The 273,920-nt window shown below is 40.2% G+C and overlaps 22 protein-coding genes and 4 long non-coding RNA genes across 39 annotated transcripts; 10 read left to right on the forward strand and 16 right to left on the reverse strand.

The window, feature by feature from the left end:
* Window positions 1-1,806: 1,806 nt before the first annotated feature.
* Window positions 1,807-27,597, reverse strand: LOC133836703 (uncharacterized). The gene is made up of 7 exons (XM_062267293.1): window positions 26,718-27,597; window positions 8,089-8,198; window positions 4,502-4,600; window positions 3,741-3,876; window positions 3,535-3,671; window positions 2,545-2,770; window positions 1,807-2,039 (listed from the first exon to the last, which is right to left on the reverse strand). Exons 1-7 carry the CDS (start codon window positions 26,773-26,775, stop codon window positions 1,807-1,809), a joined length of 999 nt encoding a protein of 332 aa, XP_062123277.1. The 5' UTR covers window positions 26,776-27,597.
* Window positions 27,598-40,599: 13,002 nt separating this feature from the next.
* On the reverse strand, window positions 40,600-45,955 carry LOC133836095 (mediator of RNA polymerase II transcription subunit 15). The gene is made up of 2 exons (XM_062266400.1): window positions 41,446-45,955; window positions 40,600-41,375 (listed from the first exon to the last, which is right to left on the reverse strand). Exons 1-2 carry the CDS (start codon window positions 41,461-41,463, stop codon window positions 40,677-40,679), a joined length of 717 nt encoding a protein of 238 aa, XP_062122384.1. The 5' UTR covers window positions 41,464-45,955; the 3' UTR covers window positions 40,600-40,676.
* A 520-nt stretch (window positions 45,956-46,475) lies between these two features.
* LOC133836093 (neuroendocrine convertase 2) lies at window positions 46,476-64,000 on the reverse strand. The gene is made up of 12 exons (XM_062266398.1): window positions 63,722-64,000; window positions 53,161-53,268; window positions 52,232-52,502; window positions 52,083-52,120; window positions 50,767-50,843; window positions 50,193-50,281; window positions 49,558-49,733; window positions 49,147-49,460; window positions 48,843-49,076; window positions 48,605-48,769; window positions 48,416-48,533; window positions 46,476-48,351 (listed from the first exon to the last, which is right to left on the reverse strand). Exons 1-12 carry the CDS (start codon window positions 63,992-63,994, stop codon window positions 48,190-48,192), a joined length of 2,025 nt encoding a protein of 674 aa, XP_062122382.1. The 5' UTR covers window positions 63,995-64,000; the 3' UTR covers window positions 46,476-48,189.
* Window positions 64,001-64,028: 28 nt separating this feature from the next.
* Window positions 64,029-67,787, reverse strand: LOC133836094 (uncharacterized). Its single transcript, XM_062266399.1, has 3 exons — window positions 67,548-67,787; window positions 66,401-67,486; window positions 64,029-65,864 (listed from the first exon to the last, which is right to left on the reverse strand). Exons 1-3 carry the CDS (start codon window positions 67,621-67,623, stop codon window positions 65,833-65,835), a joined length of 1,194 nt encoding a protein of 397 aa, XP_062122383.1. The 5' UTR covers window positions 67,624-67,787; the 3' UTR covers window positions 64,029-65,832.
* A 200-nt stretch (window positions 67,788-67,987) lies between these two features.
* LOC133836096 (sideroflexin-1-3-like) lies at window positions 67,988-70,809 on the reverse strand. 3 transcript variants are annotated; one of them, XM_062266403.1, is made up of 6 exons: window positions 70,629-70,809; window positions 69,530-69,886; window positions 68,999-69,116; window positions 68,750-68,911; window positions 68,564-68,691; window positions 67,988-68,506 (listed from the first exon to the last, which is right to left on the reverse strand). In XM_062266403.1, the coding sequence occupies exons 2-6, from the start codon at window positions 69,843-69,845 to the stop codon at window positions 68,262-68,264; spliced, it is 969 nt and encodes a 322-aa protein (XP_062122387.1). In that variant the 5' UTR covers window positions 69,846-69,886; window positions 70,629-70,809; the 3' UTR covers window positions 67,988-68,261. The 3 variants fall into 3 exon arrangements, with proteins under 3 accessions (XP_062122387.1, XP_062122386.1, XP_062122385.1); XM_062266402.1 differs by lacking the exon at window positions 67,988-68,506 and having other exon boundaries at window positions 68,564-68,687; window positions 68,746-68,911; window positions 69,530-69,883; XM_062266401.1 differs by lacking the exon at window positions 67,988-68,506 and having other exon boundaries at window positions 68,564-68,687; window positions 68,746-68,911.
* Window positions 70,810-71,562: 753 nt separating this feature from the next.
* LOC133838082 (sideroflexin-1-3-like) lies at window positions 71,563-73,124 on the reverse strand. The gene is made up of 5 exons (XM_062269042.1): window positions 72,572-73,124; window positions 72,392-72,509; window positions 72,177-72,338; window positions 71,991-72,118; window positions 71,563-71,938 (listed from the first exon to the last, which is right to left on the reverse strand). The coding sequence occupies exons 1-5, from the start codon at window positions 72,876-72,878 to the stop codon at window positions 71,694-71,696; spliced, it is 960 nt and encodes a 319-aa protein (XP_062125026.1). The 5' UTR covers window positions 72,879-73,124; the 3' UTR covers window positions 71,563-71,693.
* A 3,313-nt stretch (window positions 73,125-76,437) lies between these two features.
* On the reverse strand, window positions 76,438-81,322 carry LOC133837005 (probable sodium/potassium/calcium exchanger CG1090). The gene is given in 7 exon segments (XM_062267647.1): window positions 76,438-77,699; window positions 77,758-77,946; window positions 78,154-79,180; window positions 80,460-80,749; window positions 80,824-81,067; window positions 81,123-81,225; window positions 81,227-81,322. Coding segments are annotated over 7 exon segments (1,935 nt in total). The 5' UTR covers window positions 81,298-81,322; the 3' UTR covers window positions 76,438-77,688.
* A 5,618-nt stretch (window positions 81,323-86,940) lies between these two features.
* LOC133838631 (uncharacterized) lies at window positions 86,941-87,605 on the forward strand. The gene is made up of 2 exons (XR_009893961.1): window positions 86,941-87,155; window positions 87,297-87,605. It is a non-coding gene; the product is annotated as an uncharacterized LOC133838631 (long non-coding RNA).
* An 851-nt stretch (window positions 87,606-88,456) lies between these two features.
* Window positions 88,457-91,650, reverse strand: LOC133837970 (uncharacterized). Of its 2 annotated transcripts, none has more exons than XR_009893893.1 (3): window positions 91,270-91,650; window positions 90,172-90,481; window positions 88,457-89,375 (listed from the first exon to the last, which is right to left on the reverse strand). It is a non-coding gene; the product is annotated as an uncharacterized LOC133837970 (long non-coding RNA). The 2 variants fall into 2 exon arrangements; XR_009893892.1 differs by having other exon boundaries at window positions 91,234-91,650.
* Window positions 91,651-92,112: 462 nt separating this feature from the next.
* On the reverse strand, window positions 92,113-98,746 carry LOC133836957 (probable cytochrome P450 9f2). Of its 3 annotated transcripts, none has more exons than XM_062267588.1 (4): window positions 98,463-98,746; window positions 93,148-93,664; window positions 92,398-93,055; window positions 92,113-92,338 (listed from the first exon to the last, which is right to left on the reverse strand). In XM_062267588.1, the coding sequence occupies exons 1-4, from the start codon at window positions 98,663-98,665 to the stop codon at window positions 92,175-92,177; spliced, it is 1,542 nt and encodes a 513-aa protein (XP_062123572.1). In that variant the 5' UTR covers window positions 98,666-98,746; the 3' UTR covers window positions 92,113-92,174. The 3 variants fall into 3 exon arrangements, with proteins under 3 accessions (XP_062123572.1, XP_062123571.1, XP_062123573.1); XM_062267587.1 differs by lacking the exons at window positions 92,398-93,055; window positions 93,148-93,664 and adding exons at window positions 96,109-96,766; window positions 96,828-97,344 and having other exon boundaries at window positions 98,463-98,744; XM_062267589.1 differs by lacking the exon at window positions 98,463-98,746 and adding an exon at window positions 95,014-95,306.
* Window positions 98,747-102,516: 3,770 nt separating this feature from the next.
* On the forward strand, window positions 102,517-104,294 carry LOC133837925 (Krueppel-like factor 5). Its single transcript, XM_062268839.1, has 2 exons — window positions 102,517-103,320; window positions 103,392-104,294. Exons 1-2 carry the CDS (start codon window positions 102,618-102,620, stop codon window positions 103,628-103,630), a joined length of 942 nt encoding a protein of 313 aa, XP_062124823.1. The 5' UTR covers window positions 102,517-102,617; the 3' UTR covers window positions 103,631-104,294.
* A 3,032-nt stretch (window positions 104,295-107,326) lies between these two features.
* LOC133837560 (uncharacterized) lies at window positions 107,327-109,065 on the forward strand. 3 transcript variants are annotated; one of them, XR_009893824.1, is made up of 3 exons: window positions 107,327-107,836; window positions 107,927-108,398; window positions 108,484-109,065. It is a non-coding gene; the product is annotated as an uncharacterized LOC133837560 (long non-coding RNA). The 3 variants fall into 3 exon arrangements; XR_009893823.1 differs by having other exon boundaries at window positions 107,328-107,836; window positions 107,927-108,069; window positions 108,158-109,065; XR_009893822.1 differs by having other exon boundaries at window positions 107,329-107,594; window positions 107,661-107,836; window positions 107,927-109,065.
* Window positions 109,066-110,291: 1,226 nt separating this feature from the next.
* Window positions 110,292-112,141, reverse strand: LOC133836704 (uncharacterized). The gene is given in 4 exon segments (XM_062267294.1): window positions 110,292-111,153; window positions 111,624-111,810; window positions 111,812-111,851; window positions 112,050-112,141. Coding segments are annotated over 4 exon segments (780 nt in total). The 3' UTR covers window positions 110,292-110,692.
* A 188-nt stretch (window positions 112,142-112,329) lies between these two features.
* On the forward strand, window positions 112,330-114,884 carry LOC133838568 (S-phase kinase-associated protein 2). The gene is made up of 5 exons (XM_062269719.1): window positions 112,330-112,485; window positions 112,720-113,659; window positions 113,719-114,124; window positions 114,184-114,343; window positions 114,400-114,884. Exons 1-5 carry the CDS (start codon window positions 112,427-112,429, stop codon window positions 114,584-114,586), a joined length of 1,752 nt encoding a protein of 583 aa, XP_062125703.1. The 5' UTR covers window positions 112,330-112,426; the 3' UTR covers window positions 114,587-114,884.
* On the reverse strand, window positions 114,773-115,072 carry LOC133838570 (uncharacterized). The gene has a single exon (XM_062269722.1). The coding sequence runs from the start codon at window positions 115,070-115,072 to the stop codon at window positions 114,779-114,781; it is 294 nt and encodes a 97-aa protein (XP_062125706.1). The 3' UTR covers window positions 114,773-114,778.
* A 956-nt stretch (window positions 115,073-116,028) lies between these two features.
* On the forward strand, window positions 116,029-117,403 carry LOC133838569 (mitochondrial pyruvate carrier 1). Of its 2 annotated transcripts, none has more exons than XM_062269721.1 (3): window positions 116,029-116,261; window positions 116,323-116,538; window positions 116,783-117,403. In XM_062269721.1, exons 2-3 carry the CDS (start codon window positions 116,370-116,372, stop codon window positions 116,938-116,940), a joined length of 327 nt encoding a protein of 108 aa, XP_062125705.1. In that variant the 5' UTR covers window positions 116,029-116,261; window positions 116,323-116,369; the 3' UTR covers window positions 116,941-117,403. The 2 variants fall into 2 exon arrangements, with proteins under 2 accessions (XP_062125705.1, XP_062125704.1); XM_062269720.1 differs by having other exon boundaries at window positions 116,033-116,261; window positions 116,345-116,538.
* Window positions 117,404-117,444: 41 nt separating this feature from the next.
* On the reverse strand, window positions 117,445-130,598 carry LOC133838567 (serine-rich adhesin for platelets). Of its 4 annotated transcripts, none has more exons than XM_062269717.1 (4): window positions 129,968-130,598; window positions 125,607-125,696; window positions 118,799-119,526; window positions 117,445-118,738 (listed from the first exon to the last, which is right to left on the reverse strand). In XM_062269717.1, exons 3-4 carry the CDS (start codon window positions 119,375-119,377, stop codon window positions 118,157-118,159), a joined length of 1,161 nt encoding a protein of 386 aa, XP_062125701.1. In that variant the 5' UTR covers window positions 119,378-119,526; window positions 125,607-125,696; window positions 129,968-130,598; the 3' UTR covers window positions 117,445-118,156. The 4 variants fall into 4 exon arrangements, with proteins under 4 accessions (XP_062125701.1, XP_062125700.1, XP_062125699.1 ...); XM_062269716.1 differs by lacking the exon at window positions 129,968-130,598 and adding an exon at window positions 126,940-127,329; XM_062269715.1 differs by lacking the exons at window positions 125,607-125,696; window positions 129,968-130,598 and adding an exon at window positions 123,678-124,601.
* Window positions 130,599-131,655: 1,057 nt separating this feature from the next.
* LOC133836705 (N-sulphoglucosamine sulphohydrolase) lies at window positions 131,656-136,878 on the forward strand. The gene is given in 3 exon segments (XM_062267295.1): window positions 131,656-131,659; window positions 135,106-135,677; window positions 135,679-136,878. Coding segments are annotated over 3 exon segments (1,626 nt in total). The 3' UTR covers window positions 136,729-136,878.
* Window positions 136,879-138,562: 1,684 nt separating this feature from the next.
* Window positions 138,563-142,690, reverse strand: LOC133835484 (endophilin-A). The gene is made up of 2 exons (XM_062265441.1): window positions 142,225-142,690; window positions 138,563-142,044 (listed from the first exon to the last, which is right to left on the reverse strand). The coding sequence occupies exon 2, from the start codon at window positions 141,922-141,924 to the stop codon at window positions 140,821-140,823; it is 1,104 nt and encodes a 367-aa protein (XP_062121425.1). The 5' UTR covers window positions 141,925-142,044; window positions 142,225-142,690; the 3' UTR covers window positions 138,563-140,820.
* Window positions 142,691-143,826: 1,136 nt separating this feature from the next.
* Window positions 143,827-144,634, forward strand: LOC133835486 (uncharacterized). The gene is made up of 2 exons (XM_062265443.1): window positions 143,827-143,978; window positions 144,043-144,634. Exons 1-2 carry the CDS (start codon window positions 143,928-143,930, stop codon window positions 144,538-144,540), a joined length of 549 nt encoding a protein of 182 aa, XP_062121427.1. The 5' UTR covers window positions 143,827-143,927; the 3' UTR covers window positions 144,541-144,634.
* Window positions 144,635-146,555: 1,921 nt separating this feature from the next.
* On the forward strand, window positions 146,556-147,090 carry LOC133835487 (uncharacterized). The gene is made up of 2 exons (XM_062265444.1): window positions 146,556-146,668; window positions 146,728-147,090. The coding sequence occupies exons 1-2, from the start codon at window positions 146,624-146,626 to the stop codon at window positions 147,034-147,036; spliced, it is 354 nt and encodes a 117-aa protein (XP_062121428.1). The 5' UTR covers window positions 146,556-146,623; the 3' UTR covers window positions 147,037-147,090.
* A 585-nt stretch (window positions 147,091-147,675) lies between these two features.
* On the reverse strand, window positions 147,676-149,619 carry LOC133835483 (opsin Rh2). 2 transcript variants are annotated; one of them, XR_009893580.1, is made up of 7 exons: window positions 149,450-149,619; window positions 148,751-149,389; window positions 148,583-148,693; window positions 148,349-148,515; window positions 148,216-148,249; window positions 147,944-148,152; window positions 147,676-147,871 (listed from the first exon to the last, which is right to left on the reverse strand). XR_009893580.1 is itself a non-coding variant. In XM_062265440.1 (6 exons), the coding sequence occupies exons 1-6, from the start codon at window positions 149,555-149,557 to the stop codon at window positions 148,057-148,059; spliced, it is 1,155 nt and encodes a 384-aa protein (XP_062121424.1). In that variant the 5' UTR covers window positions 149,558-149,619; the 3' UTR covers window positions 147,676-148,056. The 2 variants fall into 2 exon arrangements, 1 of the variants encoding a protein (XP_062121424.1); XM_062265440.1 differs by having other exon boundaries at window positions 147,676-148,152.
* Window positions 149,620-149,696: 77 nt separating this feature from the next.
* LOC133835485 (low molecular weight phosphotyrosine protein phosphatase) lies at window positions 149,697-150,747 on the reverse strand. The gene is made up of 4 exons (XM_062265442.1): window positions 150,587-150,747; window positions 150,346-150,527; window positions 150,118-150,291; window positions 149,697-150,057 (listed from the first exon to the last, which is right to left on the reverse strand). Exons 1-4 carry the CDS (start codon window positions 150,618-150,620, stop codon window positions 149,746-149,748), a joined length of 702 nt encoding a protein of 233 aa, XP_062121426.1. The 5' UTR covers window positions 150,621-150,747; the 3' UTR covers window positions 149,697-149,745.
* Window positions 150,748-175,989: 25,242 nt separating this feature from the next.
* Window positions 175,990-177,238, reverse strand: LOC133837972 (kunitz-type protease inhibitor 2). Its single transcript, XM_062268886.1, has 2 exons — window positions 176,916-177,238; window positions 175,990-176,370 (listed from the first exon to the last, which is right to left on the reverse strand). Exons 1-2 carry the CDS (start codon window positions 177,031-177,033, stop codon window positions 176,183-176,185), a joined length of 306 nt encoding a protein of 101 aa, XP_062124870.1. The 5' UTR covers window positions 177,034-177,238; the 3' UTR covers window positions 175,990-176,182.
* A 27,942-nt stretch (window positions 177,239-205,180) lies between these two features.
* LOC133836498 (alpha-2Db adrenergic receptor) lies at window positions 205,181-255,786 on the forward strand. 2 transcript variants are annotated; one of them, XM_062267022.1, is made up of 3 exons: window positions 205,181-206,194; window positions 247,809-247,967; window positions 249,308-255,786. In XM_062267022.1, exons 1-3 carry the CDS (start codon window positions 205,316-205,318, stop codon window positions 250,433-250,435), a joined length of 2,166 nt encoding a protein of 721 aa, XP_062123006.1. In that variant the 5' UTR covers window positions 205,181-205,315; the 3' UTR covers window positions 250,436-255,786. The 2 variants fall into 2 exon arrangements, with proteins under 2 accessions (XP_062123006.1, XP_062123007.1); XM_062267023.1 differs by lacking the exons at window positions 247,809-247,967; window positions 249,308-255,786 and adding an exon at window positions 229,975-231,545.
* A 3,528-nt stretch (window positions 255,787-259,314) lies between these two features.
* LOC133838113 (uncharacterized) lies at window positions 259,315-262,299 on the forward strand. The gene is made up of 3 exons (XR_009893912.1): window positions 259,315-259,501; window positions 261,671-261,767; window positions 261,832-262,299. It is a non-coding gene; the product is annotated as an uncharacterized LOC133838113 (long non-coding RNA).
* Window positions 262,300-273,920: the final 11,621 nt, after the last annotated feature.

Raw genomic sequence — 273,920 nt, forward strand, 5'->3', positions numbered from 1 at the left:
ATATCTAACTGCTGTTCGCTTTCAAGCGTTTCCTATTATGTAATATGCTAATCAGCTGCAACTCCGCATTGGCCACACCCTGTTTTCGCTCTCTCTCTCCCACTCGCTCTCTCTGTCTGCCCTTCTGTGTGTGTTTGTAATGTTGCTCAGTTCATTTCAAGGCTGCAGGTCATGCACAGCACACTGCACACACAGCACATGGGCACCTGGCTTATGCTTTGCCCGTGAGCAAACTCGTGCTCTTTCGATATAAATTATTACATATTAACGTTAAGTTTTCAGCGAAATTAGTTTCCCACACTTTCACAATTGCACTCGCAGCATTTTGAATTGTGGAAAATTATTTATAAAATGCCTTTTTGCATTTGCCTTTTTGATTTCGCCTTTGCAAATGGAAAATGCAATTAGTGTGCTCCGATTGCCTCCGAAAGCCAAGGCAAGGAAATGGCGCGTGTGTTAATCATGGTTTTCACTTACGGCTAAATTAAGCAAGCACCGCCTCCCACTCACATCCCAACCCCAAGGGAATTCGGAAATGCAAAAACTGTTGCTGGCAGGAAATCAACTCGATATTTAATGCTGTGTGGAGGTAAGAAGTAACTGCTAAATGTCAAATGATTTGCTCGGCAAAATGTCGACTGTGTGTGAGTGTGTGAGAATGTTGGGGACAGAAGTTGCATTTTTCGTTGGAATTCTCTTGCAGTTTGCCACAACTGTAGCTTGTCATGTAGCTTGTCATTTCCCAGCTGGCCTACGCAAAAGTCAACATGCCACGTGGCGTATGTGTAATGTGAATGCGGCGCACGACCACACAACTTCAAAGAACTGCGAAAAACAGCAGTGGCAGCAGCCAGGCGAATTGTGGCGTTGCCTGTCATTAAACTGCCGCCACGACCTCTTGTTCTCGCATTCAAAGACTCAAGCACATACACTTGAAACTCTCACACACATAGAGATACACACGTACATGCGGCACTTATACTTCTACATAACATACACACGCATGTTCATGGCTTTGAAAGTTGCGCTGAAAAAGTTGGTATATTGGAAAAGTTTTCCTTCTTGATTTTTAATATCACAGGTGAGCGTAAATAATTTATTGCATTCATTTACGTTTCACTTCCAATCGCGCCACGTAAACATTTCCAACAGCCACACGGCTCCTCGAGGAGGGTCGCCCAAGAATGGGGAATGGAGAATGGGGGGAATGGAGCAGCCATGCCACAAAATTTATTTATACGCTCCACAATAAAAGGCAAAAGGTTGCAAGGATAAGCAACGGCAGCGTGTCAGCCAAACGCTTTTAACAATGTGCCAACATCGCGGCCCAAGCACAAGCCAAAGCACTAAACACAAATACAATCACAAGCACAAGCACCGGCACCGGCACAAGCTAAATCCTTTTAGACCGTAGATAAGGAAACTTTAATAAACACGCCACACACGCAACCTGGGGAAATTGATAAGAATATGAAAAGTTTGTGCCGGGCACTGAGCAGCTGGTTCAGTAACCGACAACCAAACAGAAAGCAAGACAACCTTACCAAAACCAAAAGCCCTGCAGCTAGATGACTACAAGAGTGCGGAGTGTGCGGAGAGGGAACCGGCAAATTCCTGGGGTTAGCTGGAGCTGGGGTGAAGGGTGCCAAACTTTGCACATTGCATACTTTCAGGAGTTGTTCAATGGCTGCTTAGCTAAAAGCTAAAAGTTGCAGCTTTTTAATTTGTACAGCTCATAAATAAAATTCAGTTTATGCCAAGCATCCCAAAGGAGACACAAAACGATGGAGTAGAGGACTAGCGTGATTAATGGCCTAGCTTGAGACTCACCTGTGTTTTTTTCATCTCCATCTGCTGTTGCTTCTTCTGCTCCATATGCTTCTTGTTCATGTCATAGTTGCGCTGATGTATCTCGTGTATCTCGCCCAAGTCATGGTAATTGGCCAACGAGCTAAACGGATTATTGTAGATGCTGCCAACGCCACCATGATGGCCATGTCCATCGTGTCCATGATGTGGGGCAAAGTGTGAGAAATCATCTGCAATGGCAAAGTCACAATCGTTAACAATGCAGCTAATTAAAGCAAATATTGATGCAGCTGCCAAGTGTCAATGTTGGCAATGCAGCAACCTATTACGCAATTTAACATTTTACTGCATTGTCCCTCTCTTTGCAATACATAATAATGCGACAAACTGTGAAGGCCTGTCAAATATGCTACATGAATCCATGGGTTTAAGATACTTCCGTCAATCACCTTCTACGTTTAGCACATTTACAGCGCCAAAAACCCGAAGTCACTTTGTCTGCAACTCAATCAAAACTTTTGTTTCCAAACTTTCACTTTCATAACTCAAATTTCATCCTAAATTTAGCATTTCTTAAGTCGATTTGCAACACATGTTTCCGAGCTTCGCTAAGCTGGCCTCTGGCAGCGATTTTCCTCCTAGATTGATTCACAATAAACTTTTCTCCCCCCACCACCATCTCTCAGACACAATAATAGAGTATCCACCAGTTGAGCAAGCGGTTATTGTACTCACCTCCTGGGCGTGCACCGCCCCAGCGCAAACTCTTGTCGTAGCGATCCATGAGGTGGGGTACGTGGTATTGGGACTGATATTGGTTATAATACTGCTGCTGATAGTAATGTTGCAGCTGCTGCTGAGTCAGCTGGGTCAGCTGAGTCTGTTGCTGCTGCTGCGTGCGACGCTGATGCTTGCCATTGAATGAGTAGACGTGATGCGTGCGAACATATTTCTCCTCCACCTTCGATGTTAGTTGTTGTTTTGGGGTGCAAAATAATAATAATGAATGTTAAATTGCAATGTTAAATAAAGAGCGGATAAAAGTCAATTCAATGTCAAACTTTTGCATACGGTCGCAAATTAAAAATGGATTATATTACAGTGGGTACAGTCCCACTACTCCCAACCCATAAGCCTCACTTGTACATCCTTCTCCGCTCTCTCTCTCTCTATCGTTCAGAAATCCAACAAACACACCCACCCACACACACATACAGTGGCAAAACCCGGTCAGTTTGCTGGCCGCCTGGGTGCGCGTTTATGAATAAATTTCATTTTAGAGTTTTCCATATTCTGTGCGCCAACGGCAGATATAATAAATTTATTTATATTTCATTTCCTTTTCTCTTTCACTGTTGCTGTTGCCTTTTGCCAAGGAGCAGCAGCTGCTGGATGACCCAGAGTTTGGGTCTGGGTCTGGGTAATTAAAATGAAAGCTCCATGAGCCGCGCATGTAGGCCATAATTATAAAATGGCTTAAACTGATGTTAATCTTAATGCAGAACCACTGACATTTCGACATCCCCTGACAGCCATTTCATATCTATATCCGGCCAGCATTGTCCAGCCATTATGCAATTTGGCTGCAAACGAATATTGCCATCATTTTGTAAAATAAAATTGAATCACGCAAACAAACACTCACCCACATACATACATTCAACAGTCGCCCATACAAAAGAAACATATGTACAATGTCGATTATTAAATATCACGCATACGCACCTTTTTCCCATTGATTAGCCAGGTGATGTGAGGCGCCGGTCTGCCTCGGGTTGTGTTGCACAGCGCAAAAAGCTTCTCGCCAATGGCGAAGGGTGTGCGCTTGCGGAACTTAATAGTGGGAGGCGCTGTTTGAGGCACTGTGTGAGAAAAATTATAGCAACAATTAGGGGATGTTCCTTTGAAATCAACTGACAATTGTTACGTACAGTAGACGCTCATCAGCTCATCGCCGCTTGGCTTGGTGAAGATGGGCGTATTCGTCGAGACCTCACAATAGAACTGGCCGGATAGATCGAATTGCACATTCTTCAACGTCACCTGCGTTTCGTTCGAACGTTCCCACTGTGTAATAAAAATAACATTAAGAATATGATACAAAATTACACACAGTTGATTAATCCACACTTTCATCGCATCTCCACCGAGTTAATAAACTCGTGTGCAATTACATAATAATTAATTGTAATTTACCAAAATGAACCACAAAAACTTCTTTCATTATGCAAACGATGGAGCCAAAAATAAACACAATGCTCATTTCTTCGCCGAGCCTTTGCCGCATTCAACCTTAATTGTTTACTTGCAGTTGAGTTAATTAATATTTTAGTGTACACAAATTGCTGATTGAATGTTTGGAGTAAAACGTAAAAGCAATCTCTGTACGGAAAAATTACTTAATAATTCAGAGTGTAATCAAAGTCAATTACAATCCGTTGCTGCACTCGAAAAGAGAACTTGTAAAGCGAATAACGCGAACACTGTGCTCATGACATTTAACAGATATTGATTTAGATATTCAAACATTGTCGTACATTAAGTAACTATAAATAATTGGCCACTATGTGACCGTATCTATCTTTGTATATCAACAGCAAAAACGATCGATAATGTTGGAGGCACTTTTTCACTTATCAAATGGCAATGTTAGGTTTTGGTATTTCTGCCAGTCAGCTTCTTAGATACTTACATCGATTTCAGCCCCTTCAATAGTTGAATTGCGAAAGGGCGGATTTCGTCCATTTATAAATTCGAAGAATTTGCCCTTGTCAACCTTTAGCCATGTCACCTGCAATCAAACCAAAATTCATATGGCAATATTAAAAATAATGTTCGATAGCCGGTCTGTGTGTGACAGTGATTGAATAACTGCCTCAATTTTGATGTTTGCTGTCACTCGATGCGTACACATGAGTAATTGTAATAACCATTAAATAATTCATCATGTTTGGGAGACAATCCGAGCACAACAAAAAAAAAAATCTGATGATAAAATTAATGCGATTGCTAAAAAAAAAAACTGAAAAAATAGAAAGAAAAAAAATATAATTGCAATACAATTTAACTTTGCAACAAGTTGCACAAAAGTTTTTGCAACACAACAATTAAATTGCGCGTTAAACTGTATAACAGTAAATAATAGAAGGTTTTATTGAAATGCCAGCAGCATGCAGCAGGCAGCAGTCAGCCATCAGTTGCAAACAGCATTTGGCGGTGGCAGCAGCGGTGGCGGTGGCGCGAAGGGACTTGTGTTGGTTGCGTAATTAAAAACGAGATCTCTGAAAGCGACATGAATGCACGAGTATGACTGCAAAAAGTTACTGTTGCAGTCAAGTTGCCAAGTGAAGGAGATGCCAGCGAAGCGCGGGCTTAAAGCAGCCACTGCAAAATACAAATATGAAATGCAAATGAAAATTAATTTTCATGCACAACTTAAAACTGCGAACAAGTTCTCCCCTGCGTGGCTGCTTCGCTGCCCTGGGGTGGGCGACGAACCGCGATGCAACCCTTGAGAGCGGCGCTTATCAAGGGTTTTTAATTACGCACAACATTTATTTATTGCACTTTTTTGGTCGCGAGTGTGACAACGGATCGCTGCTAAACTCAATGGCACAAGGGCCATGTTAAAGAGCTATCCTTATTGCTCCATTAAAGACTGAGGTGAAATTGTAGCTGGTTTGATTGACATGCGACTCGCAAATTGCATTGATTGCATGCAACTTAATAATATTAATGTCCCTTTTGAATATGCCTGTGGCTGGCGTCGTGGGCGAACGACGAATGGTGAAACGGCAGTCAAACATGGCGTATGCGTAATTTCGTATCCCAAATGTCGCAGTTACTCACGCATGAGTGTATTGTGGTGTATTGTGTGCGAAACAATCGATAAAGCACACGCTTCAACCCAACACAGGGGACGCTTACAACAAAACAAACATAAACATGCAACCACAATGGTCGTAACCACGTTCGCTTTGCCCCTTTTCAAATGCGCATCAAATTTTATCAGCCACTTGTGGAAATTTTTTGAAACAATTCCCTGCGATATGATATGAACACACTTATATTTTTGGTGCCATGGCTACAATCATAATACTTAATAACTAAAGTGGGTATCACAAAGTAATCAAACTCTGTCCCCAGAATGCGACAGTTCGTCCCGCCATATCTGACAGTTAGTCAGTTGGTCGGTCGGTTGGCTCCATGGGGATCGCAATGCTCCTGCGACAGCTCATTTTCCTGTTGCCTGCCCAGCTCTCCCCACCCACTCAGTTACTCTGTTATTGTTCTCATTAATGGTGTTGTTATTGTTGTTGTGCAGGCAAGCATGAGATTGGCATGTGTTAGCTTTGGCGTGTCCGCTGTGGCATGGTCTGACTTTATATTATTTTGATTGTGTTTATTAGTCCGCTTATTTTCAGTATACGCTCTGCACTCTGTACGCTGTGCCACTGGCAAATCAAAAGCTCGTTAATGCGGACCTGAGCCTGCTGCCTCCTGCGTCTGCCCTGCCTGCCATTTGAAACGTAATTAGTTTATTTAATTTATATATGCATGTATATATGTATGTATATATATTTCTTTTCGTTTTTTTTTTCGCGGCGACTCTTTTATACGCCCAAAAGTGTACTTCAACATGTGTAAGCCGGACGCGACAAAACCCACAGTCTGCTAACTATGTATGTATATAGAAGGTAGTCTGTGTGAGTTTCAGTGTGTTCGCATTTGCGTTTTAATTGCCTTTTTAGTGCCACTTCCACACAATTTGCCACGCTTCGTGCAACAATTCGAATCAAAACGAGTTGGCTGGAGTGAAGCCAGCGCACTCGGTTATATAGTCAATTATACTAATTAGCCATCGCCACAGCCACAGTTGGAGTCACAGGCAGTCACAGAGTCGCAGTCGGCCGCCAAAATGGGCAACGGTCGACGACCAACGCCAACTGACCAAATAAACTAATGTCTACATGTAAACACGGCAAATGCTGCGCTTATTTTAGCGCCCAACTAATTGTTCGCCTCCGCAAGGTGTATCTACAAATTTGTCAGCAATCAGAATAATGCCATCACAGGAATTGTAATGAGCTTGTTTTATGTAAAAGCTTCAACAAAACAAACGGTTTGAAATAACAACGCAAAGCGATAACTAAATTAGAAAATATTTAACAAATGATTTCATTTATCTGTCAGTTTGAAATGTTTAATTTTCTCTTTGTGTTTCAAACATTCGTCGGCCCTAGAATATTTGAAATTATTATTTAGCATAAAGTTTGGATTAGTTCGGTAGTGAATTCCCTCATTTTCGGCATTTCTTTTTGTGGTTTTAGTGGTTGAGATGGTTTGGGGCACAAAAATCAATAAGTTGTGCGGCTCTAAAACACTCAACTTTGTGGCATTTTTGCGCCATAAAACTTGTACGCTTTTATGGTACTTAGAATGAACAAAACGACAACCTCAAGCACAACCTCCACCACTCTTCGTCTCTCTGTAAGAGGAGCCATTGGCGGTGCTTGTGGCTGTGCTTGTGCTTGGGCTTGGCCTTGAATTTGTATGCCACGATTTGTAGTGCCACAAAGTTCCAAACTAAACTAAACTAAACTGAACAGAACAGAAGTGAACTGAACTAAACTGAGCTGAGCTCAACTGAACTAAAAGTATGCAGGCCAAAGTCTGGCATTCGGCGCTAGGCACTCGACATTGCCGTTGGGGTCAATGTGGCAGGAAAACTAAGCAGCTCATTTGCCATAAATTCAAAGGCGTTGCCTTTAGGGGGGCCTGTACGCCTGTGCGTGTCCCTTGATGTTTCGTGACAGTAATAAGAGACTTGAAGTGAAATTAATTGTCGCAACTGAAACCGAAACTGAAACAGAAACAGAACTGAAACAGAAACTGAAGCAGCGGAAGTGACAGTCGGGGTCAGGGCTGAAGTCGGCGCGGAGTTTGCTCTTTGAATGCAACCGTTCTTTGACAGCTGCAATTTCTCTGCCTTTGCTCCGTTCCTACCCGAAATGGTGGCATGCAACGTCCAGAAGCTACCTGAACATTTAATGGCCAAAAAACTTTCTGCACAAAGTGGTACAAGGCAAAGGAAGTTGCTTTTGTCGTCGTTGCGTTTTCAATTTAAACTTCCAAATCGCATGCAACATCAGTAAACAAAACTAAAGTAAATATTTATAACTTGATCGTGCGCCGAATGTTGTTTCATACAGCAAATAAATAAAATGAAAATAATAAAATGGTTCATATTTTTCGAAATTTATTTAGAATATAACTTACCTTAAATAAAACCATTTCTTCCACGTTGTGCTTGCATTTAAATGTGGCACTCGAGCCTCGCTCCACATACCTTGGCACCACCAGCTCAACATTCACATCCGATTGTCCATCTATGGGAAATAAAGGAAATACACACGATTTTAATAGCTGCAAATAGACTCGACAGAGCAACCACATCATCGACCCGCTCTCTCTGAGAACGCCACCGCATCGACGTTCAATTGCGGCTTAATTGAAACGCCATTAAATGGCAGAAGCAGACGCAGAAGCAAAATGAAAATGAAAATAAAAATGAAAACAAAATCAACAGCAACGGCAATGAAAAGAGTGAAGGCAAAAACAACAACAACAACAACAACAATATGACCAAATATGCAGTCTATTTTAAGTGCGGCCAACACGGTTGAACCTCATCGGCAGCCACCTCTTTTAATTGCCAGTTTATTGAGTATAGGCCCGGGGCTGACCTCCCGGACCGGCTCGATAAATCTTAATTTGTTTGCCAAAGTGCACATGAGAAATTTTTCGCTTGCATTCCAAAAATACTTTTCTCTGAGCGTGTGTGTTTGTGATTCTGAAATATGTGTCTGTGTGAGTGGACGTGTACAGTCATTGAGTGTCAAATATTTACGTGGGGCATGCACCAAGCTCGTGACGTGCCTCGCTGGGAAATATGAGTATAAGGCCATCAACAGCAACAGCCACAGTTTTACGGTGCTTTTATTCTGCTTTTCATTCTGACGACACCTGTTTCGGTTTTTGCTTTCTTTTTTTTTTTGTTGCTGAAGTGCAGGCATTGAATAACATGAATAAGATGAAAAATCAATTGTTCGCAAAGCTCTTACTTTCAAGTAAGGGTTATTTATTTGTTTTATTGAAATTTATTATTACTCAACAATCAGACTTGGATTGCTGTGCAATCAATTAGCTACTAATCTTTGTGTAAATAATTTATATGCTCATAAATCACGTTTCGACGGTTATTTGTTATTTCCGGCGGCAATATTGCATTGAATCTGCGTTATTAAAAGTTAAGTATGAAATTTATATTTTAAATGCTAAATTACTGTTGCAAACTGTTGGCAAAACATTTTGATTGGCACTTGAACTGCTCAGAAAATGATAATTTCGAAAGCTACTTAAATGACCGACGGCATCTGGCAGAGATGAAAGTTCTTGGTTCGAACTTGTAACAATTAGCAAATTGCTTTGCAGCGGGGAATCAATAAATTGGGCTGCGATCCATTAGCCATCGAGCATTTCCGTTATTCCAATCATAATTAAGACACCAAAAATGGCAAAACGGCAAATAGCAAATAGCAAATGGCAAATGGCAAAAAGACAGAAGGCAAACACATTGCCTACAAAGTGGCGCCAATTTCATTTTCATTTATTCACACCACGCTGCTGTCGTCAGTCACGCAAAATGTCAACGACTGAGTAAGTAAAAAACGTGTCAGGCAGCGCGAAAAATATGGGAAAAAGCGGAAAACAAGAAAACCAAATGAAATGAAGCACGTCAAGTGTATGACAGGCAGGCAGGCGGGCAGGCAGGCAGGCAGAAAGGCGGCGAAGCAGTCAAACATTGGAACATTGCTTGTTGCCCGTTTGGTTTGGCAACTTGTTGCAATACACAGCGAACATGCCAAGCCTTCATTGGTTTTGTGGCATTCCCTTCAGCATATCTGCCTTCTGTATGTGTGTATGTGCGTGTGTATGTGAGTGTGTGTGTGTGTATACGTGTTCGTGCCGCACGCTAACGAGCAGTAATTCACGAAAATTCAATCATGCCCAGCTGGCCAAGACTCGACAGCCAAACCGCAGCCTGCAGCCTCCAACCATCAACGCCTCCCTTTCTCACACATTTGACACCTCCTTCTCCTAGCCACGGTCTCCAATGATTCAACAAAAGGGCCAAAGGGCACACAGTCATGGAACGAATTGGAGCACGAGTTGGTTGACTTTTTTGCCCGTTGCCTTGCTTCGGCTCCTGTCTGGATAATCGTGTCGAGTATTTGGCATTAATGCCGCCACACTCAACATCCATTTCTATGGCCAGACTTGGCAACTCGCCAATACTTTATACTTATTTAAAAAACAAAAATGAAAAACGAAGTAAACTTTGTAGCGTCGCAACCTCTGACAAGATGTTCACCCGCCGCAATTATTGTGGCGTTGCCTGCCACAACCAAAGAAAAATATTCATTACAATCTGCCTGCCACGGCGAATCTCCTTGGTTCGTCAGAGTGTTGGCTAACTAAAGTCCTTGCTTCTTGCTTGTTGCTGCTGCCGCCTTGACTTTGGCTGTGGCTGTGGAAAAAAATGAGCTCACATTGACAACGACAGCGCGAGCGTTTTGTTGTACGTGGTGTACGTGTTTTACAAGCGGAAATTGATGATTTTCCACAAGTCGAGCGACAATAAAGCGTGCAGCATGTCAGCAAAACGCAAATAATCAATCAATCAACATTAATCAAGGGAGAGTGAGCCGTGCCCGCCCACAATCTACAACTGTTGCAGTTATCCAACGAGGCTTTGCCTGTCTGCTGTGCCAACAACTACATCAGCATATTTGCTGCTGCTGCTTTATTTGAAAATGTGGAATGAGTTTAGGAAGCCATTGATATGCATATGGCTTCAGTTTAATACGCAAATTTCCCAGAATTTCTAAAAATAACTAAGAAATCCAAGGAAATCCTTTAATATTCAACTTTATTTAACTTTAAGACAAATATGAACTCGAAAGCTAAGCAATTGATGTTTATGCTATTTTAGTGCAGATTAGCAGCATTTAATAATAATAGCAATACGTTCACTTTGATAATTGATTAGCAAGACTTTAATAAATTGCATACGAAATGTTATTTAATTACGCAAGAGTAAACTTTAAATACAATTAAGTACTCATCATATTTGAGCTGTTAATTGTTGTATTTAAAACACAGAAGCAATAAAATAAATTGATTTGGCTTCTGCTTAGGTCGGACTAATTTCTAAACATAAGTACGAAATTCGATATAATCTCTTAAACTCGTTAGCTAATCAATTCATGTTTATGCCATTTTAGTGCAGATTAAAAAGATGTAATAATATTAATAATAGTATTACGTTCACTTTGAAGATTGATTAGCAGACTCTGCTATATTGTATGTTAAGTGTCATTTAATTACTCAAGAGAAAATTTAAAATATAATTTAAAACTCATTAGATTTGAGCTGCTAATTAAAGACACAAAATCCATCTAATAAATTGTTATAGCTTCAGCTTAACTCAGAAAATACGAAATTGCAGCCTTTGATTTCAGATAAACAATAAATGTTTATGCTGTTTTAATTCAATATTAGTAGCATTACGTTCACTTTAATGATTGATTAACAGATTTACCAAATCGCATATAAAATGTTATTTAATTACTCAAGAGAAAACTTTAAATATAATTGTGTACTCATCAGATTTGAGCTGTTAATTCTTGTGTTTAAAATATAACAAAAGCCATAAAATAAATTGATTGATGGCATTCGGTAGGTGAACAGCAGTTGGGAATATGAAAACTTTTGTCTATGGCCGAGTTCTTTGTGCTGAACTGTTTACTGTAAACTGTTGGCTGGTTAGGCACTAATTGCAATAACATCAATAAATTATTGTTGCAAAGACAAACACAAGGGGCGGCACAACAATGTCTGTGGCAACAGTCTGGAGCAGAGAACCATAAACAGCATTTGCTGCTGCTCGATTGTATTCATATTTTCAATTGATTGCTAAATCAATATTTGAACTTTGGCAGCTGCTCAACAGTCACATTTCGCCTAAGGACATAGAAAAAGAGAGAGTGGAAAAAAGCCCGCCAATGAGAATGTAGCAAAAGAATAAAGCGAATAAGCGATCCACATTTGTGGCTGATGACTCGCTCGCTGTTATATGTAACTATCCGTGTGAGTGTATGTGTGTGTGCCACGCCTGTTGCAATGACAACGCAGAACGCAATTATAGCCCTTCAGCTGAAGTGGTAAGCACTGAGTGCTGTCCGTTCCCTACCGGCCTGTCCGTCTGTCATTTGGGCTACATGCTGGCCATGGCCAGCAAGCAAGCACTCCGACAGAACTCCCGACACTCTGTTGCTTTTCAATATAATGTTGAATCATTATGGTTGATTGGCAGACCAAGCACAACGACTGACCTACACCCCTGCCCTGCCCCTTCTTTCACGAAATGAGTAATACTTATGAGCAATATGCGCACATTCTGCAGAAGTTCATTAGTTCACAGACTATCTGGCTGATTGACAGACAGGCAGGCATTGTCTTTCCCACTCTAAGGGCGTTTTCCTGCTCATTATTGCCATTTGATTTGCCCCAGTTACTTTTCAGTTTCCAGTTGTATTGTGGAATGCGGTGGATGTGTACAGATATATTGTGCACTTTTTATAGTGAGTGTGTTTCTAATTGATTTACTCGAGTGACTTTGTGGCTTTTCAATTTATATTTATGCTTGATCGACAATGGTCAAAACCTAATCAATGTGGTTATAGTGTATTTGCACAACGACAAAAGGCCAAGGAAATATCAACAGTAATAATAAACCTATATCCCAGCACATGAGCTAAAAAGCCTACCCTAAACGACTTTAAGGATGAGGTGGAGAGAGGTAGAAAAAGTTCAAGGAGCTGTGTTTAAGCAAGGCGAAAGGATAAAGCCATAAGTCGTTATGTTTTGCCAAGCCAGTCGCTTGGTAAATTTAGGCTGATTTTGCTGCTGTTATGCACAAAAGAAGAATATAAAAAAAAGAGAAGAATGAAAAAATAACAGAAAAAATAGATGGGGAAAGTAAACGAAAGTTAGGTCTGCAGGCAACGTGTCGGTGGCATAAAGTAATTTTATAGAACAAATCACAGGCATTAGTGGATATAAATCCCGTTTATCCTTGCTTGTGTATGCGCGCGTGAAATTTAAATATGTAGCGGACACAGCGGGGCGACAGAGAGACAAAACACGGACACATCCACAGCCACATTCGGAGGGAAACGAATACAACAATAGAGAACTCAAGAAAAATGGTTGTCCTTTGCAAGAAAGTGGCCTGCACGGTCCTTGAACAACTGGTGGGTGCGGAAAAAATATAATAAAATATATATCTATACACACCCGCGCGCACACACATAAACTGATGTATATGTATAAGTATTTAAGCTATTGTTTTTATGCAAGCTAAATCGGCTCAACAACGTTGAGTATACGAGGCGTGGAACTAAGAGAAGAAGTGTATGAAAGTTATTCGGCTGTACTGTGAATTTTAAGTAGTTGTTACTTGCAGTCGTCGGCATCATGAAGATAAGTGGCCTTTAGTTTTCCATATATCAAAGAGAATTATCTAATGTGAACAAATGCATGAAATGGATGTATGTGTGTGGAAAGTTCTTTTGAATTGAAAGAAAGTTTTATTGAGAGCATTTGATTTCCTTGTACCTTCGAGTACAATTTTCAATTTAATATTTATTTTATCACATTTGGAAAATGAAATCAGTTTCTGTAAATAAAAAATCAAAGAACCTAACCAGCGTGAATGTTTTTTCATGCACATACGCACACAAGAAACCGAAAGAGAAGCAGCATCAGCAGCAGTAACAGAATCATAACCAGAAGAGAGAGAAAAACCAACCTTGTATATGAGTATGGCCGACAAAAGTAGCCAATGTAATGGTCAAAACAAGCAAGTGCCAGCGCAACGGGAAGCAAACATCCCGTTTTGAAAATTTTATCTGGTCATCCGGCAGTTCTGGCAGTGACTACAACCATTCCAGCAGCAGCAGTAGCAACAGCAACAGCAACAACAAAGCAGTCAGACCGCCACCGAGGCAGACCGACCGCCAGTTGTAGTTGTAACAAAAACCAAAAACGGAAAGAAAAAAGAGAGAATCCGTTTATAAGTAAGTACATAAGAAAATGGCTTCAAGGGCACGCTCTGGCGGCTGCAGCACAACCACGGCACGCCCATCGGTGCGCCCAGCACGTAGGGCACATACAGCACGCCCAGTGCCCATTTACAAGGCCGTGGAGCAAACACATGTAGGCCATGAATCTCATAACGAGTGTTAGTCATGCGCCACAGAGTCCGCCCCCCCACTCTATGACTGAGTGTGTTAGTATTTATGTGAGTTGGTGTGTGTCTGTGTATGTGTGTGGGTTGCCCTCAGTTATCGGACCAGTGAGTGCGACCAGGACCTGGACCTGCCTGCCTGCCTGTACCTGCCTCGTAAAGATGCAGACCATTATAGAAATGAAAAGCAAACGCAAAGGCAACCGACAAGCGACGGCGACGACGACAGACGGCAACGTAGCCGACATCGTTGTTGGCAAACACATAAAAGTGCTTAAATTACTTTTAAGCGAAATTATGTTTTATTAATGCGTTGGCCAGTGCCAGCAACAGCAACAACAGCCACTGACAGACAGAAAAATAAACAAGCAAACATTGCAAATTAGTTGCGCGAATGGTTTCGCTTTTGGTTTCAGTTTCTGTTACTGTTACTGTTTCAGTTTTCATTTTTATTCAGTTTTTGGCTGTTGGCCACACTACGAATACGCAATTTTGTCAGCAACTGCAATGTGTGGGTGCCTGTGTATGTGTGTGGTTATGGTATGTGTATGTATAATATAATTTTAATGCCAGTTTCTGACGCTGTTCGAGCTTGACAACTTCTCATTTGCGGCTACCAGCTGCCAGAACAAATTTATTCATTTCCCTCTGAAGGATTTTACAATCAATTTGGGAAAATGCGCTTAAATCATTGATGATAAATGCCCGTAAAAACCAGTTAAAGGATATACGGACTACAAACAATTTTGGTGACATTTTCCACATATTTTTCTGGTACGGTCAGCGCTTGGATTTGTTTATTTCGAAATCTGTGGAAAAATTTCAAATAAATAGAACTGAAACGAAACGAAGCGAAGCGAAGTGACAAACAGCAGAAAATTATTTATTATTTCGGTGGTATTGCAGTGCAGTGTGACACAGATGTTTTTGGAAAAATTGAAATGGAAAACTTTCAGCAGGTTGAGGAAAACTCTGAATTGAAAAGGTGAAGAGAACGAGCGAAGGCAAGAAGTGGGTCCACCTGGCAATTAATTAAAGCCTGTCATGGCTAGGCAAGTCTTTTTTGGCCGACAGCAGCCAGCGACCGATATCAAAACCAAAAATTTCAACTTGTTTGTATAACCACAGCTGTAGTATTGTGTTACGTATACGTAATTTGCCTAAGCAAATTCCTTGCGCCGCATTGCCGAAATGCCAGTATTTGATGTTGCCCTTATCTCTAATCTACACAGGCATTAAGCCAGCGACACAAACATGGGCCAAGCGATGGTCCGACAGACTATAGGCGACAGACGACAGACGAGGAAGCCACAGGACCTGCGGCATATCCAGAGTCCTCTGATGATATTGACATTTATGCTTGGCACACAGGCCACAGCCCGCAGCCCACAGGCCCAAGGATGTTGCCGTTGCTGTAGTTTTTTTTTTGCTCATTGTTGTTGGTTGCTTCATCTTTTTTAACAAAATGCTGGGCACACTTTTTGATGACATTTGACAGCACCTGCTGCCTGCCAACAAAACCGGACTAGGCAGGGGGCAAAGCATTAGCCAGATCTTGTCTAGCTGGCTGAATTTAGTGATTACAAGTATTTGATATTTGAGGATGGTATAAATGATTCGCTCTGACATTTGGCACAGCGATAAATGCGCATTAAAGTTGAGAAGGAGCACAAAATGACGCAGTTTGCAGTGTCGAACACGCATGACCACAATAATAAAGCCATATTTGTTTAGTGCCAATAAAGAGCTGGTCAACTTGTTGTGCGAAACAAAGAGTAGCAGTGTGTTAGTGTGCTACACAAGTCTTAAAGAGCGAGAGAGAGAGAGTGGGAGAGAGGAAGTTCCACATTCAATGGCAAGCATAGCTTTTGTTTGTATTCCAATTTCAGCTGCTGCCTCGGGACTCGGGCGCCATTTAAAAATCAACGCAAAGTGCCTTCATTATGCGACTCGTGACCGTACCCAGACCCTGCCATGGTCCCGGCTTCATACCAGTCGCATAACAAATCCCTAGCCAAGGGCTAGCATATTTTTATATTCAGCCAGGCGGAGAAAACACTCACAAAAGGCGTAACAATCAGTCGGGGCGATCATAAAATCTATATGTAGTCAGGTTTTTGGCTTCTGGTTTTGGTGATTCTAATCAATAATTTACGCATTTTCATTTCGTTCCGCCCAAAGGTGGCATTAGCATTGGGCCCACAATTACTACGACCGACCGACAGACAGACAGACGGAAAGACAGAAAGGCAGGCAGACAGAAGTGCTAGGGCATTCAAGTGTGTCCCTGTTTGTGTGGGCTCTCGTGTTGTTATTGTTGTTGTTGTACTCTTCCTCATTTTCAAGAAATACAAACATCGGCCAAACTCTGTCTGGGCCCTATTCCCAAGCGCCCATTTTCTCAAGTCGGCGCTGCATAAATTGTTTGGTCGTGTGTCTCGCTTTGTTTGTAGTTTACAGTGAAAAAGTTTTGGCGCTCCAAGGTTCTCAAGTTCTTAAAGTTTTACGTGATAATTTGCACATCTCATAATATCTCATAATATAATATATTATTTATGCTTAATTTTAGCTTATTTCTGCATTCGCTTCCTTGTGCATTTTGCTCTTGCTCTCTCTCTCTCTCTCACACAAATCCAATTATAGCTAAGCAGCAGCGATTTAGACTCCAGCATATTGCTGTTGTTGTTGCTGCTGTTGTGCTATTACTCTTGCTGGTAATTCCTTAAGGATTGTGTTTACTTGAGTGCGCATGTGGCTGCCAATTGACGCATATTTGACTTTCTGCCTTTTCTCGCATATTCTTGCTGTTTCTTGTTACAGTTGAGTATTTGAGTTGCCAACATAATACACAATTATTGAGCAACGCTGAGATTTGGCTGTGGTCCGCCATTCAGTCGCTGATTGCCGTCTCTTGAGCTCTGGCAATTGTTGCGTGAAGCACCACAAAAACAGCAGCAGCAACAGCAACAATATAAATATCAACAGTAGCAGAAGCAGCAGCATCAGCAGCTAGAGCTTGATGAATACTAAGCAGCTTAGCCCAGCACTTGGCATTGAGTTTGGATCAGAATTTTAAATGCTCGCCAAGCCAAGTGAGCCACACAAAAACTGCTAAACAAATTCTTAGCCAACGTAAAGCCAATGAAATGCGTGCTAGCTGCCACGCTTCGGGGTTTTCTTTCTTGGAATTGGCTTGCGTTAATTAAAGTCAAGCCAATGCTTAAACTGCACAAATGTGGCAATTAATAAAGCGCCAAAATGAGTTCAGCAGTGAGCTAGCTCACTCGTAGCTCTCATATTGACACAAAAGCCTGAGAGTTGGGTACACACATTACGCATACGACGCGTGCTTCGTGCTCTAGGCGGCGGCAAGTCAAGTATCTTTGCTTAGACTGCTGCCGTTGCGAATATTCATAAGCTTCCTACATTTATAATATTAATTGAATTTGACGCATGAAATATTTTATTCATACAAGAGAAGTGTGTGTGTGTGTGTGCTAGGAGTAAGAGTCTGAGCGTGGCTCTGTGTGTGTGCGTGTAAGTGTTTGCTTGTGGGCGGCAACAGCTGCTAAATCATCAACTTATGGGCTCATTAACAGCTGTAGCGAATAGGCTGTAGGCCGTTGCTGTTGCTGTTCCTGATTCTGATTCTGATTCTGACTCTGGCATCGAGTTGCGCCGAGTCACCTGCCGCATATTAACTGCAGGCATTAAACATTGTTAAGAGCCGCAAAATCATCACAGTTACAGCTCAAACACAGTCACACACATACCTAACATTCGCTCACTCAGCTGGTCCTGTCCATGCCCATTGCACAGTCGGTTAGATAAATGACTGGCTTTCCCCACTCACAACATAGACACACACACACACACTCAGTCACACACATATAAGCCGCATCATTAGGAGCTAACTACACCAGCAGCAACATCTAAAGCATGCTCCATGAAGAGTCAGTCAAATTAATTAGGCAGCTGTCAGGCTCGACTTTGTCTGCATCGTCACAGCCGCCCGTCGACATCTTTGTCTCAGCTGTATGTTTATCTTCCCGGGCAACTTAACCCGAATCACTATAAATTTAAAAGATGTACTCCCAAGTAGAATTTAATGCCGGCATATATTAGCCTAATTCCAAAATACATAATTACTGGTCTCACCATGTGCAGATTTAATGCGCAATTTCTTTTTAAATATATGCTGAGAAGAAATTTCGTTGGTAGTTATAATCTTATTATACACCAGAGAGATTCAGCTTGAAAGACTTGTGTTTAAAGCTTATGATTAATATAGTATGGTACACACGTACATATCTCGCAATCCATTTAAATATTAAATTGAAATTGTATGCATTAATTCAAGGCAAGGCTTTCAGTACTTTCACTTGATTTGTTTTATTTATTTTCGCTTTACTCTATCGGGAAAGAGAGAGAGGGAAAAGAAAAGAGTGCTGCTCGTTTTGGTTGTTTGTCACACTCAATTCATGCGGCTGAGTCAATTTTCAGTAATAACACTTTATTTGGCCCATTTTAGTTGTTCATCAAAGACTGGGAGAATGGGCTCAGTCGGGAAAAGGACTGACAACACAGCTGCTTATTGTATGTCATGTCTTGTTTGTGGGCGTGCCTAGATTTCACCAGCTAGCAGCTAGTGTTTTATTGCCTACTTTAGGGCGCTCTCATACACACTCACCACGAGTAGCAGTGAGGCAGTCGCTTGGCAGTCCTTTATGCGACCCGTTAACAATACATACTTTCAAGTGAGCACATACATACACACACACACGCTTTCTCGCACACACACACACACACACAGAGACCAGCAGCCGAGTGGAAAAACAAAAACATTTGCCTTTCATTTGCGTCCCCTTTGCATAATAAAAATGTGTAGTTTACTTTTTTTTCCTTTCCACCAAGCTCAGTCGCAGTCGCAGTTGCAGTCACAGTCGACGTCGCCGTTGCCGTCGCAGTTGACGTCGCTGCCAGCTTCATCGTCAGCCAACTTTTCTAGCCCTTTGTTTCCACATTTGCTGTCGTTATTGTTTGTTTGTTTGCCAGCTTGTTATAGTCTTGTGCGTCTCTTGGTGTGTATGTATAGAGGGTGTGCGTGTGTATGTGTGTGTCTGTAGGAGGGTGCGGCTTGTATGTGTGACATTTCCGCCCATGTTTAACTTTTCACTCAGTATACTCTACCCCATCGCTAAGAGCGAACCTTTCTCCTGTCTCCTGCTTCCTTTATTATTTTTTTCTCTTTTTTTTTTGTTGTTTTTTTTCGGCCATTTTATGTGTCATTTTTTGCCTCAGCGCTGAGGCTTAATAAAGTTTTTAGTGCCTAGACATGTTTTTGTTTTAATTCCCACCATACGCCGACATCATTTACACACATAGACTCACACACACACACTCAAACAATCTCACCCTCACACGAACACACACAATCGCAGAGTCATTGCGTTTTTAATTAATTTTGCCTTCTGCTGGCAAATTGTTTCGCTGTGTGAGTGAGTGTCGTGTGTGTGCGTAATAGCAATAAAATAAAATACATATGCAGAGACTCGAGCTGGAAATTGTTCTACGCTTTGGCAGTGATTAAATTGTTATGACTACTCTCACATTGCCGCCTTGGAAGCACTTTAAAAGTGCTAAAAACGTTTGCAGCTTTGTGGGAAAGTGAAATGCAAACATCGAAACTGCAAATCGAGATGGTTTGAACAGCAACAACAACAGCGTGAATATGACTCTCAACGTTTCCTTTCCATTTCACACGCTGCAAGCCAAATAATAAACAAATAATAAATACCGAATATGAACACAATAAACTTTAAAGTTCATATGCCATGCTTCACGCTCATCAGCCATAAAAATGAGTGATGATGTCCAACTGGTGATAAAATGTGAACTACACACATTCATATTTCAGTGACCATAACACAGCAACAAAAGAAAAACTAAAGTTTATCATTTTTTATGATTATTATTCTTTTTACTACCATAAAAACAGCAACTGTAGTAAAGTACAATTTTTTGCTTATCCTTTATACAACTACAAAATGCAATTAATAATTAATTTTCTATAATTTAAAGAGAGTAATATGTGTACTTTATTAAACATTTAATTGGTCTTCCTCCTCAATAGTTTATAATTTGTCTATTGCTTCAGTAAAGTACGAACATCTTTCATCTGTCAGAAGTTGAATGTTTGAAAATCACTGCGGACAATTTAAATGCGAAAAGTTTAAAGTATGATGGATTCAAATGTTTACATCTTCAAACAATTGAAAAGTTTACATCCTCATCTCAGGCAATCTGAGTTTTCTTTTAAAAATGATTACAGCTTAAAACAATTGAAAAGTTTACATCTGCATACATATGTGTGTATGTTTGGGTAGTAGGTGTTGGCTGAAAACCCTTTTCCTGTAGCAATATGAGTTTTCTTTTAAAAATTAAACTTTGCACAGAGCTGTACCAAATTGAGAATGGTTGTTGGGGCTATTTAGCCCATCTCTTCGCCTGGCGATGTTGTCGTTTTGTCGTTTATTTGACTTGACCACAGGCCACACTTGTGGGCAAAGTATTTTCAGATTTTTCGGGGCACACACAAATTTATGCGTCATCAATTTAGCCTTTGAACCATTTCTGGCCAGAGCTGGTTGGCAGGTTGAGAGCGGAAGATTTGGAAGGTTGAACGGTTGTTGGACAGGGCTGCTTAGTAGGCGTCCGACTAAATCCCTTAAATCCTAAACTTGTCATTGCTAACCAGCAGGCCTCATTCATTTTGCATGAATTGCCGGCAGCGTTTGACTTTAAAATGCTCTCGACCTTTGTTAAAAGTTTTCTACCAAAGCCCGAAAAACTTTATGCCAAAAATCAAAATGTGGCCAGTAATGAATGCGTCGGAAAATTCCTGGTCGGCTTATGCATGGTCTTGGGTTTTGGATTTCGACTTCAGAATTGTATTTGAAATTGAGGGGAAATTGGGCTCAGCGGCAGCTCTCAATGTTCATAAGTGTATTCGGACGAATAATTAACGCTTCGCTGCACAGCATTCGAGTCCCAGCTTTGAGCACATTCCACTGCTGTTTGTCATTTGCCATGGGAGTCAATTTACATTTGGCCAGCAGAATTCGATTTTTGTAGAGCGCATTGTTGTTGCTGTTGCTGAGAGTGTTTGTCAGCGTTTGCTGACCCATTGCGTGCCATTTGCCAATTTATGGCTTTTTGAAATTTATTTCGGGTCTGCCAGTTACAAATGTCTGCCGGCGATGCCAACGCGTTTTTGTGATTTGGGTTGAATTAGCCAAGATTTATACTGCAACTGCTGTTGCTCCTGTTCTTGTTGTTGTTGTTCTTGTTCTGCTGCTAATGTCGGGGCTTGCTTATTAAGCCTCATTAAAACAGCCACAAGAGCAACATCAAAGCAGCGAGCGCAGCAGCAGCGGATTTAACTTTCATGAAGCCGCTTCCTTGCGGCACCAGCAATCAAATAAAAATCTCACGACGTAATTTTTTTTCTCTCCTTTATTCTTCGTATTTTTTATAATATAAACGGCAAAAAAAGGGCGCGTTTCCCTATCAACAAAAGGCAGCAAGGACAATAACTGTGCGGCTCTTAATAAACCCATAAATTTAGTGAAAAATGGTAAATCGATTTCTTTTCTTGCGTTTATTGTTATTACAAAACTGTCACAGCGATGGCAGCAACTTAAAAATGTAAAAAGCAAAAAAAAAATCGAGTCGAACTGAAGCAAACCGAGCGTAAGGCAAATGCAAGCATCTCCTTCGGCCATGCCAAGTAAATCCTTTTTGATAAAGTGCTTTCATTCTCTCGCCACTCACACAGCGACAGTTCAAGGCAAAGGCAAAAAGCACAGCAGCAGCAGCAGCAGAAGCCAGAGCAACTGGCAAATTTCGCGCGCTTTTGCTTCAAGTGTCACATTATGACCATTTTGCACTGCAAACGCCTCGTTGGCTTTCGCAGTTTTTGACTATTCTCTCTGGCTGAGTTCGTTTTAGTGGCGGATTTGGCAATAAGACCCCATCAGATTTATGCAGCTTCTGCCAAGCGTAATTATTTGCTGACATTTTAATAGTTTTCAATTTACGTTTGCTTTTGACTTGACTCGATAAATAGCTAAAAGAGCGAAAGTTGGAGTTGTAAAAGTCATTTTCTAATTTACAAATAATGAAAAGCATTAATAAATAAAGTGCGTAATTTTAGCACATTAAATATTTTCTTTTAAATATTTGTAAGTTTGTAAAAATGCTTTACTTTTGATAAGCACAACAATCTACAAATTGGGTTGGCCTTCTGTTTGAGCAATAAATATGCAAATAACGTATACTAGATAAACCATATCCATTAGTTTTATTCACTCAGTTGACACAACTATGGGTCAAATTCGTTTGTTGTTTCTTTTGTATGCTTATGCTACGCATTCTTGTCAGCTTCATGAATATTTGAGATGTCGCACTTAGGCATAATTGTTTTGTGTTGGAGTTTTCCTTTTTTTACCGCCTTCAGCCAGCTGACGTCTGTCCCAGAAACACTTACACACTCACACACAGCACACGCTAGCATTTTTAATGGCCTCAGTTTAACGACATTACCCAGGACATCATAAATAATACAAATAATAGCAAACGTTGAAATATAAAATTCGTTTTTCGTGTTTCCAGCCGCTGCCAATGCACTGACAATTTGTCGTATGAGCAACTTTTTGATAGGCTCAGTTGTTGCTACGCTTTGCTCGCCGATAAACTTCTCATCTCACATGCTGTCTAGCTCGCTCTCTCTCGCCTTCTTCTTCTTTGTCTACTGTACATGTGCTTGTCAGAAGGAACGCCGCATGTCCTTGCCGAGGTGCTGCCACCCTGGGGCTTTTAAGTTTGACGCTCGTTTATAGACTTTGCACACTTTGCATTTACTTTACGGCGTCGCTGATGCGGCTGATAATAACACCACGTGGCGTATGCGCAATGCCAGACCAGGTACGAGCACAACAAGCGAAATGCCAACAAGAACAACAACAACTTAACAAAACCAAGGAAAAAAAAAGTTGCCCCAAAAGTTTTTACAGCTCGATACACACACGCTTCCTATCTGCCCACTCTCTTCCCTGTGTATTCCGGTATTCCGTATTTTCGGCCTATCGAAACATTCCATGTCCCCACTCCAAGTCGCAGTCGTAGCTCAGCATCATTTACGTCTTACCGTTTTGCTGCTGATTTGGCATCTGGGCTTTACTGAAATTCCGGCCGCTTGCCATTGTTTTCGTTTTGCCGAAGCTTGTTTTATAACTTTTTGATTGTCTTTGCGCCAAATTTGTGCAAAATTGTTCGAGTCGTGTGCCAAGCGCTTCTCTTGCTACCTGCGGCTCGTGCAAATTGTATGCTGCGCATTACCGCACACACAAAAACCCTGCCCTGGCTGCCATGTGTAATATTTACTTTAATCTGATTTCAGTCGCTCAAGTTAACTGTGACACTAAGATGCCAGTCGCGACACTTTGCCAGGCAACACATAGGAGGGCAGGCAAAACTTTGCCCATGGCGCACATATTTCGGCAACAATTTATAGACATTCCATAATGCTTATGTAAAGTATACATATTGGCAGAGTCAAGTTTTAAAGTCTCGAGTACATTAAAGTGTGGTGACAAGACAGCTGCCTGTGGTCGTGCTGCTGCTCGACCAAAATGTTTCATTAGATATGCCAGCAACGTCTCTTTGCTCGAGTCAAATCTCGGCAAGAGCCGTCAGTGGAGCGACGGGCGGTCTGTGGATTGTCAAAGTCGTCACATGTCGCCTGACGAGCAGCTAGACAATCAAGCGAACTCAGGCAACTCAGGCAACTCTGGCCAAGCAGCCATCACGCAGTCTGCCGAGCAGTTAGTCAGCCAGTCAGTCAGTCAGTGAGTCAGTCAGCTGCAGGCGAAATCCTCTTTCAACCCGCCTGTCTTTGTGCCTGTCCTCTCCGCCTGTCTTCTGTCGTTTGTCGTCTGTGTGTGCACAACTTGGGTTTGCCGCTGGCGAGACCTGCCATTGAGGTTGCACAGAGAGCACACACTTGCCTTGTTATCGTTGTTGTTGTTGCTGTTGTTGTTGTTCTCGCTGCCTCTTATAACTATTACATTTATATGGACATGTGCGCACATTAAGCATACGCAACGAAGGCCAGCCCTTGCCCGCAGCCATCGCTGCTGACAGCACTCTGTTGTTGCCCGTGGTTGTCATAATATTTGTTTAAATGTAAATTTCACGAATGCAGTTATAGTTCTTCGTTCTTTTGCCTCGTTTGTGTGTGTGTGTGTGTGTGTCTATATTTATGCAGCCAAATTGATTTATGTTTTGTTTAAATTTCCAAATTGAATTTGACATTTGAGAGCGATGCAAATAGAAATAAATAAGTGCGGAGGCAGTATTGATTAGACTGTGCGAACCTTTTCTATGCCAAAATAAAACAAATACATAAATACGTAGTTGACGACAACAGCGAGTCGCTGAATGTGTAGTATGGCTAAATACAATTAGGCTCATAAAAGCTGGCAGCTATGCCACGCCGTCAACAGCACTTTCTACCACGCACATGAATAATTCAATTCGAGTAATTTCAACTCACAAAAAAAAAAAAATCAATAATAATCGCATCAGTTTCTGTTTCTCGTCGACTCGTCGTCGCTACATTTTCTTAACTTACATTTTCTCGCTTTTAAATTTTGAAAACCACCCAACGACCAGACCTGTTAATGTGTTGTGTCTTTCTGTGTATGCGTGTGTGTGCGTGTGTGTGCGTGTGTGGAAAACTTTCACTTCCGCAAGAAGAAATCAGCCCTGGGTAAACGCAGAGCAGCTCTCTATAAGGTTCATTTCGTTTAACGACTTGAAATTGATTTTACTGTGGCAACAGCACATTTTATATGATGCTGCCTCGTATCTCAGCCATTGGCGGTGTAATATTGCCCAAACGTGCTTTACGACACAGTCACCGATCCTTGTTGCTTCACTTCATGCTGCTTGATTGTGCTACGCTCTCCTCTTCGGTGTTGCTGACTCAGCGACTCCTTGGCGTATTAATTTTCCAGCGATTACGTTGCCTCGACAACGTGTAATAGATACGAGGAGATGTAAGGTGCAAGATGGGAGAAGCTGTTGTCTTTTACGAGCTGCTCATTGAGTTTTTGATTAACTTTCGCCCCCCAAATGAAGCTGTAATTAAATTTAATTTTGTGGCATACTTTTCAGCATCGTAATTAATGTGCACAGCCAAGTCGCTTATTGGTTCGGTAATCAAATCAAATTGCCCATATCTACATACACACATACATGCATCTGATATGCCGTTATGCTGTTAAAACTGATAAATTGCCAATGCGCATATCTGTGGCGATGGCATTTCCAATTAATTTGGTACGCGAATTGCCAATGCAATCAGAGTCAGCGACAGAGTCAGAGACAGAGACCGCATACCACTTTTAATGAATAGCACAAATAAAATAGCTCGCTCTTAGTATAGTGTGGCGTTGCTTTGTTGCTTTATTGCATGTGGCATGGCAAGTGGCAAGTGCAAAATGTTTGTTTGCCAAAGCCAACCATTTATTAAAATTAAAAACTTGTACAAGCTATAAAATAACAACATTCTTTCGGGCATGCCATGCACACACACCCACAAACACAGAAACACACACACAGGTACAGACGATGGCATGACCGTAGCAGAATGTTTATGAAGTAAATAATCGAAGCGTGCGCTCTGAATTATTCATGAGACTTATGAAAAAAACACAGAAAAGTCACAGCAGCAGCAGCAGCTGTAGCTGAAGGCGGACGTAGAAGAAGGTGCAGGGCAGAGTAGAGCAGCCTAACAGGAAGCAGCTTGTGTGAGGTATTGAGGTATTGAGGCTACTTCTGACCAACTGCGTGACATTCCATTGACCAAGGTCGGTTTGCTTTTTTCGAAGAAAATCAACACGTCTGGCAATGGCGTGGAATTTTTGGGGAGCGTAAGTTTAGGGAAGTTTACATGCCTGCGCACCATTTGCAATTAGCCAGGAAGCTTGGGCTTGTTTTTGCATATGCATATTTTAGCTTAAATGCTAAATTTTATAAATAAATTGTTGACCAAGATGAGGTTTTGCTTGAAAACCAAAACTATGTACCATAAGCTATGGCCAAGCTATTTAATATTCAAATATTGTTGGTTGCAGCTTAGGCTCGACTTAAGCTCTAAGCAATTGCATAAATTTGCAAGTACGCCCCTTTCATAGGATTCCGGCATGCCAATAGACGCATGACCACAATCCCTTTATTATACACTTTCCTGCTAAGTATTTTACTTTGTTTAAGAACTTAAGAAGCTTGTGTAATCGAATTGCATACTGGCAATATTTTGCAAACCAGTTTGAATAAAGACATCATTAAACACTAAATGAGAGCTCATTTTATTGAAGTAATCAAATTTTACTGCTGGTTTAACAATGGTTTTCATCTTTATCAAAATCCAATAAATTAACATGCGAAGTGTAAACTTTATTTCACTTACTTGTTGGCTTAATTCCTAGTAATCCTAGACATAAAACAGTTATCCAAAAGTAATACATATTTGCTGCTGGTTTTGCTGCTGTTTTTCTCTCGTCCTCCAATTAGGTTTAGGTTTCAAGGTTTTTAATTCCGAAATGCACAAAACTAAGTTGTACTCGACAAAACAATATAGCGATCGAAAACTGATCTGTTACTTTTTCTCTCTCTCGGGTTTTGATTATCTTCACAAAATTCAAGTTGGGCCAATTATGATAATTAATTAAATTGACCAAATCGGTGGCGTTGCATTTACAAATGATTTTCACTATTTTCTCTTTGGCACCAATTTAACTCATTTTAATCGCACTGCACACAATATGACACGGCAATTGCTTTCCAATCGAGTGCACAAAATTAACTTTATTTGTTTGCCGACACTGAATATTCGCTTATTGAGGGAGTTACATTTTCGCCAAGTTGTCTAAGAGACCCGCGCAGCTTCCCGTCGATAAAGAATATTTTGAAAATGAGTAAATAAAATCGCGCGCAAAGCCAAAAGCCAATGGAGCTACGTGGAGCAGGTGTAAAGCGGTTTATTGCTGTGCTTTAATAAATTTCTTCTTTTTTTCTTTTTTGTTGTGTCAACTTTGGGTAAACACTTGCTAACTTTAAACACACAGACACACACACACGCGCTCGCTAGCACTCACACCTGCTTTGCACTTTCCCTTTCACAGCACTGCACAGCACGGCACAGCACAGCACTCACTCTACACTACACTACACGCCTGCAGTGCGGATGTTCTGGCTCCTTTGGGTTGGCTCTACAAAACTGAAAAATCTCTAAACGAATCCTGGGCAGTTCGCACGCGTGCACTTGTTGTGCCCTTCGCAAGCGTTTATCCTAGACTGAACTGACGAAGCCGAGTCAAAAAACGCGAGGCTGGAATATTGACGATGACAGGATACACCTACACCACGCACGACCGCCTTGTGGGAGTAACATTTCCACTGAAGCACAGCACAGCACGAAGCTGATAACGAGAGCGAAAGCTTTCCAGACCCGACAGCTCCCGAATACCCGAGCAGGCAAAGCTTTTACGCTCTTTTATCCGGCAATTTGTTGCGCTACCGCAACAGGCTTTGGCCTACTCCTGAACTGGAACCGGCGTACATGGAAATTGAAGCAACAGGCTGCCAGGTTGCCTCATGGATATTTGTATTGGCCTTTTGCCTGGCTACAGACCGACGGCCTTCCATCGTGCAACCAAAGTGGACGCTTTAAATGCATTAAATGTGCCACACAACAACATCGTTTTGATTGCCATTTGGCTTACCCCAAATTCTCTGGCAAGCATAGCACTTACTTTCCGATCAAACCAGATACAAGGATAAACAAAGCTGTTGTACAAAACAAACAAAAACAAAAACTGAAACATAATTATTCCCATACGGCATAATATGTCTACAATTGAAGTACATATCAATTTAATTATTGTGGTTAAGGCTTACCTCAATTGTGGTTGCCAACAAGTAGGCAATGTGACACAACGTCGAGGAAGGAGAAACAAATGGGAATTTAATTGAAGATTTTGTTTATTACAATAATTGCAAACGCTTGTTTAAATTTGAATAGTATTTTATTAGTTAAGTATTGTAGTAAAATAAAAGTATATGATTTATGCATCAATCCAAAATCCAATTACGCATTAATGACAAGTGTCTTTGACCTAACTACTGTATTTATTGGCTGTCATTATGTTTATTACAGTGATAAATCACATATAACTACATAAAGAATCTCAACTTGAATTACACACATCCATTTTATTGGTGGTAATTCATTTCGAATATTAGCTAAATCAAACACAACTCCAGAGCTCAGCTCTTAACTGTCCCTTTGTATCCTTTGCTGGCAAAAGTCAGTCATAGTCAATTAGTTGGAGCTGCTAATACACATGTTGACATGTGTCTATCTCTTGGCTACAATTTTGGGGTCGAGTCTAAGTATTCGTAAGTCCCTTAAGTCATTCCCTTTGGTGAAAGCTTTTGACACTATACGGCGTATCAATTAGTCATTAGACGCAACGCAAATAAACCGCCTGCTAAAAAGTTTTCCAAGGCTTTTGGGATTTAATTTTGGCCACACGCCTCGCAAATCTTTATATATTTCCGACAAGGTCCTGGCACGTATTGAAGTCCTTGCTGGCTTGCTTGCTTGTTGCTTGCATTTCGCGTTCATTTTTATTAGATTTGTACTTTTTAAATTAAGAACAGGAACCGGGCACGTGGCCATAAAGTTTTATACGCAACACGAAGCAAAAAAAGAGAACAACCACCAAGAGCTAGCTAGTCCTGTGTACATCCTGTAGATACTCATTTAATTTTCGTTGCGTCCACTTTTAATTACAAACAATCAAATCAGCTTGTTTTAGACGTTCCACGTCGCGCATTGCCAGCAAATGTCAGTCCACAATACACGCCGTAGTCTGTAGTCCGTAGTCCGGCTCTGTGTCGGGGTCGGTGTCTGTGCCGGCCATTGTGGCAAACAAGCAGCAAGGACTGTTTGTGCATTTTGCAGTCAGCCGAGAGACAACGACAACACACACACACACACACACACATACTCACATAAAGGGCGGAGTGAATGTGTGTTTGGCTGGCCGACTGTCATCATTAGTGACCACAACAAAAGTTGACAGTGTGCTAAATGGGTACATGGTCGACCAGCTCAGCTCCTTTGCTGTCTCTTTCTTTCTCTGACATACATACACACTCACATTTCTGTATTTTTTGTGTGTAAGTCAGCATATGGTATTAAGTCATAAAAGGCGTGGCTGTGAGGTAAAAGCGTTAATTTGCTGAGTGTGCCCCTCTGACTTCTTGCATTCTTCATCGTTCATCGTTCGTTCGTTCATTCCATGCAGCGACAATCGATAAGCTGGTGTGTGCCAACGTGGCGTATGATAAATGTCAGGCGCATAAATCGCAGCCAGCGAGCAAAGAGCAAAAGCACACTCAGCATTTGGCCATGTCACATTCAACAAATAACGTGTTCCTGTTATTCTTCCGGCTTGATTTTCCATGCATAAATTTTGTATGGAGAGCATCTAAAAATATGAATACCAACAAACCATAGATAAACATTTGTTATATTTCTCGTTCTCTGCTTTCATTTTTTTTTTATGTTTGTTTATGCAAATGCAAAATGTAAACTGTTTTTGATAAGCGTGTAATTTTGTATTCTCTGCCATTTTATATATTTGCCATTTTGTAATTAAATTTTGGGAAAACTGCCATCACAATTTTCGCATCGGCATCGCTTCGGCAATTCTCTCAAATAACAATATCCAAAAATGTGCAAATGGAAATATGAATTAATCATATGCATTTCAAAAGCCTTTTATCAAAACTGTCAGCCATAAATGCAGCACACGATGAAATGCATATTTTTTTGGTCAATGAGTTGACAAACAATTAGTTTTGAGTTTTGTCAGATTAATTAACTTTTCATTTATTCAACTAAGTCTTAGCTAAACAACTTGAATAAATAGTGCAAGAAATTAAGCTTTAAGCATTGGGTCTGTCTGGGGAAACACAATAAGCTGGAAATACTGCGGGTCATTGACTGCAGGAAGTCAAAATTTCTTCCAGTACCACGCAGCAAGTCAAGCTTGTGGTAAATATCCAATGTGCAGCTACAAATTTTTGCGCCTTCAATGGGCGTGGTTGGCGTTGGCGTCAGGCATTTGGCGTTTGGTACGGGGGCGTTTTGAGGTTTTTGGGCGCATGTCCTTGGTGAAATGCAAGTTAAGCCTATGTAAAACAAAAGCTCGGCCGTTGGCGTTGCCTTGTTTAGTCGACCGAGGCAACAAGAACAACAACAACAATAACAATAAGAACAATAACAGCAGCGACAGCCATGGAAAAATAAACGAAACACGAGAGCAACAACAAGAACAACAACAAACAAAGCTCATTTACACGGGAAATAGCCTAAGTGCAAAAACCATTTAAATGCAAATTAAGCAGCAAGTGAAAACATGTGAACAAAGCTGCCGTCACACGCACACACACAAAGACACCCCCACACACGCTCATACTCGCATAGCATATGCAGGGAATGCACGCGGCTGCCACGTATTTGGGCGCAGGACTCGGCTTTTTGGCATCGCTTTTGCCATTTGGCAGCGTCTGTGGCTTTGGTTTTGGCTTTGACTTTGCGCTGAGCATGAAACTGAAACTACGAACTAAAGCTGGAACTGGAGCTGGGGCTGCTCTAAATGCAAAATAGTTTAGCGTCGTCAGCGCCACAACAAAATGCCTGACGGTTGGCCAACCAGCCAACCAACCAACCATATGCCACACACAAGCCATGTTCATGTTGCAGGCCCATGTCCATGTTGTGATTTGAATAAATTCATATGCATAAATGGCCACAGTTTATAGTGATTATACTATAGGGCATTGCAGTCAAAGCAGTCAACTGCACCTGACACACACACACACACACGCACACACGTACCCCTCTGATTGCCCAGTTGCTAATTGAGTCAAAGTTTTTAGCTCCCACTGCCTGTCGTTGGCTGACGTGTTGTTGTTACTCACAGTCTCCCACCTCCTGCTGTGGCAAGCGGCGGCAGTCAATGAGCAATTGAAACCATTGCCATTGGACAATTTCTCAGGCATGCACGTCGGCCTAATGAAGCAACGTGCTGCAGGTGTTGGCTCTGACTATGACGACAAGAACGACGACGACAACTTACCTGGCTCACCATTCAACGCGCTCAGTCTGGCAATGTGTCACTTTGCCGGACAGGCATTCAGTTACTCTTGGCATCGGGTGTGCATTCGGGCGCCAATAACCGACAATTGCACTCACCAGTTGAATGAGCTCAGTCGTTCAGCCGCAGTTGCAGTCCAGACTATGGCCTACGGCCTATGCATTCGAAATTGTTCAAGTACGATATGCGATAGCCTTTGATTACGCTACACCATCCGATGTGTTGTTAGTTTACTCGGTCTGTGTGTGTTGGTTTTATTTATGCGAACTAAACAAACAACCAGGCACGCACAGCAATCGACTCGGCTGAAGGAGAAAAACAAAACACACTGCACTAGCAGGCATTTTCCATTCTCCATTTTCAAATCTCAATTATTTTCCCTCCCCCTCAAAATGTAGAATGAGAAAGAGTTGTGTTGTGTTGTGTTGTGTTGTGTTGCGTTGTTCAAACATACCACTTTTCGAGTACTATTTTCTATTCACTCACATTCAGTATGCGTTCAATTCAATTCACTGCTGGGAGCGAGCAAACACTCAATTAAATGGCAAGCCGATGTTTAAGTTACGTTTACATTCAGATAACTACAAAATTATTACGCAAAGTGATATTTACCTGTAATAACATATAATTGCGTATTTTCATTATTGTGATAGTGAAACACTTTTAATGTCATTGATATTTATCATTTCGTTTGCTCACTTCCACGTGAATCGATTCTCATGTATTATTCTATTCTCTCTCTCTCGTTTTTACTTAACAAATTTTGTAGCAAAACTGTAGAGGAAAACTCTCAACTGCTGACTTATTTCACTCATTAAAAACTTTTGTTTTGTGAGCTAGTTAGTTAGATAGTTAATAGAATTTCATAACGCAATCAGAATAAACGAAATTTATATGTAAAATTGTGCTACACATAAGAATAGAAGCATGCAGAAAGTTTTGTCCTGTCGCAGGACCACGAGCACATCATGATTGTTCTCACAGTTCATTTGATATTAATATGGACACTCGTTTTGGGGCTGCTGTTGTTGTAGCTAGCTATTCCAGCTGATGTAGTTGTTGTTGTTGGAGCTGATGTGGTTTCTGGCTGTCGCTTCTTCTGCTGCTTTTACCGCTACATATGTTTTCATTTGTTTGACGCTGACGATGACAACCCTCATCAAAAGTTGGTCCAATGACCGCTCGATTGTTCGGGCGACTGGTCAACGGCTGTTGACAGGCCACTTTGACATTGTATGTGGGCCTGTGTGTGTGTTGGGTCCTATGTGTTGGTCGTATGTGTGTGTGAGCAGATGGAGAATGATATATAATTAAAAGTGAGGGGCGGACTGAGAAGACAGGCAACGTCAAAGGCTAGGCAAACTTTTGATGGCACTCACGCACAATTTAACTTAATAACAGAAGGAACAAAAGATTGCGATTCTCAACATAAAAGTAAACAAGTCGCATTCAGGTAATTCATTAATCAACTGCCACCTCGCTGCCTGCCACCCATAAAAGGTGAACAGAGAACACGCCACATTAGAGCAAAGCAATTGAAAAAAGCAAAAAAGTAGAAGTGAAAAATAAAATGTGTAATAAAAAGAGTGGAAAAGTCAATGAAAATCAAGTGCTCGAGAGCCCGAAAAGCCAAAGCAAAAGCAAACTATATATGACGACTGGGAGCCGCAGAGCACCGCACCGCAGGAGCGCAAAAGTACACACATGGAAATACACACACGAATGTCATTTGTAGTAATTGAAATGCTGTCGAACAAAGCAAAAATCGCAGAAAGCCAGAGCGAGAAAGAGAGCGAATGTGTGTGGATTCGTGTGTGGAGTAAGTATAGAAAATGCCAAGGGGTACAGACTTTGGAGTCTAGGCTGACGATGCCGGTCTCGTAGCGCCACAATGATTTCTAGCTATACAAACTGACTTCCGCTGCTGGCTGCCAGGCGAACAGAAAAGTCAATGGCAATAGCAACGGTGAAAGCAACAACTACAACAATGGATGCACAACAGATGTAGCTTCCATTCAGACGACGACATGTCGAGCATGTGTTGAATACGTGTTTAACACGGCCAAACGGCGGCGACGCCATCACTTGTACTTGTACTTGTGCTTCTGCTATGTAAGTAGTAATTGTATTGTATGCCATTTTGTGCACCACAGCAGCAGCAGCAACAGCCAAAATCAGCAGCAACTTGCCACCATCACCACGATTATGTCGCCGCCGCGTTCAAGTGTAAGCTGCGTGTGCAATCGTGCGCAGTCTGAGGCGATGATTTGAAGGGGTTGCGTCGTCTCGTCTTTGGGCATTAAACGCCCCCGCGGCTTAAATGTGAATTTTGAATGACGTTAATGCGGCTTAGCTGGAATCTGCACACATCACACACTCTCATACCCACAACAGCACCTGCTCCCATGCCACAATTCATGCAAATAGACAACCCCAGGCAAAAACATGCCATACAACTAGATTTTTTATTGCATTTTGTATAGATTCGAATGTGCGATGTATGTGCACATAGTATAAGTGAAATATGTATGCGTGTGCCAGCTGCTCACATAAAAGATTTTAAAGCCACAGGCTATAAAGTACGCACGCAATCGTGTGGCGACGACGGCGACGGCGACGTTGGCGTCAGCGTCAGTCAGGCGCGGCATCACCTCGTATACGCAACTTTGGCTAATTGCTGTATTTATGTGATTGCTGTTGCATGTGTGCCAGCGTTTATGACTGCTGCGGGCGATTAAATGGATAAATGCACTGATTAAGGCCATGAGATCAAGTGAAGAGTCAAAAAGATAAATGTGCAGACGACTGTTAATAAGATTATTTATCTACAAAATCGAATGCTTGTTTCGTGATAATTCATTATGACTACGCTTAAAATTTACTTTAATTAATTTTTGTAAACATTCATTATTTTATAAACATTCTTTGTACCTATTTATTTACGTAAAGAATTTAAATTATGGCAAATGCAATGCTCAAACATTCCAATTGAAGCTTTGGTAATCTGTGGAAAAAAAAATTCAATTCTCTTAAATTATATAAATTTTGCAATGGAAATATATATTTTTATTTTACCAAATATTTTAAAATGAATAAAGGAAACAATATTTAATAAACTATGCGACTCATGCAAATCATACATAATTTAAGTCCAAGCCAACTTGAAAATGTCGCTACAAGAAATCAGATCGATATAAAAGTTGTTAAAAATGTATTAATATTAACACTTGATCTGCGTGCAAAAAACATGTTCTGCATTATTTATTGAGCGTGGCAATATGAAAATGAAGCCCATCAGAAAGATAAGCTTTTTGATTCATTACCTTTAAGAGGGCATTTAACCCATAGTCCATTAGCTGCACTCAAGTTGCAGTTGGCTGCTCCAACACTTGCCAGTGATGCGCGCTTTAACAAAAAGTTGCACATACTACCCAAACACTGAAACATTGACCAGCATGTCCCTTTGGCAATGGCTTTGGTTTCAATGCTGCATTTCGTTTCGTTTCATTTTGCTTCGCTTCGATTTTATTTGTCCCGTCTCCTTCTTTTATTCACTTGGTGTGAGTGTGTGTGTGAATTGAATCAGACTGTATGTACACATGTGTGTTTTAACAGCAGCGTCTCTCTTTGTGTGCGTGACTAGCTGGCACAGCTGTCGCGTGTCGCCATTATTTTACGTTAATTAAATAAGCGAAATTAAATTCAAACCAAATCAAACACGCTCGTTCAACTCAAAAACGTACATAAAATAAGTACGACGCATATAAATAAATGAAACTACATTTCATCCTATTCTGCATTGTACACTTTTATAATGTTAACTGAAAGCTGATGCTCTTCATTTATTAGCCATCATTACGGTTCAAATATTAAAATTCAAATAAACATAGCAATTATTGAAAAATCCATATATTTGAATTACTAAATAAATGTGTTCCAAGTGATGAAGAGTTGTAGTCTGCTGAGAATAAATTGTATTTATTATTTATACGCTCAAAAGAAGACATTTCTGTTAACGTCTCAGTCTGATTGCCACTTAATTTGTTGCCTGCAAATTGCTTGAAGCTTAAATGAATCGTGACTTTTTTAATGGTAAAATGCGAATAAGAAGAGAATAACATGAAAATGTGCATAAACATGTTTTTTTCTGTGAACCTCAAAAGTATATTATAATTTGTGCATTTCACAGAGTTGTTGCCATAATTTGCAGTTGCCAATGCGCAAATCGAAATCGAAATCGAAATGCAAATGGAAGTGCGAGTGCGAGTCCAAGAGCGGGTGCAAATGTGAGTTTGAGTTCGAGTGCAACTGTGTGAATGCTTGAATGCACTCAAACACTTTTGCTGCTTCGACGGATTTCAATAATGTTGGAGCGCAACTTTCTGAACAGGTTGCGAGCAAAATGTGGGCGAAGAAAATAAAAGGGAAACTGTCTAGATGGACTTTCAATGCGCCAACGATTTGATGCTGCTGCTGTTGAAGCTGAAGCTGAAGCTGGCTATGGCAACGGTCAGATAGACAATTGATGCCGTGCATGGGTTAGCATTCATGTTAAATGCTGCCAGTTGGCAAACGTGACTCTCCACTTGTCCACCTTTCGACCTCTCTCTCTCTCTCTCTCTCTCTGTCTCGATACGGCATTCAATGCTTATGCTTTCAATGTATGTGAGTGTTGTGTATGTGAGTGCACACATTCAATTGGATATTCAAATAACTTGAAATCGCATTTGTCTGCGCGTGCAGGTGAAGCCAGCACGTCCACATTCTGCACTTAAAGCCAATGATTTGGATGAGTTATTCGACGCTTAAGTAAATTTAATAAAAGCCATGTTACGAGTACACTCGCACACATGTTCATACATTCGATTTGCCCCCCCCATTCGCTTCGCCTTTTGGGGTCGGTCGCCTCACCCAGTTACTGTCACAGACAGAGAATACCATTTGGGTTTTCAATTAAATTTATGGCTAGCAAAAGCCATGAACGCCTCACCGCTCCACTTTAATGCCGCACAAAACTGACGACTGGCGAATGGCAACTGGCGACTGGTTACTCGTAACTGGTAACTGGCAACTGGTAAAGTTCATTTTGGCGTAAAGGACGAAAATCGATTAGATTCAAATCTTTTAATAAGTTTCATTTCCGTTTTGTGTTTGGCTTTCGTTCAAGCGCTGTCTATGCCGACCTAACTTTTCCGAACCATTCACCACACCTAACACACACACACACATGCATCCCTTCGCTCTCTCTCTCTCTCTCTCTCTCTCTCCCTCTCAGCCCTTTAAGTCTCTGTTTGGCAACGGCATTCGCTTTGTGGCTTTAAGTTTTGGTACAGTCTATTAGCTTGTACAAGCGTATGTTGTATGTAGTTGGTCGCGGTATGGAAATTGCGGTTAAATTGCTGCCATAAATGTTTGGGCCATGGCCATAGGGCCGATCAACCTACAATTGTCGGCATTCAAGAGGTTGCCAGGCAAATTAGGCCAACATAATAATATGACTGCCATTCTCATTCCTTTGCTCTCTCTCTCTCTCTGCCACACAAACACACTGAGTAAATAACTGCCTGCGATTGACGACGATTGGCTGGCCGGACAAACAGAATCGATTTGCATCGATTGTTGGATATTCGGTTATTCGTTTGCCACAATGCAAATGCGATAATGATTATGTCGCTGTTGCTGTCGCTGTCGCTGCTCGCGGTCGCTTGCTCGCTGGTTGTGTGTGTGTTTATGTTCGACAACAGCAACAGATAATCAACACCTCCCAACCCACACTTCGTATACTCCTAAGCTACATTCATTTTTGATAAGCCTGTCGGGCGGTAAAAGCCACGTGCGGCATTTTCCAATTGAAACAATCTACATGAAATATAATATAATTGCCGGCAAAGACGAGGCATGTAATCAGTCAATCAAAGCACTCAGATATATATGTATATACGGTTAGGTAACACAGTTATACACAGTTATGCGTCTTGGCTAGACAAAGTTCTCAAGGCAGACCACAATTAGCTTGACAGCTGAGAACAAAATCACCTTTCAAAATCAATTTGCGCTCTCCAAACAAAAGGGATAATGATACACAGAATCGAGGCTTTACAAAACCCAACCAGGGCCATTACAAAACACACACACACACACGCACACTTACATGCAGACACATTTAAGATACACATTTGCACACACACACACATACGTAAAACTGTGTTGTGCACACGTCCCAAGCAGACATTCGATTCTGAGCAGCGCTTTCAATGCTTTTTGGTTTGTCTTTTTGGTCGTCTTACGGCCGTTCGGTCTTTCTTTCATTTCAGGTGGCTTAATTGGCTGTGAGATGACAAAAGCACCGCAAACACACGCACACACACTCTGCCACACGCACACTATCATGTGTGACAAAAGACACACCTTAGCTAGAGTCCAAGCGAACTCGTTTAACAAATCATTCGCGGTGGAATTGGAATTACCCAAAAATGTTTAGAGATATTATGGTAATATTTCTAAAGTCACTAAACTGTTTAAAATATATATAATTCATATATTTTACAATATAAATATATATTGCATTTATATCTGAGTATTTAGTTATTGTATACTATATTTTACTTGTTTTATATTGCTGTTGGAGAATTCCACACAAACTTAGAATAATATTATAGAAAAATCTTGTACGTCATTAAATAGTTTGAAAATATGATATTTATTTGTTTTCAAAATACCATATTATATTAAATTTACATCAGAATTTTATGTAAAAGATTATGGAATTATTTAACTTAAACTTAATACTCACTTTTAAGTTCGTTTTCAGAACTTGTAGCTTTAATGCTACCAAATTGAATTGAATTTCCTGAAACAATTCCCATTACTATTTACAGTGAATGATGTCAGTGTTGGGTCAGAGGCCGAAAGTTTCGCCTAATTCTGATTTCTTTGTTGCCTTTACTCCACTTCGCACTTTTGTTTTGCTGCCGTGAAAGCTTTTGTCACATTAACGACATAACCAGTGACAGTTGGAGAAGTCAGAACGCAGGACACACAGGATACAGGACACGCAAGCACACTCGACGAGCCTTTCGCACGTTACTTTAGCTTTCGCTTTGGCCCGGGGTTTAATCTATTCCCCATTCAATGTATCGTCTTATACTTGCTGTCATACACTTAAATGTGGTAGATATATCTGCAAGAATGTGTTTGTGGCTAAATGAATATTAAATAACAATTAAAAATAATCGATATGCTTGGCCGGAATGTTTGACAATTAAATTTAGAAAATTAAGTCTAAAAAGACCCCTGTCCAAGAGCCCAAAACAATAACAATTATTCACAACGGATTAGAGCTGTTGGCAAACACGTCGACACTTGGCCAACATTTTTGTTGCTGCTGCAAATTACAAATCCCATTGGCCCATTGCTGTTGCTGTCAGTTGTTTGCCATTGCTGTTGCTTGAAACCGCAGCGCAAACTGTTTGTTTAATTAAATTGCAAGAGGCGAGCAGTGGCAAACAAAAAAATAAAAACATTTTACTTTCTCGTTTTTGTTTCTTTTTTCTCTCTCTCAGCAAAATGACCAAAGTTATGGTGGAAATCATGAGCCCGAGACAGCAAACCACCCGCACAATACTTGCCACTCATTTGTATTAATTGAATAAGAATTGTACTGCAATCCAATATTATGCTGGTCTACTTACTGCCTTCTATGTACCTTCGACTCGAGCATAAATAGAGACCCAAGTGGCACTTCGTTTTATATCCGAAGCATTTTATTTTTATTTGCTTTGCGAGTCTTTCGTCTGCGTTTTATTTTCATTATTTACTATTATTTCGCTTCTCTTTTAAATTACGACACCGCATACGTGTTGCCTCCCTCGCTTGTGGCAACATAATTGCACTGTCACGCCCACAACACAACGCCCCAACGCCCACTGTCGGCTATTACCACGCATCACCACGCGGCAATTGAAATTGAATCCGCTTCCAGCTGGCAGCTATGTGATGTGTCCTTGTTACAGCCAAGGATATATGCTATCTAAGCTCTCCCATATTCACACCTGGAAACGTGTCGAGTTTTCATGATATCCACTTAGAAATCTACGACCATTAATTGAAATCAACGTCATGGCCACTCGATTCGATTATTATTTCAATACAAAACTCAAAATAATTACAACACTCGTTCAACTCGAATATTTAATTACTCAGAAATCTTGTTTTGGTTTTATCTGTTGCCAATGGCGATCAACGAAAGCCCATTAAATATGAATTATGACAAACTCACTGAAGATTATCATTGGCCACACTCAATCCTTGCCACGATTATAAATCATTTTTCCACTTGCGCAACAGTTCCATAAAATAAAATACACTCCATTGGATACTTGACATTTGCAATCACATTGATAAGATAATAAAGTACGAAATACGCAGCGAATAAGTAGTTCTTAGTATTAAATAAACAATCTAATGCTACGGAAATGAACGAGTGAACGTTCAAAGGAAAAACACGCACAGCCCGAAGCTAATCAAGTTTGAAGTTTCCGCTTTCGCCGACCGTGAATAGAAGAATCCAGCATAGTAAAGCATAGTAAAACTCAAGTCTATGGCAGTGACAGTGCTTCTTGTGCGCGCTTGTCCTGGGGGCAATCCACGTAGCTACTTTTCCTGGAAATCTTAAGCGTCTAATACTTTTTACTTCGTGCGAACTTGCAACACAAATAAATCGCAAGTGAACTCAACTAGAAGTTGCCAATTACATAAACTTGTTACAGCGGTGGATGGCTTCCATTTGCTTATTAGAATTTAAGAATTTAAGAATTTGAATGCAGGCCAAAAATATATTCAGTTGACTGTTTTACAGGGTATACAAACCAATATATTATTTGCTGCATTTGGTTAAATTTACGCAATTTAATTAACAACTAGAAACAGGAGTTCATTTGCTCTTTAGTTGCCATGAACTTCGCTTGCTTCTACGAAGTGTAATCTAGATCAAGCAACACTCAATATTAAGTATACGCTTAGTGGTCGTGGCTCCACTTCAGCTTCAAAGGAAACGAAATTGAAAGCCTCGCTGGTTCGCAGAAGTGTTAAAAGGCATTGCGTAACATGAATCTTATTTTATTAATACGAGTTGCACAGAATACGAACTATGAGGCTATCTTTTTATGCTATGTTCTCTACAATTAGAGTAAATGTGCCTACGCTGCAGGCAAGTATTTGGGACCAGAGAGAACCTTAGATGGGGTCTGAGACTGGGCTTGGCCCACCTCTGCTGCGACTGGAGCTGAGCTAAAGTCCAGCACTGGTGCCACGCCCTCGTCCGAACTGCGTGAACTGCCGCCCAGAGCATCGAACTGTTGCTGGATAAGCTGCTGGGCACGCACAGCATCCTCGGGTGTGCGATACTTGACAAAGTGCACCTCGGGCTTGTGTGTGTTACTCTGGTTCTCGGTCTGTAGCCTCTGAGCCAGCTCACCGACATCCGCCTGCTTGGTGAGCACATAGATGGCGGTGCGTTGCTCACTCGACTGCTTGGCCAGCTGGAGTGCGGCATTTGTGAGACCTTGTTGCTCGGGTGACTTGATGAAGAGCACGCGAAGCTTACGCTTCAGCATCTGGGCAATGTTCTGCGTGGCCTCGCGATCGGCGAACTCTTCTTCAGGTGCGCTATACGTAAAGAATTCTTTGTTGAACTCATCGCCAATCAGCTGCTGTTGTTGCTGCTGCTGTTGTTGCTGCTGTTGTTGTTGTTGCTGCAGTTGCTTCTGTTGATGTCCCTCTCTGCTGAATCCCGTTGCCTCATTATCAATTAGTCCAGCAAAACGACGGTCGACGCCAGCCGTCTGATAATTATAACCCAACTTTGCTGCGCTTGCAGCAGCTACCAACAAAAGTAACTACGAAAGAGAGAACAAAAAAAAAACTGTTAGTTGTATCCACAGTGATATTTGGGGATTTGGGACTTACCAGAAATCCACGCATCATGAGCTTAAATTAGTTTTGTTGCAGTGTGGATCTGTTGCGTGCTACTCGAAGTTGCAAACTGGCGTGCAGTGTTGAGGGTTTGCTGATTTTTATACGCTCATTTAATTTCGCTGGACCAAAAAAATAGCGAAATAGTGAAAATTCGTAAATTGTAACTATGATAAATGATGCGAACGCTTAGCTGAAGATTCGGTTTCGGTTTCGGTTTGTGTTTCTGTTTTGGTTTCAATTTCAGTTCCCATTTTGATTTCATGCTCGATTTCAGACTGTTGCAATCAAAACAACGAAGATGTCGAACACAACACAACTCAACACAACACAAGACAGCAAAAGACAACACATGTTAGGAGAGAAGACAACAAACACTATACAACAAGCCGCAGTTAATCAAAGATAAATGAGCATTTAAGCGTTAACACTGCGCCTCGAGGCTGCCCCAGTGGGGCGTTGGTTGCTGCGCTGTTACATAAACTCCAACTCGGCCAAAAAAACTACTCGTGTTTCGGCGGTTAAACTACAAAGCGACTGTGTGCCACCAAAACTATGCGGAAATATGCATAATTAATTAATTAGTCAACAGGCAGCCAACGAACCAGCCAGCCAACAAGTCGGCAAAATGATTTTGATATTGCATTTCTTTGTTGTTTGATAGTTTGATTTTGAATTTGGCATTTCGTACGGCAAACACTTGTAACTATTTAAGTATTTAAGGCAAAGTGCCAACATAAACAAACCAGCTAGATACGCTGCTCGTTGGCTGGTCAAGACAACAAGCCCAACTGGCTAAGAGCAACAAATTGGCACATTGTCTTGGCAACAAATGCGCTTAAATTAGGCATAAATGGCTCCTTGGAGACATGCAATACACAAACACTACTTCTGCATAAATAATATTTAACAGCAAATACGAATGAGCACGCTCTCTGTTCTCTGTTCTCCGCTCTCTGCTCTCCGCTCTCTGCCTGATGCCTAATATTGTTTCCAGGCTTTTGCTAGGTAATTGTCTTGATTGCCGCACATAAATCTGATTACGTCTACATGTGAGTATGTGAGCAATTCTGTGTGTGCGTGTGTAAGTATGTTTATGTTATAGTGGCATAGACGATGCGCTCTAATTGATAATGATTCAGGCAGTCCACAGACAAATTGCTACTTAGCTGTCAATTCAAATTCATCATAAACAAGCCGAGGCAGAAGACCCAGATTCGAGAATGTTGCCTGCTCAGATTTATAGACGCAACTAAGCAAACAATTCTATCATTGTCCTGGGCAAACAACAGCGACCAGCAACAGGCTAAACCAGGTCCACTCACAATGCCTATTTATGCACATAATGAGATGCCATGCATCAGCATAGACACAGCAGCCAACCAAGCACAGTGGTACGAATAGACTCAATTTGTGATACAATTATAAACAGTTATAAACAGTTAATATTTAATTTAATTACTATTTAAATATATATTTCGAACTATTATTTATAATTATTAAATATTAATCATATATTTGAATACTTTTACTATCGCCAGCCTTCAACTTTGACCTTTTTCTGTGCACCACTATGCGACGGCGTGTGTTCGTTTTGTAGGGCATTGTGTGTACACGGCAGCCATTAGCCATCGCCACTGGCCACTGGAGGGCAGCATTTCCATTTATAAATACTTACAATTTGTTAAAATACAATATAAGAAAATTTTGTCACAGCCTCGAGGCGCAACATCGCTTAATTTAATCACTTTTGTTTCGAGGGGAGGCAGCAAATAGCAAATCGCCAAATACAAAGAGAAAGAGACGCAACAAAGCTTTGAGAGAGATGGCTGTCTGATAGACCCAGAAAGTTTTTTGGGGACTGTTGCTGAGGCACCTGTCATGCCATTGGATATGGACACCCGCCAAAAGCTGCGTGTCCAAAGTTAAATAACATGGCCTAGGGTCACGTTGCCAGGTGCGCTTGTTTTTCTCTCTTCTCTCGTCTCTCTTTTCTCATTCCAGTTGCTTGTTTATCTTTTTGGCCAAAACGCAAACGCAAACAAAACTAAGCTAAAACAATAACAAATAGCAACAAAAAAGCCAGTTATCTGCCAAGATGTCGAAGCATCAATACCCTTGCCAATGAAAAGTATTTGAATTTATTTGCCAGGCATATTTCTCGATGTTACCAATGTGCTGATGAAAATGATATACCTTGACATACAGAAATGTGTCAGAGAGTCAAAAGTTGCCACGAAATAGACGAGAGCGTTAAAGTAAATTATAAGATTTTCCTTAGGCTACGCATATTGGGCTGTGGAAATTCAGTGTCTATCGATACGAATTCCAAATCTGGAGTGGACTGGGTAATTGATAGCAGCGTGTGCGGTGTTAATTAAAATTTTCGAAGCCACGCGTTCAGCGTTGTTCGACTGCCCTATAAATCATGACATCAACAGCAACAGACAAAGAGAGAGAGAGAGGAGGGTTAAAGAGAGGGAGCAGGAGATAGAGAACAGCCATAGATACATGTGTAGTATATATACTAGCTAATCATGGCAATTACAGCGACTAAGCACATAAACCATTATCGGTATTAAGCGTATGCTTTACGACCAAAGGTTAACATTGCCACCATAATTACAAACACACACTCAAACACTCGCACGCTCGCTCACTCCCATCCACTTACACACACATTCATATGCAAACACTGTCATGCATTATCAGTTTGGCTGGCAAGTGGCCTAAAACAATTGTAGTTGAATAGTTGGCCACAAATTGTTTAGAGATGTGGCTGCTCTCTTGGCCACTTATCGCGGCTCAATTAAAACGCAATTATCAACAAATTACCAAATGACCAGCAATTGACATTTGTGTCTGGCGCAGGTCAAAGTGCGTTAGCCCAATTTTAGCATTGGCAAAAACTGACCAAAAATACGCATTAATTTTAATGAAGAGTTCGCGTCGTCGTTACTGTGACATCAACATCGACGACAACGACAACGACAACGACGACTGCGACTGAGACTTTGTCTGTGACTGTGACTGTGACTCTGACTGCGACACACGCGACCCCGGGCAGTTCATTAAAGTGTCAAATACTTTGGCTCGCCGAAGATGTCATGTCCGAAGACGAGCCCCGATAACCCCGCGTTTGGACAGAGAAAAAGTTGTTAAAAAGCAAGCGGCAAATAACGAACAGCAGCGCATAAGAAATATGGCAACAAACCTGTTGCCTGCTGCTGCTGTTGCTGTTGCTGCTGACGACTGCCAACTGTCGACTGCCAACTGCCGACTGCCGACTGCCGACTGGCAACTGCTGCTGAACGCCCCAAACTGACCCGGGCCAAGTTAGCTGTCATTATTAACGTGTCATAAATCAAAAACTTGTTACTTGTTGCCAACTTATTTGCATGTTTGCGACGACAGCGACAACGCCAACGACAACGACAATACACTCACACACATACATATACTTATACTTAAACCACTACCAACTTGTTATAAGTAATAATCTTTGCTATTAAAGTTTACCCATCAGTTTAATTGCGCATACGCAGTGTGTGATGGCCAGTGGACGAGCTTCTTCTTCTCACCTAAATATGATTGATGAAGCAGTTACATACGCCAATTACGTATTGCAACCGGGCCCAGAAAATGTTGGTTTACGAAACCATCCACTTAAGTATACTTAGTAAAGCTGAAATTGCCATTTAATGGGCTAAACCCGAAATGATATGCAAAATTGACAGGCCAAGTAAATGAGTGGCAAAATCGTTTTGTTTTCCATTTTACTATTCATTGGCATTTTAAAGCATGAGCCTAAAATTATGCCAGCCTCAGGCTTCATTGACAGACCAACATCATCGTCATTCTCAACGCCAACGCCTGCCAATCGCAAAGACATTGACGTAAAAGCAAAGCCCGACCCAAAGACGTTGCCCGCCCTCTTACTGACTGCCTGCCTGTCTGTCCTGAACGCTAAAAACAATTAGTATGACAATTTATCATATGCCCGCAGCCAAATGATTTATGAAGACCCAGGCTGCCTACCATACTACGTAACATACAAGAAATGCTCGTAACTTGCCCATTTTGGCCTCCTCTCCTGCGAAACAAGCGTTTTGTGTAGGCCGCAATTTTTATTTGTTTTTGCGGGTGCGTCCGATGTTTGCTCATTTCCTTCCTTCCTATGTGATGCCTTTGCCGTTGCCGTTGCCGTTGCGTTGCGCAATTTATAGTTAATAAACATTTCCGGCAAACGAAAACTTTTACGCGCCTTTTTGGGGCAACACTCCCCTCGAGCAAAAGTATCCTTCAATAAGCTTGCTTCACATGGTCGTTTGCCTATTTACGAGCGATTGCCCCTATTTATAGCCTCAAACTAGTAACTCTAAATAAATTAACAAGAAATCTTCAATGCAATAAAGCGTCAAATAAATACGGACTTTAAATATGTAATTTAGAAACATAGTTCAAGGCATTTTCTTAAACAAAATCATTTTCCAAAAAGTCTTTTTAAGAATACCTAAAAAAAAACTTGCATACAATATTAGCCAAAACTATTTGTTCGGCTATTCAATAGGAATTCATTTAGTTCATAAACATTCCATTCTTTTAAGCATTCACCATCGACAGCCATTTCCATAATAACATTAATAACGTCGTTATCCTGGCATTATGCTTGCAACAAACACGATTCAATACATCCCTCTAGCTACAGCTTTTGTTGTGGCATATTAATTGGCTTTAATTAATTATATTTTGTTAGCACCTGGCCAAAATAGTGTTGCATAATTAATAGCTTTTAGCCAAAATAGCACTTGGCTAACATTTAGGAAAACAAGAGAATATTTCAACGAGCACAAAAGGTACAGAAATTGGCTCGAAATCGTTAAAAAAGCTGAAATGAAAGTGGAGAGTTTGCTGTCAAAGCTTTTGGTGTAGAGTTCATAAGAGCAGGTTTCACTACTTCTTCGAAGCTTTTCGAGAGCTTTTATCTGAAATTTACTGACTATCTGCAGAAATGAAAATTTCGTTTTGGCCGTTTTCCAACTTTTATTTACAAAATTAAATAGATTTATTTTTCTTGTTCATTACATGAGAATCGAAGAAGCCAAAACAATAATATGTTAATAATACTAACAGAAAAGGGTCAACCAAAATCATTGGCAATCAACTAAAAACGATGCTTGTGTTTAACATCTAATCTAGACATTATGCAATTTTCCATTATTTTTCAATTTGCAACTGTATTTTGTGTGTGAGTGTGTTTGAATATGTGTGTTTTGTGTTTTGTGTTTGATATTTAGTATCTACAACATCAAAGATAACTTTACATCAATATAAGTTATTTATCTGATGGTATACATATATATGTTTTATACATTTATATATATATATATATAATATATACTCATCTACGTGTGTACTCGTATGTATGTATGCGTGTATGTATATATAGATATATGCACTCGTATATAGCCACAATTTCACTCGATATATTCGAATGTGAATATATGGTTGTGTATATATAATAAGTATTTATGTTGGGCTTTTTGGTTTATCATCGTTTCGGTTAATAATTACACATGTTATGTATATTTCAATAAATGTATGTATTTCTTTATGTATATAGATATATGTATGTATATCATTCCGTTTGCACTTTAACCCATGAACTTTAACAATGTGCTTATTAAACAAATCAATCTCCGCCTCGGACACGCTCAACACACCAATTCAATTGTTCTGCACTTGTACTTTAATATTTATCATTTAGTTTTTCATATATAAGTTCACATTATAAACAATTTTTAGCAATTATGCTCTTTTTAGTTGTATTATTACTTCTTTGGCCCCCGAAAGAAACTGAAAACTGCGTACGCAAATGCAATTTACATGCACGAATACAACAGATACAAACAATTTTAACATAAGAAATCTAACTAAAATCAAATCATAAGCCATAATATACCTACTAAGAGATACTAATTGGAAGCAGTGTGCAGCATTTGCTTTCTCCACGTTATTAAGTTCAACATTTTATGTTTTTCATTTTGTATATATATATATGTATGTATATAGGGAAATTAAAATAGATTTAAAATATTTAAGCTAGATAATGTTTAGAGTCTAAGAGCATAGGACACAGTTTTACACATATGTTATGTATGTATATATATATATATATAGGTAGATATAGTACATTTACATGAATCGTGTCGAGTTTTAAGATAAGTATTATGTACTCTATGATTCCCTCTCTCTGTCGCTCAAAATACTACTGTAATACACGTATGCTATACCTGTTTCAGATTATTCTTGCTGCTTATCTTTGATAGTTTCTACGGATCTTCACACCATCATTATTATCGTGAATCTTTGTCTGCTTCTAAACTGTTTTATTCGTAATTTGTGGCTCTTGAAAATAGTTCACATAAGACTAGTAAGTAATGTGCGCTTTGAAAATCCCACAATCCTCAATTCTCTCCATCTCAAAATACAAATCATAGGAGAAATTATTTAACTAAGGGAAATGATAATCAAATGAACTTTGAGTTCATTTGTATTTTATCAAAGAGAAAGTGAAGTTGATAGAAAATTGATAATAGTAACTGAAGTTAAATCCAATCAATCCCATTTAAACAAAACACAGCCAGCACATTTCTTGCATTTCATACTAAACTCATAAATCTGCTAAAAAGTCATGGTGTCTAATGGACGACATCGCTTATGGAATTGGACACCATTTTACTTCATCTTCTTGTCCTCATGCGCCTTCTTCACAATGGCTAGCTTGGAGTGCGGCGAAGATGGCGACAGAGTGCGATACGGTGCCTCCTTGGTGCCATGCAGAACCAGAGACCATTCAATCAAATGTCCAATGCGTGTTTGAGCAGAGTTGAAGCGTGCCTGCAATGCAGCGAAAAAAAGTGAATAAAATAACTTACAAAAATATGAATTATACCAATTTCACCTCGAGTTTCCATGTGCCCTGTGGATACTCGCCCCAGGAGTGGGTGGTCATGAAGGGCCATTTGGTGAAGCCATCGCGATGATCATCATCGTTGGCACGTCGCGACAGAATCATGGATCTAGATACGGTAAAAAAAGAGTGCAATGTTTAATGTTCAACTCGGATAAAATGACAAATCACACAACTCACTTGGTGCCCATGGGGGAGGTGAGGAAGAGCTCCAGGTCGCCACGTCGCGATGCATTGGCCGTAATCACTGCCTGTACGTGCTCCAAATAATTCACTTCCGTATCACTGCCCTTGCACGCATCCGTTTTAATCTCCCAGAACAGCGAGCGACCCATTATAATTGGCCTGCAAGTGGGTCAAGAGTTTAGCTAACAACATAGGGAACGAGAACATATACGAGAGTATGTAAAGCACTTACTGCGCCTTGTTAATCTCGCCGGCCTCACAGTGATAGCGTGCTGGCACCGAATGCCATTGCTTAGCCAGTGTCACCATGGCACCCGCATCGAGCACACCGAACCCAAAGAGGTGATTGAACTCCAGGCCAACGCCGTTCATTGTCCAATAGAAACGGTTCTTGGCATCGAACAACGAATTGCGCTTCGATGTCAGCACAGTCAGATGCTGTATGTCGCGCCAAGTCAGCTGTGGGCTATTTGCCAAAAAAAGGAGGGATTTAAGATTTGCATAAATTTGATGTAGAAGCAAGAACTTAAACTCACTTTGCCTCCAAGGCCAAAGCAAAGACACCCGCTGCTTCGGGTGCCGCGGCACTTGTGCCCGAATGTGTTGTCGTACACTTGCCATAGAGGTCAGTGGTGGCAACTCCAGTGTTGGGATCCTTGGCACCATTGCTGAACGTGGATGCTAGAGTGGAGCTGCAGCTTTCATCGTAGTGCGCATTCTGGCCATCGTTGATGGCGCTGTTAATGGATATGGTCCACATGGAGGCGGCATAGCCATCGCAATTGCAATCATCCTCCTCGCCGCCATCGCCCGATGCCCAAACATAGATGTTGCCCAAACCATTGCGTCCCTGCGGGTGGTTCATTCAAGCAAAAATTTAATGAGTCTCAAGCTAAAAGCTGCTAGCGAGCATTAATCGCATCGCATCGAATCGCATCGCATCGTACCTCATTGACACCCTGGACAATGGCACGCATGGTGGCATTGCGTGGCCCATCGACCGTCTTGCCATCATCGGTGGGACCCCACGAGGCGCTGTAGATGTGGATTTTGTGGGGTTCATGGCCCATTGAGTTGGCTTCGATTAGGTCGGTCATATAGGGCTGATCCAGCATGCGTATGCCTGTGGAGCGAAGCGATAAGTATGCATTAATCTTAATGGCGGAAATTATAAATCAATATTTATAACGCAGCCACCACAACCACCGTCCAACTGGACGTTTTCACTTGACACTTTATGGCCACCATAAAAAGGACCTATCAAATATATCCGATTTTCACTTGATATTTCCCAGCCGTGCTATAAAAATGACAGATAACATTTCCGGGATTTATGTGCACACTTGTTGCCCCAGCGATACCCGAACCGAACCGAACCGAACCGCAGAACCGTATTTTAAATAATATTTGTCGCTTCAATTTATTGGGCATATTCCGGACTACGCGGCGTGTACGTGATGCAAGTCCTAAGGCGACACTTTAAAAGACGCCACTTCACTTGAAGTGTTGGGACACCGCAAAAGCGCTTCGTCGACGACGTCGTCGTTGTCGTTATTGTTGCCCCTTTGCTAAAGCCACTTACCTGCGATTTTGCTGTCATAAGCAACGCCCACGCCGCAAATTCCATTATCTCTGGCAGCAGCCACTTCGCCAGCGCAGCGCGTTCCATGGCTGTAAGGGAAGAGCAAAACAAATGGACGAAAAGTGTGAGATAGGGTGTGCCAGAGGATTGGCAACCATGTCATAAATATGTTAGTCAGATTCCTGGCATTTCATTCCGTCTGTCTGTCTGGCTGTCTATCTGTGTGTAGTACTTAGCAGTAAAGGGCTTTGCCACCATTATGCAATAAATGCGATAAGCCGCAAGCAGGCTAAACAAACAGGAAGCTTGGCTGTGCATACCCCGGAATTCGTTTAACTGGTTGGGTATTAAATAAACAAAACACCAAAAAACAATTAACCGACAAAAAACAGTCGAAGAAATTAAACGAAATGCGTAAAAGCAGACGACATGACTTTGCCTTTAAGCAGAGAAAAAGAGACTTTTATTTTCTCTACATTCGCTTGGGTCAGGTCATTATTCCTACTCCTCTCTGTGTAGTGGCACTTAGTTTAAGCCCCAATGGAGCTTAGGCCTGCTTCGTGCCTCCACTTACCTGTTAAACCAATCGTCGGTGTAGCGCGGGTAGGGGAATGGATCATTGCTGCTAAAGTCATAGCTGGCCTCCGCATTCTGTAGAAAGAGAAAAAGAGAGTAAAAAGTGAAAGGGTGAGAAAAATGTACATAGTTACTCATATGCGTATTAACTTGTTTAGTTGGTGTGAGTCCTAAGTGCAATTTGGTGTCTCATCGCACCCATAAAAGCAAATAAATGCTTGCTATCATATTTACACGCATTTTTATGGGAGGGTTGAACTATCAAGTTATATGACGCAAACAATAAATTTGTGTTTTAAAATAAAGTTGAATAGTTTATTATGCGCATGTTTGGTTATTTTTTGGTAATAAAAGTATTTCAATAAGCTATTGCAGCTTAATCTACGCTCTTAAACCTTTAAAAACTGACTATTTAAAGAAATCAAAGCAACTCTTTTCATAAATTAAGTTTTTCCTAGTTAGTCTGCCATAGTCTGACAAGCTAATAAAATATTTCTTTTCAGTATTTCGAAGTGTGAATGTGAATGTTTAAAAATAAAATATAGAATAGTTTATTATACGTATTTTCTAAATATAAAAGTTATGCAAAGCTTTAAAAATAAATATTTAAATATATATTTACGAATTCCTGCTACTTTTCTTGGTAATCAATACTAATAAAATATTCTTTAGAAGTTTGATTTTTGTTTGTCAAAGCTTAAAAAAAAAAATTTGAGTCTTTATTTATAATCTGATAAAATAAACTAAAATAAACTTTTCGTAACATAATAATGACACTTCTATTAAACGGCCAAATAAACATTTTAATATATTTAATCATATACAATTATACAATTTATACTCTTATAAAAATATATTATTTGGTAAAAAAAGTAAAGAAATATATTTTTCAATGTTTAAAGCACACAATAAATGTATATCTGAAACAACTTGAAAAAGGAAATTAACAGCAAAATTATTCATGGTGTGCACCACATTTCAAATGTCAGTTTCAGCTGCTTTTAACTCGCACCAACTTAAATTGCATTTTAGCGTTTTAATCGAGTTGACATATTAAATTAGTGGCCCGTAAATGACGTGGCTTTTATCAACGAAACTGCGAACGGATATAGTTTAATTAAAGCCAACTACTGCTGCTGGTGAAAGGATTCGCAAATAACATTTGGAATTGAGGATGTGGTCTGTCGGTCAGCCGGCCATTTGGCCATGGCCGTCACACACATGGTAAATATAATTTTGAAATGCAACAATCCAGACACACATACACACGCACAAACGAGTTTGGTTATTTACGAGAAAAACAGAGTTACTCACGTAATTGAATTTGAGGTCCGGATGCATATAGTCGACTCCTGTGTGTGCACAGTGGGAAGAGGGAAAAGTGTATTAAAAACTGTTGCACAAATTGTGGTTCTCTACATATGTATGTTATGTAGTATGTATAAGTGTGTGTGTATTCGTACCGTCATCCATGATGGCTGTTGTCACGTTCTTGCCAGTTATACCCTGCGCCCAAGCAGCCTGCACATTGAGATCCAGCCGCACCTTGCCGCCATTCTGTCCGGTGTTCTTCAAATACCATTGCATGGGGAAGTACGGATCCGTTGGCTCCACATCCACATCATTCGACTCGCCCAACGTGGCCGCATAGTGCAGTCCATGTATGGCAGGCACCTGTGGTCGCAGTCCGCGTTTGACACGCCTAAAGCCCGGCTGTTGGACAGCCGTGTGTACCTAGGAGAAGACCATCGAAATGAATATTCAATAAATGAATTGACAGCTGTCAACGTTTGTCGTTGTGGCAATATGCTCTGCTCTACCCTGTTCGATTGTAGGTCAATGTTATGCGTACGTGACAGTCTAAAATGTTAATTTTGCGTAACAGGCAAACATCAGCTCCAGCTGTTGCCCCAAGCTATTGACAGGGCCAGAACACACAAATCGAAACTGAAGCCAAATCAGCATAATTTCCATCTGCATTTGCCATTTCCCCATTTACCATTTACCATGGTGTGTATTGTGTTTTGTTTGACAACTGCATTTTGAATAGTAATTATCGAGAATGGCCCACTGGCACGTTTCTAGCTTGGAGCTGTATCCAATTGCAATGCAATCAATGCTGCTGTGCGTTCTGCACTGACAGCAATACAATTTGCCAACTGATTGCACACACAGAGATAGATAGATAGATAGATAGAGAGAGAGCGAGTTTTAGCCATGGAAACCATAGCAATACTATACTCGATATGTATGAACTCTGGCATTTGTGCTCGTGATGAATACAATTGTCGGCAGTCTTGGAATTTCAAACAGGTTGCCATCCACTGTTCACAACAACATCATCGTCATTCATCATCATGATTCGCTATGATTTACAGTGCGTAATACTCACCGAGGGATGGCTCTTGATGGCGCGCGTGTGCGTCAGGCTGCGACGTGAACGGGCATGCGGCAGAGTCCTGTGCTTGAAATGATACTCATGTCCATCTGCTCCTGCCAGCTGCAAATAAGTAAAAGTAAAAGCAAAATAGAGAGAGAGAGAGAGTGAGTGATATTTCATTAGAAACTCATACTAATTGAGCTTAACACATTAATTCGCTGCGTCAGCCATAATTGAAGTGTAATTGACTTTTGCTGGATATGCCCCAACCGTATACTATATATGTATACACTATATATGTATGTATGCCTCCACATAATTACGTTTTAAATTGCTAGTCATGGACAGCAGCAGCAACATCATCATTGCTTCGGTAAATTGAGAGTTTACAGCTTCAGCTTCAGCTTCTCCTAGTTATTTTCCATTTTTGCTGCAATGCAATTCCCAATAAATAGCATATCGTGTTACCCAAGATCCCAACATCCCAACAGCAAATCCCATCACAGCCCAGCGGCAAAAAAAAAACTTTGGACTTGGAGCAAGTTTCAATTGGGTCAGACTATCGCATACTCTGCTTACAACTAAAATTGACTTTTCGCCACTTTTGCGAAACTTGTCAAAATAACGAGTGAGTAAACCGAACCAATTAGAGCATTTCAATTCGTAATTCCCTCCCCACCCCTTGGGGGATCTGTTAAGTCCTTGGCTCTCAGTTTTCCAGCCAAGCAGCCATTGTCCTCTTGACCTGCGGAATGTCATTGGAAACTCGCACACAAATTGAACAGCTGTTGCGCATCACGGTCACGTAATCGCTGTTGCCACTGCAGTTGGATTATGAATAATTAGTTGCCTGTTGCCTGAGACGAGAGAGAGAACTCAGTTGAGTAGTACATAAAAAAGCCGCTTAACTTTGCCATACGCTGCAGTAATTAAAATTTTGCCCACAGCAGCTGTTGTCAGCTGCCCACTCGCTTGTCGTTTAATATCTGCGAAAGCATCGCGGGTCTTCTTCATTCGAGCGGCATTTAAGTAGAAGAGGCAACTTATCATCATCTTCTAGCTGCTGTCTATTTATAGACACGAGTTTTTGAATAAACTTCTCTCTTGGCGGCTGCAACCTGAGCAACTGTTAGCATACACGCCCACGTCTGCTGATGAAGGGTTTTTGGCAAAAAAAAAAAAATTCATGATGTATTTATTTATTTATTTATGCATTTCTCGTGCAGACAAAGAAGTCTTCTAAACAAATTGCCCCAGCAACAAAAAGTTAATAGTCTTTCGAAATTCTCTTTAGCTATAATTTCGCTTCGCATATTTCCATAATTCTGCACTTTTTGCGAATGTCTGTCAACAATTGAGTCACTTATTTATTATTCATGAAATTTTCTGTGTGTGTGCTGAGGCTACGTCAGCAGGACATTGGACGAACATTAGACGACACGCAGCTGGCGGGGCACTCAAGCCGCAACTCGCTCTTAGTTTATTTAGGCCACAATTAGGAGGAAGCACAGAGACGGTCACGACCGTCGTCGTCGCCGCTGCCGCTGCCGCTGCTGCTGCCTGAGGGCCATCAATCCATTGAGGTTTTTGTCAATCATAAACCACTGGCAGTTTGTCAATAATCTACTCATAGAGTCGTCAGCAGAAAGGCGAAAGGAGAAAGAGGCTTGCGGCGGCGGGGCTTGTCTATTTTTATGCCCTGTTAATTTGTGCGTTAAGTACACTTGGGTACTGTAACAGCTGGCCAGCTTGCCTTTCGCTGATAGACCGAAAGCAAAGTTCGGTTAGCTAGATAATAAAAACATTGCGCATACGCACAGTAGGACGTCGCCCCGCGACACCCCCCTCGCTATATAAATTAATAAGGCTCCACAACTAATCCCAACAGCAGCAACAGCAACAGCAGTCACATGCTGGCCAAATTGTGTGAATATTTTTAGAAATATTTTTGGTATAATTTTTGCATTATTCCTAATAAACGCAACATATGGCAGCGAAAAATACTAAAAAAACAAAAAGGAAAACAATAACGAAAACGAAAACAGAAAATAAATAAATAAAACTTGATGCCTGAGCTCGCAGCACGCAGCGCGCTTAGCTGAGTGGGTTGAGCGAAACAAAAATAACCGAGCGTAGAGCACACAAAGGCAGCTCTACACTCAAATGAAGTCATTGTTGTTGCCAGTGTATCTATGCAACAATGTATGTATGTCCATGTGTGTGTATGTGTGTGTGTGTGTGTGTAATACACAACGTATTATAAATATAATGTGTCACAGCGGGTGATAACGCGGACAGCAGCCGGCACCAGAGTAAAAGTAAAGCAAAGTCAGGCCAGGCCAAGCGAGCAGACACTTCATGACATATGGCCCCCGTCTCTGTCCCCTGCCTCCTCCTCGTGTCGTCTGCCCACCCTCAAGGCGACGGCTTCGTGTGAAATACTTAAACTAAGTAACACCCACGCGCATTTAGTTCATTGGTTGGGATTTAGTGTGGTGCGAGTGTGTTGCCAAAATGGCGACAGTAATAAGTTTCATTTATCGTAGATCACAGTTTATAAGTAATGTTTTTTTCTTCATTTCGAGGGGGGGAAGAGAACTTGTTGCGCTTTAAGAAAGACACTCGACACTCACGCACATTGACACCCAGAACATGAAGTATGTAAATTTGCATGCTCACTACGAGGACAAAGGCGCTGTGTGTGTGTGTGTGTGTGTGTGTGTGTGTGTGTGTGTGTTTAGTTACATCACAAGACATGCTTTGAGCTGTGAGTGGGGGGAAGGGGAATGCGTGGGCAATGCGGGCATTGTGATATCGCTCCCTTGTAGCGTGTGTGACATGTCATCTCTCAGGCGTTGTCAACGCCGCAAATTTATGGATTTTCACTCAAAGCGTATATGCACTGCATGCGAACAGCAAACAACAAGCAGTAACAATAACAACTACAGCAGCAGCGACCATATTTAAAGCAAACAAGAGCAACAGGCGCAAGCAAAATGCAGTTTGCACACGCCATAAAGCACTTCTATATATATATATAGTATGCAAATATATATATCTGCATGCTTGTGTACTCGCATTTTGTGGAACAGCAGTCAGGCTACGCAGGTGGCCTTTTGTTAAGCCCCAAGCTTAAATAAGCCAACAACAATGGCTTAAAGTCGCCATTATACAAAGCTCTTGTGTATTTATGCTGATGGGACACTACTCCACTCCACTCCACTCCACTCCACTGCCCTCCACTCCATTGCTTTCCACTGTCTAGTCTTTGCAGCTAACAAAAATAAAAGGTCACACATATGCGTATTCATTAATTCATTCTGCTTTTGAGCTGAAAAGTAGGCAACACTTTGCTACACACATCTGCACATAGTTTTCCATTAGGCAACGGGATTTAGCTACAGCTTTCACATTATCTCTTGCCATTTATGTTGGACAACTAAAGCAAATCCATTTATCAAAATGCTGCCGGAGTGTGGCCGAGATCCAAACAGAGAGTAACGAACTAAAAGTCTGTGGCTCAATGGCTCTTTATCAGTGGCAGGTCACTTTTATCAGTAGCTGTTGTGTGCAAATGACTACCGTTCTACACATATGCCAAACAGCTACTAGATAAAAAAAAAAAAAAAGATAGATAAATAGGCAAATAGATAGCTTAAATAAATGACACACGCGCTGAGCAAATGCCAAAGCGATGGAAACTGTTTCCAAGTGCGAGTAAATGCTGTAATTTGCAAGCTTGGCTGCAAATGTATTACTTGCCATTTTATTTCAATTCCCCTGACAGTTTTGCTATTTGCACTCTTCGAGTTGAGTAAACAAAAGCAATTATGCAGCCAATCAATCAACCATAAATCAGAGAAACTTTCTACTTACACACGAGTTCATGAGTTTATGATATTTGCATGCCATATCGTTTTATCGCAAAATAAAAAAGGCAAACTCATGAGATTGGCGAATGTCAGCGGCTGCTGTCTTTCCTGCTGTAGAAATTTAATTTAAAAAGTGCCAACATATGCGACCAAAATTCTCTCTTTGTGGCAAACAATGCACAAAAAAACACACAGAAATATTGATTGCCAGCTGCGTTAGCTATGTAAATCCAGCCCTCCCAAAAAAGTGCTACCACATCGAACTTGTGGCAGGTGGCAACCGAAGAGAAAGAGCGAGAAATGCAAATGAATGCCACGACCTGCTGAATAATTCAGCAGGATGTGGTGTGAAAGCGAAAGCAAAGACAAACAGCAGTCATGGCTAATAGGCTTTGATTGAGGCCTTTGCCATGTGCCAGTCATCATTGTCCTGGATGGCTGGCCAACTGGGTCGCTCGGCTGATACGGATTTGATTTGTTGGCCCAGGCTTATGCGCGTTAGCCGCTGCTAACTTGTTGACGTAAGCAGGCGAAATGCAAAACTTAGCACAATGCCAATCAAATGAAAAGTTATTTGCAACAAGCAACCAAAGCTGAACCATGACATTCGCGTCTTGCAACAAGTGGTTGCTGCAGCCAAACAAGGCGCATTTTAATTAAAATTGAAGGGCTGAAAGCTAAAAGTAAATGTGTGGCAACATGAACTCAATTTTGCAACTGGGTCATATGCTTATAAGCCAACCCAAAGGCCAGCGCCTAGAATCGATAGCATAAGACTGAGATACACACTGAGAATGAGACTGAGAGATGTGAGAATCGGAGAAAGTGCGAGGAGGCCATCATAATCACATAAGTCCGTTTGCTATTTGGAGCAAGAAAAAAAAAGCGACGACAACGTCGACGACATTCTCTCGCCAGCCAAGCAAAATAATTATCTAGCACACTGTTGACATTGACATGCTGTTGGGCGCACGCTGCGTATGCGTGATTTTCAACAACATTTCTCTGCACAAACAGGAGCCAGCCGCCCGCTGGCTAATTAAATTTAATGATTTTATCTCCATTTTCCTGACTCAGTCTTTCAGTCTTTCCGCCCGCGAAACAACAATTACATTGAAATGTAATTTGCCGCATGGCAAACAAAACTTTCTGCAGCACGCTGCCCTCTGACATTTTTCGCCAAGTGAGATGTTTATAAAGTAATGTAGGAAGCACGTTTTAACAAAGTCTAAATAATTCAAAGCTACTCGAATTGAATTAGTTATTAGAATGAAAGCAGAACTTTAAACACATTTTCTCACTTGCGTCATGGCAATTAGATTTGGCTGGTGTCTATAATTTAAAGGATTTGATTTATTGCCAATCAAATTTGAGAGCATGTTTCACATTTGTTGTTCGTCCTCGTGCCGATCAAATAACTTAATTGAAGGCTAAGCTGTTGCTAATAACAAAGTTGTGAGTTACACAAACACAATTTGCGACTGAACTAATGCATTCAAATAGTTTACGCTTCCTCAGCTGCTTTTGGCAATTAACAGCAAGAGACCCCAAAAATTTATAATAAGCTAAATTAGGGTCGTGTGTTTTGTATCAAGTTTACATTACAAAAACTATGCTTGGCCAACTTTTCAGATTCGGGTTCGGGGTCAGCACGTGTAAAACGATAGCCGACGATGCTAACGAGAAGCTTGCAAATATTTGCTAAAAGTTGGCTTTTCCATCAAAAGTTTGCCAACTTTTTGGCTATAAAGTGCAAATGGGGCATGAGTAGACACTGTTGATGGGAGATAGAAGACTTGTTAGTGTGTCGTACAGGTGACTGACTAGTTGGGGAAAGACATTTCTTAACTGAGTTTGCCAAAAGTCGAATGAAATTTTGTCGAAAGTTATTGCAAACAATGTTAAATGTGTCGTTCTCGCCCCTTTTAATGCGCATGAGAACTGAAAGCATTTAGCAGTTGGCATCTAATCTAACTACAAACTCGAACCCTACTTTCATTCGAGCAGAAACCAATTTATATGAAGCATCGAACTAAGCTTGTGTCCAGCAAACGCTTCGAGCTGCTTTACGATTCTAAAAATAAATAATAATAAAATGAAGAAAATAAAAGAGCAGAGAAAACGCTGCATATACGTGATAATGTATTGTGTGCTTTTGCCATTCTTATTGCGTGTCTCTTTCTCTCTCTCACTGCTTGTGTGTGTGTACATGCGTGTGTGTGGCTTGTGTGCCTGCGGTTCTTTCGCCTTTTTTCAAGATTTCTAGCATAACCCTGCATGTGCGTCTTCGTGCTCGTCGGTCGACGTGCAAGTCCTTTGTTTGTCTTTTATTTGCCAACATATGTTCCGTTGCCTTGAGTTACAAATTGCTGGCAAAATGTCTGTGCCGTTAATTTGCAAGCGGCAAAGAAAAGGCCACAAAATTTGTAAACTCGTTTTTCATTTCGCATAATAAATTAAACGAAAACATCCAGCAACACACAAACACAGAGACAGACTCTCTGCATCCCATCTACTCTGTTCGCAGAAAATGAAATAAATTTGACAATGACAATGACATGCCTCAAAGTCATTTGACCAACTCCCACACACGCACATAGACATCATAGCGATTTAATAGCTTTTCTGCTGCTTCCCTTCAAACTATTATAAATAAGTTATAATCTCTGGCTTACAACAGCGGAAACAACTAATGAACGCTGCATATTAAATGAGAACAAAACAGCAACAACAACTGAAATGCAATGTAATGTTCTGTCTTGCATATTAAATGAGTGTCGACAGCAGCAGCAAACTTTCTATAAATATTGAGAAAGTTATGCGGTTGCAGTAAACAGCAACTGAAGGACTTACAACTAAATACTAGCATGTATTTGGGACTAGAGCATGTCCTGAATAGCACTTTCAATTGCAACATTCCAGTCAACGTCTAGAAACTTCAAACTGAGTTTTCTTTTCAATTTGAACATTCTTTTCGCCGCGCGAAACTAAAGCAGAACAAAGTCGGACATTGTTATGTACCCCGAAAAGTATGCAATATAATTTTTAATATAAAAAAGTTATTCTAATTATGAAGATCAGAGATGAAAAGAATGTTGAAGAAAAGTTGAAGAATACAGACTTTAATAATTCGTTTGCAGGTAGACTTTCGACTTTTTTTTGCGAAGGTATTAAATAGGTGCAGACAACAAAGCTTAGGATTGCTTTGGCAAACAACAACTTAACGCTTTATGCAAGGCTTTGTGGCAGAGCGCACGTTGATAAGCGGCCCACGGCATGGAACAGACATCAGGCAGGTGACAGGCGGGTTTGTTAGCTTTTTAAGTTATTACACACACCAAGCAAAAATAAAAAAAAAAAGTGAAAGTACACACACAGAACACACTGCATGCCCAACGGCTCAGCACACAGCTGGCAAGTAAGTAGTAGGTGAAACTTTTAAGCACCACAAAGACAAACGATGAGCATGAAAATAAAGAGAAGGCGCTTTGAGGCATTAGCCAGGATATCTGAAAGCAACAGGAGCAACGACGACGACGAGCAGCACTTTGTGAATTTGTTGGCCATTAGTGAACATGAGATTGCTGTGCGGCAAAAATCAGCGAGCAGAAAATTGCAAGGCAAAGCCAAAGCCAAAACCAACCTACTGAGAACAGTTTTTTGCGTGGGATTCGACTTGTCCAGTCCTAAGTCTGCAGTCCGCAGTCCGCAGTTCAGCTGCCTGTTGGACTAACCAAATCAAAAGCATATGTATTTACCAAAGCACGAAATTGAGTTAAGTATTTTATTATATTTAAATTGTGACAGAAGCAACAAAAAGCCCATATTTGAGCCTACATAAATCGCTATTTACATGCATTTATATTGAAGGCATGTCTGTGTGTGTGGGTGGGAGTCTATAAGTGTGTATCTAATGGGTGACTGGCAACTAAGGTTTTTATTGGTGATAAGACCATAACATCAAATGCAATAAACTCAAAATGTGGCCCCAGCGCCAGTCCAAAACAGAGATAACCGAAAACCCATGTGAAACTTCATACGCCGCGTATACGCAATATCGATTTAGGCAACCCAACGGAGCATAAGCCTGCCGATGTGAGCTATGAATTTACTCTGCATTCACCAAAGTATGGAATGTCTGTCTGTCCGATGTGATTTCTGTTTGCAGATAGCGTTTGACGTAAGAGCAACAGATTTTTTTGGTCTACATGTATGGCAATTTTATTACTCGACGCCCTCAAAATAAAACACCAAAAAAAAGAAGAGAAACATTCTGATGGACTTTTGCTGTTTATCAACCGCGAACCGCACGCAAACTCAATGGGAAATTGGCCCGGATATCCAGCAAAAGCCAGCAGCGTACACCAATTTCTAATTAAATGGCGGTCTATATTTAAACCCAAAAATAAACCGAAATTACACTCATAAATAACTAATACGTACGAAGCGTCTTCACACTCTAATTTATATTCCTAATTCCAATTTAAATGCATAATCGAGTTGGTTTATTTTGTAATTGTATGTTGAAGTTAAAGTGAAGGTAAATGGAATATTATGCTCTAGTTTCAAGCTCGACTATTTATAGTAACTCTGTGTCCAATATGTGTCTAAAGAGATATTTGAAAACTGTCTCTGGCAGTTCAATAATGCTGCACTAGGAAGAGGAAAACTGAGCATGAGATTGCAAAGTGAAAATAACAAAATAGCGACCCCAAATAAGCGCAATGAGTTGGGTTCTCTCTATGAGTTGGGTACGAGGACAACAAAAATGACTGACAACTTAGCACAACGAGGGACAAATAGACCATTAATCAGTGCTGGACTTTTCAAGAGTAGGCCTTGAATTTAATTATGTCACCTACCTGGAAAAAAGGATGCAGATTAAAACCAACTGGGCATACATTTCAGGTGAATAAAAATATGTTGGATCCACTTCAAGTAACTGATTAAGTCCAACGCAATGACATTCGCATACTAACAAGTTGCTTAGGGATGTCCATAATTAGGCAAACGAAGTTGAAACGTCTCAATGGCTGAGTGACAAAACAAATGCATGGGAATGTCCTAATTCTACGAAAAACGGTAAGCACCAATCTAAGGTATTCTCTAAAGCAAATTCGTTGAAATGTCAAAGGAATACCTTCATTAAAGGCTTAGTGCCTTTCAACAAGAATTTGCATTGCAAAAGGTTATTTTCAGCATGTAAATTTTGTACAAAATGTGTTGCTCAAGTTGCTCAAAACATTCTTCGAACTTTTCTTAGCTGGGATTAATTAAAAATACATGGATATGAATTGCGATATTGTTTTTCAACCTATGCTTTCTCTTTTTGTACATCTTTTCAAAAGCCGTCGGCAGCTCTTCGCTGGAATGTAAAAGAATCTAAACAGGCAGTGGGAAATTCAATAGACAGACAGGAAGCGGATAGAAATTGTATCGCATATCAACTGCCTACATCGTTTCAGCTGATTAAAAAACCGAACGCGAAGGCTGTCACGAACGTCAGAGACGTCGAAATTAGAATGGAACAATTTCAGGCGAAGCCTGATGTCAAACATTTCTAGGTAATCCCTGGCACAAAAGTTCATGCAACAGGCAGGAACATATACGAAATGTAGTCGCAACTAAAGCCATGAGATTTCACTTACGTTGTCGTGGAGGGAGTCGTCGAGAGTTGTGCAATTTGCGCGGACGTTGCCATGGCTGCTACCAACCAGACTATATAAGCCACATTGCCACACTTGTGCAGCTGCAATGGCGCAATATGTTTTAATGGCTGGCTGGATATGGTATTTATGGTCTGCAGATGTTGCAGGTGAACTGACAATATCAACTTACAAATAAATCAGCAATTCATAGATTGTATAATAATAAGGAGTGGAGGCTTAATTGGATTTAGCGCCTGCTTCATATTTCTTTATTGACGCAATTTGCTGACCCCGATGATGGAAAGTTATCGACGGCTGCTTGCTACCCAATTAAGCTAGAATGTCGGGCTAATTAATTAGTCGCACATCGGTTTACTAGCGATGTTACGATGTTATTGCTCCTACTGCTGCGGCTGCTGCTGAGCTGAGTTACTGTGCAACAAGTGTGCTGTGAATCAAATCGATACGCTGTCAAAAACAGAAGTCTAGCCCAAAAAAACAACGAAAGACAACGCAACATTTTTTTGCAGTTACGTTATAGGTTACTATATACTATATATGTAACTGAGCTGTCAGTTGCAGCGCAATCGAAAATGTAAATCGAATATGTAATAAACAACCGTACTACCTGGCGTATACTTAATAGTACTGGTTGACCTTGTTCTCGTTTTGCAAGTTGCACTGCAAACTGCGCCTAGACGATATGCAATGGAAATTTTGCGCGACTCTTGCAACTTGCTTAAAGTCAATGGCAGCTATGTACAGTATGTGTGTGTTGTATGCCAGGCACGCGCGCACTCACACACACACACACACGCAGAGACACCCACTTAAGTAGTCACAATTAGCTGAGGCAGCCAAGTGAGACCCTTGTCGACGAGCGTAGATTGTTGTCGCTGCTGCAGCAGCAGCAACTTCTATGCTGTGTCTCTTTAGGCTTGAGGAAAACGTGCCCACGCTGCTGTCCGACCATAAAATAATTGATTTTTCACAGTCTTGCCTGCTGCCTGCTTACTAAATGAATGAAGAAAGCCTTCAGCTCGGGTTACTTACCGGTCCCAGGTTGTCGAAGCCATATTTATCGGCCACTTGGTGGGCGAAGTCATTGTCAACGCCCCGACGGAAACGCACCAGAAATGAGCTAGTGAAGACCGCCTGATTACCCAGGCCGCCGTTGACGTTGCCGTTGACGCTGCTGCTGCCGGTTCCAACAGCGTCCGCCTCTGCCACAATGAGTGGCAAGAGAAGCGCCAGCATCGACAGCATAACGATGCACAGCAGTCGCCATGAAGCAGCCAAGCTCCATGCAGCTGCTGCAATGAACATTGCACGCGTTTCTATCTAAAGAGACTTTGTCGTGTTTGTTGCTTTTGTCGTTGTTCCTTTTTCGCTTGTTTTGCTTTGCTCCGTTTGCTTATTTTTTTTTACTTTTTTTTGTTGCTTTTGACTTCAGTTTACGCTTCAGTTCACAATTGCGACGATGGGGCAACGCTGGCGCCACAAAATTCGTTCACACTGAATGGATGGAGAGGACTTTTCGTTTTCTTTTTTTGTTGGGGGGATGGAGGAAGGGCAGGCAGAGGCAGAGTGTCAAAAATAAAGGCCGCGCTTCACTGGACACCAAAAGCAGAAAGTTCGTTGGCTGCGATTTTGTAAATACTTTAATGGCCGGCAAACAAGCAAACTAAATGTTGTGCCTGCTCTTGTAACGTGTGTTTGTTCTCTGTGAATTATTTAATTTTTCCTTTTTTTTAGTAATTTTGTTTTTGTCTGCGCCAAGTAGAATTATTATTGTTGTGCGCTGCCACGAACCTCACTTTGGCGTTGCGCGCAGAAAACTGTTTGCCAGCGTCGTCAATGGACGCCATTATGAATATACGAAAGGCGCCGCACCATTCAAAAAGCACCATTGTGAAAGCTCAACTCAAAAGCTCGCTCGCAGCCAAGTACTAAACTCACATCACTCACTCTCTTCACACTTGGCGCCCACACAGTGCATTTCATTTGTCGTGTAGCGCTGTGCTGCTCGCACGCACAGCTGCTTTTGCTGCTGCTCCTTTCTCAAGCTCTGCCATCGGCTTTCAGCTTTCATATTATTACTTTTGCAGCGTTTGTGCTTAGCGCTTTGTAGACGTCACCAATTTTGGGTTGACCTGCTGCTTGTGCCTTTTGTTTTGTATTCCCTCTCCCTTCCGCCCTTCTCTCCGCTCGCTCCACTCGCCTCTTGCTGTGTTGTTGCTCATTCTGTTTTGTTCCATGCGGATTTGCTCGGCTTGTTGCTCGGCTGCGATTGGTTTATGCTGCGCATCGTCAACATATGGCAGCATACTTTATGCTACAGATTCATTGCATTTCATAAAAAGCAAATGTACTCACACACACATACACTTCCTAATAAGTGTAAGTGTGTGTGCGTGTGCTTGGAATTGCCTTTTGTCGCGTATAATAGCTCGAAAGGGCTTCAACTTTGACCTTAGCCCCAAATGAAATGGGCTATGACCAAAAGCGCGTATTAAACCTTTTTTCATTCTTTTTTCTTTTAAATGCCCGCAATTGTAAGCCAAGTATTAAACATTAACGGCCACACTTCCATTTCTCCATTCGAAAGCTTAGCAACTCAATATAAATTTAACATTTAATACGAACTCTTTAAAAAAAAGCACAGTACTTAAGATTAACTTAACAACTAACATATCTTATATGCTGCTTAAATTCTAAATACATTTAACAAATACTAAATCGACTTTCACAAATAATTTTAGCAGTTTGTAATAATACTTAAACTTTAAACTTTCATTTCAACAGCAACGAAAATGTGAATTTCACAAAACGGATTTGATCAATTATTAATGCGCTTTCGAGACTTTCTCAATTAATTATGCATTGACGTCAGTTTTCAGCGCTCTCGCAGTTTAGTTGAAGCTAATATTAAAGCATATGGACATCGCAAAGAAGCTGTAAACAATGCAATTAGAGCAATTGGCGTGAATCCAACTTTAAATTACAATTAATGCTTAATTGCAGACTTAAGTCGCTATGCTAAAATAATTATCGTATACATTCGAAGCTCAGCTAGCCGCATGAAACTTGTGTGAAATTCTGGAAGAGAGCAAGAGGAGAACATCTCAACGTCAGCATCACCGACATTGTCATTGTCTTTGGCATTATTTCCGCCTGCCAAATAGATTTCCACGCACTAAAAATAAAGACAAAAACAAGAACTTAGTAGCATCAAGAACTAACTATAGCAGGTAAGAAAGTGGTATACAAGATATGACTGTAATAGACCCTTTAATTAACATTTTTGATATGCTTTCAATCAATATAAGTTTGGTTGAAGTGATTAGACTACTAAAAATGGAGTCTCGAACTCATTATCGATCAATAAACTTTACCTATTACTATATTATTTTTGGCTTTTCTGCTATATACTTTATTTCTATCTTTCACTTCTTCTATATTTGTGATGCTGTCGTAATAAAATTTGCAGAATAAATAAAAAATATAATAAAAAATGTTCCTACTGTGTAGTTATAAATTATGAAAACTAATTTTGAAATAAAATCATTTAGGACATCGAGCTATGATAGTTTCAGAATTCTAGTTATTTATACCAACGGATATATCTATGACCAACCTAAACTTTATATATTCGTTTTCGACTAACTTAATATACCCTTTCCAACTCTTGTTTTGAGCCAAAAGGGTCTAAAAACAATGTCCACAACTTACCGCATGATGTGGCAGGTGATAAAGCGTGAGAACTCGCATGACGTTTGATGCCTGGTGTCTCCACCTTACCAGGAGGCAAGCTGGAACTGGGGCATTTGTTGTTTGTGCTGTTTTCATTGCTGCTGCTGTTTGTGTTGCCTCCATTTGTGGCAGCTGTGTTATTAGGCATCGATTTGTAGCGCTGCAACGAAATGCGAGGCTTCTTGGGCTGCGTAGCCTCAATCATAGCCTCATCGAGGGCAGAAAACCAATCCTCCGATTCACTTTCATCCTCTAGGAACTTCATGTAGAACGATGCCCGCTTCTCCTTGCTGGGGCTCTTGCGATGATGACTCGTTGGTGTTGTTGCCGCCTGCTTGGTCGCCAGTTTCGATTCCAACTGCTGTGTGGCTTCGAGGAGAAAGTAATCTGAATCATTATGCCCCGTTGGGGTTGTGGCAGCCTGTTTTGGCGCTAGATTTGATTCCAGCTGCTGTGTGGCCTCCAGGAGAAAGCAATCCGTATCTGAGTCATTTAAAAAGTCTGCCAAAGCGGGATCATCTGCTACTGTGACTGAAGCTGCCTCGACGGGAATTGGCGGCGAAGGTGACGCCTCTTCAAATTGCTGCTGCTCCAGGTGCTTGTGAAGTTTGTCGTAACGCTGCTGTAGCAGCTCCTGATCGCGTAGCTGCTGTGCCTGCCGCTGCTTATTGTCCAGCTGCTTGCGTCGATACTCAAGTGCGGCATCCACCCTCACTTGTTTTCTTCTAGCTGGCGCATTCGGTCCAAACTCCTCCGAATCAAAGCCGCTGTCTGAGGTGGTATTGACCTTGTCGCCACGTCCATCGCAGTTCCAACGCCAACTCACCTCGGGGCTGCCCGTCACAAGAGTCTGCGAGAAGAGGCAACTTGGAGATAGGTTGGCGGCGTGTGGCGAAAAATCCAGACTGTCGTCCAGACTATGCAGCTTCTTGTGCGGCGGCGTGCACTCCACATTTTCTGCGATATCGAGTGTATTTGGGGAACGTGGTGTATCTGTCACATCGCGTGCCAAATCTTTTGCCACATCCTGTGTTGCGCTGGCGCGAACGCGATTCTGTGGCGATGCTGCAAAACATAGGCATTTTCACTAAAATTCCAATGATTAGTTTGCAGTTATGTTAGTTACCACTGTGCCGTTTCTGCAGCAGGCGACTGCTTAGTGTTAACGAGCGCCGTTTGCTCGTAGACGACGAATTATCCATTTGTTTATTACATTTATTGTTTTATTTAAAACATTGGTTGCTTGCGTCGGAGAATGCGCTCAAATTATAACGCGTTTGGTATTTTTTAATACTTTTCAGTTATACACTTATCGAACTGTGATTTTCCAACACTGTTTTTCACGAACCAGTAAAAATTCAAAACATAATTTATACACCATGCAATTTTTTAAGTAATATTTATACACTATTAAGTACAATGGTATCAGTATTTACTTTAATGTTTTAAATAAAATGGTTGTCAATTATCTTGCTATCGTTATCGATAAGCCAACTATCTGGCAGCACACTAAGCGATTGATGTTGTCAATAAGCTGACTGTTATAAAACTTCTTAACCGTTTCCGTTTCAATTTTCCCACTCAATTTATTTACTAACAATATTTCAAACTTGATATCTTTCACAGACTACAGCTAAATAAATTGTTGCGATGCCAGCAAAATATTTTGCTTAACTAATTCACATTGATTGGTAGGTATTTGAACTGAACAACATTTAACCGCAAACAAATTATATAAATGCTAAAAGAACTGCTACAATAAATGCACATTGAGTAAATAAATTAATCACTTTTGCAAAAATATTATTGTCCTCTCCACCAAGGATATCCATTGGCGTCTCTACAAGCCCTTGTTGTACCAGACGGTCTCCAAGTCCGGATGTTTCTTCTGTATAGCTTCACTAACATCCTTCTCTAGCGAATCCACCTTAATGGCCGCCCGCTGACTGAAGAAGGCGCACCCTAGGGGCGTGGCAAAGAGCAATACAAAGCCGCAGAAGACCGTTTGGATGGGTGCATTGAGGCGGGGGAAACGCTTGAGGAAACCGCGTTTCTCCAAGTTCTCCATCAGCAGTGGAGTTAAAGCTGCAAGCGAATGGAGGTTGAATTAAATGCTGAATATTTTCTGTGAGGATTACTTACTCATTCCTGGCATTGCCATGGCTATGCGACTAACCAGCACCGCGGAGATGCCCACGAAAGCAGCTTTCTTAGAGATGCCCACTTCGTTGTTCTTCTCATCCAGCAGAACGACGCCATTACGGAGCTCCCTTTAAACAGAAGTTTAATTAATCAAGTGACAAGATTTAAAGTCCAGAATTAACTTACTGCATTCGCATGCAAGGAATATTGATGCAATTGGCCGCTGCCACAGCCACCAAGGGCACGAGACGACCCACCAATGGATTCATATTCTTCACCGCCCGATTGAGGCTGAGGGCAGTGCCTAAAGCGCCACCTGTTGCCAGGCAGTATGAGGTAAACAATTGCCTGTGTGTGTGTGTGGAGTGCAAAAGAGAAGGAGGAGCATGATGAGTTCAATTGTAGTTCTTCTTCTTGTGCTTTGGGGTCACCTACGTTTGACTAATTGGTGTGGTACCCGAACGGTTCGTGTAGTTGACGATCGCATTAAAGGTCTGATTACACCACTGCCAGAAGACGACGGCCGGCGTTGTTTTGTAGAAGGTCATCATGCCTAAATAAACATAGCAACAACAGCAATAACATTATTATTACTTGTTGTTTATTAATCAAAAGCGCGGAAGCAAATTGTTGAACATTTCAAATGAAAGCACACGAAAGTGGCACTAACACAAGCATAATATGTAAATTTGAAGGTGTATGTGACGATGTTTTAGATTGTGACTAGCGAATTCGGTGGTGTATTTGTGTATATCACTAGTGCACGGAAGCAAAGCACGCTGCTTTAAACTGTTTTCATTTAAATGGTTACTTTATAGGACGAAGACAGTTGCTACCCGTAAAGTAAAGTAAACAAATTCATCACCATACGAAGTAACTAGTCCGTGGACTAGTGCAATGGAGACAATCGTCACAAGTACTGTTAGTTGAGTTAAAAAGTTGCGAGTGTGCCCTTTGTTTACTTGCCTGCTGTGATGAACATGTTCATCGGCATTTGCGCCGACATGCGACCAATCAGAAGCTGCTTCTCTCCGGTCTCTGGATGAAACGCCGAATCGTACAGATACTTGGCCTTCCACAGCTGCTCAACCGATTTGCACTCGGGCACATCTTGGCCAGCGCGATAACGTTGCACGATCTGGCGGGCGGACTCCAATTGAGTTGAGGTAACGAATAGATTGAGGGGATTGGTGACGAGGAAAAAGTGCTTGGCACGTCCCACATATGTGCTCTGATCGAATTTGGGTTTATCAATATCGATATCGCGTGGTAATAAAGCCATTTTGAGTTGACTTTCCCTCTCAGGAGTATTCGCTGCTGCTGCTAAGGGCGAGAATACATTTAGTTGGATTAATAAATTTCGATGAAATTATTGAATTGCTGATTGCTTAATTGATTCAACATGTCAGCTGCTTCGTCACACAATATCAACATAACAATATTTATTTATATATGTACAGTGGACGCTCGCTAAATGTGCGTGTGAGCGTGAAACTGACCTTGGACTATCTTTATCAATGAATAAACAAATTCGAAATATTTTTGGATTGTTTCTATGAGTTTTGTGTCAGACAAAGTTTGTTGTTTTTTTTTTATTTCGAACTTAATTTTTACTGAATTTCTTTCACTGTATCAGTTTGTTGTATTTATAAATAATATTGCGCCGGCTGCCTTATCAGTGGCCGCAATGACCCGAGTGATTCGTGCTAATCGCCAAGAAACGCGTCAACTTTCCAAGTTTCACTGCAGCAGACAAACAGAATACATACAGACTCTATATAGAATATATTCTTAAGTTCTTGGCAAACTGTTCGATTATGCAGTCAAAACACAACACAAATAAATGCATTATATAATTTCTATCACAAAAAAATAGGCGTAATATTGAAAAATCCATAAATCTTATCGGGCGTGTTTGCCGGGTGCACAGCTGAGTCGATTAAAAAAACATACATAAAATGTTGCTTCCAGAAACAGAGAAATAGAGAGAGAGTCATAGAGAGTTGGCAAACTGGAGAACAAGAACAGGTTGCGACACACACACACTCAACAACACGCTACTCACGTTAAAAGCTATGTATGTATTGGCAGAATGTGTGAGTATTTAAGTTTCGGTTCTTCAAGTTATCCACGCGGACGCCACCTACATACACACGCACACGCATACACATACACACGCACGATTCACGCACGTCCAAGCGTCCCGCTTCTTAACACTTTGGCAGCGAGCTGACGACTGAACCCCGACTGCTAAGCATGAGCTGCGCTGCCGCTGCCGACGTCGCTACCGCAACTGCTCCAGAGAGCTTTTTGCCTTAACCTCGAAGAGAGCATTTCACTGTTATCATTGATGTTGTTGCGAACAGCGAAAACTAAATAAATGCTTATTTACGCCCAGACGCTAGGTAATTTGCTCAATTTATTAAATAAATAAAGATTTCGTAACAATGACATAATCTTGTTACATTAGAACATACAGTTATATTATTATATTGCACCTGGGCGGAGAGCGTATTCAATAGTCAGCATGCCAAAAAATACTTTCTCTTTCTAGTTTCTTTTGTTACCTTGCTGTATTTCGAAATTTTTTTGTTGTGGTAAGTGTCGATGACTTTGAAATGAGAGAAGAGAGAGCTTTTTACTTATGCGCAGTTCTTCAACAGTTCGGCTTGCAAGTTTTTGGCAAAGCTTTGAAGATAGCCTGTTGTGCTCAAACGAAAATTATAATTTATAATTTGACCTTTACACGTTTATATGTATATTATATATATATTGTTATATGTATATATATATATTATTATGTTAATGGACTTCCAGACCATGCAAGACAGAAGTGCAACCAAATTTTTGGGGTCTTTGCATTAACAAAATCTAGACAGGAAGCTATTGTCGATTATAGACTTTGAGATACCCACATTTAATTTTCAATATAAAGTATACCCAAAACCACAAAGAGATCCAAATTCGATTTGATATTTGTAAGGAAAAATATTACAAAATTATTTAGATTTATCAGTAATAATATATATATTATATTACAGAATTTAATTTCACTTTAAGGTTAATTATACTCAATTCATCTGGTATAATACATAACTGTAATTCAGTATTCTGGCTAGCATTTGTTATGCTACAAACCTTTATTGAAATAGACAGTGTCCATGCCCGGATGAGCTCTCTTAATCGACTCTTTAACTTCAGGCTCTAGCTTATCAACCTTGATAGGCGATATTTGTTCGAAGAAGGCACATCCCATGGGAGTGGAAAAAAGCAATATAAAAGCACAGGAAAGAATTTGTATGGGTCCAGTCAAATGAGGATATCTCTTAAGGAATCCACTCTTCTCCAAGTATTCAATCAAAAGGGGTGTTAGGGCTGCAATAATAATAATAATATAATTTTATTTTTATACTTTATAAATACTAACTCATTCCAGGAATTGCCATGGAAATCCGACTAACGACAACATTTGAAATGCCTTGAACAGCAGCTTTCTTTGAGACGCCTACCTCATGGTTCTGATCATCCAAAAGGGAGACACCATCCCTCAGCTCCCTGTTTACAATATATGTTGCACTCCAAACAGACTATTTTATGACTTTGTTATACTTACCGCCTACGCATGCAGGGAATGTTAATACAATTGGCAGCAGCAACGGCCACAAGTGGGACCAAGCGACCTATAAGAGGATTCATACTCTTCACCAAATGATTCAAACCGAGTGCGGTGCCCAAAGCTCCCGACGTGGCCAAAGTATAAGATGTTAGTAGTTCTCTGAAATCGGCAATTGCAGCTAAGCTAAATAAGATATTCTTAATATAACTTACGGCTTCGAAATGGGAGTTTTGCCAGAGCGATTTGTATAGTTAACGGTTGCATTAAAGGTCTGATTGAGCCACTGCCAGAAGACCACCGACTTAGTTGACTGATAAAAGATCAACATACCTGTAAACGATAAATGTCATAAATAAATCAATAAAATGATGGATAAAATAATGTTAAATTACCGGCCGTAAGTAATGTATTCATTGGCATCTGGGCAGACATGCGGCCAAGGAGGAACTGTTTCTCTCCAGTCTCCGGATGAAATGCAGAGTCATATAAATACTTGGATTTCCACACTTCATCAATTGATTGGCCGGAGCGAAGTTTGCCAGATCGATACTTCTCAACTGTGTCTTTAGCTTGATCAAGTTGGCTGGACGTTGACAACAGGTTGGCGGGATTCGTGAGCAAAAAGAAATGCTTACAGCGACCCCAATACGTGCTCTGATCATATTTGGGTTTATCAATATCAACTTTACCCATCGACATTTTACTAAGTTATGGAAAAGTACCGCTGTTCTTGAAGGGGATACAAATTAAATTACAAATGAATCTAAAAAATTTATTTAAAATGTTCTCTAAAATTTTAACTAAAATGACATCCCCTATGTGAACAGCGGTAAGGCGTTGAAAGCCTTTAACAATAGGCAAAAAAAATCACAATCCAAAAAAAAAGAAATTCACAAAATTGTACTAAAATTTAGAAACATGAATTTCAGAGTCACCTCAAGTATTGTTTTGAAATTTCGGTTTCTATACTTTAAGAAAGTATATTGAATTGAATCACAGAGTGCTTCTTGTTTTATAAAATTGAATACTCTTGGGTTAAAAGCCCTTATTGTAAGCACTATATCTAAGACCGGATGATCTTTCTCGTTTACTCACTGGCAGAAGAATGAGCAACCCCTGAGAGTTATATAATATATTGGAAGGAGAAATAAGACAATGTATTATATAGCAGGTAAGAAAGCTTAAGTTGAGTTTTGAATAAAAGCAAAACAGTGCGGTATCATTCTCATAATATACCCAATTAACATACTATGAAAATTCTATATTTAGTATATTGATATAGTACTACACTCAAAGTATACCATAGAGTACAATATATACCAGATTGTCAGCCAAAGCAACTAAGTCCCGTAATAAGTGGGCGATTTTTATTTCTTATATGTATAACATTTATAATTTGTATCTGATCTCAAGCAAATTAAATTTCATACGCCAATTTAATTATTATTTCGCATCCAAAATAACTATTCTATTAATTAGATGTTCAGTTATCATATATATGGGCGTATTTATATTCTCTACGTACTTTTTTTTTTATAATTTTTACTAAAAGGAAAGCAGAAGTTAAGTTTTGTTGCCGTTTAGCAATAAACACAAATTCAAAATGTCAATGCAATTTAGACCCTTTAATTTCATTTTTAAGCACTAACAACCTATTTTGTTATTTCATTAACTTTTTTAGGGCAGAATGCTGTCGATTTTCCTTAATGTTTCTGTAATAGTTTCAAAAGAAAACCAATTTGTTATCTGCGTGTGTATATTCATTTATTTTTGAAATCCATTATTAGACTAAACATAACATCAACAGTTGTGTATAATAGCAATAGTTATTATGGTTTTATCATCATAAATAAGTGTAATTGTTATTGTTATTATTGTTAATATTTTTGTTGTTAATATTATAAATACGTATGTATATGTACCTCGTAAATAAATATTATGCATATCTGAAATATCATTTAAATTTTGCAAACAATTATAGTCATAGTTAACACAAATGATAGATGTAAATACACGTACTTGTAGATGTAACAACATATGTACTAAGTAGATGCAATTTATTGTACATTCTTGTATGTATGTATTGTATGTTAAGTATAGTATCGTATCGTATAAGGGGTATATAGTATGTATGTACATATGGTATGTATGTGAGTCCGTTTTCATGTGTGTATTATTGTATGAATGTTGCTTTGTTTCACTTCAGTAAGTATAATTATGTATTATATGCATACATAATTTAATATATATATATATTTATGTATGTATGTATATACTTAAGTAATTAGTTGCAATTGTTGCATTAGATACTTGTACAGTCAAAAGTAACACGAAATATACATATTTGATTTGATTTGATTTAGTTGAAGATATTTAAAATAAATTGAATAGAACACTTTAATAATTAGTATTTGTACGTCCATAAAATTTCAACTGTTTTCTTGAATTCAACTGCTAATTGAAATAGTTTAATTGAAACACTTAACGTTCGGCAACAATTTAAGTTTAGTTCTTGGATTGTATATTGTAAATATGTATGTATGTATGTCTTTTTGTATTCGATGAATATGCATGTGTGTGTTATAAACAGGTCTCTTCCTCATTCCTCGTTGTTTAATCAATTTGCTGAACATCAATAGCAAATACTTTTAGTACAGTTTGCCTAAAAGTATGCAATATTAATTTCACATGGAATGGGCAACAGGACTTTATAGTGTATAGAGTATGTCTGTGTTTTAGGTAGTACATTAGTTGCGTTTGGAACAAAACGATGTCTCCAGAAGACATTATAAATAGTATGTAAGTATGTTAATATATATAGATATATACTGGTAACTGGCATATTTCTTTGAGTGGGGAAGAACCTTGTACTTGAGCAATGTCCTTTTCAGAGGACATTACACTTATAGGTATGTATGTATGTATGTATGTATGATCTTGTAATATGTATGTATATGTTAATGGCTTAGTGGGAATTTTCAATAGGCGATTGTTCGTACATTTATTGTATTGGTTTTACTATAGTTTAGTTTAGTTTTTTTTTTGCTTTTTGTTATTTATTAATTAGATTCAAGGAAGTTGGCTTTTTTAAAATTGGAGGGGGGGGAAATCAATCAGATAAGTTAGATCTCGTATCGGCGCCTTCAACAAATTTTAGCCAACTGAACCCTGTCGCTTTGTCCACCATCCGTTCCATCCATTTATTTAGTATACATATATATAGTATATATAGTATTGTATTTATGTTTGTATGCAATTATGTATGTCTTGTATAACTATGTATGTAACTATGTTTTGAGCGCGTCCATTTTTATATAGCAGTGCATTGCTCACTATGTAAGTATTTTCTTGTTGTTCTTGTCTCTTTATGCTAAATAAATTGTATGTACTTTGTATTATAGTTAGGAGTACACTTTGCTTGCAGCTAAATTATCATACTGATTCAGTGTCATGTCTAGCAAAAACCTGGAATTAATAACGACTTCGACTTGTTGTGTGAGTGTGTGTGTGTGGGTGTGTGTGTGTTTGGGTGTTGCTATCAATTCTCTACCAAAGCATCAACATTAGCTAAATACTCGGTCTGGAACCAAGCAACCAGCTTTGATTGTTAATTCGAATAGTCTTAGCTATTCTCTAACTAAATAATAATGCAAATTCGTAATTGTAATATTATCATATTGTTTTTCTTGTTCTCGTTTTTTCATTCAACATAAATGTGAAATATTGCCGCCGTTAAACAGCTTTGAAGCAACCAAATTTATAATAAATTTTAATAGTTAATCCTGTTCTTGAACTGTTGAACGGCAGTATATAGTTTTAAAATGAGATATAATGGAATTTCATAATTTATACACATGAATTATCAGTCCTATTCCAAACTCCCAAGCAGCATTTTCTTTGCATACTTTTCGGTATTGCACAATTTCGAATTACTCCGAAAAAAGGGAATTCGGAATAGGTATTTAACATTTATTGAGTGCATTGTATAATAAAATATATTATCATTATTACGTGCTTAAATTGGCAATAAAAATAAAATTATAAGAGCTACCATATTCGTCGAAATTTCCACACAAAATTTCTAAATTTGAATGTGTACGCAATTTGCACCAAAAATTGACTATAAATTTACATTATTTGATTTACGAATTTTGTATACATTTAGAATAAATATATATTTACAGTAAAAAAATTGACGCCATTAATTGCCATAATGTTAAATATTTGTTTGTAATTTTTTAATGTTAATATTGTTGACTTTTCTTTTTTGTTTTTGTTTCTGTTTAAACGATAGTTGTTGTTGTTGTTGTATGTGGCTAAACTTAGGACGTTTTCGTTTAATCAATGTGGCTATTTTGTAAATATATTTACTTAATTGTACAAAATATACATTCATATTTTCATATTTCGTTTATTGCAAATTGCATTTAAAATATCTACATAAATATTACTTGAAATTTGCTTTCTGTTCTGTTTTATCCTGCTTGTTGAATGCTTCTGGTATCAATGTAAATGTGTGAGTCAAAATACGAACATAAAACAAGTATCTAGTCGAATGGGAAACGACTAGCATATACCCGGTATTAAGTGTAAAGTAAAAAAGAAATTTGTTTCTAATACATAATTTAATTTATCTCTTATAATCGAATCTATTGATCTCTATCAGACAAACAGACTCTTGTCTTTGGAATCTTTTATTACAGGGTATAATTAATATAAAAATGTAATAACAAATTAAACACAAAAATTCGTTGATATCATTCATTGATTAAGTAAAATGAATTCATTTCTTTGTATGACTTGTAAGATCTCAAAATGAGAAGTGAAACGAGAATCGAAAGAATGTTTCTATGTGGAAAAGAGATTCTTACAAACCAAACAACATTCGATAAATACATATATATTATAAATTGATGTAAAAATCATTGCTTAATGTAAAACATTCGTCAACTTTATATATGTATGTATATGTGAGTGTAAGTGTTTTTGTTGAATTTTGCGTTGTTCCTTTTCTATTCGTGTTGTTCCATAAAACCGTGACAACAAATTTCATTGATTTGCTGCTTTTTGTTTATACTTGTTACTTGTACTTAATTTAATACATTTCACCCTATCTACAGTGCTATATATATGCTTCTATATATGTTCTTGTATATGGGTTTCTTTCTTTGCATCTATATATTATATAGTATGTATGTATATAGTATATATTTTCATTCAATTGGTGCATGTAAAAATCCATGTAAAACGCGCGTTGAGTAATAAATTGTTGTCCCATTAACAATAACATTTTCATTTACATCTATTATCAAGTTGTTGTTGTTGTTTTCTATTGTTGTTGTTGGGACTATTTTGTTTATTTATTTTTATAGTTGTTGCTGCTGCGTACTGCACGAGTACTCGTTTATGTCCGTACTTATTCATATGGTATTCATCATATGCATACTTGGTGCTGGTGATGTGATTCTAGGTGCGTCGGTCTATAAGTCAAGTTAATCGTTTTATCCATTTAGAATTCACCTGCAGCAAAGAATGTATTAGAAGGGATCCATAGAATATATATTTATTGGCTATTTACTTGGACATTCTGGTGGGTTCATGTAGCCAAAGACGTTCATCTCGTAGAGCGCCGCCAGCGTGATGAAGAACAGATACCAAATCATCAGTATAATGCCCAAGCGTTTGTCCAATTTCCAGCCATTCAGATGGGTCGACAGTATCAAGAAGACAACGGTGGAGAAGAGCGAGAGTGTGGAATATGCCAGACCTAAGTGTGCAGAAGTAGAACTCCAGAGATTAGCAAATTTAGAACATTAAACTACAACTACATCCACATCGGCTAGATTAAAAAAAAAAGAACACACAATCAAGACACATGCCAGGCATACCACACATAGAATTAACGACGACGAGGCAAGCACTAGAGGAGGAATTTGGGGGGAGAGGAGGAGGACATTGACATTGTGATACATACCCTTGGATATGACATTGACGTGCGAGCCGGGCGCAATGATAGCCGTTTGTATGAACCACGGAAGACCTAAGCACACTAGTATATCAAAGACATTCGAGCCAATTGCATTCGATACGGCCATGTCGCCGAAGCCCTCTTTGATAACCGCTATTGAGCTTAGGGCGTCCGGTACCGAAACGCCAGCGGCAACGAACGTCAGGCCCATCACAGTGTCGGGTATGGCCAACGTGGAGCCAATCACCGTTATCATCCAGACCATAAAGTACGAATAGAACGAGATCCAAACCATTGAGATGAGAAACGTGAATGGATACCAATTGCGATACTGATGCTGCCGGCAATCCGGCATCGTCAACTTGCACAGATAGTGGATCGGATATACCACATACCAGGCGACCAATGCTGGCAAACCGCCCTCCGTGGGTCGCATCAATGGATCGGAGCGTGCCTCACGCTGTTTATCCGTCGATTTGTAATACTCAACGCCGCCACCCGGCGTTGTCGCCACTTGACTTTTAGCTCCGGCTCCGGTTCCGGCTGCAGCAGCAGCCTGCTCACCCGTTACCACCGAATCCGGCTGATCTCCGTGATAGCCCATATTCTCTTGACCTTGGCCCTGATTGAACTGACCCATGCCCCAATCATCGACCGGCGGTTGGCTGCTTCTAGCACTGGCTGCCATTGGCATCGCTGCTGCCGCTTGACTCTGGCTCGACTCTTCGCCCCAGGCCGCGTTGGGATCCCAGCTGGCATTGGGGTCATTGTAGCTCTGATAGTCGCCTTGTGTCGGATCCTGTTGCTTCTGTTGCGCACTGGGATCGGTTTCCTTCGTCTGCGTCTGTCCCCCGTTGCCCTGGGTGTAGGAACTTTCGGGCACATTCTTATATGTCACCAATGCCGATTGCTCCTCCTTGCTGGGCAGCTTGAAGGGCAGATTCAAGCTCAACGCCCAGCGCTCCAGTTCCGTATTGAAACACAGCGCTACACAGTAGCCCACATAGCAGAGCAGCATTACCACAGACTCGAACTGCAGAAATGGGAAATATATTCATTAATAAAAGTGACTATTTATGAAATTTGGTAAGACTTCTTCTAAAGGGCTGGGTTTCTATAACTGTGGAAATTTTAATATTGTCCTTGTCATATTCTTCTTTTTTTGTGCATCTACAATAGTTCAAAATTAACAAGTGAGAAATCGAGTGTACTCGACTGCGAAATACCCGCTACCTATTTTGAATATAAGTTATCCAAGTAATATTTTAAAAATATACCGAATAATATATGAAATATACTATAATATACCGTAAGCCATATTTGTTATGTCGATAAATGTTTAAATATGTCAGATTGCCAGCCAAGCAGCTTAAAGCTCATTGCAATTGGCATAATTTGCCATATTTTTTGTACTTCTTAAATTTCTACAATTTTTATTCGATCACAACCAAATTTTCAGGAATCATAAATGGTATGGTTATTAATGTCTATCCCATAATGAATACAGCTTTAATATTACGCTTGTTACTCGACTTTTGTTGATTTGCGATGGCGGAAGTGAGCGTGGCAAATATTTAAAGCATACTTGATATCCGTGCACACAATAAAAGTGCTGTCCAAAAAAAATATAACTCTATCTCTTATAGTCTCTTAGATATATGTAGGTATTCATGCGGATAGACAGACAGACGGACATGGCTTTATTGTCTCGGCTGTTGACGCTGTTCAAGAATATAGGGTCGGAGATGCCTTCTTCCGCCTGCTTCCTGGAGGCACAAGTTATAATACCCTTCTATCCTATGGGTGGCTGGTATAAAAGTATAATGTAATAAGAAATGTTAATCTGAGCTGTACTTGTATCTCCCGAAAAAATAATAGTTTACTTGAAAAGATGTCTGTATAAGAATAGTAAGCTTGCTCTTGATAAACATTCATTGGTATCCAGCAATAGCACTAATTAATAATAAACATGAATAAGAAACCTTATTCTGATCCACTTTATGAGTATGCTGCTCAGGCAAAATTTCTACTTTTCTCCATAGCAAATATTTTAAATATCAAACTTTTTTCAATGATAATCGTCTTCATTTAAAATGAAATTTACGTGTGAATTTCTGTATACGAAAATATAACTAAACATAATCATTATCTGCAAGACTTAATCATAATTTGCATTTCAACTTTGACTCTTTAAAAGTTATTAAATTGAAACTAGAAATGTGCCATTTCTAATCGCCAAGAAATGATTATTGAAATTATCAGCACAAGTTGACCCACGTTCCACTAGAACAAACAGTGAAATACGAACTTACACAGGAGATGACATCATTGAAAATGATTATCAGCATGACCAATATGGACACGCAGTAGAAGAAGCAATCGCGGACCAGAGGCCACCAGTTGAGCTGGCAAACAGTGCCGGAGCACAGAGCACACACCGAGATGACGAACATGATGTTGAACACAGCGGAACCAATGACGCCACTAATGCCAATATCATCCTTGGCAAAGAACACGCCAATGACAACGGTGGCCAACTCTGGAGCTGAGCTGCCAGCAGCCATGAATGTGGCACCAGCCACATCCGGCGATAGATGCAGCTCTGCAAACACAACGAAAAAAGCAATTAGCAATAAATGTTTGCATTCAGGGGAGGGGTAGGGGGGAGCAACTTACCCTCGCAGAGTCTGTCCAGACTGGCCACAAAGTATTCGTCACACACAATGGCCAGGCCGAAGAAGGTGAAGATGGCCACCAGGATGTGGAGGATGAGGCCACCATGTCGTCGCGCCCATTTGTTCATCAATGGCTGCGGAAATTGCTCAATGGCCGGTGGCGTGCAGTTCTCTCGCTTCGGACGCCAAGTGGGCACCGCACCATGCACTGTGGCCATCGTAGTTAGCAACGGCTCATCGAATTTCTATTAGAATATATACACTATAATAATTGCAATAAAATCGAGTTAGCTAACTCACTTCAGTGGACAGCATGGGGTTGGGAGAAGTGTTCACAAGTTCGGGCGGCACATCGGCATCGGCAGCTTCGGGCAGAGCGCCAACATCCAGGGGGAATGTCGGCCTTATCATCACCCTTGGCCGAGTAGATGCTCACGCAGTAGTAGATGAGGAAAAGCAATCCCATGTTCCACATGCGCGCACGGCGAGAGCGTCGACGAACGATCTGCAAAAAAAAACAAACAAAAAGAAAGCATCGATATTGAATACTCAGTTTCTTATTCTTGCCCCTTTGCCTCGCTGCCGTTGTAATGTTGTTGACTTCCAGAGGCAGCTTAAGCGCCCATCTAAGCACACGAAGCGTGCCAAAGACAAAGCTGCAAAGACTATGCGGCTTATGTGCTCCACATAGAGACAGTCGGTGGCGATGCCTGCAGGCGTTGCTTCTGATAAGGTTTTATGTACCCCCAACCCCTTGCCTAGTTGCCACTCCCACTGGGGCATGCATCTATGCGAACAGTTACTTGTGGCAATTGTCTGTGCCATACGATAGGTAAACAAGTATGATGACTATGCTGCCGAATAACCGACAAGAAAATACCCTACGAATTAGGAAATCTTAGGGAATTGGAAAAATTTATAAACTAGATAATAAGTGAATAAATATTAATAAATATTACACAGTATTTAAAAATATACATATTATATTTTTGAGCATGAATGAAAATATTTGATTTTAAATAAGGATACATTATTTTTGGCTAGGGAAATTTGGTCCATTTTAACAGAGAATATTTGAATTTAGTACTAAATATTTTTATATGTATCTATTGCTATGAATTTTTGTAGCTATATAAAATATATCTAAACAGATCTAGATATTATTGAACACATATTAAACTATTCAAACAAATTTGTATATTATTTTCAACTGATATTGCGAATATTAAGATATATGAATATCAATTTAAATCTGCACTAAAGTAATGAATATATTTAGGTCAATACATACGAATTTATTTTAGAAATCAATGTAAATGTTTTTAATAATTTTAAAATTAATAGATCATAAATTTCTTAACAGAAACTTCACTAAGAATAATAAAAAAAATAAATTGCAAAGTGTTTTATATTCCAAATAAAGGGGTACAGGTTACGTTAGACTTTTCTACTTAAAAAGATTCATTCCTTAAATCTCAATGTAAGAAAAAATTACTCGAATTTTTAGAGACGGACATTATTATCACTTTAATTTAGTAATTTTCGTAACTTAAGTGCCCTTAAGTAAATTTCCACTCTGATATTACGCTTAGTCAAACATTTATTATTATTCTTTCATTTAAGCAGCAGTGTTATTTTATCCAAGTTTAACAATGGCTATAAAACAGCTGAGATTAGCAGAAGAAGAATGTAATCTAGGGTGGCACTGAAGCCATAGAAATTTTCGCTGCTTAAGTGCCAGAAGCTGTTAACTCAGTCATAAAAAGTCAATAAATTAAATACTATAACAACGAAGTATACCCGTTAGATTCGCATAACGAATACAGGGTATTCTTAGACGCTTTTGCAGTGGCACAGGAGCGTGTATAAACATGTTTACTTGAATGTGTCTGTACAAATAAGTACAACGCTGTGCTTGTGGCAAGCTTATTAAGTTTATTGCCACTGCGTTTGCATTAACTTGGTTTTGTTAGCGGCTGACAGTCTTTGGCTGAGACATGAAATCGGATATTCATGAGCTGGGGCCCTAGACCTGGGTTGAAAGTAAATGGAAAAACAACACTAAGTGCAACAACTGGTAGGTGATAGACGGCAATTGTTGGCCAAGATGCGAATACTACTCGTATTGACCAGTCTAACAAGTCAACAAAATTCTATGGCTAGCGTTGCAATATGATATATGAGATGTTGCAAATTCTTTGAGAGTGTCAATAGCCTGAAGCAGTAAAACCCAATTAGCCAACAATATATGCAAAACTTTAAGCCAATACAACTGCTCTTGGCCATTAAAAGCTTAAGACAATGGACTCGCACTTCGATGTCGATAATCGGAGCCATTATGAGAGACAAGCTGATAAGCGGCGAATCAACAAAAAACGGCTGAAGAAAGCTGCTGAACTGCCAACAACTGCTGCATACTTTCCAACAGCAGCAACAACGTCGGAGAAAAACAGCTGCAGATACAGATACAGATACAGATACGCAGACACAGATACATATACACATGTGTATACATATACACATGATGTCATATGCCTTGATTCAATTTCTCTTGAGAAAATGCTGAAATCGTGACACAAACTACATAAGCGACAACAAAAATAAATGTCTTTGAATAAATTTGAGCAGCATTACAGCCATTTGTTTGCTATTGACAGTGCTTCGTCTCCCTCTTCTATCTCCTCTTACTGTTGCTATTGTTGTTGCTGTTGCTGCCGTTTGCTGTTGCTGATAACAGTGCAAATTCGACACAAACGAGCGTGAGAGAGAGAGCAATTGAAAGTTTTCACCACAAAAGACGAACACGAAATCAACTGCCGGGGTGAGAGATAGAGAGAGAGAGTACAAAAAAGGAGCAGCGGCGTCTGGCTGGCTGCCTGCTTGGCTTTGATGGCCCCAGAAAAGCCACCACACCACTCTCTCTCTCTCTCTGTCTCTCTCGCTCTCTCTTTTTCTGTGGTGTGGTAGGGGCGAGGAGGCTGACAGCTCCACAGGCCAAAACATACACACAGCGAGCGCCTTGTGGGCCACTCGGTCATGCCGCACAATATCGATTTGCAGAGAGCCGCCTTCCCTTTTCTCTCCCCTCTGCCCCCTCCCATCTCAACAAGCTTTTACTCATACGCGCGTTGTTGGCTAAGGTTGCAAATGGTCGCTGTGTGAGTGTAAATGTGGTCTAAAGCGGCGGGGAGGAGGGATTGTTAGTTACAGTTACAGTTATACGTAGTTAGCGTGGATGCTGCAGCAACACATCTTATAAAAATAAATGGCTCTGCTGACTAAATACATATGCGATTACATATACACTTATATATGGTCGTCAGTGTGTATGTGTGTGTGTGTGAGTTTATAGTAGGCGGCTGGACGGAGAGAGGAGAAATGGGAGGCAGCGGAAACGTCATTGTCGTAGCTGGGTGTTCGGGCTTACATCATATTTTTCTTAAAGGTTCAAAACAAAGGACATCGCCTTCATTGCCACCCCCCACCCATCAATCTTAAAGAAAAGCAAAAGTGATGTTGTCTGTGTCGTTTTGGCTTTTTGTTTGCTCGGAAAAATTGCAGACAATTGAAGAAGCTGCTGGCAGATGAAAAATGCAATTGACTTGGACTTGACGTAGTAAACAATTTGCACAAGCTCAAGCAATTGTCTCGCATCAGGATTACACACACACACACTCTCCCTCTTACACACACACACACACTCACGCAGGAAAGCAATTTCATAATCACATTATAAAATATTTACCATTTTTGCAGCTGTTGTTAATTCAAACGCTTCGCTTGTAGTTGGTTTAGTTTAATGAGCAGATTTTCAGCTTTCGATTAATTGGAATAATTGAATAAATAATTTAATTGATTACAAAGTTTTTTTTATTTGTGTTGTTTCACTTTTTTTTTATCCAAAGTTTGGATAGTTAGCACGAGCACGAGATTGCAATGTGGGTGTTTTGCGGAAAACAGATACAGAAGAAAAGCGTTGCATTGGAAAACATGCGACGATATATTTGGCTAAGACCTTTTGTTTTGGCCTGCAAATCGCATCACTTGTGTTTCATTCTTCACTCAGCGCCAGCAGTTGCTGCGTAAAGTTCATATATTGTATAGTATGTGTATATGTTATAGTAGAACTATTATTTAATACTCGTAATACGAAGTTTTCATTTGATTTATACTATTTCGCCTCGCGCACCATGCACGGTTCTTTCTCTGTGTGAGTGTGTGTGCTTGTATTTATGTGTGTATGTGTGTATGGGTGAGTGGTGTATGTGATTCGAAACGCGCACGAGCAAGCAAAGCTTTGCTTTTGCTTTCGCCTGGCGAGACGGTTCAGAGCAAACTGACGGCAGCGTCGTCGTCCCAAAGTCTGCAACGTACATTTCAGCTGAAGCGGCACTGCGAAAAATTCTGCAGTTGTTTGTAAATTAATACAAACATTTTCCAAGTATGACTTTTGAACATAAAGTATACAAAACATAAATAGAAATTTTAAATAATTTATTTTTTTTACGTGTTAACGTGATTTATATTCATATTTGCATTCGTTTTAATGTATTTTATGTTATCACTCTTTTTTTCTCGCAGTGTCGTGAGTCGTCAATGCGTCGGCGTTAAACTCACCACACTACTCGTGACACGAAGCGCCACTCACAAGAGACAGCAGGAAATGTAAAAGTGTGGCGCTTAGGAAGCACTTGAATATGCGTGCGCCGCAGTAGCGCCATCTATGGGCAGCTTACAGCATTACACGCAAAAGCTGATTGAAATTGATTCGAATTCACCTACACACACTTACACGCACGCAGCGGAATAATAGGTGCGCTCAATTGTTGAAGCCTGTTGAAAAATTGCATTACCAACAAAACAATGAAAGAGAGTCGCATTTATATTTGTTTGATTATTATTTATATGCGCCCTCCCTCGGCCGCAAAGTCAAGTGTACCCACATGTGCATATATATCTATCTATCTATTCATGTATGTGTGTTCGGGTAGATGTTGACTGTGCAAACAGAAAAACAACAAAAAATTGTCTTGGCCGGTGTCGCGGCATTTGAAGTGCCGCAGTTAAGGATGGCTAAGGACATCAATTGTCAGGATTTTGCCACATTATCCTTTAGATTGCGGCCGACCAGACCAAGCCGGCATCTCAGATGTGCAACGTGACATTGCTACATGCGGCACCCTTAGATCTAGCCGCCGTCCAAGAGGGCTGCCATTGCCAAAAAACAAAGCAGAACACTCACACTGCTGGGCACATCATATAAAAAATCGCCAAACACAATGACGAATTTACCTGTTGACACCTTCCAAAATAGACAATTCTGCTAATTAATAATGGAATCGCTCTCTCTGGGAGCTGCTGACTCGTATTTATGATGCCTGATGCCTGCCATTCAATTGTAGCAGGTTATATGGCTCAATCACTAAATCTTTGAAAAGGAGTGCAAAAAAGTTGAAGGAGTTCTCGAGAAATGCAGCGGCTGCTTCTTCTGATTGAGTTGACAGTCGAGCTAAGCGGAATTATGACTTTGATTCACAAATCGAGAGTGTACAGTAGTCTTTGATTCCATTGTCGTATGTCGGCTATTTTGAAGGTATTGTAGGGGCATGGGAAAATCTCAGAGCTTCAATTTTGAAGCTGATGCTGATGATTGTCGAATTAGCTATTATAGTCGTGTCAGTTTTATAGCCTCATTCGAGTGAAATTCTATTAAAGGTACGAGTATTATATAATTTATTGATAAGAATTGGTTTATTCTATCAATTTTTCCTCAAATATTTATAGAAATATACATATAATCTTTTGTTGTTATTTTTTTAAGTTTTTAATAATATTATATATTTTAGATATCAAATTCTTTTACAAATTGGTTTCTAAAAAAACTTTCTATACTGAAAATTATAAATGCTTTTTCTTCAAAATATAATTTTTATAGGTATTCAGTAAAACTACAAAGTATCCAACTGAATTTATATATTACATGAAATTTACTAAAAATATGAACTATTTCTTTTTTTAAAGTTTCTAAAACAGGTTTTTTCTTCAACGAATTTTCCAAAACTAAAAGGAAATATTCCTAAAACAACAACAATATTACTATCAAACAACTTCAACACTTTTATTAAAGTTACTAAAACAGATTTTCTCTTCAAAGAATTTTCTAAAACTAAAAACACATCTTTCAAACAAACTCAACACCTTACAACTCTTATCAATAAGTAGCATAAATTCACCCCATTGCATTCCTAATTGAACCACAAAAAAGAGTCACCATGACTAAATCGATTGATCGCCCCTCGACAAAGAAACACTGAATGAAATCTTGAACTCGAGGTAGGTGGCATCGTGGCAAAAGGCTTCTTCACGCACGCCGCCTTGTTAATGGTCGATCGACTTTCAAATTAGTTTATAAACTAAATACAAATATTGTAACTAAAATGCGTTAGCTAATCAATTTCATACGCTCAATTTAAGCGGCGACTGTGCGTCTGGTGAGATGGACGAGAGAAGCCGAGAATCGAGAGTCGAGTCGGTGAGGCACCTTGGCGACCGCAGTTAAAAGGACATGATGCTGGGATTGTTAGCGAGCCACGTTGTCTGGTTGCTCGACCTAGAACATAAAGCAGTCCGGGAATAGACAATAGACCAGGCTCGACTTCACTTCACTTCTTGACGCAACTGCCCAAAAATTGGCTCGCTCATCATTATTTATATATGGGACGTTCTATTCAATTGAATAGAAAGAAGAACCCAAACGAAAAAGGGAAAGGGAAGGTGTCAAGGCAGAGGCAAAGGTGTCGGGACTGCCCCGCTACAGATGCGGTTGCCTAGCGCAATTCAAGGCGAAGACGTGCCACAGTTTCTCCCCGTCTTCAGTGTTCTTCTTCAGCTATTGTTTCATTGTTTATTTGCGCTGCGCTGACTCGACTTGAGTTGAGTGGCAATGCCGTGGTTTTGAGTGTTGGCGGTGGCGGTGATGGCAATGGCAATCCTTTTGTCTATCGGCGACTCAATAAAGAACTTATTGTGGACAAATTTCGACATTTTTCGTTGCGTTGTTTTTGGTTTTGTACAGTTTGTTTCCCTTTCTCTATTTCTCTGGCATTTCAAAAGGACATGCTTGACTTTTAACAGGAATCAATTTATTTTATGCGAAATAATCGTGTTGATGGCTGCGTGCTCGCCCCTTTTTTTTCCACTCGCCTAACGCTTTTGGGTTCTCTCACTGCTCACCACTACTACAACTACTACACCAGAGCAACCCCAGAGGGTCGGGCATCCCTGCCAGCCTAGCGACGAGGGCTGTCATTGGGTTTTGCCCTCGTGGAGCGCCTATGTGAAGAAGGGTGGAAGTAATTTTAATTTATGATGTCAATTTATACTAGTTTTTGCGGTTTCTCAAACGACGCTCTAGGTATTTTACATAAGCCACAGTGATGCGGTTTCTCTGAGATACGATCGGAAAGATACTCACAACCTACTTGAACATGTGTAAGTAAGCTATTTGTTGATAAAATGATTTTCTAGATAGACGCTCTATTACAAAGAGCTCATCAATCAAAAATGTGGCATGCACTCATTACGATTACAATTTCTTTTTTATCAAAAAAATATACAATATTTTTTGAGGAATTGTCGCAATTTTTAGTTATAGAAAATCGCGCGAGCGTAACAAGGTTTGAGCATCAAGCCGATCAATCAAAAAATCGAATGCAATTTTCCCCCGCATTGCCCTCAAAATGGCCAGATTGGAGTATCTATCCATTTACTATACACCTACTACAAGAATGCATGCCAAAGGGCAGAGACACTTCAAATGCAGTTCATCATTCGTGGCATTCCATTCATCACATGAATGTTTCGGGGCGACACAAACAGACACTTGACAGCTGACCAGCACCTTGGGCTGTTAGGTAAACATGAATTTATCGGTTATTATTAGCACCTTTCCATCATAATTGCACCATAGGAGTCGAGTCAGCAGTCGAGCAATTGCCAAATTTTCTAACGGTTGCCCGTTGTTCGTTGTCTGTTGCCCGTTGCATGTTGCCTTTCTTCGATCTCTTTGCATCTCTTTGAATACTTTCATTCAACATGCAACTGCATTGATAAGTGTGAAAAGGCTTTTGGCAAAGCAGCAGTCGGCAATCCACAGTAGCATTGTCCACATTCCATAGAAACTCACTGTGTCATTGTTCCATTTTCGTACATTTCAATTTGCATTTGACTTTGCCGCTTTGGCCATCGACCGAGTCGAGTCGAGCCGAACCAAACCAAGCCACTTATGTTTGCCTCATTTCTCGACAGGAAACCAGGCTATGCTAGGATCACGGACACGCTCTTCTGAATGGACGAATGGATGAGGCTTTTGGCCCTAGGGAGCGTGCCGGCTACTGGCAATTGTTACCATCTTACACATACTTCTTGCGCTTCCTTGCACAAATCTGTGAATCCTAAGACGATTTGCTTGACCAAATCTGTCATAAGCCGTAAAGCGTGTCATACAAAAAAATCTTGCTTTGTTGATCCAAGCGGAATCAATTGCCAGAAAAACTATACGAGAAAAAACAATTTAAGGCATTGCCAGAAACGATAAATAAAACAATTTAAAATGTTTAAGTAAACAGTTTCCGATAGATCTGTTTATTTATTTGCGTATTAATTAGAATATGTATTATATTTTGACTAGAACTTCTCTTGAGTTTGTGAACATTTATAAAATAATTCACTATTGCGCATAGTACAGATGATAATAAAGATATTTTCCATTTGCTTTCTATTTGTAATTAAAAATATTTAAATTTAACAATGACAAATATATACAATTTTTATGAAAGAAAAACTTAAATCGAAAACTGTCTACAATCTGACAAATCAAAGATACTTGATTAAGATATTTAATTTCGCATGAATACTTGAATTCATTAATGATTTCCCTTTTATTCTCTTTTTATTTATTTAGTTTGTCTACTTTAAATTCTTAGTGTAGATATTGTAATATGTTTATAAATTTGATATCATTTTTTCGTCAATTTCAATACTTGTAAGTTAAAGTAAAATAATTTTAATACTGTCACTTCTATTTCCCTTTTATATATTATATGTATTTATCTTTATTAGAACTTTGTAAGCCATTTAATGGCTTTTCTATTTATATATTATTCTTATTTTCGCTTCCACTTCATTCTTGAATATTTATTTTTACAATTAAGGAAAAATACTATATCTAGATATTGCAATTTATTTTTTGCTGCAGTACGAGTAGAAAGTAATACAAAAACCAGCATTGAAATATACAAAATCAGATACACTTTTTAATGCGAGTTTTGCTACATTTTTATTTTCGCACCGTTACTTTTATTCTATAGTCTGTTTCGATTTGCATTTTCAGCGCCCCGAAAAGTGTTGTAAGCCCCTTAATCTAGCTAATCCTGGGCAGGTAAATCAGATTGAATCGGTAGCCAACATAGTTCGATGTGCAACTGTGACATTGTTTGAAGGCAAATGTCCATTAATAATAGAACGATTACCCGGCGAGGTCAACACTTTACACAGACACACACACAAATGTATAGCACACAGAAGTTGGTTGCCCGCATCGGTATTTGAATGTGAAAAACTCTGCAGGACATGCAGATCCTTTTGAATGGTCAGTCATACTAGGGAGAGTGTATTTGAATGAACTGCATTACAAGCGGATTATTGGATTTGAGGTTAAGTGCATTTTCAATGATTGCAACAACTTTAACTGTAACTGTAACGAAATTGAAATTTCTCGAGGATTTTCACAACTGTTTTGACTTTTCCCAAATACTGTCTCAAATGCTAAGCTGCCAACGACAAAAAAACGCGCACAAAACGCGCGCGGTAGGCGGAGCGAGACACACGAACGCCATTGCTGACAGACAAACGAGGCAGCTGCTCAAGTACACACACACACACATACACAGTCAACGTCTGAACGAGAGAGAGAGAGAGCGCGCACTCAGCTGCCTGTGGCATGCCCCAAAAGGAGCGAGAAGCGTGCGCCAAGGGGAATCGCAGCAGACGTTCGTTTTAGTTGGAAAACTAAACGAGCATTGATCATGCTTGGAGTGGCTGCGACTTAAACGCGCGTGTTGACTGTCGCCTGCCATTGTCCAACTGCGGTAGTGGTAGTGGCAGTGACAGTGGCAGGGGAAGGCAATAGACACGGGAGACGAGCGACGAGAGACGCGACCGGGGTTGCTCTTTGTGTGCCTTTTAATGGACCAACGGCCGCCGCGGTTTTTGTGGCGTTGTGTCACGGGATAAATATTAATCGATATCTGTGTTGAGTATACATATCTCCCTTTGTATGCGCGAGAGTATAGTATCCTTTTGTTGCTGGCCAGCAGAAAACCCTTGTGTGTCCTGCTACACTAACACTCACATAAAATGAGCAACATCCGCGCTCTATTCCTCGTACCTTTGGCGCGCTTTGCCCGCTGGAATTAGTCGAGTGCATTCACTTGAAAAACTAATTTGATTTATGTCTTCGACTTCGCGTTAAAGTGCGGTTTTCCATTCAGATTGTGTGCCGCCCATTCCCAGCCGCCATTCACACCCATAACATGGCCAGTTCATCCAAGCATCCAGCTGCTTTCACAACGCCCAGCCAAGCGCCTTCTTGACTTGCTTTTCGCCTCACTGTACACCGTGTGGCAGCGGGGACTTTCAATGTGTATAATTAATTTTGGGGAAATGAGACAAAGAAGGCTGCTAAATTGTTAATAAAACATAGTTCAGTTTTCTATAAAAGAATTTTCGATTCGAATTTACGCTGCTTAATTTGCAATTTTTCTGACAAGAGATTTAAGAATATAAATAAACTCAAACATTTATCTAACAAAAAATTCTAGGAATACAAATATATACATTTTACTTTGAATTTACGCCGAATAACTTTCAACTATTCTACTTCTCAATTCTGTATTTATTAGGTGAAATACAATGTTTTTCAAACAAACTTTTTAAGATAAGTACAAATAATACATATAATAATAAACCTTCACAAACTGCGATAAAAATGAAATGCAAATATATAAATAAATAGATAAAGTAATAAAGTATAATAAAATATTGCTAGTATTTATTTATTTGCCTCATATTATCCCTAGTTTTAGTGTCAAAATGAACTAAAACATCTGCGTATATTTCTTCATTGAAAGAGGAAATGGGTATTTAATATATAATATATCCCACTCATAAAGCGAGATCAAATCTCCACTTATATAATCCCTTACAGAAAATACTATAACAATAATAAATGTGCAATAGAAACTCAAGTATATATTATTGAATGTTAAAAATATACATAACAATTTTTTCGTTTCAATTCCGTGGAATAAGTTTGATCCAGAAACCATTTTTAGGCTTCAGCTGAAAGCCTGAACTGAGAACCAAGGGGATGCAACTCTTCTCGGAAGCAGCAATGCGGAAATCACGCAACAAATAGTAGATAACAGCCTTTGCCTCAAGCAAAGCGAAGCGAGAGCCTAAAAATTCATATATAAGTAAGTAAAAAGGTTTTCTTCATTTCAAAAATGATAATTACCTATACAATTGCGTGGACCGATACCAAAAGGAAAGTATGTAAAAGGTTGGATTTTATCTTTGTTCTCCTCGCTAAAACGATCAGGATCGAATTTCTCGGGGTTCTCAAAGTACTTAGGATCACGATGAAAGCCACAAGTAGGCAGGGAAATTAAGTCACCCTTCTTGATTTCCACCTTCTTGCCATCAACCTCATAGGTAATATCCTTGTTGCACTCTCGATCAACTGCAATTGCCGCCGGCCATTTGCGCAGCACTTCGGAAACCACTTGATCCAAGTACTTCATGCCCATCAGAGCTTCATAAGTGAGCTGACCACCCTCCAGATCGCTGTTCACCTGGCAAACTTCCTCATAAAGTCTGCTCTGCACATCCTCGTTCTCCATGATCTCGTGCGCAGTGAAACACATCAAGACCGCCGATGTCTCAAAGCCGGCAAAGAAAAAGACAAAGCATTGGGCCACAATATCGCGATCACTCCAGTTACGAACTGGGCCACTCTTAGCTTTATCGGACTGTATCATGCCACTCGACTCCATCAGCATGTTAATCATGTCCGGACGCACAATGTTGTTCTCCTGACGATACTTCATGGCATCCAGCACAAGACGCACAAAGTACTCGGTACTCTTTCTATCGAATAGCGGCAATCTGAGCAACTGCAAGCAAAGATCAAATATTATTATGAATACTCTAATCATTCTAATTAATTCTCGGATAATAATTTATATGAATAATAATTCATACATACTTTGAACAGCCGCTTGGAAGTCATGAATATCAAAAACTTCAAGTTCTGCAGACCTGTGAAGTTCATCATCTTCTTGCCACTCAAGTAGAACGTATTTTCGCGATCCTTGAATGAGTTAACCTGCAGTCCAAAGGCTGTGGACGCAATCACATCATTGGTAAACCGAGTGCAATAGTCCTTCATATCCAGGACGAGTCCATCCTTGGGCACCCCATCGCGTTTCAGACACTGCACAGCCTCGTTGGCCACAATATCCATCAGCTGAAACATTTGACGCATTTTGCTGCCCGTGAACGCAGGACTCAAAGTGCTGCGCATGTTCTTCCAACGTGCATCACGCATGGAGAACAAGGAGCTCCCAAATAGATTGTCCATATTATGCGGATCATCTTCGTCCACGCCAAACATATCGCGATGATTGACAAAATGATCAAAATCCTTAATGGTTATCTGTTTCAATAATTCCGGATCGCGTATCATTAGCATCGGCGTCCGTTGATCAAAGATGCCATAGACCCTGTGAATTAGTGCAAAAAATAATCTCAGTTTCGTTTTGGAACAACGACCAACTAAGTAAAGTATCATAAAAGGCCCCCAATTTGTTTGACTAGGAGCATGAGTCATTAACACACGGCGGATCACTGGCAAAATATGAACTTATCAATTCGAGTGCGGTGGTTTTCAAGTATTATTATTCCTGCTTTCAGCAACAAGAACTTGGAAAATAATAAGTTTACTCTTTACTTTAATTATTTTTATAATTTCATCACATAATATGGGTAACTCATATAGTTTTAAAAAAGTTTATCAAAACTTTTGAAGTGGACTTGTATGATAAAAACACTGCTGATTCAATTAATTAATGCTGACGGAACAAATAATGTTAATTGAAGTAAATCAAACAATAAAGAAAGTCGAGTGTGCTTGACTGTGAGATACCCGCTACTCCCTTTTGATGTGTGGTATTATTTTTAAAATTTACCAATATACCGTAAAAATAAATAAATCCATATTTTGTATATCGATAAGGTACTGAGTTCGAAATATACCAGATTCTCATTCAAAGTACCTAAGACTTGATTACAATAGGTGAAATTTGCCATAGAGAATTATTTTTTAGATAACTTCTACAATTTTGATCTCATCTTAATCAATTTCTGGAATTCTAAATACTAAAATTTGAAACAAATTATATCTGCGTGCAAACATTACAAGTGCTGTCAAAAAAATTATAGCTCTATCTCTTATAGTCTCTGAGATCCAGTGTTTCATACGGACAGACACACAGACAGACAGACGGACATGGCTATATCGTCTTGGCTTTTGACGCTCAACTCTAAATAATATAGCGGCAAAGCGGATCAAGAATATATATACTTTATAGGGTCGGAGATGCCTCCTTCTACCTGTTACATACATTTCCTGCCGGCACAAAGTTATAATACCCTTCTACCCTATGGGTAGCGGGTATAAATAGCTATCTCTTATAGTCTCTCAGGTCTAGGTATTCATTCGTAGAAACGGACAGACAGACAGACGGACATGGCTATATCGTCTTGGCTTTTGACGCTGATGAAGAATACTATGTGTCGAAGATGCCTCCTTTTGCCTGTTACATACATTTTCTTGCTGCACTAAGTTATAATACTCATGTACCCTATGCGAAGTGAAATTCTATTTAAATTGCATAAAGTAAAAACGCGCTGAACAAATGAAATAAAATGAATAAATAAATACTGAATACAAACTTTTGCATCTTTAAAAAAACTTAACCCGCACCCTAATTAAAAGCTTTTCAATAAATTGTTTTTGACATTGCATGATAAGTGTACATACGAGATCTATTCATTAATAAATTCTACTCACTTGCTATCGCTTTTGAGGTACAATTCGACGACTAGATCAAGCACCGATCTTTGGCGCACAAACATTTTCCACATGCTGCCGACCAAGGGAAATGAATGATCATAATCAATGCCCTTATCCTTAAAGAAATTATAGTTGGCTGTGAACCATCGATAGGCCAACAGCAGTAGCACTACGAATATCGCAAAAAAATTCCAGCAACATTTTTGCCGATTGCAATGTAGAATGATCTAAGCGCAAATAATAACAAAGCACGCTCAACGACGATCTGAACGCACTGAACTCAAATAAATGTTGCCCACATGAGCATCTAAATGCGAAAGCTTTGTTCCAATTGACAGAAGCTTTATTGTGAAGCTTTTGCGAGCCAGTGAATGATTGAGTGAATGATTGTAAACAGGCACAAAGCCAAAACTCAACGAGAGTGCGTGGGAGAAGATTCAGATGCATCTCTATATAAGTGTAAACGAATAGGAACAAACTTTTCAAAAAGGCCAATGATTTTTATCATTAATAACAATTTAATAATTAAAAGGAAAGTATAAAATTTTTTTGGTGATTATTATATTTATTTATTTTCATATTACTCGTAAATATAATATATTTCAAAAACATTTTAGAAAATGAACATCAATAGTTTTTATATCAAACAAAAACGAAAGTGAACTAAAGCAACTGTGTTTCTTTCTTCATTGAAAGAAGAGATGGATATTAAATATATCCCACTTATAAAGCGAGATCGAATCTACACTTATATAATATATTCCATTGCTGATCATACTCGTACAAGAACAACAATTCTCAATACAAATTTAAGTATATATTAATAAATGTTAAAATAAAGACATAACAATGCGTTTGTTTCAATTCCGTGGAATGAGTTTAAGCCAAAAAACCATTTTTAGGCTTCAGCTGAAAGCCGGAGGAACTGAGAACCAAGGGGATGCAACTTTTCTCGGAAGCAGCAATGCGGAAATCACGCAACAAATAGTAGATAACAGCCTTTGCCTCAAGCAAAGCGAAGCGAGGAGCCTAAAAATGCATATATTAAAATATAAGTAAAACAGTTTACTTTATGTCACAAATGAAACTCACCTATGCAGTTGCGTGGACCAATGCCAAAGGGATAGTAAGTAAATGGTTGGATTTTATCCTTGTTCTCCTCGCTAAATCTTTCAGGATCGAATTTCTCGGGGTTCTCAAAGTACTTAGGATCACGATGGAAGCCACAAGTGGGTAGCCAAAGAGCTTCGCCCTTCTTGATTTCCACCTTCTTGCCATCAACCTCATAGGTAATATCCTTGTTGCACTCTCGATCAACTGCAATTGCCGCCGGCCATTTGCGCAGCACTTCGGAAACCACTTGATCCAAGTACTTCATGCCCATCAGAGCTTCATATGTGAGCTGACCACCCTCCAGATCGCTGTTCACCTGGCAAACTTCCTCATAGAGTCTGCTCTGCACATCCTCGTTCTCCATGATCTCGTGCGCAGTGAAACACATCAAGACCGCCGATGTCTCGAATCCGGCAAAGAAAAAGACAAAGCATTGGGCCACAATGTCGCGATCGCTCCAATTGCGAACTGGGCCACTCTTAGCTTTATCGGACTGTATCCTGCCACTCGCCTCCATCAACATGTTAATCATGTCTGGACGCACAATGTTGTTCTCCTGACGATACTTCATGGCATCCAGCACAAGACGCACAAAGTACTCGGTACTCTTTCTATCGAATAGCGGCAATCTGAGCAACTGCAAGCAAAGATTAAATATTATTTTGTATACTCGAATAATTCTATATATCCATACACACCTTAAACAACCGCTTGGAACTGGTGAATAGCAGAAACTTTAAGTTCTGCAGACCCGTAAAATCCGTCATCTTCTTACCACTCAAGTAGAACGTATTTTCGCGATCCTTAAATGAATTCACCTGCAGTCCAAAGGCTGTGGACGCAATCACATCATTGGTAAACCGTGTGCAATAGTCCTTCATATCCAGGACGAGTCCATCTTTCGGCACCCCATCGCGTTTCAGACACTGAACAGCCTCGTTGGCCACAATATCCATCAGCTGAAACATTTGACGCATTTTGCTGCCCGTGAACGCAGGACTCAAAGTGCTGCGCATGTCCTTCCAACGTGCATCACGCATGGAGAAAAGGGAGCTGCCAAATAGATTGTCCATATTATGCGGATCATCTTCGTCCACGCCAAATACATCACGATGATTGATAAAGTGATCGAAATCCTTAATGGTTATCTGTTTCAATAATTCCGGATCGCGTATCATCAGCAGCGGCGTTCGTTGCTCAAAAATGCCATAAACCCTGTGAATAAGTGCAAAAAATAATCTCAGACTCGTTTTGGAACAACGACCGATAAGTAAAGTATCATAAAAGGCCCCCAATTTGTTTGACTAGGAGCATGAGTCATTAACACACGGCGGATCACTGGTAAAATTTGAAATAATTATCAATTGGAGTGCGGTTATAGTCAAGTGTTATTATTGCTGTCCGGCGAAAAACATTCATTTTGTTTGTTTATAAGTGTTTTCAGCCACAGCAACTTAGAAAAAGATAAGATTACTTTTAGTTTTCATTATCTTTATAATTTTATCACATAATATTGCTAGTATTAGTCCATGCTTGCAATTTTAATACTTACTACACATGTGTGTACATTTATTATTCGAATATATGTATTTATAAGTATATTCTAAGCCCTTAAAAACCAGATTACTTAAATATATAGAATTTTTAGAAGTCAAGACAAAACTACATTGGAAAAGGTTATCAAAAGTAATAAAGTAGACTCGTTTTTACGAGTATATGAATAATAATAACTCTGCTCAATAGCACGTATTGCAGATATGATAAAAACAATGCTGATTCTATTAAATAATTCTGATGGAACAACAAATGTTAATTGAATTAAACAAATAAGCGAAATTCTATTTAAATCGTATAAAGTAAAAACGCCCTCAGCAAATGGAATAAAAGAAATAAATAAATTGACACTATTAGGGTATTAGGCCGTCGGTTCTTCAAATCTAACTATTTAATTAGTTTTCTGACAGACAATAAGCGCATAAATGAATTCAAGTGTTAAGCAAACAAGTTGATTTAATAATCCGCAACGACAGGTTGATTTTTATGGTACTTTGTTGTAAAAATGAATGAATGAAAATAATACAGTTCCATATTCTGAATACAATTGTTGTATATAATGTTATTGTATTACAATAATAGCTATACGCTAACTTAATACAAACATTTGCATCTATTCAAAATGATCTAAACCGCACCCTGGTTTAGAGCTTTTCAATAAATTGTTTTTGATTTTTCATGATATGTGTACCTACGATATCTATTCATCAATAGATGTAATTATGTATCTTGACCTTCACTGAAATTTTTTGTAATACGCAATTGTTGATTCTACTCACTTGCTGTCGCTTTTGTTGTACAATTCAACGACTAGATCAAGCATCGACTTCTGGCGCAGAAACATTTTCCACATGCTGCCCACAAAGGGATATGGATGATGATAATCAATGCCCTTATCCTTAAAGAAATTATAGTTGGCTGTGGACCATCGATAGGCTAACAGCAGTAGCACTACGAATATCGCAAAGAATTCCAGCAACATTTTTTGCCGATTCCAATGTAGTATGATCTAAACGTAAATAATAACAAAGCAACGACGATCTGAACGTACTGAACTCAACTAAATGTTGCCCACATGAACATCTCAATACGAAAGCTTTGTTTCGCTGGACAGAAGCTTTATTGTGAAGCTTTTGCGAGCAAAGAATGATTGAGTTGCGTACGAAATTATAATCAAACACAAACAAAAGCTGGCGACAACGCATCTAATAATAAAACTGATACCAGTTGACAGTGAACTTGACTGCAATTTCAACTCAACGAGCGTGCGTGGGAGGGGCTTCAGATGCGTCTCTATACAAGTTCACAAAAAAATAAACAAACTTTTGAATAAAGTTCAATGATAATAATAATGATAATTTAATAATTTAAAAGAAAAGGCATAATTTTATGCTCAGTACACATGTACCCATAGCATGATGAAATGTTGTTTGCTTCTTCAGAATTTCATCATAAGCGACAGAAATTGCAACGCGATAATGAAATGCTTTTAATAAGATTACGTATCTGAAACGCAATACCAAAGATATTGATACAAAGTTTACGATTTACTTTACACTATTGATTGAATTTGAATATATTACTGATTAATACATTATTTCTGCTTCTGATTAAACTGAAAGAAAATATCTTATAGCACAACAATTAAATTTGTAATTACATTGTAAAATTGGCATTAAAGATAAATTTAACTTACTTAAGTAATACAATTTAAATATTGATGACTTAATGCATCAATGTGGATAATTTTTTTACAACAATAAATTAAATTCTTTTCTATTTCGAATAAAATATGAAATTCTTTGTCTTAAATATACCAAAGGATATTTTCAAAGACAATTAACATATGCGCACTCAACATCATTTAATATTTATTAAGCATCATTTCAATTAATTTGAATTATATTTTTAAATTAGTTGAAAAAAATGTTATGTTAATTAATGTTCAGGAATCTATTAACTCAACAATAAAGATACTGACTATTTTACATAATTTAATTTAAGCTGTTATTAACTTAAATTATTTCATAGTGATAGTCATAACTTAGATAACAAAACATTTAAAATTTTCAGTTTATATGCAACTACGGGTCAACAAATTTGAAAAATACTAAATACAATCACTTTAAAAATGAAGTAAAATAATTTAAAAAGTATATTTTTGTATTACATTATTTACAATAAGTCTGAAACTCTTTCGATAACAATAATCGATTGAGATATTATTAAATAAAATTAATTTGATATGAATAATCAAATAAATAATGTAATTATATACCATCTACACTATTCTCACAAAACTTCTTTGAGTAAGTGAATCTTAAAATACTGATACTGACATTAATCGTTTGTTATGCGGTATTTCGCGTAATTCCTATGAAGAACTCATTTTACGTAGAGCACAAGATACAAGAAAGTATCTTGAAGATGCTGGTGCCACTTAAGCCTACCGCTGCGTCATTAGAAACAAAAGGGAAATCATTAGGATTAAGTGCAACTGCTTTGTTCTCGCAACGCTAATGAATGCAACGGGTGCATTGGATTGGGCTTCGCTTGCCGGGTTAGGTCGGGGTTTTAGGGCTGCGCCTGTAGGTGGTTTTAGTACCTGTCATAAAACGACTACACGCCAGAGAGATTCATTCACGATTTGACCAGCAGCAGCGACTCATTCATAAATGCGCTTTTTGCCTGAAAATCGGGCCGATTGAGACAGGATCTACTATGCCAGGAGTGGTATGTGAGTGTTATCAGGTAGGAGGTGGGTTGCCAGGCGCGGTTTGGATCATAAAAATCCATGAGCTTATTTGCGTAGGCTGGCACTTAGGCTTGGCAGCCGCCTGATACCGCTTTGGCTTGGGACTTTCCCAGCGTGTTTGTCAAATAACGAGCGTAGGTTTTTCCACCCATTTCCATAGCGGCTTCGGCTTCAGCTTCGGCTTGTCATAAAGTAGCACCTACCTAACACAATGCAATGCTCATAAATAGTAAGAAGAGATGCTATAAAATAATTAAATATAGTAAAATGCTGCCAGCCGGTGAACCAAAAAATTCATTCATGGAATGTCTGGAATATTTCCATATCTACTACGCATATACCTGGCATAATAATTAGAGCAAACATTGCGGCATATAACAATAAGGATGTGTGGATATACGTACATAGTATATTATGTATGTAGCGTCATATCAACACTTTGATTAATGAGGAAATTTCATAAACTCAGATGAAAAGATGTCGGCATGATTACAGCACATGTTGCACATGGCGCCTCATTAGATGGCGACGATGTGGTCAGGGGAAAAACACATCCTAACCAAACTAAGTACAACACGATTGCGACTAACGTGCCAACGTGTTTATCGTAATGCCAGAGACAGATAAGCCAAGCAGAGCTAGATTAGTTACTGCCTCGCTCACAGATCCGCGTGCGCAGATCAGGATACATCCGGCTCTATGCGGTTAATCACGAGGTGACCAGATTCTTCGGGATGCTAGCTTATTATATGTGGAATTGAGCCAAGTAATGGACTAGGTGTGATCTTAGTATCGGGATTAAGCCTTGATTACAGTGTGATTAATGGCAGCTTAAGCGGAGGCATGGATTTCCTTTTAGCAAGCTAGATTTGGATTACCTAGCGGACAATCCTACGCTGTAGATTAGTACGCCATTTTCCACAGTTAGTTTGCTGCAATCTTTAAGATACTTATGTATCTTTCGCCATTATTTCCATCAATCTCACTGACAACTGGCCCCAAAATGGGGCTCGAGATTTATCAACAATTGCCTTGGGACAAACGCCTCTCGTAGCCCGTAAAGTAGCCAACAATTTATCCGTGTCATCCCCCCAATAAACTTAAAGCAACTGTACCATTTTACATGCTCAAACCTCAGCTCAAACCCCCCCAAAAAAAAGGAATATTTGAGAGCACATCTACTCCAATCTCTATGTATATGCGTGTATTCGCTTGATACACATTTTGCATATTTAAAGCGCAAGTTTAGCAGCACAAAGTGCCCGCAAAGACGAGAGACCAACAACAACCCCCACGGAATGAAAGAAGCACTTAATTCAATAATAAATTGCCACCCGAGAAGGGCAGAAGCTAAAGCAAGCCCCTTGGTTTTACGGGCAAGCCCGAATCAACCGAAAAAAAAGAAAGAAAGAAAAAGCAGTGCCCACAGATAACCAAGTTATAGCTTAACACACAGGCGGGGGGTTGCCAAGCCCAGGCGGGATGAGAACGAGGACGAGGACGAGGATGAGAGCCAAGCCCAGTTGCGCCTTTGAGACAACAACTTTTATCAAATTGCGTATAAGGGGGGTTTGTCGGTAGGTAAGCGTAAAATTCATAATCATGAATACTTTGCTTAAAGTTCCACCCCATGGGGAGAAATACTACATATAAATATATATATATGTATATGTATCTAATAAATAGTGCTGGGAATATACACACATTAAAAGCGAAAGTCAAGGAAGCTGCCATTTCAAGAGGCGATTAGATTTGCTGCCAAACAGCCACACACACAATCGCACACACATACCTTATATACCAACCCGCATGTATGTATGTGAGTGTGTGTGTTTGAGTCTGCGTGAGCGGCCATTGTTGTACGGTGCGAAAAAACAACCCTGAAGCGTGCCTCTCGCTCTCACAGACAGATAGGCAGCAAATCGATGAATGAAGCGAACGTCTGCCTGTGTGTGCCTGTGTGTGTGTGTGAGTGCGTGTAGGTAGGCCGCTGTTAGGTAGACCTTTTGGGCACCAGCCAGGACCTCTTTAAATTGTGCGTCGCTCGACCGAGAGAGTTCAGTTCGAGTTGAGATCTTGTAACGCACACAACGCACGCCAAGTGTTCCGCCCAACATCATAGTACAACAACTTTCTGAGTTCTTTATTTTTTTGGTTTTCAATCGAAGTAAACGTAAAAATGTCGACAATTAACTTGCATCCACCGCAAACATACTCGCGTCTTTTCCGTCCCTGGGATACGCAACGCCAAACGCCTGCGCCGCCCGCCAGGCCAGTGAAACGTGAACGTGAATCCGAGTTGGATATCTGCAATCCATCTCCTGCTCCCGCTGAACGTGTGACCATCAAAACGGAGCTGCCCACAGTCAGCAACAGCAACAGTAGCAGCAGCAATTTCTGCTACGGTCAGGATAGCGATCGCGAATCATCATCCTCGTCATCCGCATCCTCATCCTCATCGAGCAGCAACAGCAGCAAGTCCAGCTATGAGGATGGCCTCAACAACAGCAGCAGCTACACACGTACCTCCACACCGCTGCTGGATGTGACTCCGCAGCCAGCATTCCCCGTATCCAATGTGTTGGCGCCACAGCAATTGTCGCCCGCACAGCCAGCTCCCTATTTGCCCAGCAGTGATTTGTATTATGCCGCCGCCGCTGCGGCTGCTGCAGCTGCCAACACACCATCGGCTGCTGCCTTTGGCATGGATCCCTTCACATTGGGACTGATGGAGCAGGAGTATGCTCGTGTCATGGCAGAGGATGCGCAGCTGAAGGCCCTGAATGCACGCAAGCAGCGACCAAAGAAGTTCAAGTGTCCGCACTGCGATGTTGCCTTCTCCAACAATGGCCAGCTCAAGGGACACATTCGCATTCATACCGGTAAGTTAAACTTTATTCACACTCTCAATTGACATGCCTTACTTACAATTTCATTTTCTTTGACTTTACAGGCGAGCGACCTTTCAAATGTGATGTGGAAACCTGCGGCAAAACCTTTACACGCAACGAGGAGCTCACACGGCACAAGCGCATCCATTCGGGTCTGCGGCCGTATCCTTGCAGCGCCTGTGGCAAGAAGTTCGGGCGTCGTGATCATCTGAAGAAGCACATGAAGACGCATTTGCCGCAAGAGCGCCAGCTGGGACCCACTATCTTTATGCCCATGTATCCCTATCTCTATGGATACTAGGCGAGACAGTCCCCAGCTAAGCCAGCGATCTGTGAAGCGCTTGCACGCTTTAAAAACGCTACAAGCCCAACACTACACTACACAAGAACAACAAGGAACATTTCAATCATGAAACCGCAACTACAAGCAATTTAATGCCGGCCAAAACTATCTCTACCTCAGGCGTACCTGGCGCAAACTGGCGCACAACACAAACAGACACACATCGATACACTCACACACACACACACAGATACACCTACACACTGACACAAGTACAATCACATAGTCTACCTCAGAGATATGCAGACGATATATGCAAATATTGAGCTATTTATTTTTTAATGAATATTTACACTTCCACTACGTGACGAGACAGTCGAAGAAACCCCACCACACATGTGTAAATAAATACTTAAGTGATCCTTTCTCATATGCTAAGCGATTAAGAGTGTTAAGAGCAAGACATACAAATAGTTGTTTAAGAGATACCATTACTATACCACTTACAATACGATTACGATTACGCGTTTAAGAGAATATTTTGTCACCACTTTTTATATAGTTATTATACGAATGCTGAAATGCAGTTAATAGCAATACGAAATCCGATGATACGATTTACATTTAAATATCTAGTTAAATATTCACAGCTGTATTATACGATTTATGTTTACACAAAAAAAAACCCACACAAATAATATAAAAATTTAAAAACAAATTCATTTCTTTTAATTCAATTTACATCTTTAATATTGAAGCCTATTCAGCTTTCCATTTGCATCTGTTTCCCCTTTCAATTAATAATTCTGCATTGCAGCCATTTTGCACGGATTTTCTTAAATGACTTTTCACTTCCCACTAACAAGATCATTTTGGCAAATTGCTCGTGTCATGCCGGCAAACTCAAAAGTGAAATCTGCAGTTTGCATTCGTCGGCACATTTGTGTCAAATCAAAGGGTTACAAACTCGTTTTCTACAAGTCATTTTTGGCTCAAAACTAACTGCGAAAATTCATTGAGAAAACCCACAAAATAAAATCCATTAGTTTGCAGCAAGTTAAATAGATCTTAACTTTTCGTCCAGAACAAATCCATTTATTTGGTTCAGAGAGACAGTGACTGCATCTGGAAGAGGAGTTTTCTCACAGTCCTCTCTTTGGCATTGACATTGCAATTGTTCACGTATCCTTGCCATTACTCAGACGACAGCTTGCGTCATTCATAAGGACAATGAGGTGTGGGCCCACCTGAGCAACTAGGAGGGAGACACAATGTCTGTTGCTGGAATTTATTATCGAGAGTAAATCGAATCCCGAATATCAATGTGACTTCTACGTGTGCACAATAGCTGCAATTTCGTTAACCGTAGCAGACCGATGGGCACTACACAACCTTTTTTTTCTATTTCTCTATTCTTCGGACAATGGCAATAAGGTTGCTTGATAGGGGCGTGCAGGTCCCATATACCATATACCATATCTGCAACTACCTGTGTCTGAACCTGTGTCCTCCCTCTGGCCTGAGAACATTTTTTCCCTGGCAGACACGGTGTCGTCGTTGTTCGACAAGTGCCACAATGATCTAACTAATAATGTGTGTCCCATTGATTTCAGTACTTGTAATTCTACTTGCAGCAGACACAGCGGCTGCACTTTGTGAGGCTGCAAGACAACGTCAAGTACAGAAACTACCAATTTTTCAAGATGATATGCTTTTCGTCAGCACAGTCGATATCGATATTTGCCCCGTATTGTCCTTTAATTGCTGGCAATTAATTTCACTCTTTGCGCGATTCAACAGAATAGAATCTCTTCTTTTCTCAAGTGTGGGAAAGCTAAATTCCCTAAGAAAACTCTCTCTTGTACAATTTCAAATAAATAGTCCTATATAGACTTGTGTATTTATGTCAATCACATTGACAACTGTTTATTTATGGGGTATAACAAAACGCATATGAAGAAAACCTGGACATCACTCAAATTGAAGATGTTTGCTATTACGTCGCATTTATGGATATAAATTTGTTGGGATAAAAATAAACAACACCCTTAGGTCAAATATTGAACAAGTTCGAAATTAAGAAGAAATTACTCATTCCCATACTAACATTTTAAATATGTCAAAATTATGAAGTTTGTTTGCCTTCAAGGAGCTTTTAGTGCCTCATAAGTGAAAATTGTTTAAGACTTTAATACGATTTCTCGTATAACCCTAAGTCCTTAATTCAATATGTTAATGTCATCATTTTTAAATGGCCAGCCTTACACGAATCCTTTTGTTGTAATTAATGAGCTACTTTTTATTTCAAAAATTTTTTCTAAAAAAAAAAATAGAGCACCAAAAAACCGCTCAACATAACATCTCAAATTTACTTTTAATGCTTTACAGAAATACCTAACTTACATAAACATTAGTTTCTTAAATATTTAGTACAATAACCGCGAGTAAAAGGTATAAATTAAAATGTATACTATATAAAAATCCGCTGATGTATGTAAATAGATTGGCACACAAACTTAAGTAGTTAACGTAAATATGGCTAAAATTTTTCATTTTATTTAAAATTACAACTGACTGAAATTAAAAAAAATTGTAGGTTTTATTGTAATTATTATTTCCAAAATTCCTTTACGACCTTAAATGAACGTTAGTTAATGATCATATTCAATATTACTAATGATTGGTTTATTTACTTATGCAACTTTAGTACTTGAAAATAAAAATAAAATAAATTATATTAGTCAACTTTACAAATAAAAACAATAAATAAATTTTAAAATAATGTGCACAAAGCACTTCCGCACAATTTATTATTTATACTCAATTTATGGGCAAAAATAATTTATTAGCTCTATTTACATTTAATACATACTGCATTAAGCCAGTTGAATTTCTTACTTAATACATATCCATTTAATAGTACACTTAAAATAAAAGTGAGATACCAAGAAACCAAAATACTATTATTTCTCAACTAAAATTCGATGTAGATTCGATGGTTACGTAACTTCTCAATCGACGTGAGAATTCACAAGAATTTGAATTGTCACAAGAATGTAATTACAGCAGAATAAAAGTCAAGAAAGAAGAGAGCATTGTTTACGGAACAATATATCGAAAGTAAAGTCACTTCCTAACAAGAAAGTAGTTTGGCCATCCATAACAGGCTGACATCAGTCTTGGAACAATTGCGATGTAGGAGGCACTAGCCTATCTGCCATTCATGACCACAAAAAGGCCAAACAAAAGTCGTCGGGTGGTCCATAAATTTCGCAACTAGATAATTGCCAACTAAAAGGACGAGAATCAGGATCACCTCGAGCAACAGAATGAGACTTCATGCACTTCTTCGCAGGGCCACACAACGAGTCTGGCCGAGAAATTGAAATGTCTTTTGTCCACTAATAGAGAAATATACGGGCTATAATTTCGCAACGCAACCGAACAGTGGGAGCAATTGAATGAGAAGTGCAAAAAAAGAAAGAAAACTAAATAAACAGAAAAAGAGCTGTGCATGAAAATAAAAAATGGAGTTGCAGAGAGTTGGGTATCAATTGCTACCTTTCACAGCGCCAGTTCGCTCGGCCAAGCAAAGTGCGTCGACGGGTTTCAACCCCTCGAGGAACAACCCTCATCCCCTATTTCATAGACACACACACATACACACAGAGACGCACCCAGGGGCTGGCAGGGGGTAGACGCAGTAGTCGTAGAAGCTGTTGCCTGTGCGCTGACGTTTTAAACAAAGTGTCAGAGGATCCATTTAATTGGGAAATTTATTGGTCAGCTACAGCAGCATAGGAGACGACATACTGTCTGGCCCTCTCTTGTTGGCTTTCTTTGGCTCGCATGTTCTGCGGTTTGCTGGAAATGCTTTCATACAGGGGAAAGTGGTCCACTAAAAAATAAAAAGAAGAAACAACGATAAAAACTAGAGACAAATTCGTGTAAAAGAAGTGGATTTGTTTTGAATGACAACAACGTGTGTGGCTAACATTTTGGTATTTCTATTCAATCTCATATTTGTATTACGTATTATATATTGTAGTGGAATATTTTGTGAGCTCGTTCCGATTATGAGACTTTCCCGCTAATTATATTTGTACAGGCCACACGCTATGGACATTCAGAGACATTGTTCATTGCTCAACATTTTTGTCATTTTCCAACTACTTATCAATCGTATTTTCCAAGAGTCTCGTCTAATCCTAGGCGGAAAAGTGGGTATGTCCCGACACACGCTAAACGATGAGTTTATCTGCATAAACACTCATAATAAGTCGATTGTCTGCACTCTAATCTCACTTCCCTTAGTCCTCGCTGCCAAACGACTAATGAGCATTTCTTTCCATTATCTCATCATGCAAATGTACGCAATTGCGAAGCGTATCCTAACGCCGGGAATTGGACTTGCACAACTCTGCGTAACGTGAAAGATCCGTCACACATGGCACAAGGTGAAGTCCTAATCTGTTTTTGGTCAGATAAAAACCACAGATGCAGATACATAAACACTCTCACACACACACACACACAATATTGCAGTTGCAGTTTCCGTTGCAAAATGAGATTGTCAGCTATGGGATGACAGACCTTCGTAATATCCCCTCAATTAAAAAGACGTTCATCATCGATTTGTTTATTATGCAATTGCAATTTCAATTGCATTCATATCAAACCAGATATCGACCAAAACAAACATCCAGGCAGCGCCCAACTGTGCCAAAAGGTAAACCAGTAGGTGGTGCCGGAAGTGCCCGAGAATCCATCCACAAAACAAACCTAGGTGAGGTATCTGTTGTGCAGTTTCCCATCAACAGGAGACAACAAACTAATCAAAACTAATGATGACATAATTGGCTCGGAAGCAGGACCCTATGTGTGGGTCCTCTGTGTAATCGAATAGGAATTGATATAGGAAGAAAACTGAGGAAGTGGCTGACGCAGTGCGAAAACAAAGCCACATACAAATTGGGTCTACCAAGGAAACAAACATCAGCCATCAGTCAGGGGTCCTCAAAAAAAAGAAGGAAGAAGACGGAAAGAACATCTCGCACAAGTTACAAGTAAATAAAAAGAAAACGAGAAAAAGTGTAAAAAGATAATTGATTTGTTTGCAAAACTGCAATGCGATGACACTTTGGATTTTAATGCCCATGGTGTGGTCCTGTTCTGTGTTCAGCAATTAGCCGGAACGTTATAATTACAATGAGGAAATTGTTGTGACATTTGGTAAAAGTCAAAACTATTGAGCAATTCATCAATATGCTGCCACACAGATTGCTTTCCTTTCTCAAATGGCTTTTTCTTCGACTTTTCTTCCCTTTTCTATTTTTTTATTCATTATAATTTTTGTGGCACGGATGTTGCCCCGCGGTGTAGCGTGTGCTACTGTCGGCTTCCATTTCCCGTGGGGAACTAAAGTCAAACCACACAGCTGCCATCCATACAAGTTGTTATATTTTAATTATAGCTGCAAGATATTCTATAGAAAATCTATTAGTCCCATCAGCAGCAACACATAAATAATGGAAACTCAATTACTTCTTGTTAAGAAAACCTTTAAAATAGAGATGTGAAACTTGGCTTTTACAGCATTTTAATCAAATACAACTTTTATTATAAAGTACAGTAATTTTCACCATTCTATGATTTTCCTAAACATAAATTACCCGAAATGTTATCATATTTTTAATAAGTCAAATAAATTAAATAAAAATAATCATAATTTCAGCTTCTCAAGCAAAACTTTTTATATATATTTGATGCTTTTTTTTTTCGCAATTTTAGCAAAGTAATGTTATTAAAATGTCACAGAATTAATCAAACATTTTTTTAAATTAACTTTTTTTACTGTTTTACACTAAAAGATAAATTTAGAAAATATAATAAAACTGTTACAAATCGGAAAATCTATGGTGTATACATTTTAAATAAACATAAATATTAATGACATTTATGCCAAGAGTGCCGAATTATTCTCAAAATATACCGAATTAATATACCAACAATAAACTAATTTACTACATTTAAAATATACCAGATTGTCATTCAAACCTTGTAAGACCGGCGGCAGTGAATTTTTACCATATAAAGTAGTTAGTTAAATAACTTCTAAATTTTTATCTTATCGTAACTAAATTTTCAGGAGTCATAAAGACTAAAGTTGTGTAATACTCGTATATACCAAAAATCGTGACTAAGGCTTACGCTTGCTATTCCACTTTTATTGATTTGCGGGGGCAGAAGTGGACGAGGCAAAAATCTAAATCGACCTTTATCTGCAACAATAACAAGTGCTGTTGTAAAAAAATTATAGCTCTATCTCTCATAGTCTCTAAGATCCAGGCAGATGGTCGGCTAAATCGTCTCGACTGTTGACCCTGATCAAGAATATTTATAATTTATGGGGTTAATAATTTATGTCTCCTGCTGCCCCAAAAGTTATAATAGTTATTATACCCTTATACCGGATTAATGCCGGGTATAAAAGGCCAACAAATCACATCTCCATAGAAAACCAATATTAAATTCATATCCCCATCTTCAAAGAAACAAAGGCAGCTATATTGATGTATATCTTAACAATGACTATTGTTTTATTTGTATGATTATAAAACATACTAAAAGTAGCTGTAATAAATAGCAGCTTGTAGCAAAGTGTATATAAACATGTATATAAAATAGATTCGAGTATGTATAAAAATGCAAAAGGTAAATAACATTTAAAATACTTATGTCAATACAAGAATATTTATCAAAATTGTATCGTGCATTTGTTCTATCAAGTTAGAATGTGCTATCAAAATGCGTATCAGACTTGACTTCAACGTGGTACATTTGGAAATAAAAACTTACAAACTATGAAAATTATAAGGTTTAACTAGAAGATTCATTTGTTTACATATATATATAAATAAGGATTACATTCGATATTTGTCATGTGGCATTCAAAGGGCATCTTTAAGTAAGGCACAGACATGTGGGCCGCTGAGATTATTGTCCCTCATCGTTTGATCGAAAATTTTTTTGGTTTTTCTTGAGGTTACTTGAGGATAATATATTCTGCCTAATTCTTGGCTAATAAAGCATTATGGCCGCCTGATTCTTGTCTTTGCTCAGCGGCTCTAAGCGATGGCGATCGCGATGCTCACGTCTCTTAGCATACAGCAATATGATGATGTTAATAAGTACTACAATTGTGGATATTACAACCAAATAGAAGCTGTAGCCCAGACTAGCCAGTCCTGTGCTGGTCCAATGTTGTTTCTGGTGCTCCGTCAACAGCACATTGTGTATGAGATACTGATAAAACTGCACCAGCCAGGCCACAAAGGCAACAATCTGTGCGCCAGCTGCTGAAATGTTGGAGGCCAAAAGCAGCACCATAGTGCCACCTTTCTTGGCGGCCGATGCCGACTTCAGCACAGCAGCTATGGCAGCCACAGCACAAGCCAAGAGGCCGAGTCCGGTGCCCAGGGTGGTGATCAGCCAAAGCCAGAAACTGTTATCGCCATGCTCGGTGCGAATAAATGAATAAACTGCAAAGAAGAAATGCTAAATGAATTAAGAGGTGCTAATTGGTACAGTATAATGTCGATAATTGCACACATCATTTTTAACACAAATAATGATGCAAATGTCAAGTTTATTTTTATTTTAAGTCGATGTGCAGTCACAATATTTTTGCAAATATGATTAAAGCGACAACTTAACAGCAGTTGTGCGTTTAACTGCAACTTTTCCTTTAAAATTTCGGTTGGTCCCCGGTAGGTGGCGCTATATAACTGTTGTTGGGCGTTTCTTATAAGAAGAACTGATCGATGCCCTATAGGTGGCGCTATTTAATAGCTGTTGGAAGTTCAACCAAAAATCGGATGACTCAAAAGTAGTGCAACAAACCGAAAATCAAAATTTTCTTATCTACATAGTTTTATGCAATTATCTTTTAAGCGCTTATATAGATAAGTGCAATTACCGACGTTTTACTGTATATATTTGCATAACTAACCTTCAAGCGGATGACAGCGCTCACCAATGCCCAGATTCAAGTACTGGCTGCCATAGAAGAGGCCGAAGTTAACATCACCTTTGGCCTCGGTGGAGTTAATGCGTCGCGGATAAGCGCGCACCCAGTGATTGGTTGTCACGCTCACTAGCAGCAATCCTATGGCCAAACAGCTGCCAAAGAATGTGGAAGAAGACCAGGGCACGCGTTCGTATGCTCATCTTGGCGGATCTGCAAGGTAGATGCTTAATCAGTTTACTATCAAAAGACTTAAGGTGCGAACTGATAAGATGCAACAAAGAGCTGCTGTGTCATTGCTCCCCCACACAGTACTTCATCACTATGCGCACAGTCAACAAAGAAAGTGCAACAACAACAACAAAACAGCAACAAAAGCGACCCTTGTGTACACTCTCTGTAGTCTTTTACCTTGCGAAAGTTGTGCTGCTGCGGCGCTGAACGCCGTCGTCGTCTTTATCGTTGTTATCACGCTCCTCTAACTCAAAACAATTTTGATTCATTTGCAGGGTGCTTGATTTTATTTCGAATTATTGCTTCACTCTCACTATTTTGGTTGCTGTTGCTACGAAATGCGATTTTCCTGTATTTTCAATGATTTTGTTGTTGTGTTTTCCCACTGAATTGCACAAGTGTTGACTACCGCGTAGTGTTGTACAACTCAACAAGAATGCGCCGAAATGGCAACGCTGCCGGAATTGAAATGTTACCAATTAACATATGGCAACGCTGCATACAAAAATAGCGCGTAATTTGTGCGTGAAGAAAAGAGAAATTTCGCAATAAATATGAGCAGCCGCAAGCACAGAGGAGCCGAAAACATTGAAAATCTATGTCCAGTATCCAGGTAAATAAATGTATATAACAATTGCATAAATGCAAGCATGCAAAAACCCCCATTGCAATGTGCCCGGCCAGCAAAAGGCGCGAATTGCGCGCAGTGACGTCACATGCAATGCAAACGATCAAAAAAACGGGGGCAGCTTTTAATTGAAAGGTGCTTGACCCGCCAATTGCATGCCGAGCACTTTTGCTTTAAGTAATGAATAAAGCAGCTCTCCTCACTTCCTCCCCGTTACAGAAAACGCTCGTCGAGTAAGAACAGCGCAGTCGGCATCGGGGCGACAACGTCAAAAGCTGCACCGTCGTCGTCTACGGCGTCGACGTCGTCTTCGATCTACGAATACACTTCATCGCCCTCTGTGCTCACATACGAGGCGCTCGAGGAGATGGGCATTGGCATGCTCGATTCGGAAGAGAGCAGCTCCTCGGCCATGTCCGCGATTGCTTTGGCAGTCAGCGCAACCAGCGATGAGAACTCCAATGAAACAACACCCTGTGCCACAGTTGCAGCACGCATGTTGCATCAACACCAGCAACAATCGCGCCTCAGTCTCAATTCCACTGGGGACCACAACAACAGCACCTTAGTCGAGCTGTGCAACGAAGATAGCCAAGAGCAGCGTCTGTTATCCTTGTCACAAGCGAAGCGCACTGCTTTGGCCAATAACGAGAGTCCAGCGGGCAGCAATTCGAATTCGCCCAGCAAACGCACACGCAATCCGCTGGCCACAGTGACGTGCAACCAGCAAAGCGAGGCGCCACAGCAAACATTGCTGCCACCACCACCGCAACAACCACAACAGCAGACACCTCTTAGCTTGCTGCCTTCGACCAGCAAACAAGCGTTGCTGCGACAGCAAAAGAAGCCAACGCCAGTGCCACGCCTGGTGCCCACTCAAAACTTCTTTGTGTATCGCACGCCAGCGATGAGTGCTCACATTAGCAGCGGCATCAATTACTTTGAGCAGCTGTCCGATGAGATACTGCTGGACATCTTCAAGTGGCTGCCGAAGAAGGCATTGTTACGCATCGCCACCGTTTGTCGCCGCTTCAACTGCTGTGCGCGTGATGAGACGCTGTGGACACGCTTGGATTTGGGACTGCGTACCATTCGTCCGTCTGGCCTGGAGCACGTTGTGCGACGCGGCATCCCGGTGTTGCGTCTAGCGCAAGCTGATGTAAGTTATACCTTGACTCTGTATCAATTCTTAAACTAATTTCATTTTCTTTACCTTAGATTCAAGATCCTGCTTTTAGTTACTCGCCAACTGCTGTTGACTTTCATTCGCGACTGCAATACTTGGACTTGAGTCTGGCTTCCATTTCCCTCATCTCGCTGCAAACATTGCTCACACATTGCCGTCAACTCAAGAAGCTCAGTCTCGAGCATGCTGAGCTCAATGATGAGATTTGCTTTGAGATTGCACAAAACACATCGCTGGAAACACTCAATCTGTCCATGGCCAGTGGACTTAATGCCAGCAGTGTGCGACTGATGATGGAATCGCTCTCCAAACTCAACAGTCTGAACATTTCATGGACTGATCTTAGTGCTGATGCAGTCACTGCTTTGGTCACCCACGTTTCCCCAAACATAATTCGCCTTAATGCAGCCGGTTGTCGCCGCGTGCTCTTCGACTCCCGTAAGTTACTTAAACGATATTAGTTGGCATCTTTAATACATAATTCCTCTCTCCCATAGATGTCCTCACTTTACACAAACGCTGTAAACAGCTGCTTGAATTGGATCTTTCGGATTGCAACAGTCTGACGCCGGCAGCACTTGCTACGATTATGAAATTCACCAGTCTCGAGTATTTGTCAGTCTCCCGTTGTTATCTCATTCCCGCCACGAATTTTATGTAAGTTATACCAATCATCCCTAGCAAACAGCAAGTTTAATACTTTCGCCTTACAGAGAACTTAAAAACATGTCATCTCTCACCTATCTGGATATCTTTGGTATGCTTTCGGAAGCCGCCATGGAAGTGCTGGAGAAGCAAATGCCCAAGATTGGCATCAATAAGTTCATACACAGCTCCGTGGGACGCCCCACGGTTGGCACACGTCGCACCTCCATTTGGGGTATTCGCACACGCGATTAGAAAAACATCCTTGCACAAACACATCTAGAGACTACATTTGTCCATCCTAATTCACTAATGCGTTAAAAAGTCGCTTAGCGCTGTTTTTTTACATATATTCAATTCAAAATGACAATAATTAAATGTCACGTTTCAACTATGTAATACTCCTCGTATCGTCATCGAAGAAGAAGAAAGTGTTGGCTCTCTCGTTTATTCATCAACCTCACTTGGTGGTGCCACCGGTTTCTCCCACTGCCAGTCATCCCAGATCACGCAATCTTTAACACTATCCATAAATGCCATCTCACTGGGGCAACGCATCTTGGCTGCAGGCTCGTTGAGCTCGACACACTTCCAGTAGGACGTGGCATCCCAAGTATCACGGAAGATACCAATATCAAGTTCTTCCTGCGTTTTACAACCTGGCTGACCGTCGCCATCGTAGGCATTGGCGAAGCAGCAAACTGCCAAGATAACCAAACTGATTGTAAGCTGAAGTTTCATTTCACTGTTACTGATAAAAGGCTGTTGGACCATCTCGGCCTTTTATAGTTGCCTTGCTGCATTGATAAGTCAAGTGAAGTGCAATCGAGAACGTGAAAATGCTTTCAGCAATTACCCAGATGCAATGTTTACAACTTGGCTGAAGAAAGCATCTTTCAAGAGGCGGAAACGAGGAAACAACACATCAAATATTACATAAATTTTGCAACTTTGTTCAATTAGCATATTTTCTGTTTCCTACTTCCTTCATTTTATATCGGTTGTATATTCCATGTACTTTATTTCAAAATCGAGTGTTAAAATTAATGTACACATAATTGTGAAAATAAAAGGCGTTTAAACTTTTATAGCATATTCAAAATTATTGCTAATTCAACAAATCACTATAAATCAGGCCTTTATCATTTATCAGTACATTTAAATCTTTTGAAATTATTGATAATGCGCGCCACAACATTGAAGCACTGTAGGGTGACCATGTCAAATAAATACGAGACTATATGGTAAAATTATGTATAATATAAAGTTTCCTAACAAATGCTTTATTATATTAACTTTGTTATTATAACATTGTAGTTTTTAGATTACTTTTACTTTAATATTCAGAAATACCAACTTTTAAAAATTAAAGTCGGCGTTGCCGTATCATAACCAAATTCAAATGTCAAATACACAACATTTATTGGCACTACTTTTTATTATTATTAGATTTTTGTGTTCAGAAGTTATGAGACTGTGTTGTTTTGATTTTAATTTTTTTTTAATTAAAAGTCTTTACGCTAATCGGATCAGTGGAAAGAGGAATACTTAGAGGTGAGCAAAAATATATTGGCTATTTGAAATATTGCGCTCCTTTAAAACAATTATCATTGCTTATGAATTCTGGTATATTTCTTTGGCATCGAATGTGTGTGTGTCTTATAAATTCAGCTTGTGGTCACACTGCGACTCAGATGTTAAATAAAACAGCTTTAAGAAAGCTCAGAAACAGAAAGTTAGAATTCGTTTGCTGCGTATAGTATTCTCTTATCAACATTACATTTACATAACTTTCGTTTGTTTGTAATTTCAAATCTTTGTGTACAAAACTCTCTGAAGAAACGCCATAACCCAGCAAAATCAATATCGAGTGAAAGAACTAACAACGCCAAGAACAACAACAACCTCCAGATCATAAGGCAAACAACCTGTAAGACCTTGAGCTTTCAATAGTAGTTTCATGGAATTAAGCAAATAACACTAATCATGAGCTTTCTCAATCATACGTTTCAGCACTGTCAATCGCACAACAATCATCATGTCGGTCAGACGCACAATGTCCACCTCCGCCAATTCCGCCAAGGAGTGGCGGAATTATTTTATGAGCACCCATTTCTGGGGTCCAGTGGCCAATTGGGGCATCCCGATTGCGGCAATTGCTGATACGCAAAAGAGCCCCAAGTTTATCTCTGGCAAAATGACATTAGGTAAGTTTTGAGTGTCGATATGTGCAAAAACCAGTTCGGCAGCTGTGAAGCTTTCCAGTATAGAGATTTAACGCGTTATCAGCACACGCAGTTTCATAGTTTACGATTCTATGCTAATCATGGTCCGACACTCTTGATAAGCTAGATACAGCGACACGAGCCGCCAAAATGTATGCTGATAAGGCCCAAGTGGCTTTATTTAATATACACAGATTAATTTAACCTATTCTTTTTGTTTTCCCAGCCCTGACGCTCTATTCGTGCATCTTTATGCGATTCGCGTACAAAGTGCAGCCCAGGAATTGGTTGCTCTTCGCATGCCATGCCACAAATGCTTCGGCACAAGCCTTCCAAGGATTGCGATTCCTCAATTATCAGCGAACCCAACAGGCGGAGGCGTAGACAGACGACACTACCCTCCCAGTTGAGATTCAGCGTGCGATGCCATTTTCAATATTTGCACAACTAACGAGGCGCAACAAATGACACGACTAATGATGACTGCAAAATCTGCTGCAGAGACACGCAACAATGGAAATATCATCATCAACAACATCATCATTATTGCACTGCCATTGTAATAGTCTGTTATTATATATCCGCATCATCAAATTAGCTGAATCTCAACGAAAATTGGCCATACACTATATGGGTGCTACTTTATCTGGACTTGGCCATTTTTTATTCCCAACTCTAATCCGATTCAGAAACGTGACGAGGCTAGACGTGTCTACGACGATGTTGTGTTTAAATCGAGTCCACGCTTTTCATTCACTTCTAATTAACAAAAAAGAATCCGATTTTCCCAAATTTTACGTGCAATAACTTTTCAGTACAATTGTTGAATAAATAAGTCATCAAAAGACTATCTTGCCTTGAAATTTGATATATAGAAACAAATGTAGATTTTTGATTTTGGCATGGAAATTTCATCATGCGCTTTATTTAAGTTGGTTATTTGTACATATATAAATGTAATTCTTAAAATTATTGGAATATATATTTATGCATTCTCAACAATGTTTTCTTTTTTTGTGGGGTTTTTTAGTTTTTTCTTTTTTTGATTGTAACAATTTTTGTGTTCATTTTCATGATATATGGGTATACATTGTATTTGTAATAATAATTGTAATTAATCGCTTGCATTTCGCATTGAGCGCAATATTAAGTGGATTACAATTAATACATAAAACATAAGTATGAATAGAAACATGTGGTTAAAATTTGACAATTGCAAACGTAATAAAAATCATGTAATATTAAAAAAAAAATGTGTTTAAAAGAATTTTTTAAAAAAATCTCGCGCATTCCATTGAATTTGTGGCGCATTTTGTAAGTATGCATAATTACTACAATAAGTGTCTATAACATATGTGGGGGTTGTTTGTTTTTAATCAATTTTCCCGAAATTGATTTGATCTTGTTGGTAGTTCATCATTTTTTGTGTGGCACCCCGAATCGGGTGCCACGTCATGCAGCGACTTCGACATCAATACTAACTTTACATTGGATTACACACTAGTTTACATCTAAAGTACTGTGTCGCAATATGCGACATGAGAGAGGAGGTACGACAGTTTGACTACTATGGCAACACGCTTGTGTGTTTCTGAGAATCTTAGTGCTCCGGTTCGGGCTTGACATAAGTGCTATTGCGGTGGTGCATTTGCATAAGATGGTGTTCGAGCATCTTCTTGTCAGCCTCAACCTTTTGTAGAATAGCAGTAAGATCTCGGGAAATAGTCAGCAAATTCTCCTCCTCCAGTTTCTCAGCATCCTCGCGACTCTTCGTCTTCCGACGCGAAACGCGACTCGCCTCGTTGTTCTTAAGGCGATCCTGATACAGTTTAAGCTCATCACCTTGCAGTCTCGACATCAGTTCTGGATCGGGGCCATCGGCATGCTCCTTGGCAGGACGACCGCGCTTACGCTTGGTGCCGTTGTTGTTCGATGTGGCGGAACTGAACTGAGATGTGCTGGCTGTTGAAAATGCAGGCGATACTGGAGCGGTGATGAGGCCGGCGAAGCCGGTAAGGCAGGTGGGTGCATTGGAGGTGGTGGAGGTGCTGACGGAGTAAGCGCTGTATGGTGTATTTGGCGCTGAGAAGTCTTGAGTGTCACTGAAGGTGGTGTTCTCCTCGGTGCTGCGCAGATCCTCATAAATCTTATCCTGGGTGGTGAAGCTAGTCGCTTGGTTTTGCTGTAAGTCGAAAGGAAGTTAGTAAAGTGTAAATTTGCAATATTTTCAGAGATCACTTACCTCACTCAACTTGAGAACTTGCTCGATTATATCAGGTGTGTTGACGATTTCGGGTTGGTGAACATGCGACTTGTTGATATTAAGTATAAGGTTACTGCGTTTTGGTGGCATCGAATCGATAATGGGCATTAGGCCAGCGGCAGTAGCTGAGCGTTTAACGCCCAGGCACTGTGTGGAAGTTGTGGCTTCTTGGCAGACGACACTAACTCCCTCGCTAGATAGCTCCAGCTGGCCGAGCCCGAGGCCGAAGCCAAGTGAAGCCTGGCTAGAGCCATAGTAGTTGGTGGTCTCCAAGCTATTCTCGTCAGCCAACAATGGCAACTCGTGGAAGCATTTTGTTTGACTGGAGGGTAGCTCGGAGCCCTGCGAGTAGCAGGGGAACATGGGATTCTGTGAGCTGACCAACAGATCGGGCTCATCCTCAGTTGAAAATTCGATGCCGTTGCACATTGAGCTGACGTCAAGTGTCATCTCCTCTCCTCCCTCGTCCAATGGAAACTGTAGTTCATCCATGTATGTAAAGTTGTTGTTGATGTTGTCGCTGTTGTTGATATCCATATCCTGACTGCACTGATTCATTTCCTTCCGCTCAATGAGATCCTCGGCAATCAAGTTTATATCAAAGTCAAAGTCAAATATATCCGTCTCACTACAAATCTCTTTTCCGTTTTCCTCTGTTTTGCTGCTGCAGCTCGTTGACGACGATGCTTCTATGTTTTGCAGGTATTCTACGAAAAATGCAAAAATATTATTAGTAATGCATATAATAATCAAAGATTTCAAATGTATGTGTGTGAATGCGTGTGCATATTTTTAATTTGATTTGTTTTTAAATTGCAATATCAATGACCTTATTTAAATTGCACTCAGTAAGGAACTGGAGGATCACAAATAAATCATATTTTTTAATGTTTAATCTCATAATTATGCTCTGATTTCTCAATTTGAAATTTAAAATCAAAAACTGTTGCATACTTTTGAGTGTGCACAATAATAAGACAAAGACAACTAGCTGAATGATGACTCACTATCTCGCTCGTTTGTTGTGAAATTCAAACGACAAAAAATGGAAACAAATTGAAATCGAAACAAAATCAAATGAAACAAAAAGGTTAAAACAAAAATATTAAAATAAATAATTATACTGTAGAAAAGAAAAATATTAAAATAAATAATTATACTGTATAATTAGTTTAGCTATTTAATTCAATTTCTAAAACACTGTGGAAAAAAAATCATATGAATTTTGCCTCAGCTGATATCAGCCGGTGCGAGAGAGCACACAGAGATTCAGAGAGTAAGAATGAGAGAGGAAGTAGAGAAAGAGAATCGCGCCAGCAAAAACCACCAGACGATGAGTCTCTTGTGACGTACGAGACAAATTGAACATGTTCGTTCATGTCTGTTCCGCACTGGGGCAAAGCTGCTGATACCAAAACAAAACGTTTGCGCGTATTGAATGGAATTTGTTAACAGTCGATATAATTTGGATTACTTGCTTACAGTTCTTTGCCATTTTTGCAAAGATCTATAAGGTGCATATTCATATACTATATGCATATTTACACATATACACATAGTTATACGCATTAGTACATAATTGTTCAGCATTCAATTTAATGACATTTTTGAGAACTTTATGCTCTACTTTTGTCACTCAAAAATTGCACGGTGATTCATTAACTGCAACAATAGATAAAATTGATAAATCTGGCACATTACTAGTTTGTCTGCTCAAAAAAACAAAACAAAAAAAATTAAATCTCGCAAGCAATTTACTTATTACTTCACAAAAATTAATTTCTATTATTTAAATTTAATTCTTCGATATGTTGTATTTACCTTTTGACAACACTTCGAATACGACGTCTACGCGGCTCAAGATATAAACGGCAACTGTGTGGTGCAAAGCGGCATCACGTATTTTTTAGCGACAGCAGGCAGAGGCCCAAACAGAAAAAAAGGCACACAAACACAACTCAGTGTGGTGGCTAAGAGATCGCGAGAGCGAGAGAGCAGCAGCAACACTAATACCTACGCGCAACCTGCCCTACACCACTAACTACTGTTGGGGACTCTGAGAGAGGCAACAAGTGCTCAGACACTATAGCTGTCTCGCTCTCGACTATGCGTGCTCTGTTGGTATTTGTTCTTTGGCAATTACACATGTATATGTCCATGTGTGTAAAAACGTTGCTGGACTTGAGAGGCAAGTGAAGATGTTATTAACCAATAAATGTAGTTTTTGGTGAATTTAATGCACCAATACAGAAGCCGTTATAATTTCATCAGAGCAATCGAAAGTCCGAGAATATAAAAAATACTAGCGACAGACTTGATAAATGTTTACTAATGTGTGTTTAGTTTTTTATCTGTCAAACACCAGCAAATAATTGTAATGGAATTGCCATATTTAGAAGTTTTTGTGACAAAAACAGAACAAAAATAAACGATAAATAAATTAATTTGATTGGACAAAAAAATTAAAATATTTCCTATTTGCTTTGATACACATATTTCAATATTTTAGTTGCACTTTACGTATACGCAATGCATTTGATCCATTGGGGATCATGTATGGGTGAATGAGAGAGAGAGAGCGTCCACCGGCCCGGCCGGCATAAACTTTTTGTCTCCCTTTAATGAGGGGAAAAAGAGAGGGACAGTTTCTTTGTTTCTTGAGAGTGTGAGTGTGTGAGAGAGAGAACACGCGCTCTAACACATACTCCTACAAGTGGTGGAAAACAATGGCTCCACATTCTCTCCAACATAACGCTCTCTCTTTTTTTGCATGATCATTTTGCTAATCGAATTTCACAACAAATGGGTAAAGGACAGAAAATCTAACAAAATCAATGCCAATGTCCTATGTTTGAACACGTGTAACAAACAAATTTCATCTATTATTGATTTAACCTATTATTAGCATGTTTTATAGATAATTTTAAACATATTTTGCCTGTTTGCAATGCAACAAGTGCAGAAATTCAGCTACGTATGTGTAATAATCATACGACTATTAATCAAAGTGTTAAGAAAAAAGCATGTGCGGAATTGTATCTAGGTCATGCGTCAACGTTTTGCATTGCACTTGGGTCTAGGTAATATAGAAGTTGTTAGTCAAACGCAATTAATATGTATTTAACAGAAAAAATGGAATAGCTAATATAATGCCCATTTATGGGCAAACTCTACTTGCCACCTAATAAAACCGATAAGGGTTAGAGAACGAGAGTAAATTCGAAATGCAGTTTACACGCTCTTTGTAGACAATTAATTTGAACAAAGAAAACAAACGTGGCGTGACTTTTTACATGTTTTCATTTGAGGTTTCAACAAGATTTTTTGAATTTTATATATGTATGTATATAGGTACAATCAAGAGAAATTGACAAACTTAAGCAGCAGAGGAAAAATAGGAAATATGTATATGCACATTGTTGTCTGTGTAGTATATATATATGTATATAGATCTTTGGAAAAAAACCCCTATTTCTATACAAATTTTTGAAAGACTAGAAAAATACATATTTTGCTGTGTGATTATAAAAACTATGCTCGAACAAGTGAGCAATTGAAAAGATGTAATAAATGCATATGTAAAAATGAGTATCATACTTTCCATAATTATTTTCATATTGATACGTGTACATCACTTGCATTACAAGCTCATTAAAAACTGCGCAGTTAGAAGAACCATTGTTGCCAAAGACGGAAAAATAGCATGACTCATGTCATAATATAGGCGCAAAGCAAAGCGCGTAAGCTGCTCACAGCTCATGAACAGCGAAACGAAAAGAGAGCTAAGAAAACTGGCTGCTGATAAAAAGTGTCAAACAATTAAATGGCGAAATGAATTCACGGATTCACAAAATAATTATCACGCGACTGAAAATGGCATAAATCTATTCACATTAAGTGTGTAAAATGGAAATTGGATATATTCATTTCATTAGTTTCAAATTTTGCAGATTATTACTTAAAATGCTCATGACCTTTTAGATTTGTAACTCGAGGTCAAACTAAGCAAAGACCTTGAAAAAATGTGAATTACTAGTCAAAAATATACTATATAATTGCTTAAATACCTATACATAATTGGGCTGCCATTATTAAAAACAGTTTCAATATACAAAAATGAAATTCCTCATACAAAAAAAAGCGACATCACAAATTTGTTTAAACAAAAGTGAGAGAAAAATGTGACAACAGGTTTATTTTTCTCTTGAAAAAAAGCGACATCACTTTTATACAAGCAAAAAACCAAAAAAAAAGCAACAACAGTTTTCTGGATGCATATATATTGATATGAATCAAGACTGATCTATACTATGTAATATACTTCCTACATTGTGCGATGAAATTCTTTAGAAATTTGTGCTCTCATAAAGCCGAAAACAACGCAGTTCTGTTAATTACTACAAAACTGGTTGTAGTCCGTGGATCTTAAAAATAAATTCAATACCAAACCAGGTCGTTCATTGCAGTCAAACAGAGTAGGGTGAGAGGGGGATGTTTTGGATGGATGGAGGGGTAGTTTTTTTTTCATTACTCTATTGACTGCTGTGCGACCGGGTCACTTACGATTCGCACAATTGTTAATGGGTCATTGCACTGTGATCTTCCAACTCATCAATACGTGGCAACGTACCTCGATGTCATGGGCAGAACAACCATGCCCACCATGCCTCCCTCTTGCCCCCGCCCCCCTCCTAAGAAGGAGAGAGGGGGGAATAGAGAGAGATATGGTGAACATTTAGTTCGACGCCTGCTATCCGACTCAATCTCTAAACTGATATACGTTTTGTTTCTCGTTTGACTTTTGATCGTAATGAGAGAGTGCTGGGTACGAATTACACACACAAAACACAGTACTCACCATCAATGAACACCGGAACATCTATCTCTTCAACTGTAGCAGTAGGCATTGCTCCACTCATATCCTGGTGGGACAGCATGTCGGCACCTGTCAGTTCTACACCAGCCATTGAAGCCAACGTTTGTGGCTGCTGCTGATGGTGGCTCGAAACCTGGACCGTTTGATTCACCGTTGTCGGTGGACCTATTTTCGGGTCGATCGCGACTTGGTTTTTCTGAGACTCTGAACTGCTCAAGTACCTCTCTGTTGGGTATATTGTCCCAGTCGCTGGCAAGGTTTGCGTCGCGATACGGGATGCTGTCGCCGAAGTTGTAGAGCTTACTAAAGAGCTCGCCGTAGGCAAAGCCTGGTTCGTTGATGGCGGTGTTGGTACCGACCCTGGTAAAAAGGGTATTCTTATTAGCCGAGTTCGAGGCGCTGTTAACTCTGCCCGGTTGCACGTGTTGTTGTTGCTGCTGCTGCTGTTGCTGCTGCTGTTGCAGGTGTGGTTTTGGTTGTTGTTGATGTTGCTGTTGCTGCTGCTGTTGTTGCTGCTGCTTCGATTGGGCACCTTGATCAAGATTATTCTCGGATTGGGATGCGTATTTATAACGATTGGTATGGTTGTGCACGTTAAAGCCGTTGTCGACCGTGGTAAATCCTTCGTCGTCGCCGTTGGCTCTGTTCTCATCCGCGAGCAATTGCAATTGGACGATAAGGTTCTCTCGCCAGCGGTTCTCACGTCGCTCTGCACTTCCTCGTATGTTGTTGCCTGTACTCGTGCTGGCTCCTGGATCATCAATATTATATCTCTGAGATTTTCGGTTCTCGGTGTAGTTGTTGCTTGCGTTTGCACCGTTACTATTCTCTGGGTTGATTCTCTTGTTGGGGTTGCTCTTGGCGTGCTCTTGGTATAGTTTGTTGTTGCTGTTTGAATCGCTCTTGGGCCTGTTTTGGCTGGCTTGGATTTCGACGCTGAATGCCATTTTGAACGTGGCTATTTATTGCAATTGCAATTTCAAATGTCAATTTCAAATTCAATGGATTTCGGTGAACGGTTCAATTTCGGTTTCGGTACGACAGGATTTCAAAATTTATACAATTTCAGAATTTGTATAATTTTTTAAAGATTTCGCAGGATATGTCGATGAGTGGAGCAAGCGCATTTATAGAGTTTTGGTTTGGTTTTTGTTTTTTGTTTTTTAATTTTTATGTGAAAGAAAATAGACAAAAGAAAAAAGTTTTCGTTAATTCGCTGATCGACGACGTTTCAGAAGCGCGATCCTTTTTGGAGCTCGCGCCACTTGTGATTTGATTTATTTTGTATGTACGCAATGTTGTGTTACACCAAGTTAATGGGTATATAATGTATGTACATTTTCATCGGATCAGAGATATCAACATAGTGACAGCATATGTGGTTGTCTTGATATCTCCAATCCTTGAGGTATTAGACAGGGCGAAAATTAGCAGTGTTTCTTTTTTATTTTTGCATAGCAAATGGATGAGTTGTTGAGTGGGTGGGTGAGGTGTCAATTGTTTTGTGCTTTTTTTTCGCTGGCGTTTAGTTAGTTGTTTTTTTCCATTCCATTTCCTTTTCTTTTTTCTTTTGCCTTTTTTCCATATTTTCTTTTGTTATTTACATTTTTTTGGAATTACTCCTTTTTTCGCGTTTTTTTTTTGATATACTCCTTTTTATTTTATTGGAATTACTCCTTTTTTATGGCATTACGCCTTTTTTGTATGGAATTACTCCTTTTTTGTGGCATTACGCCTTTTTTAATGGAATGAATCCTTTTTTTATTTTTGGAATTACTCCTTTTTTCATAAATATATACACATATTTTCATAAAACATGCTTACATAACTAATTGGTGGTAGTGGGTGTGGTTTAATTCAAGCAGATATGAGACTTATAACTAATTAGCAAAAAGGACTTTGTATACTCACTTTTAATTGACCGTTTGAGAGGAACAATGAAATTGTTAGGGAAACTCTAAACAAGCTCTAAAAGAGTCGTCGACACAACTTCCTTTTAGACTGAAACGAAATAAAGAATACGCATATTATTTATATGTTCAATAAGTGTAACAACAAACACTCGAAAGTGTTATTATTAGATATGTAACTCTAATGATGATAACAAGTTAAAGTTTTTAATGATGATTACTATCTATAAGCGCCACAAATACTTCCTCATTTGATACACACCCTATAGAAGCGTGATAGTTAGCGATAAGCTTTTTTTTGACCAGCTCCCTCTAAGTTTCGCAACACGAGGGGGTCCAAACGCAAGAGATTCGAAATGAATTTCACAACAAAGCTCCATATATGGGCGCAAAAAAAAAAAGAGCAAAAACAAAATGGCGGCCAATTGGCAACAACAGGTTTCGTTATTTGCTAATCAGTATCAGTAGTTCTTGGATACCCCCGATCGAGGGAGAACCTCGCACGCGCCACCCAGCTAACATTTAGATAATTACACGTACATATGTATGTATGTATGTATGTATAAAGTGTAAGTCTTTACGTGTTCGCGCAGATAATGTCACACAATCGCAATCTCGTCAACGCATCAACAAAGTCGTGCACCAAAACAACAACGAAAAGCAATTATCAATTGGTGGAAAATTCCCAAACGCCACAAAGCGCGCGAGCTCTTGCTAAATTACCCCTCTTTTAGCCCTATCCCCCTCCCATTCCCTAGTTATCAAGTAATTACATACATGACAATAAAAAGTGGCACCACATATAATAAATTCATCCTCCCCCCTCTCCCACAATAACCTTACTCGCGTGTAAATGTGTGAGTGTGTGTGTAGCGTCAGCTACTGACGTCTGTGGCGTAGATAATCTATCGGTATGTAAGAACAACAACTGTTTGATTTAAGCACATCTGCATACAGTATATGTATGTTTGTATATATGTGTGTGTGTCTGTCTATCCGTGCGTAAGTTTGTGTGGCGTTATTTGTTGTTGTTTTTGTCGCACTTTTGACTCATCCAATATGGCGGCCGGCCGCTGTGTTCAATATCACTTAAAGCTTTCGCTTAACTTTCTGCTTGCATCTAGTATAAATATACTATACATATGTACAAACATATATGAATGTAAGTATGTCTTGCTTGTATATGTTAATCTTTGTATGTACACTGTATGTATCGATTGTATGTCTGCACACACTTAAATGACGCATACATACATACATATGTATGTATGTACATAAGTAAATTCCTATGAATAGCAGATCACTTAGAAGAATTCCACCCAATATGTACTTACATAAATTTCTGACTTTTGTCTTCAAGCGCAGTCGGCCGGTTGTTGAAAACGCGACCAAAAAGGTGCCACTAACTGTTAATTTAGCGACGCAATTTACTGGGTGGTTCCTCACACCACCACTTGTAGGTTTTTACGCGAGTCGCCGTTGCTTTAAAATTTACAAGTTTGCTTATTTGCACACAAAATATGTGGTGTTGTTGTTGTTTCACGTATAAAACAACAACAGTTAAATGAATTGGTTGACTGTGTTGTACACTTTCTATCCTTGGCTTCACAAATATGAATTGCCTTCTTGTTATATGCCTTGTATTTATTTCACATAAACGGAAAGCAGCGCTGAGTTGTGCCTCAACTGCTTCAATGTAGTATTCACGTCGAATTGAATCACAAAACGCGCCGATTGTGCCAACGAGCTACAAATGTTGAAAACTGTGACGGCTTGCAGTCGCTTGAATTTAGTTTCGTTGTGAAATTCAAAAAGCTCGCTTGCAAACCAGTTTGCCATAGCAAGATAAAGCAATGCGTGTATGTATGTGTGCCAGAGAGTGAGAGAACTCTACATAGATACGCGTTCTCACGAAAGCAAAAGCTCTTTGTATGCAAGCTTTCGCTCACGTCAGCCGGCGATGAGGTTCTGCTGTGTGTAAATTTTTGTTTTTTGTATTCTACGTCAGCTCATTAAATTAATGTATTTATCATGGGTGTATTAATTAATATTTCTTCTTAATTTGATTAAATAATGCCCATTAAAATAATATTGCTACAAATTTTGGTTCTGTATTTGCTTAAGGCAATTGTTATATAAAGTGCTTATCAGTTCGCACATGCGCTTGTGACGTCACAAATAACGCGTAGGCATATGCGCAATGTGTTGCTACCTTCCTAGTTGCTTGGCAATGACCTCAATATGTTTGTGTTGTCGGATGCCAGCCGGCCGGCAATTTCGTGCAAATATTCCCCAGAAGAAGAATACAAAAAAGTTAATGTCTTAAAAAACGCGGTATATTTATTTCATCAGACAACAAATTTGCCAGATAAGAATATATTTATATATGTACATACATATGCAAATTTAGAAATTTTTTGGAATCTATATGTATAAATTGGTAATTAAATGATGCAAGCAAATGACCTGAACGTTGTGTACTAAGTTAAGACGCAGACTTGGATGTTTTTATATTCATTTTACTTGACGCAGTTCAACTGATGAGTCAGTAGAACCAGTTAAGATGAATTTGTTTGTTAAGTTCAATTGCTTAAGCAGTGTACTTGGAGTGAAAGTAACGAATAAGTAAAACGTGTCAACCTAAACATAAAAGGTTTGCAAATAATTTTCGAAAAGGCTTATAGTTCTTTGTATTTCTTATTTAAAAAAAGATGTATTTATTTTGATTTATTTTAACAGTTATAAGATAATTGATCTGTCTACAGAATTGATGTTTGTTAGTACATTTGTATGAACGCACTAATTCTTTATAGCTACAGGTGAATATAAATCAAATGTAGACAACTGTTGTTATTGCAGCAGGTGTTTCCCCTTTCAAATATACGTTAGCAATTCAAAATGAGGCTTTTTAAAGACTCTCAAAACTTTCGCGACAAAAGCTCTTTTCAAACAGATGCGTCAGCGGCTGCTTTGTGTTTGTGTGAGTGCTTGTCGGTGTAAAGATAAAAGCTCTCACTGCGAGCTCTCACAACTGGAGAGCTTTGAACCAACAATCATAATAACAAATACAAGTTGTGTGTAGGCATGTATGTATGTAAGTATGTACATACATATGTTTGTAAGCGCATGCATGGTACGATAATAAAAAAAATGCATGAGTCATGCTGCCAACGCAAAAATCACAAAATCGAAAAGCTCTCCGGCATGTGACTTTGTAATTTGTATGTTTGTACAGGAAGGGTCGGTAAGTGTGGGGAGGTTATTAGACCAGAGCTTTACTAAACAAATAATTAATGAGAAGGTGCGCAGAATTCGTGGAAATTTGCCGTCCAAAATAGCACACGCCATAGATGGTACAATACAAAGATACATATGTATGTACCTATGCACATTAGTACATATGAACGTGTATGTATTTCATTTGGGGATTTTTTTGGCACTGATCACAGACTGGCACGAGATCTGTATTCAAGTTGGCCAACAAAAACAATGGCCAAACTTGTTGTTGAAAACTTTATGTGTGGGAATTTGCCAGCCACGGTGATTGGACATTTTTCTGTGCCAAGGGCCACGTCAAGGAAAAGCTGCTTTCACGTAATAGTTTATAATATTAACTTTATAAGCATGCGCATAAAAGCACATTGCACATACATACATACGTACGTACATACATACATAGATACGTGTACTTAAATCATGCATTATAAATAAGTTTTACAACCTAAAGCTTGAGATACTTTTTTCGGTTGAAATTCTAATATAGAGCCAAAATTATTTATTTACATATACTCAAAGAATCATGTTTTTAATAATATTTTGTTTATTTAGCAAACAGAAAATTTCAAAAGAAAAAAAGAATTTTAAACTTGGATCTAAAATAAATATTTTATGCTATCCATAAATAAAATATGTTTAATGGCTTTTAATGATTTTCAGAATTTTAATCGGAATTACGTACACATGTATGTATTATACATATGTATAATAATAAATTCAACCAACTTCATTTTGTTGAATATAGCTTAAGAAATCAGTACATAGGAATTGAATTGAAGATAACTTCTTATCTTCAATAGGTGCTTATGTTTATATACAAGTACATATTTTGAACCTCTTGATCAATTGGCAACAACAAAACGCTTATCTGTTATCATATGCCACTCGAGTGTAGGGTATCAAGCTAGCTGGGTGAAGGGCGCTACTTCGAAAATATTCGCTCCATCAACGCTATCAGTTCGAATTTCGAAACATGGGGAAGTTTGTGTGAAAATGTGTGTGGGAGTGATTGCTCATAATAGCACGTGTGTTATAGTGTCAATGGCCGATGTCGGTGGTGTAGGGTGTTTGTGTGGTTCAACTTACCGCCCATCATAGTGCTGCCGCGTTTGGCTAGCAAGTTCCACCTAAATGTTGCAAATTTCCTTTCCGTTTTTGTTTACGCTCGTTGACGGGGGTGTTTGGGGTTTGTTTTGATCTGTGTGAAAATCTCAAAAACGAAAGCCGCGGCGGCAACCACAAATATTGCGACCAATAATACAAATATCGCACTTCTTTCGCAAACCCTTCGAACGCTTTAGGACAGTCTTAGTGGTTGTTGTGGACTTGAACGTGGTGCCCTTAATGGAGAGGCAATTGTTATTGGAGTGGGAATTGTTATGCCAGCCACGCATACGCATACACATAAAATTCTTGAGCATGGGGGGAACTTGCTGCTGCGAATGTTGCACACACATGTAGACAACGGCAGGCGAATGTTGCATGACGTTGAGACCTCGCTTGAAGTGATGCTTTCGCTTGTCGACGACTCGCGCACTTGTTGTTGTCGTTGTTGTTATTATCGTTGTTGTTGTTGCTGTTGTTGAGTCAACAGTAGAAACAGAGAACATAATATTGGGGCAATTGTCCGATGAAGACACTAATTCTTCAATATGCTTAATATATAGTTTTTGAACGAAAGTTTTGTTTTAACTGAGTATCTAGATACAACTTATATCTCAGATACAATTGAAGTTATGTAAAATATGATAAGTTTTTTGCAGATTTATTGCGTCTTTCGCAAATATTATCGCACTTTTATCAGACACTTTTCACTTGGCTTAGCTTTGTGATTCACGAACACGGAAAAATATTATTGTTCTATAAATAAAATATCTTTATACAGTGGCGTAGGTTTCGATGCCATTAAGACCGTCGTATACTACTTGAAAGTTTTTTATTTTATTGGTATTCGATTTTATTTCACAAATTCACAGTAAATTTGCACAGCTTTTGCGAAGTTTGCTGGTGGTTGTTGTTGTTGGATTGTTGTTAAAGCTTTCGATATTCACGACTCGCTGATATACTAAAAGTTGCTCTGTTCACGACGGACAAAATTTTGTTACTAACGAATACGTTTTGCTTCAACCAGTCACTGGACGCCGCAGTCGTCAAAGTCGGCAACAAAGCTGCTGCTGCTGTTGCTGATTATCAGTTGGCTGACGTCGAATAAGACTTCCCCCCTGGATTCCTCGCTCTCTTTTTCCGCTCTCTTTCTATCTGTCACGCTGTCTGTTTGCTCTCCACTGTCTGTGCTGCTGCTGTTGCCGTGCCCCCAAAAACGATTTCTATTTTATGCTAGCGCTATATAGTATAGCAGACTTTGCTCAGTAATAATATAAAAGGTCGCAGCGACTCGCAAGTCTGCTACACAAGTCTAAGCGATGTAAACGACACGTATGTAATATTCTATTAATAAAATGCACCATCATCGTGCGAGTGCAAAAATTGTGAAGCTATCTGCTTGTGCATAATCCATAAATGTAGATAAAACATGAGTACATATCTCCATCTACAAACATCTATCGATAACAATATACATACAAATTTATATGTAATTTATGACATTTATCAGTTAACAGGCAAATAAGCAGCCAATATACAATAAATGTACTCGCTTCCCTGTTAGATAATGAAATATTTGCAGGCTTGACATTGAAAGTCGCTTAGGCTGATTAAAAAGAGTGTAGAGTGCAAGCACAAGAAACAACAACAACTTCGATTTGGCATGCAGCATGCGTGAGAGTTGCTCTCTCATCATATTCTCTCTCCCTCTGTTTGTCTGCCGGTTTGTTTGGCTGATGCAACAATCGCTACGCATTACAACAGCTGCTGATGGTCGTCTTGCACAGCTGATGGCCTGCCACACTATTCAGCATGTTGCCAAAGTCTAAAGAGCTCAAGCAACATGTTGCTAAACTCAAATTTGTATGACACATTTGCTTACTATGCATATTCAACCCTTTCGCATCATGTTTATAAACTTTTTTCTAAATGCGGTACAAAATCATATGTATTGGTTTGTTTATATGTATTTTTGTGCACTGCATAAGATCATAGACTGGATGTATCTGTGATTCATATCTAAAAGAAACCACAATTATGGGATATTGCGCACTATATTTTAGCGAAAAAAATGAAAATGCGCAAAAAGCAAATTGCAAATGTCAACGACATATCATTCTTCTCACTCAGATAATTCAGAATAACACTTGACGTATGATATGTATGTACATACATATGTAACATTTTGCAACGAGTATCTCAAACTCGTTAATGTTTTGCACAAATATTTCTAATCAAGTCAATGAACTGACGTGATAGGCTTATCATCAACCACAAAGTCTGTAGATAGCTTGCAAGATTATTTTGTTATTCTAGTTGTAATTATTTGATTATGAAATCTATTGCAGAATTTGCAGTAGTACATTTTTTGATACTTAAGTCAACAAACTTAAAAACTTTTAAACTTAAAAATAAATCGTTTGTACTTATTCGTATTTGAGTATGTTGATAAGTTTACTACGGCTTATTCAGTAATAAACTAAAAGCTTTGAGTCTCTGGAGAAAGCTTTTGAACCACGCTGCTTTGTTATGATTTTTATAATACTGTGATGTATGTACATATGTAAATTCGTGAATATATAATATAAATAATATTAAATACCTTTTTTTTCATATTTACTTTCACATTACTGCATATTACTTGAAAAAGTTTAATAAAATGTTACTTTTTATATGACAGTATAAAAATCAATTATTTATTTCGTACAATCTTTACATTAGTTCAAAATTAAATTAAATAAATTCCCACATTTTATTTCCAGATGACTTTTATTATCATAATAATTGTAATAACACAATTACCGTTTTAAAATACATATGATTTTTTAAAATATTATACATATGGGCATTTCCAAAATCGCGCACGGGACATTCGTACGCGTTCAAAGTAAAAACACGGCAAAAAGGAAACGTTTTTTTTTTCAACTGAAACGCTTAATGTACAGCATTTTATTAGCTCTTTCATTGGTGCAAAGATTGATGATGGGTATTTTTTCATTTAGAAGATAATTGCAGAAGTCAAGTGATTCGCACGGGACACAAAACGGAAGTGGTTTAAGAGGTCAACCAATTCAAACGCAAATTTCAGCTAATCCAGAGGCAATATTTTAATGCAACTAATTTTAAATTTTTGTGCATTGATGCCTCATTAAGAAGATTATAATTTTTTCAAAAACGACTTGTATTTTTTTTAATTCAATTTGAAGTAAATTCGCACGGGACATCGCGCACGGGACATTTTTTACCACCACTATTTTTACACCCGCTACCCATAGGGTAGAAGGGTATTATAACTTTGTGCCGACAGGAAATGTATGTAACAGGTAGAAAGAGGCATCTCCGACCCCATAAAGTATATATATTCATGATCAGCGTCAACAGGTGAGACGATCTAGCCATGTCCGTCTGTCCGTCTGTGTGTCTGTGTGTCTGTCCGTATGAACACCTAGATATCACAGACTATAAGAGATAGAGCTATAATTTTTTTCGACAGCATTTGTTATGTTTGCACGCAGATCAAGTTTGTTTCAAATTTTGCCACGCCCACTTCCGCCCCGCAAATCAAAAAGTTGAATAACAATCGTAATTTTATAGCTAGAGTTGCGTATTCTGGTATATAGAATAATAACTATAATAGTTATGATTCCTAAAAATTTGGTTGCGATCAGACTAAGATTGTGGAAGTTATTAATGAAATACTTTTGTATGGGCAAAAACACCTACTTACTATGGATCTGAGTTTCTTTGGCTGACAATCTGGTATATTGTGCCGTCTAGGTATATTTTGAATGCGGTACTATATCGATATACCATACATACCAGTTGGTATATTTTTAGTATTTTTGTTGAATATTTGGTATATTTTGAGAATAATACCGCAAAATATATTGCTTTTTCAAAATGGGTAGCGGGTATCTCACAGTCGAGCACACTCGACTGTAGCTTTCTTTACTTGTTAATTTTGCGGTAATGCTGCCAACTTACTCCATCATTCATATTGTGTAAATATGAGAGAGGAATAAGTTGGTACTTATGTTGTGTACTTACGGTCGCGCACGGGACAAACTTTAAATGATCACCAAAAATACAAATATTTTTTTCTCCAAATTTTTTATATATTTACTGCGCGCATAAACTCTGTTTGCAAAAAAATTTGATGCAATTCGAACAAGTGATTTGATTTACTGATAAGAAATGTTGTTTTTCGGTCGCGCACGGACATTAAAATAAGTGATAATGCAAATCAAAATTTTTACCGTTATTGGTGATCGCATGTTACTTTTTGCGTTCTCTTTCGTTTCTTGCAATCTCCAAATGATTTTACAAAGCAAAAGACAAAGCATAATGCATTTATTTTAGAAGTTGTTATCAAAACAAAATATGCCCTACAAACATCATAATCACAACAGGTGCGTTTGCGGGACTTTGCATTCGAATATTTTGAAATCTATAAATGATAAATGCAAAATTCTTTCAAGTTTATTAAATTTGAATATTTCTTTAGGTAACCATGTTGGAAAAAAATCATTTTCAAGAAATTTTAATTTTTTGGTCGCGGTGGACCTTTCTGTGGAAATGCCCATATATTGAAATATATTAAGAATTCAAAATAAATAAACTATCAATATCATTATATCGAGATATGTAAATGTTATTATTAAAATATTTCTAAAATAAAAATATCTTAAATAGGTTATTAGAAATACTAATGACCAACAAATATAAGTAAATAGTATTCCCAATTTATTAATTAGGAATGGTTTTTTGTAAAGGAAAAGTAATGCAAGCAAATAGAAGGCATTCAAAAATTACTTTTGGTAAACCTCATATCAACATGAAATGAAATTCAAATCAAAGTAGATTGTAGTCGGCAACCCGCTTTAAAAGAAAGCCAGTTCCCAGTGAATGTGCAAGTTCACACACACATATGTACATAAAGTCGAGTAACAATAAATAAATTGTATGTGTTTGAATATGTATTTGCAGCGTTGAGCTCTTGCTGTGATAGAGATTAACACTGGAACTGGAATGAATGGAATTGAATGGAAAGAGCAAGCTGGGAGGGCATTCAATTGCTGAGCCAAGCTCTGAATGCGGATCAGTTGGACTCAGTCAGTGAGACGCAGAGTGTCGACGGATTGAATCAGAGAGCGTTGAGAAATGCGACTGTCATTTGCGACGTTTTTATTGTTTTTTGTGGGGCAGCAACTGCTGTGGCGCCACAAGACCGCAGAATGTGCTGCTGCTGCTCGCTGACGATGCTGGCTTCGAGATGGGCGCCTATCTCAACAAGTACTGCCAGACACCAAACTTGGATGCGTTGGCAAGCATGGGATTGCTGTTCAACAACGCCTTCACCTCGGTGAGCAGTTGCAGTCCGAGTCGGGCACAATTGCTGACGGGGCAGGCGAGTCACTCGAGTGGCATGTATGGACTCCACCAAGGAGTGCACAACTTCAATGTGCTGCCTGAGATCATCTCGCTGCCCAATGTGCTGCGTCAGCAGAGCAATGGCAGCATCTTGAGCGGGATCATTGGCAAGAAACACGTTGGTCCCGGGGCCAATTTCAAATTCGACTTTGAGCAGACGGAGGAACAGCATTCAATCAATCAGATTGGTCGTAACATCACCCGGATGAAGGAGTATGCACATGAGTTTTTGTCTCAAGCCAAGCGAGAGAATCGACCCTTCTTTTTTGACGGTCGCCTTCCATGATCCGCATCGTTGTGGTCACATTACGCCACAGTTTGGCGAGTTCTGCGAGCGTTGGGGCAGCGGCGAGGAAGGCATGGGCAGCATACCGGACTGGAAGCCCATTTACTACGACTGGCGCAACTTGGAGGTGCCTCCCTGGCTGCCTGACACGGATGTGGTGAGGCAAGAGCTGGCCGCACAGTATATGACCATTTCCCGCTTGGATCAGGGCGTTTCCCTGATGCTCAGGGAATTGCAGAGATCTGGTTTGGCAGAGAACACGATCGTCATATACACTTCCGACAACGGGCCACCTTTCCCAGGTGGACGCACCAATCTTTACGAGCATGGCATACGCTCGCCACTCATTATTTCGTCGCCGCAGCCGGACGCAAGACGTCATCAGACAAGTGCCGCCATGGTAAGTCTGCTGGACATTTATCCCACTGTGTTGGATGCGTTGCAACTGTCGCCATCGAATGGAACTCGCTTCAGCGGACAATCGATTTTGCCTGTGCTATTCAATGAGCCGAAGCCAGAGGAAAACGATGCGGTGTTTGGCAGCCAGAGCTATCATGAGGTGACCATGGCGTATCCCATGCGCATGGTGCGCAACAGACGCTACAAGCTCATCCATAATCTCAACTATTGGGCCGACTTTCCCATAGATCAGGACTTTTACACATCACCCACGTTCCAGCAGATCCTCAATGCGACCATCAACAAGCAGGCGTTGCCTTGGTATCGCACACTTCAGCAGTATTATCAGCGACCCGAGTGGGAACTCTATGACATCAAGACGGATCCTTTGGAGCGCTTCAATTTGGCGGAGAAACCAAAATACACAGCAACACTGAAGCAGTTGCAGCAGAAGCTATTCAAGTGGCAGGTGGACACCGAGGATCCCTGGCGTTGTGCTCCGCATGCTGTGCTCCAGGCTCAAGGAGTGTTTAAGAAGGATCCGGTTTGTTTGACATTGGGACATGAGGCAATCCAGAGACCTAAACGTAAAGTGCTCAGCCAGTATGAGCAATATGTGCTCATCTAAAGATACTACCTATCTACCCATTTTAGACGATACGATCAAAGTATTGTAATGTACTCAAACTATTCGATTAGATACTCATTTTTTCCATTTTTGTACTTTTCACAATTGAAATAAAAAGAAACTTTTATAGCCTGATTTTTCTTGACATTACTCATTGTGTCGTGACGGGACGTACATCGCTCCCAAAAAAAAAAAAACTGATAAGATAGGTTGGCCAGACCCCAATAGCGATATGATAAACAGCCAAAGTCATATGTTGTCAGACTTTATCAAATTGGCAAATGTTTTTTTGCCTCTATAAGTAATGATGATTGAAAGTCAAATCTACTTTAGTTATTTTAGCTGAATGATTTAGTAATTAATTTCATCATCTTTGTATTAATCGTAACGCCATTTTCCCTTCAAATTCTATTTGTGCACGTGTCCAAACTTTTAATCATGTGCTATAAAGATTGCGGAACCATTTTGTTATGGAAAACTGGTTTGTGCACAGGTGTGTTTCGTTGACATTTTTAGGGGATGATTAAACCGGTTTTCTGCAAAAGATTTTCAAGAATTCGAGATAAAGAAAACTTTGGTTTTCCATATAGACAACAAGAATTATTTGTGCGATTTTTTTAAGGGATGGTAAAGCCGGATATTGAACAAAAGATTTTTGAGAATTTAACATACCATACAATCCCATGATTTTGTATATAGAGAAAAATATGGATATTAGGATTACTTTTAAGATTGATAAAACCGGCTTCGTTGCTTAGTAGAATTATGTTTTGGAATGTACAATAAAATTAGATCTTTATTCTTTTAAATCATTAATTTTCATTTTCAAGAATTTTTAAGGCTGTCTTAAACAAAAATTCGATATTACAAAGAAGACAATTATTTAAAAGATTTTTATTTAATAATGATCAGCTGAGTTGAAAATAATATATCTAACAATAAAATTAAAACTGTTTTGTGGAAAAGTCCTACAACTAAATAAAATAATCTCACGACTAAGAATTGTCCAGTTATAAAGTGTTACAAAGTAAACGTTTAATTCCTGAATGAAAGTCATTGGAAAATTCCAGCGATAAAAAATGTGTAAGCACAACAGAAGTTAATCTACGCATATCTCGAGGAGGTTCAGGGTTCTTCTTTCTCTACTTTTTAATGCAGTTAACAAGGCTATAACATTTCAAATGAGAGATCACAATTACCACCATAAAGATTACGTCGAGGAACCGCCCCAGTGATGTCACTTGATGTCATACTCGTATAACCCAACAATTTGCTGCCACTCACAATTATATTTAGAAGTCATTTCATCTTGGAGGAGCTAAGGAACGCCCCCCACTTGAGACTGACTGGACGATGTGGCACACGCTCAGAATCCTCGACAATGACGGCATGACCTCAACGGATGATGCGGAGATGTGATGCAAGGGTTTGGGGGGTGTTGCGTCACGTTTCAATGTCATGCCAACTGGGCCATCCTTTTTGTTTGATGTCGGAGACAGGGCAGGAGACGAGGGTAAAGACGACGTTTGATGCTCATCGTCTGCCGCCCCATTGTGTTGCTATGGAAAATCGAAAATTTCAATGCTTCTCTTTCTTTTTTTGCTGCTGCTTTATTGGCGACGACGACGTCGCTATGTCGTGTCTCATCTCTGCTCTCCCTCTGTGCACCGGCAGCATCCAAATCAATGTTACGCAACATGCAGAGAGAGAGACGACTTGTGGTGTGGTGTGGGGCCAAGGCCAACCGGAAGGATGTGAAGGAAGGAAGCGTTTGCCACGACTAAAGATATACGCTACTGCTTTAAGGTCAACATGCAAATAAACAAAACGCAAATTGGGTTTTTCCTTTTTTTATGATTTTGAACGAAAGACACATTGAAAATTAAATGTATTCAATTTGGTTTTTTTTTTGTGGTTTTTGTTTTTGCATAAATTAGGGCATCAGTTTTATGTTTTGTTAGAATTCTTTAGCATTATTCTTATATAATTTGTTGGTATTTGTTGTAAGTATGTAGGGTATGTACTTGTATGTATATATAATTAAACTTTACTTTATATCCACCACACAAATGCATAATTACAATTATTATTGTTTTACTCTTTTTTTCGCGACATCATCGTCATCATCATCATTAATGCCTCTTCTTCTACGAGACCAAAATTATCTATCTTTCTTTCTTTTCGCTCTCTGGAAATGTTTGGCAAGTGTCGCGGCGAATGTTGCTTTTTTTATGTTTTATTTTTTAGCGCTCGTAAATTTCAACTTTGTTGCTCATTAACTAATTTATTATCAATCAGTAAATATATAATTGTGTATACTCTTGTTCTTATTTGTATACATTAACTAGTACACACATACATTCTTCCCCACATGTACTATATACTACTCGTATTTGTTGTTTGCCTGTTAATGGAGCTAGTTCGAGTCTCCCATCTCTGACTCTGCTGCTGCTTCATTTTATTGATGCAGAGATCAGTTACGTTTACATACATACATATAGTAGGTGTATTTCTCTAGTAAACTTATTTGCTTTTGGTTAGTAATTTCTTTGCTTCGCTTCGACTTGACTTGACTGGTTTTGTTTTGCTTTTTATACATAGTTATTATCAACGTTGTGTTTAATATCAGTAATTGTTTCATAATTACTTTGTATTTTCAAATTTTAACTAGTTATATTCTGGTTTTGCTTAGGAGGATTCCGTTACGTTGTTCATTACTTTGCTTGTAATATTATTATTATTATTTATATTATTATTTGCTGCTCAGTATATGTTATAATAAATACATAATAATAAATATACATGTAGATAATATGCTTAATAAATATATCTATATTATATATATATATATATATGTATATATATATATTGTGTATATATATTTGATTCATATAATAGTTATGTATATAAATAACAAAAAAACAACACACATAAAAAGGAGCAAAAAAGTAGGATACAAATTTTGTTCTGTTCATCCTTGAATTTGAATTATTTTTTAAATTTTACAACAAACATTAAGACAGTATTATTTTTTGTATAATTTTTTTTTCATGTTTCGAATGCCTTTTCAATATTCTTTCTTTTTAAACGATTTTTAATGGGAATAGAGTGTAAGGAGTATTGTTTTTGCACAAATATCAGTTGTTTTCGGATAGTTTTACAATAAATATAATATTGGTATAGGTATAGGTAGTAGGTATATACTAGAGGGTATATGATGCTTTGCTTTTTGGTAGGTAGATAGCGTATTTGCATAGAGAGCGCAATGGAAATTAACTAGAAAATTACAACAATCAATAAGATGTGAGAAAGCAGAAAAATCGCAACATATATATATATGCATGTATTATGTATGTTTTGTGTATATCTAGCTAATTAATATATTGAGTTGACATTCTGCCAAAAAATGTTGTTTGTTAAATAGCTGAATCGAAACGTTTTCCTCTCTTGAGTTGATTTAGCATTAAAAAATCGAATTGAAAAATAGAAATCGAATTGCAGACAACGTATATGGCAAAACTTCTAATCGGCTTATTTGAACAATTCTCGTAAATTTAGTTTAGTTTTTGTTTGTTTGTTTGTAGTAGTAGTAGTACATAATTACATGCTTTAATTTAATTGTAATTGAATTAATTTGTTAGTTATTGTGTTGCCAACTGGTAAAATTTCGCTTTAAACTTTATATATTTTTTGTTTTGTTACTTAACGCTTATCGCTTGCTTTTGTTTATTTTTGTAATATTTGTATGTTAGTTTTCGCTTGTTGCAAATGTTGCATGATTGCTGTTTATGGCCACGAATGAATGTGTGCTGTAGCTAGCTAAGCCGTAACCGTAACTTCTAACCGCATTATAATCAACTACTACATAATATTGTATGCAATGCATGTGCTGCTGATGCTGCTGCTGTTTTGCTCATTTTTCTCTCTTTCATTCTTTTTGTTTTGCTTTGTTTTGTTTTACTGCCAAACTTGGTCGCCGACTGCTGGACGACGAAACCAAAAAAACATTCAGTTTTTAATTCTAAATCCATCTACTGCATGGCATCTTTACTGTTTACTGTCGATTAGTTTCAGTTTCAGTTTCTGTTTAGTTTAGTTGGGCAGTGGAACCTGCACCTGCACATAGGACTGCGGGAAATAGCCGGTGCGTCCATTGACAGCACCCTCATACCAATTGTCATCGACACGATTGAGTAGCGTGATGATGTCGTTCTCTTTAAAGCCCAATTCGCCGGGATTCTCGGGCTCAAAGTCGTACAATGCTTGACAGCATGGCTGTTGCTGGCGCTGCGGTGTGACGGCCATGGATTTGGCTGGCGAGCGCATCGGCGAGGGCAACGGCGAGGCGCTCGAGCTAATGTGGGACGGCGTGCCGTCATCATTGAGGCCGCCGCCACCGCCGTCCAAGTTCAGATCGAGCAGCGTCTTGGGCACAAACTCATTGCGTGGCCGGCTCTCTGCCTCGGCGCGCTTCTCTTGCAGCGTCTCCTGCAGACCACGTAGCACATCGGCGCATTGAGAGTGAAAATCGTATAGTGCTTCAGCAAAAGTGACCAATTGCGAGACATGCTCAGTGTCGTTCTCCAACAGATTGAACATGCCTACCTGTGCCAATTGCAGTGATTCGGCAAACTTATCCTCAGCACCACGAATTTCATCATCTTTGGCCTGCCGGCGACGCTTGCAATCAAAGTCGAGACGCCGGCCCTGCAGCTTCTTGCGATGATGCATGACCTCCTTCAGGTCTTTGGTCTGCATATGATGCAGCGGCTCCAAAAAGTTCTGCTTGATGTTGTCGTCCAGCGAATACTTGACGTCGGCCATTTGTTTCAGCGCTTCGCCAAACTCGACGAGCGCCTGCGCAAACACGCTGTTGTCCTCGCCGAGCTTCTTACCATACGTCAACATACATTCGGCCAACAGTCCCTCCGGCTGTGGATACGTATTCGATTTCGCCTGTCCCGACAGCTTCGAGATGCCCTTGACTGCAGCCATCTTGGCCCTGGCCGTTGGATTTGGCTGCAGGAACTCCTTCGTCTTCAATTGCAGCTCCTCGACGAGCTCAACGGTGACATCCGTCTTACGTTCCATGTCCATGAAATCCAAATCCAGCTTGGTGCCCTCCGCACCGCCCATTTTCTCCGTCACATACTGATTCGCTTTGTTGATTTGTTTCTTCAGTCCGGCGAAAGCCATGGCGAAGCCTTGTTGTTGTTGTTGCTGCTGCTGATGTTCGAGCTGTCTCTGCTGCTGCGCTGCCTTTGTTGGTGCGCTGCTAGTTTTACTCGCTGTGGTTTGATGTCAACGACGCGGTTGCTGTGAACGGGTTTAGTGGAGTTAGTTGACTTGCCAATTGTGCATATTTCAAGCGGCGCTTAATTGTTGATTTGATTGAATTGAATTTCGAATTTCCAATTTCGATTTCATAGATTTGGACTAAACTCTATATACAATAACATAAAATTTATTTCTATTTTTAACGTTTGAACGACTTACGCGGCGTGCACTTGACGTTGACGTCGTCTTCGTCGATGTTGGGGGTGGATCAGTTTATGCTGACGCTGCTGCTCCCCGCTGCTTGCTGCTTGTGGCTGACACTGATTGAGATTGAGGCTGTGGATATAATACTGGAAGAAATTGTGACAAAACGCCAGTCGTATAGATTTTCAATTCTTTTCTTTTTTCTGTTTTTTTTGCACTTTCACTCGTTTCGTTTGCGCTGCACGTTTCGTTCTGAGGTATCTCGTCTCTTCTCACGCAGCACACAGCGTTTGACACTTCTCTTCACACTTTTTGTCGTTTTTAATATGAACGCAGCAGAACCTTGGAGTTTTTTTCTTTTTGGCTGCGTAATGTTTGAAGGACTGTCGTTACTACTACTATTTCTCTCCCTCTGCCTTGGGGCTGGTGTGTTGGACGCGGGGGGTCGTTTTTCCTCTATCAAGCTAAATCGATATTTGGCTGTGTACAAAAATGTTTAGTATCTACAGCGTGACCGCAATGTTGTGTATGAAAATATACTATTTCGCGTCGACAAAAATACCAGCGTATCACACTGCCCTATTTACGAGTCTGGTTACACTAATTATGTGTGTGTGGGTCAATTTAAGCAGAAAATACGTTAAGCTAGGCGCGCGATTTTAAAATTTATTTACTTTTTTAGTTTTTCTACAAGAATGCAAAACGTCTTTAGTTATAATCGGTTTTTTTTGAGAACAGGATTTTGTTTGTCTTATTAACGTATCGTTAGACAAAACAACAAATGAAAGCATGTAAGGATAATGTAAGTTTCAGTATTTTGGTACCACAAGTATTATGTGTAATAATGGTCACACAGCACTATTGTTATCTACAGCTGTTAACATATCTCACACTGTTAATTAAAGTCGGTTACGTTACATAATATTTTTCAGCTTGTTATGCTTCCTATACATTTTCATTTGAGTCGAGATAACAAACAGCAACAAAATAACAAAATAATCAATTAAAGTAGCACTGTTATTTACTTATATCTTAATGTAGGCAATTAACATATTTATCTAACGCGTTTTGTGAATGAAGTGTTTGCTGAATTATTAGTTTTACAATCTGTGCAAAATATTTACCACTTGTTTGTTTTGATATTTTCTTAAGAAAACATATGACTCATAGGATGGCATTGTAAAGTAATTTGCGTATAAGTTTATAGCTTCAAATAACAGATTAAATTGCAGCTACCGAATTTTAAATAGTTGCGCCCAATAATTAACATACAATGTACAGAGCTGTCAACTTAACGAGACATGTTCAATTTGAAATTGCCGCGCATTATTTGAAATTATTGATTGGGACATTAAAACTTCAGTTTTGAGGATTTTTTGGAATTTAAAACATCTACCGATTATAACTCATCGCATTCCTGACGTCTTTGCGTGAGACGGCAGCTTTTGCAAATTCTCAGATTTTATCTCAAAAAGATAACGTCTTGTGGAGATTACTGTGCTACCTTTGATAAACAAATAGTAGGGCATGTAAATCAGTTCAATACCAACCTAACGCGCTGGGGTGAGACGGCATGATGATAACGATGAAAATTATTAGTTATCCCAATGTGTATATAAGCCCCCTTCAATGTCTAGCCAGATATTAGTCTCTCTGAAACTACCACGACTGAGCTATACTCAGAAGAAAACGAAATCGAATCGCTTTAACAAAATAAAATGAAATTCGCAATTGTTTTACTCGCTGCCATCGCCTGCGCTACCGCTCAGGTAAATAAGTGAATTGTGTTAAAAGGTTGCACCATTTATTTAAAGTGAAAATTATTATCTGTAGGGTCCACCTTTCAACTTTGCGGCTGCAAATCCGTTTGCTGCCGCTTATAATCCATATTTGAATGGACTTTTCGGTACCGCACTTCCAGGATCAGGAGCGGGAGGTGCTGCTCCAGCTGCCCCCGCAGCACCCGTAGCTCCCGCTGCCCCAGTTGTCCCATCATTCGGAGGCTTCTCTGTCTCCGTCTTCTTCCAGTCCGTTGTGCTGCAAAAGGAAGCCGATCGTCTGCTCGCCCAGCCCGATTTCCCCGCAGATCTTGCACAGCGTGTACAGGCTAGCCTGGATAAGGCACATGAAGGATTCGCTGGCTGCACCACCGCCACTTTGCCCTGGCTGCAGATCCGTTGCGTCAAGCCCACTCTGACGGCTGCTAAGAACGAGCTGAAGGCCATCGATGACGAGTGGCAGGCACGTCTTGCTGCCACCACCCCCCGCAGCAGTCGTTGTTTAAGCCTCAGGCGAAAAAACTTTGCATTTACTGTAAATGAAACAAACTAACTAAAAAGCAATACACCAGCATAGATTCGATATACTTTAATAAACGTTTGAAAAGCAGCAACAAAAAAAAAACAAGAAAAAGAAAGTAAGAGAATGTTTAGTAGATGGAAAATTCAAGACACATCCTTGACCTATGCCAGGACACGCTTTGATGTGGCTCGACTCGACTTGGGCTGAGCTGCTGAAGTGTTTTGCATATCTGTACTTTATTAAATTTCACAGCTATTACGAAATTTTCCAGCTTTCCTTTCGCTTCCTCTTTCCGCTCTCTTTTTTGGGGGGAAGTGCTAATGTTGTGTCGTTCACTTACATCATGTATAGTTCAGTGTCCGCAGGAGTCGCCGAGAAGGCCAAGCGTGAACAACTTGACGCATTTTGGCCAAATATTTGAATTCCTTCACTTTATTTGTTCGCCTTTTTGCGGTATTTCATGACCTCCTCCTGCTCCTCTTTCTCCTGTGGGTCCTTTTTTTTTTGTTGGCTGGTTGGTCGGCGACTGGTTGAGAGCCAACATTGTGCAAATTGTTGTTGGCCACGCCGCTTTATGCATTCATCAATTTTCGGGGCTTGGTCAAAATGTTTCCACTGCATGATTTCGAACGCATGGCAAACCAAAAGTGGATCCATTGAGTGGCTTTGGCAACGATAATGTTGATTTATGTGCGCACAGCTCGACGATGCAGTTTCAATTATCATGCTCTCCAAGCCAGTCCTTTTAATAGTTGTCCTTTGGCCAATTTGATTTGATGTCACGTCGTTTTGTGCATGAATTTTGGGGTGCAGAAATCGGTCGCCCGCTTTCAGCATTTAGGAGGATTAAATTGTTTGGCTTAACGAGCCAAAGATTTGCCGCAAATGACCAGGCCAGGCCAGCTCACGAGTGGAGCCCAGAAGAAGGCAACAAGATTGAGCCAAATGACGCATACGCCTCGTTGGCCGCCCAAATGCGGCAAAGCACATTCAAATTCAAATTCAAATATGTAATTAAATGTAAATTTTGAAACAGCCGCTGGCCATGTCAATGGAGCGTCTGCTTCACATACATATACACACATATATAATATATATATATATATACTTATATATATGCATACCAGCGATGACAAGGCGAATTACATGGATCAGGCGAGTGCAAAGTTTTGTCACTTAATTGAAATATTTGCCCCAAGATTGAAACTTGCTTTCGCTCACTCATTACAACAAATACGTTCGTATGTACGATGGAACTTTGTTAAGTTCTGCCACGCCCAGTTGCCACCCCATTTACGTCCCTCTCCTCCCTGTGTGGGGCTAATGCAAAAGTTGAGCCATTTCGAATATTTAAAAAAAAAGAACAAAAAAGTGGACAAAATAAAACCCGGCCGCATTTGGGCAGCCCTCTGCCAAATATATGCTAAAATTGGTTAGAAAAACAAAAAGCGGCGAGCAAAAAGGGACAGGGGATCGAGAAAGGGACGTAAAATGCGCACTCCATAAGCGCATGTATGTAAATTTGTTTCGGGTTTGCGGATTTGTATGCAAAAGTTGCGCCCCTAAAAGCAGGCAACCATTTTTTGCGGCTTTGGCAAGTCAGCTGGAGAGAGAGAGAGAGACGGAGTGGGGAGAGACTATGGAGTTGGGCAAGTGAGAGGAAATATTATGGATTGCCTGAAAGTACTCGGACCAAGCCTCTCCGGTGCTGACATCACACATCCGCTCGTATATTTTCGGTAGCCACTGTTTACTTTTCGCACCTGTACTAAATATTTGCCCTAGCTTGAAGGTGTAAATTGCCACTCGTGGCATTTCCGTTTGCCACTCGTCGCAGCTGATGATAAGATCGGATAGTCAAGAGTCTGAGACAACCATAAAATTTTTAATTGGGTTAGAAGTGTTGACGCAGCAGTCGCCTTCAATGTTATGGAATGGAACTTTACAAGCAACTTTACAACATTGTTTTACATGGCAGCATTAAGCGCGCCGATAAGATGTTAGATAAGAGGTTTAAAAGATAAAGATAGCGGTTGCCAAATAAATAGAAACGCCTGATATCATAGCATTGAGATGCTGATCTACACAGTAGTTTACTGAACGTAGCCACAACATGTTGACTGCATCGCTTTTTGTGCTCTTTTTCGTTGTCTGCCCAGTGAGTATTTTGAGTTTTGAGCTTGCATTGGATTTGTTTTGTAAATTTCATCACCATAGCTGCAGACAAACGCGCAGAATGTCACCGTTTCCCTTGCGAACTCCCAAGCGGTCTCAAACACTGTGAAAGAGATGTTGGATGAGAAGTTGCCTCCAAATGCCGAAGCTCGTGACAGCGGCAATATGCTATTGGATTCAGTGAAGAAGGCGCTAAGTATCTGCGATGAAGCACTGATTAAAGATCAGCAGATTGTCAAGCACACCAACTGTGTGGCTGAAACCAAGGTCTGGGCGTTGATCTCAGTGGGTGAATTGGCTGGTCAGTCGTGGGCCAAATCTGGTGCATCTCGTCCTGGATTGTTCTGCTAAAATTGTTGTCAATTGTGTGGCTGCTTTAAATAAAGTGCTTCAATTCAGTGTCTAGAGGTTGTTGTTCAAGTTGATGATGGATTGGCTTGATATGAGACCAGCGAGCTGAGTGGCGTTGTCAGTGTGAGCACTTCATGTTGAAGTTCTGGTCCAAAATTGCTGACGGTCTCAAAAAATTTTGGCTTTGTTGCTTGCTTTGTTGTATTCTAATTAGACTGCCGTATGTGGCTGTTTCGCTTTCTGTGCTCTGTGCTCATTACACCAAATGTGCGGGATGCGTCTGGTGGGAGTCAAATGAGTGAAGCGAATGTAACTGAGTAATTACAGTCATTAGAGGCAGCAAAATGAAACAGTCAAAGCAAATAGCGACATTAGCGTCGTGGAAATGTGTGCCAAAAAACACAGATGAAACAAAAGCAAAGTTGAAGGTCTGCAAGTGGCATCAATACACGCAGAATTCGCCTTGACTTCTATTTAAAGCTAAGCACAACATTAAAATTCCGAAATTACATCTTAAGAATGATTTTAGGGCAAACACATATTTTGTTGCATACTTTGCGGCACAAAATAATAAATCCATACATTGTTTTTCTTGGTAATCCTAAAAGTATGCAACATAAATTAAAATATTTTGTCAAATTCAATAAGCTGAGTCTATTTGAATATTTTTTACATTTTTGTATCATTTGCTGATAGTTACACATATTGCTTGAATTGTAATTCATTTTTTTTTTTACATTTTTGTGCCTCTTCTAGGCATTTGCTTAAAGTTGTTTGTCCTGTTTGGGCCTTGGACTCCGCCCACAAAGTTGTTCTCTTCAATTTTACGAGTTTCCTAAAAGTATGCAACATAAGTTTAAATGTTTTGTTAATTTCAACAAGCTGAATCTTTTTGAATATTTTATACATTTTTGTATCAATTGCTGATAGTTACACATATTGCTTGAATTGCAATTTTTTTTTTTTTTATATTAATTTTTGTGCCTCTTCTAGGCAATTGCTTAAAGTTGTTTGCCCTGTTTAGGCCTTGGAGTCCGCCTCTGAAGTTGTTTCCGTGTCCGAAGGAGGCGCATCTGGCTTTGGCTCGTCCGTGTTGCCGCAAACACACATGGGACACTGTCGAGAAAGCAAAATACCAGTTAATTTTTAAATAGACAGCTGAAAGGCAATTAAAGCTACCTTCTCCTTGAGCACCAAACGATACTTGGGATGACTAATGGGTGGAAAAGATATAGAGACTTTAGTTTCAAGCAGAACACATTTAATTGTGTGTGTCTGGATGTATGTGTGTGTGTGTGTGCTGGACACTTGCCTTATGCCATAGACAATGGGATTATAGACGGCACTTGTCTTGGCGAATGTGGCACCCCAAATGGTCGTCAGGGGTGTTAGACCCTCGATCTTGAATAAACCAAAGTAACAGATGACCAGATACGGAGTCCAGGCCATAAACCAAAGTGAAATGGTCGTTAGGGCCACCTGAGTAAGTAAAATTACGCAGTTGTTGAGTGTATATAACATAAATAAATAAATGATATACTTAAACCTTGGCTAGCTTGCCCTCAGCACTCTTGTCACAGTCCTCGGAGCTACGCAAGGACTTGACATTCATCTTCTTAGCCTGCTCCCGCATTGCCTTCTCATGAGCAGCAACAGCCTAAAGCGTGAGACCGTGAAAGTGTGAGAAATTAAAGAAAAAATACCATTTACTTACGGCAATAATGAACCAGTAGGAATAACAGATCAAGAAGAGTGGCACGTAGTAGACGAATATGGAGTAGGTGATGAGATAGGAACGTGGATTCCATTGCCTGGTCATATAGTCGATGCTGCAAGCGGTTAAATTACCCTCGGGCACGTAGCTGCTCCAGCCGATCAGCGGCATTATTGTCCAGAATGTGGCCATTAGCCAGATGAATATAATCTTCATGATAGACGTCTTTATGGTCATCGGTGTGCCATTGATGCCCTTCACAATCACATTGTAACGATCGAAGGCAATCATGCACATGGACCAAATGGATACACAACCAAACATTGAGCCACACACAGCATAGATATCACACCATAGTGGTCCCAAGATCCATGTCTGATAGTAAAAATTAACCAGCATAATGGGCGACTGAGAGGCCATCATACAAAAATCGGAAAAGGCCAGATTCAAGACCAGCAAATTGGCTGGCGTGCGCAGCGATTTGGTGCCGCCAAAGATGAAGACAACGACGCCATTGCCGCACAAAGAGATGATCAGGATGGCCAGCGTGAAGAGGCCCAGAATCTTACTCATTGTTGGATCCATGGGGGCGAAGCGACTCCAATAGGGATTGACCAGGTGCGCCATGTCCGGCAGCACCTGCAATTTGAGAGAAATTATGAATTGTGGAATGACCTTCTTTGGATCTGGTTGACTTACATTGTCCAGCACGGAGCCATTACCGCTCGACTGCGCCTCGTAGCGAGGCCCAAGTTCAGAGCCGAACATGGCAATGGCAAACGTCTCTGGCAACAAACTGGCCACCATGCTCAGCTAAGATGTATCACATTAAAGAATTTCGAACCAACAGAGCTGGGCTGGCAAAGAATCGCCCAATTTATAGCGCAGTTTTTGCAAAGCCAATTAAAAAGCAATCGATAGGCGATAGGTAGAAGAATGATGCCTGTCAGATTAAAGTCATCTTATAAATTTATTGCAAGGTCGTAACACGTCATTTACAGGGTGGCTAAAAACTGTTGTCCACAATTGTCACACAATTTCTTCTCATGGTAATTATGTACTGAAGATGCCGTCGATACAGAAGTCCTCGATGGATATCGCTTTACAAAGTCGGGCATTACTTCAGACAAACTTTTGTCTGACTCTGGTGATCCTGATTGAAGCATCGGGTCCAAGTTGTGCTCGTCTTCTTCATCTGTGCTGGGCAAATCATAACGCACAATTTTCACATGCTGACTGAGTATCAACTGCTTGCAGCAATCCTTGATTTGATAGTAGGCGCTGCGAAATGCTTTCAGTTTGCGACTCTACATATTGAGGAAATTCTTTCAACTTATAGCTTAAACCTCTTTATGGTGACTACTTACGGGCGAAAGATCGATAAGCGAGACGGACTTGCCATTTTTGGTATACGAACCCAGCATGACAACATTCGAGGTGTTTTGCACATGATTGCCGTTTGCCCACAGCATCAGCTCTTTATGGACGTGCTCATTCATGGCGATGATGTGGTCAAAATAGCTAAAGTCATGCACTGTCAGCTAACGAGAAGAGCGGTTAAAAATGAATCTAAATAAATTGATTGCTGAACTAACCAGCCTGCAAAAGTGATCCGAACGCAGTCCGTGTTCCCGCAGAACTCTCAAGCATTGTTTGTGCGGCTTTCTTCCAATGTTCCAGGTGCGCAATGCTGCACTATCGATTTCCCAGTAGAGACTCGTCTTCACCATCAGATTCTGCATGATGGCCTCGGCCATCGGAGAGCCACAAGAGTTGCCTGAGTTGCACAGTTATATCACAACATTCGATGTTTGAATACAACTTGTGTTAACTTACCCATGCATACAAAGAGCAGCTTTTTATACGACATGCTATTATATTAATACAGAAAATTTGAACAATTTAAAACTTGCTATTTTTTCCTATTCTTATTTTGTACGCATTCGTGTGCGAGCTAAAATTACTATAAATGTAATTTTCGTTTTGTCTGGCATTTATCTAACGCCTACTTGGGTCGACCTCATGAAGTCCTTGCCGCTGCCACCGTTTTCAAATTAACACAAATGAGGCATGTCCCACTGAATGTGCGACAAGAGTTCAGCTTCAGCTTGGCAGCAACGCAACGCGAAACGCCTCATAAAACTCGCCTCGCCACCTCTCACCGTTTCCTCTTCGCGCATTATTTTCGCACCGAATTGCACAGTCTATTTTCTATGATTCTCATTGTGGCAGCTGAAATGTGGCTTCAGCAAATGCGTTGCACGAGTGTCTATGCCACGTACGTGTCGGCCTCTTTCCCACTCTCTATCTGCTCTGGCTCTGTGTATTTTTCTGTCTGTGTGCTTTGCTATGTATGCGCGCGTGTGTGTGTGTGTGTGCAATGCACTTCTCTGCCTGTTGCTGTTATCCTCAAGAGCTGCATTTTGGCCCTGTCGTGACCCAGCTACTCCGGTACAGTGTCTCAATTTACATTTTAACTAAGCAAATAAGTTACAAGTGGAGCCAGCGAAAAAGTGACCACAATATATATATTAATATATATAAAATACTATATACTAGTTAATCTGTATTTTATTCATTCTCTAATTCTTTTTTAATACTTTTAAAATATAAGTTAATTTTTAATACAAAGATTTTTTGAAAAATATTCAATTTAAATCAATTAATAATAACTACGTTCTTTTATAATACAATTGCTAACAATATGTACTCATTTTAAAATATTACGTATACGAGCATAATTTATAATTAGTTTTTCTCTACAATTATTTTATTATTCACTATTTTTAATAATAATAAAGTATATTGATTACTCTAGCAAAATATGTCAATAAATATATTTTGAATGAAATGATAATTAAGTGATTCAATTTTTATAGTTTTCTACACATTTTAAGATATTGCGTATACGCACATAATTGATTAAAATTTATGTGATTTTTTGTTGTAATAATAATAACAAATATTTAACAAAGATATATGAAAAGTAGAAGAATATTTCATTAATTTAAGTATTTATTTTAATTGCATTTATGAAATTTAAAAATGATGTAAACGTCAGTAATTGACTAAAGTATAATCCATTTTTTGAAGCAATAATAACATTTTCATGACTATTATTCATCAGATTGCATAAATATTCATTTCCTGCAAAATTCATTTCGATTAGAAACTCATTAAGTTGAATTCATTTCTCTATGCATCTGATTTAATATGAATGTTATTAAAATGTCAATAGACCATTTTTGGGATTTATAAGTTGAGTGTAAAATAAAAGGAAATGCAACTGGAAATACACGGTGCATCAGCTGAATTTAGCCCCAAGTCGAGTTGTGTTGACCTGGCAAATGTTTGTTCCACGCCCACTTGCCACCTCATATAGCTCGTAGCTGGTTCGCGTTGCGTTGCGTTACGTTGGCAAAGTCAAAGGCATTAAAAATATTGGACTGGCAGGTGGGCGGGACATTGCACAAAGGGTGTCAAGTGCCCGTGAGGTGTTCGCGCCGCGACGTGAGACGCATTCTAAATTGGCTCCCAAAGGTCTGCAGAACTGAAGAAAGAGAGACAGCGAGAGAGAGAGAGAGAGAGGGTGAAATAAAAGAGAGCCACTGTCGAGTTCAGCGAACTGGACTTGCGGCCAGGCCCACATATGCAAATGCATACAATACGTTAAAATACTCGTTTGTATGTGCGTATACTTTAATGATAGACTGTACTTTGCAGTGACCAAGGCATTTGAAAACGTGATGCCTGCATTTTTGTGCATACAAATTATACAATGGGCCATGATTTCTATTTGTATCGAATGTGACTATTATTATGCGACTGACAACTAAACTTTTTCACCTGACTGTGGCAGCATTGAACGGTCAGCCAGCCAACAGATTGTTGGCCGAGGAGCGGGAGCGGTGAGGTGGGGGTGGGGGCGTTCGTTGCTGGCCATTGGCAATATCCAATTGGAATTGCATTGAACGGCTAAATTGAAAACTGAAAAGCATATTTCACTTATCGCTTTTCACACAAAACACAACCAGGAACAAAACGAAGAGGCAACAAGCGGAAGACGGGGCGCCAATAGTGAGGGGGTAGGAAAGGGAGAAGGGGGAGGGACATTGATGATGGTAGTCAGTTGCAGAGGTAAAGGGAAACAAAACGAGTGAAATGAAATTGTAAGCGCACTACAAAAACGTAAAACACAACAACAATTCGGCCAACCCAGGCAATACAATAATACTCTCTATGAGGATGTGTCTGTGTATGTGTATGTGTGTGTATGTGTGTGGGCGGTCAGACTAAGGGCAGCCAGTGTAGATCGAGTGGCAAAAGGGGTAAGTAAAAGGGATGGCACATTGTTGTTTTAATTAAAAACAAACCCAGAGTTGCTACCCTGACACAAAAACCAAGAAAAAAAAGAAAACACGAGAATGAGGTACAAAAAGTGAGCAACCAGAGAGCACTACAGCGATGAGGGAGAAGCGAAGAGAGTGGCATAGAATAGCACATAGAATGGGGATAGAATGGAAAATGGCATAGAAAGAAAACTGTTGAATATTTAGTGCATGGTGAGAGAAAAGTTGAACAAAAAGAAAAAAAAAAAGAAAATTATTGAGCACAAAAATGTCTAAATACAGACACCGGAAATGTGAGACGTGTCTGCGTGTGTGTGTTCGGGTGTGTGTGTGTGTGTGAGGGTAATGGTAACCCTAATGCTGTGGTTGTTAAAATTGGACACACAGATGCACACAAGAAGTTGCTACAAAGCCGCACCTAATGGGAATTTAAATGAAACAAACAGCAGAATGAAAATCAAAATGAAAATGAAAAGTAAAAAACCGACGAAAATCGCAAACAAACAAAATGGAGGCCTGGCTAACAACGATTTACTTGTTGCCGTTGTTGCTGTTTTTGTTGTAATTGTTGTTTGTTGCTGTTTGCTGGCAAATGCACTTTGTTGACCGCAAATGCAATTTACAACACAACAATCAGCGTCAAAGAAAAAACTAATAAAAAAAAAACTTTTCAACAACTTATTGTTGTTGTGTTTATTTTATATTTTTTGCTGTTTTTTGCAGTCATTCTTGTTGTTGTTGTTTCAACATCAACAACAAGTATTTTGCCATCAGCAGTAAAAAGCAGCTCGGCTACCAAACTGCATTAACTAACCAGTTGGGGACCAGTGTTGGTCAACGGGGGGAGGCAATCGTGATAGTGTTGCATATGTGCAAATGTGTGTGTGTGTGTGTGTCTCATGTGTGTGTGTGTGCTAGTTCCGGTGTGGGTTTTGGCTTTGGGTTGAATTGCGTTGAATGCCAAAGCGAAAGCAGCATCATGCTTTTCGCCACACTCACACAATAGCATTTAACTGGCCAACACACACTCACACAATTAGACGCAGTGGCTTGCAGAGCGAACAATGGCTTAAGGGGTGAGGCGAGGAGGGGCAAAGCAGGAGGAAAGCGGAGTGCTTTGCCGTTGATTGAGGTTCAACGAATTTTTGGGTTTACGTTTTAAATTAAATTTGCCGGAAGCGTGTGTATGTCGGTATGTCTCTGTGTATGTGTTTGAGTGAGAGCTTCTATCCCTCAGCACTTTCAACTCCCCCTTCTTCTCACTTAAGTTATACCACTGCAATCATGCAACTCGTACAATTCTAAATAAACGCCATTACCGCGATTTTATTTGGACTCACTCAGGTGTGATAAATGAATTAAAATGCATATGCTGTTCTCTGTTCCTGCTCCTATTTCACTTGCTGTTACTGCTGCTGCTGCATTGAAGTAGGCTACGACTACAACTGCAAAAGCGCGAGTGCGAGTTTTAGTGCACTCATAAATATTTATGATCGCTGTGGCGCTTGGCGGGATTGTGTTGCCTGGTCAATGGGCTAACCGAGTCGGGTTGTCCTTTTATGTGCGGTTAGCTGCCATGATTGAATTGGCCATATCCGGCCAGCGAACAAGACCAACAACCGACAACCGACTGACTGACAGTCGCATTGGTTGAATGACTGGCCAACTGACCAATAGCTCACTGTGTGTGTGCTGAGTTGTGCAACAAACAGTTCATGGGGGCACATAAACTGTGGCACGTCAATTCGGCGTGGACACGATTGCAGGAAACAAATGAGCCAGTTTAGACCCGTTTGTCAGTCGGCACTCTATCGAAATGTGTTGCCCGCTTTTCAGATTCGCATCATTAATGAATAACGAGTGCACAGACAAAACAAAAGCAAAACGAGAATGAATCAAATCAAATCAAAACAAATACTGAAAACATTGTGAAGTTGACCAAAGGCGAGGATCGAATACGCTTACGAAAATGAAAACTTCATTAATTTGACTTACATAATGAATTTTCTTTGCTTGGATAGCTTAAAAGATGAAATTGATAGAATTCTGGTAATATGTTAATTAATTATTCAATGCGTCACTTTGATTAAGGAGATTTTAAATTTAATGCGTAATTTATTGAAGTTGCGTTTAAAAATATGTATAGTGCATCGAACTTTACTTACGTATACTTAATGTAAATATAGATATTCTTTAAAAAGATTGCATTATAATAATTTAAATTCCAATATTTCATTGTTAGTTTCATTTATTGACGATTAGTAAAAATTAATGTTTGTTTGCAAAAAAAATAACTTACGTATACTTAATATAGAAAGAAATTAAAACTCCCTCCTGAAAAGATTATTAATGCTAGTGAAGTATAAATCACAATATTTGAATATTGTTTAATTATAAATTAAAATTGGTTAAATAATCAATTATTTACAAAAGCCTTTCCAAACGTATACTTAATATAGCGAAGTAAATAAAGCTTTAGCTGTTAATAATTGTTTTCGTTGTATTGCATAAAGACGGGTTATTAAGTTAATTACAATTTTCTTATTTATTGTTGTTTTACAATCAAAATTTAAAATTATTATAACTAAAACATCAAAATCAATTAAACTTAACTCAGTTTAGCTGAAAGGACTAATTTTTTAATCAAATTTACACATATACTGTTTTCTTTATGGCATGTATTATTTATGTTGAATCACTTCTTAAATTGCAATTGCTCTTTGTTAGAGTATCACCGGTCGTGACTCATTAAAAAGTCAAGCTTCTGTTGCTTCCTGGGGTCTTCCTGCTGTTTCTCAATATTTCAAACAGTGCGGCGACTGGCAGAGATTGTGATTTCGAATGCGATTCGTGGAGCTTTGGCCCAATAATGCCGCACGTAACGGCAATTCGGCAAATGATGATGCAATGACTACTGCCGCATTTGAAAGCAGACAGAGGCGGCAGAGGCAGAAGAAAGGGGAGAGGAGAGGAGTGCGGCACGTTTCAAGACGGCAGTCAATCGTTTGCAACATCTCGTTGCGGCTCCTTGGGCCTTGTGCTCAGCTCCTCGTAAGACATTTAACATTTTGAGGTATTTAATGAGCCAAAAAGTTTTTGCCGCACATAAATTAAAAGTCGACTGGCCTAGCGAACCCAGTCAGTCAGTCTGTGAGTCTGTGGCCAGGTGTTTTTTTTGTTTTGCAGGCTGACCAAGCCAACAGCAGGGCAGACGCTCGGACAAGCCAATGGCTCTATTAGCATGCCCATTAAAATTAGACAAATGGTTTGCCGTTGCTGTTGCCGTTGCCACGTTGCCGCTGCTGTTGCCATTTCGCATATCCGCAACTTTTGGCCAAGACTGCAGATTTATGGCCCGCTGAGTGGGGTTTTGTTTGTAAGTGTTCGTTGCTGCTGCTTGGATCGGTCAAGATTTGAGCCGGGTTTGGCCTTGATTTTGCCTTGGCCTGAGGCTAGGCAATCACATACGCCACTTGAGAAATGCCATTTGTTATGATAAATGATTATGTTTGCCAACGCTTGCCCCTATTGCCAAATTGACGCAGAATCGCGAAGTTCTCTTGCTCTCCATCTTTCCTTGTCATGTGAAGGTCAGTGAAAGGCATCGTCGTAATTGGCAAGAGCGTCAGTCTTCAGTTTTCAGCTTTAAGCCCAGTTAAGCCAGTGCCTGGGCCTTAAACTCGTCTCAATTTCTTGATACACTTTCTGCAATTGAACAGAAAAACAGCATAAAAGGAAAGCGATTTACTTTTGTTTTGTGCTCCACCTCTTTTGTGTGTGTGTAAGCTGCTTCGATTTGGCTGCTGTTGCTGCTCCTGCTGGTTGGTAGTGATGTTGGCCAAGACACCCTTTGGCAAATTTAACCCTTCACTTCATTAAACGTATTTTCGAATCCTTTTGGGGTGCACAAATCACTTTGCCGCAGATACTTACAAAAGCCCTGAGCTGAGCTCTGGGGATGGGTGTGGCCATAGAAATTTGACAAGCAGCCAAACAAAAGCCTAATCGTGCAGTTGTCCTCCCGCACCCGCCCCCTCTCCCCCCTTTCTCATCGATCAGCTCCTGAATACACCTTCCTTACAATTGCTGTGACTGAGAAGAGAAGTTACAGCCGCCTTTTAGCTGTAATCCATCAAGCGGTTCTTTTGCTTCACTGTCACAACAAATGCAAAAAGTAGGTGAAGGAGAAAAGTGGGAGCTAAGAGGCCCAACAACAACAACAGCAACAGCAGCAACAACAATCGTAGGCAGCAAATTGTTTTCTACTCTTTGGCTGTCGTCATGCCTTTGTCTCTTGTTATTTTAGTTTTGTTGTCGATGTTGTTGCTCGGTTGCTGTTGCTCAGTTGTTGCTGCTATATTAAGTATTTAAGCAGTTAGGACAGTCGCTCGCTCGGTTGATGGATCACCCGTTTTGTGGAGTCTATAAGTCATTCCAGTTGACATTTCATATTTTTTCGGGTCTCTTTCCTCTCTCCCCAGAATGTTGAGGCTGTGACAAATTAGAGCTCAGCCTCAAAGTCACAATCGAAGTCAAAGTCAAAGTCTGTCTGCTTGAAGATATCCTACCATACTCTGTTGTTGATGTTTAAGTTGCTCTTTAATTGGTTGTTGCTTCTGTTGCTGTTGCTGTTGTCGACAGCTTGTGGCTGCCCAAAGTGCAACAGGGGGCCGAATACAGATACCAAGTGTCGTTGACATGGCCCAAAAGAATGGCCTAATTGATATACATTTCACTTGCCTGACAGCCCCTGAACTGACCACACGATTCTCGTGTCAAGTGACGAGAGACAAAGCAACAAAATAACACTGAAACACTGATAATGACAGCAACACACAGTGCGACAGAAAGGCGAGAGAAACTGAAGTAGTTTAAACGAATTTAATCGTACACCCAACTACAATTTCAATTAACAAAGTTCCCAGCAATTATTTCGGCAAGTTTATTCACCTTGATTGAATGCAAACGCTGATACCCTCAGTTCTTGGAAAAAAGGGATTTTCAAACTTTCGAGGGAAAGTTATGCAGCAAGTTATATGGGGAAAAGTATTTGTTAGTTAAAGTGAAGTAGTTACAAATATTTGTAGTTAAAAGTCGAGTTGCTGCAACTTTGTGAGGCATGTCAAGAAAGTGTTTCTTTTTGTACTTATGACTAGCTTAAATGTTCACAGCATCGATATCAATAGAGCATTGAATATTCGTGCAACTCTTATTGCACTTGCGGCATTTGTTATTTATAACTGGAAGCTCTTAAGCTGATCTCCGCGTGCAACTTAAAAGTTTTTGTGCAATGCTGGTGCAGTTTTCTGTGTGTGTGGCAAACTCCTTGCGTCAATTTCAATACGACACGCACATGACTTGGCCGCAAAACTTTGTTATTTGTCCATGACTGACAGGCCAGCCGCACATTGCACCTCTTGCACATTGGACACATCCTGGCCTGCTGCTGTCCCTTGACGATCTGCCGCATCAGAAGCAGCGGCAGCAGCTGCTAAACTTTTTTGCAGTTTTCAAAACTTGCAACTTTTCTCATTTGTGCGTGTGCATTGGTAAGTTGCTGTCTACTGACTGCTGTCTGTGCTATCTTCTGTCTACTGTCTGTTGTCCATTTGTCTGTATCTCTGTCTGTTGACTGTTGCCTCTGTTGTCTACTCCTCTGCTCATGCTGGAGTTGCACTTTTGCAAATGATGTCCAACTGTGCTGGCACTCGCTCGCATCCTTCCACCTCTTCCCCGTGCCCTGGACGAGCACGAAACTAATCCGCAACATGATGACAAGAAAATTGAATTCTTGCAACTGTCAAATTGAATCTTCCTGTCGCCCAGCCGCACTTACATACATCCTGCCCCTTACTTGCCTCCTCTCTAACTCTCTCCTCTGTTGCTGCTGCTGCTTCATAAAAACAGAATCAGAGTTGCTTCAAGTTGCTGGTCCTACGATTGCCACGTCCACTATTCGTCCCTCTATTCCTCCTGGTTGCAGCTATTTGTTTCAGCAAACGTCCAAGGCAACGTGACAACGCCGAATGTCAAAAACTGAATCCGTCCTCATAACCTTCTCTCTCTCTCTCTCTCTCTTTATTGCTTTCTTGCTCTTGTGCGACATTTTTTTGTCCCGCTTTTGACGCCGCCTAAGTGTTTTTTGTTGCTTTGCCATTGAAAAAATTGTACTTATTGACTTGCCTTTGGCAGCGACTGCGACTGCGACGTCAACTGCGACGGTTGACAGCAGCATCGACAGCGACAGCGACAGCAGCAGCAGCAGCGAGGGGCTCATGATAATGACAGACTTCATCGATTACGCGATTATCGCAATGTCACTTTAGAATTTTCGAAATTTTCCTCATTTCAGTTGGCCCAAAAGCTTTTAGCGAGCATTTTAGCACTGCCACTGTCATTGCCACGCCCCCTTCCCCTCTCTCTTCAGCCCACCTCTTTGGCACTCTGTTTTGGACCGCGCATTGCGCATTTTGTGGATGAAATTGCTCTGCTCCAAGTGTAATTTCACTTAAGCTCTTAAGCAGACAACCACACTCCCGCTATCCACCATCCGCTATCCGCCGATTGTCGATTGCCAACACTTGGCTGCTGCTGCTGCTGATTTTTTTTTTGTATCGAAATAACCGTTTGGTCGCCACCTTCCCTGCCCCTCACACTCATATATACATACATATGTGACGCAGTCGAAGAGCCACTTGGAATGTGTTTAGCTGATTAGCGCTAAAAGGATTTTGCTGCATTAATTCATTTAAAGCCAGCGACCAGAGTGTGAGCAATTGCTTTGCACTTTAATGTCATGTTACAATTAAAGTCGAAAGCCAAGCAAAAAATGAAACACAATAAACATTTCAATTGTCATAAATTTTGCAGCCAACGACAAGTAAAATTGTTTCCGCTTTTATTTGCACGCTAATTTCGAAGCGAATTCAACTCAACAAATTAGTCACTTAGTTACTGTTGCTGCCACAGAGTACAGAGGTACAGGTAATATACTTGCCATATGTTGCAAGTATTTTAGTCTGCTTGGGACAGCTAGTCAAAAAAAAAAAAAAGAACGAGGGGAGAATGCAACTGCCAAGATTCCGTTGCTGAAATTTATGTTCTACTCATGTTTGTCGTGTGTGTGTGTCGAGGTAAACAATAAAATAACGAGTCGTCTGCAAAGTAAATTGCATAAAAAGAAAACGGGAAAAGCGCTGAAAAGGCAAAGGAAAAGGAAAACAACATGCATTACTATTTCTAGTCTAACATTCGCTGTGCCTCACTCCCTTGCCCCCAATCGTTACCCCTTCGCTTAGCACGTGCCAAACTCAGGCAGGCGGCAAGCAGGCAGGCAGGCAAATGTCTTACGCTTCTCTGAGCTGCCTAACAAACATGCAACAACGGTACAACAGCGACTGAAACAGCTAACAAGGCAGCCAGGCAGCTAGGCAGCCAAACAGCCAGCAGCCATTTGGGGCCAGCAGTTGCCTCAAGCAGTTGCAAGCAAGCGAGCGAGCAGGTGCATGCAACATTTTTGCCCCCGTTTGCATATTTGTCCCAGGAGCCAACTCAATTTCTATACCCATTGTTGTTGTTCTGCCTCAGCAGAAAAGAACAACAACTGCAACTGCAATTCGGCATTAAAACAATGCTGCTCCGTTGCGTCTTTAATGCGACTTACCTTGCATAATTTTGGACAATAAAATATAATAAAATGAATATACGACAATTTTAAAATTTGGTAGATTCAATAGCCTCGGTTGGTTGCATTTCAGATATGATCACAGCACAGCACACAAAAGCACTAAATATTGATGATATAACTTTAGCAATTGTATAAAGTCAGTCGAGAGAAAGTTTTAACAATAAACATCAAATAAATTTCCAAAATGAAATGCCGAAGGCGCATGCAAATATTCATATTCTTGCAGATAAAACAAAAATCAAAACAAATTAGAAAACTACAGTCGAGTGTGCTTGACTGTGAGATACCTGCACCATTGTGAATAAAAGAAAACATTCCACATTTATATATTACAAAATACTAAAAATGTACTGAACGGTATATGTGGTATATTGATATAAACTATATATAAAACAAATATACCAAATATACTAAACATACAAAGGGCAAAATATCCCACATGGTCAGCCAAAGCAACTAAGACCTGACTCTAGTCAACATAATTTGCCAAACAGAAGTATTTCGCAGTCAAATTTACAGAAATAAAAAAAACAATAGTTATTATTGTAAAAACTCTAGCATTCAAATTACGCTTGTTATTCCATTTTATCGATGTGCGGGGTCGAAAGTGGGCGTGGCAAAAATTTGAAGCAAACTTGATCTGCGAACATAACAAACATTGTCGAAAATTATATTATATATCTATCTCTTATAGTTTCTGAGATCTGAGTGTTCATACAACAGGACCGACAATCAGACGAACATGACCCTATCGTCATAATACTTTATAGGGTCGCAAATGCCTCCTCGTACCTGTTACATACATTTCATGGAAGCACAATGATATAACACACTACTACTTTATGAGTAGCGGGTATATAAATATACAATACATATACATACATAATAAATAATATTAAACTAAATTAAAATTGAGCATACTCATATGCTTCCAGTTCCCACATACAGTATACAATGCATCACAATATTCCCAATGATAACTTAACCAAATATTATACACAATAAATACACAAGTTTTCTTCGTCTGGAGATAAAAAGAAACTAAATCAAATTAAATTCTTTCCGAGTATACCAAAATGAATTCCAATAAGGAATTCACAATAATTTAGTATGTGATGCATCTGAATATTCTCAATAATAAAGAGCAGGAAAGTTATTCAATAAACTATTTGATGCATTGCATGGAAACTGTACACGCGGTCGTATACTTGATTACGACAGAGGGAAACATACTCGGGACAACATGCGCATTTTATCGCATTTGCGTTACATTTTCAACTAGCGAAATGTCTTCAATTATTTGTATACCTGTCTAACTCGATTTCTGTATGTCAGTGTCTGTCTGCTTCCATGTTTGTTTGTTTGCATGTTTATTTCGTTATCGAATTTCCAATTAATGGGCGCAACAGCGAACCGAATCGAACTTCATTAGGTGAAATCGCGCCAGCAGCTGGCCAATGCAACGTTCGCATTCAATTTAAAGTGCCAAATCGAAATGCTGCGTGACTTAATTAAATTGCAATGCCATCCTGTAATCCTTCCCCTCCCCAGCCCCTCGCGTCGCCACATCTCACCGCAACGCACACCGCATGCCAACAACAATTGGGCCTGCGTAATATCGACATTATCCATTTAGAAACACAATGGAAGCGCCGCAGTGCACGTGATATGCAAACGTGAACAATTAGCTTTTTGAAATAGATACACACGGACATACACACGCATACACACACACTTACTGTGTGTGGGTAAATATAAATATCCCCTGCCTAATCGGCTAATGCATCTGATGAGATGAGCCTTAAACGCTGCACGTTTCAATTCGAATTATCCGCGTTGATGTCGCTAATTTAAATGCATGCCGCCCCCTTCTTTCGATGACCGTGGCCATGGGCCACGCCCACTACAACGCCCACGTTTGTGTGTGTGTAATCAGCAAATAGCGTACGTTGTAATTATCGGGCAGGCAGACTGCAACTGTTCGATTAGACTGCCCTTTCTTTGGGCCAAATGTCTTCATTGTCCTTGTCATCAAAGAGACTTGCAAATGGCGTGTGAAATGACATGTGAGCGCCTACACACACACACATACAAACAGGCACAACGTGTGCGTGAGCGAAAGGATAACGCGCTTGGTGCTTGGAGTGTGACTAATGCCGACGTGATGATGATTAAGTTGTTGTCCCATTGCGTGCGATTCAATGGCGCCTTCAGGTCGCCGCTCTGGAGATTCTGGGCGTGCCTGGGCACAATGAAGTGTTGGTGGCCAAAGCAAAACGATTGAGTCTCAGTCTCAGCCGCAGTCGGAGTCCCAGTTCCATTTGTAGTGCCATCGGCAATTGCTCAACCCACGCACGTGATTCAATTAGGGTGCCAAGCGAGAGTGAGAAAGAGTGAATTCAACTCATTTTTGCCAATAATAATCAGTCAGTTATCCTGCGGGATTTGTAGCGTTGCCTTTTAATTATGTTGCTAATTAGTTGCCAGACGTGATGTCTTTGAACCGACCACACACAGACACCTCACTATGCTAATCCCTAAAAAAAAAACAAAAAAAACCTAGAAGATGCCAGATGGCAGTTGGAAGATTTGAATATGATTGTTGTTTGGTTTTAACCATGATTGCAATAGCAGCTGCAATTGTGACAACACTTTGCGTATGCTGACAGTCTGACAATTGCCAAGAAAACGTGGCAATACGAAACGAAACGAAATGGATGCCCTGGCATAAAGATATTTGTACACTAACCCTGGCTGCTGGCTGCTGCTGCTGCTGCTGTTTGCTGTAACCTGAACTGCCAATCAAACAGGTCTCTCTCTTCTGTCACGACGAGACAGGCACAATGATAACAAGTTGTCCTTGTTCTCTTCTCGACCAAAAGAAAAAAAATAGAAAAAAATACTCGGTGAGTGACAAACACAAACTATGGGATCTAAATCTTGGCAGCCAAACGTTTCTCTCTGCATTTCTCGTTCGTCGTTCTCTGACAACAGCAATTTTGAGCTCAGAATTCATGTTGCCCTCTCCCATTGAATTGTGTGTGATGCATTTTCAGCGGCCAGCTCAACGCTGTCCCAGTCGCTGTCGCACGTGTCAATGCGTCTTTGAATGCTCAATTAAATTTTCCTCGACTGATTTGGTGCGTCTGACAGTCTAGCCACGGCCTGGGCCCCCGAATTCAATTGTAATTGAGGTTTCGATTGGGCCGCATTTTGCATTTTGCGATTGAGATTAGGATTGTGATTTTTGCATTGGCCCTTGACCACGAGAAACGATTTGCCCCATGAGACCCGCTTGACATTTGCTTTGGATTTTTATTGGCAAAAATTCGCTAAATTCGAATTTGCCTCAGAATTGTGCGCTGGCTCATGAATTATTCACTGCGGCTGCAGTTTGAGTGGCCTTATTGATATCGTTTCGTTGTCCGTATGCTGGGTGGATAATGGGGAGCGGGGAAGAGGGAAGGGTTTGTGCAACTATGAGAAAAATATTGGCAACCATTTCTATAAGTCATGTTTACAAAACACTTACACAAGTCGGACACACAAAGTCCAAGTCTCGAGTTGCCTGATGAATGAATGAAGTTAATGAAAGTTTATTGAGCGCAAGGCGAGCACTTGAATGGCGACGGCAATAGCAATAGCAAACGGCATTGATTGAGGCATTGCCTGGCTGACTGATTGACAGATTGAGTGACTTTGCGAGCCCCATTTTGTTCGGGCTTAATGAATTTTGCCAGTTGAGCGGAAACGGAAATAATGCGCCGACATTTTGTAATGTGTGTGTATTGCTTAACAAAGTGGCTCACATGTGTGCGTGTGTGTGAGTGTGTGGGTGTGTCTGTGAAAGGATTTTACACGTGGCAATTGCCAAGTTTTCAATTGTGTCTGCGAGGCTCGGCTTATTGAAACACTTTTCATTTGCTCGCATCTCATTTGCCATCAACCTTTGTCTCAGTCATTAACCAGCAAATACTTCCCCCTCTCTTTTACCTAAACTTCCCACTCACACACACAAACAAACACACTCGTGTTTTTTATTGCTTTATCATTGCTTTGACGTCGCTCTCTTTGGTCTTATCTCTGGCCATTTTGCCATTGGAGTTTTCTGTGTAAAGTTTTTCTTTGCTTTCCTTTTATTTGCCACTTTCATTGGGACTTGTGCTCGTATTACATTTGCGATCCGAACAACAAATTTACATGCAAATAACTTTCTCAACTTTGGCACTTCACATGCCGCATCACACACACACACGCACACACAGCTGTGTGTGTCGCCTCAATTGCCACTTATCAGCTCATCGATGAGGTTGCTAAAAGTTTTTGTGGCTCATCGGCTGCCTCAAAAGTTTCTTTTCACTCGCATTTTTTTCTGTGTTTTCTGATCGGGTTTGTTTCTTTATTTTATTGGCAATCGACAGATATGTATCTGGTTATTCGGGCATTAATATGTGATTTTAATACGCACATTAGTTATGCCAAATCCAAAGTCCTTTGATGGCCCTAAAGGGCCGACACCTTCCCACTTCCTCTCTCACACATGCACACACACCCACGCAGTTACACAAACATGTGTCCGGTCAACATTTGAGCTATGTTGCCGCAGAGTCGAATTAACCGCAGCCTAACAGCACCAGGGGCTGACAGCAGTGACTGCTTTAGCTTGGGGGTGACTGACTGACTGGTTAGTTTACCTGGCCGTAATCATAAATAACGACAGGAACCACACACCGCTGCCTGTTGCCTGTCGCACAGATCCTTTGATGCACTGCACCACTGTGATTTGCTGTCGCACGGACTTAATGTGAATTATTTGTATTGCGGTCAAGGCAAGGTGACTCTGACTGCCTGCCTCTGGCTGCTCAGTTGACACTTGGCCCGCATCCGCTTCACTTATAATTGATTTGCTAAGCCTCAGAGTTGGGCAATTAAAACGCAGTCGCGCGCTATCAACGCGTCTGGTCCCTTGCTGGTTCCCTTGCGGCATTTATTTAAAATGCATGGCATGCCACGAAATTTGCTATGCAACGCGTAACAAGCTACCAAATTGGGGTTAGCCAAACACAAGCTGCAACGCGCGTTTCCCTCCCAAGTTTTCAATTTCCATTTGCGCGCTCAACTTTAACATTGCTTAGCTTAAGCAATCGAAGCTTGAGAGCTTTCCGCGCTGTTGTGTTGCATGTTTTAGAGCCCCCATGCGGTGAACTTATCGCTTTATCGCTCTCCCTTTGCCCTTCCCCTTCCCCTTACCCCTCTGCAATTTGTATTTGTTAATTTTGATTTGTTTGCTGCATTCTGTATTATACGGAACTGAGAGGTCCGCTTTGCCTGTTGCCAATGCAAATTGATTTCCCCGCACCTCCCACCACCCACATATTGTAACATGTTATTTTTGCTGCTGTTGTTGTTGTAATTGCCGCTGTTTGCCATCCAATTTCGTTTGGCTCTGTTTTTTGGCAAGTAAATATGCGTTTCAGCAAATATTTTTACTTGCTGAGTGTTCGGCGTGTTTGTTTGCTTTTTTTTTTCTGCTCGCATACTTATTTCATTTTTAATACCCTGACGAAAGCGATTGTAATAATGTATTCTAATTTATTACTCTCGACTTTCGAAACTTTTGCTGTTCTTACACAGGAAACTCATTAATAAGTAATTATTTAATTCTTGCAAAGCCTGAACTTGTCAACTTGACTTTTGTTATGGGTAATGAGTTAGTTTGAAAAGTGATTGCTTATGCAGTATCTGCCAGTCGAGCATGCTGAATAAACCAATTGCTATTCTTGTTTTCAGGTTTGTTTTTTTTTTGTTTTGAGTTGGTTACTGTCAAAATGTTTGCTTTTAATTCCGGTTACTTCCAGTGTGCACCATTTTAATAACGATAACAAACTGACAGCAGTGGCAACGCATCAGCAATTTTCAAACCGGCGGTCTTAGGATTTATTTACGAAATCAATATGACACAAATTGCTGGCAGCTTACACGCCATAAACGCTTCTTGATTTGAGCTGCGCTCAAAAGTAGGCAGCACTTTTTTATACTCGAATAGTTGACTAAAGATTTTTAGCATTTGATAGATCTCCCAACGAAATGAAAAAATGTAATATAATAAATGTTAGTACTGATTTAATATATTATGATTAAGAAGAATGAATTAAACCTATGCTTTTTTTTGGTTTAGTTAAATTAAGACATGGAAAGATAAATATGCATTATTTATTTTGGACACTTTAAATTATTATATTGATTTCAAGCTCGAGTAGTTGACTTTCACATTAGATTGATTAATATACCTTATTTAGTGACTTTAAATAATTTTAATGGTTTACATAAATTTAAGCCCAGTGAAACTACATATGTGATATAAGCATTAATACAATTTTACATACATCCGTTTGCTGTGGCAAACACTAGTCCCTCAACGAGGACGAAGTTTTGTGTAGTATTTTAAATTAAAGTGCGCAGAACTTTGCAGCAAATTAAATTACAAATATTGATTTTCAAGCAAAGTTGATGAGCTAAGTTTATAGTGTTATGCATCGCAAAATTCGAGTCTGCAGTTTAAAATACATTAAAATGGCCAATATAACATAATAACGATATCTATAAGTTGTGCTTAGCAGAGATAATAAATTTTAAAGAGGTATGAATTTTAATTAACGGCAGTAAATATTCAGATATTTTTGCTTTTATAGCGTAGTAGATGAGTCCACTAAAATAATATTAATGTTGGGAAATTAGTTTTAGTCAAAAGATTTTATTTGCTATTTATGTCTTCGGGCACTTCGAATTTGAATTCAAACTGCATTAAATAAATAAATGTGTAGCTGATTTTCATTTAATTTGATTTGTAGATAGAAGGCAATATATTGCAATATAAATTGTTCTAAACGCATTCCAATACTTTGTCCTCATTTTAATTTTATCTCATTTTAATTTCAATTTAAGCCCAAATGTAATAAATCTATGTGCACCGCCATTGGCACTTTAATAAGCTGGTAATTAAATTAGAATTTAAATGTTCAATGGCTAAATGTAAATGTATATATCTCTATTTAAAAATGCATTAAATGTTAGGGCAATATATCAACTACTTGCGGATATAATGTATAATTTAAAAGCGCATAATTTATTTACAAGTTCTCGCATGTACAAGAATGCATCAACTAATTTATGTGACTCGATAAATGAATTCAGTTGGACAACAATTTATGTGTGTGAGTGTGTGTCTGTGTGTGATATGTGATTGTATGCTGTCAACCAAAGTGCGTGAAAAGCGGATGTAGCAAACCGGAAATGGCAATAACAAACAACAACATGAAGTAATGCGGCTTTCCACCTTTCTGCAATGCGATACGCTTGGCCATTATTTGTAATTGAGCTGCTGTTGTTTACATTTATAATGCAATTGATTTCCTTTTGTGCCCTTCCTTTCTCGATTCCCATTCGTTAAAGAGTCAGCGCATAAAACGCTGAATATTTCATAGAATCCGCTTGAAATTCATTTCCAAAAACGATTTTGTGATCATTGCTATTGCTGTGTACTCTCTCTCTCTCCCTTTCTTGTTGTCCTGGCTGTCAGTGCCTTTTTAATATTTCGTTGTTGACATCTCTCGCCGTGTATGTTGTCCTTTCCCCATCTCCCTCCTTTCGCACACACACATTCACAGATAATTCCATTCCTCTTACTCGCTTTATCTCTGTCGGGTTTTTGTTGTTGAATTTCATTAAAATTTGCGCCCATTTGCCATAATTTGTATTTCTCATTTTTTTTCTTATATTTTTTCATATTCTTTTTTTTTTTTTGGTTGTCATACGAATGACAAACACGCCCCGTCGCCCATGTTACCGCACAACAGTGAGCGCAGCGCAGTCGGCGCTGAGGCCGTGCCACAGATGAGCTTGACAAGTAAATGAAAAAATATACAAAAGACTCTCGCATTTTGTGCAGCGCAATGTATGCGAGCTATAAGTGAACTTTAAACAAGCAGAAGAGCTTTGGCTAACAATGATAGACGAAGACATACGCTAGATAAATGACGAGGATTGCTTAAATTAATTGCTGTAGAATTTTAAATTAATCAAAGTTTCGTTTCTTTGGTAGTTATTTATTTATTTTATTTTTTTTATTTCTATAAATTTTAGTTAGTTTATTTACTTTATTGATTTACTTTCGTTATTTATTTTTTTTTTTTTTTATTATTTATTAATTTAATTTTGTTTTATTTGTTCCATTTTCTTTTTATTTATTTTATTTTGTTGATTTATTTCACTTGTTTAATTTATTTTATTTTGTATATATCAATATATATAATATATATATATATATATATATAATATATATATAATATATATATATATTTACTTTATATATTTTATTGATTTTATTATTTTGATTTATTTTATGCAAGGTATGAAATCGTGACGCATTTCTAAGAACTCAACACTTGACGCACCATTTGTTGCGAACCAATGAAATGCCAGACAGTGTCAGATCTGACGGCAACTCGACGACCCCGTTACGACCACATTAAACACATGTGCATGCATACATACATATATGAGAAAGAATATTTCATTTGCGTTTGCCGTGCAGTCTATTAACCACGCAATGCGCTTAAAGGTGGCCAGATTTATTTGCTGTGGTTAAAGTTGACACTGATTTTTCATCGATTATGGAATGTTTACTTAATAAATCATAGCACTTACTCTCGCAAGAGAATGAAAAGACAAAGAAAACGACAGAGAGAGAGAGAGAGAGAGAGAGAGAGGCAGATAGAGTAGTGTGGCAATGTGGCAGATGAGACATCACTCATACGCACTGTTGACTCCGGATGCAGGCAACTTATTCATTTATGCACACATGCACGATACAACGTATGCGGATATGCTGCTGTGAGTATTTGCCATCATTAAACACTGCCAACGTTCATTTATAAGAGCTAATGCTAATGCATTTCGCATTAATTTCGAAACACGACACTTGGCAGCAGCAAGATGCATGCGAAAATGAAAATGAATTGCTTGAAATTAGTTAAAACGCATTTGACGTTTTCTAAGTTTGGCCTCAAACTTTGCACTGCCGACACGTGCGTGCCAAGCGAGCTGGGAGCGTGGAGCGCTGCGGAGGGGAGGGGAAGGTATGGATATGCTGGCATTAATAGTTATACAACAACTGACATATTGATAAATGAGCGCATTTTCGAAGCACCATTTCAGGGCTTCAACTACAACTACAACAACGACAAGAGCAAGCACGGGGTTCAACTATTTCAATGGCAAATGGCTTGAAGCGAGCGACGCAGCAGCATTGCTGCGAAAAATGACTTTAGTGCCAAGCGTGAGAATTTTCAACATTCGCTGTATACAGAAAAACACACACACAGCATCGTGTTCGGGGTGAGAAACAAATGCTTGCAAATATTTCTGCAGCTGTGATTCCTTTTTACTTGCTTCGCTATCGCTTGCCTTTCGCTATACGCACAACAACGCAAAAGTCTCGAGTGTGTGTGTAACATTTGCCAGCAATTTTTGTGCCTTTCGTTTCTCCATCGAACGCGCCACAATGAGTCAATTTTTTAACATTTATTTGACAGAAATTTTCATTTATTTTGCTTAGCTAAAAAAAAAAAAAAACAACAAAAACGAAACGAAATGAAGCAGAGAAAAATTTAATTAAATTGAAATTAATTTGACAGGATATTGCCAGCACCGCCAGAACTATTAATAATGTGCCATATGAATGAGCTAGCGCAGTGAGTGCCAGTGTGAGTGCGAGTGTGAGTGCATGTGAGGGCGAGTGAGTGTCATGGGCAAGACAAATGCGCGTGAAATAAATTCTCATGTTGCGCTTTTGAGGCTGCCCATCAAAATTGCACAAAGAAAGCCAGCGGAAGCGTAGCTGGGAAAACAGACCAAATAGCGAGAGATTCACTGCTAGCCACCGCAATTCCTGCTCCGCTTCCCTTACTTTCCCCCTTCCCCGCTCATACTTTCATCTGCTATGCTAGGCTGGCAGCAATAAATCATTGCATACGCTGCGGCGCACAGCATCCAGAGGCAATAGCAGCAACGGCAACAGCAACAGCAGCAACAGCAGCAGCGGTATATAATTAATTAAATTTCACTTTTAACAGCGCAGCCATCCACAAAAAGATCACACATCCGCGAAGCATTTGCCGTTATTAGATTGGTATTGTTGTTATTGGCGCATCAGTTCCCAGTCTCAGTCTCAGCATCTCAGTCGCTTGGCATTGACATACGCATACTAAATAAATAGGCTCTATAAATTTTCAGTTGGCGTAGCGAACGTGCTCGAAATACTTGGCTCTACAACATTTTTTGGGGTTCTTCTTCGTCGGCTTCACAATAATGCAAAACTTTCGTTTAGGTGCGCTATAAATCGCGTGCTGTTTCAGTTTTTGGTGACGCCTGAGCCGGTCGCCTTTTTGAACGCATGAATGCTGACAGCTTGAACAGTTTGTACAAGTGAGAGAGAGAGAGCGAGGCGTGGCATGTCATTTAAAGGTTGTGACCAAGAGCCAAGACCGAGTACCAAATGCCACGCGGCGCAACGTGCTTAAGTCGAATAAATAACACAACATTGGCGGACAGGCGGCAAACTGAATTTATGGCTAAGCACAACACAATGGAACAAGCAATTCTTTTAAAGCTTGTAATCGGCCAAATGGCAAATTAAATGAACTTTAAACTGGTGCCAAAATGAGCTAAATTCCCACTGACTGATTCAGTCGATTCTCTTGATATCCTGATTGACTGACTGACGGACTGACTGAGTGACTGACACGAGCTGGAGACAATGATGGCTCGATGGCTCAGTGGCTCAAGTGGGCGGCTCGATGAGAAGCTGTCGTCTCCAGCGTGCACATCGCTAGGCATTAGGTATGCATGCCATTGCCTCTCGCTTGTTGGTGGCGGATGGTGGCGCTGCCAAAGAGATGTTCAGCAGAAATGCGCCCAGAGAGATAGAGAGCGAGAGACAATGGGCGGGCGCACAACAAGGACGAGATCAGGCGGCAAAGGCGAGGACATAGATGAGCAGCGATGCGTAGCGGCAAATGGTAGCATCAGCCTCGATAATGAAGTTAAAAATTCCATACATACAAACACAGAATGACAGACAGACAGACAGACGAAGAGCGAGCGAGAGACAGATGCTTGCGAAGGCGTGTGACAGAGACAAGATTGCAGTTGTTGCTGCTGCTGTTGCTGTGCGGCATTTGTCTTTGGTATTTATGAGTACGTTGTCCTTGATATGCCTGTGGAATTACTAAATGTCCCTGACTTGACACTAACTCACACGTATAGACATGCGACACACACACACACACACACCCATACGCATCATCAGCCCTTCATTCACTCATTCATACATATATAAACACGCCCGCTTCCGTCTTCGTCTGCGTCCAGCACTGACTGCAGCATGTTTGCCTGCCACGCCCACAACAGCATCTCCCTTGGCAGCTGCACACGTACACCTTTTATGCGAATGTGTGTGTGACTGTTTGTGTGTATATATTTTTTTATCTCGTACGTGCAGCAATGTTCGCCCGATTCGAAATTTAAATAGAAATAGCATGTTGATGTTATTCGATGTAGGTTTATATTTAATTTAATATCCGACTCGAAGTCTCTGTGTATGTGTGTGCTCCATAAATATGTATTTTAATTTATTTGTATGCAACAAGCGACAACAAACTAACAGCATCAACATACATAAACGTATAAATCCACTCGACTGTACTCTCGACTCAACTCAAGACTTGCCTCGAGTTGTGGCACTTCCATTACAACACAGCCTTGCAAGTGACTCTCAATGTAAGCTCTGCAAAGAGATGCGTACAACCAGAAAGAAAGAAAGAGATAGAGAAAGAGAGAGAGAGACAATGTCTCTGCCATGCATTGCAATGTTGCTGCCTCCGAAAGTAAAGTGTGTTGCACCTTTTTTTCTTTACATGCTGTCATGCTGTTGTCTATGTTGTTACGTATACGCACCGATGGACCATCTAGGTGGAAATATCGAAAAATCGCAATATCAGCTAGCAAATATATATATACACTATAGTGTGTGTGGGATGTGTGAGCTTGAGTGGCAACAAGCGTAAGTTGGCTGCTCGGCTGATCAGCTAAGTGCAGATAACAAGTCAAGTGGTTTTCAGAGCCGCAGTGCTTACCATGTGTGAGTGGCTCTCAACTCAATGTATGTGTGTGTGTGTGTGTGTATGGGATGTGGCACCTGGAATAACAGTACTTCAGTTTGTGCATGAAATCAAGCAGAAAGAGAAACCAATTTGTGTGAAAATACAAAGAAGAAATGAAATTGGCCAAAGGGGTGACGTCTTGGCCATGACCGTGTTTGGCTTTGGCTTTGCCTGAACTGAGCTGAGCTCCACAGAGCTCTGTGGCAAACATTTGGTAAGACAAACTTTTTTAAATCGCCCAGCGCTAGGACGATGGCAATAAATTTCGTGACAACTTTTGACCCTCAACTCTCCCACTCTCGCTCTTTATGAAAACTTGTCGCAGGAATTTTAATTCAATTCGACATACAAAAAAAAAAAACAGTAAAAATCAAAGAGAAATCCCAGTGACATAACTAAGGCTCATCCACAAAACGAAGCATCTTAAAATTATTTAAACGGAAAAATAGTTTCAGCTAAATTGTTGCAAGGGAGGGAGGGAGGTACGATGGTGCACTCAAATGCTGTACGGTTAACCGGCTTGGGCAAGAGAGAAACTAACATTATTTGATCCACATAAATGAAGCCCAAAGCCAGTGGGGCACAGACACACACACAACAACCAAGCCCTGCTGCCAAGTTGCATGTTTGGACCAATGCAGGCTGCGTTGCGTGCATGTGTGTGTGTGCAAGGTCGCCTGGCCACTCAACGTGAGCGACTGTGACTGCGGCTGTAGCGGTGGCTGTGGCGGTGGCTGTGGCTGCGGCTGAGTGTGCGCCGCAGTGGAAATGCACCCGAATAAACACAAAATTTATATGAACACATATGGGCGTTGGGCTAAAGGGAATGCACACCACACTCACATACACGCACACTCACACGGGCACACACACACACTCTGCCTTTCAGTGAATCCTTGCACGTGTGTGGCAACAAAAGCAATTTTGTCGTTTCATGCAATCCTTTGGAGTAAAATGGGGTGCATGGCTTTAACACGACCTGCGGCACATTTTCGTTCAAGTGAAATTCAAAAGACTCGCATCACTAAGAGATACCCTGTTAATACATTCTACTAGTCTTGCAGCTTATATTCCTTACACTTGCATACCCTTTAGACTAAAATTCCAGGGCAACGGAATCTAGCCACAAATACATTTTCATTTTTCATTTGAGCAAATCGTTTTGCATAGCACACTTTTGTGCGCTTTGTCAAAGGCCTGGCAGGATACTGGATGAGTGCCCACAGAAATATTGCTGTTTTTGGTCCAAAGTCGGAAATCTGGACAGCCCATATAGCTGAGCCTCAGCTCCGCTCATACTCACAATCGCCCTCGTCATGATGTGGCTCATCAACATGAAAACTTTTTTGATTGACCAAGAGTACGGCGTCATTTTTATGGAGTGCAGTATATGACGTTCGCCGCAGGTCGACACTAAGAGCTTTTTTGACAAATGCTTCCCTCCCTTTCCCTTCCTTTCCCTTCCTTTCTACAACTGACTGACCTTTGGCATATCGAAGTAAAAGCACGCACACAAATATTCAACTCGACGGGAGTAGGAGATACATTTAGGCCGTATACTTGGTGAACTTTCTTTGCAAATGATGCCCACAAACTGTGCTTATCTGCGCCTCACTCTCTCTCTATCTCTGTCTTTCTCTCTCTTGCTGCCTTCGCTTTGTTGTGTTTTTCGCGATGGGCACATAAAACTCAATTGAGTCGTTAAATGTAAAAATTGTGATAAATAATCAAATTACACGCATTTGTTGCTCGCTCGCCAAGATTTGCTGCTTTCAATTTTTATGCCACAGATTTTTTGTTGTGTTTCCTTCTTTCGGTCGCGCCTTCTTTGTTCCGCCTGCTGACGCGGCGAATTATTTATGACCAGGCGTCGATTATGGTAAAGCGATTATGAGCCCTGTCAGCCAGTCAGATAATAATTTGTATTATATGTATGCGGATGTGTTCTATGGAGCTGCATTTTCAATTATCACGCATACGCCACGTGTGTCCTTTACCCACTTTCCAAACACAGCGCAAAACGTATGCGAATTGTGCGTTTAGAATTTCCAATTAGAACAAACTAATTTTGCGCAAATTGCCAAAGACTGTCAAAACTTTCCACTGCCAATCAATTTCGCCGTGCGAATCTTTTCTGTGCGTAGCAGGTGCAATTAAAGGCCACGTCCACGTACACACTCTCTTTCTCGTTGTTTGCACCCACATATGTGTGGGGTGGCTTTTTATGTGGCCACTTTTCGATGCTCGCACTCTTCGGGGTGTGTCTGTATGTGTGTGTTTGCTGTCATTTAAACAGATTAATGCGCTGCCGTCAACGGCGTGTCATGGGCGATGCCACGTTATGCCTTTGATTGGCAGTTTGTTTGCGTTGAGCGAGCAATCAAACAAAATGCCGACCGACGCACTTAAGTCTCGATAGGGTATTTACTCTTTGAGACGGAGGCAGGAGGTGAATATAATTTCAATTACTTTCGCTTTAACTATTTTAATTAGCCGTAAAATGATCACCGCCTGAAATGGCTAGCAGGCAAGCAGATACGATAGACAGGCCTTTGATGTGTCCCTGACATTTGCAGCGACACGTCCCGTCTGGCTGATGCTGCTTTTGCTCTCTTGTTCTCGTTATTGTTTCTTCTGTTGTTGTTGTTGTTGCTTTTGCTGCCATCCAGCATTGTCTCGCAGTGCGTCAGCACTAAAAGCTCACACTCTAGGCAAGAGCCTAAGAGTCAGCATTCGTATCTACACATCCACACATCGGCATCGACAACGACATCGACATGGGCATCAAAATCAAAGTCAACTGGCCATTGGCGACACTGTCATGGGGCATGTCATCGCGTTATTTGATACACGAGGCGTCAGCACACTGACAGTTTGCACATTTTTCGGACCAAGCCAAGTGCTGTGCTGCATATTCGATTGTCGTTGCTGTTGTCGTTGTTGTTGCCAGCTTACAGCACTCGACTGTCTATTTTGGTCGGCATTTAGCGACTATTGATTCGATCAAAGGTGAGAAACACTTGCGGCGGCTTCCTCTTTCTATTTGCTTTCAGTACTTAGACTAGACTTGTGTACATACAAACTTATCAACTAAGTGGATGTGAAACTCAGATGTAGAGATGTGAAACTTGTTGTGAATCGATGTGAGTGTGCGTTTCTCTCTCTGTGTGTCTATTTATTTCTTTCCACAGCGTGTTTCACAGCTTTCCTGCGTGCAGAAGCGATTCCGATTGCCATTGCAGCCACGATAGGAGAAGGGACGACAGGAGCCCTTATCGTAATACCAACGGGTGAGAGCCTTCGTCTGGTCCTTCCTGTTGCAATAGTTGCCCTCGTTACGGCCCACATAGCAGTTGACGTTGTCTGCAAAATGGACCAAGCGAAACGTTTGCTGTATAATTGAGCAATTAATTGATTAATCGATTCCTAGAAGTGCCCATAAATCCGGACCGGCATTATTGTTATTTGTTGTGCACTCCGTCGAGTGCCCTCATTTGTTGCAATTAAAATTTGAATGAGTGCTTTACGCGTACAATTTTGACATGATACCAAAAAAAAAAGTAAAATGAAAATCTCTAGCTATGTTTATATGCAAATAATTCTATAGAAAAATTGCGAAATACGACTGGCGGAAATATTTTTTGGCAGTGGTTAGCTAAATGGACGAGTGAAGAGCTTTTGGCCAAATGTTTGCTGCTGCAAACTGCAAAATCAATGTATATTTCTGAATGAATGCATTCACAAAAACCTAAAAACATAAACCTGTCTTTAGCATATTATTTCATTTTGCCACATTTATTTGATCAAAGCACTTTGTGACCCATTTGATTGAAATAATTGCGGATATTTCAATCATTTTTCGATTTTAATTGGATGATTGCATTCGGTTGCTGGTTGCTTTTGCTTACTTAGTTCCTTGCATGATCCATCTCCAGATGCGGCAACATGGTGAGTCAACATTATGACAGACATCAAGCAGACACAGAATGCTAGAGAAAGCATTGTCATACTGATTGGAATTTTCATGTTTTCTTTTCTCTTTTTTTCACGCGCACTGAGATAATCTGCAAACAGCGAAAGACGAATCGAAGCGAATTGTGCGAAAAGATGAGCAAGAACTTTGTCAGCGTCTATTCCAAATAGTTTTGTTTGAGTTTATTTTAAGTAATTTGCGCTACTTTTGAGGGAGAAAAAGCGCGACGTGGGCCAACGAACCGAGCGAACTGAACGCTGTCCGGGGCGTACTTTCAGTTTATATACGAAATGCCGGAAATTGTGTCGAGATTTTGCCCCGAACTCGACACGAGCAACTGTGTCTGTTCCCATTTTCGTAATTCTATTATTCTTTTTCTGTTTTGTGTTTTTTGCTTCTAGCTTTCTTTGTTGTTGCGGCGAAAATTCGAAAATATTTCGAGCATTGTCCACTTGTCCAACTAACCAGTCAACCGTTCATCCATCCATCCATCAATACATCCATCCATCGGTCCATCTGCCCATCTGTTCATCCACAGTTTTGTGTCCATCAAATGCTAAGTAGAGGCGGCTATTTTCGGTCCACAAGTATTTATTTTCTGACGAAGGGGGCTAAAGCAATTGCACTTAGCGTTATCTCGAGGCGTTTACTTTGCGCTCGTTTGCATAATTTCCAACTTATTGAATATATTCCACATAATTAATTTTAATTATTTGTGTTCTCTGTCTCTCGCACTCGCAATCTCTATTCATTCTTCTTGTTTTTTTGGTTTTTGAATTAATTTTGATAAAGCAAGAAGCAAAAGGGTCGAAGACGGAGAGGACGGAAAAACCGGCCAAGGGTTCGCTTCCATTGTCTCTAATTACAATTGGGCGGCATTTGTTTTAGATTTTTCAATGTCCCTTTGGACAACTTCATGTTCTCACCTCCCCACACCAATCTGTTTGTCAGACCGTGTCCATGTTTAAGTCAAGGGGCAAACGCTAAAATCAATCTTCATTTAAAATTCAATTTAATGCGCGGCGTGCATAACCGAAAATGTTTATCTTTGAAACCTATGCAATGCAGAGCGAGAAAATTAAAATGATATAATTCGAACACTGACGCATTAAAGCGGAATGAAATGAAGGAGGGAAGTGAACCGCAGATACAGACTTCTCAGCTCTGTCCGGTGTCCACTTGGGAGTAAGTAATCATCAGCTTACTTTCTCACTTTCCAACTACCTTACATACATATATGTTGAATTTAATTGGAACAAGTAAGAAAGCTTCAGTCGAGTGTACTCGACTGTGAGATACCCGCAGCAACCCATTTTGATAAAAAAAGCAAAACAGTTAGTATTATTTTAAAATATACGAAATTAAAAATACTAAAATTATATCAAAGGCTATTTTGACCAAAGCAGCGAAAACCCGATAGCAGTAGGCTTTTTGCCCATTCAGTATTTATATTTTCATATGAACGCAACCTAATTTTCAGGAATCATAAAGAATTCTAATTTTATTGTATCTACCAAATCGCTACTTCAAAATTACGCTTCTTATTTGAATTTTGTCGATTTGCGGGGGCAGAATGAGTGTGGCCAAAAATTTGAAATTTGAAACTTGTCAAGTGCTGTCGAAAATTATATCTCTAACTTTTATTGTCTCCGAAATTGCATGTGTTCATATGGACGGACGGACAAACAGACGGACGTGACTATATCTTCTCGGCAGTCGACCTTGATGAAGAATATATATACTTTATAGGGTCAAAGATACCTCCTTTTGCCTGTTACATACATTTCCTGGAGGCACAAATCACAATACCCCACTATCCTGATGGTAGCGGGTATAAAAACAACTCGAACGGAATCTGCAGTGTCCTTTATGAAATGCGCATATGCAAAGTGTATTTCGATAAAAGAGAGACAGAGAGAGAGAGAGTGAGAATTGAGTTGGTTGTATTCGTCTTGCGAGCATCTCTTACTGCACAACACATGTCGCTTAATTAATTGCCAAGTAATGCACAAGAAAAGTGCTAATGAATGAATGCGCTGCGCGCAAGGACAACGACAACACTAATGATGACGATGATACCGATGCGCCAGCTGATGACAAACCAGTATTCGAGTCGTCATTCATCAGACAGACTACAGCAGTCGAATCACACCCTTGCCCAAGTTTCAGGTTTTTATGTTTGCAGTGCCAAATGTCAACTTGATTTTTAATTGGATGCTGTGCTGCTCTCTGCTGCTCAAAGGAGGGCGATATCGCATGGGGAAGTTTATCTGTAGTTGGAAAATAATCAAAATTACGGCAAAACGGAAAAGTAAAATTGTAAGAGGATATAAGAACCCCCCCATCCATTCCCAGGAGCGGAAGTCTTTACCAAATACCGGGTACCCAGGTATACAAAACCACTCAAGTGGAATAGCTGACGAGCTGCCAACCAAGCAGTAAAGCAGCAAAGCAGTGAAGCTACCGAGTTTTACCCTGCTGCCAAAACTCTGCCCGCAGCGACCCGCAGCGAATGAGTTTTGAGCGCAATGTCCGTGATTAGTTAGGCAAAGGGCAACACAACGAGTCGAGTTAAAAAGGGACGGAACGGGATGGTGGCGTATACGTGATGTGATGTGATGTATCAGCGACAGTAAATCAATACATACTTAAATGCCGCTCATACCACACAGCATTATGATTTAGCTACAGCTACAAAAATGAAAAATCAAAATAAAAACGAAAACGAAAACGAAACACGAAAAATAAAATGAGAAGAGGAAAACATAAAAAAGAAAACAGAAACCAGAGAAACAAGCGCAACATAAAAGCCGCCAACGTTTTGATTTCTGCGTGTCCGTTGTCCAGCCAGCCACGTTTTGTAATGCCGTAATTTGTGATTTTCCACTTGTTTTGACAATTTGGTGATTTTCTGAGCTTTTCCGTCTTTAATTTTGACGGATTTTTGAACGCACTCGACCAAAAGTTATTTAATGGCTGCACTTGAACGTGCCAAGAGTCGATGCCAGACCTTAACTCTCAACTTAAGCTCAAATCGAAGCTAAAGCCCAAAATGCGTCTCGACATTTTCGCTGACTCCATCACAAGGTGAAGTCAAACAACTCGACGCCTCAAACATGCTAGAAATATTCTCGAGTTATTACAAAAATGCAGATTTCTCTGCTTATATTGAATTCTTTGTTGTACTCGTCGTAGTGGGAAGTTTCGTTTCAATATTTTTTTTTTGGCTTTCCCCCGCTGCTCCGTTGGGTTCTTTGTGCTTTACAACAAGTTCGAGTAAATTCACTTTTGACTTTTGCCCACAAATTGAGGAAATGAAACATTTCAATGATTCATTTCCGGCTTTTGTTCTGCAAATCGACAAGCAACCAAAAAAAAAAAAAGAGTTCGTTTTTTCCACATTTTGTTTGCTCAATTTAAAACGCTTTGCCAACTAAATTATTTAAATACCAAAAGGTATCGGGCGATTCCCTCCGTCTCTACAAAATATCTAGTAAATACTTTGAAAATGAAGTGCTCAATGTAGAGTGCTGGACATGAAGTAATTGAAGCTGCAAATATTATTGATTTCAATGGCAGATGGCAGTTTTCAATGGCAGGCCGTTTCTTCCACTACATTGGCATTGTGACAATGAAATCTGTCGACATTGCCAAACAATCAGGCCAGACGCCTTAACATTGTTGTTGTAGTTGTTGCTGTGCCTTGTGTGTTGTGTTTTACTAAAAATTTTACAATTTGCAATAAAAATTCCAGTTTTGCTTTTTGGAATTCAGTTGATGCTCTCGGCAGTAAGCCGCTAAGCAACAGCAACAGCGCCAAAGTCAGTGTCCTTGTGCGTTGTTGGATAGGAAAGGATACCGATGGCTTGCCGAAGCTATCAGCCAGAAATTATTATGCGTTGTAGTGGTTGCGTGTTGAGGCTGTGCTCCTTGAAGCAGCAGCAGCAGCGTCAGCTGCGTGTATGTGGCTAGTGGTGAGTTGAGGAGTGGGCGTGCCAAGCAACAATTTAATAACAAAACATATTTCGCTTGCATGCCAAAGATGTTGAGGAATGCGCAGTGAACAAAACCAAATGAAGCGCACACTTTTGTTGCTGTACTCAATCATGTAGCGCAGTGTAGTAGTAGTAGTTGTTGTTTAAAGCCATGGCCAAAGCCTTGACATTTGCCAAACCCCAAAGGAGTCCCGAGTTATGCAGCTAAGGATGGCCAGTGTCATGTTGATTTCACTCATTTCCGACTCAAATGGATTTTGATTGTCTGAGTCTGAGCCTCCACACAGAGTCGCGTTCGGTCGTTCGCTGTCTGTCCATGATGGGCATGGCATGATGGTTGGAACGTGTCTGCCATTTGTCTGCACACTCGTTTGGCAGCCGCCACTAAATGACTTTCTTTTCTTGGCCCGTTGGCTGACGGCAGTTGGCAGTTGGCTCCTGCCTGTTGGCTGTTGCTTTGGGGGGCCATTAGGTTTTATTGTAATGATTTCTATTGCCACACTGAATACTGCTACACTCCTTGTTGTTGTTATTATTGTTGCTGCAGTTGCTTGCAGTTGGCCAGTTGTCCAGTTGGCAGTTGGCAGCGAGCAGTTGGCAGTTGGCAGCTTACGTGGCCATCGCGCTTAATGAGTAGTTATTTCCGCTTGTATTTCTTGATAATGCCAACTCGTGCGAACATCGCCTTTTGTGGTAATCGGCGCAGTTCCGAGACACGTTTCCATATTAATTGCTCTTTATACTCGCTTTCGCTTTCGCATAAATTCATTAGCGTGTATGCTCTCTAATTGAATTTATATATGTGTGTGCTTGGCTTTGCTCTTCGCACGAAATTTGCATTTATTTATGCATAATATGCGCATCATATTCCTTTTATATGTTTTATTTAGCGCAAAACGTTTCATTTTTATGAATTTCATTACGCAGCTGTCATAACAAACGATAATAAAGAATAATCCCAATTTGATAATCCACAAAAAGCTCAACCGAAAAAACATGAAAACAGCAGCAAAAACAAAATATGTAGCGATGATAATCAGCTTTTATCCCCTTAAATTTTTAATTAAATTTAATGTACATTTTTAGATTGGCAGCCAAACTGTCGCGCTGCCATTTTTGCGCACACATCTCTGTATCGATTATAAATATAAATTTAAGCTTAGTTTAAATATTGCTAAGATTGTTATTTGTATGGCGCAAATCGATTCGCATTCACATCGCACGCAATTGGAAAAGTAAACGGCATTTTCAAATGGCTTTTAGCGCTGTTTGTGCACTCGACTTTTATGTGGTTTAGCACAATGCAGCGACACGAATTAAGTTGCAGCCACTGCTTGCAATTTCCAACTTGCCTCGCTATTTCACTATCCAATCAGTCACCACTCTATGGGAAATAATTAGTTGGGGATTTTGCACAGCTCGCATGGCAGGCAACTGATTATCCATTTCGATTTTCGTTGGTTAAAGCCATATTGAAATTCTTCTTGAATTCTTGAATGACAGTGGTTCAAGCTGTGATTGAGTTTCATTTATTTTTAATCATTTAAAAGATGATTTAAGGTAATGAACGTGTTGTGCGTTGAGCATTTTATGTATTTAAATAATACCAAATATAAATATTAATTGGATTCAAGTAGATGTGAGCCACACTGTGCAACCATTGTAAATAAACAACTGCAATTTCAATCATTGAGAAGAGCGATCACATCCGCGGTTTCATTTGCTTTGTGCTAAATTAATGATACCGAAAAGCGCTAAGTTTCTAGTCGATTGATAATGTGGTTGAATGCACAATTGAGAAGTGCATTTCCATACGCAATTGCTGCTTGTCATCATTTGTGCGACAACTTGGACAACTGGATTGCAAATGCTATAAAAGTTGCTAAAGTTTTTAAATGCAAAGCAACTGCTGTAAAACATAAAAATAAGATGAAAAAAAAAACAATGAGAAAAACAGTGCCGAGTTAGAGAAAAGCAAGTGAAAGAAAGTTATGCAAATTTATATGCAACAAAGTTGCGAGCTTGTTTGCCTGCAAGTGATTTATGTGGCCGAGACCGCGAACCCGGCAACTTTCATTTCAGCATCGCCCTCGTCGTTTGTTATAAATAATGCGATGAGCACAACAACAGCATTGAAAAACTTCTAAAGAACAATGCAAATGAAGAGTGGACGCTGCGTTGCGTATACGCCCGTTGGTACGCGCCTATCGAAATTCAAATATAAAATAAATGTTTTGTATACGCTACAAAACCGCAGGACATCTGAGCCAACCTGAAGGCTTTATTGAGAGGCGCTACCAGCTGCTGGCTAGGTTTATTCCAACCAAAAAAATGTCGTAAAACAAAATAATAAATATAAATTCAAATTTGATAACTACTGCAATGCAGAATGGGAATGACATTAGCTCTTTACAGAAGATCTTGGTAAACTTATGATAGAAAATCAGATTTTTTTCTTATTAACTTGTTGTATGGTATGTGAATCATTTAAATAAAAAAATAAAAAAAAAAATTTTATTTTGTTGTACTCAGTTTTTAAATAATACAAAATTAAGCTACATATTTTAATATTTTACATCCCATTTATAAATAAGAAAAATTGTGGACAACATTTTTATGATTGAGTTTCTATTTTTATAGAATGAAATGTGTTGAAAAATGTTATAGATAGAATATCATATTTTAAAGTAGCTCTAAAGAACTTTTTAAGGTTAGCGAGAAACGTTAAAATCGAATTTAAAAAAATATAAATATTTTATATTCAAATTTTAAATAATAAATAATGGATGAAAATGTTTTTTTTATTTTTCAGTGAGTTAAAAAAAAAGAGTCCTTATCCCATTGTGCACTGTTACGCTATTGTTCCGCATACAAAAGCAAATTCGAGCTACTTGTTAATGTTTGATAAGGAGTAGAAGTTTGGACAACTACAATAATGGGCAGGAGCTAACAATGGTGTTGGCACTATTCTCTCTGCAGTTATACTATGTGCTGCATGCTGCTTAATATATATTTCAGCTCAGAGAATATGTGCAATATGTTGATACTTCCTCGGATTCATCGTGAGTTGCTTTAAAGCCAAAGTGTCAGAAGTCCAATCTCATGCGGTTAATGTTAATTAAGTGTAGTAGCTGCTAAATATTGTTTGGTTTTGTGGTCATATATGAGAGTATATACTTGCTCATAAAGGCACCGCATCCCGCATTGTACTCGACGGCATTCATCACACGCAAAGGGTGCAATATTGATATTCCTTTGAGGTCACGTCCATGTTTGACTTTGGTTTGCATAATTAATTTTGCAACTGTTTTGCGGCCGGCTTTAAGGCCCAGCTGAGCAATTGTACAAAATTGCATATTGCATGTAATTAATATTCAATTGTGTGTGTGTGTGTGTGTGAGAGAAGGACAAAACATTTCAACTTTTCTGCATGCCCAGCGTGCAATCGTGTAAATAACTTAAGTTGTTGCCAACTTCGTAATATTGTTTACACATAATTTGGTTATTAACGCAACACCGGAGCAATTCAGTTAACACAGACACTCATATACAAAATCAATTTCGACTGCAAGCAATCAATGACAGACGTTTCGTTCCATGGCTTCATCCTTTATCCCTGCGAATTTCATAACCGACGAACGCGCGAATATCTTTATCAGCAGCCCAAGTGCAATGCACACCTACGCTATAAAGATGTGTGTGCGGTGTGATCAAACACACACACCGATAGAACACACATCTTCACAGCGTAGGTGTGCATGATGTTTTTCGCTTTTATAGAGGGAAAAATACTCATTTCACATGCGCTGCAATTTTCTCGCTCACTTCAATTATGCAAATTGTGTGTATGTCGAAACCAATTCGCATTGCTTGTCAGCTCATGTGTGCCATTTGAGTGTGCGTTTCGCTATATGCGCTATCCATATACTATTATGCAAACCAACAGGCGGCGATGTGCCGCTAAAGAAATGCGCATCAGCTTCGCCATTTCCAATCGGTAGTCGCATTCGCTGCTGCTGCTGCTGATGCATCGAAGGCAACAGCATTAATGTTGTACATGCAATTAACGTCGCTGGCATTACACTGCTGCCGACAGCGAACAACAACAATTCGACAATCCAACTATCCAAAAAATAAAAAGAGAAAAAAAATGGAAGACAACCAAAGACAGCAACGTCGTCGACGGAAGTCGTCCAAAAACTTGATGCATACCAAACCAAAAGCAGCTGCTGGAGAATGGGAATGGAAATGGGAAATGTGAGGGGGAAAACTCGAACTCATTATAATTTTCTTCAACTGAATTTGGTTCGTTTGCTATTCAATTCAGTTGTTGCGTTCATTAAAGGCACTGATGTGTGTCCTGCTGCTTCCACTTCTTCCACTGGGATGCTTGTAATTTAATTTACATGAGCTGCTCCCGGCTTCGTCCAGTTGCCACATCGAAAATTATCCATCCGATGGCCAAAAAGTTTTGCCAGTGACATTTGCCTCGCCTCGTCTTTTGCCACACCAGCAGCCCATCTCTCATCTCACGTCCTGCTGCTGCCTGTTATACTTATATTAATTACTAATGTGAAAGTTTTGCGTTGTGTGTGCCTTGTGGACTTGGCGATTATGAGCATATTTCGGGTATGTAGTAGACCAAGTTAGCCTGATTGCCAAGATTTTGGGAGTAGCCAAATGGGAGCTAAGCTAATTTTTAAACTTGTCCAAGAAGTGCTAACTTAATCAGTGTGTTCGAATATGAAAGGGCTGGACTCGGACTCGGTCTCGGTCTCGGTTTTCATTAGGGAGAGCTGCTGGCAAAATCGAAATTAATTTAACTTTAATTGGTCTGTGGCTCGAGGGATGAAGAAGAGGTCGTGACTGTATTTGCTTTACGTTTTGACAGCCGCTTCCAATTGACTGTAGGTTACCGTAAAGTAAGTAAGTAAGTACGCCGTAATCAGGCCAGACTGTCTGACAATTTGAGTGGCTACTGAGGCGAATGGGTCTTCTGGCGATTTGTTTACAGTCTGCTGCAGGCTGTTCGAGAGTCCTTCTGCCAGGCAAAGCCAAATTGCACTTAAGTGGGTCAGGCATTGAGGCTTAAATGCATACAAATACTGCACACTTGCAACAAACTACCTGGCTTTGCTTAGTGGTTCGTGGTCAGTGGCAATATAAAGTAGACAACGCTCCCTAGCTTCTTTTTCTAATCCAGGTGCTAATTTTGAGCTCGACTTACGGCTGTAAAAACTAAAATGTGTGCTACATTTTTCGGCTTGAATTGAGCGAGGTGAGCGCGCGCACGTAAAGCTGAAATGTTGCATTAAAAAGTTTGCTGCAAAAAGCATGGAAAAAGCGATTCAATTTAATTAGAGAAGATTTTTGGCAACTAAAAGTTCGCTATGCTGTTTTTATGCGCCACTTTTATGGGGCAAGTTTCATGCTTGGCATTTTCAATTGAAATGTGCCACGACTACTCTAGTCGTAGCTAAAATGGTTGCTGCTGCTGCTGCTCCTCCCAGTTTCAGCCAACTCATGCAGACATCTGGTATTGGATTGTGGAAGCATTGAAATTCAGAAGTAGAAGAAAAAAAAGAACAAACGTGCATCAAAAGCAAAAAGCTGCCAGCATATTGAATGGAAAACAGGTGAGGCCCAGGCAAATTTGATGGATCACCAGCCGCCAAGAGATAGAGGCGGGGGAGTGAGAAAGCGCGAGGGGGAGAGAGAAACCGTCTTCGGCCATTCGAAGCGACCTGACTCAAAAGGCGGGCGACCAGACGACGGCCATTTGAATCCCAAGGGCGGACCAAAAGGTTGCTCATATTTCATATTTTATAAACTGCCAGCTTACATTTCTTATTGATTTGATGAACTTGGCATGATTTTTGTTTCGCCAGCTCATTATTCGTCTTTCAATTTGCTGCCATTTTTTCCATTATATGCTATGCACTCTTCATGTTTTTCCCTCACTGCGCTCGAAAACACCCACAAAAATACCTTTTACTTTGCGGATTTGCTGCTTAGATCTCCATTTCTATATATACATACATATATTTTTTCACCTTCTTCGTTTTGGCTGCCACTTTGAATACCAATTCAGTGAAAAGTTGGTGCTTTTATGAAGACGCTATAAAAAAGTTACTTTATGCGCTGTCTACGTGTGCCTCTCCGCCTCCTCCTTTTCCTTACGTTCTTTGAGTGTGTGTGGGTGTGTGTGCTAAGTGCGCCTTGTTGCGGTTGCGAAAATGTAGATTTAGCTACACCTTTCATCTGGCTCTGCTACAGCTACTATAGCTACTGCCAGCTTCTGTTACCTGCTTGATATTTGCGTTTGCTTTTGCGTTTTGGGTTTGAGTTTGAGTTTGCGTTTGCATTTGACTCTTGCATGTTATTCTGACATTGGCAGCAGAGCAGCCAGCTCGTAAAAGTCTCTCACATTCTTGTGAAATGCAAATGTAACGCCTGCATAGCAATGAAGTTGTGGTCCACCCATCATTTAACAGCAGTCGGCAGCAAAGATCGTCAGTTGCCCAGCCACTGAATATGCTATTCTTAGTCTACTATATGTATTGTATTTTGATTTTCAACAATGGCGTTGTGTTTACAAATTGCAAGGTCCATTGCTTAAAGTTAACCCAGCACCTTTGCAGCATCCGTATCAGCATCAAGTTTTACTTCAGCATCAAGTTAAAGCTGGCTAACCAAAAATGTTACGCTCAGGTGTAATTTTTGCATTTAGTCTTCAATTTGACCCAAAGACAGAAACAATGGCTGTGGAGGTGGAGAGTTTTGTGCCTGTCGTTTGGCGTCTTAAATTTTTATTGCAAGAAAAGCGGAATCCTTGGTAATTGCTCTCGGGGCGCACATAAAAAGATGTGTAGCCAACTAAGCAGAAGAAGCTGCCTGGCACGCAAATGCCCATCGCTCCATCACCAACTACTCTCTTACTAACTGCGCCTTGCCTAATGCGACGTTCAGCAGACACACAGCAGTTACAGATACATAGACAACATAGAACAGGATGTAGAGTGTTGTGTGTATCACTTCAATCTCTTTGCCTCTTTGTGAGAGTGTGTGTGAACTTGAAGAGCCCCTTGATAGCACGTGTTCACTTGGCTGCCACTGCTTTGGCTGTGTTGTTGGCCAGTGCTAACTGTAATCTGTGCCGCACTGCAGGTGTTAACTGGCGTTGAGTTCGGCCAACTGAACTCCAGCTCTTGTTTACGTTTAGTTTACTCTGCCAGTCAAGTTGAACTTGCCTGAAATAAGCCTATTCACTCCGTCTCCGTCTCCGACTTCGACTCCAACACCGACTCTGGACTCCGACTTTGGCTTACAGTTTTGCAGCAAACTTTTACCCTAATTGCAAACGTATTTGAGTAGCATTCAATAAAGTGCGAGTGCGTTTGTGAGTGCGAAAGTAAGTGCTCTTAAGCTCGGAGCGGGCAGTTCATAACTCAGGCGCCAACTGCTGGCAACAATTGCAAATTGACAAGCTTATTAATCGGCTAATCGGCTTGCAAAGTTTCATGTAAATCGGCTGAATTAAGACGCGCTCTGTTTGGCTTGATGTGACTGGAGGATGGGGACTGATGGGGTTGGTTTTTGCCTGGGGAAGGCAAAACAAAGTTTTTACTGTTAGCTGCTTGCCAAAAACTTTTTGATAATTGCGCTCGAATGGCCTCGACTAAAAGGGTTTGCTATTCACTTGGCAATCCGTCGCCTTTTGCGGCCTGGATGCTCGCAAATGGAAACTCACTGCTCACAACTGTGCCAAAGTGTTTTGTTGTGGGTCTTAGCTTTAATGAGGGCGAGCAAAAACGCTTAATGACTGCAACACATCATACTGTCGACTGGCTTAGCTGCGAGGGTCTTTGGAGTCTTGAGAGCTAAGCCGTGCTGAGCTAAGCTCAGTCAACTCCCTGGCCAGAACATCAGTTTGTCGCACTCTAATCACAGTATTCGTTTGCATTTCACAATCTCATAAATAGGAATAAGACGCGCAACTCAATGGCGCACACTATTCCATTCCAATCAAGCTCAAGCTCCGCTCCCAGTTGCCCGATGCCCGTTGCATTCGGACCAAAGCAATCTGGCGAGAATTTAATTTCCGTGGTTGTTATTGTCTCAGCCAAGTCGCATATTATTTTGGCATTCACTAAGCCATCGCCTCGAGCTGGGGGTTGGACTTGTAGGTGTGGTCTGTGTTGCCTCTCATTTAGTTTTCGCTTAAACTCCACTTCTTATGGTCCACTGTAAGTAGACCATGGACGACAACATTGAAAACAATGACAACAACAACGGCTACGACATTGAGAATGAGAATGAAAATGATGATGCCAACGGCGGATGGCCAGCAAAAATAGATAACATTAGCCAGTATATACAAGATATATTTTTTTTTTTGGAAGTGTTGCAAGTTTATAAAGCTGCCGCATGAGTTGAAATCCAAATGAAATGCGGAAGCAGAGGACATAAACTTGGACGTGGTCATTGTTGTTTCAGTCTCCACCAAGAGATTATTTGTACAGATTGTGGCGCGTGGCGTCTATAATTTGCCGTATCTTCAATGAGTGTCTCTCTTCTGGATCTGATGATCCCCGTTGGACCTTAATTCAATTAGATACGGCTACTTGTTGCCGCACGCTCATCAGCTTATGATTTCCAATCAAAACACAATCAAAAGGTTGCCTGCAATTTCAATTTGCTTATTGTTTTCGCCGAACCTTGCTTTGCCTTGCCTTGGCATTTGTGTGTATTTCCAATTTGAACTTTTAAATCCCAAAGCAAATTCATTGAATTTATTTTGTGGAAATAAACAAAAACAACAATTTACATTGTTTCCCCCCAAAAAAGAAAAACTGGCCCAACTGAAGAGGCTGAGATCCAAAGACTCTCAAACATATGCAAGTTGGCCCTATTGTTGGCAACTTTGAAGCTGCTCTCTTGCTTTTGCTCTATAGGATGCGATGACGATGTCGAAGCCGATGCGATGCGATGCTCACCTGAAATATTTTTGAATAAACTTTCCGACAGTTTGTTATGGAAACTTTTTGGCTCTAGGGCTGTTTGGGCAGCTGTGAGCCCACTTTAATGCGGTTTATTCTATTGCTCTGGCCAACCACTCTCCATCGCTCTATATGTATATATGTATGCAAGTGCCTTTTATTTTCTGCTAGCAAAACAGCAAAACAGGAAAACAACAAAACAACAGATGGAATTTTTGGTATTCTTCTTATTGTTTCGCCTGTGGCATTTTTCATATTTCCATATTTCCTTTGTCTTAACAGTATTGCTTTCTAATGCCAATCAATAATCCTCTTCTTCGCAATTTATACTAAGAGGGAATTTAAATCATCCAAATGGCAATGGGCTGCTGTTTGGTTAAAGTGGTTTTCTCCATCACGTTGCGTTCATCATGGCTGTGTTAACACTGCACTTTGTTCGCGGTTAAAATGTTGATTATATTAAAACTGTAATGTTTCTAGCTAATCGCATTACAACAAACAAAAAAAACGTCAAATTAATTACGTTTATAATCAAGTAGATAGTCGAATGCTTAACCAATTTTAATAAACTCACTAGTAATGATTATGCATTACCGCTAATCAACTCGATTATGAGGCTCGGCGTGTGTTCTGTCTACGCCTGCGATTATGGCAATGTGTGCGTGAAAATGCCACAATATGCTAATATGCTAATAAGACTGGTCGAGCCGTTTAATAAACATATGAACCGCACACGCATACGCATGTAGCACACACACCTACATATGATTGCTGTTATAGCAAGCAAATGTGTGAACAAATATTTACCAGGCCACAAAATCATTGCGCAAATATGCAAACTATGCGCGACAATGAAACATTTTGCATAAACAGTTGCAAAACTTTACAAGGCACCATTTGCACGGCCCAACGCGTTTCACACAAACATAAAACCTGAATAAGTCATGTCGACAAGCAGACACCCTATAGCTGCTGCTTTAACCTGCCTTTAATACCAACTCGACTGTTGCTGCATTTTTAAAGCATACTTCTAGGCTGCCACTAAAATCAATATTAGTTTGCTCGTTTGCTGCTATTTTAGCTTTCCGATGGAGTCTAATAATAGTGTATGCCATTAAGCTAAGGACAGTTTTGTTATCCTCTCGATGAGGCTTTACAAACAATTTGCAAACTCAGCTCTCTAGTCGGGGCACACATTACGTTTATAGCAGCAATACATGGCATCTCAGTTTATACACACACACTTTTTTTTATTTATATTTTTGTGGTAGGGCAAAAGTTGCAACAGCTAAAATCAACAGCAGTTACAGCAGTTTTTTGAAGAACCACATTTGGTGCAACAGTGCAGAGTGACAGAAAACCAACAGTTTGCTGTTGTTGTTGCAAGTGGAAAAGTTTAAAGTTGCTGTTTGTCTTCTTTTTCCTTTTTACTCTGCAACTCGACATTTATATTTTAAAAAGGTGTGAGTCGCATTGTGTTTGTATATACAACATATACCATAATCTAGAGGTTTGGGGAAAAACTCAATTTTGGCAAAAATAAATCACAGTCAGCGGATGGATGGAACCATCAAAGTTTGCAACCAGATTGCTAGTAATTGAAGATGAATCGTGAATGTGCGCCTGTGGGTTAGAGCATTAAAATAAATAATTTAGCATGCGTTAGATTTTAATTAAAAGCCATCTTGCCACAAACCGAAGCCGTTAGTCAAGAAGCCGCTCCATTGCATAGGGTTTGCCTTAACTTAAGTGTGATTAATGCTCAGCACGAGGTTCTATGAATACCAGGTATGCCTTCCACCTCCCCCTGCCATTCGACACACACACATCTACACATCAGAGATTTTGTGTGTATTTTTGGCAATCAAAAGTCTCGAGTCCTTTTAGTGGCAGCAAAGGGGTTTCAATTTGATTTAATGATGCCAGGACAAATTCAACGCGTTAGCGTCTAAACACAACACCACAGAAACACGTCACAGAGGTGGGACAAAAGTCAATTCCATCAGGTTCCGGATGCTGCATTGAATAACAACTAGTTTGGACCAGCAGCAACAGCAACAACAGCCAATAGAAGTGTCCTAGCAATAGGACGCAGGCCACTTAAACTTTTGTGGCGTTGACGACGGAGACGGCGACGGCGACGACGGATGTTGCGTTTCACAAATGCCACGGGCGAGGTTTTCATGTCAGCGTAAATTTCCGTTTCAGTGCCGCAAGTTCCTCACACACTCACACTCATGTAGTGGCCTATCTTTGCTTTCGTCTTTGCTCACATCATGTGTCTGTGGGTGTGTGTTTGGGTGCTTTGCTTTGTCCTGCAGGTGGTAGACTGTCAATGACTTCATGCATAATAATGAGCTCGAGCTCAAATAGCCTGCTGCTGTCCTGTCGCGTTGTGCCTTGTGTTTTAGCCCCGTCGCTGCTGCTGCTGCTCCTCAGAGAGACTCTTCTCCTTGGGGCGTCTCGAATCCTTTCGTCCGAATGCCTTTTGCCATTCAAGTTTTGGATTTATTGTACGATATTTCTGGCTGTGCATATAGACTTGACTCAAATATTGCCAGAGGCAATTGCTTGGCATCGCTTTGATCAAATTGTTCATGTTGTTTGCTTTGCATTTAGTGAAAATGTTTTCTTGATTTCTTGCCAATATTTGCTTTAGATGCATAACTTTATTATTTTGTCGGGCCAACTGCAGTTTTATTCTGCTGCCGTCTGCTGGGCTTTTTATAAGCAATCGCTCAAAATAAATGTCACAAAAATGCACTTTACTGTTATCAATTTCAATTAAAATGCAAATGTCTTAGCAGCTAGGGCAAGCAGCTGACATGCATGTAAATGCATTGTTGGGGACGTTATCTAATATTCATTTGCCTGTTGACAATACGTATTCATATCAAAAAACTTGGCTTATTTGATTAAATGCCACAAAACACATTTTGGGCAACGCAATTGCAATTAAATCTCAAATTCAATGAAATATTAAATTAACTTTTGCTTGGTCAAATCATAACACTGAGCGAAAATTTGTATTTCTTGTCTTCAAATTTATGGCTTGCCATCTGTCATTTGTGAAGCATTTGTGATGGGAACTACGAGTATGGCATATTTGTTCGAGGTGTAGTAAACTCAATTCGCTGTGTAGCCCACGCAAATTATCGCACAATTGGAATTAATGAGGGCTTTAATCAAATTTCTGCACACAGAATCACGTTCATTAATTTAGGACGCAATTATTATGATGCTGCTGCTCCAGCATCTTTGGAATGCCATCGCTCCGTCTTATTCGGAGCTCGGCTCGGCTCGGCTCAGCTTCACGCCACTTTATCAAACAAAACACACACACACAATCAGGCGAATAGAGGGCAAATTACTTTTCATTACAAGTGTAGAACATAGCCACCACTGACCACTGTGCAGCGTCGTGTGGCAGCGTGGCAAGTGTCAAGTGCCGGATCCGGCTTAGCTCGGGCATTTAAGCACAACTTCATCATCATTAGTAAGTAGTACTACACAATGCTAAAAAGGCTCTCATAATGCTGATTATGCCGCATAAATACAAACAAGCGCGCACACACCAAATATGTGTTTGTGTGCAGCAGAGTGTGTGTGTGTGACTCCTGCTGTGTAATGAAATCATATTGAGTGTAGATTAAATGGCGGCACGTCGTCATGTTGGCGCATAAAAATCCATTAGATGCGGAAATGTGCACAGACATACTATATATAGTGTGTGTGTATGTGTGTGTGTGTGTGCTCATGTATGCTAGCGACGAGGTTTAGCAATTATCGTAGTAGCAAATGTTTCGATAGCACACACTAAGTTCAGTCCCTCTCCATCGCAAGCACTTACAAGAGCCTTGACTTCGATATTTTTCGCCTCCCGTCGGCATAACATACACTTAACCCCCTACCTCAGAACTGAATGTGCTTAACCCAATTTTTGTTAATTTCTCTCTCGAGTAGCAAATGGCACAGAAATGCAAAACATTATCGCTCTGGCTGGTCGGGTCGTTGAGTTGACAATGCAACCGATTCATAGACGTAATTAGAGTGGAATATCCTGGAAATACTTAAAAACGTTTCCAAGTGTGTTTGCCTGGCGCTGGTAATAAACTGAAGATTTTGATTTAGTTTTCTTTTCATAGCCCTTCTTCTTTGTAAGTACAAAGTGTAGTCTCAAGCGACTGCTGCTGCAGCTGTGCTCCTGTGTGTGTGCGTGTGTGTGCAGATGACATTCATTTCTTCAGCAACAGACAAGGCAACTTCAACTATCAAAAGCCGTTCGTAGTGCGTTGTGCGCTGTGTGTGCGGCTTAGCAGATAAGACGCACATGTAGGGCTGCTGCATGAAGTCCTGGCGGATGCTTTCAAACTTTGTATGAACTACACTTACTTGGCTTCCTACTACCATCCCTTCATCCATCGTCTGCAGTCGAGAGCTGAGCAGAGCACACGGTTAGTCAATGAGAATCTGCATGCGGCATGCTGAAGGCTTGTCAAAGTTTTTGTGCGACAGAATTGCGAGTCAGTGAAGCGGCGCCACGACAGGAAAGTATTTCGCGCTAGCGACAAACAACTGTCACTATTTTCGCAAACTTGTCACGCCAATTATGTATGAGAGACAGAGAGAAAGAGAGAGCGAGCGAGACAACTTTGGCCGATGCATGACAGTAATGTGAGTTATGTCAGTTGCAAGTCAACGACCCATAGGATTACCCCCCCCTCTTTTACGACTCCCGACTCACGACCCCTAGATAACAATGCCCAATGTGTATTGAATACATACTGTGACTATTTTGTTGGACGTAGGCGTGTTGCTAATGTGCGGCACTCTAATGATATGTTGCGCATACGTCGCGTGTGCTGCCATGCAATAACTCAAAATCTTAGCGTCGTAAGCCAATTTTCGTTGATTTAGTTTATCACCAGCATTAGGCGGAGCATCAATACAAATGCCTGTGCGTCGGTTATTCCCATTTGGCCTTTCGCATCGCTATCTCTCCCTTCCCTCACTCCTCACTCTCCCCATCGAAGCCACTTTGATTCCATTTGTTGTCTCAATTCTCAGCAGTTCGCAGGGCTGAAGTTTGTCGACTCGCAGAGACAATTTGATTTATTGGCACAAATTGCCTTACATTACATTATCGCTTTGAGTTCCACTATACAAGTACTTTGGGGAAGCCTAGCCTGCTTTTGTGTGGCTCTGTGTGTACTGTGATTTGGCTGATAAGTTGCCACCGATTTACCTTAAGGCATCTGTCACTCCCTGTACCCTCAACTAATACCTGTTTCTCTCCTCTCTCACTCTCAACTGCATTTTTCAATTACTTGCAGCATATCTTTAGGAATTTACTGCAGAGCCAACGAGATTCGTATTCGTACTCGTATATTTGTCAAATAATTCCTAACGACTTTATTCAATTCTATTTGCATTTGGCTGACCCCGTAAAGACTCTCGTACACACACATACACACACATAGATCAAACACTCTGACAAATGGGCGAAAGAAATGTCGTTTGAAATAAGTGCACAAACATAAAAAGCATTTGCTTTAAAGCATTCTCCCGATGGGGACCGATTGCTGCCACCAAAAGCCATCTCTCGAGATTTGCAATTACGCGCGAGAGCAACGCGTGAAACTCGAAACGCCAACAAAGTGGACCCTTTTTGAAAAGCAGCAAGGGAGGGGAAGCGAACAACCCAATCTGACACCTAAATTGCGACAGGTGACAGCAGGAGATAGAGGGGACCCGATTTGCTTGATTTGGGTAGCGTTTGGATTCGAATCGTTCGCATTTTTTTGTGAAAACCCCTTTAATTGAAATTCAAATTGAAATTGAAGCTCGAGTTTCAGCTTAGATTCCAGCACGCGTCTCGCTAATTATGTTGTCTATGCATTAAATCGCAGTTCATAAATGCAATCGGGTTAATTTCAATTTAAATGCTGTCAAAGCTAATTCAAATTAACTTTATGCCAGCATTAAAAAGTAATTGAAAAAATATACACAATAAAAAAATGATTTTGCAGATTTTAGCTACAAATATTTTAATGACTCAAAATATGTCACAATTGTTATAGAAAATGCATAGAAAATCTAAATTCACTTTCAAATTAGATTCAATTGTTAGCAGCAAATTCAATTAGGTCAACCGCATATAAAGATGAGCTATCCTTGAATTGAAATTTTGTGTAGAAAATACAAACTGTGCGCAATCTTTAATGCAGCTCAAATAATTGTTTTAAATGTTTGGTAATTTAATTAAATAACTAAACTAATTATGCAACTATTACGCACAAGTGTTTTTTATTTTACATATTTATCAGCACACACTTCATGCAATTTAATAATGCAAATTATAATTGCGAGTGTGAGCTGACCGAAGAACTCTTAAAAGCTAGAGAGCTTTGCGGTTGCTCTAGAAAATACTTTTGTGAATTTGAAAGCAATTCGGCGCACTTAATGCATTTCTGGCAACAGAGAATAATGCTGCAGTCGCCTCTTTGCAGCAGTTAACAACATTTTTGCGGTACAAAATGACCAAAAGTTTCCATTCTGGCCACAAGGAGTGCAAAATGTGCAGAATTTGTTGTTGGTCTACTGGAAAAAGTAAAAAGCCATGGAATGTTAAAGGAGTAAAAGCCAAGCGGCCGACCAAACAACAGCAAGTCATCAAGTTATTTCAGAGAATTCTCATTCATTAATTGTGGCTGGCATAATGGAAAGCAATAAATTCGTATCGAATATCTTCTGCTGCTGCTGCTGCTGTTGTTGGGGCTGTTTGCCATTAAAGCGTTAAACAGAATTCACCTGGTTGGCGCCAATTAAGTTTCAGCACGTTTCATGCATGTATGCGAAAAGTTTTCGCACCAAATGAAGCGAGGGTCAAGTAAAAGAGGCCACTGCCATGGCCAAGCACACTCATACACACACAGATACAGACTGTTGGGTCATAAGTCGAAAGGTTGAATCGACAGCAGGAAGTTCATTAAATACGACTAACTTTTTTGTTCTTTTCGACAGTTTTGTGTTAACGATGTGAGAGTCTCTCCGTTGTTAAACACTTGAGCAGCCAGCCAATGAATCACATTATCAAAATTGAGGCATCTTTAAGTTCAGTGTTATCCAGTTATCCTCTCGATTTAAGCGTTTGCCACACGCGTTTGTTCGCGCACATTGGCATTGCATTCAAATTGATTTCGATGCGCCACGTTGCGATGCGATGCGATACGTTTCGCATTGTTTCGCAGAGCAATGCAATTAATTTGAACCCTAATTGAATTTTTGTTTGATTTGAGTTGATATCAATTCTCAACGCTCAAACGCTCAGCGCTCAGCGCTTCAACTGCAGGCAACTCTTCAAACACTCTGCAGTTATTTAGAAAATTCAATTTACTTTCACCAGCCAGCGATTGTTTTTGTGTGCCAGTTACCAGTTACCAGTTTGATGCTTCTGGAACGCAATCAAATTGCCGCAACAAATAATTTGCAGCGAGCATCGTTTGTTGCACTCAACTGTACGTAATACAGATTGCCGCAAAATTAGCTGCTGGCAACTGGTGAGCATAAATGGAATGTTCAAATTACTAGATCACCTTTGACTTTTAGGCTGCAAAACCTTTTAGCCACGCCGTCGCCGTCAATGAAGCTTGGCTGCAAACGCTCTTTCAGTGCAGTTGTCAAGTTTGCTGAGTTGTCGAGTTGCCCAGCTGCCCAGTTGCCAAGTTGCTTAGGTGATCAGGTGAGCTAAGCCACAATCAAGGACGAAAGCTCACTTCAAATGCTGATTGAAAATCAATTGAAAGCCATGACGATGCACTTACCATTCGCCTGCCTTATGAGCGTGTCTAATGCGTTCTCTACCTCTTAGGTTCTGCTTTCAAATTGTGGGCGTGGCTTAAGGTGGGCGCTTAAAGCATTCAGGCATCAATTTGACCCTTATGACTGAGTGTTGTTGCAATTGCAGCAGCTGAACATGTTGCATTTAATGTTGCCGCTTGTAATTCCACATGTTTTACAATGCAACAACACACCGACAGACGTAGACAGGGACTGACACAGTGAAAGACGCAAGTTTCGGAATTTCGAAAAAATTATAGTTATGCAACGAGAGAGAGAAAAAACAAGTAGAAAGCTACAGTCGAGTGTACTCGCACTCAAAATATTATACTGCAAAATACTTTGTTGCACGCATTAGTTTCGGAATTTGTTATGCAACGAGAAGATTTTCAGGAATCATAACTACTATAGTAATTATTGTATATACCAAAATTCGCAACTCTAGCTTTACAATTACGCTTGTTATTCGATTTTTCAACAGCTTGAATTCCATGCAAATATTTGCAGTGTCGAAGGGAAGCGGTGGCAGCAACAAATTCAACAGACCCTAACAGAGCAAAGCCGAGCAGAGCAGACGCCCCCTCTGGCCATATGAAACTTGCACAGATGACACTTTATGCAAATAGATTCAAAATTAGTTTCCATTTTGGGTATATTTTTTTGTTATTGTTGCTACTGCTGCTGCTACTACTGTGGCAAAATCAGTGCAAACAGAGAGCAGATTCTGAACACTGAACCGGCTGCAGCTGGCGGCATTCACTTTGATTACACAAAACTTGTGGACAAGCATAAAAATGAAATACAAAAGATAATACTCGTAATACACGCGCTATGATAAACTTGTCCTATCTACGAACAGATTTCCATTGCAATCAGTTCGATTAGCAGCCGATTGTGCACCCCAACTCTTCACTCTCCAGTGAAATGGACGCAATAAATCGCTTGCTTGGTGACAGAATCAGAATTAGTACACGAAACCAATGTAACACACAGCGTCACAGAACAACGGCAATTACAAGCGAGCTGCTGGATTCATGTTTCACCGCCATTTTCGTAATTACACAAATGACACAACGCACACACATACACACACACACACACAGACTCGCACACTTACAATCATGTTCACACATTCACACATTCGCACATTCACGTCTGCGACTATGGCATCTAATTGCCTGCGTTAAAGTTCTTCTTTGGCGTTGCCCAAATGCAGTTCACATGTCATTGCAGCGTCCATCCGCGGGGCGTCTGAAGGCAAAGTGCGCCTAATATGCTGCTCTTTTCGCTGTCAGTATAAATGTCACGATTCCAAGATACCCATTAAACAATTGATAGGGTAGAGAGAGGAAATGTGTCATTAAAAGTATCAAACTTATATTAAAAGAGAATGTTTTGTACGAACAACTTGTCTCACTCTTTATTTGAAATTAAGTATACGCCCAGCCATTCCTCAGAAATATACCCCTTAACCCGACTTGATTGCAGGGTATGCGAAACAGCAACGGTAACAGCTACACAAAATTCTAATTAAGTCATAGGGTTTTGTGTTTCCACAGCCGCGGGCGCTTTGTGTTGCGAATTTTCGTGTCGGCTTGGAAAATTTGCCATAAAACAGCAGTTACAAAAAAAGCAAGCACAATGGGAACTATGAAAAAGGCCAAAGGCAGACAGACGGATTGCTGGCTAGTCGGCAACAGAGGCAAACGGCGTCGACGGCGAGCCAAAAGTAAAAGCAAAAGCTGGAAACAGAAGCAGATGCAGAAGCTGAAGCAGAAACAGACGCAGGAAACGCAACGCAACTGTTCAAAAAGTGGCGCAGATTTTTGATGGCGTCGAGAAGAGCTCCATTTGAAAGTCCAAGTTTTCATGTTTGCTTTTGCCATAGCACCGGACACGCCACGCCACGCTCTGCCTCTTCCTTATCCCTTTTTTTTGCCACCGTGCCACCGTGCCACCATGCCACAGCTCAGGGCTTCTAGCTCGAGCTCGAGCTTGAGACCACACAACGACCTTTGTGCCCGTGTCGCTTTTGTTGGCGGCCCCTTTTTCGGGCTTTGTTTTGTTTTTGTTGTCGGCGCAGCTAATTAAAAATTTTGTTAAGTGTAATATGTAGGCAAATTTCAACGTCGTTTTTCGTTTTTTGCTATTCGCATTTTGTGTTGTATTCACATAAATAACTCCAAGCATTTTACCTGGTTACATGCTGTTGCCTCTCGCCTTTCGCCTTGCCTCACCTCGTCTGGTCTGGTCTGGTTCACACAAATTTTGAGGGACATTAAACGCATTAATGTCGAGAACGAACCTTTTATGATTGCTCAGTCGGCCAGCACAAGAATCGTTCGCTATGTCAGATATGCCAACGCACTCCAAGCACTTTCTTTGTCTGACCTTGTGACGTTCCAGACTCGCCGAATGCGGCACAATTAGCTGCACAACTTCGCCTTAAGATTAATGGCACTTTATGGCAAAAACGTCCTCCTTATTGGTTGTACCCACCTCCCTCCTCTCCATCCTCCCAACAAGATCCACTTCACTTTAACTAAGGCCACAGCCGTCGGCTGGGTTGTCGTGTCAATAAATGGTTTGTTGTTGCTGTGTGTTGTGTAAATAAAAATAATAAATGATGTCGCTGCTGTCCCCCATCCCGGCATCCTATGAAAAGTTGCCAAGAAAACGGCAAGTAATTAGGCGCATAAATTTTATGACAACTGACAATGGCACACTTTGCCGTCACACACATACATACACACAGCTTTAATGCAGTAGCTTAAATAATATTCAATAAGAAATTCGTTACTGAAAACATTGTTGAATTCAGAGTGATTTGCATTAGCATTACGATGCTGGCCCTGTTTGTCTGCCCGGCTGAGCAGCAAATTTGATATGTTGTGTGCCCCGAGGCGCATGCTACATGCACTTGCCACAACCCATGTCGAGATTGAGGCATCCTTTCCTGCGCGCCCCGAAGAACTTTGTTGTGTGTTTGTTTGTGAAGTGAAGTCGTCAGTTGTCATTGGGCGCACGTGTTGCCCACTTTTGGCCGGAGGCTAATTATCGGACTAATGGGCAGCCCGGAAAGACAGAAAGACAGAGAGCAACGCAGAGAGCGGAAAAGGCCAACAAAGCAAAGGCCATTCGAATAAACGCATCAAGAGATTAAAACTTTAAATGCTTTGCCTATAAATGGTAAGGGTCGCGATGTTATCGCCTTTCCAAAGGTTACCCATTAATTTCATTTTGTTGCGCATTTAACTTCAATTGATTGTTATTTTCAGTCAAGACAAGTAAGAAACCTGCAGTCGAGTGTGCTCGATTCTGAAATACGCTCTACCCATTTTCAATAAAAGCAAAAACAAGGTGTTATCATTCCAAAAATATACCAAATCATTATGCCGAATACTTAAATATACCAAAGGTGTTATAACAAAAAAGACAAAAATATGCTGTAGGCTATATAGCGAAAATTTTTAAAGTATACTACAGATTTTATACTTTAGACTGAAGATATACTTTATACTGAAAAATACTAAATATACCCTAGGCTTTATTTGGTATATCGACACACTATTATATTCAAAATGTACCAGAGACTTTAAAATTTACAAGATTGTCAGCCGGACATTCAGACATGAGTATATTGTCGCTGCTGTTGATGCTGATCAACAATGTACTTAATGGGGACCGAGATGTTTTCTTTAATCTGTGATATGCATTTCCTATAATACCCTTCTACTCTACGGGTAATGGCTATAAAAATTGAGACGCATTTGCGCTTCGCATTGTTATTTGGTTTACTGATAATTTTCTATAATTTTTGTTGCGCCCTGCACATGAACCGCACTGAGACAGCTGAGAGCTAAATGGAGAAGTGAAGCGTGGGTGTGTGTGTGTGTGTGAGGCAGGCATAAATAATTGCCGCTGACAGTTTGATAAATGAGTTTTCAGCCGAGTTAATGAAACTAAAACACGGCACATGAGTTGCCTGCCAGCCAGCCAACTTGCTTACTTGCCTGCCTCTGCCTGTCCAATGTTGTGTTTGCTCTTGTAAATCCATACAACGGTGTTGCTGTTGTTGTGCTGTGCTTTTAAATTAAGATAATGCATCGAGTGAAGCGCCACGGTGCGTATGAGTAACGCAATTTCCGGGGGGCCCTAGCAGTTGCTGTCGCTGTCGATGTTGCTCTTGCCACTGCCATTTGCCAGTGGCTACACGGATAATGCCGTAGGATACCCCACAGCAGCAGTCATTTTGTTTGCTTCTCTCCCTTGGCATATGGCAAGCTTTTAGCAACAATTTTGCCAGCTAATGCGAATGATAAGCGCACATAAAATATTCGCAGCCATTAGCGAGCTGCATTTGCGCATTTTTCAACTGAGCCTGCATAGAAATGTTTCGTTACGTTACGTTTCGTTTCGCCGGGCTCTTACAGTCAGCCATTGAGTCCCTCAGCTTGCGCTTCTATTCCCAGTCATATAATGACACAAATACGAAACGAAACGCGAAAAAAAAAGAGAAATGAGCGCCAGCAGCCTGACAAGTTCTGCAACGAAACGAAAGCTTAGAGTGCTCGATTTTTGCGACTTGGCCACGCCCATGCAGTTTAGCATAGCCGCCGCCGCCCACAAATCCGATTTCATTATGCAAAACGTGCGGCGAATTAAAATTAGATTTTGCACAACGACCAACTTCAATGGCGACGTTTGCATTTAGTCGCAAGATGAAGGCTCCATTAGCGGGCACACATTGTGCGTGCTGCAGTTGCAAAGAGGCATGCAACATGCAAGGCACAAATATGCAAGACTGTTTGTGTGAGTGTATGATTGTATGCTTGTAATTTAATGCATGCGCATTTGAGAGATTTGCGCATTATCTCTGACGTTAGACTAAGGGAAACCTATGCGGCGTATGCGCAATTTGATGCCTGCGTGTGCCACTGATTGGCTTTACGCACACACTTCTACTGCTGCGAGTGGAGGTGAGCGTGCGACTGTGTGTGTGTGTGCAAGAAGGGCGTATAAGACCATAGGCAGTTAATATAATCAGCGCTTGACAAGCAATCTTCTGTCAGGCGTTGACGATGAGTGCCCGTTCTCTCAGTTCGATGTTGATGTTGCTGTCGCTGGCTGCTTACTCTTTCCGGCATTTGTCACTTGACTGAGGTTGTGCGGGTGTGTGCGGGTGTGTGCGGGTGTGTGTGTGTGTGGCCGTCACGGCAAATAAGTTGCTGCTGTAACAGCTCAGTCGTTGCTTGTTTGTCAGTCGACGGCCCTTTTCAGATTTATTATGTTGATGTTGCTTTGCCGTATGTAATTTGAAATTATGCGTGGCAGCAACAGCAGCAAAGTCGAGCACAGCACAGCGTATGCTTAACATAATCAAATAACTCGCATAACTCATACGCAGTGTATACATCGCCGCACTCGCAAGAAGCAGAAGCAGAAGTAGAGGCAGCAAAATATGCTGCATACTTTCGAGGCGCTGCTCATAAAGAACTTCCAGACGAACTGAATTGAAGTGTAGTATGTGCGTTGAACTTTTCATTATCATAATAATTTCTAGCTGATTGCATTGCCTAGCCACAGATAGCTGGAGCAACAACCTGTTTGTTGCCAGCCCCGATTGATACTCGCATACGCCCAACTTGGCTTTTCAATTATGTGATCCAGGCACGTGACTATCGCGCATAATGTGCGTGATATGCCGACAGTTATCCACCTACCCACTTTAAGTATATATATTCTTAAATATAAAGGTGGTTCAAAGTCGACCCGCACGACTTTTGATGGCTTCATTCGACGGGGGTGGGTTGCTTAGCTTTAACTGGTCACAAATCGTGCGGAGTATTTAAAGGTGAAACTGCCCAACTTTTACTGGGCAAAACAAAGCTAGCAATGTGGGTTAAAATAAAAATGTAAACAAAAGGCCGCATCGCACACATGGGCATCGTTGGCATGGCTAACATTTGTAGCAAACACACACATACACACGCACGCAGACACTCACAGATACAAATGCCAAAAGGTGCAACAACGAAATGAAATACGTGAAAAGTGCTGCAACAAATGGGCTCAGTTAGGTTTTTGGTTTTGGGTTTAGGTTTAGGGCACTGGGACAAACATCAAAACAAAAACAAAACTCACACAAAACGAAACGAAACGGGAATGAAACACCAACAAGAGACAATTTCCCTACGTTCAGTGAGTGAATTTCCCATCAGAGTGGAACGTGCCGAACATGAAGCGAAACAACGACGACGATGTCGAAGTCGTCGAGGAGCCGAAGCAACGAGGCAGCGGCGGTGGCGGCGGCGGCAATAGAAGCTGCGCTGCGTGTGAAAGACGAATTTGGTAGCAAAAATTGTTGGGCTATATTCAGTTAAGATGTGCATTTCCAGCGGTGCGAACGTGTCGCGGACGCGTCAGCTGGCCGAGTAGCCAAAAGTACTTCAAAATAAAAGTACCAAAGTAGCCAAAAGAACGGGCAACAGTTCCCAGCGCAATCAGTTGAGCCAAGTTATGCACACGCCCGATTGAATTGACTAAAAATTCGTGGCGCGCGTTCAGCTTGTAAATAAACAAAACAAAGAATAATAGCCGGCTGATCGAAATAAGTGAATGAGTAACAAAAGATACAAAAACGATTCGTTGCCATCAAATTAAATGAAATCGAATCAATTTACAAACTGTTGATCGAAAACCGCGAGTGTGCAAAAAGAGGCAAATCAACAACAACAAAAACTAAGTGCGAAGCGAAGTCCAAAGTGAGGAGGGACGAGACAGTGGACGCTATGTGAATAATTGTTTGCCAGCCGTTCGAGCAGATCGATGAGATCCAGATCAAGATCGAGATTCAGATCGTGGGGATCATATGCCGCCAAGGCGATGAGCCCCAATTGTAAATAGTCAACACACATAATTAGCGGGCAGTCTTTTTCTATTTGTATTCGTGTATATCGTATATCTATGTATGTTATGTGATTCTCTACCTATCTATCTGTCTAGATATCTACTATATATGTATGTATGTGTATACGTATGTATGTGTTGTTTTATTCAACCATATACATAATTAATTAAAAAGTCGCGCGCGCGTTTCGTTCGACGTGATCGATGCAAGCGTAAAGAAAAATTTAAAATAATAAATAAATAAACGCGCACCACGCACATAGCAACAACCACAACAAAAAAAAACACAAGTTTCGGTGCAAAACGGGTAAAACATAATCGAATAATTTGCGAATCGCAAAACTATGCTAGGCATTATTAGATAAATTGTTAGATTTAATTGGGTGTTAGCGGAAACACACTCTGAATACAATTCACACTCACTCACTACGCGCAAAAGGAATTCGAAATTGCCGACCAACAAAAAAAGAAAAGAATTTTATTATAAATATCTCTAAGCGAAAGCTAAACTGAGTGCGCCAGCATGGGACCAATCAAACGTTAGACAGAGATAGAATCAAATTAAAAACAACAATAAAAATAACTACACCAAGATGGACTACGCCAAGGTGGAGGCAAGCATCAACACGGGCAACATCAGCACCGATGATTTCCTCGCCGTCTTCACAAGTGGCACAACAACAACCACAGCTGCCACACTTGCGGCAGCTGCCATTGGCAGCACTATCTCCAGCTCCAGCTCCAGCTCAAGTGGCACCCTCAATCCGCCCCTGGTGACAGTCGATGGTCAAGTGCAGCTGCCGAATCTGCTGGATCTGCAGTCGCCGGTGAATGACACGATCTACCTGCTCAATGGCAGCTTCTACAACAACAGTCTGCAGCTGGCGGGCAGCTATTACAATCAGACGACGGGTAACCAGAGCAGCGGACTCGGTGGCTTACTGGGGAACAGCAGCAATGCCACCGAAGTGCATTGGGATGGACGTTATCCGAGTGGTTATACGTTGACGCACATTGTGATTGCCTCGATCATTGTGACCATACTGATGATCATCATAGTGGTGGGCAACATGCTGGTGATCATTGCCATTGCCACCGAGAAATCGCTGAAGAACATACAGAACTGGTTCATTGCCTCGTTGGCCGTCGCTGATTTCTTTCTGGGATTGATCATTATGCCCTTCTCGCTGGCCAATGAGCTGATGGGCTATTGGATCTTTGGCAGCTGGTGGTGTGACATTCATTCGGCCATGGATGTGCTGCTGTGCACCGCGTCCATTATGAATCTGTGCCTCATCTCGCTGGATCGCTACTGGAGCATCACAAAGGCCGTCGACTATCTGAAATCGCGTACACCCGCCCGTGCCGCTGTCATGATTACGGCTGTGTGGATTATGTCCGCGCTCATCTGTATTCCGCCGCTGCTCGGCTGGAAGGTCAAGATGCCCGAGGGTGATCTGCCAAAGTGCGAGGTAAGTGCAGCAGCCGCCACTTGAAATTGACGCCAATTGTCGGTGGCAATTGACGGCATCACAATGCCGCCCTCCGTAGCTCGCTCCTCCTCCCCATCTCAAGCATCTCCCCAAGTACGGCAAACGCTGCCCATTTGCGTATTTGCAAACAATAAAGTGAACGCGTCCCGCACACTCTGACTGGGTCTGTCAATATGCAAAACACAGAAATTCGAGGCAGCCCCCTATGCAAATTTCGTTTCGTCTTCATTCTCTATTCTCCATTCTCCATTCGCCACTTGCCACTTGCCAGTTGCCAGCACAATTGTCGGCCCATTTTGGTTCGCATTGTTATTGGATCTACGGCAAATGCCGCGGTGCGTCGTCGTCGCAAAGTCACGCAGTGTATAAACCCACACAAATATTTATGCATATGAGTTTTGCCTTCTAATTTGCTTGGCTCCCTCCGAAATCGCTAAATCACATGAAGGCTCGCTTCAAGCCAGTACCCAAAAAACTAGGCAATAACCCATCAAGATATGCGTGTTATCATGCGGGTCCTAGCCACATTCTCTGTGTGTCCCTATCGCTATCTCTGTCTACCCTCTCAGTTGCTGTCTCTTTCAGTCGTTGTTTAAGTAAATGCGTGCATACATTTACATTTTTCAAACATAGTTACTATACTCTACACTAGCACATACTTGCCCACATTATGAATGTGTGGCGCTCCCCGCTCCCTTTCGTAGCAAGCTGGCTGGAAAATTCACAAGAGAGATTCCTTGACAGCGGCAACATGGGCAACGTGCCACAAGGCACAACATTTTGCAGCCCCTTCCAACCCCCTCTGAGCCCAGTTAGCAACCCGACGCTGACTGTTGTCGAAGTTTCGTTTTGAAAATGCTTTAAATTTTGCCACAAATTGTATGCGACGAATGGAGCAGAGGGCAAAAGCAGGCATTCAAGTCTGTCAGGCACACATCACAGATAGAGATAGAATGAGAGTGAAAGAGTATCAGAGTGAGAGTCAGTGTGTACGAGTATGTGTAAGTGTGTGGGTTTGCCCCAGCTGAGCTCAGGCTGCAGTAACGCAGCGCAGCGCAGCATTCAATCAATGTGTCAGTGACTGATTGACTGACGGGCCAACACACATGCCCCAGCAGCTGCATTGGCAGGGGAAATATGCAGAGCATACACAAAATTGAAGCAAACTAAAGCAAAGCTCAATTGCAACAACAGCACCAGCAGCATCGCATCGAGTTATTAAATGCCAGTTGCCTTCGGGCAATTTAATTGAATTTCAATTAAATCGCTGCTGCCCAGTGCTTGTGTGTCAAGATAAGCTGCAGTAATATTTATGGCAATCCATGATAAATACTTGCTTACTTACTACCCCAATACGAAAACAAACAACACTCGTCGTTTATACGCTGAACGTTTCGCGTATTCTGCGTATCGCAGCATCCACAACAAAAATTTGATTAATTTTTTATTCGTTCCGCAGTAAATAATAAAGCAAGAAAGCAAAAAAGCCGATGGCAGCAGCCAGAAAAAAAGACAATAAATAAATAATACGAATTATAATAAAGTTCGGAGCAAAAAACACATGTACATTAAAGTGATCGGCTGTGGGGCACTCTGCTTATGTAAGTTTTGCCATTCAAATTAACCTTGAGACAATAAAAAACCAGCTCATTTGTGTGGACATTGGTCAGTGAGAAAGAGGCGCCTCTCTTTTATTTACGGGTGCATGAGTTTAGTGTGCTTCTTCCTGCTCGGTCATTGGGTGTTGGCCATTGTCCGTTAAGCGTCCGGCTGTTGGGTGCTGGGTGCCGGGTAAATGCGACACATTAATCAAGACTAAGTGGCCAGGATAACGTGCAGCCAACTGCTGGTCGCTGGCTCAGTTAGTTGGCCAACGATTTTTATACCCACTTCATATTGAGTTGAAGGGTATTAAAACACTGTAATACAGCAGAAATTCTTAAAGAAAAAATGTAAATCGCAAAAAACGTCGTGTGCCATATATTTTTAACTTGATGGTATATTTTGAACGTAAAACTTTTCGTCTTTATGGTACATTTTAAACGTAGTACTATATCTGTATATCAAATATCCTCGGTATATTTTTGTATTTTTAGTACATTAATTTGGTGTATTTTCGGAATAATACCGCACAAAATGGTTAGCGGGTATCTCACGGTCGAGCACACTCGACTGTAACTTTCCTACTTGTTTTTTTCACGTCCTGGTGCCAGAGGCGCTTTAAATTTAAGTCGTAAAGTCGTGAATATGCATAACAAAAATAAAATGCTGTTTTAAAGCGATATGCCGCAGGCAAAATTGAACAATCATCATAAATTACGCGACGTACAAGATAAATATATTAGAATAGTGAGGTAAACACACAAGCACAATAAATCTAAAGGTCAAATGCGATTACCTTTAGCTTGAATTATTGTATTTCCTGCTTATTGTAATAATTTTCTGATAGGTTAAAGGGCAACAATCTATAATCGAAAGAAAAGCGAAGATGTTCTTTGTAAACAATATTAACTAATTAACCAAACCACTGCATTAAGATTATATTGATCTAAAGTTTAAAGAATATGCCAGAGCACTTTAAGTTGTTCCATTTTTAGTTATATTAATAGTTGGTTCAAGGCAAACAAAATAAAGCTGATTATGATTCGCAATTCGTGCAAACAAAGCTTGCGAGATATTCTGGCACAATTCATGTTTATTTAAATGTATTTTTGTGTGTGTGAATTTCAATTTTTATAGGACTTTTGATCTTTTATTAGCATATTATTTTCGTATGCTATTTATGTATTTATTTTAACAGCACACACCATACACGAATGTTATTTTTATAAAACGAGAACGATTGCATATATGATTATGTGCAAAAAATATATTTATTTTTGGTAGCCAAATTGTGAATCATTTTGTGAAATAATCTCTCTTGAGAACTTGCTCATGATTGTAATACCAAGCAAAAATAAAGCCCTATATGTCACTCTTAAAGGTGTAATCCTCACTGACAACTGACAACGTCTGACATTCAATAAAGCGGGGCCAGGGCAAAGATGTGCAATTAGTAGCATAGTCATTTGAACCCCTAATAAATGGGTACAAAATGTCGCTGAAACCCAAACCGCAAAACCAATCAGCTAACCAGCAACTCAAACTCAAATAAGTTGCCCCGAAAACTCTTTCCACTCTCTTTTGCGCTGCTGCTTTGCCGGTGCTGTTGGGTTGAATGCCAGACGCGGCCCATCATTAAAAATGCCGCCCAATGGTAAAGCAAACAAAAACGCTGGCATTTACAAAGGAAACGCCTCTAGGCGATGGAGGTCGCGAATTTAAGCCTCCAATTTGCGAGCGAATCGAACAGCACACACACACAAACAGAGAGAGAGAGAGGAGGCACAGCACAACTACAAGGCAAACAAACACAGACATACTCGCAGCACACATACACACATTCAGCCAGTGGCATGGCCTGGCGAACATTTTAATTATGACACCATGTTGACATGTTTAAAATTGTTGTACACTGTTGTCGTTGTCGACGACGACAACGACGACGACGACGACGACGTTGACATTCGCAGCACATTGAACCGCAGCACAAGCCGCACAACAGTGAGGATTGGTGGGCGAGGGGATCAGGGGACGACCACGCCCTGTCGCTAATTTGACACTTGCCTGTCGCATTTAATTAATAAAATCACATTTTAGAGAATTATGTCGTTGATTTTAACTCTCGCTTGCTCGCTCGCTCAGCCACCTTTGTTGCCAAACTATTTGGCATCGTCTATTTTGGCCTGGAGGGAGCAGGCGAGGTCTCTTTGGATTTGTTTTTTGGTGTGCGTGCCACATGCTTGTGTAAACATTGTGACAGACGCATTTAATTGATGAACGGGCGGGTGATAGAGACGAGGGCGGGGGCAAGGGGTGCTGAACCGCGTGAAGCTGATGAGGCAACAAACTGCTGAAAGTTTTCATTCTCAAATGTTGCGAGCGCTGATTAATGCAAAGTTGCTGCTGCTTTTATGCGGCATTTGCCTAATGAGGTGTTGGCAATTACGCATGAATTGTCTGCGTGTGGCTGCTACAGTGTGTGTGTGGGTGTGTGCGTGTGACCTGCTGTGGTTGCTGTTGTTATTTTTGGTAGCCTAATGAATCCCGCGGCGCTGCTGATCTGCAAATCAGCTGCCTTTTGTTCATCATCATCAGCCAATGGGCAACGCTCGCAATTTACGCAATTTGAATAAAAGAGCCAAAGGAGCGAGAGAGCAGAAGCTTTTCAATAGCCATAGCATTGTTACTAAGTACATAATTTAGTGCATTATTTCCTTGCTAACATGGAGAGCATATGGCAAACAAAAACGCTGCCCGAGTTCCTTAAGCAGCGTCGTCCTTTCCGTCCGTTTATTGCCTGCCATCCAGCAGCTTTTGTGATCCCAAGCAAGCATGCACAAAAGGATCGTATTATTGTAATCCGTAAAAGGGCACACAGTTTATTGAAATATTAATCGAATATTATATGCCATTTTTGTGGCCGAACAACGACGAACAACGAATCACACAATGGCCAGAAAGGAGCATAACAAGAAGTTCTACCGAATTAAAGTTGTAGCAAAACAAAGGCACAATTTTCCATCCCCTAAGGGCAGCAAGTTGTTGACGTTGGACGGCGTCATGCTCACACATTAAGGGGACTAGGTTGGGGAGATCAAAACTGCTGCCAAAGGTGACCGAGCAAACGTTGCGTATGTGTAATGTCACGATGTGCAAACGCCCACACAATAATGACTTAAGTCATCGCCTAAGTAGCTCATTAGCGTCGGTTTAGCCCCGGTCTTTGGTACTTTAAAGCAAACGAAGTGAAGGCCCCGGCATTCAGCATTCACAACTGTAGTCAGTAGTCGGCATCAGTATCCATGTCAAGCCAGAGCTAGGCGCTCGTCTGTCACTCAGTCTGGGCACTTCTCATCCATATATTTGTTGGCGACCAGCACAGCAGCTGTAAGAGCTTTAAGTTGACATTCAGCTGGGTGAGCCCCGAAGGCCTGAAAAGAAAATATCAAAAGTGGATGGACAGACATACATACATATGTGTACTACATACACTTTTGAAATTTTCTCATTATTTTCCAGTACGTGTGAGTGGCATTTGAGTGTGTGTGCGTGTGCGTGAGTATATGTGCTTGGGATGTGTGTTTGTAATTTTGGTTAGGTCTTTGTTACATTTCATACACTTGACTGGCTTTGCTTAAAGTCTGTCCTTGTTGTTATTGTTGCTGTACTTACACATGCCTTTAAATTGCGACCGTATGAGTGACTGAGTATATGTATATTGAGTGTGGTTGTGCGTGTGTGAGTGCGTAGCCTTTTTCGTTATCCAAGAAATTTTACATTTTTTACGTAGAACACCCCAAAAAGTGTAGCAAGAGAAAAGCAGCCCTAGGAAAAAAAATCGAAACTAATAGGGCCCAGGTCCTAGCGAAAAAGGATATGCTATGCGTATGCTTTTACTCGGCCATTACCGAGTCGGCAGTTCTTAAGATTATAATCAGCGACATTTACTTTCAATAACAGTGCGGCAAACTCAACCCCTCTGGCTGACTGGCTGGCTACTTGGCAACCATTTTTGCTCTCAAAGTGCGCGCATTGAACTGCGTTATTACATCCTTGATTTGTTTATAACAGGAAATTGTTAAAGAAAATGTGAGCCAGCAATGAAGCAAGCAAGTGAAAGAAAAAAAAAAACGTACGCACTGCGAGCGAAAGAAAATCAAATAACACGCATACGCCGCGTTGTCTCGCTGCCTCCTGCGCTTAAATCGTTTGCTAATTTCCGCTCTCGCCGCGGGTTTTGGCAATACATATGCCACAGAGTGTGGTAACGAAGCCAAGGAGCGAGAAGGAACAACAACTGGCGGCAAAAAAAAAGAATATATTTTAAATGTCCGCTGACAAACACACACACACAGACACACATGCAAAGGAAGCACATGCTTTGGCATTTGGTGGCGGGTTTAATGCGTAGCATAGCCAAATATTGACATTTGGGCTTATGGAGCACGCACCACTAATACTGACGCCTCGGCCCGGCCCCTCCCTCGCTCCCTGCATCAACAATCCGCATGCTTAAATTAAATTACTGAGCAATTCTTTCCGGCTGCTTTCGGCCCTTTATTACCACTGTTCTGGCATTGTTCTGGTGAGTGCCCCACGTACTAGAAGCATACGTACAAGTGCGTACAATTTGCGGTCGCTCTTCCTTCCTTTTAGCCGCAAATGACGACAAGCATGACGACGACGACGACGACGATGGCACAACTTAAACTTCATTTGGACTCGCTTCTCATGCTCATGCTCTTTGCAGCTGTGTCGTGCCTGTCGCGCATTTCGCCAATGGCTTCGTTACCCAACTGCGTGTGGCATATTTCTTCGTTACTTTCAGTTTTTTTTGGGGGAACTGCTTCTCTGTCGATTTGATTAAAATAAAGCAAAAGTTTCTAAGCTGGGATTAGTGCCAGCATTTTTTGTTATTGTTGTTGTTGCTGTTGTTGTTATACTTCGGCGCACCGAAGTCAGTCAATTGTTGTGACTTCTCTGGCGGCACAGGTTCCACACACCCAATGAGCCCGAAGAGACTTAGCGTGCATGCTTTTTAATATCGCCGCCAGATCTTGCAAGAGATTGGTATAAGGTTTAAGTCTCGCGTTTATTGCTCATAGAATTTGCATTTGCATACTCGCTGCTGCTGCTGCTGGCTGTCTGAAAAGTTTTTTATTGCATTCCTGTAACTGCTGCAGCCCGCTTGGAAAATGGCATTCTTTTCCGTCCCGCATAGCCTTGAGCACACATACACACAAACACACCGAAGTACGCACACCCATTTACGTAGATAGAGAGAAGACGCCAAGTCTGCGGGCCGTTACTCATTTTTTGTTGTTATTCTCCTTATCGCACAAAGCACGAGTATTCATGCCGGTCTTGAAACTTTACCACTGATACAGGCAGCAAGTACAGACACTCCCACACACACACACACACGCACACACACTCAGACATATGTATATACACATGTGAGGAATGCAACTTTATACGCGCTGATGTCATCTCATATGAAGAATAATTCCTTTGCTAAAGTTTAGCTTCATATTTTTTTCCTTTCGCTTGCGCTCTTACTTCTTGCTTCTTGCTCGTCTTCGTTTTTCTCCTTTTTGGGGACCGCGTGCTAAAAGTGCCTGAAAATTTCGCACGCGTATTAACTTTCACTTGCCTGGCAACATAAACAAGCTTATGGGAACAACAGCAAGCAGCAGCAACAACAACAACAACAAAGGCCAATGAAAATTGAAACAGATTTGAAATTTATGAGCTCGCGCTCTCACATTTCGCCTCGTCTACGGCCTCGCAGAGAGTTGGGCAAAGTAAATTAAAGTTGGCAAACAAATGCGACAAAAAAAAAGCAGAAATAATAACGAAAAATGAAATAAAGTAAGCGAAAATGTTAAGAAAATGGCTGTCAGCTGGTGACGCGACTATCTAATACTCTACCTTAAGAAATTTAAGAGAATATTGTGTCTTTATATTCATTCACTTATTATTCCGTTATTCCTTTTATTGATGTAACATCAAACTGTTCATCATTTACGTAATTGCAGGGTATAAATGCGACTGTTATTAAATGTTAAATATCTTTTGTGAAAGTTCTCGTTCTGTTTGTTTATACTGAATCAATTTTAATCCGACTTAAAATTACGAGTTGGCCAAAACTTAAGAGTTGCACAGTTAATTTATTGCGAAATTTCCAAAAAGCAGCGTTGGTTGTCGCCTGTCGCTTGGGTGGAAAAGTCGACAAAAGTCAACTGGCGCCTAATTGGCAAAACAAGCGGAAAATCGCAAATTAAAGCCAAAATGCACGTTCCAAGTCCGAGTTCCAAGTTCCAAATTAAGCCGGTCGTCGGTCACTCTGTTAGTATCTCCTATTTCTCACCCTCTCTTTCTCCCTCTCTAACCCACCCTTTCACTCAGTTTGATTCAACTACCGAACGCTTTCAACTTTATACAGAGAGAGAGAGAGAGACACAAATAAAACAAATTGCGTATACGCCCAGCAGCTGCTTTGGTTGTTAGTTTTTTGGGTGCGGCCAAAAGTCTTGTGATTTTCCATTTCGAAGGCAGCATTTTATGAAATCAAATGAAATGCCTCCTGCTGCCACATGCCGCACACACATAGCCAGCATACATTTTTAACCAGTCTCCGGCGCCAGGCAGCAATTTTCGCTGAGGTTTCCTTTGGGCGTCTGCCAGCAGCAATTTGCGGCCCGTCTGCTGCTCTCAACCGTAAACTGCAGAGTTTTGGGTGAGCTGTGAGATCCTCAATTAAAGACAGTTTGTTGTACTTAATGGTAGAATTAAGCACCCTCTCGCTTTCGGTTGTAGTACTCCAGCGAGTCCACATGATCATAATTCTTAAATGAAATTCCAAAAAATTGTCGACATTTATGACAACATTTGCATACATGAACACCATAAATTAACCCCACATGTGCTTCACCCATCCCAACCATAAACGACAAGCGCCTCCCTATTATAACTCCTCCTCATCTCGTCGATGTTGTTGTTGTTGTTGTTGCTGTCATAACAATGTCAAAACTTAAATATTGACAATGCCATCGACATCGACGCCAACGCCATCGACATCGCCGTGCGTCGCCTTTATAGCCACGCATAATTTTTCGATATTTTCACTTGTGTCAAAGTCAGAGATTTGAGAACCCTTTCACACGGCACACAGCAGTGAACACCCACACATACACACACACACACCCAGCTGAACACGGGACGTCGTCTTTTTGCTCAGCTTTTATGTGCAAATTGCGCGCAGTAAATAAAAATAAATGAGTATGAAAATTTTTACTCCTATCAGCAATATTTTTTATTTGCCAGCTCGGCATGGCGAGTCGAGCCAACTTCAATCTACACACACACACACATACGCTCCTACACTCACTGGCACACACACACACACACAAACACACATGCTACCCACCGTAATAATCGTAATGAATGGCTTATCACGCCAGCTGGCATTGTCAACGATTTGCCATCGCCTGGCGCCTTTGTTGGTTCGATACACACACACAGCGTCAGTCAGAGGGAAGGGAATGAGAGTGGGAGTGGCGTCTCGTGAATCGCAGGAAATGGTTAATAAATGAAAGAGTTATGCAGTCGTCGTCGTCGACACGGACTGAAAAGGATATGGCGGCAAACGCCAGACGCGACGACGACTCGCACGATTTCACAATCAAATGAAATTTAGCCATACAATTTAATGCGTTATTCGCCGTAAACTGTGCCCATATAAAACGCATATTGATTTACTCAAAGCCCCCCCCACCCCACTGTCTCAATCTCTCTGCCAGCCTGTGATAGATAATTGCCTGATGAGAGTCACACACACACACATGGGACCCGCCGTCGCAATATGGAGATTTATAGCCGATGCCAAGCTGCTGCTGCTGCTGGGAAGTCAAATAACAATTTCGCCTTTCATTAAATTTAACTCTAAGCCCTGCTTTAAAACGCAAAAGAGGCTGGCTACACACTATGAGAAAGTATGGCAAGGAATTTGGTTGGAGCTGAGGTACTTTTTGTCGCATAAACATTAACACCTCTAAACGCCGCGACAAGCAAAACACAAGAGCGTAGAAACACCATTGCATCCATTGGATACTCTTATCAGCCGCACGATAACGCAGCCAGTAAGCTGAGAATACACATTATTATTAGAGCACATCAAATAAATCAATTGACAAGCGTCAAACACATCGATTGATAATAAAATGTTAATTTGAAACAAGTCAAACAGAAAGCTCAAACCAAATAATTGCCATAAAAACAGTATACAATAATTAATAAGAAAGTTGTGGGAGAGTGAGGTGGCGGCAGTAAACATTCATAAATAATAATTTTAATATTGCCATGAAATTCATTTCATTTACATTCCATTTCTTTTTCTGTTATTTTCCCATTTTTTGGCAAGAGTATTAAAGCTTCTTTGCATCTTTGTCGTTGTCGTTCGTTGTCGCAGTCTTGTCTTTTGTCTTTCCCTTGTTTTTTTTTTCGTTGTTGTTGGTGTTTTTGTATTCTTTTGGTGCTGTTCACAGGCGGCATAATCCATTTTAAATAAAATTCCAAATGAACAGGCACAATGAAGGCACAGCCGAAACCTGCGCTATCCTTTGTTGTTGCTTTTGCTGTTGCTGTTGCTGTGTTGTCGCGACGGTCGTTGCCTTTTTTGCCGGATCGGAGAGGCAAACACACTTAAAACATGAGCACGAAAAACATTTACATAAAATCGTCTTAACGCATTTGCCGCCTCATCGTCATCGTCGTCGACGTCGACGACGTTTTCGTTCGTTTTCGCTTTGGGCCTGGCCCTGACCGAGGACAGCACATTGTGGCCAGGGCAGAACAGGAAGAAGATGGGAAGAAGGACAGCACGCGGTGCGCCTTTGGGCCAAATAAATTACACCAAGTGTCGTTGGGCCCGTTCTGTGGCACATTTCATGGCAATTTAATATGCCCCAAAAATATAGGGCAAAAAAACGAAAAAAGAACGAAAAGCGAAAAACGAGCTGCACAGATAGACAAAAATTTAATGGGCGTGGCTTAGGCAAACAGGGCGCACTTGAAGTCATGATTGCAGCAGCAGCAGCAGCAGCAGCTATAATTGTAAGCATAGCCTTTTTGACTAATAGCCAACTAATTGCATTTGCTGCTGGTTAAACACTCAACACAGTGATAAGTTTTAATTTGCATTTCAATTTCATTTGCCAAGCATACACACACACACACACACACACACACACGTACACACATACATACAGAGAGAGAGGAAATCTGTGCGAGCTTAATTAACATTTGCGAAGAATTAAAGTTTCATGTGTGCCACTTAATTGAATTTCATTTTCAAATGCATTGCGCAAATAAATTTTGTTGCTAGTTTTAATTTGTTGCGCAAGGGGAAAACTTTCAAATCACATTTACAGACAGCAAAACTGGCAATTGCCAGCCACCCTGCCTGCCACTGGGATGATGTTCTTCCTTCCGAACATGTTTAATACTCGAGAGAAATCAACAAAAACAAGAAAAAAAAAACAAAAAACACATTAAACTTTGCAAATTGAATGGACATGGAACGCTGTTGGGTGACTGAAGAATTGTTTTTGTATGATGTTTTATTATTGACTTGAATAGAAACAAATGTAATTTGCAGCATGAGCTTAGAATTCGAATAAGTTTTTTTTTTAGCTCAACTAACTTCTTAACAGACAGAATTTTCACCAGTTTTTTTTCTGTGTGACTCAACTCAACTAAACTATACTGCGTGCGTTTTTCATACTCGAGTCCTAGTATCTGGTAATTATGTAAAAGTTGCTTGTTTTTTCAGCCGTTCACATTTTTTTGGTTGTTGTTCAAACTCTGTGTGCATTGGGTGCTGAAGAGTGTTGAGTGCTGGGCATTGGGTTCAGTCCCTAAGGGTCAATTTTAATTACGTTCATTTGAGATGCGAAATAAAATGTGAAATAAAATAAAATGCCGGGCGTGTAAAGTTTTTTGACAGGCGCCAACGAAGTGAAAATTGCTGTGGCATAATTGAAAGCACGCTGCCAAGCTGAAGTTGAAGCTAAAAGCCATGCTCAAATTGGGTTTCAGTTTTTCCTTTCGTTTTGGTATGGCATTTGGGTGAATAATTAAAAATACATTGACATTTAATGGCACGTCGTGTTATAAATATTCAGTTTTTTTTTCCTTTCGTTGCCTTTTCATTCCTTTACTTTCCTATCGTTGTATTGCGTCGCGTTACGTTTCGTTTAATTTTGCTTCGGTTGCTGTTTGGTTTTTGTTGTGCCTGCCTGCTGCTTTATTGTTAGTCGGCTCAAAGTCATTTTGAAATTCCGCTGGCATATTTGGCCGCTGGGTAAGCCTTTGACATGCCAAGACCGACTTTCTTCTTTTGCCCAGTCCAGTCGCAGTAGTGGTAGTAGAAGCTGCTGCTGCATACTTTGCGGCGTATTCAAATACCGTCAAGCCATTGGCAGCCAACGCGGCGCATACTTAACAATTCATTTGCGAAATTCCTTTTTATTTTGCATGCCAAAGCAAGCAGCAGCAGCAGCATCAGTCCTCTGATGCTGTCGCTTTTACACACTCCGTCACCCAGTATAATCATCAATCATCATAATTGAAGTACTTCGACGCACACATTGCGCATACGTCTCGTTGCCGTCGTTCACTCTCACTCACTCGCTGGTTAAGTGACTCATTTTCCCAAATGAAGCGCACTCTGCTGTATTCACTTTAATGTTGTCATAAAAGCTGCCGCCAGATATCTTCCCTCGCTTTTCATTAGCACCTCAATGAACTTGGCTAGGAAAATGTCACTGTGACAGAGTTGCGTTGCTGGCAATGCGTTTCATTTGCTTTCTAAATGTTTGTCGTCTCCTTTGTCTCTATATTATTATTAGAGCATTTGTCTGGCACTCAGCTTTGATCATTTCCCCTTGGCAAAGACAATGCAGCTGTCCTTGAAGATTTTGACAAAGTTTTTCGTAAGCAACAAAGTTGCCGTCGCGATAAATCCATTTCTGTTTTCTGCGCTCAAATAATATCCTTTTTCATCCTGTCTCAGTCTGCGGCATTTTGGGCATTTTTATTTTATTTGGCTTTATAAAATTAGTAAACGTTTGCCCATTGTTGGTGTTGCTGTTGTGCCTCTCTTTAAGAGATTCCTTGTTACTTTCCCTCCACTGCTGCCTCGGTCGGAAGTAGCAAGAGAGATTGAGGACCATGCTGTGTTTCGGTTGGAATAAATGTTAAAATATGATTTGATATTATGCCCAGGCACGCCCTAAAGACAAATGGACGGAAATGGGTCAGTCGAGGCAGCTGCCATGTAGCTTTGGCATTTGTTATCCTTTTTATGAATTCGAGCATGCAATGAGTAGACTCCTTATTGTTGGCCACAATAACAACAACTTATCCAAACAATAACAAGCGGAACACACACACACAGAGACACACGCACAAAAACGAAATACTTGTACGCAAAATTAAGTGTTGAACGTCATTGGAATTTTGATTGCAAAAAGTCAAGATATTCAAGAGACGTAATCATATTTGAGGCAGAAAACCAGATGCGTAGCTTTAAGCGCTGAATGCTTCTAATTGTCAACTACAGAGGAAAGGCAAGGCATGACAGGGAAAGGAAAAAAGGGAAGCCACGTGTTTTTCATCTGGCAAATCATAAAAGCACTGGCATAAGAAAAGATGGCAGCCACTCATGATTCCAGAGGACGGTAAGTGGCCACAAATGGCGGGCTAGCTAACAATGCGCGCCCAAGTACACACGTAAAAAGAAAAGCCAAACTACAAGTAACTACACTTTGGCATGGAAATGAAACATCTACAGCTACAGCTTCAGGTTCAGCCAAAGCTTAAGTGGTTGCGAATATAAGCTGGAGGAAATATGCTGTGAAAGTAGAGAGTCAGTCAGGCGCAAGGCAGACGTATGAGCTGGAGCACAGCTGCCAACTGAGGAGGGAGTTGGGGTTCAATTCCTGTCCAGCTAGCTGCTCCCCCTCTATTTGAGTTTCTGTCTCTCTGTGTGAGTTGCGATTGCTACAGTTGGAATATTGCCGGCGTATGCTCTACGTCAAGCTCAGTTGCTGATCATAAACTTGACACACACATATGTACGCACACTCATACTCTGCTCATATGCTAGGCAAATAAATAACAGAGCGCAAGAAAAGCCAACGCCCTTCGCACTTTCGCCGCCCTTCGCATGCTCAGCAACTAACACTCATCCAACAAGCACAAGACACAACATATCATTTGTTGTCCGCTGCTGCCATTCCATTGTCCGCTTGTCTCCCGCTCCATATGTCCGTGTGCTTAGGTACCCTGCAACATTACTGCCAGAAGGGTATATCTATGTCCATCATCAGTCAAGGTCTGTTTATTAATTGCAATAGCATAACAATTGAATATTTTACACATTCAATTAATTACACTTTTAATTCCTTTTTTTTGGTTTTGTATTTTCTAGGGTGTTTTATGGGGCTGCCTTTGTGCTGGCTGCATTCTATTTAGTTCTTTTCTGTTCTCTGTTATTGTCGTTGTTCCATTGTTGTTCCCGCTTGCGTTGAAGTGTTTGTGGTTACACTCTGCGTGCTGTGCATTGCCTCCCCCTCACATGATGCCAGACTTCCCTTCCTTCTCTCTCTCCCTCGCGCCTCCCGCATGCTCCAGCCCCTGTCGTCATCCTGTCGTATATTTTTTTTTGCTGTTGCCTTTTGCCTGCGTTGCGCTGCGGTTGCTGTTCCGTGTCTATTGTGCTAATAGGCAGCGCTATCGTATTTTAACAGCTTTTATTTACACATATGTATGTGTGCATACACACGCACACCCTCACAGACACACAGACTGGCACACATACGTGGCGCATTTCACTTGTTTATCATAGTTTTGCTATTGCTGCTGTTATGTTACTATACAGCTTGTTTTTCTACCCTTTCGTTGACGACTGAAAGGTATGTTGAAATGGTTAGAGAAAACTTTTAATATTTTAAATATAATTTTAATACATTTTTAAATAATATTACATATTTATAAAATGTGTTTTCTTAAATGCTTAATTTATTATTATAAAACTAATTATAATTGGAAAAGTAAATTTTCAGTCGGTATTTCCTGAAAATGTTGCGATCAGATAAATATTGTAAAACTCATTTAAGAAATAATAATAAATAGCAAAAGACGGCTGTTGCTGTCCAGTCTTCGATACTTTGTTTGACAATATGGTATATTTTCTACAGTATATTCTGAATGTAGTATTGTATAAATACACTGAATATACAAATTAATTTTGAATGCAATAGTATATAAATTTACCAACATATTCGGTATATTTCAGTATTTTGTTGGCTCTTATTCAGAATAATTCTTCACTGATTTGCTTTTATTGAAAATAGCAGTAGCAGGTAACTCTCAGTCGAGCACACTGGGCTTCTGCTTTCTTAGTTGTTATTCTATATGCTTTATTCCAAATTCTTGCTTGCTTGTCTCTGCATCTGCTGTTAATCTCTTTTGCTTGCTTTTGGCACATAACTTATTTGGCTTTGCCCAAATAGCAAGCGCAGGTGGTCATGCAGTCCATTAGGAGAGGGTTCATCACATTTCGGGCTGGTTCCGTTGTTCTGCCAGCTGAGCTGAACCTGCCACGAGCTTGTGCCCGGGCTGGCTTTTGGCTCAGGCATTCACTTGTCAGTTTTAACAAGCTTCATGTCCACGTGCAGCATGTCATCAGCATGATTGGCATTTTTAAGCAACGCTATTTCCCATTTACCCCAAGCTACCTTTCCGTTTTTCACATCTTTTTTCGTTTTTTTAATACACTTTTTTGCGCATCAATAAAAATGTCAAAATGGCAGGTTTTATAATTGGCGATAAAATGCCATCAACGAGGCGCACACACAGTGTCAGCAACAGTGGCTGTAAGCAGTCAGCAGTCAGGAGTCATCAGAGCCAGCCCAGCACACAGTGACCATGTCCATGACATGCTGCTGGTCAGAAGCCATTGTCTACTCACGTGTCTGGCTGACAGCAACACCAACAGCAGCAGCAACAGCAGCTGCAAACTTAAAGCTACTTGAATTTTGCACATTTTACTCATATCTTGCGATTCCGGCCAATAAATAGCAATTGAGCTACGCTCAGTCAATAAAATTGTTAATGGTCATCGTTGAAAAACGCATCAACCGAGAAGCGTGCAACATTTGAGTTTTAAGTGTTGTAGCTTTAAGTGTACCCTCCTAACTGACGACGACGACTAGACTCCCAGAGCAAAGCAAGCGTATCCGTTCTGATATGGTTCGGGGGGAAACATTTTGCGTGGCAAACGGAAGTTGCAAGTAACTGAACTTCCCGACGGGCGCCAGTAAACTGTAATAAACACTAAAAGGCAGCGCAGCGATGGCTTGAGGAAGCTGCACATTTAACGTGCCGCACCAGCGCCATTTGACTGACAAATGTGGCCGGCAAACAGAGCGTCCCGGAAATGGCAAGGAAATTAAAACAAATATAAAATGCCAGCCAGCACGGCCAACTAGGCGGAGGGGAGTAAGTAGCTGCTGGAGTAGTAATGGGGAACAAGCCAAATGAAAATAAATATGGTAGAGAAAGTTTGCCCGCAGCCCAAGACACAGACTAAACCAAAGCGAAGCAAAGCCAAGAGGGAAAGTCAAAGGCAAAGGCAAAGGCAAAGCATGGCTAGCCAAGCCAAGTAACTCACTGAAGTCCGCCAGGAGGCATTTAAATGCGGCAGAGCAGTAGTTAAGCGACATGCGGCATGCGGCAAGCGGCATTCGGTGAAAAAAAGGCGCATCCCAAACCATTTTTGCCATAAAAGTCAACAACTTTCGCTGCTGCCTGACGGCGACGCTGATAAAGGGCAGTCGAGCAAGTCCCCAATCCCCTTTTCTCGATTGAGTTACGCGTAATCGTTTCGAGTGCTTAAAAATTAAATTAAAAATTTATTTACTTTAAAAATGGCTGCGTCTATGGCGGCTGCCAGCTTATCACTGTAAGACGTAAACACACCGCACTCACACACACACTCGCAGATAGACACAATCATACACACACACAGACAGCTGGTGCGCTGCCAAAGGCCATAATAAACCGCAGAGTGATAAGAAATCGATTTGTCACCAGGACGTGAGACTCAATTGGCGCTTAAGCAAACAAAAGCCAACGCGAACGCAGTCATGAGGGCATAAATCACGCGCTCACACACACACTACGAGACGCGCACACACACACACACAGAGACACGCATCCTCAGTCATATGGAGAGAAGGCACGAAGGTGGGCGTGTGTGTGTGTGTGGCACATTTAAGTTTATTACAGTTACTCCAGCGAGTTGTTTTGAATCAAATCCCCAACAAAATACTCGATGCTTTTGTGCGCAATGTGCGCAACTGAGATTTGGATTTATACTTGTAATCATGGACGGGCGCGACAATGAAGAAGAAATTGAAACAAATTTTTGAGTCATGCCCCCCTCTAAGCCCAGTTGATCCCCTAGACTAGCAGGCAGGCAGATACAAACAGAGGGGAATCCTTGTATGTTTGTTGTGCTTTCTTTTCCTTTTTTTTTCCCCTAATGGCAAATCTTCAAAGCGACGCCTGAGTCGCAGGTGACTGACTGACTGACTGTGCTGCCTGTGCTGTTGATTTATGTTCGATTTACAAGTAAATCCCCCAGTGAAATATAATTTCCATGTGTTTATTTCTGCAAAATTTGTTGCTGCGATTGAGCGACTCGCTTCGATCATCAAAACCCCAGCACAAAAATTTTGACAGACTTATTTGCTTTCGCTTTACTTCGCTTCACGTGACAACACATGGCTGGCTGGCACTGACGTTCAGCTGTGTCTCCCATTGGAATAGTAGTGTCTGCCCAGGCAGTTAAAAATAAGGTAAAGCCAAATCTTTCTCTGACTTTTCCTTTGCCTCCCTCCTTCTCCAATTCTCCCGCTGTCTTTCTTCCCATGTTTCCTGTTGCGGCTCCCTTGAGATGTCGAGCTATTTGTGGTAGCTGCTTCTGTTTTTAGCTGTCGATTTAAACTTCGTTTTTTCTCTAACATAAGTTACCTTCATTTTCTTAAAGACTTTGTCGCTTTTATAAAACAAAGAAAGCGAATTATTTATAATTTGTGTTCATGCCGTATTGTGTTCATATCGTATAATTTAAGTTGTTCACTTTAATCAAGAGATACGCATTCGTCATCAATCCAATAATTAAGCTATTAAAATCTTAAGTAAATTATTTCTCAAGCTGTATTCCAAGTATTTATCTTACATATGTCCCAAGTGATTTACTTAAACACCGAAATTTAATCTATTAAATAAATCACTAAACTAGCATTTTCTGTTTTTATAAAAGCAAAAGATTTAGAGATTAGTTGAATATTAAACAAATCTTTTGAATCTTTCTAGAATGTATGGTAAATTTTAAGTAGCCTACTTAAATGCTCAATCAAAAATTATGAAATAAAGCAGTCGACTTTGTTCACAGTTCAATGTGCTCTTTCAATATGAAAGTGTATTTGATTTTAGCTGAGACTTTCTAATCAGTTCCATTCAGTCCAGAGAGCTATGTTCTTTCTGTCTGTGCGGGTTGTGCTCTGTCCGCAGTTCGTGTTTCTCCCGTTTCCTCTTCGACTGTTTCCTGCTGTTTCTGTTGCTGTTTCCCTGACAGTCTCGAAGGTAATGTTTTTTGCCTCAGCTGCACGTGAAATATTTTCGACAGCCGCAGAGTAAACAAGCGCTTACATTAACTTTCGCTTACTTTCTGTGTGCACAAGTGTGTGTGTGTCTGTGTGTGTGTGCGAGCTTGTATTGCCGTGTATGTGCTTTCACACACACTCTCAATTTAAACGCTTGATTTCACTTTATTTCGACTGCGATTTCAATTTAAATTCCATGAATTTCTTTTGCGCTTCAACGTCTTTTACTTAATCTCAAGTTTTTTTTTCTTTGTTGGCTTTTTCTTTCGCTCATAAAAATGAATGGATTCTGGTGATTTTAATTTTTAATTTGGGATTTGCGCTTTGTGGCTTGCCAAATTTATTTAGCCCTGTTGTGCGATTTGTTGTTGGTGCAGCAGCAGCAGCAACTGAAGCAAAAGCAGCAGCCATCTTAGAGTGTTCTACTTTAATTAAAAATGCAATGCGAATTATGTTCAAGCGGTCAACCAACAATTGGCTACAACTGAACATGCGGGTAACACGGAAAAAAACCCTTTTCCTAAAATGCACGTTCTTTCCGAATGCGGATCACTTTTCAAACGGGTTAAAAAGAAAGAGAATGTTTTAATTAACTTTTGTTTACCCAGCGCCCAAAAAGTTTTCCATTTGCTTTAACTCTGCTCGAAAGCTGAATGAAAACTTTTAGCGTTTTTGCAGCTAAATCTGTGTGCGTGTGTGTGTGGAGTGGCCGCTGAAATGTAGGCAACGCTTTTTATGCGCTGCCAAAACCAAACCAAAAGCTGCGTGGTCCACATTAAAATAGATTGCTGTTTGCTTTCAATTTACTAGCGCGTCATCTCAATTCAAATCTAAATCCAAATCTCAATCGCAATCGCAATCCTTTGGCGCGTCAACGCACCCCAGAGTAAATATTTGCCTTTTAGTTATTACCATTTTGATGCCAACAGCTCCTTGGCTCCTACAGTCTTCGTCTCCTTCTCTATCTTCATGTTTGTTTTTTTTTCTTCTTTTTTTTTGGGTATTCCCTGCTGTTGATGGCTCTGTTATGTGGCAGCATTTCAGTTTAGATCGCTGGCAATATATTAACTGCACATTTTAGCGATGTGCTGTCAAATAGCTGCAACTTTCAGCTGTTCACCCAGCTTTGCAAATTCCCCAAACGCATAACAACAACAACAACAAGAATTGCAACTGCAGCCACAACAATGGAAAAGTGTATGAAAAGCGAACGCATTGTTTCGCACAAAAGTATGCAAATGTCAACAGCAGCATTTTTATGACTTTGCCAGCTTCGGGTACAACAAAAAAAGTTGCAAGTTTGATGCAAAAATGAAAATTGCCGCTTTGGGTGTGCTCCACAGATCCAGAGTTTTGTGTGTGTCACGTCAGTAGTTGAAACTTGCACTTTTCCCTATTTTTATGGAATTTCTTTCATTAGTCTAATACCCAAACGGAATTTCTGTACAGTTTGCCGAGTTACGTCAGAGTTTAGTCTTCTTCAAATTCCGAATTCCAAATATGCACAGCTTAAAAGGCCAGAGCGACAATATTTGAACGGTAACCGAAACAATTTTGGGGGTATTAGCGGTTGGCATTGCTGCCGTTGGCACATCTGACATTATCGCTGCGTTGACGTGACAAGACGTTTTGACGACAAGGACAAACAGCCAAGACCAGCATAGGTCATAGAGAAGGCCTGAAAAAGAGAGAGAGAAAGATGGCGAGGCATGACCATAACTAGCTTTTTGGTCTGCGTTTTGCGTTTAAACAAAGTGACAGAAACATGCCACTGCTGCTGCTGACGGAGCGCCACTGCCGCAGCAGATGCGGCATTTGTGGCAGCAACAGCAACGACAACAGCAAAACAGAAACAGCGACATCAACATCCTCGACATAGATAAACAAGCGTCTGTTGCTGTTGCCGCTGCCATAACCGCACATATCGCTCATAAACACCGCCATAAAAGTTACACAAACAAACAACGAAACAAATATGTGATAAAGAGCGCAACAGTAACAGCAACAACTAAATATATGAGCTCGAGTATGTCGTAGTCGTAGCCATTTGGCTGTTTAATGGCCCATCGGTAGCGGGAACTAAGTAAAAACTTTGGTCACTCGACGCCATCAAAAGGCAATAAAATGCCATCACTAAAAAACTTATCCTAATTTTCTGCATCAAAATCATTGCAACCGAAATGTGCTACAATTTATGTATTTTCGTGTCCCAAAAAATGATAATTGTAAAATGTACTCAAGGCCTGGTTTTTACGATACTTTGAAGATGTTGGCTAAGAACAATGCGCATACTACGCGTATGCGTAATGTTCTTTTACACTACCCATAAAACTGGCTGTCGACAGAAGAACTTGAAGCCTTGTGCCCTAATTGTCAACGCTTCCGCTAATTAAACGCAATGCCGCAAGAAGAACAACAACAACTTGTCCAGAAGGAGGATGGCAGAAATCCAGTTGAAACGAACTGAGCAAAACTGAAACAGATTATTGCATTTGTTGCTATCTGCTGCTTTTGCGTTTCCTTTCAGCCATTTGTGTGTTGATAAACGTTTACCGTCATTTAAGAAGCAACAACCAGAAATTGCAGCATCAAGAGTAAAATGCACAAACAGACAGACACAGCAGAGGGCAAAGCGAAGAGAATGAGAGTGAGAGCTGACTCTCTAGTCACATTCAAAAGGGAGGAGAATCGAGTGGACAGTGGAGGAGGAGCAGAGCAGAGCAGAGCAGAGACTAGAGACAACGATGGAAACAAACGCTGGCAGCGTTTTGCCAGCATTTAGCTTCTCTTCGTTTTGGGGCCAGTTAAAAGGAAAGCCAGCACCAGGCTCCACCCTTCTCCATCCCTACACCCACCACACTCACACACACAGACAACAATGCAGACACGCAACGCAGGATGCACGCTTTATTTGCTTTAAACAGAGCGCGCCGCATTCGTGCTTATTGTTGTTGTAGCCGTCTTTGCTTATTGTTGTTCTCGGAAAGTAGGCTACGTCGTCATCGTCATCGCCATCGTCGTCAGCCTCGGCATCGTCCCCGGGCCATCTCCTGTTCAAATTAAACTGAAAGTCTTGTCCGCTTTACAGACAACGCAACGTTGTCTGGCCATTGCCGCTCCCAAGACGACGACGTCGACGACGACGCCCTCGGCCTCATCCTCCAAAGGCGGACAGAACAATGTTATGAGGCAAAGTGGCAGCACTTTTTCTAGAGCACTCAAACCCATTCTACATCCTACAATCCCTTCTTTCTACCCAGCGAATGTTGTAATTAAACTTTAAGGATTGCGCAAAGTTTAGAACAAGATGTAGAGGACGAGAATGCGGCGGTACAGCAAGAAAGCAAAAGATACAGCAATACAGCGTTAAACAAAAGGATAAAACAAAATGCCGACATGCATTCGAAGCAGGCCAAAGCCAAAGCAGGCATCAAGTCGGTTATTTTGTCGGTCGGTCGGTCGGAGGCTTCTTGGTCAGCCGTAATAATCGATAGCTCTTTAACTTTTGCACACAACTGTGACACTGATGGGTTAAGCTCGCGCTTAATGGTCGTCTAAGTTGACATAACGCTGCCAATGGGGAAAAGTGAAGAGAAAACCGAAGTTGACTGCGTCGACGACACTGAGCTGAATTGAGCTGAGCAGCGAGCAGCGAGAGGCCAGCAAAAGTTTTTCTGTTGATTTATTAAATTAATTGCTGCCACATGCAGCTGCTCCGCCCCTTTAGCCACCGCAGAAAAAACCCTGCAACGATGTTAGCATTTATTTGTCTTTAATTTAATTTATACGAAAACGCCGCAAAACTTTTTTTTTTATATTTTACGACAACATTCATACGAGTGAGAGGCAGAGGCCCCTTCTCTTTTGATGGCCTCGCGTCAGTTTCCGCCGCCAACTTTTGCAGTACTCGAAAAACAGGTAAAACGGGAGCTGCAATTTATGTACAATATTTTCATGCTGGTTGTAAAAGTAGCGAAGAAATAAATTCATATTTTCTTGATTGTTGCACTCTTTTGTAAGAATTTATTTACTCTTTCACTTGTACTTTCAATTATCTTTGTGAAATATTATTCGACACATGAAACGAGATATGCCAAGGATTTATGGGCAAAAAATGTAATATGCATACCATAGCAAACAATTTGTATTGCTCGAAATGTAAACAGAAAATGTAGAAAAAGGTGATTGAAATCGGGCCAACTATTTCAATTGAATTTCTATACCCGCTACCCATAGGGTAGCTTCGTTGCTGTGGCTAACTCTATGGTATATTTTGAATGTAGTGAGATATTAGTATACCAAAAGGGGCATATTTTATGAATAATACTGCAATGTATTGCACTTATTTAAAATGTGTTGCGGAATATCTCATAGTCAAACACACTTGACTTGTTTGTGCTGATTTGTTATAAAATTGCTTTGACTGCTGATATAAAAAAAAAAAATAAGCGAGCTTTAAGGAAATGTGAAACAAATTTAAATAATTAATATGAATTCGAAATATTTTGGTAATTTCCACACAAATAGTTTTCTATTGTGTTGTTGTTGCACCCGGAAATTGAGTACAACTTGCGATATGGTTGATATGGTAGAGGTTGATGATTTATACGAGCGATGCACGCACTGAAAGAGATGCGAGCAAAATGAATTGCCACACTACGTGTTGCTGTTCCACACAATTTCCGGAGGGACGAGACGAGCACATCCTGCTACTCCTTCGTCTCCTTCGACTCCTGCTACCTCATCACTCAGCTGGCCGAGTATCAAAGCAAAGAGGGTGAGCGAGAACATGACATCCAATCGCTTCGCACACACTTTTACAATTGATTTAGCTGCTGTGAACTGAACGCAAGAATACTTCGACTTTAGTGTGTTGTGTGTATCTGACCAGATTGCTTGGCACTGCTTAAAGCATGCGATTTGTTGCTCCAAACTTTGACCAACTTGGCAACTTAGGACAACATTTAATGGCATTACAATTTACCTTTTGTTATTGCCTGAGACGAAGGTGACGTTGCGTCCGTCTACCACTGAGATCCAAGGAGAAAAATGATGCCACAAAACCCCACGGTGCGAAATGCTCATTTATTCCGTGTGGATGGGGCGCACACGGACTAGGGTAAAACCCTTAGAATATGTTGCACGTTTAACGTTCGCTTTCAGAATTTATTGCTGGGCGGCTGCGCGGTTGACAGTCGAACCCATAAAAACTCACTCTGTATGCGGGTTGAAGTGGCATGGGCCACTCCCTCCCTCCTAGGGAGTATGGGGCATGGGGCATGTGGCAGCATGGAGTGTGAGGTTGACCGTTTATAGCGTTTACAGTTACTTAATTCCTTTGCATGAACTTGCCACATAAAACAATAATAATTGCACACCTTTAGTATCACGCCCCCCCACTCTCTTTTTTTATCGTTGCAGGTACGTTGGTAACTGTGTCAATTATGCGCGGGGCGAGGAGGGGAGTGAACAGCATTTTTGGATTGTTGGCAACTTTTGTAAATTCTTTAAACTTTCAAAAACTGCTGCTGCCATTACAGCCAAAGCCCAGCACAGAACAGTACAGAGAACATTTTGTCCATGGCTCAGCAACATCAGTAGCAGCAGCAGCTGTCGACAATGCTATTGTTGTTGTTGTTATTGTTACTGTCGTTACGCGCGTTGATTGTATTATGAGTGACGTGTACCGCAAAAAAGCTTTTAAGTCATTAATTTCATTTGGAGTGCCACACTCAAAGGATTTTAAAGTGCACAGTTTTTGATGCAAAGCCAGACGATCCCCCATCTCCCGCCCCCCTCTGTTATCGACGAGAACAATCGCAGCCATCAACATGCCATTAAGTCGCTTTTCAGCCTGCAGTCAAGGGAATATATATCCTCCATATATATATATATATATATGTAGGCTTGTACATACAATAGTACAAGATGTTCAAATGGCTTCATTAAGCGCAATGAATTTGCTCGAGATGCGTGAAAATGTCAGGCAAAAATAAATCTGCTAATAACTAAGATTTATGCAGCAAACAACCATAGATATATTCGCATATCTACAGCAGTCAGAGGACGACGACAAAAAACCAACATTTAAAAGCAGCCGAGATAACGACACAAGAGAAAGGCACAATTCACAACCTCATATCTGTGTGTGTATGAGAGAGAGAGTGAGTAACTGTGCGTGTGTGTGTGAGGAAATCAGAAAACACAATCTGCATTCAAATGAATCAAATAAATTAGTTTGGCAATTTTGAAGCAGAAGCTAAAGCATTTTTCTAGCAGCCCCCAGCAAATGCGACCCCTACAAAGTAGGCGTGGCTGTGCCCCTCACTCACACTATATGTGTGTGTGTGTGTTTATATCTGTTGCTGCTGCTGTTGCGGTTGCCAGCAAAACTTTTGCCTTATTTGATTAAATAATTTCCACTTAACTTCTTACTTTGCCCTCGTCGACGTCTTACTTCCGCCACAGCAAAAAGGACTAAGGCCAAAAAGTCAGAGACGAGTACGAATACGAAAGTCTATGTTATGTATGTATTTTGGTAATTAAAAGCAACAAATTCGCACACACACTCGCACACACGCACAACAATTTGGCTGGCAATTAGTATGGCAAAAAACTTAATCTTTTGGCCCGCAGGCCAAGCAAACGAAGAAAAGGTGAACGACGTTCACAATGAATGACTTTCAGCCATAAACAACTAGCATTGATTGTCGACATACGTGTACAGCTGCCACTCTTCTACATAGCTGCCTACATATCTAGTTAGTTGTTGGAAAAAATATATATGTACACATATAGCAACTCCTTTGATATTCACACTCGCTTTCGTCGGGCAGGCAGGCAGACAGGCAGACCCAGCAGAGGCAACAAATGAAGTGGCCCAGTGGCTTTGGTCTCCTGACAGCTAGATTTACAGTGTGGTCATATATATGGTATGCTGCCAGACAATGGCATGCACTCAAAGAAATTGTTGAGCTACTTTTAAAACAAGTGAGAAAGGCAGAAATGGGTAGATGCCGCAAGATACTCGCTAAATATACTAAATTGAAATATAAAAAAATATGAAAATACCCAGAAAGTTTTATTTGCCATGTCGATATACTACTAAATTCGACATTCTAAAAATATACCAAATTAAAATGATGAAAAAGTACTTAAATATAATTGGTATATCTGTATACTAAAACTTTATGAGATCGGAGATGGCTGCATATTTTGTTACATATATTTCAGTATGCACAAAATCATAATACCCTTCTACCCTACAGGTATCGGGTATCAAAATAGATAAATCTAAGCATTTAGTTTATCTCAGCATAACTCAAAATTTATTTCGAGCAGTGCAGGCGACAGACAGAAGATAGAGTAGCATATAAATATCTGGGTGGCGCCGTTTGCGTCTGCGAGTGTAGAATGTGGAAATAGGGTTAAGGCAGCAACAAATATCCGAGCGAGTGAGTCGAAGGAGTTGTGGAAGGTAGAAGAGGAGCGTTCTTAACATGGGTTCGCAAATTGTATTGTTTTTGTGTAAATTAGTTCATTGTGGCAGTGCGTGTGTGCGAGCGTGTTAGTGTATGTGTGTATGTTTGTGTTAAATCTTCAATTTGGACGACGTGTTTGGTCCTTTTAATTTGCATGTTTTATGTTCACTTTATGAGATTTGAGTTGGTCTTGTGGTTTAGCATAAAATATTAAACTGGCCACATGTGTGCGTTTCTGTGTGTGCTGCGATCATAATTTATCGTGTGCCTTTCCGTGTGGGTTAACCTTGCACACACACACACTCACACACATCGACACACTTTCAATTTGAGTTTTTGCCTGACGTTGCGTTTGCCACAAATCTGGCTCGTGTTTTCTTCACTTCTCTTCTTTTAGTTTTCGTTTTCATTTTCATTTGCCTTTTGGTTTTGTTTTTTCTTTCACTTTGTTTTGCTTTGCTTTGTTATTTATTTAATTTATTTATTTATGTCGCCCACTAAAACCACTTTAATCAGACCCAAGCGACATGACCAGCTCATCTGGCCTGAAAATTAAGCCCACACTATAAGCCATGATTGCCGAAGAGCCTGACATAACCAGCAGTCACTAAGCCGTTTAGTTATAAGCCGTCAGCACGCACGACGATGACGACGACGACGTCGATGGAGTCGGAGTCGTCGACGCCTTGGCTAACGACGGTAGTCGCCTAATGACATCCCGTCAGTCGCTCACTTGGTCAACTGATTTTATTTATGGCCCCGTTTTATGACACATTTCGCTTTGAGCCAACTGGCAGAGCACATGCAAAAACTTGAGCCAAATAAGCAAAGTCAGGTCCCAAGAAACACATTTAATTCTTATTTATAAACATGGCCGAAAACATGCCAAATTAGTGGCCCAATGGAAATTTTCCAACTGCATCGAGCAATTGGGGAATTGTGCGGGTGGTCTCCGAATATGCTTGTGTGCCTGCCAAACATATCAATAATTTAAGTCAAATTCCATTTGGAGCTATACATATTTATAGATGGCAAACAAATGCGTTGTGGTCACATTCAGCTACGTGCAAGTGAACAAGGACATTCAGCAGGAATCTCAATCGAAGCACATGTTAAACTCTTTACACCGACATAAAGAGCGAGCGAAAATACGTGCGTCGCATGATACATTGTAATTGAGGCCAACGACAACAGACAGACACACAAACGGAGAGAGAGGAAGAGCGACAGTGAGACTGAGAATGGCAGACGGATAGATGAATGAATGAATGCATGGATGGATGGATAGATGGTTGGATAGACGGATTGTGGCATGAAATTGATGAGAACAGAACGCAAGGATGTGTCGATGTGACAACACATCCTGCTGCAAAACAAACATATAACAACTCGAGCTTCAGCTCCAGCTATCCCACTGTGATCCTGGGCCAAGCAATCAACTGGAAAATGCAGCAACAATGACACTTCTCAGCTGCCATACTAGCTCTCTTCTCCCACGTTTTACGTTTCTTTTTTCTGCTGGCTCTCTCCGTGTATCTCTGTTTTGCTGTTAGCCGGAGCTGGGCTGATATGTTGCCCGTGAGTGCAAGTGAAGTGCGATCCAGTGCAACAGAGCTGAAAGCGCAGAAGACGCTAAGAGTAGAGCAGAAAAAGAAAAAATAATAATAAGTGGAGATGGCACATTGCTGGCGCATGTTTTCAACGACTGTCAACGGAAATTGCTGTCAGCATTGCGCTGTGCAGGAGCAACAGGAGCAACGAACGAATGTTTCGTTGAGGTTTTCAAATTGTTTGCTTACACGCGGCGAACTCGACAACTCGACAGAGCCGTGCATGTTACCATAAATCTGGAAATGAAATAAGTGTACACTCTCGTACTATATTTGACATTTGGTCACTCAAACTCTCCTGGAGTTCAGGCACTCTACCGCAGACACTCTCTCTACCTCGCTCTCTATCTCTTTATTTTGACTTGCTGGCTTTCTGCTTGGCCAGCAGCGTAAACTTGAAGGACTTGCGGACAGCACGTACCGCATTTAAGTGTCCCTATGTGTCTCTATCTCTCTCTCTCTCTCTCTCTCACTCTCTTACTATCTGTTCATGTGTGTGTCTGTATCTGTCACAAACACATGCGTCAATTTAATAACAACAAGCAAGGGAAATAAGCAGCACAAGAAGAAGACCCAGAAGTGGAAGTGAAAGCAAGCGAATGACCAAGCAGAACACCAAAATAAATGAGATATTACCAATTTGTATTGAATGCCTTAAATGACATAATGGCCAAGGCAATATCTTACATGTTGTCGCAGTTGTTGTTGTTGCTGTTGCTGTTGATGTTGGCGTAACGCTTATCGGGCCATCGACTGCTTGTCGTTGTCATCATAGAGGTTGTAGTTGATGTTCGTGTTTCTGTTGCTGTTGTTGCTGGCAATCATTTGTGCTATCCCCAAACGCAATTAGGATAGCACAAAGCAAACACTTGCAAGTCATTAACCGTGTCAAAGGCGTTGCAAATCCATTACCTTTATTAAGTATACGCCATGTGGACACACGTCACAGGCCAGCCAGCAGCAATAAGGGAAATTAACATGGCAGAAAAGGAAGAACTAATAGATAAGATTTAACCTATTGATTAAACACTGCCCCACTGCCAAAGTGATTTGTATACTCGGTACACGAATATACCAACTGGGTATTGCATTACATATTAAGTATACGCAGTGTGTGGGGGGACAAAAGATAAATACAAACACAACATTAAGCAAGGAAAACCGAACATCAATCAATCATTAAATAAATATTTATAGATAAGACAGTGGCATGCCACTTAGGCTTAGCAGCATATTTACAGGGTATAAGCATCTAATGCACTGACGATAATAGCAAAACAAATCAAAGCAAACACAAATACCAATAAAGGAAATTAAAATGACGAAAATCAAGAATGGAAAGACATAATATATACACAAATACTGCTTAACTATGATGATCAAATTATGGGGTATAACAGCATTGCTTGCGTCATTGCGTATACGCCACGTGGCCTGCAAATAGATAATGTATAAAATTATCGTAGCGAAAGATAAACCACGAATTATATAAGAAATATGTATTACAAAAATGGAATTCCTAATCAGATGAAATAAATCAAAAATACCCCAGAGTGAGAGTGCCGACTTTGCAGGGTATAAGCACCCAAAGTACTGACGATAAAAGAAAAATATGTCAAAGCATTGCATTCCATTTCCCCAACACACACACACACACATACAAACACACAGCGCAGCTAAATGGACAAAACATGTGCCATGCCAAACTGCGAGCAAGGTCCTTCATAGCATGAATTAAATGGACTACAAAGCTACAAAAACAAAAGTACAAAGAGCAAAAAAAAATGAAAGAAGAATAAAATAAAAACAAAAACAAAACAATGCGGCAACTGGCAACTCGTAAAGCAACAGGGACAGACAGAGGGGGCAGACAGCAAAGCTGAGAGAGAGCAACAGCAGTAAGAGCAAAGGAAATTCGTACACAAATTGTAAAGAAATAAAATTTTAGTATGCGCATATTGATTTTATGATCAGAAATAACTACGCATAGAAGAAGCAGGCAGTGACTGGAGAGGGCAGGGCTGGGGGTACGAGTGGGATACATTTCAAAAAGTGCAAAGCAATCACGAGCCTCTCGCTAAGAGAGAGAGTGTGTGTATGAGTCTATGTGGCAGAGCAATGTTAAATTGCCGGGCATGAAAACGAAATAAAAAAGCGAGGCACACGATGGCAGCCAGTCAGCCGGGCAGACAGCAGAGAGTCGGTTCGTTTCGCTTTCGCTTTTGCTTTGCGATTTTGGAGTTGCGAGTTCCAGTTCCATGGCATATTTTCCGAGGACACTCCGCGCGCTCCTCCGGCGTGACAGGCATGGCGACAACAGTAAAGTATCTGCCGGCCATACATTTGACAGTTGTAATAAATTTTTGTGTTAGCAACGACGCATTTTGTATCTCTCTCTCTTTCTCTCTCTCCTTTCCGCCATTTGCTGTTGCTTTGTTGTGTTTTTCCACGCTTCTGCTTTTCATTCTGTCTCCATCTTCTCTGTGGTATCTGCGAATATGTTTCGTTTAATGCAAATTGATTGGGCGCAGAATGTCAGCCATAAATATTTGTGAATTCGCTTGATTGCATCTAGCAGGGCGTCGGAACAGTGTCAAGTTCAAGGCAAACAAAAAGAAATAAGTAAAAGAATCTAGCAGGCAAAACAGCAAAACAGTCTTAAATGCCAGAGGCGAGCAAAGTTTTTAATCTCATTTGCTCATTTGCCACATTATACGCTTCATAAAAACTCTATAATCCAGTAAACCTTCTGTTCGCTTTTCTATCACAGTGTAACGAATACTTCAACGGCCAAAAGCAGACAGACAGACAAAGCCTGCTGCTGCTGGCTCAATAAAGAAGGCGCACAACAACATGCCAAAATAGCTGCGGCCCAAATGTCGAAACTGAAACTGAAACCGAAAGCGAAACCGAAGCGACGGTGGGCGGGCGGAATAAGGCGGCGGCCCAAATGTATGCCACAGAATGTTGTTTACAAATCTCTTCAGCAACGCCCACAAATTTGTATGCAAGGCATTGTTGTTGCTGTCGCCTTTGGCATGCGGTTCAGAGGTTGTAGATTTCAATATTTACTTAGCCATGGATGGCATCATGGCATTCGCTGCCGAAACCAAACACAAAACTTTCTGCTGAGACCGCTTAATGATAGCTTAAAGTTTTTTTTTGCTTTCTATTCTATTTCGAGGGGAATACTTCGCTTTATTAAATTAAATATAGCCAAAAGAGGGCCGACCAAACATGAGTTCAACAAGCCGACAGGCGTTGTTTTACTCGCTGCTCAGCTGACATTAGAGGCGGCCAGTGACCGCCATAAATCGACTAGTCCTCGGCCTGCCCAATGCGACGCCAATGCCACACGCCTGCCATAAACTATGCTGAGAGAGGGAGATGGAGGAGTTGATGCTGCCGCCCCTTAGCACATGTCCAGCAACCACTTGAGAGCAGCATCGTCCCAACGCCCACTTCAACTTGCTTCGAATTTCGCACAGATCTCGTGTTGCTGCCTACGATGGGGCATAGTTTCAAGAGTGTGTGTGCGTGTGTGTGTGTTTGTATATGTGTAATAATTATGTCACTTTTGGTTAGATCTTTGCAGACATCGGCAGCTGTCGCACACTTTAACAGTAATTTGAACTTTAACTTGACTTTAAATGCGGGCGGGCAGCAAACACTTTTTGCTTTCGACTTTATTGTCCTTTAAATGACATTTGCGACGACTGCAGTAAAGTTTTGCAACCCTCCATCGCCATCGCCATCGCCATCGCCATCGTCATCGCCATCAGCCGCCCTCAGCAACGAACGAAACGGCGAAATTGTATACAGAGTGGAAAATCTAAGCGAAAAAAGTGTCAAATAAGAAACTAAATCGCATGTCCGCCACGCCATTTCGAGCTGACCCTTTTGTGCTTTGTATTTTGGCAAGCATCTCAAATTGAAGGCTGCCTCTCAGTTTTTTTTCCTTTACTTCCTTTTTTGGCAACCAACATGAGCATCTAGGGGAAAGCGGAAATGGCTAAGGGAATGGCACGGGATGTGAGATCCTGGTGGGTGGGGGAAAACGCGAACGGCAATAATGTTGTTCCATTGGGGTCGCTAGACGCCCCAGGGCAGCATTTAATTACGCTCGTGTTCGTTGTAATGAGGCAAATTGCTTTTTGCTGTCAATTAAAGTAAAGTTTTCCCTTTGGCTGGCAGCGGCAACGAGAATACAGCGACAGCGACTGCGACGGCAACTGCGAAGTCAGCGTCGCTGCCATTAGAGCCAATCAAATTTGCGGAGCCAAAAGCGAGAACGATGCCAACGTGCAGCTGAGATTTTTGTGGCATTGCCCCGGTTGTAAAGTAAACTTGCACACTTTATCTTGTGTGTGGCACACTTACGAGGCAGCTCTCCTAGCAACCCATCAAATGGCGGCTCTAATTTCAAAGCGCATAAAACACACACACACACTGACATTATCAATTCCATATGCTCATGTCGTTGCCTTGTTGCTATACTTCCGTTTCCGGATTGGCGCAATTGTGGCTTTCATGCCGCGTTCTAGTTTCCACTCGCATTAAATGCGCGCTTGAGTGTGAGTGTGTGAGTGTTAGTGTGTGTGTGTTTAGGCAGCGTCTTAGAACACGTTTGTAAACATCTTAAATGTGCTTTTAATGAGCAGCTTCCCCAGAACTAAAGCAGTCAAGCCAGTCAAAGAAAGACAAGCGGCAAGGCTGCTGCCATGCATTACATTTGTTCCTGTCCGTCTACCCCTCTATTCCTCCCTCACTCCCCTTCCCCTTCTGGGCTATTGCGCACTTGTAATCGCTTGCCAGTGCGTTTGCAGACATCGTTGGCACTTTTGAAGACGTTGTTACCGTATTTTAATAACGTTAATTAGCGTTCTAATTAGTTGTTGCCTTAGTTCGCATTTAGTGCGCGCATGTTTAACGCATTTAAAACATGCACACACGCACACACATGCATATATAAATTTATATGCCAGCACTTGAATTTCAAGTGGCAATTGGTCTATAGCTAAAGTTAAAGTCAAGTCCAACCACTTGTGTTATATGCTGCAGCTGCATGCGATGCGCCGACTCGACCTGACCTCTCTTTAATTTGTGGCCACATCGTTATCGTGAATGTTGCCGTTTAAAAATTAATGAAAATTTAAATAAAATTATTAGCAGACATTTTACATAACAAAACGAAGCGAAATGGTCGAACAAAATAACCCCATGTAGAGTTTCATTCCAAAAGCTAGTTAAAGTCCCTGCACTGACTCCTGTTGAACATTGCGTGCCGTTAGTGCATTTGTTAGTATGCGAAAATGTTACATATATATATATATCGCAGAATAAAGCTGCAATTAATTAGCCATTATTAAAACGGAACACACACACAAACACAGGCACGTGCATGCACCTTGTGTTGTGGGTAATAAAAATGGCAATTGTTGCAGTTGTTAGTGGTTGGAAATGTTAATCAATATGCGTTGATTCATACAACAATGCATTTAATGCCATTAACTAAGTGCTTTAAGTGAAAATAAAGGAAAACATTAATACGTAACTCTTTCGTATTGCCAAAGGGGAGAATGGGCAGGCAAAGGGCGGCACAAGTGGACAATAAATTGCCGGCGAATTACACAATTTTTAATCGCAATTTCAATTAAGCGTTTGAGGCATTATGTAAAGTTTCGATTCAAAAGCGATAAAGCATTTAAAATCCATAACACGAAGAGTTAATACACTTTTCATGTAATGAATGCGAATAATTATTAAATGCAATAAATGTTTCTCAAATATGATAAATGGAATAACTTCTGGTCTATAATAAAATAACAACATACATACTATAATAAAATACAAAAATAGAAAATTAATATAAAATTTTAAATTATATATATTTCAGTATTCTATATTTTGTGCTGTCACTTAAATTTGAAAAACTAAAATTAAAATCTCCTATCTTCAACTGAATACAGGGTCAAACTTTGAAAGTGCAGAATATGAATATGTGCAGTCACGCATTCAATGAAATCAAAAATGCCTTTCATCAATCAATTGCGTAATTAGTTTACAACAAGCTCATCCAGCGCAGAGTATTATTAATGATACAACAACAAATGGATTTGTATGGCAATTCACGAATAATTTAAGCGTATACGCAATCCCCTATAGAGCTCTCTGTATATTACCGCCTTAAAGGATAAACGATGCAAACGGAATGATATGTGAAATATGTGCTTAATGCCAATTTAACATTGCTGCTGCGTTTGTTGTGGCATAATTACAAATATTGAAATTCAATAATGCACCTTTTGTGCCATAAACGTTTTTATTTTCTTCATGCACACACATACATACATACACACATATTTACACATATATATAAGGCAATAAATAATGGGCAGACCCTGCCATGGCATTACTTTGGTCTGCTCTGGTCTGGGACAGCCCACACAAACCAAAAACAACATTGAAAATTGCGTGAGCTGTGCAAAACTGTTTTGCTTGTTAAGAGATGGTCAACAGCAGCAACAACGGCAACAACAATGCCTGTCGTTGTTGATTGTTGTTGCTGTCGTTGCTGTTGTTGCTATTGTTGCTGTGGCAGTTGCTGTCGTTGCGGTTGAGTTGCTCCTCTCCTGTCCTCTTTCGAGGCACATCCCTCATCCCTCATCACTCGGCTGAAGTAGACCAATGGGCAACTTGTGCATGGCTCGCACCCGCAGTTGTTCATTTGTTCGGTTCACAAGTGTCATGCTGTTTGTCCTAGAGCGACTGTCTCCCCGACTTTGCCCCTCCTCCCTCTTTCGCCTACTCTAACCACTATTGTGCCTCTCTCGCAGTGCGTAGTCATGTGTGTGTGTGTGCGTGTGTACCAATAACCATTAAGCGTTAAAATTTGTGCAGTTTGTTGATGTTGATGTTGCTGCTGCTACGGCTTCTGTTGCATTGCACTATGGGTTAATTTATGATTTTAGAGAATTAAGTCATTTTGCAAATCTATTCAAATTCTTGATATTGAAAGATTTAACTGTTAAAACGGGAATCAGAAGTCAGTACATACAATAATAACTAGAGGTATTTAACATTGTAAAGTAAAAACCACTTTAAATATAGTTTCCTAAATCCATTTTTATATTTGTTCAAAAATTTTAACAATTTGCCACTGCTTTAGAAAATTAGATAGTCATTGAAATTGCAATTTTAAAACAGTTTGAGGAAAAATGTGTTTACATTTTCTTGTCAGTTCACAATGTTTAAAATTGCTTGAACATGACTTCAATATTCATTGCAGTCCACAGTGCATTTGGCTTGTTGCTGCTCAATGCACGTACGCAAGCTGTGTGTATGTGTGCGTGCAGCCAACAAGATTTGTTAGCCTGGCCAAAACACTGTAATTATTTTATGCTTGCAATGGTCAGTAGGCCATAGAATCTCTTTCCCCATTCCCCAACGATGCCCCTCAACAGATTTCCTTTGCCAGGAAGTTGTTCAAGAGCCTAACCAAAACTGGCCTAGTAGTAGATCATTTAAAATTTCCAATTGGCTTGACAGACACACACACATACGCACTCACACTCGCACACACATCGACACACGCACAACCAATACGGTCAGTTAGCTGGTGGCATTGCCTATGGCTGGTTAAGTGCCCAACCTCAACTTCTACTCCCGCTTCTCCTTCTGCTTTGGCTACAGTTTGGCTACGCTTACGGCTTTTGGCCCATTTCGAGGATGCTTGTATTTAATTTACTATTGAAATTAACGATGCGTGCATCAGTGTTTATATGCTTATACTTGTGCTGGTGTATGCGTGTTTGTGTGTGTGTGTGTGGAAAAGTCAAGCCCCAAAACAACAATTTGGCAGCAATTTGTTACAAGCGATGGCAACTGCAAATGATTAACAATGTATGCGACATTGTGGTTAAAAGCATAATATTATCATACATTTTGGCCGAGCCTAGCATACATTACACACACACACATGCACACGAGCATATAAGGGCAGGGCTTACACACATGTATATGGAAATTAATTTTCTGGCATTTTACTGACGCTGGCTGTGGCGCTCCCTGCGATTGCCCCATTAGCTTATTGTGATATTTATGCGGCAGCCATTAGAGTGAGACAATACCCGTATTAATTACACATTTCATTTCATTCGACAGCCCCGAATGCCAATGAGGCTAAATCAATAACTGCGTCCCCCCTCGCTAGGTTCCCTCTCTTCTCATTACCTAGTCCCGTAAATAGAGTCATCATCATCATCGTCATCGTCGGGCAGCGAAGCCTGTAATCTAATAAAACGGAATGCAAATCGTATGCTGTAATTATGGTGCGCACCATGGCTAAGGATAAACATCAATCAAAATTTAGCAATTGGAGCGAGCTGGCTGGCTGGCAACTGAGCTCGCAAGCTTAAAAGTTGACCACTAGCAAAGTGAGAAAACAAATTGCCGTGCAGTAGGTCACACACACACACACACGCACACTTACATATCGTGTCTGCGTGTCAACAAGCAATTTCCGCTGTGAACGATCGGGAACAAAACAACGACATCAATGGCAGAGGCCGCTGCAATAGGCAAAAACGTGTGCGCGCGATGCAGCAACAGTTGGCGAGTTGTGGTTTTATTTTTACGATAATACCGTCTGCCAGACGCACGGACGGACGGACGGACGGAGCATGGCAATCAGCATAAAGTGGTTGGCATTAAAAATATCAGGCCGCACAATAAAAACGCCGTTTCGCAGCGGAAGTGTCAAACAGAGAACGAGAATGGGAGGGAATGGGATTGAAGAATATAGAGAGAGTGGAGCATAGGGATTGCCAGTCCTGTTGCTATTGTTGTTCTTGTTATTGTTTTTGTTTTTTTTTTGTTGGGCAACAAAATCAAATAATAAAGCCATAAAACTGCGTTGGCCACAATTAAAATGCCTCTAGCATATTACGGCAACAACATTTTTGGTTGCTTTCGGTTTTTGTTGCCTACTTTTCATGGCACATAATGGCGACCAATGCATTTCCCGTGGCTTTAGCGCATGACACAACATTGTGCTAAAAAATTGCAATTTAATGAACCATGCCGTTAGCCGCAATTAGGCAACAATAACGAACTGCCTCGCGACCGCCACAAGCCCCAAAAACCAATGCTTACACCAAATCGGGTATATTACTGCAGAGAGAGCATTGGTAACAGACTCGAAATAATAACCGAGCTGCTGTAACGTATTTCCAGCGTATTTTATGGCAGATTCTCATAGCCTTCGCTTGCGTCCATTATCAGCGGGCATCTGTTTATTTTTTTCTTCAACTATAGAGCGTTGGTGTCTTTTAATTGGCGACGACTGTGGCGCGTGTTGGACATTCAGACAACGGGGCAGATTGTTACTCAAACATAAATGTGCATTAAAGTAGCCATTTTTTTCCATTCTTTTTGTTATTTTATCTTCCCCCCATTTATTTTCTTTGCGTTTTCCCTTTGAGCAATTGATTTAAGTTTATGGCGAGTGCGGGCAAGCGTAAAGTTGTGGAAATGCGAAAAGGCAAAGAAAATAAAGTCAACGGGCGACAATTCCAACAGAACTGAATTGGGAATTGGTGTCCCAGAGCGAGAAAGAGAGAGAGTGAGAGTGAGAGCTTCGGGGCAAACAGAATGCAGTCAATTGAAATGCAAGTGCAAGTCCAAGTCAAGTCTGGTGCAAAAGCGAAAGGAAACTGCCAGGCAAATTGGCAGCGCAAACTACAAAATGGTTGCTCCACTGAGCAGCGACAAATAAAGAATGCTGAAGTTGCGGAACCATTGGCAATGGCAATGGCAATGCAAATAAGTATGGCTAAGAAACCCAACTCAACTCAAGTCAGTCATTCAGTCGGATTGGTCGAGGGGCCGACCAGCAACAGCAGCATTCACTGAATTCACAAGCACTGACAACATTGTCAAAGCACAAAAACGAAAGCAAAAAAAAAATGCCAAAAGAAAGCTGCATCTTCTTTTTGCTAGCATTGAATGCGAGAAGTGCACTGTGTGTGTGTGTATTCTCAGTAGTCTCGCACTTTAGATTTATTGATTGTTTCAACAGCGGCGTTTCGGCCTTGTGGATCCACCATTTGTCCAAAAGCGGGTCAGAAGTGTAAGAAGGGAATGCTGTGCTGCAGTTGTCTTTGCAACCATTCGAGTCTTGAGCTCGTTGTTGTCCCTCTGAAAAAGTTGCAACGACAACGACAACAATGCTGATGATGACAGCCGCCATTCGCCCTTGTTTCCGTCTTCGACCATGTCAGAGAGCTGATGTCCTCGGGCCAAAACGCACTTTTTCTCTACACACATGCACATACACATGCACAAACACTTGCGTTCACTTTTTGTGCAAACTTTCAGCAACGATTCGGATTGGAATTCTTTTGTGTTTACAACGGAATTTTTGCCATATAATTCTTGTTATTTGTTTTGTTTTTCCTTTTCCATTTTTTTATTGTTTATGTATGTATGTATGTGTCAGTTAAGAGACGGAAACGTGTCATAAGCACATATAAGCGGCCAGTTGATTTAGCTTTAAAATATGTACTTAAAAACGATTTCTCTCCCTCTGTGTTTCGCGCATCACTCATACGGCACGTGGCCCCGCGTGCACGCTGCGTGGACAACATTTTTATCTTTTAATTACAGTCATTTGAGTGTGCCGCTCGCTTGATGTTTACATTTCAATAAATTGTGCGCTCTCATCAACACTTTGCCAACCATTTCGTTCTCGTCATCCTTCCTGGCACTTGTGTGTACATCAACACTTTTTGCTTTGCTTTCGCTCTCTTTCCTCCTCTCAGTCATCGTTGGCGACGTCGTCACCGATGTTGTCGCTTCGACGTGTCACCTCCCCTAACGATTTTGGTTGCCCATAATGAGTTTTTGTTTCCACCAGCTTAAGTTCTGCATAGCGAACGGCAACAGGAAGAAGACCCAGAACAGAACAGAACAGCTACAATAGCAACAGTAACAGCAACAGCAACAACAACACAACGGCAGCAAGCAATTTCCATTGCCATTTAATTAAAAATTGCAGAATAATTATTTTTCTTTTCGCATCTTTTCCACTTTACACGGACTTGGCTGCGCGCAAAAAGAACTTTTAAATAAACAAAGGCGCTCAGCGCAATTTGAAAATCTGCAAATTAGCGCAAATGCAGCTCAGATGAAAACAACAACGACGAAGCAGCATCCACCAACGCAAATGGATAATGGGAAATGGGTAATGGGTAACGGAGAAATGATGAAAATGAAGCAAAAAACGACAAAAGAAATGTGATGGAGTGCGAGCGACTTGGAAAATGGGCAGCTGCAAATGCAGCAGGCGAAAGCAAACTTTTCAATTACATTAAATCCGCTCACTAAAGTTCCCAGCACGCACACGCACCGTTGACAATTTATTGTAAGCTTCTGCTTCTGGGTCTGCTGATGTTGAAGTTTAGTAGTTGCATGCCACTCGCTGCTTGCCATTTGCTTAAGGAACGTAATCAGTGAACGCCTGTTGCCGTTGCTGTTGCCGTCGTCTCGTGAAGAGCTTTGTACAAATGCGTTAGTAAAACCTCTTTGGCCACGCTCGGATTTCACATGATTATCATATACTAAGTGGAAGCAAAGTTGTGGGCGATCACCCACACGCCCGCAGGTGTTAAGATTACGTGCCAGCCAAAGTGCCAGCCAGCGTGGCGTATACGTAACTTTTATGCCTATGCCCCAAAAGTTTTGCGTTTTACTTATGAGCTGTAAAAAGGGAAGGCCATCTTTTTCACACGTTGTAACTTTTGCCGGCAAATGTTACTTTAAGTGAACTTGCAGCAACATTGCGTATACGTAGCGCTTAAATATCGATATCTGCCAGAGCAGAAGAGCAGTCGACAACAGCAGCAGTAGTCGAGAGGAGCAGCAGGAGTCATGCTCCATTGGGCTAGCTGTGGGTGTGCTGACAAATGCTGTCAATATATCAACAGTAAACCCTAAATGATGAGACGATTTATTATGATGCTGCAACGGCAACAACAATGAGTTATCCTGCAACTGCAGCAGCAGCAGCAGAAGCAACAGCAACTACGACTTACGCTTCCTGCCTCTTGGCAATAAGCTGAAATATCAGTCAGCCCGTTTAAGTAGCTGTTGGCCCCTGGTTTTTGCCATTGCCCACAACTGCAACCTGCCACTTGATGTGCATACATACTCGACTTTTCTCTCCCTCTCCCACTCCGCCTCTCTTTACTCTTTATCTACCACACGTACTTGTGCTGTGCTCGTAGCCGTATATTTTGGCAACATTATACTGACGTTTAATACTTTATGCTTATTTTGTTGCGGCAAGTTGTGTGCGGCAGTAGCAGCAGCAGCAGCAGCAGACGAAGATCCTACAACGTTGTCGAGAAATTTATTTTGTGCTCAGCGGCCGGATAAAGTTTATGCAGCCGCCGCAGACGCAGACGATGCTGCGACTTAAGATAAACCCCGGCTCAACTAGAGCCGCAGGCACTGCCCAATCACCCTCTCAGAATCTCCCCAATATCGTGGCCCACTCCTCCACATCACATTGCATTGCAGCTATTCAAAAATTCAATTTAGCAACATCCCCGCTCTCCCCGGAATGGTATTGCTTGCTTTGCGTGTAAGCGGATTACAAGTTAAATAAATTTAGTTTACAATTCTTGTGCTAGTTCTGTGTGTATACCCGACACACAACTTGTTTGCCAATTTCTATAGCTGAACTCAAGTCAGGCATTGCAGGCAGTTTCCCAACACACAACACACACCTGACACAACTGCTTAAATAGCTGGAAATCTAAAAGCAGCTGGCCTCTTGGCGCACTTGCCAAAAAATGTTGTTGCGGCGAGAATTTTGCTATTACCCGGACGAACAAAAATAACAATGGCTTTTCATAATAATGCGCGAAAGCAACACTAACAATGACTGCAAAAGGGACGGCAAAAATGCCGCTCCGGCTCTTAAGCAATCTCTGCGAGGCATCAAGTGCTCTTCTTTGTATGCTTTTCATCAAAACACTTAATTTGCATAATTTTGTGAAGAGTTTTCGCGGTAGAGAGTCAAGGGAAAGAGAGACCGCAGATTATAAGCGGAAACTCACTCAGCCAACAACGACAAAGTAACGAGAGGCAGCAAAGCAGCAATGTGGCAAGATATCAAAAACTATGATGCAATTTAATTCCGCCAGCTTTAAATAAATGAAATACCATTGCTTCAAAATATGGCGTCCATTTTGCTTATTCACGACCTTTCTCCGTCACTTTGTTCTCTTCCTCTCTCTCTGTGTTTGTGTCACAGCAGCGAAAAGACTCGCAATGCTTTTGTGTGCAGTAATTTAATATTTTTACTTCATTTATCGTTATGAAATTTCCGTGCAAATCGTGCACTTTGCATTTTTTGCACATTTTTCACAGCAGTCAACAGCAACAGTAAAACTGACAAAGCATTTTCAGCCAAGCGGGAAGTGAGAGCAGTAAATGCATTTTCCAACGTAAAATCAGTCTAATGCACTCAATAACTGCCAGAGAACATACCATTCATTCTCTCTCCCTGTCTGGTCGTCGTACTTCAATGCCAAATGCCCAAGCAAAAGTCCAAACCAAAGTCCTTAGTAAGTTAGTCCATAAAAGGCTCAACCAGTCAAGCAATTTTACATTCAATTTAAGTTCTTAAATTGTAACCAACTGCAAATCCTCCCAAAACACACACAAAAAAGTAACCTGCTGTCAATTCCAGCAAAGAAATAAAACCTTGCAGCAGCATAAATGATTTATCAACTTTATCGAACAAGCAGACGTAAAAGGTGAAATGTAAAACTATTAGCTAAAAATGAAAATTGTATCTCATTGAAGAGCATAAATCGTGATAGAAAAGCACTAAGCTTAAACTATGATATGATACTCTGACTGTATTTATTATGTTTCTTGCTTCGTGAAAATTGACAAATTGGATGCAGTTGGTGAGCACAACTTAAACTTGCTCGCAAAATCTCAAGATGAATACATGTTTTTCTTTGGGATTTGCGCAACTTAAGTTATAAATCTCTGCTGAAAAGCGAGCAAGCTGAAGAGCAAGGGAAGGGAGGAAAAGCTTGTTTCTCCATCACAAATCAATATTTAAACGTTTTCTCTCTTCTGCTTGCAGCTAAGCGAGGACATTGGCTACGTGCTCTATTCGGCGCTCGGCTCCTTCTACATACCCAGCTGCATTATGGTATTTGTGTACATACGAATTTACTTTGCCGCCAAGGCGCGGGCGAGACGCGGCATTAAAAAACATCCGCGTAAAACAAACAACGAACAGGTAAGTGACAATTGACGACGAGCGATAAAGTTGCGCCAAGCAATGACAGAGACGTGTGGTTTTGAGTCGTGATTACCCGTAGAATTCATATACCAAACTGATTCATTGTTGTCATCCACAGGCGATTGTCCTGTCAAAAGCGGATGAGCGAATGAATTGCAGCAGTCGCTGCCCGCAGCTGCAGCTGTAGCAACCACTGTAAATGCAAATGTTGCCATTTGAATGAACATGCCACGCATTCAGCATCGCCAGCAATCGAAATTGGCTCTGACACTTGCACTGGCAGCTGTGGCGTATGCGTAATGCGGCGCTGGCTTAAAGTCAGAGCGCACTCGCGCATTTTTAAAGTGCTTTTTGCATTGCACAGGTGCAAGTGGCACACGCACACACACATACGTACACACAGACAGACAGACGTGCACGCTTTCTTGTCCGCATTTGTGCTACGTGCTGCAACTTTTCAGCAGTCAGCAGCATCCATTGCACTTTTGCCACGTTCGCCCATTTTGCTCATTTGGGGCACAAACGATGGTAGCAGCCATTGTGCAGCGTTCTTCCATTCAACAAAATGACGTCCGTTAGCGCTTTTGTGCTGTTCCCTGTTGCCGATGATGCCTGATGGCTTACTCTTGATTTTCACGGCAAATAATCGCAAAAGCGGGCAAGCGGATGGAGTGTCAAAGTTCTCTGATTGAGTGCTGAAATTCTCTAAGCGATACACGTAGCATTAATTACTGAAAAGTCTAATTACCTGGAATTACGTTGGCGCATCGAAACAAGAGCGGACAAAAACATTTTAAAGCCAATTCATTCACAATTTGCATTTTCAATTAACCAAACGCGCCGATAAAAAAAAATAAGAACCAACGTCCGAGAACGAAAACGAAAACGCGAACGAGAGCGACACTTGACCAGCATTTTCGTGCAAACAAAGCTGACCCCAGAGCAGGCAGTTGGCAGTTGGCATTCGCAGTTGCAACACACAGACAGGCATGAGATTAACCCACACTCGTGCACTCGGCTCACATGATTACACACTCACAAGGGTGCGCTGCAGCAGCATTTTCGGGCGCTGTTAATTGCCATTGGTAATTGTTGTTGCTGCTCTCATTGCATATGCAGCATGCCTCGCCATGCCACGCCACACTACTGCCACCTTGCCCCATTTGCCGCAACTTTGCCGCGTTGCCGCCTTTGTTTGCGTAATCGTTGCGCTCTGACGCGCCTGTAAACAGACTTAAAAGGGATTTTGGAAATGGAAAAGCCATGTAACAGCCCCGCCATATGCTTCAGCTCACTCACTCCTCGCTCTTTCTCCCTCTCTCTGTTTCTCTCTCCAGGTTACGAGCTTCACCACCGCCAACAAGAAAGGAACAATACCGATGCCATCCTCCAGCGGCGCAACGCAGCTGCAGCTGCATCAGCAGCGACAGATAGCCACCATTGAGACACCACCGAACAGCGCGACGTTACCTATGCAAATACCGACGGTAACTATGGATCTTGCCTCCGATATATCCACCTCGGAAGCGGGCGAACTCGAAGCTGTTGCCGCCCAGGCTGCAGCACTCGCCTATGCCAATCCCAATCAATGCCTGATAAATGCAAATGCGGCTGCATCCGCAGCGAGCAGTGTGCCCAGCTCGCCGAAAGAAACGCTGCAGGTCAGCACGATTGCAACGGGTCGCGGTGTTGGCCTCAATGTGCCCGTGCCGCCGTCCATGGGCAGCAGCAACTCCATCAATGTGCTGAATAACAACAACGGCAGCGTGGCCACCGATGTCAGTGCCAACACCACGGGCAGCGCAGCAATGGCGAACAACAACAGCAGCAACAGTGGGGTAGCAAGTGGCGGCAATGCGGCGGTAGCAACTAGCAATGAGTTGCGCGTCTCGCCGATTGCCGGACGATGCAGAGCGCTATCGGTGGGCATCGACACGGATATGGTGAGTGAATTCGATCCTTCCAGCTCGGACTCGGGCGTGGTTAGTCGCTGTGCGGTAGTCAAACCGCTCAAGTTTCGCCTTTGCCAGCCCATCTTTGGTCGCAAATCGAACCAGCAGCGACGCAACGAGTCCAAGGCTGCCACAGTTGCGGCCAAAAACAGCGCAGCCGCTGCGGCAGCCAAGAGCAAGGAGCTGGCGGCCAAAACGGAACTGGAGCCAGCCATACCGAAAACGCCGAAACCGAGGGATCCCGAGAAGGAGAAGCGACGCATTGCCCGCAAGAAGGAGAAGCGAGCGACGTTGATATTGGGTCTAATCATGGGCAGTTTTATTGCCTGCTGGCTGCCGTTCTTCTTTCTATACATTTTGGTGCCCGCTTGTAGCAGTCATTGCAATATACCGGAGTCGGCGTTTGCGATTGCATTCTGGTTGGGCTACATGAATTCGGCGCTCAATCCGGCCATCTATACCATCTTCAACAAGGACTTCCGGCGCGCCTTCCGACGCATCCTGTTCAAGTGATGTTTGGCCTATGTGTGCTGTTACAGGTGCGTTTATGCGAGCATCGAGAAGGCTACCGAACGTGCCATGGGCAGCACACCCATGGGCTATGGGCATGGCATGTATCAGCATTACAGGCGTTAGATTTGCTTCGTTTACACCGACTTCTGCTTCTACTCTTTCAACTTTTCAGTTCCTTTTCGTTCGTATTTGTGTTTTGTGTACAGTTAGTTAGTTAGCATTTCTTCGCTATTTTTTTTATTTCCCTTGAAAAGTAACGAACATTGTAGCTCATTTCAAAAGCAATGAACGGCTGTGAATTTGATGGAATCTCTCAATTTCAGTTTACGCGTTTTTTAGTTACATTTCTAAGGCTCTCCTCGAACCACGAAACGTACACACACACACACATACCCGCATAGATATTTGCCATACTCGTCTCGCCGTGAAACCCTCAAACTGTGTGCAAACACAAATTCCAGCAAAGCAAACATCTTTTATGCAGACTGAATGGCCATTCAACTCGATATTATTTCACAAATTTTCATTTTCCCTCAACATACATCAGCAACAGGGGGAGGATGGGAGGTGTAAGTAAACAATGCAAAGGCTGGCACATATTGTCTGGCACTTAGATTGAGGCCATCGAAATGTAGACGCGCCAAATGACACTGTGCTACAAAATTAAATTTATTTTTATTTCCATTTAGTCACTTCGCTGCAATTCTGCTTTGAATAGAAAGTGGATTTCTAGGCACGAAAATGATGGAAAATTCCACCAAATACCACAATACAACAAGCAAACTGGGACGCTCCAGTTTTATGCATACACTGAAATAAAACAAAATGTAACAACAGAAAGCCACATCTAATGGGCCTACACAAATATTGCAGATAGAAATCCAAAAGTGTACTTTATACTATATATAGAGCTAGCAGCACTTTAGATGCCATAATTTTTCGGGCTGTGCATTCAAATGGATGGCACGTCATTCAGCCAAAGAGAGGGAGGCGCCACAAGATACATCTAAAGGCATGTTTTTGGCATATGGCCCATGCAATCACACTATTTACTATTTTGTGTGCAAGTCCAAAAGGCGAAACACACACAAATATGCATATAGTAAAATACACTCGTTCGTTGCCATGTGAGTAAGACTCTTTCATATTTTGGACACTTTGTGAAAAATGTAAGAAGTTGCCACCATCATAGAAGATGCAATCAGTTGACTTCTGAAATGTTTATGGGTGCTTTTAGCGTTTGGGCTTTCAACACACCGCAAATATATCAAATTTATTGGCCACCCCATTCGTCCCCAACCTCTTGAGTTGTCGCCTTTAACGTAAAACGTTAAAATGCTCATAAATAATGCGGTAGACAATTCTGTCAGTTTCCAAACTGAATCATTTGAATGTACTGTGTGTATAAAGACAGCAGTTTTTCTTTTGCCATCAACATGCATTTTTTTATATACCCTACCACCACCACCACCAGCACTACAAAAACTGCAGAGGGACAATGTCATTGTCAGCACTGCAAACTGCACTTAAATGACAATTTGAGCGCAGAATAAAACAGAACAGAAAAAAATAGCAACAAAAGTAATGGCACAAAAAAGTGAAATCGAAAAGAATTGAAATCAATGGCAAGGCAGCAGAAGCAGCACATTAAAATGCGCGACATACACAAACACACCCACACATACACACACCTAGAGCACTTAACTGCACTTAGGTGCGACGACGACAGGCGAAGGATGAGTGTCGAGTGAGGGAACACATTCCGCACGGGCTTTGTTTTCGCTGGCACATCGAAAGTCATTTTCGCACAAAGTGCAAAGCTACAACAAGAACAACATTAAACGTTACTCGCTGGCGTTAAGTCTATGCGGCGTATGCGTAATATGACGTTGCTCATACGTCGTCAATTGAGCATTTTGGGAAAGCATTTCGGAAATTGTTAATGGTTTTCGCCACATGACAGAATATTGTGCATAATTTATTAGAAAGGTCTTTCAATTAGCATAAATAACATACAAGCTAATAAACAATAGTAATAATTGAACACTATTAAATTATTTGCATTAAAACACATAATTCAATTATACACTTTTTATGCAAATTTCTGCACATTCCCCCCTTCATTTTTTTGATTTGTGTGCCTTAATTATATTGAAATCATTATTGAACAAAAAAAAAACATTTATAGACAAAACAAAAACAACAAAATGCAAATAGTCGTGGCAAATGACAAAAACGTTGATCGAAAATATTTATTAAAAAATATTTGCTTTGAGCAAAAAGCCGCCAGCACTGTAGCGGCCGCAAATTCATATGTCAAATTAAATTATTAAGTGTGCGGCGAGTGCGAAAATTAGAATTTGTAATTACAAATTTCTGTCAACATTTATTGCGCTGCGCTGTGCTGCTCTGCGATATAAGAGAATGCGCCACGTCATAAGCTAATTTAATGCCCGATTAACCTGGCAATTACACAGCAATCGACAAGTTGAACTGAACTATTACAAAATTCAAATTCAAATTTTGTTTTGTCAAAGAACATATAAATATTTGATTCGATTAAGGCCACCATCAGATGGGAATATTTAATCACAATATTTGCTAATGCCTGACTGTCATAATTAAGCGTTTTATTAAAGTCAAAATGCCCGAATAAATCACTTTCGACTCAGCTTTACATTTTGTTTACAGTTCGCACATGATAATCACTCAGTGCATAGAATAAACTGCTTTGCTGGAATAGATTCTAGACAGACAATATTACAACATTACACAAGGTTAATGAGTTTTGTTGCATTGTGATGCTATTTGTGGCTTATTTTCGCAAGCAGACGCCATTAGAATGCTCATTAAAGCAATTAATATTGAATAGGAGGAAAACGCAACAACCGCTCAGAGCGATCATAAAATACCCAGTGGTGTTCGATAATAAATGTGCACTTAAGAACTCATATTTATTCTCGCTGACAGCATAAATATTTATGAACTACGGGACCTCAATGGGCAATAAAATGGTTTCACTTGATTAATTGCAAAACTTGTGCAAAGCGATTCAGTTTAAACGGTTCGAGGAGAGTTTCGTGATGATTGCATGATTCATTTCAATTTTCATATTTTGATTTTCTGTTGAAAACTAAGCAAATCCAATGCCTGAATATAAATGTGTATGTACGTATGTAAGTATGTTAAATGATAATGAATTTATTGCCATTACGATTATACTTAAAGAGCAGCCCAACTTGAATTGAAATATAAGTATGAAGAATATTAAATGGAGCGGCACTACAACAAAAAATGACTGAAATGCTTAAATGAAATTATTTCATTATAAAAAACCAAAGATCAAATAATTTAATTTAATTTAACTTAACTTATAATATGTATTTCAATAGTATTGATTAACATTTTTTGCTAATAACCGTAGCTTTTAGCATTAGGCAATAGACTCGTAATAATATTATAAATAATAATAATACTAATATTAATAATATTATTAATAAAGCAGCATATATCAAAGTTGAATATTTTAATTTACAAATTTAATGAAAGAAAGAAGAGCCAGTAACATTAAATACGAGTACATTTATAAGTAGTTCATGTATTTAGCATAAAATCAAATGTTTAACCATTTAACATATTTAATTGTATTGTGCAGAATGTGCATAGCAAATTTTTAACTTCTTATCGTATCGTGTCTCTCTGTTATATAGTTGAGTGTAATAGTTAAATATTATGAGTAATTAATCAAACTAAGCAAATACGATATACTATATATATATGAAATTGACAAATATATATAATTACGACTATATACAAATTAAATTGTGTAAATCAAGAATCAAACTTGATAAAATACAAGCAACAAAAAACTGTTTAAATAATTAACTACCTACATTTTAAGCGGAAGTCTTCCACTACAATTACGCGCTCCAAATTCATTGTACTCGCAAATTCCCCGTAAGTTTCCAATTTGTTTCCCCCCACAATGTCCAAAACCGCGTAATAATCCCCTAAATACCGTATCCAATCTAACAGAATATAGTGTTAGTTCTTTTGATAACAAGAGAGATGAATAACAATCTAACAAACACTGTTACGACTTGTGTACGATTTTGCATTGTAAATTTAATGCTATACAAAAATGTAAGAGAAGTGTATATGTGTATGTATTTCAAGGTTTCTCCCCCTCAAAAAACGATTCAATATACTTAAATACTAAAAAAAGATAATGGATAACTTTAGCGATAGCCATAAACGATAATTTTACGAATTAAGGATTACACCATATTTACTGCACATTTGCATTATTAATCATCGTAGAGTTTTAAGCTAATAAGAAATTACATGTAGTTAACATAATTTAATCGAAACTTGCCATTGAAATTGTTAATCATTTTGTTGCTGTTATACGAGACGAGTTCTAGACAAAAATCATTGATTTTAAATTATTTACACACAAACAAAAAAAAAACCTATACATATAGTTACACAAATATATTCATATGGCTAACAACGAAGTAACATGGTGCTATGAGTTACGCATATTCACATTTCGCATTTCACATTTTCCTGTTCCGGGAAATGGAACTGGAAATAACATAGATCCGATTATTTTATGTTTTACGGGATGGTCAAATACGTTAAAATATGAGCCCCTTTTAACGTCTTGGACAACATTCATTTCACTTATCTCATCTTATAGACCAAGCATCTAAATTCACCCCCATAAAGAAGTAAATTTACAATAACAAATCACTGCAGAATGAACGCAAGAAGGAACCTATAGCATAAATTTATTAGTAACTTAAGCAATGTAAATACTTAACATTATTCTCGAATTATGTCAAATATTGATATACAAATATTTAGATATAAACAAAATGTAAATTGTGCAAAAGAAAATTGCAAATTGAAGCCACCAAAGAATTGAAATTTCGCATGTAAGCTGAGTAAAACCAAAACTAAAAGCAAAACAAAAAACCAAAAAAACACATGGACAAAGTATAAAATGAAGTATTTAATTATAGCAGACGTAAGCTAAGCGTAAACAATCCCAACTCGTACCCTGAGACATACATGCAGAGACCCAGTTGTAACCTAAACTACCATAGTTGAAAGAAAACTTTTAGCAATTAGGTGCTCATATATCATAGTTCAACTAAAGCAAACAACATGCGAGATGTAGCAACTGAAAATGCATCTCTCTCAGTAACAAAAAATGAAAAACAACTAAAAAAAAAAAGAAAAACCTATTTGTAAATTTCGACAACTCAACTAAACTAAACTAAAACGCATTTAAAAAGTTTCCGTTTTGTTTGTGCAAACTCTCATTAAACTACATACACACCAGTTGAGTTAAAGCAACGCATACACGTATGTAAACTTATTTACGCATATAGATAAATAAATATAGTACATCCTGTACACACTGTACGAGTACTCTTCTTGTATATGAAAAGTGTTTTCCTAACATCTTCTAGATTCTAAGACTCTGAATTGAACATTTACAAAAAAAGAAAAAACCAAAAACAATATAACTACATGAAAATATACATATAAAAAGAACGCCAGCAGTTTAAGGCATACCAAATACAACTAAAAGAAAAACAGAAAAACTATTAGCTAAGTGAAATATGTCCATTTAAAGGACAATAAAAATTCTATTAAATTAAATACCTTACAATTAAGCAGGTCGACTAAATAAATAGTTATCCAAATTTCATGAGGCTAAACTTGAACTCATCAACAACATAGCAAATGCTACAAACTATGGAACCTACCTACAGCAACAAACAACAAAATACATATAAATAAAATGTTTTAAAATTATTGCCGTTAAGTAAAAAAAGAAAACAGAAAAACAAAAGTAACAACAAAATACCAACAATCCGAAAGCGAACTACATAATATGTAATAAAAACTGAAAGGTATTCTTAAATTCTTTAAAAGCCAAATGTCTTTTCATTTCCTCAAAATATTCAAATTGAAATGCAAATGAGAGCTGACAACCCTGTTCCAGGCGACAGTCAAAAGTCAAGGCTAATGTCAAGCAGCGAGAGTGTTTTTGTGTGCTGCAGCAAAAGTGCCATGTTAAACCATTTAAAAATAGAAAAATTATTCACAAATCGCCTGAAATCTACAAGCATGCCTCGAGCAATATGATTATCAATTTAAATGTCGACTCGCCTTATTTGCCACATGCGCAAAAACTGAATGAAAAACTCAACGCTAGTCGTGGTATTGATTTTTCGCACTGGCGAGAAAACGAAAGGCGCAACGGTAAAAGGCAGCCATCTCACACAGTTGACGCAACTGTCGTCAGAGTTGCCAACGCGACGTATGATTTATATGCAAGCAGTGGTAAATAACGTTTTTTGTTGCATACTTTTGAGCTTCAAATAAATTTAAATTTCTTAGCATACTTTGCGGCGCTATGTTTAAATATAAATACTGCTTTGTTTGTGAAAATAATTACTAAGCAAATATTGAAATTATTTAACTATTTAATTTTATTAAGGTCGAATGATTTGTTGAAAATGTTTTATCTAATTTGAGCGTATTATGTTTTTATTACCCAAAAATAAGCTAGAAGCGCCATAATAATAACTAAAGTAGGATTATCGAAATTATGCACGCAAAAAGTGGCAGCCATCCAAGAGCAAACTTTCGCTTCATGGTTAGCTGCGCTTATATGCGTATATTATAGAGCTTAAAAAAACATTTTGTGAAGCAATTAAATAATTAATGTCAAATTGCCACAAAGCGGCTGCAGCTTCATTAATCAAATCGCAGGCAGACACACTATACTAAGTAGTAGAACAGTACGACATGCAAAGTTCGCCCGGCAGCCGAATAAGTAAACAGTCAGGTGCTAATTACACACGTGATGCCAGCCTAACCCAACCCATGTCTAGGCAAAGGTGTAAAGTGTGCCGCGCGCTCGGTAAAAGTTGCACACGACACAGAAGAGAGTAACGGACAAACATGGATGCAAGACAGTGTTGTTAATTGTAACAGTTTTTCACTGTGATGTTGTTGCCCCCAGCTGATGCGTTTAGCAGGCAAACAAAGACAGCGTCAACAGAAGGGTTGAGGTCAGCCCCTATGAACACGAATGTAGTTTGTCTTCCTGTTGTGGTGCGTGCAAATATTTTAGCTGAATTAAAACAGCAGCTACAAATAATTGTCTGGGGTCTCGGTTAACAAAATAGACTCAAAGCGACATAGTGCAAGCGGGATAGACTTAGTAATAGAAAAAGGGAAAGACAGAGACAGAGACGACGAGCAGTTCAAGTTGTGAAACTTTTAATTAGTTAATTTAACGCCTGGCGCCAAGCAAAGCAAGTGCACGCTGCGTATGAGTAATGTAGATGCACAGCACAGAGCACAGCACAAGCCAGCATATTGCACATACGACGCGTGGGCTTTCTTCAGAGCTGTCAACGCTCTTAAGGGATTGGAATTGAAATTGGGGTGCTTGCAGTCGACAGCAGCGGCGCTGCTAAGTAATTTCCTCTGGCGGATGCAACTAATTACTAAACATTTCGCATAAAATTCGCAACTTGACAGCATCTAACTGACTGCACCATGCTCGTCCTTAGCACACACACAACACAGAGAACAGAGAACAACAACAACACTTGCTCAGCGTACGAATGGCAGTGAGAGTGAGTGTGCGGCTTGTTATCAACAAATCTACATGCGGTTTTAAGCTAATTCACGTCATTCCCCGACGCTCTCCCCTTACTCTTGTGTACTTGTTACCAACGGTGGTTATAAAGTAAGCGGTGTGGCAGACAGAATGGCAGACAGGCAAGGCAGACTGCTAGAATGGCTGGCAGCTCAGTCAGCAACTGTGGGTGGGTGGGTTAACACTTCCGTTTTTTGTTGCGTTGCATTGAGTTGAGTTGAGAGAACGAGGCGCCAGACGATGAAAAATGATCGTAAAATAGCAGAAATTATTTAACACTATTTTGCATTTAATGCAAAAACTTTTGCATTTCGCACTGGCGGCACTGAGGCCACTTGTCTGTGTGCCGACTGAAAATTGTTGCCGGAAGTTGGCAGAAGTTGCAACGTTTGTGCCACGACAACGACTTGAGCGCCAAACGAAGCGATTAATAGCAAATATTTGTGGTTGCCGTGACTTCTTCAAAGCCAATCCTCCCCACCCAGCCTGAGCCAACAAGTTGAGGCGCGATAATTAACGCGTCAACTGTGAAAAATGATTCATGGACAAAGTGTACAAAATGCATTTTCCAATAATAAACACGGCTCACACGCCCCCAGACAAACGCCATGGACTTGACTCTGTCGATAGGCAATTGCTTAATTGTGCAAAGGGCAGCCGCCAATTGTTGATGGTATTTCGTTGACGTTTGGCGACTAGCGCGTGTTGCATGTGCCCATTATTTTGCCTGTGTATATACACAATACACACACATATTTGCTCAACCCATTGACACCGCAGCGAGTCCAAGTGTAGTCAAGTGTTACAGAGATGCTCAAGATGCGACTACGATCGGTGCTGGACTGTGTATGTAAAAAACCGGCTTGCAAGGCAATTCATTAAACAACACCATACGCATATTTGCCTTTGGCCAGGCCAGGCCAAGATGTGCATTCATTTATTGTACAATAAAATCCAACGACTGCAGCGCTGACTGCGCAGCAAGCTTTAGCGACGACGTTAACGTCAACGACGACGTCGACGACACACGAACCTTACAGCGACAACGGCGACGTTGATGACGACGTTAAACGCAAGCGCAAACGTAACGACCTCTGTCGCACCTGACGTCGCAAACGTCGCGACGTCGAAGCGAGGCGAAGCGTCCGCGACCGCGAACGAGATCGAGCCAACAAAAGCGCCGCCCAAGAGGCAAACGCAGCCGCCGATGACAACAAACCCGTCGTGGCACTCGCAGACACAAGACGCAGCGCGCTTCACCGATCCGATCACAAAAGTGAAAATAGAAATACAATTTCAATAGAGAGCAGCAGAGCAACACAAATAAAATATCACACAACAGCCCGATTGCCGAAATAAAAGTACAAAATCGAAATGTAAATAATCCAAAACAAATGCAAATACGCAAACAATTACTCAATTATATTTTGAGTGTTGCAATTGCCGTTAGAAATTGTAGCTTAATTTAAAATCGAATCATCAGCAATCCAATCAGTTTAATTCAAGCGATCAACCAATGCGTCTGAAAATAGAAACGCTTGTTTATCGATTCATCATCATCTGTCGGAACTCTCGAATTTAAAAATAGACAAATTGTCACATTAAAGACACAGATCGAACCCTCGATAGGGTCATCACTCATATGGCTAATTAGCTGCATAGTTTTACCTCCAAGTGACAAGTGAAAATCGTGACAAACATTTAAAAAAAAAAAAACAAAAATAATGAAATGAAAAACAAATAAAAGGTCGTCCACACGTGCGCCCTTCGAAGGGCGCTGGGAAACTAAAAAAAAAACAAATTTATGTTCGTTTCGTAAAATGTTGTGCCTGAACATATAAATTGCAGTGGAAATTTTTCTTAAATACTTTGTGACTACAAAGTATAAAAAAAATGATTACGAGGGTCGAACTTAGGTTTCGGATATGGGACAACAACAAATCATCATATAATCAATAAATAAATGTAAATTCGAAATAAAAATTTAGACATTTAAATGCTAATTAAGTGTCGTTAGGGAATTCTTGAGACATGAGAGAAAGAGCGCCGCATAGAAACGGAATATGTTTATAATTTTTGACTTGATTGAATATGACCAGAATTTTAGCATAATTTGGCGTGAACTTAAACGTGTTTTCGTTAAGGCATTATGCAGATGTGATTTACCAGAAAGACGCATTAAAATAAAATATGTCAAATGAATGACTAGGGAAACTGGTTCCCAGCCAAATCCTAAAATTAATCTCTTACAACGAACTGATTATTAAATTATTCATTCTGTTTTACAAATGAACTATGCACCTAGCATACATACGTTATTTACTTACTTGATCTTGGGACAGGTTCAGCCAGTTAGCTAAAGCTAAGTATGAATGTTCCGGTCTAAGTAAAATGAATGAGACGGACGAATGTTTACCTGAGCGCTGAACGATGCGATGCGCACACACACAAAACAAAACACAAAACTGTTTAAAAACATTCCGTTAAATTAATAATAATAGCTGTTCGGAACAACAATAAAATGTTTCAATTGCTTAGGGCGGTTGCTATGTGACAGTTTCCGCAAATTATTATTGTTTAGCTTGTTTAGCTGGCTAGCCGCCTATCCGCAATCGCATTAACATCATTTTCTGGTCGCGTAATTGCCCAGCAAACACACACATACACTAGCAGAAAGAGAGAAATTAATTAGTGCCTTTATATAAATAAAGCATAAAAATTTTCGTGGCAAATCATTTGACATTCAGGCGCTCACAGCAAAACGACAAGTGCGCGACAAAAAAAAAAATCGGGAAAAAACTGTAAAAACAAGCAACAGCACAACAAAAATACAACAGAAACGAAAAGCAACAACAGAGAAATAATTTAAAAACAGAAACCGAAACCAAAACCAAAACGAAAACCAAAATCTAAATCAAAACAAAAATGGCCCCCAAAACCCGCCGGTGACATTAGAAAATCACAGACCGGTCACGTGATTCCCCTTTTCTGTTATCTCTTTTTCTGTTTCTGTGTCTGTCTCTGCGCCTGCCCGTGTATCTGAACCTAGACACCGCACAGTACCTGCTGCATCGCCTTTCACAGCCAACTTTTCGTAGCTGTCTCATAATTTGTGGTGATTGCGCGCGTTCGCTTTTAGCCATTTGTTTCTGGTTCTCTTTGTGCTTTGTGTTTATCACTTGTGCATTTGCGACTTGCCACTTTCAACTGCCATTAAAAAGCGAAGGCGAGTGTCGCGTGTGGCGGCCGTTGGCACAGGAAATTATTTCGTTCTTCGAATACTAGATGATGCCCCGATCCGTAGCTGGGCAACTGGCCAATTTATAAGCCATATATAACAACATAAGCAAATAATTTAAAATGTTTGCGATTTGCAAATGGCGATTAGTGAAATTTGTCATTAAGTCAAATAGTCAATCTAAAAATATACACACTTATTAGCCGCGGGTTAAAATTATCTCGCTATATAATTGATCAATCAAACACACACATTTGTATGTATTTCAATTTCTCCCCTACCTCTTCTTCTATTTCCGCGAAACCAGCCAGACAGAAGCAATTGACGTTTTTTTATTTGTGATTTGAAACGGATTCGAGTTCATTTGCATAGAGGCGACAGTTAACACCTGGAATTGATTAAAGGTAAGTGTGAATTGATGTGCCATAAGCTCCGCTAACCGTTGTGAAATCACTCACTCTCTACCAGGCACTGGGCTGTGCTGAGTTGAGTGAATCACGCCCGCCCATTGTATGCTCTGTTACACATTTATTTAAACCATCATGATACATTAGAAGCTGCCGGAGGCAACTTGAGTTGAGAAAAAAGAAGGTGTGGCAGGCAAAAGGCAGAGGGCAGAGGGCTGAAGAAGAACTGTCACAGAGCGCAACGACTAAACATGCAACATTTTGCAATGCGTTTGTCATGCAATTTTAATCGCAATCGCATTTTTAATTTTCCTCTTTCCTACCTGTGCCGAGCGCTGTCGTATTTCTATTCCGTTCAGCTCAGAATATACGTGTATACGTCGACGCGTTTTTCTCTTGCGGACTTCTCTCGCCGAAGGAAAGAACGTAAAAAAAGAAAAATAAAAGCGAATAAATATTAAATGCAATACACTCTATACACATCCAAGAGACAGCGGCAACAGCAAACTGACAAACAGACAGCCAGAGGGCTGAGGCAGAAATAGACAGGAGGAGACAAAGCCAAAAGGATAGGGAGAAGTAGACTTTCTACATATATACGGGGTGGAGGCTGCATTGGCAGCTAGAGAGCAATGCAGAAAAAAAGTAAAGGAGACAGGATACGAGTGGGCCATTTGCATAAATCTACATTTTAACCATATTTCTGTTGGCCTCAATCGTGTTGCCAACAATTGGCCCCTGAATACCGTCTAAACATCGAACATCGAAGAACTAAAAAAGTGCGGCATGTTGGTTGAAGTATAAACATAATGTTCGCTTAATGAGCTACATCAATTATAAAGCCCATGTGTCAAACTATCTGACATTGACCAATTAAACTCTGTCGCCCTGTCAGATTGTCAAGCCAGGATTAACCTTTCATAAATATGACAGGCTCCACAGCAGCAGCAGCAAGAAGAGCAAGAGCGACCGCGACAGTTAACCACAGCGCCAAAGGAGCTCCACTCACAACCACATTGACACCCACACCCAAGCAGTCACACATACACATGCACACATACAGTGACACACTCATTACCGGCAAATATTTATGAGCTTTCAATTGAATGCACTCATTAAACATTCACACTCATGAATTTGCCCACTTCAAAGTAGTGCAATAATCCGATTTTTTTTTGTTGTATGTATTTAACATGTTCGTTTATTTGCTTTAATGAAAACATACATTGAGGTAGAAAATAAATAAGCATACATATTGATTTTAGCATTGAAAATTGAAATTATTTCGGTAGCATTTCTAATTTATAATTGCATAATTTCACAGATGTCATCGGAGTTCTCAGAACTTGTTTACACTTAGTTGTAGCTTTATTGTTGCCCGTAAAAAGTGTTTTAATCGCTTTTTGGAATAGCCAAATGATAATTAAATTATTGATAGACTCTTCAATTTGTTTACCGAGACTATATTAGTCACTTGGGGGGATTTTAGAAATTGGATATAAAGTCCAAAGGGGATCAAAGGTTTGAAAGCTTTCCACGAAACGAAACCCGTTAGCAAATTTTGAGCAACTTATTTACTTATGCAAGTTTGTGTATTCATTAAACGTATTACGAAATTGAAATCCCTGTTTGTTGACTTTTCAATTCTAAAATACTTTGCTGAACAACAAAAAGTCTCTGGCGAAACGCGCGCGACTTTGCGTGTGCGATTTTTAATTACAACAATTTGCTAAGTACTCAATTTGCATGACACTCCAAGCAATGCAAATAATGCTCGTAGCTGAAGCAAGAACTGTAACAAAAGACAGAACAAGAGCATCACGTGCTTGTTGGTTCGCGTGACAAACATTTAGCTAAGTGCGATTTTTAGTCAATCTCTTGATTTGAATCTAACTCAACTCTGCCTTCCTCCCTCCGTTCGCCTCCTCTTACCTGACAAGCAAAATTAACGTCAAATAATTTCAGCATTGACACCTTGCCACTGCCCTGAACATTGGTCAAGCATGCCACTTTTTTCGTAGCTGTTGTTGTTGTTGTTACTGTGGTAAATAATTGAAATGGAAAAATTACGACTTTAATTAATTTTAACGCGTTCCGCAGTGTTGCCCGTTTATAAGGCCATAATTGCGACCAAAAAAAAGCTTTATCATAGTTGTTTATAACAATTCACCGATATTACATTTGGTGTCGCTGATGACGCGCTTTGGTCACATGATGTTAATATTGGTCATTAAAATGTCTTAAACCAAAACAAGTTTAAGTTGAAGTCTTGTGTGAAACCAGATTTCACTATTCGAGCGAGATGTGGCACATTTAATCCAATCAATAAAGAATCGCGTTGAGTCATGGACGAGTAGTAGTTGTAGTTGGTAGCAAAAAGGGTTGAATGACTGCTCAAAGGGTTCGCTTACCCGACGATAACTGATTGATTGCATATGACCCAAATTGAATTTCGAATCGATTCTGCCCAATTCGAGCTGTGAGCTCCAGCAGCAGCAGCGGCGTATTTAGAGCTGGCATGCAAACACAGCAATTGAATTACAATCGAACAAACAACCAAACAAACAAACAGTCAAACAACTGTGTGCGCTGTAACAAACTGCAAGAGCAATGAGAAACGAACAAGGAACAACGAGCAACGAGCAGTGTGCAGCATGCAACGTACAACGTGCAACATGCATGTTGCCAGCAATTATCAATGAAATTCAATAAAATACACTGACAAACTGGATAAGCTCACAGTCTGCATTTGCATCGAGTTCTTTGCAGTGCGGCCAATGAACTCGACGCCACTCGTTATACATATTCAGCAGATAGGGCGTCTTCGCTACCTGTTCCATTTCATTTGCTGCAACAACAAGAAGAACAACAAGTCAAACGACAAGATGAGCAACAACGAATTATAAACACGACGCCAAAGTAACGCGAACGCAAATCACAAATTAAAAATCTGCTTGCCCGGTAACCTGACCTGCGGCAAATTCTGCTCAGAAAACACGCCCTTCTTCTTCGTCTTCTTCTGCATATCTTCGTTTCTCCTGTTGCATGTAGACAGCCGTGATAAATACGACGACAACAGACAAGAGGCCAACTGAGACATGGTCGGTGGTGCGGTGCATCCTCGGACTGTTGTTGCCTGTCATTTCAATGTACTTGCATTTGGCCAAAGTTGAGTTGCAGTCATTTCGCTTAAGTGCTGGCCCAGTCCAACTCCGACCGACTGACTTAACCATCTTTGAGTTTTGCTTTTACACTTGAACAAAAAGTGTAGCAAGTTCTTAAAATTATCATCAGGTTGAAAATGAATACAAAAATCCAGCAGCTGCTACTGATAGAAAGTGCTTAAGAAAACTTTTAAAAAATATAGATTTTTCCATTAAATTCAAAAGATTTAATAGAAAATTTTAATCAATATTTTAGCTTTTCATCTACAATGCTTAAAGCATGAAGTTTCCAAAACTCGTCTTTAAATGAAATCTTTTAATACATGTTAGTCTTTAAAAAATATATTCTTTACCTTTACATTTCGAAATTTTAATTAAGAAAAGATTAAAGACTAAACTATTATGCAAGCATTTTAGTGAAGCATTTTCATTAACAGCGTTTTAAGCATAATATTACCAAAGCTTCTGAAATATAGTCTTATTAAAATGAAAACTGCTTAATGCCCAAAAATTGTTTAATTAAACCCTAGCTCTTTTTTCTGTTTTGCTGAGTGCATGCTGATGGTTATTTATTGTTTTTGCCAGGGCGTTGAATTATTCCATGCGCCACTTGGGAGCCCGCCCTGGCAGTTCGTTCAAGTTTCTTTTTCATTCTTGCCTCATTTTTGAAGTCCACGCCAAAGAACGTGCATAAAATTGTAGCGCGTTCTCTAATCATAAAGCGCCGCATGCTTTGCATTTTAATTGCGAATCTTTTTATAGTCGCGCTTTATATAAATAAAAGACGACATCAGTCTGTGGTATGCTCGCCGCCCAAAGCAGATAAGCAGATGAGTTAGCTTTTAATTTAAATGCAATTTGTGTGCTCAGAAAATTATGTTTCATTAATGAATCAGTCGGTGCAAGTGCTTAAAGGATTGAATACATCTATGTATCTTGAGTAGCTGTCAATAAAAATAAACGCAGAGTGTGTGTATATTGAATATAGAAAAGTGGAAAAACTTTTAGCATTATTTTGTGATTGCCGCAATCAGAGACAGTTGTATTTTTGTGTTAGTGCTCTTAGCTGTTGGATGTTGGCTGGTGATGCAGCAATCCAACCAAGAAAAAAAGGAAAAAAAAGAAAATGAAATTGGCTGAGGGAAGAGCGTAGAAATTGTTGAAACCAAATCAGCCGTACAAAATCCATAACAAAGTAATCAATGAAGGCTGCAAGCAAGCAAAGCAGGCAATGCGAGGACTAGCAAACAAGTCGGAAGCCAAAAAACAGTTTCTTGCGGCTGCAATTTGTTGGCCAACACGCCAAGCAGGCAGCCAAGCAACGAAGCAACCAACAAGCCAACGAACCAATGAACCAACAACCAAGCAGCCAAATCAAACAAGCAACTGGGACAGCAGTGACGACGCTTTTCCAATCCTGTCCGCCTCTCTGGCTTCCTTTTTGGCTTCACGAGTTGCTGCCTTGGACTGCGCCTCAATAATAACAACAACAGCAACAACAACTTTCGCATCGCATCGCAATTGCAACCACAATAACAACAACAAAACAGCAAATGCTCTTGATAGTTGTGTACAAAAGTTTACCACCCCGAAAAAGGAAAAAAGAAAAACAAAAATTCTGTTCTAGTTATCAGGCTTTGCTGGCATTGGCTTTGCTTTTGCTTTCTGTGACTAGCCAGATGATTGCAACAGCCACTGATTGCTGTTGCTGTTGTTGTTGTCAGCAACTAATTGAATTGCTTGTTATCAACACGCCCCAACAAAAGCCCATTGTATGTCGCTGTTGAAGTATTCTTCTCTGCTGTCGCGACCCAAACTGACATTTTCGGATAATTTCGAGTGGAGTCGTTAATCCACTTTGAGAGACAAAAAAAAAAGGGGAGTAAACTGATAAACTGCAGGGTATGCTTAAGTCGAGCGAACACTCGGCCGCGCAATACTTGTTGTTTGTTGTGCGATTGCAGTCTGCAGTCGACATTTTTCGTACCGCGAAAACTGATTTTAAAAGGCAGCGCACGTGGCGTATGTGTAATGTGCATTGCACAATATACACGAAGAAGAGTTCATGCTGGGTGTTTGCATTTTGCATGATAAAGCAGATTTCATTTCGCCTGACGCGGGCTTTAAATCTGCACAACACATACACATACACACGGAGTCGAAAGGGGCCTGCATAATGCCCAAGTCCTGCTCCTGCCGCTGTTGCTGTTGCGTCTTTAGCTCCTGCTGCTGACTGAATTCGTAGTCATGTGTGGTGTTGTCGTCGACATGACGGCAACGCCTTCGAGCAACACATACAGGCAGGCATACACACACACAAACAAACAACACGCAACATTCTCATAAAAATTAGAGCCTGCTCCGAGTTGAGTTCACTGCAGAGCAGCTAAGTTGAGCTCTTGATGGGGTCTCAAGTGTGCGGCATGAGCAGAGTGCATGTTGCATGCAACATTGCTATTTATGAACTCAACGAGACTTCTGCTGCTCCTGCTGCCGCACCCTTGTCTGTGTGTGTGCCTCCGACATGCGCCATAAATCGCAGCAGATAAATTTCATTCTTGGATCTCGTTTTGCTTTTGCCAGTTCGGGCCATGTCTGCCATTTGGTCAGCAAAGAAAATATTATTTTGCATACACTGCCAACAAGTTGGCTTCAACTGAATTTATGGCCATTTCGACAGAACAAATAAACATTTATAGTGTTTTATAATTGAATACAGAATATATTTCAGTTGAAACAACTATTTAAATCAGTCAAGTAAACTATTAATTTAATGCAGTTCTGCAAGAATTTTAACAGGAAATTAAGCTAGTTAGAAACAGAATATATTTCTTGTTGCATTTATCAGATTATATTCCAAGTTGTTAAATACCAAAGATTAATATTAAATAAGAATCTAGTTACAGAATATATTACTTGTTTAAACACTAAAGTAACAAACACCAAAAGAAATACATTTACTTTGCTCTACTTCTTTTGTAATGCAGCTGAAAACGTATTTGAACTTAGCAGATTACGAGTATATTCCAAGTTGCTAAGTACCAAAAAATTAATATTTAATTAGAATCTAGCTACAAAATGTATTTCTTGTTTAAACACTAAAGTAATCAATAACAGTAGCAATAATTTTACTGAGCTCTCTCTAATTCCCTTTATAATGCAACTGAAAACGTATTTGAGCTTCGGTGCTTTGAGTTCTCAGCTCGCTTCCTGTTTAACAGACTGGGTCAAAATCGTTCACATGCTCCTTTACACCAGGCAACACTCGCACACACACACACACACAACCACACACTCACATTCACAGTGAGTTGCCCATTTTATTTATGTCAATCTTCAGGCTATACTTGTTGGCCCGTTGGCTTGGCTTGGTTTGGGTTGCCTGGGCTTGCCAGTTACGGAACTTGGCCTGCCTCTTGTAGGCCCTGGAAATGCACATATATGAACACACACACTCATACTGGTACAATATAAATAATCAGCGGACAGAGATGGGACCACGCCCCCTTCCTGCTATGTGTGCATTATGTGGGCAATGCGGTGAAAATGTATTTCACTCTTTTGCACTCTGTTGCGTTGCATCGCAATTTCATTTAATTATTTATGTTAAAGTTTATTTTTTTTTTAATTTTCACTTTAAATATCTCTGATAGTTTTCATTTGCTCGCATTCTCATTATTGTTGGTTCTGTTGTTGTTATGGTTGTTTGTTTTCTTTGTGGCTCTGTGGCTCTTTGCATTTTTAATGAATTTAAATTAATTACATTCTTAATGTGACCATAATCCCTGCCATGTGTTAAATGACTTTTGAATTTTTTATAAATACGGATTAAATTATTTTCATTTCGGTTTCTGTCATTTCTCTTACCAACGACGACAAAGCACAAATATTTACATGCGATTTTGCGTCTCGATCCCACGGCTAATGATATTAACAATCGCTTCAAAATATTTCTGCGATTACTTTAAATATTTTCATTAAATTCAACTTAAATGTTGGTTTCTCTTTCGTTTTTTATTTTATTTTTTTGGGCTTTTAATGGGAAATGCAATTTAAATTGTGCAATACGCTTCGTTTATCGCTTGCATCTCTCAACATGAACATATTAAAAAAAAAAGAGAAATAATTAACAATAAACGGAAAATTACAATTTCATATAGTAGTCCACTGTCAATTGAATCCGCTGCCAAAGGGACGTCCGGTTCGACTACGGTTTATATCCCAGCTTGAGCCGCAATAAAATTCTACAGCAATTACCAATTTTTCTGTTGCTGTTTCAGTTTCTGTTTCTGGCTGCTCTTGGTCACATTTGCAACATACATTTAATTGCTTGTCAGTGTGGTGCAGCACATTACAGCACAATTTTTCTTCTCGTTACTGTTGTTGTTGTTTTTTTTTTTTTTTGAGCATTGTTGTTTTTTTTTCTCGCAGTTACAGCTGATGTTGTTGTTATTATTATTGTGGTTTCGGCATTTAATTTGCTGAACAGCGTGCGCTTGTCACAATAAAAATCAGTCAAGTGCAATTCGACCCCCGAGCAAATGCATCACAGCCACAACAGCGGCAACAGCAACAGCAACAGCGACTGCAGCACTTCGTTAACCTCGACATTGCCTGGGGCTGAGGGCTGAGGGTTAAGGGTTTCAGAATCGTGGTCATTCCGTTTGCCACTCCACCGCTGCCACTAACAGTGGCACTCACTCTTACCGCCTCTGAGTGGTTGCAACGCATTGCAACGTGTTGGTCAGCGAGTTACTCGCTCAGCGTATGGCATTTTTGACAGCTTCACACGTACGTGCACACCCACACAACTACAATTACACAACTACAATTACACACCCACATCATCACGCACTCTGCGAACATGAGAATTTAATTTGTTGGTAAAGAACAATCTATTAAATTTGTAAGGCTTACATGTGTTAACAACAGTTCAATCAAAGATAATATTAATGTTTGATATGTGTTAACCACATTTCACGTGCTTCGTTTTGCTTTGATGCTATTCTCTTGGTTATTTAAAGCACCTCAACTTAACTACTTATAAGGAAGATGACACAAAGGTATTAAAATAAGGCAACCTTAATTTGATTATCATAATAATAAACATTAATAACAATAAAGTCAAGTCTGTTTATCTTTATGATTTTAAATTTATATTTCTACTAGTTCAACAAGCAATAAATTTGCCTTGTACAAGTTTTTTCGGTTGTCGTGTGTATAATAAATGCATTTAAACATTTTGTTTACGACCTGTTCATCCAAATTGTTAATTAAATGACAATGATTGCTAAATTATGTGAACAAACCTAATCAGATCAACTGATAAAGAAATTCTCAACAAAGCTCAAAGCTTTTCAAAATTCGTATTCCAAGTATTTATAGTAATTATTTGAGCGCTGCAATCAAAATTAGAAATTAAACCATAATTATTGAAATTCACGTGAATCGTAATTTTTTGTTGTTTGTAATAGAATTTGAAATTTGTATTTTTTAATAGCGAGTGAGACATTTTACACGCGAAAAACACGCAGATGTCAGATGACTGACAAGATAAAGTCACTTAACAAAAAGATTTGATTGTAGTTTTTGTAATTTCACAAAAAATGACGCATGCAATAAAAAGGCCTTGCTCTCAGTAATTCTCGGTGACTTTGTGATTTGATTAATTTAATTAGATAGATACCAAATGAAGTACATTTTAAATAAATAAATAGTTTTGATAGTTGATTTATTTAACATCCGCTGTAAGCACTGTTATGGCTTCATTCAGTCGTGGCAATTAGTGTTATCATTATCATTATGAAACTGTTTTATATAAGCCGCAAGCATTGTCATAACATTAATTTATTTACTCTATTTCAAATGAAATTAAATGTACAAGCACATCAGCAAACATCACCTAAATTCATCTTTTTTGAGTAGCAGAACTTCATAATTATTTACGCAGTTTGCTTTGCTGAGTGAATCAATATATCCAGTGTTAATCAATATTGACACTCTCCCGTTTGAATTTGTATTCCGACCTCTAGGGGCATATTCGTATTGTTGTTTAGACTTCAGTGTGTCCAATTAACAAACTGTAAACAGCAATAACAGCAACAATTACTTTCCTCATAACAAACTCAATGTAGCTTCATAGTCACAGCTATTAGTCATGTTCGTGGAAACTGAAGCAGCAGCTAAATCTAAAGCTGACGCTGATGCTGATTCCAGCCAGCGCAGCTTCCCTCGTCTCAAAATTTAATTAACGATGTTGCAGAAAATTAGCATAAATGATTTAATTAAAGGTAAGTGCCAACAAGGCTCGAGTCTCGAGACTTGCAACTCCCCCAGATGCCCAGAGACTAGGCGCAGATTTCAGCCACGACATCCACGACTCGTTTATATGAGGGAGTTGACGAGCAGCTGTCGAGTAGCTAACAAAGTCATGTGTTAATTTTTTAATGACATTTCATAAATCTTTTAACACCTCTCCCTCCACCCCGCCGTCATCTTATGCTGTGAACCAGGCGCCATTCTGTTGTTGCCTTTACGCCTCTTCTCTTTCACATAACTAATGAGTGGAGCATTCAGTATAATTGCTCTCGACTGCATTGATATTGCCACAAAACGTTTGCCAAAACATTTCTATATAAATGCCTCCTCTATTTTGCATATGACCAGACAAACGGTGGTAACAAAATACATTCAATGAATAGCAGCAGCAATAAAACCGTACACAATTCTGTAAAGCACATTGAAATACGTGTAAATTCCCTCAAATCGCACTTTACATATTTTGTGCAATTAGCCAAATGAGAATAACAAATGGAATGGTATTTGTATATCCTATAAAAATGACTAAAAGGTATTCTAGATTGCAAGTTGAATATAAAAAGATGTACTGGGTATTTTCATATCGAGTTCTCCCACTCAAAAAATTTCTTCCCATTTTTTGCAAACGCTTTATAACACATTTATCTACATTTAAGCATAAATAAAAGCAAGAGCGACAGCTGCAAAAATTTAACTAAAATAATGCTATAATATTTTATGCAGATTTTGTTGGACAACAACGAGCACAATGCACAATAGATGTGGCAAAAGCGGCAGAGCAAATGCTGCGGACAACAATTGAGCTTTGCTTGTTGTTCTTATTATTATTATATTTGTTGCTGTTGCTATTGCTGTTGCTGTTACTGTTATTATTATTCCTGTGGCAAATAAATAAAAACCGCATCAAGACTATTGTAATAAAAACATTTTCATTGCGTTTTCAATACGCACAATGAGCGGAGCAATTGCAAATTGATTTGTGTGGTTTTATGAAAATGTACACTCGTCTTTTGTTGACCAATTCAACCTACCCACCAATCAATGACACCACCCTAACCACCCTCTTCTCTCTTCTGCACGGACAAGCATAACAGTGTAAAAATGACCAAAATCAGCAATACTATTCATATTTATGTTGCATATATTCAGTGGAGCAAACTTATGAATTTTTAATTACGTTTTCGAATGCTGCATTTTGAAGTGTAATAAAATAACTTGAAACAATACCAGCACATGAATTGAACATGCTTATTTAAGCTACCATCAACACACAAAGTGCATTCTGTACAAGGAGGTCAAGTCTATGAAATATTTATAGAATACTAAATGCACTTCATTGAATACTACTAATAAAATATCAATGAGCACAATGCACATGTTGAATATGTTTCACTATTTGTCTGCTAAACGATTTGTTTAACAATAAACACCACAAGAGAATTGTTAATATCGGTTTGACGACCGATTAATACTCTAACTGGTTTATTTTATTATCATTTTGCAAATATATTTTAGCTATCAGACACAGTATAAATTATCTTGACTTTAACTTGACTACTCAATCTTCTCAATCGTGAACTTATTGAATTATTGACTTATTGTGATCAACAATAATATTTCGAATGCCAACACGATTTTCCTGGAAATCTATTATGCGTTTTCAAGAATCAGTTGAACATTTGTTTGTCAAAAAGAAAAAAGCATGAGTAAAGGGGAATATGCAAATAACCCTCGAGTACTTAGTACAGGTGTCTAAACAAGATTTTGGGTACTTTATCGAATTTTCGACCGGGGAATAACATCCGAGCATCTGTTTCGATCTATTGTGACCATGTGAAACGTCGTCGAGCTGTCAACTTGTGACGTTTGCAATGTAACAGCTGTTGTCTATTGTCGCCCCCCTTTTATGATTATTGTTTAACTTTGTTGGCTGCTTTGTTTTGCACTGACTTAACATAATAAAGCCAGCGTTTGTTAGTTAAAAATCAAAAATTTGCAAATGTAACAAAACCTTTTAACGCAATAACGTAAATTTTCATAAATTCGAAACTTTACGCTAACCCAGAGAGGTGGCCCATAAATTCCATGTACGCAACTCTCATGCAGTCAAAAATTCAGCTTATGCCCTCTTTTATATTTTTTTGTTGGCTGCTTAAGCCGACGCGACGTCGGGCAACAACAAGAACAATAATTTGGCTTATGTACAATTTTAGGCTAATGAAAATTTATGAAGTTCTCTGTGCGGAAAACGGAACGCCTCACTTAAAATTATGAAGTTGATACTTTTTGTTGTTGTTACTACTGTTGTTGGTAACAACTTTTGTGTTTGAAATTAAATTATGGCTCATTATTTATTGTGGAATCATAAATTACGAGTGCGAGTATGGTTGCCATTGGCTAATCCAATATATCAAAGCGTCTAACCAGCTCGTAGTTGACGGTGGAGGAAGCACTGCAAATGCAGCAGCGGAAAACAAAACGGGATAAACGGATGGGTAAATGTGGAATGCGTTGTGATGCACAACGAATCACGGACAGAACTAGCCACAACTGGTGCATCATTCCGGGCATGCCATTTTTCACTGGAGAAGATTAATAAGCCAACCATTAAGATAAGTCAACAGAACCTACAGACTAATTTGTGATAACGCTGCGTATACTTTACGAC

Source organism: Drosophila sulfurigaster, chromosome 2R, assembly GCF_023558435.1.
Source record: "Drosophila sulfurigaster albostrigata strain 15112-1811.04 chromosome 2R, ASM2355843v2, whole genome shotgun sequence".
Taxonomy (NCBI): domain Eukaryota; kingdom Metazoa; phylum Arthropoda; class Insecta; order Diptera; family Drosophilidae; genus Drosophila; species Drosophila sulfurigaster.

Bases quoted from the DNA above. Each gene is read 5' to 3' on its own strand.
- LOC133836096 (XM_062266403.1), bottom strand. From the start codon at position 69,845: ATGGCTTTATTACCACGCGATATCGATATTGATAAACCCAAATTCGAT. The intron at 69,117-69,529 runs GCAAGTAAACAA...ATGTTTATTTAG, and splicing joins GAACATGTTCATCACAGCAG to GCATGATGACCTTCTACAAA. The intron at 68,507-68,563 runs GTAAGTAATCCT...ATTCGCTTGCAG, and splicing joins CATGGCAATGCCAGGAATGA to CTTTAACTCCACTGCTGATG.
- LOC133838567 (XM_062269715.1), bottom strand. From the start codon at position 124,455: ATGATCCAGGAGCCAGCACGAGTACAGGCAACAACATACGAGGAAGTG. The intron at 119,527-123,677 runs GTGAGTACTGTG...CATTTTTCGTAG, and splicing joins TGTTCCGGTGTTCATTGATG to AATACCTGCAAAACATAGAA. The intron at 118,739-118,798 runs GTAAGTGATCTC...TTCGACTTACAG, and splicing joins AAGTTCTCAAGTTGAGTGAG to CAAAACCAAGCGACTAGCTT.
- LOC133838568 (XM_062269719.1), top strand. From the start codon at position 112,427: ATGAGCAGCCGCAAGCACAGAGGAGCCGAAAACATTGAAAATCTATGT. The intron at 112,486-112,719 runs GTAAATAAATGT...TCCCCGTTACAG, and splicing joins AATCTATGTCCAGTATCCAG to AAAACGCTCGTCGAGTAAGA. The intron at 114,344-114,399 runs GTAAGTTATACC...TTCGCCTTACAG, and splicing joins ATTCCCGCCACGAATTTTAT to AGAACTTAAAAACATGTCAT.
- LOC133836094 (XM_062266399.1), bottom strand. From the start codon at position 67,623: ATGGATAATTCGTCGTCTACGAGCAAACGGCGCTCGTTAACACTAAGC. The intron at 67,487-67,547 runs GTAACTAACATA...TATGTTTTGCAG, and splicing joins GCTGCAGAAACGGCACAGTG to CATCGCCACAGAATCGCGTT. The intron at 65,865-66,400 runs GTAAGTTGTGGA...CTTTATTTTTAG, and splicing joins ATCACCTGCCACATCATGCG to TGCGTGGAAATCTATTTGGC.
- LOC133836093 (XM_062266398.1), bottom strand. From the start codon at position 63,994: ATGTTCATTGCAGCAGCTGCATGGAGCTTGGCTGCTTCATGGCGACTG. The intron at 49,734-50,192 runs GTAAGTGGCTTT...TTCGCTCCACAG, and splicing joins TTATGACAGCAAAATCGCAG to GCATACGCATGCTGGATCAG. The intron at 48,352-48,415 runs GTGAAATTGGTA...GCTGCATTGCAG, and splicing joins AGGGCACATGGAAACTCGAG to GCACGCTTCAACTCTGCTCA.
- LOC133838570 (XM_062269722.1), bottom strand. From the start codon at position 115,072: ATGAAACTTCAGCTTACAATCAGTTTGGTTATCTTGGCAGTTTGCTGC.
- LOC133838569 (XM_062269721.1), top strand. From the start codon at position 116,370: ATGTCGGTCAGACGCACAATGTCCACCTCCGCCAATTCCGCCAAGGAG. The intron at 116,539-116,782 runs GTAAGTTTTGAG...TTGTTTTCCCAG, and splicing joins CTCTGGCAAAATGACATTAG to CCCTGACGCTCTATTCGTGC.
- LOC133836703 (XM_062267293.1), bottom strand. From the start codon at position 26,775: ATGTATTACTTTTGGATAACTGTTTTATGTCTAGGATTACTAGGAATT. The intron at 4,601-8,088 runs GTAAGTTATATT...GTTTGATTGCAG, and splicing joins AAGAAATGGTTTTATTTAAG to GTGACATGGCTAAAGGTTGA. The intron at 3,877-4,501 runs GTAAGTATCTAA...TTTATTACACAG, and splicing joins TTGAAGGGGCTGAAATCGAT to TGGGAACGTTCGAACGAAAC.
- LOC133835486 (XM_062265443.1), top strand. From the start codon at position 143,928: ATGAAATTCGCAATTGTTTTACTCGCTGCCATCGCCTGCGCTACCGCT. The intron at 143,979-144,042 runs GTAAATAAGTGA...TATTATCTGTAG, and splicing joins TCGCCTGCGCTACCGCTCAG to GGTCCACCTTTCAACTTTGC.
- LOC133835485 (XM_062265442.1), bottom strand. From the start codon at position 150,620: ATGTCGTATAAAAAGCTGCTCTTTGTATGCATGG. The intron at 150,292-150,345 runs GTTAGTTCAGCA...TCTTCTCGTTAG, and splicing joins CGGATCACTTTTGCAGGCTG to CTGACAGTGCATGACTTTAG. The intron at 150,058-150,117 runs GTAAGTAGTCAC...CTCAATATGTAG, and splicing joins CGCTTATCGATCTTTCGCCC to AGTCGCAAACTGAAAGCATT.
- LOC133835484 (XM_062265441.1), bottom strand. From the start codon at position 141,924: ATGGCTTTCGCCGGACTGAAGAAACAAATCAACAAAGCGAATCAGTAT.
- LOC133835483 (XM_062265440.1), bottom strand. From the start codon at position 149,557: ATGGTGGCCAGTTTGTTGCCAGAGACGTTTGCCATTGCCATGTTCGGC. The intron at 149,390-149,449 runs GTAAGTCAACCA...CTCAAATTGCAG, and splicing joins ATGGCTCCGTGCTGGACAAT to GTGCTGCCGGACATGGCGCA. The intron at 148,153-148,215 runs GTAGCTTTAATT...CTTTCTCGACAG, and splicing joins GTTTGGTGCTCAAGGAGAAG to TGTCCCATGTGTGTTTGCGG.
- LOC133837925 (XM_062268839.1), top strand. From the start codon at position 102,618: ATGTCGACAATTAACTTGCATCCACCGCAAACATACTCGCGTCTTTTC. The intron at 103,321-103,391 runs GTAAGTTAAACT...TTGACTTTACAG, and splicing joins ACACATTCGCATTCATACCG to GCGAGCGACCTTTCAAATGT.
- LOC133836498 (XM_062267022.1), top strand. From the start codon at position 205,316: ATGGACTACGCCAAGGTGGAGGCAAGCATCAACACGGGCAACATCAGC. The intron at 206,195-247,808 runs GTAAGTGCAGCA...TTCTGCTTGCAG, and splicing joins GTGATCTGCCAAAGTGCGAG to CTAAGCGAGGACATTGGCTA. The intron at 247,968-249,307 runs GTAAGTGACAAT...TTCTCTCTCCAG, and splicing joins GTAAAACAAACAACGAACAG to GTTACGAGCTTCACCACCGC.
- LOC133836957 (XM_062267588.1), bottom strand. From the start codon at position 98,665: ATGTTGCTGGAATTCTTTGCGATATTCGTAGTGCTACTGCTGTTAGCC. The intron at 93,665-98,462 runs GTGAGTAGAATC...ACTAATTCACAG, and splicing joins TACAACAAAAGCGACAGCAA to GGTCTATGGCATCTTTGATC. The intron at 93,056-93,147 runs GTATGTATGAAT...CTTTGCTTGCAG, and splicing joins CTTCCAAGCGGCTGTTCAAA to TTGCTCAGATTGCCGCTATT.
- LOC133835487 (XM_062265444.1), top strand. From the start codon at position 146,624: ATGTTGACTGCATCGCTTTTTGTGCTCTTTTTCGTTGTCTGCCCA. The intron at 146,669-146,727 runs GTGAGTATTTTG...TCATCACCATAG, and splicing joins TCTTTTTCGTTGTCTGCCCA to CTGCAGACAAACGCGCAGAA.
- LOC133837972 (XM_062268886.1), bottom strand. From the start codon at position 177,033: ATGAAAATTCCAATCAGTATGACAATGCTTTCTCTAGCATTCTGTGTC. The intron at 176,371-176,915 runs GTAAGCAAAAGC...TCCATTTTGCAG, and splicing joins TGGATCATGCAAGGAACTAA to ACAACGTCAACTGCTATGTG.
- LOC133838082 (XM_062269042.1), bottom strand. From the start codon at position 72,878: ATGTCGATGGGTAAAGTTGATATTGATAAACCCAAATATGATCAGAGC. The intron at 72,339-72,391 runs GTAAGTTATATT...TGCCGATTTCAG, and splicing joins AAAACTCCCATTTCGAAGCC to AGAACTACTAACATCTTATA. The intron at 71,939-71,990 runs GTTAGTATTTAT...TTATTATTGCAG, and splicing joins CATGGCAATTCCTGGAATGA to CCCTAACACCCCTTTTGATT.